Below are 288,358 nucleotides of genomic sequence, written 5' to 3' on the forward strand. Positions count from 1 at the left end.
ATGCTGGGGCTGAGCTAAATTGGCTGAGAGTGAGACTTAAGCCCCTCAGTGGGAGGAAGCCCCACCCTCGGGAGCTGTCGGCCAATCTGATTTCCGGTAGCTCCAGCAGTCCCGGCAGCACCAAAGCCCACTATTTGGTCCTGCCGGGATTGCAGGAAGGAGGACAAAGAAGATCATGGCTGCCCCAGAAAGCTAAGTCTTGGGGTTTTAGTGCAGAAAGGGTTCCCGAGCCCAGGGAGAGGACAGAGAGGGGTGGGGGGCCGGGGTTTGGATGACAGGTGACACGAAAGGAAGGGGTTTGTGACATCTTCAGAGGCTGCCCGCAATGTGTTCAGGGCACCCCTTCCCCCACCCTAATGAGGTACCCCTTTCCCACTCTTCCTTGTGTTGGCCATAAAAAACGGCCTGTTCACTCCTGCCCACGTGCTCACGTCATCTTATGGCGTAGGCAGCATATTATCCAAATCAATATGTTTGCTAACAAGTCTAATTGACCTGTAGTTATTTATTTACACATGGTGGGCAAGCTGCTGATTTCGCATATTGGGGGTCAGCTCGACGGTGAGTGGGGAGGTGGTGGGCTAATCAATTAACCTATCATACATGTCTTGCCATCACACCCCTCCCCATTCCGAAAAAATGCCAAGTGGGGGCATGTAAAATTGGTGTGGAGCTTAGTTGGGCTGGAGAGAACAAGGATTTGAAAGGAGGGTTGAGGGTTCAGCCCCTAGGGGTGGAACAAGCTGAGGCGCTTAAAGGAGGAGAAGATGACAGAGGAGTCGGGGGACAAACCAAGGTTAGATTTAGTGTTAAGAGCCTCTCGCACCACTGCACAGGCTTTGGCAGGAGAAGCAGTAGAAGATGTGGGCAGGTGTAGAGGCTTCAGTAAGTATTAAGTCATCATCACCAAATTTCTATCAAGGCTACAATGATGGTGCAGCCATCATCAGTAAGATTAAGGATGGCAAAGGCCTTAATCAGAAGTGAACAGGCTCCTTGGCAGGAGAGGACAGTGGACACTGGCAGAATCCTTGGACTCAGAGGCAGGTGTGATAACTGGGTTTGGAGGGAGGATAGTAAGATTAACCACCCCCCCCCCTCTCCCCCAGTAAGTACACTAATGTATGAAGGCTGATGATAGAGTAGGATGGGGCAATTTGGCTTGTCTCATAAGGAGGCAGTGATGAGAGCCTAGTTGCGCCTTTCAGAGAATGCCAAGAGGCACAGAGGAAAGCTGTGGGTTTAACTAAGAGTGTGTAAAGAATGTGGCCATGATAGGAAAGTCAAGAAGGAGTGAATGTTGCAGTAGGTATCGGGCAAAGTATCAGAAAGGAGAGAAATGAAAGGAAGCCCCCGGACTGGGTAACAGGAAAAAAAGGAGACTAGAGAAAAAGACCCACAGGGCAGACAGAAAAGGAAGATAGCAATACTGAACATGGATTTATAGCAGCAGCCAACATATCCATGTGAATGGACGTAGAGTAACTCAAGTATTCCAGGCACAATAAAGACCCTATCTTTTAATGGGGAATGGTTAGGAGAGCAGTTGATTTGTAGACGGGAAAACACCAGCATGGAGCACCAAAGGAAGGGTAATGAGTCCATGAGCTGTTTGAGGGGCAAAGCATCAGTGACCGTACTATTAGAAATCTTTCCATGGAGAGGCAAGGAAATATGGAGAATCTGCCATGAAGCAGTTTAGGTTGATTGAGGGTTCCAGCAGAGGTTAAGTAGTGGCATCAATGATAAGTAGTGCACACCAGCGGGTGGAGTGTACCAATGGGTGGATGAATGGATTCAGTGAAACTGGGAAGCAGACAGAATGAGGCAGAGCAAAGATCATTCGGCAGCAGTGAAGCTGTTTCCTGAGCAGTCCGGGATCCAGCAGAAGTAGTTCTGAAATAGCTCAACATAGAGTGAAAGATTATTGGCAGAGGAACAGAAAAATGATGCAACAGTAGGTCAGATACTAGAATCGAGTATACTACAAATTCAGTCTCTGTAGAAAATGAAAGTGAAGCTGGAGATAGCTATAAGATCTGGAACAAAGGAAAACTAGACTTTGGCTCAGGAGAAGTGGATTTCTGGACCAGGACCCACATAACAGCCAAATATAGCTGAGTAACCAGCAGTCCACTGAAGTACAGGTACAGTACATGCGAGTGTCTAGTGCTGTTACACAGATCTTCAGATCAGTAGCCAGGATATTGTCAAGCCTTTGCTGTGCCCAGTGCGCTTAGCTGCTGTTTCATGTCATGTGGAGTGAACTGCATTGATTAGATACTGGCATCAATCATGGTGGGGAGCTCAGGAGGAGCCCAAGTAAGATCATCTTATCGGCTCTTTAGGTTGAAGTTATGAGTTTTGTCTCTTGCACTCATGCTGGGCACCACCATGATTGTGGATGCAGATGTTTGTGGCGTCTCCTGCTCCTGTTAGTTCCCTGGTTGTCTACCATCATGTGTGACTGGATTTGGTGGGGGAGCTTTGCTTAGTCTATAGTTCGTTGCTTTTGAAATTTAGCATGCAGCTACTCCTGTGTAGTTGTTTCAATAAGTTACTAACCCCTTCTAAATTGTGCATAGTGTTGTTCCTCGTATATCATTCTATATTCTGCATTCAACTGAAGTTGGTTTCCAAGCTTAATGGTAATCAAGGAGTGAGGGATGTGCTGGGCTAACAGGTTACAGATTGAGATTTAATTCTGCTACAGCCCCTGTAATTGCTCAGTTTTAGGCTGCTAGCTCTGTTGTTATAGTCTATCCCTATTTAAAATGGTTTGTGCCTCTGCTTAAATAGTGAACAGGGAAATGGCCTACAAGCATATACTCCACTGGTGTTGCTAATAGGTTTGTATCTATCACCCACAGTCATAATATCATCAGCTCCTTAGTTAATGAATTGGGATACATTTTAAAACCCTAATGTTCCTTTTTAGTTCACCAGTTTTGAATGATTAAAAAAACTTCCTAACTTCCTTTGGGATTTGACCATGATGGGAAAAAAGTCATGGCAGATGACAGCTATGAGACTGCCAAATGGTCTTGTTTGATATTACAGTGTGATAAAGACAGGAATTCAAATAGATCCTTGACAGCAGGTGAATAATCTGATTACAGCTGAGAACTGAATGTACCTGAAGATGTACATCTATATTAGAATTTAGTCATTGAGCATGTACATTGGAACTCATTTGGGATAAATATGGTATCAGTTTGATTACAGGATTTCATTAATTAAAAGAATACAAAAATGAATATCAATGACATTATTCTTACTTACAGGTGTGAAATGTCTGAAGTTAATCCTGTTACAAACAAGACCACTGTCTCCAACAGTGATTATATCTGGCGCTACGAGTATTACGATGATGAGCCAGTTTCCTTTGAAGGACTGAAAGCACACAAGTGTAAGTTATTCTCATGGATGGATTTTATCACCCAATATGATTCAAATATTTTAACAAGTGGCATGTTGCAAATAAATCATAATAGTTTAGCATTCAGGCAAAGGATGTGACATAAATTGAAGCGCGGTCCATAGGGAAACATTTCCTTCATAACAGTAAATCCATTGTGTTTAGGGGTAATTTACCTCTTATTTTGAGGTCCTGTCATATCCAGATACCTTATATGGGCACTATCAGCCTTGAATTGATGCTCCTACTACAGGGAGTGTGTACTGGGGATTCAGGTACAGGGATCAGCATCTGTCCAGTAAAAGCAAAACTCTGTGAGGGAAGCATTAAACCATAATGTTTTCCCCTTGGGACTGCTCCCAAGCCTTTGTCAAGCTGCTGTGCAATTTTAAGTGGATTTAACCAAAGGTCAAACCTCCCATTCTTCAGATCATCAAAGACTGGACGTATGACTGAGATTCACTTCGGGACCTGGTGGAAGTTCTGATGTGCAGACCTCTGTGGAAATTGCCCATGAAGTTTCAACTTCCAATGGGCAATTCTCCTGCTCTGGGACCCTCCGCAAATGCCTCCAACTCTGAGATACAGTTGGAGACTTGGGCGAGATCCTGGTACTTAGCTGGATAGTTACCTAGGAAATGTTAAATAGTTTAAAACCCAGTCAAACATCTGAGTAACTAGAAAACCGACTGTGCAGTGTCACCTCAGCTTGCCCTGCCAACTACCCTCCAAACCCTGATTAGCCTCCCAATTGCCCAACTACCCCTGAGCCAACCTGATTGCCCCTGACCCTGATCATCCAACTAACCCCAACCCGAACTGACTAACCTCTCCGATCACCTGACTAACCCCCCAACCTGACCCAACTAGTCCCTTGACCATCCGACTGCCCCAGACCACCCCTTGACCACTGACTACCCCCATGACCTGACTACTCACCGTCCACACAACTACACCCCCAACCTGACCCAATTAACCCCCAAACCTGACCCAACTAACCCCCTGACCCATCCTGACCCGACCAGACTCGACCCAACCAGGCTCAACACGACTACCCACTTACATACTAGCCCCACTACCCTCTTCTCCTCTACCCACTTACCCACCCCACATATTTACCCACCCTACACACTTACCCCTCACCCTATCTACTCACCTCACCCCACTTACCCAGCCAGCTCACCCGTATCCACTTACCCAGCCTACCCATCTCACTCGCTTACCTACGTCACTCACCTATTCACTAACATTCAAAACGGGCCTTTAAACTTACCGTACGGCAGCTAGTGCCCTAAAAAGGGGGTGTGTCTTCTGCGCCGATCCTCTTTGCAGGTCCTTGTATGGATTCCTGCCCTGATCGAGTTCTCCAGGATGCTGCATTGGAATGTAATCAGCTAAGCAAGTAAGTTTCTGATTGGCAAGCAGGTCTGAACCTGATCAGAAAATTTGGGCCAATATTACATAGAGTATTGTAATTATGGTCAAATATGTGTCATGGGAAATTGGAAAGAAAGACAGAAGCTATAGGCAAAAATATATATTCTACTAAAGATGAGATGCAGTTAGACGACCAAGAAAGAATCAAAGCACCAGAGTGTGAGCACTGCATGGAGAACAACTGAATTATTTTGTATTTGCAATTACTGAAAACAGTTGGAAGATGGCTAATCAGTGCTGCTATATGTTATCTAATGCTTCTGAACTGAACAATCTCTCAAAATGCTACTTAATTCAAGCAAAGCCAAGCCAGACATTTCCTTTTAAAATGTAATCAACAACACGTATGTTCATTCTTTGCCTTCTGCAGATAACCTCAGTATTAACAGCAAGGTCCACAGTTTTATCTCTAACATAAGCTGGCCAGCTAAGAAAGTGATAGTAAAAAATAAGAAGATAAGAAAATAAAGATAAAGAATATGAAGCTGGCTGCCTGACAGGAAACAGAGTAGTGGTGAAAGGTTGGTTATCAGATTGGAGGAAGGTGTATTACGGGGTTCCCCAGGGATCGCTCCATCATTCTATGATTCTTTGATTTATTTAGCTTAATGTTTTGCTGTAATAGATTCATCATGTTAGCCTAGCTAAAGGGACACTGGGAGTCACTCAGCAGCATTTTTATAGACCAACCGGAGTTTCTTACCCAGAGAGTATCAGAACTTCCTTCTACCTTGCTTTAGTAATTTAATCACTTCATAATTTCATAGGTTCTCACTCTGGCACAAAGGCTTGCTCACTGGGTACACATAACAAGTCTTTGAGAACACATTTCATCCTTTGGAACACAATGCATTTCCCCTATTATCTTCTGCCTAAAAGTGAATAGATGGAAAATTGTGAGGTGTCTATACCCAAATTCCGGCATGCCCTCCCGATTAGGTAAACCTCATGTATAATCACAGCCATCATTCTGGCTTGGCCAGCTGCTGATTGTTTTTACATGAGATTTCAACTGTGCTGATCTTGTGAGCTTTTGCTGAATTGCACTGAGCAGTCTGTTGGTTTGCCACAGAATTTCCCAGCAAGAAGCCAGAGAAACTTGAACTCCTGGAAACCCAGCTTTTGTTATTGATGCAAATTCAGGGAAAAGTATTTATTTCCAACAGTGTGGCAAATGTAAAAGTAGATTGCACATTATAAAGCACACTGGAGTTGCACAATGTGGCAAGGCTCTCTCTGATTCATGTACAGTGAGCTTTTCAATCTCAGCAGTCCAGAGGCAAGAGCTGCGTGGATTGGTTGGGGGGGCAGTGCGGGGTTTGGTGGGGGGGGGGGGGGGGGGGGGGGGGGGGGGGGGGGGGCGAGGGTGGGGGGGGGGGTAGCTGCGGTGGTGGTGGAGGGTGGTGGAAGTTAGAAGGAGAAGTCCCTCCTACACTCTCCAGTCCAACATGTCACGGAGCAGAAGGGGCAGAGGTCCAGGCAGACATGTTCTGCCCATCCTCTCAACCAAGTTTGCTGCACAGTGCACAGATATCGAAAGGTAAAAAGAGAGAAATTTTATTAAAGAAAGGATATTATTCTGGATAGTTAAGATAATATAGTTCAACGTGTGTCTCTGGTTGATGCAATGCGCCAAGTGTGTTAGCATTAGTGGGACATGTGTAGTGGCCAGTCTGCTTGTCACCTCTTGTTTTCAGCTCTCAATGCTAGCTAAGCAATGAGCTGAGTGCGTAAGCCTCTCCCGCCAATACTTCAGCAAGCATTATGTTGTGCCTCCCTGTGGTACCTGTATGTAGACTGGACATCTTATGGGCCAAAGTTAAACTACATGGGACTGGGAGGAGGCCCAGTCACCAGATGTGTGGCATACAGGCTCACTGGTATGTGGTTATGCACTGGTGCCCTCGAACCAGACCCACAGGTAGGGTAAGTAGCCCCATTGCCTTGTGGGTGCCCTAAGAGAGAAGGCAGCTAAGGGAGTAAACTCTTTTTTAGAAATTAAATTCACAGGATGTGGGTAGGCCAGCATTTATCGCCCATCCCTAATTGCCCTTGAGACGGTGGTGGTGAGCTGCCTTCTTGAACTGCTGCAGCTCCTGTGGCATAGGTACACCCACAATGCTGTTAGGGAGGGAGTTCCAGGATTTTGACCCAGCGGCAGTGAAGGAACAGTGATATATTTCCAAGTCAGGATGATGAGTGGCCTGGAGGGGAACTTCCCCCAGGTGGTGGTGTTCCCATCTATCTGCTGCCTTTTTCCATCTAAATGGTAGTGGTCATGGGTTTGGAAGGTGTTGCCTAAGGAGGCTTGGTGAATTCCTGCAGTGCATTTTGTAGATGCTACACACTGCTGCTACTGTGCATCAGTGGTGGAGGGAGTGAATGTTTGTGAAAGGGGTGGCAATCAAGCGGGCTGCTTTGTCCTGGATGGTTTCGAGCTTCTTGGGTGTTCTGGGAGCTGCACTCATTCAGGCAAGTGGAGCATATTCCACCTCACTCCTGACTTGCGCCACAGTATTTATATGGCTAGTCCAGTTCAGTTTCTGGTCAATAGTAACCTCCAGGATGTTGACATTGGGGGATTCAGCGATGGTGATGCCATTGAACATTAAGTGGTAATGGTTAGACTCACTCTTGTTTGAGATGGTCATTGCCTGACACTTGTGTGGTGTGAATGTTACTTGCCACTTGTCAGCCCAAACCTGGATATTTTCCAGATCTTGCTGCATTTGGACATGGACTGTTTCAATTTCTGAGGAGTCGCGAATGATGCTGAACATTGTGCCATCATCAGCAAACATCCCCACTTCTGACCTTATGATGGAAGGAAGGTCATTGATGAAGCAGCTGCAGATGGTTGGGCCAAAGACACCTCTCTGAAGAACTCCTGCAGTGATGTCCTGGAACTGAGATGTTTGACCTCCAACCACAACCATGTTCCTTTGTGTTGAGTATGACTCCAACAAGCAGGGAGTTTTCCCCCTGATCTCCATTGACTCCAGTTTTACTAGGAGTCCCTGATGCCACAAATGCAGCCTTGATGCCAAGTGCGGTCACTCTCACCTTACCTCTGGAGTTCAGATCTTTTGTCCATGTATGAACCAAGGCTCTAATGAGCTCAGGAGCTGAGTGGCCCTGGCAAAACCCAAACTGAGCGTCATTGAGCAGCTTATTGTTAAGCAAGTGCTGCTTGATAGCGCTGTTGATGACCCTTCCGTCACTTTACTGATGACCAAGAGTAGACTGAATGGGCAGTAATTGGCTGGTTTTGATTTGTCCTGCTTTGTGTACAGGACATAGCTGGGCAACTTTCCACAATGCCTTGTACCTGTACTGGAACAGCTTGGCTAGGGCTGCGGCAAGTTCTGGAGTGCAACTCCTCAGTACTATTGCTGGAATATTGTCAGGGCTCATATTGTCAGGGCTTTGCAGTATCCAGTGACTTCAGGTGTTTCTTGCTATCAAAGAGTGAATCAAATTGGATGAAGAATGGCGTTTATGATGCTGGGGGCCTCTGGAGGAGACTGAGATGGATCATCCACTCGGCACTTCTGGCTGAAGATTGTTGCAAATGCTTCAGCCTTATCTTTTGCACTGATATGCTGGGCTCCTCCGTCACTGAGGATGGGGATATTTGTGGAGCCTCCTTCTCCAATGAGTTGTTTAATTGTCCACCACCATTCACAACTGAATGTGGCAGGACTGCAGAGCTCAGATCTGATCCATTGGTTGTGGAATCGCTTAGCCCTGTCTATCACTTGCTGCTTATGCTGTTTGGCACGCAAGTAGTCCTGAGTTGTAGCTTCACCAGGTTGACACCTCATTTTTAGGTATACCTGGGGCTGCTCCTAGCATGGCCTCCTGCACTCTTCATTGAACCAGGGTTGATCCTCTGTCTTGGTGATAATGGTGGAGTGGGGGCTATTGCAGGCCATGAGGTTACAGATTGTGATAATTCTGCTGCCGCATGGCCCACAGTGCCTCATGGATGCCCAGTCTTGAGTTGCTTGATCTGTTCAAAATCTATCCCATTTAGCATGGTAATAGTGCTACACAACACAATGGAGGATATCCTCAATGTGAAGACAGGACTTCATCTCCACAATGACTGTGCAGTGGTCACTCCAACCGATGCTATCATGGACAGATGTATCTGCACCAGGCAGGTTGGTGAGGATGAAGTCCAGTATGTTTTTCCCTCTTGTTGATTCCCTCACTACCTGCTGCAGAATCAGTCTAACGGCTATGCTCTTAAGGACTCAGCCAGCTCAGTCGAGCCATTTTTGGTGATGGACATTGAAGTTGCCCACCCAGCGTACATTCTACGTCCTTGCCACCCTCAGTTCTTTCTCCACGTGAAGGAGCACTGACACATCAGCTGAGGGGTAATCAGCAGGAGGTTTCCTTGCCCATGTTTGACCTGATGCCATGAGACTTCACGGTGTCTGGAGTCAATGTTGAGGACTCCAGAGCAACTCCCTCCGGATTGTATACCACCTCTGGTGGGAAGTTGGTGTGGTGTCTGGGACATTATCATATGAATATGATTATGTCAGGCTGTTGCTTGACTATTCTGTGAGACAGCTCTCCCAATTTTGGCACAAGTCCCCAGATATTAGTACGAAGGACTTTGCAGGGTCAACAGGGCTGAGTTTGCCATTGTTGTTTGTGGTGCCCAAGTTGATGCAGAGTGGGCCATCCAGTTTCATTCCTTATTGACTTTTTAGGAACTGGTACAACTGAGTGGCTTGCTAGGCCATTTCAGGGAGCAGTTAAGAGTTAACCACATTGCCATGGGTGTCTGGGACTCACATGTAGGCCAGACCAGGTGAGCACAACAGATTTCCTTTCCTAAAGGACATTAGTGAACCATATGGGTTTTTACAAAAATCGACAATGGTTTCATGGTCATCATTAGACCTTTAATTCCAGATTGTTTTTATTGGATTTAAATTCCATTGTCTGCCATGGTGGGATTCAAACCTGAGTCCCCAAACCATTACCCTGGGTCTCTGGATGACTAGTTCATTGACAATACCACTGTGCCACCACTGCCCCTGACTGAAGATTTGGGGCAGAGTCATCCCAGGTTTGCACTAAGTGTGGTAGTGGGTGGGGAAAACAACATTTTACCCACTGGCTGCAATGGCGGCTTCTCACGCCGTATCATCCCAAACCCGCTGCATTCCCGGGAAACCTGCCGTTTCCATGGCAGGTGGGCACTCATTCACCCGCAATGCCATCACATTGCAATTTCATCACACCGGGCGCCAGAATTTAAAGTGCAGCCACGTGCACACATCTCAGTACTTCCAGCCCACGACTGCTGCATGGAAGACATGGCCCCGAAAAGCAAAAAAGACTGCAGCCCCCAGGTTCAATGATGCATCCCTGGACACAGTGGAGGCCCACCGTGATGTTCTCTACCCCTGCTCCGGCTGCACAATGGGCAGCAACATCATCAACCCGACTTGGGAGGAGGTGGCAGTGGTGGTCAGCGCCAACGCCCTGCAAAAAGTGGACACCCAGTGCCGCAACAGGATGAAAGTCACTCTTCTCATCACCCCCAATCACACACTCCCAAATCCATCACATATCCACAGGGCCCTCACTCACTGCCAGTTCAAGGGACATCGCCATTCACCCTCTCACACACCTTCATTGTCCTCATCCCTTCTGTGGGACTACTCACCACCCATACTTATCATCTGATCTGGCACGCATCCTGCAGGCATTCTCTTCATCTCCACTCATGCAGGACAAGCTGGCACACAACAAGAGGGAGAGGTCACAGATCTGTGGAGGAATGCCTAAAATCAAGGTCCTCACAGACTTTGAAAACAGAGCCATCCAGCTGGCCGGTGGGGATCTGGACCATTCCTGTGCTGACGGTGAGGTCGGCGCTGCTGTACCAAGTGAGGATCCAGCAGTGCAACATCCATCAGACAACCATGTTGTGAGTGATGTGTCCTGTTTCACAGGCCACTGCCAAGCACTAACTATCTCTCCTTGCTTTCACAGGCGCATCTACCAAATAGCTGACGAAGTTGATGACCCAGGGCCTCCAATCAAGTTGAGAGAAACTCAAGAGGTATCTGAAGGCACCCTCCCTGATGTCCTGGCACAGTGCTCGCCCACACCCTCCACCAGCGCAGAGACACACACCTCATGGGGACCAAGCTTTAGGAGTAGCCTTGGGATCACAATCTGGTGAGCACATCACACTTTTTGAGCAACAGTAGGCAGTGGCAGGGACTTCCCAGGTGTCCGGCACTCAGAGGACAGCTGGAGGCTAGAAATTTGCTGAGTCCAAGTCAGATAGCGAGCCTCTGGACTCAGTCATACTGCAGGTGCTGGAGCTGCGAAGGCAAGCTCAGGAATATCAGGAAGGGATGTCCGCTGCACTCCTCAGATTGCAAAGCATGAGGTGATAACATCAGCACACCAATGCACCAAGGTCAACACTGATAGGATCGTGGCCACCATGGAGACCATGGGTTCAACTCCATTGCTAAAGCCATAGTTGGCCTCCAACAGTGTGTACGCGAGAAGGGTGCGGGGCAGCCCAATCTCACTCTAGCTACTCCTTCCCCTCAAGGGATCAGATGGGGCCCTCAGGCACCCTTGGGAGGAGGATCAGCCGGTGTAGCACCCACCCCGGGGCCATCCATCCAGGTGATCCCGGGAGTGTCCGGCCCATCCACTTCCCCTCTTCCTGTGCTCTCAGCAGCTCCAGCTCCACAGGCCGAGGAGGGTCCCACTACCACACAGTAGGACCCTGAAAGCAGGCCGGGGCCCTCCAGGTCTCAGCCCTCCAGAGGACGCCCACCAAGGTCATCGCAGACAGGGCGTAGCAGTCAGCAGGCTGTCTCCATCTCCGCTGTGGATGTCCGGGGAGCACCAAGATGTAGCTGCAAGATTAGGGAAGTTAAGAAGATATAATTGCTCAGCCTGGGCACAGGTGTTAATCACTTGTACATAATGCTCACTATTGTCAGTAAACTCCCAGCGATGTCTCCCTGCCTATGGCTCCTTGTCCTGATGAGCAGTGTTCTTGTCATTCAGATGTGAAACCCTTCTGCACAATATAAAGGCGGGTGTTTCAGTCCAGGACCTCTTCCCTGTGATTTGTGCAGCTTTCAGACCAAAGTGATGGTCTGGCCTCACGCTCACTGTTCACATTACTGATGCCTGCACCTCGATGGTGCTTGTCATTGCTGACAGGATGTCGTGGGCAGGCATCACAGAGTTCCGTCATTCTGTCTGTGTGCTCCCAGCACCTTTAAGGTGGGGCTGGCCCCCCCGATCTCGTCAGCATCTGTGACCAGTGACGCTCTGCTCCTGAAGGGGTCAGATACTGAAGGCTGACAAAGGATCAGGTGCTTCTAAAGTTTCATGGCTGCATCTCCATGATATGACCCTGATCACAGAGCGCAAGCAAGCTGTGCTCGGACAGACAGGAGTCAGACATTCACAGAGGCAACATGAAGATGTATGGAGTGTCCTCACTGCATGTCGTCATCATCCTCCTGAAATCAGCGACTATTAGGGCCTCCACTGCGTCTCCATGACAGGAGCCTTATCACAGAGGGTATATGCGCTGCCATCAGCCAGACTGGAGTTAAACGCTCAAAGATGCAATGTGAGATCCATGATGTCTCCTCAATGCATGTTGTCATCATCCTCCACAAATCTAGCAGCTATGAGGGCCTCCTGAGCAAGCCTGCTTTGCCTGGCCAGTGCGATGGCCTCATCGTCATCATCATCACCTACGAGGATCTCCTCACCCTCATCCCCGTCAATATGCTCCCCATCAGAGGAGACACGCAGCTCCTCCATCTCCCCTTCAGCCAGCTCCTCTCTCTGTTGCAGCGCCAGATTGTAAAGGGTGCAGCAGGCGACAACGATGCGTGACACCCTCTGTGGACTATATTGCAGGGCCCAACCAGACTGGCCCAGGCACCACAACCTCATTTTCAGCATCCCCTTGGTCTGCTCCACCAAGTTGCAAATTGCAGTATGAGCCTCATTATACCACCATTCTGCTGTTGTCTGAGGATGCCACACAGGTGTCATCAGCCACGTCCTCTGAGGGTAGCCCTTGTCCCCGAGGAGCCATCTCTGCAGTTTCTGTGGACCCTGGAAGACGTCAGGGATCTGTGATCCATTGGGAATGTAGGAGTCGTGCACACTCCCTGGGAACTGAGTGTAGACCTGCAGAATGCGTTTGTGGTGTCGCACACCAGGTGCACATTCAGACAATGGAAGCCCTTGCGGTTGACATAGTTGACCACGTGTTGCGACAGAGATCTGAGCACCATGTGAGCAGAATGTACCCTGCACCTGTGGGAAGCCCCAGTTCTGGGCAAACCCAATCACTCTTGCATCTTGGCTGTCTTGGTCCTGGGCGGAATGCACAAAGTTGTGTGCCCTTAGGAAGATGGCATCTGTGACCTCATGGATGCATTCGTGGGTGGAGGCTTGTGATACCCCACAGAGGTCACCTGTGGAACCCTGAAAGGAGCCACTGGTGTAAAAATTGCTGCTGTCACTTTCACGGCCACTAGCAGCGGATGCCCTCCATGTCCTCATGGCGCCAAATCCTGCAGTGCTGGCAGATGTGACAGACTAGTTCCCTAGACATACACAGTCTTGGTTGACACTGGTTGTCAGTCATCTGCAGGAATGAAAGGTGGCATCTGTAGGCCCTGAGTCTAGCTAGGCGCTGAACAGCAATGGCTCACTGTAGTCCTTCAGCACCATGTGCAGGAACCCCCTTCTCCCTGAGAGTGTTGCTCCTCCCCCTTTGCAGCCAGGTGCCTCCATCGCTCTCTTCTCCGATGTTTCCACTCTCTTTAAGCCCTGAGGCATATAGCTAGCTTACCAGGCTTCATGCTCCTGATGTACTCCTCCTGCATGATGAAGGAGACTCGTGGATTAACATGGCTATTCTAAGAAGCTCTCTTGGTTAAGTCTGAAGGCTCCTTAACGCATCCCGGAGAGTGCTGGCCACCATTTGGATGGCCAGAGTTTAGTGCGCTGCATGGCTGCCCGAAACCTCACCCTCCTCCGCCCCACTCCACCTGACCACTTGGCGGCAGCTTTGCCCATTGGACTGCATACCGTGCTCTCAGCTCAGGTGCAGGCATTTTTCTAACCTGCACTGCAAGACTGTTCTATTAGCTTGAACCATGGCGGAGACTGGTCCAAACCGGGATGCAAGGGGCTGTGAACACTTCCACCAGTGACTGCTCCACAGCCAGCTTTAGCAAGGAGATTGTACAACTTGCCCAGTTGTCCAACTGGTCTGCAGTCCACTAAAATGCTCATTAGTTTGCAGTCTGTGCCCAAGGGGTGAAAAGCTCTGGAGCACTTGGTGGAACTTTCATGCCTCTGTGTTGCTTGAGTGGTCAGATAACCTAGAGGCCTGACTCCACGCATGTCAATGTGACTACGTCTGAACTGTCTCAGCTGCAGAGGGGTGGTCACTTTATAGATGGTTTTCCTAGTCCATGGCTGTCTTCCTTCCCACTCACCCCGCATGTGCTTGTGCACTACCTTCAACTGCAGGACATCCCTTGCCCCCACATCCAAGTTGCCTCAACTGCAGGGCAGCCCTTGCCCCACCGCCACCCCCTCCCCCCATGGACCACAACCTTGAAGTCCAACAGTCAACCCGTGCAAACGCTGCGCAACGTTACTGTGCACACACCTCCGAGTTCCCCTCAAAGTGCAGCCCGCCAAGTGCATGCCTTTTATATGCTGTTGTGAAACATCGGGGCACACAATCCAGCAGGGGGGCATGATTCCGTTAGGCTGGCCTTATAATGATGTGCAGATATATTACAATGAGGTTTCCGACATCGAATGCAGGAATCGTGACCCACCATTGACAAGCTGAGCGGAAGATCGCAAACGAGTTTCATGATGTTGTGAAATCGACTTCTAGCCTTCTCGCCATATTGTCCACTCACGTCACCGAGCACATCCGACACCAGTGAGCATGGAAAATTCTGGAATGGTATCGCTGAGGTGGTAATCTGTTATCTACCAGGCGGCTTTCCGGCAGCTCCTGCAGCAGAGCTGGTACCAAACAGTATTGGTTTCATCTTTTCCTTTGGACAACACCAGCAATGCTGAAAGGGGGTCTTGATGCTTGGGCAACTCAGTTTCTCCATTCCTGTTTAGTCTGTGCCTTGGACAGGACACTGCAGCTTTGTGATTTACATTGACAAAACACGAGAAGAAACGGCTACAGGTTAGAAACTGTCACTCGGTTGGCATAGAGTGTGAGCACCACGGATTACTTCTGATAAGTTAGATGCTGTCCTGCCACAGTCTGTTTGCTTCACCGGGTACTCGGAGCTTATAGAGTCATCCCTTGACAAGCAAGACAAATTCAACAAAGAAGGCACCAGTCCTTCGCATCGCAAGCTGGAATGTAATGACCATGCGTGCCGACCTTACTGATGCTCACCAGGCAGCTGTGATTGATAAAGAACTTACAAGGCTCAATGTGGACAATGCTGCGCTGTGAGAAACTAGCCTCACTCAAAGTGGATCCCTTAAAGAGACACTACACGTTCTTCTGCCAACAGAAAAGTCAAGAAGCAACACGTGAGAATAGAATGGGTTTTGCAGTAAAATACACTCTACTCGTGGCGATTGAACACCCCACAGAAAGCTCAGAGAGACTTCTTACTCTGCTTGTCAACAAGTGTGAGCTCAGTTAACCTCATGTGCACCTATGCCCCGAAACTCATCTCCACCCCAGATATCAAGGATCAATTCTATGAGGTACTAGATGCTGCTATCAGCAGAATTGCCAGCACTGAGGGACTGTACTTTCTAGGGGACTTCAACGCAAGGGTGAGTACCGATTACACAGCTTGGCCAACCTGCATAGGGCACCAGGGAATCGACAATATGAAAGAAAATGGAGAGAGTTACCATGGACTCTGTGTGACAACAGCTACTTCCAAACTAAGGTGTCTTGGAGACACCCGAGATCACACCACTGACACCAGCTAGATCTCATCATCACCACATGTACCCCTTCAACAGTGTCCTCATCACTTGTAGCTATCACAGAGCTAACTGTGACACTGACCACTCCCTGTGTATAGCAAGGTCAGGCTTCAGCCAAAGAAACCATATCACTCCAAGAAGAAAGGTTATCTCGAATCAACACCTGCCATAACACTGACCCAAAAATGATCCAGGAGTTCAACATCTTCAATTAGGCTCCTTCAGACGCCAACATCCAAGGACAGAGTGAGGTGTCAAAGTGGGATCGTCTGCATAAAACCATTTAGAACTCTGCACTCACTGTGTATGGAAAAAGAAAACCAATGCTGACAGGTTTGAGGCTTATTGGACTGAAAAGGAGTCAGTTACTGCAACCAAGAGGAGAGCCCTCATGAACTACAAGCAAATCCCCACAAACAAAATTTAGATGCTCTCAGAGCTGTGAGAATCAAGTCTCAGCAGACAGCTTGGCACTGTGCCAAGTAATACTGGTTGAAACTCTGCAACAGCATACTATCTGCTGCTGAACCTGGGAATGCAAGGGCTGTATGAATGAATTAAGAAAGCAACAGGCCCAGCGGTAACCCAATCAGACCCTTGAAGACAGACAGGGACGATCATCACTGAGCCCAGCAAGCAGATGGAAAGGTGGGTGAAGCACTATCTCAAACTCCTCACAATGGAGAACATTGTCAGTGAAGAATCTCTCAGAAGCATTCCAGACTTACCTGTCATGGAGGAGCTGGACAGCGAGCCCTCCACAGTAGAGCTCAACAAGGACATTGACCATCTTGGCAGTGGTAAAGCCCAGAAAACAATGGCATTCCACCTAAAATCATCAAAAATGGAAAACCAGCCCTGCTGCAGTACCTCCATAAACTTTTCTGTCTCTGCTGGAAGGAAAGAATTGTGCTGCAAGACATGTGTGATGTAAAAATAGTCACCTTGTACAAAAACAAAGCGGATTGCAGTAACCTCAACAATTATCGAGGCCTTTCCTTGTTAAGTCTTGGGGAAGGGGGAATGTCTTTGCTCGTGTTGCTCTGACCACCTAGGCATCACACATCTACCAAGTCTCAGTGCTGACTCAGTGCTGGCAGATCAACAGCTGACATGATTTTCTCACTTCGGTAGTTACAGGAGAAGTGCTGTGAACAGCATAGACCAATCTACATTGCTTTCACAGACCTCACCAAGGCCTTCTACCTTGTCAGCAGAGACAGTGTCTTTAAACTGCTGCGGCAAATCAGCTGCCCACCAGGACTCCAGGGCATCATTTCTCCTTTCCACAAAAATATGCATTGTTTTGTCAGTCACAATGGAGCATCATCAGAGGCTTTCAAGATCGTCAGTGTGGTAAAGCAGGGCTGCGTCCTGGCTCCAACTCTCTTTGGCATATTTTTCTTCAGGCTGCTATTCTATGCATTCAGTGACTCAAATGAAGGTGCCTACCTGCATGCCAGAGCTGACGGCAAGTTGTTCAACTTGGCAAGACTGCACCTAAACCTAAGTGCACAGTGTCCTAGTCTGTAGGTTGCTGTTGCTGATGATGCTGCGTTGTCATCCCATACTGAAGTCCACTTGCAGCAGCTTGTGGCTCAACTCTCCCGGACCTGCAAGGAGTTTGGACTGACAATCAGAGTCAGGAAGACCAAGGTTGTGGGCCAGGATGTAGAGACTCCACCTTCCATCAACATTGACAACCTCACTCTGGAAGTCATTGGCAGCTTCACATGCCTTGGATCAACAATCACCAGTAACCTGTCCCTTGATGCCGAAATCAGAACAAGGATTGCCAAAACTGCAGCTGGCATGTCAAAGTTGAGAAGGACCAACAGCAAATTAACCAAAAATACAAAGCTTGGTATGTACCAGGCTTGTGTTCTCAGCACCTTTATAATTGCGAAGCATGGTCAACTCATGCAAGCTAAGAAAAGCTTCCACCTCCCCTGTCTCCGACGAATACTGAGTACCTCCTGGCAGGACAGCACCGAATATGGAAGTATACCAGTAAGCAGGGATCCCCAATACATGGCCAATGCTTTTCCTCTATAACTGATGCGGATGGGACTGTCACTCACGAATCAGCCTCACCAGGCGATGTTCAGTACAGAAATGGCATAGATCTCACCGTCTCCTGAGATGGACAAATGCCATCATAGTCCAAGTTGGAACAGCACAAGGAAAAGATAGCCAGACTCCAAATGTCTAGCCCATTAAGGTAGATATTTAGCTCACGTGCACTTGCCAAGGACAAGGGCAGCAGACACATGGGAATACCACCGTCTAAAAGTTCTGCTCCGAGCTACTCACCATCCTGACTTGGAAATGTATCACTGTTCCTTCATTGTCGCTGGGTCAATATCCTAGAACTTTGTCCCTAACAGCACTGTGTGTGGACCTACACCACATGGACCGCAGTGATTCAAGAAGGCAGCTCACTGCCATCTTCTCAAGGGCAATTAGGAATGGGCAATAAATGCTGGTCCAGCCAGTGAAGGCCACATCCCATAAATGAATAAACAATACAAGATTCTGAAAAGATTTGACAAGGTAGACAGTGAGAGGTTGTTTCCCCCAGCTCAGGATAAGAGGCCAATCATTTAGGACTGAGATGAGAAATTTCTTCACTCAAAGGGTTGTGTATCTTGGAATTATCTACCTCAGAGGGATGTGAATGCTCAGTCACTGAATATTTCTAAGGCTGCAACAGACAAATAATTGCACCCTCAGAGAATCAAGGGATAAGGGAAAGTGGAATTGAGACAGAAGATTAGTCATGATCTTACTGAATGGTGGAGCAGGCTCGATGGGCCAAGTGGTCTACTTGTACTCCTGATCTTATGTTCTTATGAAAATCAGGTACCAAGCATCTTCTGAGTGGGTAGCACTGGCAGCTCCAGAGCCCTGCACACCCGACTTGTGTGAGCCATGCTCCTCTGGCGTTATATCTTGTGTGAGCCACGCTCCTCTGGCATTATATCTTGTGTGAGCCACGCTCCTCTGGCATTATATCTTGTGTGAGCCACGCTCCTCTGGCATTATATCTTGTGTGAGCCATGCTCCTCTGGCGTTATATCATATATGGATGCATTTGGACAGGGGACCCTCTAGTCTCCAGAAGAAATGTTCTTAAAGCTGTACTGCCCTTCATTTTTGAAAATGATTTCCATTTCAGAGCAACTTAACTTTTTGATGGGATTTGGTGTGAACATTCAGAACCTGCTTTCAGATGCAGCTAGGGGATGTACATTCCAAATAAAGATGAGAAATGGAAGATTGGTCTTAAACTTTCAACCAGCAGGCATGCTAGATGTCAATTTTTAAACTGATGGTCACTAAAGGACATAGATTTCAAAGCTAATTTTTTTTGCTCTGTCCAGGCTTTTATTTTGTTTTTTTCTGCTGATGCTTGTTCTTACATGAATATCTCTGGATGTTTTCAGTTGTAATTATATACTTTTTGTCTCTAGTTCTTTTAACAGGCAGCAATTGGTTCCCCAACGGGGAGCCTCTTAAGCTGACATGTTTCTTAGGAGGGGATTCTCAGCCTCTGCAGAGAGATGTGAAATGGTTGCAATTTTGTTCCTCCCAGGGAAGTTGCACCAGGCCCCTAAAAATGTATGTAAATGCCTGAGTAATTATTATGCTAATTTTTTCTCCTGAGAGCATACTAATTACAGCACGAAATGCTTTGATGTGCTCCTGCATGAAGTAAAGTATGCCAGGTGGTCAGAAGACATTATGGTCTGCGTGGGTGCCATCGTCAAGATACCACTAACTATTTCAGCAGACTTTGGCATATTACCTGGGGACTGTCTTCTAAGGGTCAGAACAGAGGAAGATACAGAACTGTGCCATGTACTGCAGACACCTTTGGTAACCATGCAGCTATTGCCTGACACTTGGCTGCACCTCCCTGCAGCATTTTGCAATATAGAACCTAAGAGGCTGATATCATGGATGGACACAGCCCTCTTTGCAAGCATTTCAATCTTGATTTTCAGCGCTGATCAAACAAGGGTTGATGCCTGGTTCGTCCCTTGCCTATAGATACTGCCTACAGAAGGATTATTTTTCTCTTTGTATTGGCTCTCTGTTGCATAATGTCCTGTCCTTTCAACCTGAGAAAAGGCTTTTACTGGCTTAAGTTTCCTTTTGAGATTCTCCCAAGGCATTTAGATTTCTGTCTCCTATTTTAAAATTATCCTTTAGTCCCCATCCCTTTAAATTTGACTTGCATGCACTTTTCCTTCTCCACTATGAGTCTGTACCTCATGCTGTACTTTGTTATCTGCAAAATTTTGCAAATATGCTTACAAAAGAATTGGGTGCCATTTTTACGTCACTACTAGTCAGGATTTTCAGCAACACTTAGCCACTTGAATCTAAAATTGAAGACAAGAAAATTACAAAACCTACTTTGAAGGCATGTTATTCATCTATCTAAGGGCAACAACACCTTAATAGTGAAGCACTCTACTTGTGTCTTTGCTTTTAAGAATTTAAGGGCAGGGAATTTTTTAGGAATTTGCACAGGAGCAATCCCTGGAATTCCAGTGTGCTGGGGTTGACAAGCACTCAAGTGATGCAGATGCCACCCAAGGTTTGGAAGTGGGGTTGCCACATCGAAACTGTCTGTTTTATACTGACCTGCATCTGTGTGTTAAGAAAAGGTTAAGTTGAGTTTTATTTTCACTTTAAAAGGTGCCAGCTATTCTAATGAGTGTTTACAACTGCAAGAGAAGTTAAGCAAAGACAAGAGCAGAAAAACTGGGCTGTTGCACTGGAGTCCAGAGAGACAAGTTCCTCCCACAGACACACAATGGAAGAAACTAGAAACAGCAGTTTTTGAGTTCAGTTTTGAAGACAGCTGGCCAGGCAGAAGCAGCCTACAAGGCTCAGATAGCCAGTTCCAAATCTAAGTTAGTTGGAAGTTGCTGCCAGTGAGAGACTGGAACAACAGGGACAATAGCCTGTCCCAAACTAAAGAAGAACATGTCCAAGAATCCAGGGGAGTGAAACAGGAGAAAGTCCCAAGCAGACCTTCTAGTCAAAGGAAGGGCAGGAACCTGGAAAAGGTCCTGTTAAGTGAAGTTAAGAGCGAGGAGCAGAGAAAGGGTCCAAGCTTAAAGTGATAAAGGCTTGTGACAAGTCAGAAGGTCCAAAGAGATGGCCGAAAGTCTGTAACTCTTTGCTATTGGTATGTGAAGCAGTGGTGTACTATTGATGGCTGAGACAGTGAGAGAGAGCGCGTGGAAGAAAGTATAAATGCATTTGGCGACCCAGGGGAGAGAAACATCGTAAGTGGAGTTTGAAACCCTGGAGGTGAACCCTTGCGGAAGGTATCTGAGAAAAAGCATCGGTTTGGGAGAAGAATCCAAGGCGAGTGCTTGGAAAGCAGTGATTGGAAACTCTCATGTGAAAAACGGAGTTCAATGAGACTGATTGGCTCACGGTGTAATAAGCATCTGGGGGGAGTTGAGGAGAGATCCATAGCATTTGTCTGGGGTGGCATCTGCCACTTGGTTTCAGAGTGTGGTGTGTCTGACCACAAGTTGCCAGTTGGTTCACATGGACTATGTACTTACTGTGAACAGTAGAGTATAAGATATCTTTTGTAACTTGTGCTAAACTTATCTGTATATAAATGTAAAGGCATGGATGTAGGTGAAGGAGTATTGTAATATAGTTCATCTTTTCTTGTTTAATAAATGTTTTATGCTTTTGTTAAAAGTTCATTAGCTGACTCCAGTGACTCTGTTCAGTAGCCACTCTCCACATATCTAAACAAATAAAAGTTAGGGTCTATCAAGCTGGGTTCCACCCTGTGATCAGGCTTGTCCAGTGGTAACATCAGCTGGGGATCATAACAATGCCCTCTGAAATGGCTAAGCGAGGCACTCAGTTAAATGCTGGCCCTGCCAGAGATGCCCACATCCCATGAACGAATACAAAGAACAGAATAGAAGAACAAATCATTATCACATTGCTGTCTGTGGGAGTTAGATGAGCAGAAACGGGCTGCCACATTTCCGACATTACAACAGTCACTACACTTCAAAGGTACTTCATTGGCACTTGGGATGCCCGGCGGTCATGAAAGGTTCTATATTAATGCAAGTCTTTCTTTTGATTACGCAGCAGCTTTTTCTTTGCAAAGCGAGATGTGTCTAATTGTCATTTACACTTCTTTTTGCTTGTGTGTCTGCACCCACGATGATGCTGGCAGGTGCTTTAAAAACCTCCTGTTCCAGAATAATATTACCACCTCACAGAAAGCAGCTTAAACACAGCACTCCCGCCATCCGCCCCCCCCCCCCCCCCCCCCTCCCCACAATTAATTAGGCTCTTCTCTGCAAATTTGAGCAGGTTAGTTATTGTGGGTGGTTGGCGATCTGGGCCCACTGTTAACCCACTAATGGGAGAAGAATTCAGCCCCACATGCCTGGATTGACTGTTAGGCGGGGAGATGCCTTATATTCCCTTAACAATGTTTCTCAAATAATTTTTATCTGCTGGATGCTCCATAATTTTTTGTTGAATAAAGTCCTTGGCGTGTATCTTTGTGATCAGGATGGCAGATTTGGAGGGTGAAAACACCAGTGCAGTGAGGGGATGACTTAGGATTACTTAGGAGATAAGGCACAGAAACAAGCCTTTCGGCCCGACCTGTCCATGCCAGTGTTTATGCTCCATTCAAGCCTCCTCCCATCTTTTCCCATCTAAATCTATATTGTAACCCCCTATTCACTTCTCCATCATCTGCTTATCTATCTTCTTAAATGCATCTATCTACTGTTCGCTTCAATGACTCCCCGTAGTAGCGAGCTCCACATTCCCATCACTCTTTGGTTAAAGGAGTTTCTTCTGAATTCCCTATTGGATTTCTTGGTGACTACCTTATATTGATGGCCTCTCGCTATGCTCTTCATAAGAGGAAACATTGTCTCCATATCCACTCTGTCAAAACCTTTCATCATTTTAAAGGCTTGTATTAGATCACCCCTCAGCTTCCTTTTCTTAAGAGAAGGAGGAGAAAGGGGGAACTGCTGTCTGATCCAAGTAGTGCCCTGCCTGTACAATTTCTCATAGGGAAAACCATGTTTGCTAAGTAACTGAATCAATGTTCACTGTATGGTCACATCAACTGAAGTGGTTTCATTTCCTTTATTACTCAGTGAGTGGATGTTTCTTCCTGATGCTTGTGCTCAGTTTTAGGTGTGTGACACTGAACTTGCCTCACCTAAGTGATTTGCTGCTGTGGCAGTGTTTCACTGAAAGCTTTCTAGAATTCTGGTGGCAGTAGATCCATGAAGAATAGGCATTGCAGGGGCTCATGTGTCCATCAGTCACACCTGAGACGATGGAGGTTGGATGGTGTGGCCAGGCTGAAGCACTTTCTACCTGGTGATTCTGGAGAAGGAGCTGGGCAGCAGGACTTTAAACGGTATAATTTCTTCCTGAATCTTTGCAGGGGTATTTCTCAGCTCCTGGACTGTAAAACTGGCTTTCCTCGTTCATTAATGACATTTCTGACCTTCTCAATACTTCATTAAAACACTGCAAGATTGTTCTTTTGAAGTCAAATGTATCCACTGTGTTAACGTTGTATTCAAGCAACTAAAAATATGATCCTGTTTTTCAGACTCCATTGTGATCGGATTTTGGGTGGGCCTGGCAGTCTTCGTCATTTTTATGTTTTTCGTGTTGACACTGCTGACAAAGACAGGAGCACCACATCAAGAGTAAGTCGAGCTCTTACAACCCTTTATATTTGAAAGGTAACAGGAAGAACATTAGAGGCAGAGTATAATACCATCTCACATATACCTTCACATGAACAGGAGCTAGAGAATACCCCAAGCACAACAAATAAGGTAAAATCGGGCAAATCCGAGAGAACACTTGTATAGGATGCAGATTAAGGAAGGTGTCCCCTGAAATAGCCACAATTGTGTGTATTGAGAATACTTATGAGATAAAAAGAATGATGAAAGGTTTTGATATAGTACATAAAGAGAAATTGTTCCCAGACCGGAGGACACAGATTTAAGAGACTTGGCAAAAGTACTAGAGGAGAGATGAAGAGAATTGTTTTATGTAGTAAATTGCTATGATCTGGAATACACTGCCTGAAAGTCTGGTGGAAACAGATTCAATAATAAAAGAGGTAAGTAGCAGTAAAAGGAAATTAATGCAAAATTAAACAAAATCCTGGCAAATGGGGAAGTTAGAAAAGGATGACAAAACAGATAGCATGTGCTACAAAAGGAGGAGTACGAAAAGAAGATTGCACAAATACCAAAATCAATACAAAAAAATTAGTTATATTTGGAAAAAGAGGGTGGGCAGGAGCAATGTGGGCCTCTTGAAAACTGAGAATGGGAATATTGTCAATGGAAGTAAAGAAACAGTGAACATGGTGAATAATTGCATTACATCAGTATTCACATTAGAGCAGGGGTCATTATGCTGGAACTTCCAAGGAGAGTAATATCATGGACAGGGAATCACCAAAATTAACATAAGCTAAATAACAGTAAGGAAGAAAATAATGGCACGAACTAGTGGCCAATCTCCAGAATCAGATGGTTTCCATCTGAGGATTTTAAAGACAGTACGTGGGAACAACGCAGATGCCCAAACTATAATTCTCTAAAGTTCTCACAATTCAGAAATGGCTCCTTTAGGTTGAAAAATTGTACACATTACTCTATTTAAGAAAGGTGAGAGAAAACCAAGAAATGATAGACTAGCTCACATAACCCCTGTTGTCAGGTAATTACTAGAATCTTGGAATAAGGGTAGATGGACCTTGAAAATTTTAAGCTGATTAGGAAGAGGCAGCATGGATTTGTAAAGATGTCTCAATGCCCAATGGACCTGATTGAAAGTTTTTGAAGAGGTGACTGAAGCATTGGGCAGGGGAATGTCCCTAGCTGTTCCAGTACAGTTATAATGCTGGGATCTACCCAGCAATGTGGAAAATTGCCCAGGTATGTCCTGTACACAAAAGGCAGGACAAATCTAAACCCAGCCAATTACCGTCCCATCAGTTTACCCTCTATCATCAGCAAAGTGATGGAAGGGGTCATCCACAGTGCCTTCAAGTGGCTCTTACTCATCAATAACCTGCTCACTGATGCTCAGTTTGGGTCCATTCAATTCCTGACCCCATTACAGCCTTGGTCCAAGCTGAACTCAAGAGGTGAGGTGAGACTGACTGCCCTTGACATCAAGGCTGCATTTGACCAAGTGTGGCATCAAAAAGCCCGAGCAAAACTGGAGTCAATGAGAATCAGGGGAAAACTCTCCACTGGTCAGAGTCATACCTAGCACAAAGGAAGATGGTTGTGGTTGTTGGAGGTCAATCATCTCAGTCATTGCTGCAGGTGTTCTTCAGAGTAATGAACTCACCTACACATCTTCAGCTGCTTCATCAATGACCTTCCTTTCATCATAAGGTCAGGAGTGGAAATGTTCACTGATGATTGCACAATGTTCAGCACAATTCATGACTCATCAGATGCTGAAGCAGTCCATGTCCATATGCAGCAAGACCTGAACGATTTTCAGGCTTGGGCTGATAAATGGCAAGTAACATTTGTGCCACACAAGTGCCAGGCGATGACCATCTCCAACAAGAGATAATCTAACCATCTCCCCTTGACATAATGGCATGTTTATCGCTGAATTCCCCCTATTGCCAACATCCTGGGATTACAATTGGCCAGAAACTGAACTGGGCCAGCCAGATAAATACTGTGGCCATAAGAGCAGGTCAGAGGCTGGGAAGTCTGCGGCGAGTAACTCACCTCCTGAATCCTCAAAGCCTGTCCACCATCTACAAGGCACAAGTCAGGAGGGTGATGAAATACTCTCCCTTGTTTGGATGAGAGCAACTCTAACAATACTCAAGAAGCTGGACACCATTGACGACAAAGAAGCCCGCTTGATTGGTACCCCATCCACCACATTAAACATTCACTGCATCCTCCACCGATGCACGTTGGCAGCAGTGTGTACCATCTAAAAGATGCACAGCAGCAACTCACCAAGACATCCTCAACAGCACGTTCTAAACCGGCGACCTTTACCATCTAGAAGGACAAGGGTAGAAGATGCATGGAAATACCACCACCTGTAATTTCCCCGCCAAGCCACACACACTATCTTGAGCTGGAAATATATCATAACTTCAATGTTGGGTTATCAAATCTTGGAATTCCCTCCTCAGCAGCACTGTGGGTGTACCTACACCACATGGACTGCAGTGGCTCAAGAAGGCAGCTCACCACCACTTTCAAGGGCAATTAAGGATGGGCAATAAATGCTGGCCTAGCTAGCGAGGCCTACATCCTATGAATTAACTTTAAAAAATGTATATTAACTTCCAGAAGGATTTTAAATAATTCCTTCATAAGAGATAGCTAAAGTTGAACCTCATGGAATTGAAGGCAACTTATTGATCAGGTTAGGAAATTGGCTGACTAGAAAGAGGTAGAAAGCAGTGATAATAGACAGGCACTCTAATTGGCAGGATGAGACTAGTGCATGTCCACAAGGATCTGTGTTGGAGCCTCAAATATTTACCATGTGGCGTATTTGGATATTCCAAGATAAAGTTCTTCACAAGAGGTTAGTGTGTAAAATTAAAGCATATGTGATTGTAGGTAATATATGGGCATGGATTGAAAATTAGTTATCAGACAGGGAACAGAGAGTAGGAATAAATGGGCCTTTTTCAGAGTGACTGGCGGTGACTAGTGGGGTACTGCAGGGCTCAATGCTTGGGCTCCAACTATTCACAATATATATCAATGATTTGGATGAAGCAACCAAATAGAATATTTCCAAGTTTGCTGACGACATAAAACTAAGTGGGAATGTGAGTGTGCAGAGGATGTTAAGAGGCTTCAAGGCAATTTAGACAAGTTGAGTGAGTGGGCAAATACATGGCAGATGCAGTATAATGTGGACAAGTGTGAAGTTATCAACTCTGATAGGAAAAACAGAATGGCAGAGTATTATTTAATTGATGATAGTTTGGGAAATGGTGATGTACAAAGGAACCTGGGTGTCATTGTACACCAGTCACTGAAAGCAATTATGCAGGTGCAGTAAGCAGTTAGGAAGGCAAATGGTATGTTGGCCTTCATTGCGAGAGCACTTGAGAACAGGGCAAGGATGTTTTACTGCAGCTGTACAGGGCCTTGATGAGACCACACCTGGAGTATTGTGTGCAGTTTTGGTCTCCTTACCTAAGAGAGGATATACTTGCCACAGAGGGAGTGCAGTGAAGGTTCACCAGACTGATTCCTGGGATGGCAGGTGTGTTGTATTAGGAGAGTTTGAGTTGACTAGGCCTGTATTCACTGGCGTTTAGAAGAATGAGAGGGGATTTCATTGAAACATATAACATAATGACAGGGCTAGACAGGCTGGTTGCAGGGATGATGTTTTCTCTGGCATGTTCTCTAGAACATGGGGTTACAGACTCAGGATACAGGGTAGGCCATTTATGACTGAGATGAGGAGAAACTTCTTCACTCAGAAGGTGGTGAACCTGTGGAATTCTCTACTACAGGGAAGAGCAGGGAACGGGACTATTTAGCTTGCTCTTTCACATGAGCAATGGGCCAAATGGCAGGTTGGTTTTTACGATAATTGATGCTTTTGACCAAATGAGGATGCTTATCCAAAACATTAAGTAACGCTGATTGTAGTGCTCAATTGCTATACACAGATAATTGGCTTTAAGTAGCTCAAGCTGATAAAGTTATGCACCATTAATGACAGCTTGTACAAAAAAAAACTATGTACTCATTGTACTCAGCATCTAACAATTACTCTTGCCATTTGAACCATGAAAGGAAACCTGACTGTGCTAAGTGGTTTTTCTATTCATGTTTATTGAGAGTAAACAAATTTATTTTTGTAAAAAAATTGTATTTTGTTTTCGTTTATATTTGCAATGTCTTCCTTTGGTTTAACAGCTGTGGGAACTGAACATAAGAACATAAGAAATAGGAGCAGGAGTCAGTCATTCGGCCCCTCAAGCCTGCCCTGCCATTCAAAAAGATCATGGCTGATCTCCCCAGGTCTCAGCTCCTCTTTCATGCCAGGTCCTCATATCCCTCAACTTCCCAATATTTCAAAAATCTATCTACCCCCTCTTTAAATACTTTCAGTGATCTAGTCTCTAGTCTCAGGGGTAGAGAATTCACTACCATCTGAGAGAAGAAGTTCCTTTGCACCTCAGTTTTAAATGAGTGTCCCCTTATTCTGTAACTATGTCCCCTAATTCAAGATTCCCCCCACTAGTGGAAGCATCTTCTCAACATCTACCTTGTCAAGCCCTCTCAAAATCTTGTACGTTTCAATAAGGTCATCCCTAATTCTTCTAAACCCTAATGAAGAAAGGCCTAACATGTTTAGCCGTTCTTGATAAGTCAACCCTTTCATCCCAGGAATCAGCCTAGTGAATCTCTTTTGAACTGCCTCCAATGCCAGTATTTCCTTTCTTAAATACAGGGACCAAAACTGTACACAGTACTCCAGGTGCGGCCTTACTAACACCATGTACAGTTGTAACAAGACTTCTCTATTTTTAAACTCCAACCCCCTAGCAATACAGGCCAAAATTCTATTTGCCTTCTTAATTACTTGCTGCACCTGCATGCTAACTTTGTGTTTCATGCACAAGAACTCCAGGTCCCTGTGGGCTGCACTTCTTTGGAGTCTATATTTAAATAATAGTCTGCCTTTTGATTCTTCCAACCAAAGTGCATGACCTCACACTTTCCTACATTAAACTCCATCTGCCAAGTTTTTGCCCACTCACTCAGCTGATATTTTCAGACTGTGGGTTAGATTGCACATATCATATAGCTCACCATTCAATGGATAATTATACAACAGATGGACAATTTACTCTACCAGGTTATTTCCCAATGGGAGAGAATAAACATTAATCCCTTGGTGTTAAACTTAAATAAAAGGGTCCCAAATCTCTGGCCATAATTTCAGTGCAATGTCTGGAAGCTCGCCCTGGAGCCAGATACACCAGAGTAGGACCTTGTTGACAGATTTCCAGATAAGTTCATTGGAAGCAATGCTACCACCCACGTTTTGTATAAAAAAGGACAATTGACATGAAGAGGACTGGGACCAGGAGTGAGACCTGGACCATTATGTGTGGACCTCTATGATTGGTCGTTTCGATGCACCTCGTCAGACCAATCATATCGACCGAACCACCGGAATTGTGGGGCCCACTTGGAGATTCCTCCAGGTGAGAGGGAGGCCCGGATCCCTGATGATTTGAAACCTTTTCATTTTGGAAGTATCAGCTTTTGTAAAGTATCTGTACAAGTGTTAATATGGCAATCACCTTTTTAAAACTGATTGCTAGTTAAAACAGGTGATGGGCATTAATTAGCCCATCTAAATAGAATTAAAAAAGGTACAGCTGGAACACTGTGTGGAAGCTAGTAGCGCTGAGGAGTTGTCTTGAAAATAAGTCAGCTTTAACCAAGAGACCTGCCTGGATTAATTCTTCCACCACAACCTCTTATTGTGAGTAACATGGTAGCAGAGGATGAACTTTAAGTTTTGCTGATTGATTGCTGTGTATGAAGCTTTCTGTCTCAGTCCTCTGAAGGAAAAGAACTTAAGTTACGGAATGGTGGAAGGATGGTGCAAAATCACAAGCTTTGACTATCCACCGATTTTTTTTTTCTGACTCTGAACCTTATCAGCAATGGAAGGCTGAAGTTGAAATGTGGACCCGGGTTACTACTATATCCCAGAAGAAGCAAAGCATGGCTTTGGCGTTACCATTACCAGCCAAAAGGAAGATAAGGAGTAAAGTATTTTCAGAGTGGAAAGTGAATGATTTGGATCATGAAGAGGGATTAAACCGTCTGATACAATTTTTGGATAAGTCGTACAAAAAGGATGAGTTATTGGAAACAGATGAAGCTTGGACGATCTTTGATAGGTGTTTTGGAAATCAGAAGATCAGTCCAAGGGAGAATGTATCTTGGATTTTGATAAATGGTACAGGAGACTACAGAGATTTGAACTTGAAATTCCAAAATCGGTATTGACATTTAAATTAGTGGACTGTGCTTGCATTTCCCATGTTGATAGTCTTTTGGTACTAACAGGGGTTCAGTTCCAGGGAAAAGTATCACTCTTAGATCAAACGGGCTGCAAAGTTTCTGGGGAAACAGTCGCTCCCTGCCACTTTTTTAGCAAATGAAAACAAATATGCTGTAAAACAAAGGTTAGAGGATTCAGTGGTGACCGAATTTCGCAGTTGACCAGATATTAGACGAAGATTCCAATACAAAAATGGGGTTAATGACAAGAGGTCTGAAAATGGTCGTAACCCTAGCGATTTTGAGTCAGGACAAAAAGCGTATCTGGGACCATAAACGTTTAAACCCAAAAAATGTACAGGGAATGATTAATCAGTGTTTTTGGTGTGATTCCCAGTACCATTATGCAATGAATGGCCCACAGCGAAGGAATCGTGTTTTTGAAGTGATCCACAAGATGGATTCATCTGAAACTGAAAATGATGGTGGTGACTGCTGTGATGGAATTGTGTTGACACTGAGTTTGAATTCAGTGATGAGTATCTTGATAGTAGATTCCTTCAACTGTGCAGTTCTGGACAGTGGTTGCATTTCTACGGTGTGCGGCATGGGCTGGCTTGACCTCTATCTGGAGCCTCTCAATGAGTATGAAAGGTCAAGGAGTATGAAAGCTCTACCTGCTTCAGGTTTGGAGATGACAATATGTTAACATCCTCCAAACTGGTGATCTTCCCTTGTAAGATAGTAGGGATCAATCTGTTTATCAGTACTGATGTGGTTTCAAGTAAGATATCACTATTGTTGAGTCGATCCACAATGAAGAATGATCAGATGACGCGAGATATGAAGAATGATAGAGCAGTCGTGTCTGGAAAAAATGTGGATCTACATTTTACTGGGTCAGGCCATTACTGCTTGCCACTTAGGAAGCCAGATTTCTCATCAAAGTTCATGAAGTGTTGTTAACTGCTGAGAATGAGAATTTGGTGGACAAAAAGAAGATCATTTGGAAATTACGTAGACAGTTTGCACATCCGGTGCCACAGAAACTGAAGACTCTGCTTCGAGATGCGGGAGTGGTCGATAAAGGATATGATGATCTTATTGAACAAGTCACTGCTCAGTGTGAAATTTGCCTTAAATATTGCAAGCCACCACTGTGACCTGTTGTGAGCTTGTCACTAGCCAGGGAGTTTAACGATGCAGTGGCAATGGACTTGAAAGTTTGGGACAAGGATAGGGGTTTTTTTTTAACTACACTTCACAGATATAGCAACCAGATTTAATCTATCTGCTGGGATACATAGTAAAGACGAAAGGACCATTGTTGATAAGGTCATGGAGAAATGGATAGGAACAGGATTAGGAACAAAAGTTCCTCATAGATAATGGTGGGGAATTCGCCAGTGAGGAATTTCGAGGTGTGTGAAAATTTAAACATCATAGTTATGCACACTGCAGCTGAGAGCCTGTTTAGTAATGGTCTTTGTGAAAGAAACCATGCAGTAATAGATGACATGTTACATAAAGTATTAGCTGATCAACCAGGTTGTAAACGGAAAACAGTGCTAGCATAGGAGGTGCAGATAAAGCACTCTCTGCAAATGGTTGGGCACAGTCCGTATCAGTTGGTATACAGAAGAAATCCGAAGTTACATTTGGCATCAGATGCTCCCCCTGCTCTAGAAGGGACTAGCATTAGCTCCACTTTTTCTGCTCACCTGAATGCTTTGCATGTGAGCAGAAAAGCTTTCGTTAAAGCTGAGATTTCAGAGAAAATTCAGCGGGCTCTATGACACCGCATAGACCATCAGGAATATAGTTTAGATGAGGAGACATGTATATTTTAAAAGGGGAGGCCAGAAAGAGTGGAAAGGACCTGGCAAGGTTATAGGGAGTGATGAGAAAGTAGTAATTGTGCAACATGGTAATCAAACTGTTAGGGTACATTCTTCATGGATAATTGGTGCTGACTATACCTTTACAGGTTCTGAACAGGACATACAACGCGAGAAGGCACCATGCACTTCACATACACATACACTGGGTAGTTAAGAGGAGCAGATGACGGCAGATACAGGGTTGACTGACTATGAACAAAGTAATACTGAGGTCCAGGATAACAACACTATTCATCCAAAAGGGCAACTACCCAAAGCAGGAACAAAGGTAACATACATGCCAGAAGGGACCAGTGTGTGGAGGGATGCCACCATCATAGGGAGAGCAGATAAGGCCACTGGTAAATACAAACATTGGCTAAATGTGCAGTATGAAGGACAGCAGACAAGACCTATCGATTGGCAAACCGAGGTAAAGAAGTGGAAACCCAGAAAGCGCAGTATGAGTTCTGACAGTGGACCAGAAATTGGCTGTGACTCAAGAAATAAATCATGGACTTACGAACAGAGTTCTGTTCGCATGGGAGGTTGATCATATAGTAGCAGTCCAGAAAGGGAGAGGGATGTGAGTAGAGGCCGTAACTTAACAAAGTGGACTAGAGAACAAGCTAGCAATCTTAACAGAAGTAGAAGTCCTTATGACAGAGATTCTAGTAGCTGCTAATAAATTGTAAAGGAAACCAAACAGAAAGAGTTAGAAAGTTGGAAGGAATTTGGGGTATATTCTGAAATACCTAACAGAGGACAGCCAGCTTTATCTCACAGATGGATCTGTACAGAAAAGGTGCTCCCAGATGGCACATATAAGGCCAAAGCGAGATTAGTAGCCCGAGGCTTTGAAGAGAGATTAGGAGATCAGGATATCAGAGTCGGCTCGCCTACTGCGGGGAAAGTGAGTTTGAAGATTTTTTTGTAGCTATTTTGGCATCCTATTCCTGGGAGTGCTAATCGATTGATATAAAGGCTGCATTTTTACAGGGGGAGAAGTTTCAAAGGGGGAAGTTTTCTTTTAAATTACCCAAAGAAGCCAGTGTGTTTATGGGTTAAATGATGCATCAAGAGGTCGGTATTTTTCCGTGAGGTCTGTCGTGTTGAAAACAGGTTGCATTCAGTTAAAGGCAGAGCCCGCGATGTTCTTCTGGTACCATAAGGAGAAACTAGCTGGGATCTTTATCATGCATGATGATGATTTCCTGTGGGGAGGATCTGTAGAATTTGAACAAGGGTAATCAAGAAGATAAAGAAGGAATTCCAGGTCGGAAGTCAGGCTTCTGGGGCCTTTAAATACATAGGTTTAGACATTAAGCAGAGCAAGTTAGGAGTGACATTGAATCAACAATCTTATCTAGAAAATGTTAATTATATCCTAGTAGCTCATGGTAGCTCCTCACAAAAAGAGGATTCTGGAACAGTTGAGAAGTTTGATTGGGCAATTGAACTGGAAGTGCACTCAGACTAGGCCTGATGCTAGTTATGATGTGTTGGAGCTGAGTGCCATGGTGAAACATGCTACAGTTGAGCAAGTCCTGAGAGCAAATAAAACACTTAAAATTAAATTGAGAGATGTGCGCTCAAGTTTCCAGCCTTGGGTGATCCAGAAGATATGAGGTTGGTCATTTTTAGTGATGCTTCACATGCCAATCTTCGAGATGGGTACTCTAGCACAGCAGGATTCATCATATTCTTGGTGGGAAAGAATGATAAATGTTGCCCACTGGCTTGGGAGGCCAAGAAAATAAAAAGGGTACTAAGAGCACCTTAGCTGTTGAAACATTAGCCTTGGTAGAAGCATTAGATATGAGGGTTTACTTATCCAACATACTGACAGAAATATATAAGGGGCAATGTGGGAAAAGTTTCCCCATAGAATGTTATGTTGATAACCGGTCTCTTTGGGACAATGTTCATTCCACGAAAAGTGTCACTGAAAAAAAGGCTACGAATAGACCTAGCCAGTGTAAAAGAGAGGTTAGAGAAAAGAGATCTCTAAGATAAAATGGGTTGACACAAGTCACCAACTATCAAACTGTTTTACCAAAAGAAGTGTCTGCTCTTAAAAAAAAAAACTATTAAATGTGTTGGAAGAGGGGTGTCTTATAATGATGCAATGAAAAATTATTTTTGTTTTATAGTTGTGTGTGTATATATGTGATAAAAGAAACTTTGGAATTATAGGCGTGGAAATACTTGACATTATTTCTTTGTTTGTTTAAAAAAGTGTTCAAGATTTTTAGTTTTAATTTAAAAAGAAAAGATATCTGTTAATATGGCAATCACCTTGTTGAAACCAATTGCTAGTTAAACAGGTGATGGGTATTAATTATCCCTTCTAAATAGAATAAAAAGGTACAGCTGGAACATTATGTGGAAGCTAGTAGCACTAAGGAGTTGTCTTGAAAATAAACCAGCTTTAGTCAAAAGACTAACCTGGATTAATTATTTGACTGCAACCTCTTATTGTGAGTAATACAAGCACTTATTTTTTTCCACGATGTGGGGGTGAGAGGGGACCCAATGTCCTTCTGGCCCAGTACTCTTTCTTTGGGCTTTTTGGCCTCTTCAAAGACGAGACTCAGAAGCACCCTAGCCATAAAAGGCATGTTAATAGTAGCTTTGCTAACACAATGAACTATTGATAGGGCTGTCTGCTGACATGTACTGTGAGGTGATGATGCTACCAAAAGGTTTTTTAGGCATAAATATTTCATTTCCAGCAGTTTTTTTCTGATGCACACTGTGCAATATAATTTGCTTCTGTGTGGGAGAGATTGCTGTACAACCTTGGAATAAACAACCTTGTCTGGCGCACTGACCTCTACCTCGCGGAGGCTGAGCGTCAACTCGCAGACACTTCCTCCTACCTCTCCCTGGACCATGACCCCACCACTGAACATCAAGCCATTGTTTCCAGGACTGTCACTGACCTCATCTCCTCTGGGGATCTTCCTCCCATAGCTTCCAACCTGATAGTCGCCCAACCTTAGACGGCCCGCTTCTATCTCCTACCCAAAATCCACAAACAGAACTGCCCTGGTAGACCGATCGTCTCAGCTTGCTCCTGCCCCACAGAACTCATTTCTCGTTATCTTGACTCCCTTCTCACTCCCCTTGTCCAGTCCCTTCCCACCTACATCCGTGATTCCTCTGACACCTTACGTCACATCAACAATTTCCAGTTCCCTGGCCCCAACCGCTTCCTCTTCACCATGGACGTCCAATCCCTCTACACCTCCATCCCCCACCAGGATAGTCTGAGGGCCCTTAGCTTCTTCCTCGAACAGAGGCCCGAACAATCCCCATCCACCACTACTCTCCTCCGTCTGGCTGAACTTGTTCTCACGCTGAACAATTTCTCCTTCAACTCCTCTCACTTCCTCCAAATAAAAGGTGTGGCTATGGGTACCCGCATGGGCCCCAGCTTTGCCTGTCTCTTTATGGGGTATGTGGAACATTCCTTGTTCCAGTCCTACTCCGGCCCCCTTCCACAACTCTTTCTCCGGTACATCGATGATTACTTCGGTGCTGCTTCATGCTCTCTTCGGGACTTAGAAAAATTTATTAATTTTGCTTCCAATCTCCAACCCTCCATCATTTTCACGTGGTCCATCTCTGACACTTCCCTTCCCTTCCTTGACCTCTCTGTCTCAATCTCTGGTGATAGACTGTCCACCAATATCCATTACAAACCCACCGACTCCCACAGCTACCTTGAATACAGCTCCTCACACCCCGCTTCCTGTAAGGACTCCATCCCATTCTCTCAGTTCCTTCGCCTCCGTCGCATCTGTTCCGATGATGCTACCTTCAAAAACAGTTCCTCTGACATGTCCTCCTTCTTCCTTAACCGAGGTTTTCCACCCACGGTCGTTGACAGGGCCCTCAACCGTGTCCGGCCCATCTCCCGCGCATCCGCCCTCACGCCTTCTCCTCCCTCCCAGAAACATGATAGGGTCCCCCTTGTCCTCACTTATCACCCCACCAGCCTCCGCATTCAAAGGATCATCCTCCGCTATTTCCGCCAACTCCAGCATGATGCCACCACCAAACACATCTTCCCTTCACCCCCCCATCGGCATTCCGTAGGGATCGCTCCCTCCGGGACACCCTGGTCCACTCCTCCATCACCCCCTACTCCTCAACCCCCTCCTATGGCACCTCCCCATGCCCACGCAAAAGATGCAACACCTGCCCCTTCACTTCCTCTCTCCTCACCGTCCAAGGGCTCAAACACTCCTTTCAAGTGAAGCAGCATTTCACTTGCATTTCCCCCAACTTAGTCTACTGCATTCGTTGCTCCCAATGTGGTCTCCTCTACATTGGAGAGACCAAACGTAAACTGGGCGACCGCTTTGCAGAACACCTGCGGTCTGTCTGCAAGAATGACCCAAGCCTCCCTGTCGCTTGCCATTTTAACACTCCACCCTGCTCTCTTGCCCACATGTCTGTCCTTGGCTTGCTGCATTGTTCCAGTGAAGCCCAATGCAAACTGGAGGAACAACACCTCATCTTCCGACTAGGCACTTTACAGCCTTCCGGACTGAATATTGAGTTCAACAACTTTAGGTCTTGAGCTCCCTCCTCCATCCCCACCCCCTTTCTGTTTCCCCCTTCCTTTTTTTTTCAATAAATTATATAGATTTTTCTTTTCCCACCTATTTCCATTATTTTTAAATATTTTAAAATCTTTTATGCTCCCTCCACCCCCACTAGAGCTATACCTTGAGTGCCCTATCATCCATTCTTAATTAGCACATTCGTTTAGATAATATCACCAACTTTAACACCTATGTGTTTTGTTCTATTGTTGTTGACATCTTTTGATGATCTGCTTCTATCACTGCTTGTTTGTCCCTACAACCACACCCCCCCTCCACTTCTCTCTCTCTCTCTCTCTCCACCCCCCCCCCCCCCCCCCCCCCCCCCCCCCACACACACACACACACACACACACACACACCTTAAACCAGCTTATATTTCAACTCTTTCTTGGACTCGAACTCAAGTTCTGTCGAAGGGTCATGAGGACTCGAAACGTCAACTCTTTTCTTCTCCGCCGATGCTGCCAGACCTGCTGAGTTTTTCCAGGTAATTCTGTTTTTGTCTTGGAATAAACATGTTGGTCTCAATTTTAAAATTCTCTTCCTTGGTTTCAAATCCCTTCATGACCTCATCCTTCCCTACCTCTGTTAGCCCCTCCAGCCCTACAAGATCTCTGCACTCCTGCAATTTGGGCCTTTTTCATATCCTTCACTGACATCATTCCATCACCTTCTGCTATTGAGGCCCTAAGTTCTGGAATTTCCTCCATAAACCTCTCTGTGCTACTGCCTCTCTGTCTCCCTTTAAGATGTTACATCCTCAACCAAGCTTTTTGCCATCTGTCCTAAAAGTTCCTTGAATGGCTTGGTGTCAAATCTTTTCTGGTGAAACACCTTAAATTTACTATGTTAAAGACCCTTTATAAATGTAATTGGTTGTCCCTATGCATAAATAGGCATATTTCCATCACAAAGCTTTAATTATTGCAACATTAAGAATCTGCCATGAATAACCACTTTCTTCTCCAAGGCTGTGAAAGATTGTTCAATCAATTCAGTGATGTTTTACCTAGGTAATGATTATCAGCACAGCTTCTTTTATCTTTAATTATAGCTGACCAAATTGACTTATCAGCATACATGATAGCTTACATAATTGTTGTAAAACAATGTAGTAGGGGGTTCTTTGAGCACTCTTAAAATTCAATGGCATTACCATCACTGAATCCCCCACCATCAACATCCTGGGGGTTACCATTGACCAGAAATTGAACTGAGCTAGCCATATAAATATTGTGGCTACAAGAGCAGATTAGAAGCTGGGAATCCTGCGATGAGTAACTCACCTCCTGACTCCCCAAAGCCTGTTCACCATCTACAAGGCACAAGTCAGGAGTGTGATGGAATACTCTCCGCATGCCTGGATGAGAGCAGCTCCAAAAATACTCGAAGCTTGACAACATCCAGGACAAAGCAGCCTACTTGATTGGCACCCCTTCCACAAACATTCACTTCCTCCGCCACCAACAAACAGTAACAGCAGTGTGTACTATCTACAAGATGCGCTACAGAAGCTCACCAAGGCTCTTTAGGCTGCACCTTCCAAACCCATGACCACTACCATCTAGAAGGACAAGGGCAACAGACACATGGAACACCAGCTGGAAGCTCCCCTCCAAGCTACTCACCATCCTACTTGGAAATATATCGCTGTTCCTTCACTGTTGCTGGGTCAAAATACTGGAACTTCCTCCCAAACAGCACTGTGGGTATATGTACCTACACCACATGGACTGCAACGATTCAAGAAGGCAACTCACCACCACCTTCTCACGGGCAATTAGGAATGGGCAATAAATGCTAGCCTAGCCAGTGATGCCCAAATCCCATATAAATTGAATAAATAAATTTTAAAAACCCATCACCTTTCTAAACTCTTCCACTGTTGCTAAATGATCAGACTGCTTATCTGACATCCAATACTTGATGCACAAATTTCCTCCAGTTAAATTTTGGGAAAACTGTAGTCATTGCTTTCTACACCATTCAAAATTCCATCCCTCTCCCTGGCAACAGTCTGAGATTAAACACGTCTGCTCACAACTGTCATGTCACATATGACCCAAGATGACTTTCTGATCTCATATTTGCACCATCACTGAGACCACCTATTTTCATCTTTGCAACATTGTGTGACTTGGCCCCTGTCTCAGCTCATCTGCTTCTGAAATCCTCACTCATGCCTTCATTCCCTCCAGCTTGTCAGACCCAATAATGCCACTAGGAGCAGTGGGCATTGATGGCTTTGCAGGATACCTCATAGGAGGAGCAGCCATGGAGTCTCCAGAACGTAGGAATGGTGGGCGGTCCCATCAGGGCCAGTCAGCCAGGCTGCTTAAGGGCCTCAATTCCACCATACTCCTGTCTGGTCTCCCACATTCTACTCTCCATAACCTTAAGGTCAACCAAAACTCTGCCACCCTTGTTTTAACTTGCACAGTCGCATTTATCTATTCCAATTTTGCTCAGACCCACATTGGCTCCTGTTCAAGCAAAGTCTTGATTTTAAAATTCTCATCCTGACTTTAAATCCCTCCATGGCCTTGCCCCTTCCTATCTCTTATCTCTTCCAGGATCATAACCCTCCAAGATAGTTGTGCTCCTCTAATTCTGAGCTTTTGTGCATTCCGATTATAATCGCTCCACTGTACCTTCAATTACCCAGATCTTAAGCTCTGAACTTACACCTACACCCTTCGAAGGGTCATGAGGACTCGAAACGTCAACTCTTTTCTTCTCCGCCGATGCTGCCAGACCTGCTGAGTTTTTCCAGGTAATTCTGTTTTTGTTTTTGTTTTATACCTACACCCCTCTGTCTCAATTTCCTTTTAAAACATTCCTTGAAACCTAGCTCTATGAACAAGCTTCTGTGTCTTGGTGTTATAGTTTGTTTTACAATGATCCTATGAAGCACCTTCAGAAGTATTATTTCATTAAGGGCCACATTTAAGTTGTTGTTTGTAGTATGTGAACATTCATCTGAGAAATGTTTGTTCTAAAATTGCAATCTCTTTCAGCAGGAACGTGGACCTTCCTAGAAAACAACACAGAACAAATAGCTTTGCTATTAATTATATCATGTGCAAATCAGACAAAGCCTTTTCCCACCCTGCAAATGAAGAGTCCAGGTCTCTCTTTCATTGCTATGTTAATGAGGTTGTACAAGTGGAAAGGAAACAATTGGTAAGCAGTGTGTCTGCACCAGGGAACAGTAACCTTTCCACTCAAGAAAGAGGAGGGAGAAGTGACAACTCAGATGATCCTATGACCGGCCTGAATAAGTTCAACATCCCAAACTTTGTGAGCTCAGATCAAAGTTCCTCCCTGACTGAAGATGATCTACTGATGTGCGAACAGCCAATTATTCATGAAAGTAAGCCAGATAGACTGCAGAATATACACTAAATTTCTGACCAGCACTTGAGAGAACACTGGAACGTGGGACAAATTCCTTTACAATTAAACTTGGCAAAAATCAATAGTAACCCATGTAAATTATTGAAATATAACTATTTTGTCACTTTTTGAATATTAGCTCCACATAGGCCAGGAAGGTGTGGGGCTGAGAACCCATCGCCTTCCCCAATCTTCCTGATTATGTCAGCTGTAGGAAAAAGATTGAAGTCAGCCATTCTGCCCCAAGGCCAATTGAGGCCCTTAAGTAGCCTTCCCCGATGGGATCGTCCACCTTAGCTGTCTTCAGGGGCCTCCATGGCTGCTCCTTGTTTTGGGCCTTTTGCAGTGGCATCAGCGGCCACCGCTCCTAGCAGCACAGCTGGGGCTGTTGAGCTGCTGGTCATCTGATTGGCCAGCAACTCTTGGAGGTGGGATCCTCATCCGTAAGGCTCCGGGAACCCCAATGGCAGGCAGGCCTCCAGCTCTCTGGCCAGTTGACAGAGCTACCACCATGACCATTAAACTTAGCCTTTCATATTCAATCTAATGGTACAATCCATGTTCATTACCTTAATTATACTCATTGTCACTGCCTCAGAAATCTCCCTATAATCGTTTGGTAATACAGAACTTGAATAATGCTGAAAAAAAGAGACAATTTTCACTGAAGCTTTTCATCTTGCACTCATCAGGACAATTTGCAATAAAATGCCAATGTTAAGGAAAACAAGATATTTATACCGCATGAGAAGAGAGTGCTGTATGGCAATGCCTCTACCAATCAGAGTCCACTTGCCAATCAATGCTCTCTTCTCATACAGTATAAATGTTGTTTCTCCTGACATTGGGACAATTCACAAGAAAATACCAATGAGTGCAAGATGAAAAGCTTCGACAAAAATGTCTCTTTTTTTTCAGCAAATCTGCAAGGAGATAAATACCATCTATCCCTGTTTCCAGCCCATTTTTGCCTGTCTAAAACATCCTCCTTGTACATAGAGTCATACAATCACAGTGCCCTACAGCTCAGAAGGATGCCATTTGATCCTGTGCTGGCTCTTGAAAGAGCAATTGTACTTATTCTGACATCCCTGTTTTTGTCCTTAACCCTGTAAGTTCTTCACCCTCAAGTACATTGCCAACAACTTTTTAAATTTGTTTATGAAATCAGTTTCAACCATCTTTTCAGGTACAGTGGTCCAGATAACTCTTAAAAAAAAATTCTCCTCATCTCCCCTCTAAACCTTTTTCAAATGATATGAATCCATAGCCTTTAGTTATTTACCTATTTGCCTGAGGGAATACTTATTCTATTAAAACCTCTCATCATCACAAAAATCTCTATTTGTTCACCTCTTATAAGAACATAAGAAATAGGAGCAGGAGTAGGCCATTCGGCCCCTCAAGCCTGCCCTGCCATTCATTAAGATCATGGCTGATCTGCCCCAGGCCTCAAGTCTTCTTTCGTTCCAGCTCCTTATAGCCCTCAACTCCCCAACACTTCAAAAATATATCTACCTCCTCTAAATACTTTCAGTGATCTAGCCTCCACAACTCTCAGGGGTAGAGAATTCCAGACGTTCACTACCCTCTGAAATAAGAAATTCCTTCGCACTTCAGCTTTAAATGAATGTCTCTTTTTTCTGTAACTATGCCCCTAGTTTGAGATTCCCTCACAAGTGGAAATATCTTCTCAACATCTAACATGTCAAGCTCCCTCAGAATCTTGTATGTCTCAATAAGATCACCCCTCGTTCTTCTAATCTCTAATGAATAAAGGCCTAACCTGTTTAGACGTTCTTAATAAGTCAACCCCTTCATCCCAGGAATCGGCCAAGTGAATCTCCTTTGAACTGCCTCCAATGCCAGTATATCCTTTCTTAAATACAGGGACCAAAACTGTACACACTACTCCAGGTGCGGCCTCATCAGTTGTAATAAGACTTCCCTATTTTTAAACTCCAACCCCCTAGCAATAAAGGCCAAAATTCCATTTGCCTTCTTAATTAAAAGCTGCACCTGCATGCTAACTTTTTGTCTTTCATGCACAAGAACACCCAGGTCCCTCTGTATTGTGCTTTTTTGGAGTCTCTCTATTTAAATAATAGTCTGTCTTTTGATTCTTCCAACCAAAAGTGCTTGACCTCATACTTTCCTCCATCAAACTCCATCTGCCAAGCTTTTGCCCATTCACTCAACCTATCTATATTGCCTTGCAGATTCCTTATGTCCTCATCACAACTTGCCCTCCCACCTATTTTTGTGTCATCAGCAGATTTGGATACATTACACTGCCCCCTCCTCCAAGTCATTTATATATTCAGTAAATAATTGAGGCCCTAGGACTGATCCTTGTGGCATTCCACTAGTTACTTCTTTCCAACTTGAAAAATACCCATTAATCCCAACTCTCTTGTGTGTGTGTGTGTGTTAACCAATCCTCACCAATCCTCAATCCATGCTAATACATTACCCCCAATACCGTGAGCTCTTATCCTGTGCAATAACTTAAATAACTTGTGGCACCTTATCGAATGCCTTCTGGAAATCCAAATACACTACATATACCAGTTCCCCTTTATCAACTCTGCTTGTTATATCCTCAAAGAGCTCTAGCAAATTTGTCAAACGTGATTTCCTTTTCACAAAACCATGTTGACTCTGTTTGACTGCATTAAGCTTTTCTAAATGTCCTGCTATTTCTTCCTTAATAATGGACTCTAGCATTTTCCCAGCGACAGATGTTAGACTGACTGGTCTATAGTTTCTTGTTTTTTGTCTCACTCCCTTTTTGAACAGGGGCGACACATGAATGGTTTTCTGATCCGATGGGACCCTCCTGGAATATTTCGACCAATGCCTTCACTATCTCTGCAGCCATTTCCTTTAAAACCCTTGGATGCAGGCCATCAGGCCCTGGCGACTTGTCTGCCTTTAGTCCCATTAGATTGTCAAATACTTTGTCCCTCGTGATAGAGACAGTTATAAGCTCTCTCCTCCCATTAGCTCCTTGCTTATCTGATATCTTCAGGATGTTTATAGTGTCCTCCACCGTGAAGACTGATGAAATATATTGGTTTAAATTATCTGCCATTTCCCTGTTCCCCATTATCAATTCTCCAGTCGCATCCTCCAAGGGTCCCACACTCATGTTAGCCACTCTCTCTTATATACCCGTAAAAGCTCTTGCTGTTTGTTTTTATATTTCTTGCCAATTTACTTTCATAATGAATTTTCTCCCTCTTCATTAGCTTTTTAGTTATCCGGTGAAGGTTCCTAAAAAAATTCCCAATCCCCTGGCCGACCACTAGTTTTCACTGCTCTGTATGCCTCTTAACCTTTATCTGTTAGAGAACAGTTGTAACTTTCCTCATAAGTCCCTTATTCCTGCTAATATCCAGGTAAATCTCCATTGCACCCTTTCTAAGGCATTTACATCTTTTCTAAGTGCTGTGCTGAAAATTGCCAGCAATACTCCAGCTGACTCTAATCTGATATTTTTAAAATTCTACAATGACCTCTTTGTTTTTATATTCCATTCTTCTGTTTGTAAAGCCAGGTAACTCATAAGCTTTTCAACTTGTCCTGCCACATTTAAGGATTTGTGTATATGAACACCAAAGTCTGTCTGCTCTACACTTCAAAATTGTGCCATTTATCATATACTGTGTTTCACATTAGTCCTCTCAAAGTTCACTTTATGCATATCCACATTTAAGTCCATCTACTGTGCTTCTGTCCATTTCACCACCCTGTCACTATCACTCTGAAGCTTATAACTCTGTAATTTTCTCAAACTTCATATCATCAGCAAACTTTATGCATTAGATCTTTACCCCTGAGTCCAGGCCATTCATGAAAATTGCAAAGAGTTGACAAGTGCAAACCACCTTCATGTCTGAAAATCATCCATCTTTCTATCACTGAGCCAATTTTGAATGAAACTGCCACTTCAGCCCTTAATCAAAGTTATTGATTATACTTTATTTTTTTTTGTTGGGAAAGAGCATGTGAATACTTGGAGGAAGTAACCATTCAAAATAGTTACTATTCTCTGCTTATCCTTGGATTCAAGTCCATTTTAATGCAATTCCAATGCATTTGTCCCAAGGATCTTTGTCTGTTACCCTAAGTCTCAGCTGCTCAGCATTTTTTCAGGCTTCTCCTCATCCCATCCATTGTCTTTTTTGATTTTTGGCCAACACCTGGGAAGTAAGTAAGTGCATTTATATAGAACCTTATCACATCTTGGAAAGAAATCTCTAAACAGTTCACTTAACAATGACTTTCTGATCAGCATTACCTTATTTAAAGAGCCCCTTCACATGAAGTTAACTGCAACTCTATAATACGTTGAAGTTCTTTAAAGCAATGGAGCAATGTGATCTGGCCAGCAGCACCAAACTGCTGCTGTTTTTTTAAACCTTTAAGTTAGTTTACTTGGTTGCTTTGAAGTTTCATGTGGTTTAGTTTAGTAATTATTTCATGCTATCATTAATTGATACTTTTAATCTAACATACATGTTCTTATTTTTTTCTACCGAGGGAGGGAATTTATATTCAAACAGTAATTATATATTTTTTATAAGGGTGGTTGAGTTTTTCAAATTAAAATTTCTGCTCTCTATACTTTTTGAGGCTGTTAATATTTCCTTGCCATAATGGTTGTTAATGCTCAATTCTAATTGATGCAACTTTTTAAGTGTTGTTTTTTCAATAAAAATGGCCCCTTACATTTTCAATGCAGAAATAAGTTTTTAGGAATGTTTGCTTAGTAATGTGCCACTGAATTAGTTAGACCTAATGCAGAACCTCTACTTTCATCCCAGGGTTTAGTTGCAGTTGCTGCAGAGTTCTAGGAAGCCAGTTTACAATCAAGTGTTTAAAACAATCATTATGAGGCAGCATTACTATTTTGCATAAAGCTCATTAAACAGGTTGTGAAACTATCTATGCACGGCCATTTGCTTTAAGCTACCTCAAATCACAGTCAAGTTATGAAATTATGTTGTGCAAAGATAAAAAATGTAAGATTCTGGGAGTGCTTGATTGGATAGATACTGAGATGCTGTTTCCCTTGGTTCTAGAATCTAGAATAAGGGAGTCAGTCATTTAGGCTTTAGTTGAATAGAAATTTCTTGAGAGTCGTAAATATTTGGAATTCTCTACTTGGAGGGCTTGGAATGTTCAACCATTGAGTATCTTCAAGGTTGAGATAGGCTTTTGGACTTAAGGGAAATTGAGGGATATAAGTTGGAAAATGGAATTAAGGTCAGGGATGAGCCATGACCTTACTTAATGGAAAGAAACTAAAGGGGCTGTTTGGCTTAATGTTGCAATTTTTTATGTTCATAAATGTGATTTGAAGTGACTTTAAGATTCCATTTGCAGTTGACAGTTATTCTTCTTTTGGATTTTGGACAATGATTCGAGGCAAATTAAGCATCTTGTAGCAAGACCATCAACATTCGAAAGATTGGGCGGAATTTTACAGCCCCTCCTGCTGGTCGGATCTTCTGGTCCCGCTGAAGTCAATGGAATTTTGAATGGCTTGGCGCATTTTCCAGTCTTGCCACTGCTGTGGCAGGGACGTAAAATTCCGCCCATTATAGCTGAACAGCCAAGGTTTCTGCTGATGGTTACAACCAAATAACTTGCTGCTGGAGAGTGCCTATGTACAAGTATTGGATGAGGTTAGGGTCGGGTTGTGCTATCTTCATCCCAGTGACTGAACAGACAGCAGCAGTCACTGCCCATGCACATCCATAAATAATGGCCATGTGTTAGGGCCTAGGGATGGTGTAGATAGCAAACACTTAGAATAAGTTATGAGCCTTTCAGAAGGCAGGGAAAGGCAATGGATGAAATCATTTAGAATTTGACATTAACAATGGCATATTTCTCTAAATTGAAAGCACTTGCTTACTTCACAACTAAAACATTTTTCTGAAAAATTTATATGGAAATATTTTTAAAATTCAGATTTATCCATATTCAGAATAATCTGATTTATCACATCTCCAGAAGCAATCTGATCAGTCATATCTGGCAAACTAAATGGATTTTGGTATCTTTTGTCTAGTAAATCATGAAAAAGAAAATTGCAAGTAAAAGGAAATGGGATTAAAACCCTCACCATTTCTGCAAAGCATGAAGTTTAAGTCATCACCATAGGAAAAATCCTCCAATGAATATACCTTATTTTAAATAATTATAAACAAGTTTAATGCAGGGATTAACCCAATCAAAAATAATTTCGAAAAAATCTCATGAGGCCCTCCTATATAATCATGGACACCATTCTTGTTAAAGTATGATTTTATTTTTCTTTTGTCTTACGTCTGGCACCAACAGCGCCTTTGACTTTCAACTGCACACCTGTATTTCACTCTTTGAATAAATGATGGAGGCAATTCATTCTGTGGAGACACAGCACAGCAGTGTCTAATGATGCAAAATAATCCAGTTAGAGGGCCAGTGGTTGTTAATGCACACTATCTGTCTTTGAAGTAGCGCTGCTTTCAGCTGACTTTGGTAAACCCTGGGGCCATTGCTATCAGATAAATGAAGAATATTGATAGCTGTGCAGAAAATACAAGAGAGCAATGCAATTGAGGTAATTTAGATGATGTCAGAAACAATTACTTCTTGTCATAAGAACCCAAGAATTGGATTACTCTCTATTCCTCTTAATTCTGCCTGCTACTTTGTGATCATACACAACTAAAACTGCAATTGTGTGTCAGTTCAAAAGTTCAGAGGCTTAATACTTGGAGCTGGCTCAGATCTTGGTGTTATATAAAAGGCAATTAAACTTAAATTATTCTTTCATTTCACTGCACAGTACAGCAAAATAACATAACCCACTTGGAAATGGTTAACAGGATGTAAATCAAAAGGTACAATGAATGTTTTAAAAAGGAGAGCAATAGTGAATTATTTTTATGTTCCATCCAAACCTCAAGATTACCTTAAAAAAATCATTTAGATCACTATAGGCATGTTATTTTATAAATTGCAATTATGTTAATTGTAAGAAAATCCCTTCAGTTTCACACTGATACTATTCCATTTTAACTTTTGCCATTAGTGCATATTTGCTCATCTGAGATTCAGAAACGAATGACAGTATTTTTTTGCAACAGAAATGGAGGTTGTTCACTCTACTAGGATTTTGTGCGGCTCATTATCTTGTTTGTTCTGCTTTAGCAAAAATTGTTGGGTAATATACATTTCTTCTCACTGATTATCTGAACACTTAATTTGTGAAAGTGCCTGATTCCTATTTTGACAACTGCTTTACAATGCAGCTTAATATCCTGTAATGACATTATATATATATCTACGTGTCTTTTTGATGAACACATGAACCACCTTTTTTATGGTATGAATAAGATTGATAAAGGGTATACTTTATACAACACAAATTGATGTTTTTTGTGCACAGTTTTACATCAGCTCGAGATAATAATAAACTTAACGAACATGTAAGGTAATTACACGTGGTAGCTGTCATGACAAAAAATATCCTGTGCCTTGGCATTGTTTAAAATAGCTCCAGCATTCCATTTGAGAATTGTCCCCTTTTGTGAACCACTTGGTAGACAAACAATAAATGCAAAATCCAAGGACACTCACTGTCCGGATGATCTTTAAAATCTGAAAGGCAGAATGGTTAGCTCATGGAAGATGTTTTAAGAATTTTACATGCGTACAACATACGCTTCAGAATACACCTGCTCTTCTGCCATAATGTTGACGAAAGAGCAATAGCAACCCCATAAAAATGTCATGAACTACATTCATGCCCTTTCTCCAGCATTTTCACAACTTTTCCACATAAGATTGTTGATAGTGATTCTTCCTATGGGAATATACCTCTTTAGTTGTATGTTATGTTTAACCAGTGGTGTCCAAACTGTGGTCCCTGATCCACTCCTCAGGGCTCATGCAACTTTTTCTGCTTCATCTTGTGTTGGCTGGTTGGCTTTGGAAAGGGCTATTGGCTTTGAAGAGGGCTATTTTAGTGTTTTTGTTTCAACAGTTTATAAATCTTACATTTGAGCACTGAGATCAGTTCGTAACAGTGACATAAAGGTACATGCATAATCATGGGAATAAGGACTTAACTTTTAGAAATGGCCCCTGATGCACCACAGTACATACATATCTGACCCAAGGCAATAAAAGCTATAACTTCCTCCACCACATCTCAACAAACTTGGAAGTTCAGCACACCATTTATTATGGTAATTGTACTGAACTTTTTCACTTAAACAGAATAAACCTGGAAATTAGTGAGGCTAATTGCTGTGTTAGACCCCCAATTTTCCAATGTTCCATTTCAATGCTTCTGTATTTTTAATAAACAAGATCATGCATCTAAAAAGTTAATACAGTACTTTTGCATAAAATCTTTACTGCAGTTTGTTTCATTTAGTATGTGAAAATGTAATGAATGATATAGAAAAATAAATTCTTAGCACATTGAGACTCCATTGTGCAGTTTCATTAATCTGCTGAACACTCTTGAAACATAGAGATAAAAACTTCTGTTGTCTGTGACATCTTTTGATGATCTGCTTCTATCACTGCTTGCTTGTCCCTACAACTACACCCTCCCACCACTTCTCTCCCCCCACCCAACCACCCCCCTCCCCCCCCCCCCACACACACACACACACACACACACACACACACCTTAAACCAGCTTATATTTCACCCCTTTCCTATTTCTACTTAGTTCTGTTGAAGGGTCATGAGGACTCGAAACGTCAACTCTTTTCTTCACCGCCGATGCTGCCAGACCTGCTGAGTTTTTCCAGGTAATTCTGTTTTTACTCTTGAAGCATGTTGAGTTTTAAAAACGCAAAATGGTTCAAGAAAGATTTACAGTTGCTACCGCTGTCCCAAATGTGTTGACTCCACTAGTCTGGTTGTTTCACAGATCACAGTGGTTCGCTAGAGTGAAGGATGTTATGTGTATGAAATGGAACTATTAAACAAGGCATATGAACAAGAACGAGTAGGCCATTTGGCCTCTCAAGCCTGCTCCACCTTTCAATAAGATCATGGTTGATCTGATAGTAACCTCAAATCTGCATCTCACCTACCCCTGATAACCTATTACCCCCTTGCTTACCAAGAATCTATCCTCCTCTGCCTTAAAAATATTCAAAGGCTCTGCTTCCACCGTCTTTTCAAGGAAGAGAGTTTCAAAGACGATCCTCTGAGAAAAAATTTCACCTCGTTTCTGTTTTAAATGGGCGACCCCTTATTTTTAAACAGCCTAGCATCTCCAAACTTTCCTCATAAGACAACCCACCCATTCTAGGTACTAGTCCGGTAAGCCTTCTCTGAACTGTTTCCAACACATTTACATCTTTCCTTAAGGTGACCAATACTGTACACAGTACTCCAGATGTACTCTTATAACTGAAGCATAACCTCCCTACTTTTGTAATCAATTCCCCTTACAATAAATGATAACATTCTATTAGCTTTCCTAATTATCTGCTGAACATGCATACTAACCTTTTGTAATTCATGAACTAGGACAGCTAGATCCCTCTGCCTTTAGAGCTCTGAAATCTCTCACTAGTTAGATAACATGGAAAAAAATAGAAGCAGAAGTAGGTCATTTGGCCCTTCGAGCCTACTCTGCCATTAAATATGATCATGGCTGATGCTCTATCTCAATGCCATACTCCCGCTCTCTCCCCATACCCCTTGATGCCTTTAGAGTCTAGAAATCTATCTATTTCCTTCTTGACTTGTCCTCCACAGTGTGTGACCCCTTGTTCTAGACCCCCCTTGCCAGAGGAAATATCATCCATGCATCCAATCTGGCCAGCCCTGTCAGAATTTTATATGTTTCAATGAAATCCCCTCATACTTCAAAACTCCAGTGAATGTAGGCATAGTCAGCCCAACCCTCATATGAGAAACCTGCCATTCCAGGAATCAGTCTGGTGAACCTTCGCTGCACTCCCTGTGGCAAGTATATCCTTTCTTAAGTAAGGAGACCAAAACTGCACACACTACTCCAGGTGTGGTCTCACCAAGGCTCTGTATAGCTGCAGTAAAACATCCTTGCTCCTGTACTCAAGTCCTTTTGCAACGAAGGCCAACATGCCATTTGCCTTCTTAACTGCTTGCTGCACCTACATGTTTGCTTTCAATGATTGGTGAACAAGGACAGCCAGGTCCCTTTATACATCAACATTTCCCAATCTATGACCATTTAAACAATACTTTGCCATTCTGTTTTTCCCTGCCAAAGTGGATAACGTTACACTTATCCACAGTATGCTGCATCTACCATGTATTTGCCCACTCAACTTGTCTAAATTGCCTTGAAGCCTCTTAACATCCTCTGCACCACTCACATTCCCACCTAGTTTTGTGTCATCAGCAAACTTGGAAATATTACATTTGGTTGCTTCATCCAAATCACTGATATATATTGTGAATAGTTGGAGCCCAAGCACTGATCCCTGCAGTACCCTACTAGTCACCGCCTGCCACTCCGAAAAAAACCCATTTATTCCTACTGTTTCCTGTCTGCAAACCAATTCTCAATCCATGCCAATATATTACCTCCAATCCTTTATAGTATAATTTTATACATTAACCTCTTCTTATGTGGGGCTTTATTAAAAGCTTTCTGAAGATCCAAATATGCCACATCCGCTGGTTCTCCCTTATCTATTCTGCCAGTTAAGTCCTCAAAAACTCCAGTAGGTTTGTCAAACATGATTTCCCCTTTCATAAATCCATTTTTTGACTTTGTCCAGTCCCATTGATACCTTCTAAGTGTCCTGTTATCACACCCCTCATAATAGACTCTAGCATTTATGATAAAGTCTAAATGTTAGGCTAACCGGTCTGTAATACTCTGGTTTCTCCCTCCTTTTTTAAATAGTGGGGTTACATTTGCCACCCTCCAATCTACTGGGACTGTTCCAGAATTTAGAATGAGACAGATCTTCCCATGAAGATAGAACTAAAGTAGCTGTTTAATTGCTCTGCCATTTCCTTGTTCTCTACTATAAATTCTCCTGTTTCGGACAGATTTGTCTTCACTAATCTTTTCTTTCTTACATACTTATAGGAGATTATACAGTCCTCTTATGTTCAATGCAAGTTTACTTTCATACTCTATTTTTTCCCCTCTTAATCAATCTCTTGGCCCTCTGCTGAATTCTAAACTGCTCCCAATCCTCAGGCTTGCTACTCTTTTTAGCAACTTTATATATCTCCTTTTTATAATACTATCCTTAGTTTATTTTGTGATCCATGGTTGGGCCACTTTTCCTGTTGTGTTTTTGTGCCAGAAAGGAATATATAACTATTGCAATGCATACATTCGATCCTTAAATATTAGCTATTGCCTATCCACCATCATGCCTTTTAATGAAGTTCCCCAATCTACCTTAGCCAACTCACACCTCATACCTTAGTAGTTTCCTTTGTTTAGATTTAGGACCCTAGTTTCAGATTGGATCATTTCACTTTCCACCCCAAGGAAGAATTCTATCCTGTTATGGTCGTTGTTTCCTAAAGGACCCCACACAACAGGATTATTAATTAACTCCTCATTGCACAAAACCAAAACCAGGATAGCCTGTTCCCTAGTCGATTCTTTGACATACTGATCTAAAAAACCATCTCGTACAAGCTCCAGGAATTCATCCACCACAGTATTATTGCTAATTTGGTTTGCCCAGTCTATATTAAAGTCACCCATGTTACATGCATCTCTAATTGCCTGGTTAATGCTGTCCCCTACCATACAACTACTTGGAAGCCTATAGACAACGTTGGAAAACAACTAATGTTTTCTGCCCCTTGTTGCTTCTTAGCTCCACCCAGACTGATTCTACATCTAAATTTTCTGAACTAATATCCTCTCTCACTAATGCACTGATTTCATCCTTAACAATGCCACACCACCTCCTTTTCCTTTCTGCCTGTCCTTCCAAAATATCAAGCACCCATAGATATTCAGTTCCCAGCTTTGGTCACCCTGTAGCCATGTCTCTGTAATCACAATCCTGTCATACCTGTTTACATCCATTTGCACTGTTAATTGGTCTATCTTATTGTGAATGCTCTGTGCATTCAGATACAGTGCCTTTAGACTTGTCTTTTTACACGTTATTTTTTGTATTATTATGGCCTTATTTGCTGCTAGCTCCAATTTCCTCTGCCTTCCACTTTTGTTTTTTACTTTTCTGTCTTTCATTCCTATCTTTGTTTCCCCCTCTCATGCTTCCCCACTCAGGTTCCCATCCCCCTCCCCCACAATACTAGTGAATTACCCTGCATGGCCCCAGTCCTGCTGGGGTGCAATCCATCCAGCTTGTACAGGTCACATCTTCCCCATAATCAGTCCCAGTGCCTCAGGAATCTAAATGCCTCCCTCCTACACCATTTCTCCAGCCATGCATTCATCTGATCTCATTCCTGATCTCACCAGCACATGGCTCGAGGAATAATCTTGAGATTACTACCTTTGCAGTCCTGCTTTTTGTTTATTTCCTAGCTCCCTTTATTCTGCTTTCAGGACCTCATCCCTCTTTTTACCTATGTGGTTGTTAGCAATATGGACCATGACCTCTGGCTGTTCGCCTTCCCCCTTCAGAATGTCCTGCAGCCGCTCACTGACATCCTTGACCCTGGCAGCAGGAAAGCAACATACCACCCTAGTGTCACGTCCGCAGCCACAGAAACGTCCATCTGTTCCCCTTACAATACAATCCTCTATCACTATTGCTGTCCCATATTTTTCTCCCCCCTGCCCCACCCCCTTGTAGCCTCACCACTTGTGGTGCCATGGACTTGGCTATTGCTGCATTCCCCTGAGAAAACATCTCCCCCGGCAGTAACCAAAATGGAAAATCTGTTAGAGAGGGAGATGGACCCAAGGGACTCCTGCACTACCTGCCTGGTGCCTTTACTCTGTCTGGCAGTCACCCATTCCCTTTCTGCCTGTGCACTCTTTACCTGCAATGTGACCACATCACTGTACGTGCTATCCATGAAGATCTCAGCCCTGCGGATGTACCACAGTGACTCCAGCCACAGCTCCAGATCCAAAATGTGGATTTCAAGTAGCTGCAGCTGGAGACACTTCCTGCTTATGTGGTCACTATGGACACTAGAAGTGTCCCTGACTTCCCACATTGCACAGGATGAGCATTCCACATGACTGAGCTGCCCTGCCATGACTTGCCCTTAAATTACTTCCTTTACTTTTACTTCCTCTAGTTTAGAGGATATTAAGGACAGTAGAAATACTCACCAAGTGCTACTTACCAAGGCTGCTGCTCTTCTTTCTGAGAAACAGTAGAAAATGAAAGGATCACCAAACTCCTTCACTCACCATCTCCAAAGCATGCATTCAAATGCAGCCTAAAGCAGCACTCCAGTGCAGACAAAAGAAGCACTGTAGATGGCTTGCTTTTATGCTGTTTAAATCTAGCTTCTGAAAACCTGTTTAAGCCAGTTAACTAACTAACTAGCTGCAAGCAGAGCCTGAATGAGCCCTGTTTTAAAGCTGGGCTAAAACTCATCTTCCAAACCAAAGAGCAACTTTTAGTTAATTGCTTAATTAAAGAAAGACTGGACTATAGGTAGAAATTAACCCTTAAATTAAATTAACCCTTAAACTCCCTCATTTGCCAAACTCAAATGCAGTCCAAAGCAGCACTCTAGTGCAGACAGTAAGCTTCTCTTTTATTCTTTCCTGCCAAAATGGACAATTTCACATTTTCCCACATTAAACTCCATTTGCCAGATCTTTGCCCACTCACTTAAGCCATCTATATCTATTTGTAGCCTCCTTGTGTCTTCTTCACAACTTACTTTCCTACCTACCTTTGTGTCATCAGCACATTTGGCAACCATCCCTTCATCCAAGTCATTGATATAAATTGTAAACAGTTGAGGCCCCAGCACTGATCCCTGTGGCACACCACTCATTACATCTTGCCAACCTGAAAAAGGCCTATTTATGCCAACCAATTGGTTAGCCAGCCAATCTTCTATCCATGCCAATATGTTATCCCCAGTACCACAAGCTTTTTATTTTCTGCAATATCCCTTGATGTGGCGCTTAATCAAATGCCTTCTGGAAATCTAAGTACAGTATATCCACTGGTTCCCCTTTATGCACAGTGCATGTTGTGTCCGCAAACTCCAATAAATTGGTTAAACATGACTTCCCTGTCACAAAAACATATTGACTCTGCTTGATGACCTTGAACTTATCCAAGTGTCCTGCTACAGCTTCTTTAATAGTTTCTAACATTTTCCCTATGACAGATGTTAAGCTAACCGGCCTGTAGTTACCCGCTTTCTGTCTCCTTCCCTTTTTGATTAATGGATTACATTTGCTATCTTCCAATCTAATGGGATCTTCCCCAAATCAAGGGGTTTTGGAAAATTAAAACCAATGCATCAACTATCTCACTAGCCACTTCTTTTAAGACCCTAGGATGAAGTCCATCAGGACCCGGGCAGTTGTCAGCCCACAGCTCCAATAGTTTACTCAGTACCACTTCTCTGGTGATTGTAGTTTTCCTGAGTTCCTCCCTACCTTCCATTTCCTGTTTTACAGCTGCCTCTGGAGTGTTACTTGTATCCCCTATAGTGAAGACTGATGCAAAATACCTGAAACAAAAACAAAAAATGCTAGAAAAACTCAGCAGGTCCGACAGCATCTGTGGAAAGGAAGACAGAGTTAACGTTTCGAGTCTGTATGACTCTTCATCAGAACTAAAGAGGAATAAGAAATGTGGTGTCAGACCTGCTGAGTTTTTTCCAGCAATTTTTGTTTTTGTTTCAGATTTCTAGCATTTGCAGTATTTTGCTTTTATCTTAGATGAAAAATATCTGTTCAATTCATCAGCCGTTTCCTTATTTTCCATTATCAATTCTCCAGACTCACCTTCTATAGGATCAATGCTCACTTTGATAGCTTGTTTCTTTTTAAAATATTTATAGAAACTCTTACCATCTGTTTTTATATTTCTGGCTAGCTTTCTCTCATACTCTAATTTTTCCTTCCTTATTAATCTTTTAGTCACCCTTTGCTGTACCTTATATGCTATCCAATCTTCTGGCCTTCCATCTATCTTTCCACAATTATACGCTTTTTCTTTAAGTTTGATATTATCTTTAACCTTTCTAGTTAACTACAGTTGGTGTGTCTGTCCCTTGGACTTTTTCTTACTCATTGGAATGTAACTATTCTGTGTATTCTGAAATATCCCCTTAAATTTTTGCCACTGCGTCTCTATTGACCTATCCCTTAACCTAATTTGCCAATTCACTTTAGCCAGCTCTGCTTTTATGCCCTCATAATTGTCCTTATTTAAATTTAAAATCATTGTCTTGGGCCCATTCCTCTATCCTTCAAACTGAATGTAAAATTCAATCATATTATGAGCGTTGCTACCTAGGGCCACCTTTAGTATGAGGTCAGTAATTAATCCCGTCTCATTGCACAATACCAGATCTAGTATAGTCTGCTCTCTGGTTGGCTTCAGAACATGCTGTTAAAAGAAACTATCCCGGAAACATTTTATGAATGCATCTAGGCTACCTTTCCCCATCTGACTTTTCCAGTCTACATGTAGATTAAAATCTCTCATGATTATTACTGTGCCTTTCTGACAATCTCCCATTATTTCTCCTTTTGTGCTCCACCCTACCACGTGGTTGCTATCAGGGAGTCTGTACACCACTCCCACAAGTGACTTCTTGCCTTTGCCATTTCTCATCTCCACCCAAAAGTTTTCACATCCTGGTTTCCTGAACTTAGATCATCCTGTCTATTGTGCTAATACCATCATTAACTAACATAGCCACCCGTCCACATTTTCCTTGCTTCCGTCCTTCATTAATGTCCTATACCTTTTAATAGTCAGGTCTCAATACATGTCCTGCTGCAGCGATGTTTCTGTAATGGCTATCAAATCGTACCTATTTATTTCTATGTGCGCTCTCAGTTCATCTGTTTTCTTTCAAATGCTTTGTGCATTCAGATACAGAGTCTTTAGTTTGATCCTTTTATTCTTTTTATAACCTCTAGTCTGTTCTGCTGATTTGCTGTTAGATTTGTAATCTCTATCCCTTCCTGTCATGGTCTGTTTTTCATTTCCCGTAGCTGCGAGCACCTTGTGGATTTGTTTTCCCAAAACAAGTTTAACGCTTACCACACTTCCACTAGCTGACTAATGTTAAACAGGGCCAGCCCACAGCAATGACACCCCACCGGTGGCCTTACATAGGTGAAAGTGGGACTTTCAGTCTGATTGGCCAGTAGCTCGAGCAGTCACAGCAGTGTCAGAACTCAGTAGCAGATGCAGTTAGGACTGCAAGGGGGCCCCGGGATGAAGACAACTTGGATCCCAGAGAGAAGTAAGTCAAAAGGGTTATTAGAAGGGAAGGGGCGGGTTTTGGAGCCAGGCAGGAAGTGACAAAGATGGGGGTAACAACTTGGGGCAGAATAGATTTCCCCCAAAGTGCACTGCTTTGAAGGAGGCAGTACTTCCCCCATTTTAACCAGTTTGGTTCAGAATACGGTCTATCCAGTCCCACCCACTTGCTCATGTCAATTATGGTGTGGGCAGCATAATTTTCAGTTCAATAGGCTTGTTAACAAGCTCAGTTGCCCATTAATTATATTTTCAAAAATGGCGGATGGGCTGTCAATATGGTGCTTGCCCGCCTACCTTTTTATGGAGACTGGGTCGGGGTGGGCGGGAAGCTGGCCGGTTGGCCACCCAAAGACACGCCCAGCAAGGGGCAGTAAACTCTGGCCCATAAACAATAGAATCAGAGGCCTTGTCCAGCATCATCAAGAACAGTGAAACACCCAATAATTGCATTCCAACACTAACAGGACTATGGATGACAAGACAGGCACAAAAATATTGCCAAGATAATTCAAATGATAAAAAAAAACCCTAGAATCTCCGTGTGAAAGGAAGTCATGTTTGACTCATTTACTGGCGTTTTTTGAGGAAGTAACAAGCAACGTAGATAAATGGGAAACTTTGGATGTGCTGAACTTGGATTTCCAGAAGGAATTTGACAAGGTACCACATCAAAGAGCTCACCATTGCAAAAGATTAGGCTGAAGCATTTGCAACAATCTTCAGCCAGAAGTGCTGAGTGGATGATCCAACTCAGCCTCTTCCAGAGGTCCCCAGCATCTCAGATGCCAGTATTCAGCCAATTCGATTCACTCCACGTGTCATCAAGAAATGGCTGAAGGCACTGGGTGCTGCAAAGTCTATGGGCCCTGACAATATTCTGGCAATAACACTGAAGACTTGGGCTCCAGAACGTGCAGCACCCTTAGCCAAGCTGTTCCAGTACAGCTACAACACTGGCATCTATCAGGCAATGTGGAAAATTGCCCAGGTATGTCCTGTATGCAAAAAGCAGGACAAATCCAACCCAGCCAATTACCACCCCATCAGTCTACTCTCGATCATCAGGAAAGTGATGGAAGGGGTTATCAACAGTAGAACAAAGCAGCACTTGCAGAGCAATAACCTGCTCACTGATGCTCAGTTTGGGTTCCGCCAGGGTCACTCAGCTCTGACCTCATTATCGTCTTGGTTCAAAAATGGACAAAAGACCTGAACTCCAGAGGTGGGGTGCCCTTGACATCAGGACAGAATTTGACCGATTGTGGCATCAAGGAGCCCAGGCGAAGCTGGAGTCAATGGGAATCGGGGGAAAACCCTCTGCTGGTTGGAGCCATACCTAGCACAAAGGAAGATGGTTGTGGTTGTTGGAGGTCAATCATCTCCGTTCCAGGACATCACTGCAGGAGTTCCTCAGGGTAGTGTCCTTGGCCCAACCATCTTCAGTTGCTTCGTCAATGACCTCCCTTTCATCATACGGTCAAAAATGGGGATATTCGCTGATTATTGCACAATGTTCAGCACCATTCGCAACTCCTCAGATACTAGGTAAAATTTTTAGCTTGGTGGGCGGGCGCCTGCCTGACCTGACCGAGCATAAGATGGCGCGCAATGATGTTGGCTGAGCGTCCTGATGTCATTGTGCGCTTGCGTGATATTTCGGTTGGATGGGAATGTACTGGAATTGGCAGCGTATCCACTGACAATTAAAAGGCCTATTAAGGCCATTAAAGAGTTAATTAAAATAAATTTTTCGCTGTCCATCGAACCTTACGGTTGGCGGCAGGTAATAAGGCCAAGCAGCCTTTGCACGTTTTTGGAAACTTCATCCACTGGTGGGATTAGGTTTCCAAAAGCAAATAAAAATAAAATAAAAACTTTATTTTTTCATTAATGGACATTGTCCAGGTCTTGCTGCATTTGGGCGTGGATTACTTCAGTACCTGAGGGGTCATGACAGGTGCTGAACATTGTGCAATCATCAGTGAACATCCCCACTTCTGACCTTAAGATGGAAGGATGGTCATCGATGAAGCAGCTGAAGATGGTTAGGCCAAGAACATTACGCTGAGGAACTCCTGCAATGATGTCCTGGAGCTGAGATGACTGACCTCCAACAACCACAACCACCTTCCTTTATGCTAGGTGTGGCTCCAACCAGCAGAGAGTTTTCCACCTGATTCTCGTTGACTCCAGTTTTGCTAGTGCTCCTTGATGCCACACTCAGTCAAATGCTGTCTTGAGGTCAAGGGCAGTCACTCTCACCTCACCTTGGGAGCTCACCTGTTTTGTCCATGTTTGAACCAAGGCAGTAATGAGGTCAGGAGCTGAGTGGCCCTGGTGGAAACCAAACTGGGTGTCAGTGAGCAGGTTATTGCTAAGCAAGTGCCACTTGATAGCAATGTTGATGACCCCCTCCAGCACTTTACTGATGATCGAGAGTAGACTGATGTGATGAGGCGGTATTTGGCTGGATTGGATTTGTTCTGCTTTTTATATACAAGACATAGCTGGGCAATTTTCCACATAGCCGGGTAGATGCCAGTATTGTAGCTGTACTAGAACAGCTTGGCTAGGGGCGTGGCAAGTTCTGGAGCACGTCTTCAGTACAGTTGCCAGAATATTGTCAGGGCCCATAGTCTTTGCAGTATCCAGTGTTTTGAGCCATTTCTTGATTTCACATGGAGTGAATCGAATTGGCTGAAGACTGGCATCTGTGATGCTGAGGACCTCCTGAGGAGGCCCAGATGGATCATCCATCTGAAGACTGAAGCAAAGGCTTCAGTGATGCTTCAGTGTGCTGGGCTCCTCCATCATTGAGGATGGGGATATTTGTGGAGCCTCCTCCTCCCGTGAGTTGTTTAATTGTCCTCCACCATTCACGACTAGATGTGGCAGGACTGCAGAGCATAGATTTGATCTGTTGGTTGTGAGATCGCTTAGCTGTATGTCACTTGCTGCTTATGTTGTTTGGTGAGCAAGTAGTCATGTATTGGAGCTTCACCAGGTTGACAGCTCATTTTTAGCTATGCCTAGTGCTGCTCCTGCAATGCCCTCCTGCACTTTTCATTAAACCAGGGTTGATCCCCTGGCTGGATGGTAATAGTAGAGTGGGGGAATATGCTGGGCCACGAGGCTATAGGTTGTGTTCGAGTACAATTCTTCTGCTGCTGATGGCCCACAGTGCCTCATGGATGCCCAGTCTTGAGTTGCTAGATCTGTTTGAAATCTATCTCATTTAGCACGGTGGTAGTGCTACACAACACAATGGAGGGTATCATCAATGTGAAGGCAGGACTTTGTCTCCACAGCGACTATGCGGTGGTCACTCCTACTGCTACTGTCTTGGACAGATCCATCAGTGGCAGGCAGGTTGGTGAGGATGAGGTCAAGTATGTTTTTACCTCTTGTTGGTTCCCTCACCACCTGCCACAGACCCGGTATAGCAGGTATGTCCTTTAGGACTCAGCCAACTCAATCAGTGGTGGTGCTGCCGAGCCACTCTTGGTGATGGACATGGAAGTCCCCCAACCAGAGTACCTTCTGCGCCCTTGCCACCCTCAGTGCTTCCTCTAAGTTGTGTTAACATGGAGGAGCACTGATTCACCAGCTGAGGGAGGGCAGTACATAATAATCAGCAGGAGGTTTCCTTGCCTATGTTTGACCTGGTGCCATGAGACTTAATGGGATCTGGAGTCAATGTTTAAGACATGCAGGGTAACTCCCTCCTGACTGTATACCACTGTGCTGCCACCTCTGCTCGGTCTGTCCTGCCAGTGGGACATCACATACCCAGGGATGGAGATGGTGGTGTCTGGGAAATTATCTATAAGATATGATTCTGTGAGGATGACTATGTAAGGTTGTTGATTGACTAGTCTGTGAGACAGCTCTCCCAGTTTTGGCACTAACCCCCAGATGTTAGTAAGGGTCGACAGGGCTGAGATTGCCGTTGTCCATTCCAGTGCCAAGGTTGATGGTGGGCGGTCTGTCCGGTTTCATTCCTTTTTTGTGACTTTGTACAACTGAGTTGCTTGTTAAGCTATTTCAGAAGGAATGTAAGAGTCAACCACATTGCTCTGGGTCTGGAGGTCACATGTAGGCCAGGCAAGGATGACAGATTTCCTTCCCTAAAGGACATTAGTGAACCAGATGGGCTTTTACAACAATCGACAATGGTTTCATGGTCATCATCAGTCTTTTAATTCCAAATTTTTATTGAATTCAAATTCCATTTGCCCTGGCAGGATTCGAACCTGGATCCCCAGAGCATTACTCTAGCCTAGTGACGATATCACTACAACATCGCCTCCCCAGGAAATGGTGGAGCAGGCTCGAGGGGCTGAATAGCCTACTCCTGCTCCTAATTCCTATGTAGAAACCATTCACTTCTCACTGGACTGACACTGAACAACTTCAGTGCTCACTTTAAAGTGCACTTTCAAGTTCAAGTTGGGCCAAATATCATATCATTAACAGGATCCTCTACAACATTAATTTGCAGACCTAAATGGCTGTTGTAGGAACAATTGGCATTAAGTTCAATGGGGTGCCTCATGGCAACAGCAAACTTTTATAAGTTTCATGAGGCTAATGGCAGAGATGTGCACATCATCCAACAATTTAAGGAACTCATGACATATTTCTTTTGTCGTGCAATTTGCTAGATTTTTAAAAACTAATTAATAATGGAAAGTGTTGCTAATGTGTCATTTATTTTAACGCATTCTCTACATGGTTATAATTACAAACTTTTGTTGCACATCATGCACCGGATTTTACTATGAACATTTCATTTAAACATTTTTCCTTTTTTCAGGGAAAACACAATATTAAAATAGTTATGAATCTTTGTAAAATTTATTTCCTTGAATATCTATATACACTGAATGCACAGGCCTAGGTTTACCTATGATTTGTGACATGCCGCCGAAACTGATGCATAAGTACAAATACTGCTTTAACTGAAAGGCAATAAAAAGGCAGAATTGACACTTCAAGACTGAACAACAGTATTTTGTTGACCAAGTAATATGATTTCCTACAATTCTGCCAACGCCAAAATGTATATTTAAAAAAAATCTCCAAACTGTTGTGCATTCCCAAAAGAAAATTTGAACTCTAGGGCAATCATTTTTTAAGATAACATACCAAACACTCCATGGTTAAAGAACATACCAATGCATAGCTAAGATGCTCATATCAAAACAATTATATGTACAACAGTGAGCAGAGATTAATGGATCACAGAATTAAAAGAAAGCAATGCCTTATAACTGTTCTTGTAAATCATGTTTGGCTCATTTTTACTTTTCCCTTCAGTTTGGACATATGCCATTTTTGAATAACTATTTTGAAGGTGTCCTTCCCTCTTGGAGTTCGGTCATAAATTATAAGTGCAAAAATAATTTAGAAAAAAATAGCTAAACCATTAATGCTTCAAATTCATCACGGTTGTATACCAGGAACACATAATGGCCCTGAAATTAGACTGGAATAACAGCATATGATTGACTAACACATTTGTCTGAAAATCCTCTCTGATATTTTTGCAGATAAAATAACCCATTTAAAACAAATAGGCTAATATAGCAGAACATACAAATGTGTGGTGTTTGTACATTTGAATTCTATGGTATAACTATTGCTTTTAGGTAACTATTGTGACGTGAAATAAATTGCAGGGCCACAGGAAAATGGTTGGAGGACCAGGAAAAGGCATGGAGGGGTGGGGAGGATACCTGGAAAAGGTGGGGGGGGCTGGGAAAAAGTTGGGAAACTAGGATAAGGTGAGTTGCTCTTGCAAAGAGTTGGCACAGACGCAATGGCTTGAACCATTCTATAATTCCACTCCACGTGTTTATTTTGCAACGAGGGGTAAATACAATATTGGATAATGTGTTTTTTTGAGATTTATGATGTATTAATACACCAGGATATGCTGAGGGTTCTGAATCAATTAAAAAAAAAATAAAATGTGCTCCAATAATAGTCTTATAATAGGTTTAGTCATCAGCAGTTTTTAAACCAAGGAGGTTAAACAAAAAAAAATCAGGAGCAAGCTGTGGTAAACGCATTTCTTCCAAACAATTTAACACCTTTGCACAAACAACAAAGCTTTCATGAACAAGCAGCATCATGGAACAACTTCAAAGTATGAATACAAATTCCAGTAAGAGATTCCATAACGTAATAAGTTAATTATTTTATAGTATTACAATTGCCTAGTAACTGTTGAGATATTTTGTCTTGTGGAACTAGGAGCTGGAATAACAACCCCTTGTCTCTGCAGTTCACGGAGAACATCCAGTATTGAGTCCAGTTCTGTTCTGAAATTTTCCAGCTCATGATTTTTAAACTGTGCTAGCTTCTTCCACTTCTCAACCTCTTGAATTTGTTCTGCATCAGCACTGTGTCGAGCTTGTTGCATTAACTATTAGCAAATCAAACAAAAAGGTAATTGAAATCTGATAACTATTTAACAATCACTTTTTCAATGAAAAAGATGACTTAAACCAATGCTACAAAGCAGAAAATGGCATTGATCAAAAGACAAAGTAGAAGCTACAAAAATATCAACTGTATACTCAGGTTTCTATTACTGGCTTAGTGGGCAAAGGATTGTTCAATTTTGACACCTGTGCATTTTACTTAAAATGAAACAGTATATTGCATCGCACAGCAAACATAATATGCATAACGCTGCACACAAGTGTGGGCTTAGAAACTAAATATGCACCACTGCACTTAACCTGCACTCCCATGATCAGCAAGAGCCTCCTGGGGCTTGCCTTATATCTTTCATGAGATGGAGAGGCATTTTTGATACAGGATTCCTGAATTGGCTATGCTGCCTTTTGAAGGAGCTACAGAGGTCGGAGCAAAAGAGAGGGGATTGGTACATGTGGATGAGTCCAGCAAAAAAAGACAAGCTGTGTGTGTCTGATGACCTATTCTTGTCCTAAGTACATGACAGAAGCTTGACTTGCAAATGTTAGCATTTTCATTTTACATTCTTTTAGTTCATGGGGTGTGTGTCACTGGGAAGATCTGCATTGACTGACCATCCCTAATTACCCATTAGAATGTGGTGGTGAGCTGCCTTCCTGAACTCCTGCAGTTCATGTGGTTTAGGTACACCCACAATGCTGTTAGGAAGGAGTTCCAGGATTTTAAAAAATGTGGGCATTGCTGGCTAGGTCAGCATTTATTGCCCATCCCTAATTGGCCTTGTTCAGAGGGCATTTAAGAGTCAACCACATTGCTGTGGGTCTGGAGTCACATGTCAGCTAGGCCAGGTGAGGACGGCAGATTTCCTTCCCTATAGGACATTAGCGAGCCAGATGGGTTTTTATGACAATTGACAATGGTTTCATGGTCATCGTCAGACTTTTAATTGCAGATCTTTACTGAATTAAAATTTCAAACCCAGGTCCCCAGAGCATTCCCCTGGGTCTCTGGAATACCAGTCCAGTGACAATACCATTATGCCACCACCTCTTCGTGATCCAACAACAGTGAAGGAACAGTGATATATTTTCAAGTCAGGACGGTATGTGACTTGGGGGGTGAACTTGCAAGTGAGGATGTTCCTTTGTGCCTGCTGCGCTTGTTCTTCTAGGTGGTGACGGTCACGGGCTTGAAATGTTCTGTCGAAGGAATGAAGAATGATACTCCTGCCAGCAAGACCAACCACCACCACAGCCAGCTTGCTGAACAGTTCAAAGCCTCGCCAACACAACCATCGACATATTCAGCTAATGGGATTCACCACAGACACAAGACAGCTGGTCAAAAATGATTTTCCTAAATCAATAATAACCTAAAACAGATCATATTACATGGGTTCACCTCCACTGATCTATATTGCAGCCTGTGTAGCACCAATCTTGGTAGAATGGATGACTAAATATTGGTATGTTTACCATGCTCATTCAAATATTATTCACCGAACATAAACACATTTAAATAGACAGGAACTGAATTAATTTTAAAGTTAGCACCTCCACTAACTTTGTTGAGGTGGAGTGCTGACTGTCTAGAAGAAAGATTGTGTCTTTCACGCCCTCGGGCTATCCCAAAGCATTTCACAGCCAATGAATTAATTTTCAAGTCTGCTAAGGGGTTGTGTTTGATATCAAGGAAATGGTTTGGTTGGCTCTCTCAGGTCTATGACAAGCCCGCAATCACAATGAGGACATAAGACAGCTGCAAACTGATTGGTCAGCTGATGAAGTGCCAACTAATCTTGCTGGTGAGTTGCTAGAGAGGACAGAAGTGGACTGAGTGGGTGGGGAGCAGCAGTGAGGGAGGCAATTTATCTACTCAATTATCTGCCAATTTCTATCTTCTTCAGGGTAACTTCCTCCATCATGCTGGATAATTAAGATTCCATTGAAAAAAATTTAAAAACGGGTATGCAAAATGCTTTACCACGTCAAACAAAAACAAGCACTAGTTGAAAGATGTAATTTTTATTTAGAAAGGTTACAGAGAAAGGTTTACCATAATGCTCGGATGAAGGACTTCAGTTATGGAGGAGAGATTGGAAAAGTTAAGACTGCTCTCAGAACAGAGAAGTTTAAGATGTGACCTAAAGGGTTTTCAAGATAGTGAGAGATTCTGGTAAAATAGATGGAGAAAAACTATGGATCAGTAACCATATTTAAAAACAATGACAAAAGGTCTACAGGGTAGACAAGAAGAAATGTTTTCACTCAAGAGAATGGTTGGAACCTGGAACTCTATCTGAAAAGATGGTGGAAGTTGATTCCATCAATAATTTTTAAAGAGAATTATCGGGTACTTGAAGATGACGAACTTAGAGGGTTAGGGACAAAGACCGGGGATGTGAAACTAAATATGACTGCTCTTTCAAACAGCCAGCATAGGCACATTGAACTGAATGGTCTCCTCTATGCTGTAAGTTTCTAGGATTCTCTTTTAATATCACTATAAATTATCCAAAAAAGTTCAAGTTAAGTATTTATCTCTTAAATCATTTTATTTTTGATGTTTTCTTCTCTTATTTGTGTTCAGAGCCCTCCTTTCCAAATTTTCTGCCTGGTTATCATTTAAATCACTTTGGTTATTATATTTCCAAAACAGGGTAAAATTACTCCCATCATGATGTACTCTTCCCTCATACAATGCAGGATTTATTTACACAGGCACAAAATTCTCCAAGTAAAATTTGAAATTTAGGTTTCAGATAAATGAGCAAAATTTCTTTGCATTAGACACACATGATCTAATCAGCAGATTAAACAGATAGTTGTTACTTAAAACAATCTTTTTTGTCATATGGGTGAATGATACTTTTGTTGTCCAAAAAATTTAAATTACACAGTTTCTCATTTCATTTCTGTAATTACTTTCCTGCCTTCTTAGATGCTGAGAGGATTTTTCCCTCATGGGGAAAACTTAGAACGAGGGGGCACAGTTTCAAAATAAGCGGTCTCCAGAGATGAGGAGGAATTTCTTCTCTCAGAGGGTTGTAAAACGTTGGAATTGTTTTACCCAGAGAGCAGCAGAGGCTGGGTCATTGAATACATTCAAGGCTGAGTTGGACAGATTTTTGATTCGCTATGGAGTCTACAAGGGGAAGGCAGGAAAGAGGAGTAAGGCCACAATTAGATCAGCCATGATCTTATAGAATGGTGGAGCAGGGTCAAAAATCAAAAGGCCCACTCCTTCTCCTATTTCTATCTTCTTACTCATACCACTTGGGAGTTGGCTATATAGTACCTGCTGGAATTCTTGCTCTCTTTGAGCATACTTGATCTCCATCTTCTGAATTTTCCTTTCCAGGGCCAAGAAGTGCCTCATCTCTGGACTGTGATTCTCTTTGGCTTCTCTAAGTTCTTCTAGAAGCTTGGTCATCTGGGAGTTGAAATTTAATTAAATATAAATCACAACTCATTGTTACAAAGATGTGTATGCTTTATTATAAAAAGCATGAACATGATTCTGCCAACAGGGAAGGAAAGATGCATCTTAATATAATGCCTTACCAGAGACAAAGTGTTTCATATAAGATGAACTAATCACTACTGAGGCAAATGTGACAGTTGTTTTTAGGCACAACTGTATTAATAGACTCATCATCATCTTTAGATTTACTGATGAGTAATGAGTCAGATTTAGTTAATTGCATAACTTTGTGTGAACATTTTTTAAATTGCTAGCATAATATGATTAAGTTCAATGGAGTACTTTACAATGTAAAGGGGAAAACACAAAACAGTTACTAAGATTCTACATGTATGTATGCCTGACTTCAATGCCATGAGACAGGGATTGTCCACAGTATACTGCGGAAACCTGTTAATGGATAACAAGGTAGAAAATCAGTGGGAGGTGATCAAAAAAGAATTTGTAATACAAAACCAGTTTATACCCCTAAGGAGCAAAAACTCTACTCACAAAAAATACAGTCATTAGATGAGCAAAAGCGTAAGAGATGACATAATACTAAAAGAAAAAGCAAACAAAAATGCAAAATAATCCAGATTCTGCAAATGGGAGAGATGCAAAGGACAGCAAATGTGTCAAAACAGATAGGGAGTATGAAAAAAAACTTGCAAGGGAAATCAAAATCAAACCAATTTTTAAACAATTTTATTAATGCCTTTCCTCGAGTTTGTGTTGCACTTTATTGTAACTGTGTAGGCAGTTCAGTTTGGAGTGGTTAATGAAACTGGAATGGAGAAATTAAGAAATTCTACATCAAGGTGAAAATGGAATTCTACCCTGCCAAAGTATTTTTGAGGTCCAGATAATCTTGAGTTGCAATTCCTCCTACCATGCAGCAGCACACTCTTGTCATAACTCCAGCAAGAAAGCTTGAAAATAGGTTTGATCCTGGACAGGATGGCCTGCATTCAGTGGTCCTCTTCACTGTCACAAGGCTAGTGGCAAAGGAGTGGGGTCAGGGACTCCCCATGCTCCAAATATCTGTGACTTTGGTTTCACAAAACACATGTACGGAGTGTAGTGGTTATCTTACTGGACTAGTATTCCAGAAGGCTTGAGCAATAATAAAAGAGAATATGGGTTGGATTTCTGCTACCGAGGTGGGTAGCTCAAGGTATCCCTACTTGGCAGACACACCTCAGTTTAAAGTGCCCTGACGTACAAGATTTTCGCTTGGGGGCAAGGGGAGTGTTGATGCTGCGGGATAGAGTCAAGCCCAGAGGCAGATCCCAGGCTGCCATTGGGGTGGGGGGAGTGCTGAGGCGGGCTGGTTAGAATGCCCGCCTTGGTTCTCTTGGATTTCCTCCAGTTGTAACAAAGGCAGTTAGGCCCTCTAGCCCTCACCTACTCGTGATGCCCCCTCCATGGCCTCCAATGCCAACTCCCACAGTATCCAGCATGGGCAGACCTCAGGAGCCATGCAGAGATGAAATAAAATTAATTTCTGAAAATGTGAGAGCGCTCTCACTCTACACAACTGATAGTCCAAAAACTCCCATTCATGAAGCCCACCCAAACCTTTCAAATCTCAAGTGGTTAATCTCATTAATAAACAAACTTTTATTCATACCTCACATCAAAAACAGCTAATCCTTTAATACTTTTAAAGCTGTTAATAAAACTGTGAAGACCAGCTTGAAGGCCAGAAGATTTAAAAAAAACTTCAGATCATGACAGTTAAACAGACCTGATTAGTCTTTCAAGAATGTTTATGTCTACTTCATGAATTGATGACTTCCACGCTGAAGGTTGAGGAGCTTGCAACAGCCAAAATGCAGTCTGTTATAACTCAGCACAAAGCTCAAATGACCCTGCCGAGTTTAGGTTTCCCTCACATGTGAATCACGCCATGTCCCTTTAGCTTGCCAGCAAAAATTGATTTGTCAGAAACAGGGATGGGCATTCTGTTTCCGGGTTCCACCCGCCATTTTTGAAGGTCCACAGAGTCTTCTTGACTCCATGAAAATCTGGTCCTGAGAGTTTCGATCCCACATTGGCAATTTGAGAATTTGAATACAGTACAAAACAAACTGGAAACAAAACGGTTGCATCACTAAAAGTGACCACGAAAATGTCAACTGATGTGAAAATACATTGGTTCACGAATGGCCCTCCGATAGAAGTAAACTTATCATCCTGATCATATTTAGTCTATAAATGATTCAAGTCCCACACAAACATGGTTGATTCTGAAATGGCCTAGAAAGCCACTTAGTTATATCAAACTGCTGTCAAAATCCTCAAAATTCTTGGGCAGAATCTTCCAGTCGGCGTGCGGGGGCGGACCTGACACACTGACGCGTAAAATGATGTACGATGATGTTGTGTACGCGTCCCAACATCATCGCGATATTTTGTTCGGCAGGCGCGTACCGGAGTCGGCTGTGCGCCCGCCGAAAAGTTAAGGGCCTATTAAGGCCATTAAGAAATTAATTAAAGTATTTAGGAACGCTGCCCGTCCAACCTTAAGGTTGGCAGGCAGGTGAAAAGCCCAAGTGGCCTTCACGTTTTTATAAAACTTATAAAAGCTTTTATAAAACAAATAAATACATTTTCCCACCTTTACAAACATGTCCTAACATGGGGGGCCATGTTTGAATAAGTCTTTAAATTGATTATTTAATGCTTTTCAAATCCATTCAATCTCCGAGGCAGCTCCGCGCCTCAGGGAGATTGCTGTGCTTTCGCTCGAAAGAGCGCAGGCCTGACTGTCCCTCCTCCCCCCATCCGCACATGTAGCACCGAGCGCTACCGGCCATGCATTAAGCTGGACGGGCCATAATTGTCCTGCCCATGTAAAATGGCGGCATGCAGTCGATTGCGGGCGGCGATCGGCTCCGCGCCCGTCCCTGCCCAGCTGGCCCGGCCGCCATACGAAAAATCCAGGCCCTAATGTTTCTTATAGGAACACTTTCACCATATGGGCTGCATCTGCTCAAGAAGGCTGTCTACCACAACCCTCTCAGAGCAACCAGGGATGGGCAACAGCCTTGCCAATGACGTCCACATCCTGTGGATGAAATATAAAAGTAGGCTGAGACATACTTGAAGGCTGGTGCACTGAGAAGAGGTGGGATGCAAAATCTAGGGCCCACCTCGGAATACAGGCCAGATGGTGGCTTGGACTCCTGAGGATCACAGGGTTATGGAATTTTTTTCCATGTTTTATGTGGCTGCCAGATGCAAAATTTAACTGTTTCAAGAAGGCCAGTGGGATGCTAGTTCACCCAGCCAGAGGTTTCCACTAAAAGCCTCATCAATATTAATGGACTAGCCTCATTTCCATCTTGCCAGCCAGCTGCTAGCCCCAAAAATTTCCAGGCACTTAACTAAGTCATAAGTAGGAGAGGGAGGGGGGGCAGTGTTTCAGAGTCCTAGGGCTGAAAAGTGGTGCAGCCCAGGGCAGCAGAGGTCTAGATTTTCCTTGTGGGATTTAGAGGAATACTCTTGCTCCACTCAATGATGGCACACTGCCAAAACCCATCTCCATCACCGTCTTCAAACCCACAACCATCTCTGTGCATAAGATTACCTGACTGACACAATTTCTTTAAATCAATCATCAGGAAAACAAAGCTATTGTTTTCAGAGCCAACCTTTGCCACTGACTACAGCTCCTTCTCAAGTTGGTGACTCAAGCTGAAATAGACTCCATGCAACATTGTTCTATTTAACCAGAGAAGAACTTCAAACCCTACACCCCTCTTCATTAAAAAGACTGCTTGCTTTCACCTTTAGAAAACTGCCCATCTCCAGGGTCACCATCAAATCTCTTATCCACATTATCTCTGGTATCAATTTCTCCATTGCCTTTTTTTGCTGACAATACCGAGCATAAACTTTAAAATTACCAAAACTTCTACTGTCCACATTGGGGCCTGCACTAAGCTCCACATTCCCATAATGCTCGTTTTCATGAAATCTAATGGTTTCCTGTCCTTGATAACAATCATGTGTATTTATATAACCATCTTTAACATAATAAAACATATCAAGGAACTTCATAGGAGTGTTATAAAGCAAAATGTGATAATGACTTTGGAACTCACTCCTAAAATATGCCTCTATACTTCCCTTCCTACACCTTTAGAAACCCGCTCAATCTTAATCTCTTCAACTAAGCATTTGGCCGCCTCTTCGAAACTCCTTCAAAGGCTGGGCATTGTCTATCCTTCTCTGTAAATGCTGCAGGTTGTTTGACATTAAAGGCACCATATAAATAGAAGCTGATGTTTTGTTGTGACTAATTGCATAATTTGTTATTCTGCATAACTGAAATTCACTGTAACAAATGTAATGTATATAAACACTAAACAGACAGAAACAGACGTGGACGATCCTGCTGAGTTACCTCACTGCTGTTAGTGATCCCTTCCTTTTCTATGCAAGTTTTTATTACCGCAGATCTTCTATTCCTGGAGGATCATACCGCAGAGGTACGCCAGATGATGTGCTAGAGGTACCCCAAAATACCACACATAAGGACTACATGGGAATTTTCAACTTCTGATGGGCGATTACCCTGCGCCTGGAATCCTCCGATGCTCCAACTTAAATCGGAGACTTCAGATGATCCCACTCTCTTGATATAATAGTTACCCAGGAAAAGTTAGAAGGTTTGAAACTACTTCTAACTCCTGGGTAACTATGGTAATGACCACCCCCCCACACCCTGACCTCAATGAGGACACCCTCCACGAATACTCCCTTGACTACCCGACCCTGACTACCTGATACCCCCCAACCTGGTTCCCTAATTACAGCACCCCCCCCACCCCCCCACCCCTCCGACCAGCCACAGCCCCCTCTCCCTGCATCACAGTGTAATCTCACTAGAATACAAGGCAGGGAATGGTCCTCCTGCCTCAATGTATCAATTACTTGACCTGTGCCTACTACAGGTGCTAGCCCAGTTATTATAAATACTGGAAAAGGCCCAGGGAATGCTGGAACAGGTCAACGGGGATGAGAACTTGACACAACGGATCTCTATCCCCAGTGTCTGGGGATTGCCCATGCCTTAGAAACAGTGTGGAGGAATATCTAACCTTCAATCTCCAGAGTTCCCCATCAAACAACTAATAAACTAAGAATGATTGGAGCCTTTGTTTACTTAATAATTAGACTTTTATGATCTTCAAGGGGCAGAAATCCACTCAGTGAAATATGTTACACTTTACAGAATAGTGCATCATCCAATTTAGCATAAGTAATAGAAATTTACTAGTTTAAATTGAATATTGTTGTCAAGGCTGTGAAATATTCTCAATCCATGTCTACTAAAATGCATCTAAATGATAACCCTACAGGACCTGTGTTTTGTTTTTTTAAATAACAGTCCAAGTCTGGATCATCTGCTTTACTGCAATGAATTGCCTTCCATCCATTAGTGCATCCTTCAGCATGCACTAAATTTTTCAATTTATAAATTTGAGAACAATTAGCAAATCAAATTCTAGGCTTGTGCATCAACAGCAAATGTAGAATTTAGTATTCAGTGGTGTTCAAGCGTATAGTTGGGCAATAAATACTTGCTTAGCTCCTTAATCAAAATTCTCAAGGTTCAGAGTTTGGAACGTTAAATTTCTTTGAATTTGTTTTGATAATTCATTTTGTTAGATTCTACTTTAGATATTGCAGAATTTTTACGAACAATCTTTACTTAAATTTTAACGAAACAAATACTTGTATCTTTAACCCTTGTTTACAATGACCAAACCTATATAACTCTTTCCCTTCTCCAGTTACATGGTTTATTTGATATCTTTTAATGTCATGAGAAGTTATGTGTAGAACTTGTATAAATTTGACCATCGTCTCCAAAACACCTTTGTCCATTTTCACCATGTGGACATCTTGAACCATTTAAAAAAAATCATTCATGGGTTGTGAGCCGTGCTGGCTAGGCCAGCATTTATTGCCCATCACTAATTGCCCTTCAGAAGGTGAGCTGCCTCCTTGAACCGCTGCACCCTGTGATGTAGGTACACCCAAATATGTCAGCTTCTTCTGTTCTTTGCCAAGTTTGCCAGTTGCTGCTCAAATGATTATTTTTACAACAAGCACGTTTCAACCATTGCAATTCTCACATTTATGACAAGTCAGGCTGATCTGTCTCTCTGGTTTTTTGGTTTTCTTCGCAACCTGCCTGAAAATCTAAAATATAACTTTTTTAGCATTCTGATATATTTGAGATTTAAAATATACGATAGATAAATATTACCGACATATTCACGTCATCTGTTATGAAAACAGGTAAGTCTAGAGGAAGATACAAAATTAAACAATGTGTTAAAATGACTCCCTATAACATATCTATTTTTAGCACATTGATTCGAAAAGTCTTTAAGTATTTTGTGTTGAAGATGAGGTTCCAGTTAGGTAGTCAATGTGCCTAATTATCCTGAATTTTATTTTTCCATTAGGTTAGATCAACTGTTGGCTACTTTTTCCACGTGAAGGAGTTTAAGATCCTCTTATTTTCCACTTGGACTTTGCTGCAATTACATTTTTCCACTTTTCAATTTGCACTAACTGAGAAGACAGACTAGGTTCATCTGTAAAAAATGTTAATATTTGATTCATAAGTACCTGAGTTTGCAGGGTTTCTTCACGGAGTTTTGCAAAAGAAAGAGCCTCCCGGTCTTTTTGGAGGTCATTAATTTGGTCTCGAAGATGTTTCATCATAACCTATAATTAAAGAGTGAAGGAAAATAGATAATGCACAAGTATTTTTAATACTCTTTGGAAACCTTCATTTCTATGATGTCTTTAATACACTAAAGCATCATAAGGTACTTCACAATTGACAGTCAGACCCGAGGAGGAGAAGCAGCAGGAGGGAAATTGGGGGTTGGGCTGAAACCTTTCTGGAAGAAGTTTAAGCAGTCTTTTAAAATAGAAGACTTTAGGGCAGGAGTTCCAGTGAGATGGGGTGAGACAATTGAAGATTGTGCCAGGAATGGTGGAGTAGAAGTAGTTTAAAGGACATAATAGACCAGAAGAGTGAATGTACAAATATGGAGGTACCCCGGGAGAACTTGCAGATGTAGGGTGGAGCAAGGCTTTGGAATGACTTGTAGATGAGAACATGGAATTTAAGGTGAATGTGTTTGAAGGTGGATCAACAATTGATGTCACTGAGGGCTGAGGAGATTGGTAAGCAGGACTTGGCAGAGGATAGATTGCAGTCAGTCGAGTTTTCATCGAGTTGGACAGCAGTGAAGGTGATCTAGAGCCAGTAATATTTTAAAGAGATGTGATTAGGCTATCTTGTTGATTACTGGATATAGAGGATAAAGCTTCATTTAATAAGCAAAACAGCTGATGGACACAGATTTTACAACAATCCTAAAATTTAATTTATTGGGCTTTTTAAATGTAAAATGGACTTAACAAGATTTATCGGGCTTTTTCAATGATTTAATGAATATGATGTTTTAGCATGATTTATCAGACTTTTAAAATATTTCAATACATCACTTTTCAAAAAGATTTATCTGACTTGTAAAAAAAAATGTTGATTCTGAAACTCAGTCAAGCATTCAAAAAGTATTCAGCCCTGTGGGACGTTCTTTACACAGCTTGAAGTGGTCTGCTAGCTTTGCTTGATTGATATTTTTATAAACTTGTAATAAGTTTATCACTCTTTAAAGCTCTTTTCAATGCCTGAATTACCTGGAAAAACTCAGCAGGTCTGGCAGCATTGGTGGAGAAGAAAAGAGTTGACGTTTTGAGTCCTCATGACCCTTCAACAGAACTGATGCTGCCCGACCTGCTGAGTTTTTCCAGGTAATTCTGTTTTTGTTTTGGATTTCCAGCATCCGCAGTTTTTTGTTTTTATCTTTTCAATGCCTGTTTATTTGGACAAGATGAAGAGGTATTAAGAGGATTAAAGTTTTCTTCAACGAAACTCTCACTGCCTGTATTTGATTGACAGTTTTATGTAAATGCAAGAGGGACAACTTCTTTTCAAAAGTGATTTTTCAATGGTTGATTACTTTTTCATTTCATGAGCATTTCAAAAACTTACCTGTTAATATATGTGGCTCACAGGTAAGTGGCCATGGAGGATGCATGGGGTTGGTGAAGGAGCTTATTAAACTGGGCCGATGTCCCAATAAATGGAGGTGGGCCTTGTAACCTTGTTAGCCTTGCCATAAGCTGCCTCGGCTGCTGGCAATCCCAACTCTAGCCCACAGCCTGCTCCTGGAGGCCAAAATACTGGATGAATGGGCTGCCTTTTAGAAGTCAGGAATGTAATGTCGGGAAATGGCCTGACGCATAATTCGCAAACTGAAGATGAAAATCCAGCCCCATGATTCCAAAGAAGGAACTTATCATAGACCTACAATCAAATCTGGAACCATCCCACTCTCTATAATTTAGCACCATATCAAGATGTAAATGATGCAAGGCCAGCATTTGTTGCCCATCTCTAATTGCCCTTGAGTGGAGTAGCTTGTTAGGCTATTTCAGAGGGCAGTTAAGAGTCAACCACATTGGTGTTGGCCTGGAGTCACATGTAGGCCAGATCAGGTAAAGGTGGCAGATTTCCTACCTTAAAAAAAATTAGTGAACCAGATGGGTTACTGTGACAAGCAAAGATAGTTTCATGGTTGAAGAGCTTTTAATTCTACAATTATTTATTATTCTTATAATATTATTATTTATTATAAATTCGATAATTTAAATTACGCCAGCTGCCACGGTGGCATTTGAGCCCGTATCCCAACAGCATTGGCTGGGCCTCTGGATTACTAGTCTAGTGACACTACCACTATGCCACCGTCTCCCTCTAAAAACGCTGGTATTTATACACCACAAGAGCTTCCTCCCATCTAATTTCATCTCAAACCATCAATACCATCCTTTTATTTCTTCCTCAATCATTCATTAACTTTCTTCCACGAATATCTGCCAGATGACACTGTTACGCGTCAAGAGGTAATACTGTAATATGGAATCATGATTCTTGCTTTGCTTTTTGATGGACTCCAGTTCAAATTAGTAAAGAATTACATTACCAATGCACAAAGTAAAGATCAACAATTGAGGTCTGGGGTTTTCCACCATGAGGCAAAACGTGTCTGCATCTAACTAAACGATCTGCATTTCCCAATGATCATGAACTTTATGCAATCCTAAATTGAGTCATCCTCCTGAGTAAGGAGAAACTATACGCAGGTGTTTTATAGAACTATATAAATATTCTAAAAGAGAAGAAAGCTTAACAAGTACAAAATAGGCCTTTGAGCACCATATATGGAGAAGATCCTAATGTCACATGCAAAGCAAAACTTCTGGTAATGCACAGTAGGTCCATCAGTGTACAATAAAGAGAAAAGGTATTTTAAATGCTTAGCTAGATCTGTATGACCTATTTTCTGTTTTTAATTCAGATCTTGAGCACTTGCAGATTTTTTTAAATACATGTTTTGAAATTTGGCCAAATCTTTATAATGAAATGTCCTGCCTTTATCAAGTGTGTTGAATTAGTACTCGATATTGTGACTGCCTATTGATTTTTTCTCATGAAGATTTAATCATTCTTCACGAACATGTTTTACTTTTGAGATTCTTCAATTATATGGTGCAAAGCCTTCACCCCAACTTGAATTTTGTCCTTAATCCCAATCCACCTAAGAAACCATTCTATCCAACAAAAATCAATACATATGAACAACACTGAGTTGCGTCTTAACATTTTGTTCCAAAGTCCATATATCAGACAATGGAAAGAAACATCCTTCCAAACATTTAGACTAGGAAACCCAAAAATCAAGCGATCTCCTTGCCAGGATGTCAGCACAACTAAATAAGAACAGAAAATGCTGGAAAAACTCAGGAAGTCTAACAGCATTTGTGGAGAAAGAAACAGAGTTAATGTTTTGGGTCCGTATGACTCTTATTCAGAGGTATGAAGAAGAGTCAAATGGACTCAAAACATTAACTCTGTTTCTCTCTCCACAGATTCTGTCAGACCTGCTGAGTTTTTCCAGTATTTTCTGTTTTTATTTCAGATTTCCAGCATTCATGGTATTTTGCTTTTACCTCAGCATGACTAAACAATCACATATAAATGTAAAGGTGATTACATTTACATTGCTTTGCCAACCACCACCACCACTCCATCTCCCACCCACCTGCGATTCATCTTTAGCCAATGCGCCACAGAAATCTTAGATCAAAACACTTAGGCCAGAATTTTCCCGTTGGTGATTTGGGGGCGGGGCCTGCTCGCCGATGGGAAAATGATGCGAGATGACATCGGGAGGAACCCCCAATGTCATCCCGGTCCCTTTAAAATTTCAGGAAGGCGGGTGGACAGCGAAATCAGCTGTCTGCTCGCCGACCTGTCAATGGCCAATTGAGGCCATTGACAGGGTAATTAAAGTGATTAAAGGCTCTGCCTGTCCAACCTTAAGGCTGGCGGGCAGGCCAGGAGCCCCAGCGGGCTTCTGATAATACATGAAACCTCATCCACTGGCGGGATGAGGTTTCATGTTCCTTTTTAAAAACTTTAATAAATGTTTTGTGATATTTATTAACATGTTCCATCTCGTGTGACATTGTCACATGAGGGGGACATGTTGATAATATTTTTATTTTTCTATTTTTTTTAACTTTTATGCACTGTCACTAATCTCCCTGAGACAGCACTTAGTCTCAAGGAGTAGTACGCTCTTTCGTGCACATACACGAAAAAGTGCACTTTGACAGTTGGAGGTTCCCTCCCCCCCTGCACAGGAAGCGCATAGCGCTTTTTGTTGGGCAGGCCGCTGGGCGGGCCAATTACTCAAAATGCCGGTGGGCCCTGTTTCGGTGGCGAGGGTCGGCTGTCCGCCCGCCGCTGAGCCGGTGGGGCCTGCAAGCCCACCAAGGGCAAAATTCTGCCCTTAATTACATCTCATCAAGGGAAAATCTTTTCAAATGATTCCCCTCTATAATGACCTATTCCTTTGAGCCTTCTTCCATTGTCTCCCCTATCCAGCACCGACAGTGTGCTAGAGCAAGCATGTCCAAAAGAAACAAGTTTCTGAATGTACTGTTAATGCAAAGCCACACACTTCCAATACAAAAGATCTTTTTGTCTAATTCCTTTGATAACACACCCAGGTCTCTTGGGAGGACTAGTCTCAACTCCTCACCATGTCCTCAAGAGGACTGTCAAGCCTTGGATAACAAGGAATTTGGGAGGGTCTGTGTACTTTGCATCCCCACCTCCCATGATGAGGAAGTTCAGATCCTAGGAACATAGAAACATAGGACTTTGGAGCAGTAGTAGGCCATTGAGCTCTTCGAGCCTGCTCCACCATACAATAAGATCATAGCTGATCTGGTCGTGGTCTCAACTCCACTTTCCTGCCTGCACCCCATAACCCTTGACTTCCTTGTCTATCAAAAATTTGTCCAACTCTGTCTTGAATAGTTCAATTACCCAGCCTCCACTGGTTTCTGGAGAAAAGAATTCCACATATTAGTGACCCTCTGAAAGAAAAAAATTCTCCTCACATCAGTCTTAAAATCAAAACCTCTTATTCTTAAACTGTGTCCCCTAGTTCCAGTCTCCTACACAAGTAGAAACATCTTCCCGGTATTTACCATATCATGTCTCCTCAGGATCTTACATTTCAATAAGGTCACCTTTCATTCTTCTAAACTCCAAACTGTTCAAGCTTTCTTCCTAAGATAAGCCTCATATCCCAGGCTCTAGAATAGGTTAGCGCTGCACAAATAGTTAACTGCTCCTGCCACCACCTGCAGTCCAACAGATGGACTCTAGTGGTTCAAGGACACAACTCACCACCATCTTCCCAAGGGCAATGCTCATATCCCTTGAAAGAATAGAAAAAAACCTTCTCAACCCAGCTCAGCTCAGCTGAAAATCCTGACTAATCCACCCTACTGATGTAGTTTCTGTGCCTTTGATCTCCCAGCCCCTTACCCACATATCTCCATTTTCTACCTACCTTGTTGGGTCAAATAATTAGACCCAATAAAATTCCATTATAAAAATTTGCATAATACAAAGCCCACCTTGTCCACCCCATTATAGTACTCTGAAAAAAAATTCCACAATAAACACACAAAAATATTACTCAATTTTTAAATTCCACATTGTTTATGAAATTCAGAATCCACTCCTGAACACTAATACAGAAAAATGCTTTTAAGGAGCGCTATATTGGAAGTAAATTGCCTGTACCTCTTGAGTAGAGATTTTATTTGTCAATTCAGCCACTTTGGAGGAGGAGTGTTCCAGTGCATGCTGTGTCAATATCTGTTCTACTTCTTTCTGATGAGCTGCTTTTAAAGCTGCAACATGCTCAGCAACACCTTCTTGTGCCCTGCAGTACAGAGAAAAACATTCAAATGCCTTATTTTATATGAACTATTAGCAAACAGTGACCTTAATCAAATACACATTAAATTCATTAAAAAAAATCCAGCAATGTATTTAAAACTAATTTCCTTATTATTTTTCACTGGATGTCAGTTTGGCCTTCATTAGTGCAGGCCCTCACTCCAGGGCTTGAGGAGATACCCTGGATTTATCCTATAGTGAAGGTCCCACTTTAGGGTAGGATGTTAAATGTTAAATGCCATTCCAGTGGTTCAGGTGGACTTTAAAGAACCGACAGAACCATTTAAAAATAGTACATGTATTCATCCAACATCGTGACTATTACCTTTCAGTGATCCCTCAACCAACTTCACCAAATACAAAGTAACTACTGCTAGAATCTTGCTGTGCAAAATGGTTGTCATGTTTGTCTACCCAACAGTCACTACACTTCAAAGTAACTCAAATGGGCAATAAATATTGGCCTAGCCAACAATGTCCACATTGCACAAATAAGAAAGAAAAAGCCATTTGAGGTATTTTTTAAAGGTGCGATAAGGTACTATGATCTAGAAATCAGGTGCACCTGAATAGTGAGTCCCGAGGTGCCCCGACATTGGGAACTGGGCCTACTTTACATTGAGGCAGTGAACTGCCAAGAGTAACAGATGGCTCACTCTGAAGCAAAGTTGGGCTGCTACTTGCTTGTCAGTGGCTCTCAGGTAAGTGAGTAAAATCAAGTCAGCAGGTAGCCTTCAGGTGGGAGAAGGGCCAGTGGCATCATCTTGGCTCTTCCTAAACTGCATGCCTTAGTACCACACCACATACTGCATTAACTCACTAAGTATAATTTCCTCAAATTGCAGTTTCAAGGAAACAAATTTAAAAATAGTTGAATCCTGTCTTTACCTCCTTGCTTCATTTTCAAATTGGGCTAATTTTGCTCTTTGCTGGTCTATTTCCAAAGAATATCTTTCTATGTTGCTCTTCAGCATGTCATTTTCTTTCAGAACCTCTGAGATGTGAATACCAGAAAAGTCATTTGGCTGGTAAACCTTTTCATCTAATGTTGCTGGAAAAGATTCTGTAGATTCACTGTCTTTTTTGGATTTCTTGGTTGATTTCAGCTGTGCATATTTGTCGGCCAGTGTTTTGTGATTAAGGAGCATCCTCCTCTCTCTCTGTAGGTGCTCCAACGTCTTTGAAAGCTCTTGTATTTCTCGGTTTTTGGCAGCCAGTTCTAAATTGAGTTTCTCAATCTTGGCTTGCTGATATGTGTGTTGCATATGCTGGTCAGCCACTCTCAGGGAACTTTCTTCCCTTTCCATCAACTTTAATTCTGCCTGGTAGAGTTGATTTTTCAGCTTCTCAATGTCACTCCGGAGTCGGTTTTCCTTGGATTTGTGGGCTTCTTTTAACTTGAGAATTTCCTCTTCCAGTATCTTCATTTCTGGATCAATGTCATCTAATTTTTCTTTCCCATGAATTAGCTTGTCCACTAAAAGCTGTTCAAGCTCCAAGACTCTCTGTTCATACTGAATCTGGAAAATATACAAAATTATATTTTATTAAACTTTTTGTGGTAATAGGAGTAATGGACGAGTGGGATCTAATGTGTGATGTGAAATGGGCAGCAGGATTTGGATAGCCGAAGAGTTAGGTACATGAAAGGTTTTATGAAAGAATTTATTTTATGTTCAAGACCCCACTTCGTGGTAAATGTTGTGTAGAGTCTGTTGAAACAAGAAATCTCTGCAGAATATCACAAGGCGGCTCAAGTCATCAAGGCCACTTTGCAAAGATGTCATCATATAAGTTGCTCTGCATAGATCTACCTTCTAATAACTACATTTATCTGTTAGACTTCATTATGTGTACTTTACTGCACATGAAAGGACATTGACTGTTATGAGACCCCTCTCTGCAGTGCTGGGCAGATGTAGGTTTGTATCCAGGGGATAATCATCCTGTGGCTGATCTCAACAACTGTGTAACGTGAGGTCTCTTGCAACCATCATATTGTCCTCTGCATTGTCTGTATCATTTCCTCTAATAACATCCATATACAAAGACTCTGCATCTAGAACTTCAATTTCTGGTGCAAAATCAAGAAAAGCTTGTCTCATTCACGTTATCAACAGAAACCTTGGAGGGTGTAAGATGGAAAAAATTGGGGTAACTAAATCTGGAGGTGACAGGGAGATGAGAGTTTCAGCGACAAAGGCTTTGGTAGGTCTGGAGGCAAGCAAAGCTACAAATAAGTAGTCTTTACGTTCAACAGGGTGTTGGGTCAGAAAAACAGCTTAGGTTGAACAAGACTGGTAAGAAACAGTCTAGTTAAGCCTAAGGCTTAAAGAAAGTGGGTCACAAAAAAAAATTAAATGTACCACGTACTGAAATGAACAAACCATACACAACAAAAACAAATGAGAAGGCACACTAGTGGGCACCAAAATTTATTTTAGAATTAAAAGTTGTTTAATTGTATCTTCAAAAGATATTGACTAAAGGCAGCAATGAACATTTCCAACATTTTATACTGGAACAGGATATCACAACCATATTAAAACAGAATATGCACAGTTCTTGCTTCCCATCTTTTAGTTCAAAAGATTAGAGAACATTCACTGCGGCATATTGGCTATAGTTGACTTTCTAAATACATGTTAGATGGTACCTTCAGCAGCATCTGTTGAGAGAGAAACTGAGCTAATGGCTACAGTTGGATAACTTTTCATCAGATCCTGAAACATCATCGACCTGGAACAGTAATTGTGTTATGCTCTCCACAGATGCTGCTTGACCTGCTGAGTATTTTCAGTATTTTCTGATTTCATTTCCAGAATCCACAGTGTTTTTAAAAATTAGGTTGTATTTTGTTGGGGCCGGTTAGCTCAGTTGGCTAGATTGAACCACACGTTCAGAGTAATACCAGCACCATGGGTTCAATTCCCGTTATGGCTGAGGTAGACTTGGGACTTGCCTTCTCGCCCTGCCCCTGAAAGTGAAAGGCAATAGCAAACCACTACTGACAAAAATGGTTCAGGATGAAGCATTAGCATGCAATGAGCCAAGGATCTACCTTCGGGCAGAGCACACATAAATGAATGAAGTGTCTTATTACATTGCTTCAATGAATATATAAAAGCAAAATGTCTGTCTGTCCGTTCGTTGGCAAACTCCTCAGAGGACCTTGGGCCAATCTCATCCAAACTTGGCAGGATGATATCTTGAACCAAGAGGCATATTGTAAGGGACTTGACATCTAATCAGCCCCAATGGAAGTTTTGGCCTTCTAGCAGGGGATCCTGCGACCCTGCCTACCATAACTCAGACATGTGTTAACCAAACTTAACATACATTTCAAGAAAGAATGCTACAAATTTACATAATAAATCCCTGACTTTCTATCGTATTTCATTTGTTTTCTTTCTCATTTTATTTGTTGCATGTAAGTTATGTTCAGAGACACTACACATTATCACTTGGTAAAGGAAAGTGAGAGGTGGAATGTATAATCAGGGAAGTTGAAGAGGCTAAAGCAAAAATACAAAAGATTGACAGAAAGCAACAGGCAGCAATTAGAGAAAGGGAAGATGAGGAGGCTAGAGCTCGAAGCTGACAGACAGCAACAGAATGCAAGAACCACCAGGGCTGCAAGTAAGAGACCAACTCCTTAAGGAAGCTTTCATCAGTGACCCTCCTCATAATTATGAATCAGACCCAGAATATGATATTGGCAGTAGATCTGAGATATGTGAATATTGTGGTGCAATAAAGTGGAAAAAGTAACCACCTTCAACATGTTGAGCAAATGGTTGAGTTAGATTGCCACCCTTAAGTGAGCCATCTTATGGCAACAAAATCAAAACACTTCTTGAAAAAACATCAGGAAATATAACAGCTGAGTAGGATCACCAAGAAATCTCTTTGTTTGACTCAAGGGGCAAGAACTTCTATCCTGGTCTATCATGAAATAGTTAATGTTGCAACAAACACTGGAAATGCAGAATCGGTGTGGAATGTTGTGGAAGCGCCGGGGTGAAGCCCAACTGTCAGGAGCTGCCGGCCAATAAAGGCCAGCAGCTCTTCTGTACTCAGCAGCATCACTGAGCAGGCAGTGGCTGCTGCTGGTACTAGTGCCACTTGAGGCCTCAGATCAAGGAAGGCTACAGCACTGTTGAGTAATGGCAGGCAGGGTGTTGAGGGGCGCGTGTACTGAGGGAGAGAGAGTAAGGGGTGTCAGCAGCAAGGCCAGGCAGGTGACTTTTTAGCAGGCCCCTTGACCTTCCTGATGCTGGGTCCTTTGATCAGGCATTGAGTGCCTTTGAATGAGGGATCCCACCCCCCAGGAACCTTCCACCAGTTAATACCAGTTGCAGCGGGATGGGGCCCTAAAGTGGGTATAAATTTCCCTTCATGTGTCTCAATTGGTGGCAAGACAGGAAGGCCGTCCATAGGGTTTCCCGTCATGAATTTAAACAGGGTGGAGGCAAGAGGTGGCAATTTCCCCGCACGCCACCCTCCCACCTATTAAATGCCCCCAAGCCAAAGTGGCCACAGGGCAGGGCACAAGGTTCCACCCAGTGACACCGAAAATGTAGAGTGATACTACAGATGTTATCTTTGACACTGATGATGAAATATTGAGAAAATAGGTGAAGATGTGGATTTTGATTCTGAGGATTTTGAGTGTGACACTGAGGATGTAGAGAATGATTAGTAGATATATAGTGAAAATTGTGTATCTAATTAAACTAGAGCCAAGCCTAGTAAAGCAAATCAAATGAACGTAAATTCATTGTGAAAATAAGTATTTTTCTTCAAATAATGTTTTTGAGTATAATGATTGTGTTTGTTTCCTATATGTGTGGTTAAAATTGTTAATTAAAATGAATGTGTGAAAGAAGGCAATTGAGTGAATTATAGAATGAAACGTGTTGCCTATAAGAAATGTTTCAAATAAATTACTTAATGGAAATACTTTTGTGGTCTGATTTTCAGCTTTAACATCTATCTCATTCAGACCATATTGCCTGCAGTGCAACTACCTCAGCTTATGACTTCATAAAAACATTCTATTTTATTTTTAACCTGCATCCTTTTATTTCCTGGGCGCAGGATGGATATCCTAGCTGTTGACTTATATAATCCACTGTGCAGCTCCTTTGAGAAAGACCTGGCTTTTACATAGTGCCTTTCATGTCCTTAGCACATCCTTAAGCAATTTTCAAGTAGTGGGTTATATTTGATATGCTGTCACATTTGTTTTGCAAACAAACATGGCTGCCGATTGTGTCAAGATCTGATCAACAGGAAAGCAATAACTTGCCAAAATAAGATAATGTCTTTGTAGTGCTGTTTGAGGAAGAAATGATGGCCAGGTCACTATGAGAACTCCCTGTACTATGTTGGATAGTGCTGTGGAATCTTTTGTGTCCATCTGAACAGGCAATACCATTAATGTCTCATGTAAAAGATTGGTATTGATTAAGTAACATACATTTAATTACAAAAGGAGTGAGTGTAATAGCATTTGGTTACATGCAATATACTTTTCTCCAATGTAAATAGAGATCCACTGCATCAGTGCTAACTAATACACCATACAAAAGTGCTTTGGTTTATAGAAGAGAGGGACACAAAGGAGGAAATCCTTCAAAATCATTTTCTTCAGTAACATTGCTTTTTCATCTTTTCTGTTTAAACTTTTATTCACCAACTTCCAAAGAGACCCGAAAGTATCTGCAGTCAAATGAGTATCTTTATCACAACAGTACTTCCTTAAATAACAGAATTTCTAGTTATTTTTCTACCAAAGACTTCACACTCTGGAAAAATCTACATAAAGCTAGGCATGGGTAAAAAAAAGGCCAAGGAATATAAATGCAAATTTTGTCATGAGTCTTGCCTTGTGACCTGTTTATATCATGGCCAGAATCTTCGAGTTGGCAAGCGGGGCCTGTCGATCTGTCAAGGGCCTATTAAGGCCATTTAAAAACTAATTAATTAAAATAATTAACTCAGCTGCCCGTCCAACCTTAAGGTTAGCGGGAGGGCAAGCGAAGAGCCTACGCGGCCTTTGCATTTATCATGAAACCTCATCCACGAGCGGGATGAGGGTTCATGAATGTTTTTAAAGTTTAAACATTTTTAAAAATAAAATTCATTGACATGTCCCAGCTCGTGTGACACTGTCACATGAGGGGGCATCTTAAAATTTTTAATTTATTTTAAAAAATCACACTAATCTCCGAGACAGAACTATTTTCTTCCAAATTGAAAGGCCAGGTTTACATCTGATGGGCTCAATATTATTCAAGGAATAAACACTCTATATCCTTCAAATCTGCCTGCTATAATTTCAGCATCTAACAGCGAAGAAAATGGCGTCCCAGATAGCAGTTTTATTCCAATTCAAGCTTTGTACCAACATTATAACTGCTTCTTCCTTGAGTCCAACTTTGTGCAGTGGCATGCTATGTTGAAAACATGTTTTATACCAAAGAAAGATTTGAATCTACCGACTGGAAACCCCCAAATTATATCTTTTGAAAACGAGACCAAAGCCGCATTCCAATGAGTTGAACTTGCAGCAAAAAATGGCTACACAATTTCCATCACTACGTTACACATTCCAACAATACTGAGATGGAGTCCACCTGTCTGCAAAAACCCACCAAAAACAATGACCTCAGGGGAATGTGAATGAACCGCATTCCCTATCCCATTTGCACAGCATCCAGACACTCATCTGGGTACTTAAATGGGTTGAGACAAATCATTAGACATAACCACTTGGACAATGGGACCTTGGCTAAAAGAGGGATTCCCAGTGATGAACTAATCATTTTTTGGGATAAAGCATGCTTTCATGGCAGCATGCCAATGTACAAATTTGGGTGGAGGATTTCAATGTCCATCAACAAGAGTGGCTCAGTAGCAGCGCTACAGGCTGAGCTGGCCGCATCCTAAGGACAGAGCAGCAGGTAGTGAGAGAATCAACAAGAGGGAAAAACATTCTTGATCTTATCCTCATCAACCTGTCTGCTGCACATGCAATTGTCCATGTCAGTATCAGTAGGAGTGACCACCGCACAGTCCTTTTGGAGACGAAGTCCCATTTTCACATTAAGGATAGCCTCCATCGTGTTGTATGGCACTCCCACCCTGCTAAATGGGATAGATTTCGAACAGATCTAGCAACTGAAGGCTGGGTGATCATGAGGTGTTGTGGGCCATCAGCAGCAGCAGAATTGTACTCGAGCACAATCTGTACCTTCATGGGCTTGGATATCCTCCACTCTACCAGTATCACTAAGCCAGGGGATCAACCCTTGTTCAATGAAAATTGCAGGAGGGCATGCCAGGAGCAGTACCAGGCATATTTAAAAATGAGGTGTCAGCTGGTAAAGCTACAACACAGGACATTTTTTTTCCTCTACTCATTCATGGGATGTGGGCATCGCTGGCTAAGCCAGCATTTATTGCCTATCACTAATTGCCCTTGAGAAGCTGGTGATGGGCTGCCTACTTGTACTGCTGCAGTCCATGTGCTGTAAGTATACTCTGTGCTGTTAGGGAGAGAGTTCCTGGATTTTGACGCAGCGCCAGGGAAGGAACGGCGATATATTTACAAGTAGTGAGGGGCTTGGGGGAGAACTTCCAAGTGGCGGTATTCCCATGTATCTGCTGCTCTTGTCCTTCTAGATGGGAGTGGTCGGGAATTTGCAAGGTGCTGTCGATGGAAATGTGGTGAATTCCTGCAGTGCATATTGTAGGTGGTACACACTGCTGCCAATGTGTTTTGGTGGTAGAGGAAGTGAATGTCTGTGGATGGAGTGCCAATCCTGCAGGTTACTTTGTCCTGGATGATCTCAAGCTTCTTGAGGGTTGTTGGAGCTGCGCTCATCCAGGCAAGTGGAGAATATTCCATCACACTCCTGACTTGTGCCTTGATGGGCAAGGTTTGGGGAGTCAGGAGGTGAGTCACTCGCCGCAGGATTTCCAGCCTCTGTCCTGCTCTTGTAACCACAGTATTTATATGGCTTGTTCAGTTCAATTTCTGGCCAATGGTAACCACCAGGATGTTGATGGTGGGGGGATTCAGTGATGGTAACGTCATTGAATGTCAAGAGGCGACGGTTAGATTCTCTCTTGTTGGAGATGGTCATTGCCGAGCACTTGTGTGAGGTGAATGTTACTTGCCACTTGCCCAAGCCTGGATATTGTCCGCAACTTGCTTCATTTGCACATGGACTGCTTCAGTATCTGAGGAGTCAAGAATGGTGCTGAACATTGTGCAATCATCAGTGAACATCCCCACTTCTGACCTTATGGGAGAAGGAAGGTTATTGATGAAGCAGCCAAAGAAGGTTGGGTCGAGGACATTACCCTGAGAAGCCTCTGCAGTGATGTCCTGGAGCTGAGATGACTGACCTCCAACAACCACAACCATCTTCCGTTGTGCTAGGTATGACTCCAACCAGCAGAGAGTTTTGCCCCTGATTCCCATTGACTCCAGTTTTGCTAGGGCTCCTTGATGCCACACTCGGTCAAATGCAGCTTTGATGTCAAGGGCAGTCACTAGGGAGTTCAGCTGTTTTGTCCATGTTTGAATCAAGGTTGTAATGAAGTCAGGAGCTGAGTGGCCCTGGCAGTACCTGAATTGGGTGTCAGTGAATGCGACGCTCACTGGTTATTGCTAAGCACACATTGTTTGATAGCACTAATGATGACCTCTTCCATTATTTTACCAATGATCGAGAGTAGACTGATGAGGCAGCAATTGGTCGGGTTGGACTTGTCCTACTTTTTGTGTACAGGACACATCTGGGTAATTTTCCACATAGCCGGGTAGATGCCAGTGTTGTAGCTGTACTGGAACAGCTTGGCTTGGGGCGTGACAGTTTCTGGAGCACAAGTCTTCAGTACTATTGCTGGAATATTGTCAGAGCCCGTAACCTTTGCACTATCCAGTGCCTTCAGCTGTTACTTGGTATGATGTGAAGTGAATCAAATTAGCTGCAGACTGGCATCTGTGATGCTGGGGACCTCTGGAGGAGACTGGTGTGGATCATCCACTCAGAACTTCTGGCTGAAGATTGTAGAAATTGCCTTATCTTTTCCACTGATGTGCTGGGGTCCCGCATCATTGAAGATGGGGATATTTGTGGAGCCTCCTCCTAGAGGCTCCTGTTTAATTGTCCACCACCATTCACCGCTGCAGGACTGCAGAGCTTCGATCTGATCCTTTGGTTGTGGGATTGCTTAGCTCTATCACTTGCTACTTATGATGTTTGGTACACAAGTAAGTCTCTGTTATAGCTACACAGTTTGACACTCCATTTTTAGGTAAGCCTGGTGTTGCTTCTGGCATGCCCTCTTGCACTCTTCAATGAACCAGGGTTGATCCCCTGGATTGATGGTAATCGTAGAGTGCGGGATATGCCAGGCGATGAGGTTACAGATTGTGTTCGAGTACAATTCTGTTGCTGCTGATGGCCCACAGCGTCTCACGGGTATCCAGTCTTTAGTTGCTAGATTTGTTTGAAATCTATCCCATTTAGCACGGTGGAAATGCCACACAACATGACGTAGAGTATCCTCAATGTGAAGGCAGGACTTTGTCTCCACAATGACTGTGCGGTGGTCACTCCTACCAATACTGTCATGGACAGACGCATCTGCGGCAGGCAGGTTGGTGAGGATTAGGTGAAGTGGGTTCTATGGCCACATGCCACAGACCCAGTCTAGCAGCTACGTCCTTTAGGACTCGGCCAGCTCAGTCATTAGGCATGCTTCAAAGCCACTCTTGGTGATGAACCATTGAAGACACCCATCCAGAGTACATTCTGCGCCCATGCCACCCTCAGTGCTTCCTCCAAGTGATGTTCAACATTGAGGAGTACTTATTCATCAGCTGTGGGAGGGTGATGCATTGTAATGAGCAGGGGGTTTCTTTGCCCATGTTTGCCATGAGACTTCATGGGGTCTGGAGTCAATGTTAAGGATTCCCAGAGCAATTCCCTCCCGACTGTATTAAACTGTGCCACCACCTCTGCTGGATCTGTCCTTCCGGTGTCTGGGACAGTATCTGTAAGATATGATTCCCTGAGGTTGACTATGTCAGGCTATTGTTTGACTAGTCTGTGAGAGAGCTCTCCCAATTTTGGCACTAGCCCCCACAGGTTAGTAAGGAGGACTTTGCAGGGTCGACAGGTCGTTGTCGTTTCCAGTGTCCAGGTTGATGCTGGGTGGTCCGTCTGGTTTCATTCCTTTTTTGAGACTTTGTAGCGGATTAATACCACTGAGTGGCTTACTAGGCCATTTCAGAGGGCATTTAAGAGTCAATCACATTGCTGTGGGTGTGGAGTCACATGTAGGCCTGACTAGGTAAGTATGACAGAGATAAAAACAAAAAACTGCGGATGCTGGAAATCCAAAACAAAAACAGAGTTACCTGGAAAAACTCAGCAGGTCTGGCAACATCGGCGGAGAAGAAAAGAATTGACGTTTCGAGTCCTCATGACCCTTCAACAGAACTGAGTGAATATTAGGAGAGTGGTGAAATATAAGCTGGTTTAAGGTGGGGGTTAGGGGAGAGAAGTTGGGGAGGGGGCGGTGGTATGGTTGTAGGGACAAGCAAGCAGTGATAGGAGCAGATAATCAAAAGATGTCACAGACAAAGGAACAAAGTGGTGACAGATTTCCTTCCCTAAAGGACATTAGTGAACCAGATGGGTTTTTATGACAATCAACAATGGTTTCATCATTAGGCTTTTATTTCCAGATTTTTTTTAATATTGAATTCAAATTCCATCGGGTTCTCACAGCATAGCCCTAGGTCTCTGAAATACTCGTCCAGCAACAATACAATTACGTCATCGCCTAATCTTTTAATTCACCTCACAGCTTTTCTAAAATGTTTGCAATCAAACCTAGTGAACCTTCACTTTTAGCATAAAGTATAGCTTTGAATAATTATCAAATAATTGCCCTGCCATTTCGCCACATTTAACCAATTCTAGCATCTCATCCACTCCTCCGTTGCCACACCCATCCTATTCCTTTCATTCCCCATGCCATTCCCCTCCCATCAATCCCACTCCATAACTCAGAAACAATCTTTTCAGCCAGTATCTATGCTGTAGGGTTTCCCCTACCTTCCACTGTTTTTTCTCTCTATCAAACACCCCACCCACCATTGCTGTCGTCAACAGCCATTGGCAGCTGTACATGCATCACAGACTCCAGTCCTCTGCCTGCCTCCATGTGCGCCATTCACTGTCCACCAAATAAACTCACCCCTTAACAATCAAAATAGTGCAGACAGATAAAAGCTGAGTATTATTATGATAAATGACAATAAAATGTAATTCCTATAGAATGGTAGAAGTGCCTTAATAATTTACTTACGTTATATCTTGCAACACCTGAGTCATCCTGCAGATGGCACAGGCTGTTGAGGGATGTCGTTACCATAGTGATGCCATCTTTGTGACATCAACCGTATGTCATAATATTTAACATAAGTTGGTGGGAAAGCAAGATGTTCCAGGGAGAGTGAAATGTTTAAAAATATATGTTGCTTGTTGACTGGGCAGAGGCGAGAAAGGGTGGAAGACACATTCTATGAAGAAGGTGCTACAAATGTCTATTAGGGCTAAGTTAGCATATGTATTCATAGTGCGCAACCTATCATTAATCAAAGTGCTACGGGGGAAATAATTAAGTACGCATGTTCAAAGAAATGAAGAACAAACTAAGTGAAGTTAACTGAGAAACATTACCGAAGGGTACCAGAGTCGAGGGAAAATTGAGTGCTTTTAAAACTATAATTATGAAAATTCAAATTAAAGATTTAGTTAAGAAAAATAAACATACACCAAAAATCAGAGCAAAAGAAAGGAAAATAAGGAAATAAAATAGAAACAAAGGAGTGTGCAAGAAAAATAGATGAACATTTAAGGGAGGATAAAATCTTTCAAAAACTTTCTTCCAGCAATGTACATTAAAAAAAGTTATAATTGAAGTTGAATGCTGAAAGATATAAAAATTATACTAAAACCAAAGATATAATATTGCAGTTAAATTAAAAGAACATTTCCTGGCAGCATACAACAAAGATAGCACCAACCTAACGTGCTGTTTTTGACGATTGCAATACATGTAAATATCCTAGCATGTTGTGAGGACAGGATGACAGGCTTACAAACAAATTTTCTAGACCAGATGCCATCTCCTAAAGCTCTGAAGGAAACGGGAAAGGAATATTTTGGGATACAAACCATCAGTGGGCATTGGTGAGATTCTGCAAAGCTTGAGGCAAGGTAATCTGATGCATATTTAAAAATGTACAGTAAATCCTATCAAGGGAGCTGCAGTACCATTAAAAGACAAATAAGTGAAAAAATTGAAATAATGGTGGAACATATAAGTGTGGAGGATAGAAGTGTTTCTTTGTAATAATACCTTCAACCAGAGCAGCCAACGTTATTTTAGGAAAGGAAGACCCTGTCTGACAACTTCCTTGACTCTTTTTCAGGACACCACTGTTCTCCCTACATTGATTAGTTGAGCTTTCAGGCAGTTTTAACAAAACATGAAAAGTTTCTATCAAACTGAAAGCTCCAGGAACCTAGGCTAGAAATTAAGACCAGATTAGATGTTAAAAAGAAGCTGAGAGCACCATGAAGAATAACGCCAGAATTATAGTAGAGTGGAGGTATGGTGGCAGGGGCAGGGCTGCTGGAAGAAAAAGAGTTGAGTGAGGTCTCAGTGGTCAGTGTTTGGACCTCTTCTAAGCTACATTAACAACCTAAATAAAGATTTTAAATGCAAACTTGTCAAATTTACTGATCTCCAGATTTTCGACATAGCAGCAAAGATGATCAAGTAAAACATTTGACAATGATTTAGATACGCCATGCAATTCAGTAAATAATAACATTTAAAATAAAATGCAAATAATTACACTTTGACCACAAAAATGTGCTTTGTAAGTATGCAATAAATTAGATAAGATTTTTCACTGGATATGGGCTTCGCTGGCTGGGCCAACATTTACTGCCCCTCCCTAGTTGCCCTTGAGAAAGCGGTGGTGAGCTGCCTTCTTGAGCCGCTGCAGTCCATGTGGTTAAGGTACACCCACAGTGCTGTTAGGAAGGGAGTTCCAGGATTTTGACAGTGAGTGAAGGAACAACGATATATTTCCAAGTCAGGACGGTGAGTGACTTGGAGGGGAACTTCCAGGTGGCTGGTCTTCCTGCTGCCCTTGTCCTTCTAGGTGGTAGTGGTCGTGGGTTTGGAAGGTGCTGTCTAAGGAGCCTTGGTGAATTCCTGAAGTGCATCTTGTAAATGGTACACACTGCTGCTACTGTGCGTCAGTGCTGGAGGGAGTGAATGTTTGTGGATGTGGTGCCAATCAAGCGGGCTGCTTTGTCCTGGATGATATCAAGCTTCTTGAGAATTGTGGGAGCTGCACTCATGCATGCAAGTGGGGAGTATTCCATCACACTCCTGATTTGTGCCTTGTAGATGGTGGGCAGGCTTTGGGGAGTCAGAAGGTGGATTACGCGTCATAGGATTCTTAGCCTCTGATCTGCTCTTGTAGCCACAGTATTTATATGGCTAGTCCAGTTCAGTTTCTGGTCAATGGTAATCCCCAGGATGTTGATGGTGGGGATTCAGTGATGATAATGGTTAGATTCTCTCTTGTTGGAGATGGTCATTGCCTGGCACTTGTGTGGCACGAGTGTTATTGCCACTTGTCAGCCCTAGCCTGGATATTGTCCAGGTCTTGCTGCATTTGAACATGGACTGCTTCAGTATTTGAGGGGTTGCGAATGGTGCTGAACATTGTGCAATCATGAGCAAACATCCCCACTTCTGACCTTATAATGGAAGGAAGGTCACTAACGAAGCAGTTGAACATGGTTGGGCCTAAGACACTACTTGGAGAAACTCCTGCAGTGATGTCCTGGAGCTGAGATGACTGACCTCCAACAACCACAACCATCTTCCTTTGTGCTAGGTATGACTCCAACCAGTGGAGAGTTTTCCCTGTTTCCCTCTGAGTTTTAGAAAGAGGCTTAGCTTAACTCATCACTTTCAGTACCTGGACAATGTGGAGTAGAAATTGAAAATGTATATAAAACTATAGGGAGCTCGAAGTTGTGGTGGGCTTTGCAGTGCATTGGTCAGTAATACACTTGTGAGCGTCCTGTTTGATTTAAGTCGCAGGGTAGGACAAACACTCAACAAAGAGCAAAAGGATTCCAATTATTCAAGGGTTGAACTGTGAGAAAAGTTTAGAAAAGCTGAAGCTCTACAGTTTAGAAAGAATCTTAAGTGGGGCATTGTTGGGATGCACAAAATATTAATGGTGTAAATACAGGTAGGGTAAAGCTGGTACATTAATTCAAATTAAACTGGAAAAATAGCATGAGAAGATATTAATTTAAATATGAGAAAAAGAGTTTTAAAACAGTCTCAGGAAAAATGACGTTATTCAGAATCTTAAAATCTTTATTAAGATCTTAGGGACAAACTGCCAAGTGTAGTAGCAAAAACAAAACCAATAGAGACATTCAAAATGTGGTTAAATACTATCATGGCAATGTTAGGGTGCGGAAGTGATGACTCAATGCCCCTTTCTTATCTTTCAACTGTCTTAGGTTTTTGTGCAAATAGTTACATGAAATTAAAAGTTTAAAGAATCTATAAATCAAGAAGTGAAAAGGGCACTCAGTGGACTGCATAACTCTGCCACACCGTGTTAGCTCAAAATTATTACAATTGTGCAGCTCTTCCTCGAGGCTTTTCCCTGACTGGTTCATGTGCTATAACTACAAAGCTTAAAAATGAAATCTTTTTATTAAGAACTTCCAACTCCTGAGGAGGCTTCAGATCAACATCCAATAACCTGCTCTGAAAACTCTGCTCACATTTTAACAGCTGTGACAAATTCCAGCACAGCAGCGGTGACAATCCACAACATTCAAAACCAATTAACAACATTCTAAATAAAGCAAACTACATGTTCTAAAAGAAAAAGTCAATTTGCCCTATCTCCCAATGTTAATAGATCCTTTAAAAAATTCCAAGATCAGGATCCAGTTCCACATCTTCGCCAAAAACTAATCAGTTCTTCCTGGGCAATACCCTATCTGTGTATCAAATTGCATTGAAATCGGTCCATTAGTCAGGGACTAGTAATCAAGAAACCCAGTGTAATGCTCTGGGGACCCAGGTTCAAATCTCATCATGGCAAATGATGAAATTTGAATTCGTTAAAAATCTAGAATCAAAAGTCTAATGATGACTATGAAACCATTGTCGATTGGCATAAAAACCCATCTGGTTCACTATTGTTCTTTAGGAAATGTTATACTCGCAGCTGATGTTAATGCTGAGCAAGCCAGATCTCAGATTGAAATCCACCTCGGCTGATTGTAGTTTTTTTTTGTTTTGTGGATACGAGGAGGGATAGCTACTGGACTCAAAAGCACAAAACTTCAGTAATAACTTTTAAAATTTGAAGATTTAAAAAATATTTAATTAAAGAAAAGATAAAACTTAAACACACAAGATAAAAGATACACAGTTAGAAAAGATCTTACAAAATAACCCCAAACATGTTTTCCCAAGGTACACAATGATACTACCATTTTGGCAACAGTCCTTATAGATTCTTAACTGTAAAATATGGGAAAAATTACCCAAATCAAGAAATTGCCTTTTACTGCAACCATAAGTACAATCTACAACTTCCCAGCACCAAAACACGCTGACGTGATTTTCAAAACAAACTGTCTCACAGGACGAATACTCTCCTGAGCCAGCATATTCCAGTCAGCGAGCGGGGGCGGGGCCCACTCGCCGACACATAAAATGATGTGGGGTGACATCGGGCATGTGTCACATGGGGGAACATGGAAGGAAATTTTTTTTCTAATCCTTATTCAACGTTTTAAATTGGAGCCGATCTCCCTGAGGCAGCACTTTGTCTCAGGGAGATCTGTGCGCTCTTTTGAGTGCTTGCGCAAAAGAATGCACTCCCGGCTGAGGGAATCCCCCATGTCCTCACAGGGAGTGCATAGTGCTTCCTGGTGCACGTCATGCTGGGCGGGCCTTAACTGGCCTGCCCACGTAAAATGGCGGTGCAGCGCTAGTTGGAAGCCCGTCTGCTCGCGCCCGCTCCTGCACTTCCTCCCTGACGGGGGTGGGGGGGCGGAATTGTTGCACGAGTTGCTTTCTTCAATTAAAAATCTTTCACAGCCAAAAACAAGAGATGGCCTTCAGTGAGACATTCCCCACAGCAACTCACTCCAGTTGAAAATCTGTTCTTATACCTTTTCTCCTTTTCATCTTCATTTTCCATTGACTTCACAAATAACTTTAAACCTACCAAATAGGGGTGAAAACATTATCTCCCTCACCTGCAGTGGTAGAGGTAATGAAGACATCTGAGAATACTAACTGATAAAAATGATAATCATGTTACAATATTGTTTGTAAATTAGATGTTTTCCCAAAATACCCTCCAAATTAAAGTTTAGCAGTAAATGCCAATAAGATATACCTTTATTTTTTGAAATTGTTGTTCCATTACTCTTAAACTCTTCTTTGCCTCTTCATCTTTTCCTTCTAGGTCTGCTTCTAGTTTCTTTATTCTTTTTTCTAGCAAAGTTCTCAAATGCAGTTTGCTTGACGTTTCAGAATCTGCTTCAGGTACAGATGCAGCTGCATATATAAGAGCAGGCAAGGAATTTGGATATCGCCTTCGAATTATTTCTTCCATTTCCTTTACCTATCAGAATTAGAATGAGAAATTAGCTCGTTCCGTATTTATACATGTGGGCATCATGCAATAATCTAAGAATGGTATTTCTGTTGTTTTGTTATTTTCCTTATCTCAGAATTAATTGTTTATTATAATTGTGACAATAGTTTTAACAACAAATGGTAATAGCTCTTGAGTGGGACTTGGGTGGACACCGAGCAGATAACATTGCTTGTCAGAGACTCCTGACCCCAGCAAAACAGGCAGATGCAGCAGATTCATACACCCTTGTGACTCATCAATCTTAAAGAAATAGCTCAGTCCTCTTCTCATAGTCTGGTAATCATTTATTTTTGGAAGAGTTACATCTTTTTTCAACAGAGACAGCATGTACCTGACCTTTTCCCTTAACTGATAAATTACCAGGTGAAGTAGTTGCAGCTGCACCCGAGTATGGCTAAAAATTTGCAAAGTATAATGAGAAATCCACATGTGCACATATTGAGCACCAGGTCACAAAAAGGGTAGATTTTTGTCTTTACTGTCTAGTTGGAGAGTTATATAGGGAAAAGAAAAGTTTTGCAAAGAAAAATACATGCAGGTTATTGAACCCACCCAATATAATTTCCTTTAATTTAACTTGCAGGAAAATAAGGCAGTTTCTGATATAGCACATGATTTTATCTGTCAGATTTTCCTCTCTAAGTCTCCTTCCAGGTGATATTGAGTGTTCAAGCAGCAAAGACGAAAATCTATGCCATAGTTTCTTTGAATGGAATAAAAATATTGGACAAGAAAAGGAACTCAAATATACCGTATATGGGTGTGCGCATTAGATATTGATATGGGTTATATATACACATATATATTCCAACAGACTAGTCTGTACATGCAGAGTAGGAAGAAAACCAAGCTCCCATGAGCAGCTATGATTGAGATAAAATGAAATGACAGATCGTTGACCGTAGCTAAAAACTCTGGGTGAATCACAAAGATTGTCTCGTCTGAATGACAAATAATAAAAGCTGATTTATACCAATAATTTAAGATACAAATTAGAACCAGTAATAGCCTAACAGATAATATCTCCAAATAACTCACAAACCAGGGAAGTCCAAACAATCCAAATATAAATAGATTATAAAAAAATGGAAACCTCTAAAACATTAACCTAAATAAAACTAATTTTAAAGCCAATGCCTGGGTTACTCCAGAGCTTTTGGGACATGACATGAGACAGGACATACAATGTTTAATATTATAAATAGGAAATTTAAAATTTAGACTTAAAAAAAATACAAACCTGCCGCTCAAGGTCCTGAATTCGTTTGGCTTCAAGAGCTCGCCCTTTTGCACGTTTCTCAGGGGGTGAATGCTTCTCTCTGGAAAAAGCTGTAAGCTTTTCTACCTGCCAAAGTAGAACAAATAGGGTTAAACATTACAAATTCACAAATTTGTATGTTGAAAACAAAGATTTGAGTGATGCAGGAATTTAAAATGCATTTTATTTAAATTTGATAATAATACACATATATATGAAAAGAAATAATAAAGGCAGATATATTTTCCATAGCATTGTTGAGTCAGATGCTACGTGGTTGCAAAGGTGTACAGCTGAGAAAATAAGGTAGGCATAAGGGTGGCCATTGAAAGGATTTGGAAAGAAGATAAAGGAAGAAATTTGTTCACTGATAATTGAATAAAGGTGCTTTGTAAATTGGAGTAAGAAATTTGAACCAATTAGAATGCTAATGGTGAGTCAGAGGCTACACGGTTCCAAGGAAGTTTGTATTAGATCCCTTCTGACACAATTATGTTTTTTTTCCGGTGAGATCCTGGAAAAGAATACCCATGTAATATTTTCCTTGCAGCTAAATAATATAGCAAACAACAGCCCTACAACTGCCCTGGGATATCTGCCTTCTTCTCATTCCAGCCCTTTCGAATATCCCTGATTTAAATCAATCCAACATTTGTGGCTGTGCCTTCAAGCGCCTAGGCCCTAAGCTCTGAAGTTCCTTCCCCAAACCTCTCCACCTCTTTCTTTAAGACATTCCTTAAAACCCACCTCTTTACCAAGCTCTTGGTCACCTGACCCAATATCTTCTCATGCGGCTAGTCTCATCTTTGGTTTTATGTTGCCTCTGCAACCTGCCTATGGATGTTTTATTACGTTAAATGTAAGTTGTTATATAAGTAAACTATATAAAGACAAGTTGTGATATCAATTATAGAAGTACAAGTTGCTGCAAATAAATGTATAGATAAAACATGGGGAAGTAGTTCATTACTATCCTACCCACTTACTGGAACTACTATTTTCAAGTTTTCAGTGAAAACAGAAGACATTTCTTTCCCATTTAATTTAATCATAGAATGATACAACAAGGAGGAGGTTATTCAGTCCGTTAAACAGGTCATGCAACAAGCTTATCAGCAAGATTAGAGTCCATTGAATAAATGTTGATAGATCATAAGGACCAGAGGAGGTGCACCAAAGGATACTGAGGGAAGTAAAGGTGAGAATTGCAAAGGCACTGGGCATAATCTTCCAATCCTCCTTAGATAAAGGGATGGATGGTGCCAGATCACTGGAGAATTGCAAATGTTACGTCCTTGTTCAAAATAGGGTGCAGGGATAAGCCCAATAACTACAGGTCAGTCAGTTTAACACTGGCAGTGGGAAAGCTTTTAGAAATGATAATCTGGGACAAGATTAACAGTCATTTGGACAAATGTGGAGTTGTTTAGGTAAGTTAGCAGAGATTTGTTAAGGACGTAGTATTTAACTAATTTGCTTGAGTACTTTGACGCGGTAACAGAAAGGGTCGATGAGAGTAATGCGGTTGATGCAGTTGGTGTACATGGACTCCCAAAAGGCATTGATAAAGTGCCATTTAACAGGCTTCTGAGCAAAGTTAGAGCTCACAGAATAAAAGGGGCAGTAGCAACATGAATACGGAATTGGTTAAGAAACAGGAAACAGTAGTAGTGAACAGTTGTTTCTCATACAGGAAATATATTGCCGTTCCTTCACTGTCACTGGGTCAAAATCCTGGAATCCCTTCCTAACAGCACTGTGGGTGTACCTACACCATATGGACTGCAGCGATTCAAGAAGGCAGCTCACCAGCACCTTCTCAAGGGCAACTAGGGATGGGAAATAAATGCTGGCCCATGAATGAATAAAAAATAAAGGAAGATGGTACATAGTGGGGTTCCCCACGGATCGGTGTTAGGACCCCTGCTTTCCTTGATATATATTAATGATCGGGGCTTGGGTGTACAGAGCAATTTCAAAATTTGCAGATGACACAAAACTTGGAAGTACTGTGAGCTGTGAGGGGGATAATGAAAAAAGAATCATGTGGGTATGGGCAGAAAAATGGCTGATGCAATTTAATGCAGAGAAATGATAGGAAGAATGAGGAGAGGCAATATAAAATAAAGGGTACAATTCTAAAGAGGGTGCAGGAGTGGAGAGACCTGGGAGTTGTGTGTACACATCACTGAGTTGGCAGGATAGATTGAGAAAGTGGTCAAGAAAGCATTGGGATCCTGGCTTTGTAAGGTTGGGCAAAAAGTGCAAAAGCAAGGAAGTAATGATAAATCTGTATAAAACACTGGCCAGCCTCAATTGGCATACTGTGTTCAGTTTTTGGCACCACACTTTTAGGAAGGATGTGAAGGCATTAGAAAGGGTGCAGAAGAGATTCACAAGAATGGTTCCAGGGATAAGGCACTTCAGTTACATGGATAGATTGGAGAAGTTTGGGCTGTTGTCCTTGGAGAAGAGAATATTAGGAGGAGATTTGTTAGAAGTTGAAAATCAAGAGGCATCTAGAAAGAGTAGATAGGGAGAAAGTGTAGGATTGAGAATCAAAGGGAACTGATTCAAGGTGACAGGCAAAATAAGCAATGGCAACACGAGGAAAATTTTTCACATAGTGAGTAGTTAAGATGTGGAATGTACTACCTGAAAGTGTGGTGGAGGCAGATTTAATTATGGCTTTCGAAAGAGAATTGGATCATTATCCTCACCACTCCCAACATGGCAACTAGGGATGAGCAATAAATGTTGGTCTTGCCACCAATGCCCACATCCCAATGAGGAATGAAGAGCTCAGCTAACATGGTTGATTCTAAAAATCTGCAGGTAGTCAAATGCTCAAGATTTTCGTACAGATCTAAGCCTTAGCTGGAAAATATTGTTAAAGAATTGATTACATTTCCCATAATTTCTCAAAATGCACTTAGAAACACAATCTATACTTTCTGGTTATCTCCAGATCATCCCACAAGCAAGGTCAAAATAGTGAACCACAGCTTCTGCTAGTCCTGCTTAGCTCACAGTATCATAGATTCCCTGGACAGTCATATTATAGAGTCATCGAGTTATACAGCACAGAAACAGTCCCTTCAGCCCATTGTGTCGGTGCTGGCCATCAAGCACATATTTATTTTAACCCCATTTTCCAGTTCTTGGCCTGAAGCCCTGCATGCAATGGCGTTTCAAGTGCTCAACTAAATACTTCAATGTTGCAAAGGTTCCTGCCTCTACCAGCTCCTCAGGCAGTGTGCTCCAGATTCCAACCACCCTCTGGGTGAAAAAACTTTTCTTCAAATCCCCTCTAAACCTCCTGTCCCTTACCTTAAATCATTGCCCTCTGGTTATTGACACCTCTGTTAAGGGGAAAAGTTTCTTCCTATCCACCCCCCTCATAATTTTGTATGCCTGTATCAGGTTCCCCCCCACCACCCCCCCACCTCAGCCTTCTCTGCTCTAAGGAAAACAACTCTAGCCTATCCAGTCTCTCTTCTTGCATGCAGGGCTTCAGGCCAAGAACTGGAAAATGGGGTTAAAATAGATATGTGCTTGATGGCCAGCACCGACACAACGGGCTGAAGGGACTGTTTCTGTGCTGTATAACTCGATGACTCTATAATATGGCTGTCCAGGGAATCTATGGTACTGTGAGCTGAAACACTTCTGCCCAGGCAACATCCTGATGAATCTCCTCTGCAGTGCAATCATATCCCTCCTACAGTGTGGCACGCAGAACTGCACACAGTACTCCAGCTGTGGCCTAACTAGCATTTTATACAGCTCCAACATAACCTCCCTGCTCTTACATTCTATGCCTCGGCTAATAAAAGCAAGTATCCCATATGCCTTCTTAACCACCTTATCTACCTGTGCTGCTGCCTTCAGGGATCTATGGACATGTACACCAAGGTCCCGCTGATCCTCTGTACTTCCTAGGGTCTTACCATTCATTGCGTATTCCCTTGCTGTGATAGTCCTCCCAAAATGCATCACCTCACACTTCTCAGGATTAAATCCCATTTGCCACTGCTCTGACCATCTTACCAGCCCATCTATATCGTCCTGTAATCTAAGGCTTTCCTCCTCACTATTTACGACAGTATCAGTTTTCGTGTCATCTGCAAACTTACTGATCATACCTCCTATATTCACGTCTAAATCATTAATGTACGCTACAAACAACGAGGGTCCCAGTACCGATCCTCGCGGTGCACCACTTGTCACAGGCTTCCAATCGCAAAAACAACCTTCGACCATTACCCTCTGCTTCCTGCCACTAATCCAATTTTGACAGTCAGTCCTGCCCTACTGTCTGTGTAGGGTTGACTCTGTTTTACATCAACAGTCTTCTTCCAATTATCGTCCAAGCTTTAAGTATTAATAGATAAATGATTTCTCAATAGAGAACATGTGCAAAAGGCATGGATAATTGGCTCAAGTGACTGACTGGAACAATTGTTTCTATATTCCTTTGGCACTTCTTTCTCATGCCCATTATAAGAGTGCATTTGAAGAATTTCTAGCAGCGATAAGACTCTGCATTCAGTTCAAACAGTCAGCAGGAGGCACATTTGTCATAGAACTAAAACAATTTTTTTTGGTTCATAAAAAGCTAGCATATATCATGGTTTCCAAAATAATGGTGAGGGGAAGAGACTATAATTCATTGATTTGATGTTCACTTGCATATTTGTGCCCATGTAACTTAGAAGTTACTAGCAATACCAACTTAGATTTTACACATCTCAGTGGTTCACCGTTAACCATTCAACACTGAAGTCAAACTGTTAGGAGAAAAAGCTCAAGAAATTCTAAGCTTGTTTATCAGTATTTATCTGAAATATATGAAGTTGCACTTTGTTCTGCTAAGTATGTTCTGTACCTGCTCCTTCAGCTTCTCAATTTCTACATTTGCTGCTTTAAGCCGTGATGTATCCTTATCCAACATCTCCTGATTTTCAGCATACCACTGTAATCTCTTGTTGAGACGGTGGATTTCTTGCTTGTGCTGTTCTTCCATTATCTTCATCTCAAACTCTTTATCACCTAGATTAAATACTTTTTTTAAACCAGGAATATGACTTGTGATTAAAAAATGCACGACAATTTCAGATAGGGAAAGGCATTCTACCCATCTTAATTCTTCCAGCCACATATTTAAGTTTCCCTATTGCAGTAACTAAATGTTTCTTCAATCAATTCAGGATTTTCATCTTCATTATTCTATCTGGTTCATTTCACATTTTGATTTCTGCCCCTACACCATTTTCCCTATCTTCAAGATCCTCTGTACAACCCACTTCACTAAGTTTTAAGTCACCTCTCCCAAAACTCCCATCTTTAGCTCAGCATTCATTTTTTAAATTATATCTCTGTGAAGTGCCTTGAGATTTTTTTTGTGAAGGGCAATGTATAAAGTAAAATAGGTATTGTTAAATGGGTGGATGCAAGTTTCAGACAGACTAATGGAATTGTTCAGTTTACACTTAAGTCAGCTCATGAACATAGCTCCTAGTTGGAGATTTGAAGGCCGCAGAGAGCATACTAGTGGCGAGAGATAATCACCTACAAGTAAACTTTAAAAGATTTAAGGGAAGCAGTAGAAGGAAGAGAGAATTTCAAAATGTACTGACGGAAAATAAAGCCAGAGTTTCTTTAAAATGGGCAGCCAGTCTGTAACGTCTTCTATCCAAAACACTACTATGCTATGGTAGTCTCAAAATGTGTTTATATTATGTGAAACTGTGTTCTAAAACTACTAATTTCACAAAATATGCTCAAATCAATTAACTTGCAAGTCTACTGATGGTTTTCTGTCTTCTAATAATATATGTATCCATTATTTAGCTTTGAAAATACATTAAACCCAACAAGAACAACCCAAGAGATTCTACTTGATCTAAATTGCCTTGAAGAGATTAATCTGTATAACTTACCTGAAGTATAACTAAGTTGTGCTTTAGCCATGTTACACTCTTTCTTCGTCTTTTCCAGATCCACCACTAATGCTTGGTTCTCTTGTTTTAGTTTTTTAATCTCTTCTGTTTGTTTGCTCGCTTCTTTCTGAAAGTGAAGGGTTGAATAAACTGAATAGAAGACAGGTAGAACCTTAAACTCCTGCTCAGAAAGCCTGCTTGAAAATCAGTTGCTAGCCAAGGCTGATTAGGACACAATTCGTGGAAGCATGCTGCTTCATGCTGGATAATATGAAAAAGTAACAGAACTGACAGTCCTGTAAAACAAAATAACTTTCCAATGACACATTACTGACAGCTAAGAAGATCTCTGTAGTACAGACTATCCTGCATACCTTTTTAGAGAAGGTGCACAATGCTGTGAGGTAGCAACCTGATTCTAACCAAGGGAATGTAACACAAACTCAGAAAGTACAACAGTTTATCAATGTTTCAAAGTCAACTTTCAGAAATTCTAAAATGGGAAACTGATGTAAATTCTTATTCATTATATAACAAAATGAGGAGCTGAGTGGAGCTAAAAGCCAGTGAGAGAAAGCGAGAATTCACAGAAACTGAGTGAGGCTCTCTCTATTAAATAGTCTGTAGGTTTAGAGCCATGTTTAGAAAAAAAAATCAAGGTTTCACATCACAGGGAAGTCGGAAGTTGATAGGCTAATGAGTACTGCTGCTTAGGGACTGAGTCTAAACAACTGGCAGATTAAAAACAATAAAAAAATTAAGTATTAATAGTAAATAGCAAATGTACAGCTGGTGAGTATTCTCTTTTATTTTTAAGTAAGGTTTATTACTACTAGTAAGATGTGTTAAGTATTAGTAAGATTTATCAGTAAGTTTTATTAGTTGTTGTAAGGTTTATTAATATTGATAAAGTTTACTGGCAGCAGCAAGGTTAACTAATAAATAGAGAAATGACCTTGAGAATGTACACCCTGTGCTATGTGGGAACTCCAGAATGCTTCCTGTGGGCTGGACAACCATTTGTGCAGTAAGTGTTGTCAGGAGCAGCAGCTGGAGCTCCAGATTTCAGAACTTGAGCAGTAGTTGCTGTTACTGCAGTACATTTGGAAGGTTGAGTGCTTCATAGATAGCACATTTATAGATGTGGTCACCCAAACAGCTTAAGGGTATACAAAGAGAGAGGGAATGGGTGACCACCAGACAGTCAAAAACAAACAGGCAGTTAGTGCAGGAATCCCCTGAGTGCATCCCAATTTCCAACCATTGTTAAGTGTGATGGTTCATCTGGGAAGTGCAGTGAGAACCAAGTACATGTCACCATGGGTGGCTCAGCTGTACAATGGCATACAAAGAAGACTGGAAGAGCAATTGTGATAGTTGATTCAATAGTTAGGGGAATAGTTAGGGTTTTTCTGCAACCACACATGAATCTAGGATGGTGTACTGCCTCCCTAGTGCCAGGGTCAAGGATGTCACTGAGTGGCTGCAAAGCATTCTGAGGGGAGAGATTGAACAGCCAGCAGTCGTGGTCCTGCAGTCAGAATTTAGGGTGTTAGGTAGGAAATAAGCAAGAAAGGACTGATGGGGGAAATGCTGTTAATATGGTGTACATAGACTTCCAAAAAGGCATTTGATACAGAGCAGCACGACAGACTTGTGAGCAAAGTTATAGCTCACAGAATAAAAGGGATAGTTGAACCTATATATGAAATTGGCTGAGTGACTGGAAACAGTGTAGTGGTTAATGAATGCTTTGCAGGCTGCAGGAAGGTTTGAGCTGGAGTTCCCCAGGGTGAGCACTGGAACTCTTGCTTTTCCTGGTATATGTCAATAACCTGGACCTTGGTGTACAGAGCACAATTTCAAAATCTGCGGATGATATGAAATTTGGAAGCATTGTGAACTGGTGTATAACATGCAAAGAACAGAGACAAGTTGGAGGAATGGGTAGACACGTGGCAGATAAAGTTCAATGCAGAGAAATGTGATGCGATTCATTTTGTAGTTAGAATATGCAGAGATATGCAGGAATCATCCCAGAATTGCAGTAAGTGCGTTAGCGGACGTGAAAAACTACATTTTACCCACCAGCCACAATGGTAAAGCGCTTGCTGCAAATCTGGGATGATTCCAACCATGGCCTCAAAAGCCAAGAAGCGTGCAGTTCCCCCGATTCAATGATGCATACCTGGAATGCCTTTTGGATGCAGTGGAATTCTGCCACGATGTCCTCTACCCCAGCTCTGGCCGCAGGAGGCCCATCAGTCTCACCACTCCCGCTTAGGAAGCGGTGATAACGATGGTCAGCGCCGACGTTGCACACAGGTCAGCCATATTATGTAGCAAAAGGATGAATAACTCATCCATACTGCCAGGGTGAGTCAACCATCTCATCACTCTCAACTCACCCACCCACAAGCCCATCACACATTCACTGGCACCTCACTCACTACCAGCTCAAGGGACATCACCATTCACTCTCTCACATGCCCTCACATCTTCATCTGGCCTCATCTCTGGAGATCGCCTCCTCATCCCGTCCATGGCTCCACTCAGCACACACGCATGCCTGGCTTCCTTCTCATTTGGCCTCATATGTGCCTTGCTCATACTCTCTCCACCTGTCTTTACGCAGGACAAGGTCGTGCACTATCAACGGGAGAGGTCCCAGACCGGGGGATGGGATGCCAGGTATCAAGGTCCTCACGCGTTGGAGCTGGCTGGGCCATTCCTGAGATGATGATGAGGGCGGCGGCAAGCATCCATGTCAGGATCCTGCACCAGGTCATTCCCCAGTCACAGTTGTGTGTGTAATTCAGCTGCCAAGCATTAATAATCTCCACTTTCTCTCCTAGGCACATCTGTCACGTCACCCTTAGGCAACCTTGACCCTGACCCCAGCGTTGAGAGCACCTTGGATGAGGACCCTGAGGACAGCATCGTTGAAGACCTGTCACAGCACTCACCCACACCCTCCACCAGTGCAGTAACACACAACTCGGTGGGACCTAGATCACAATCTAATGAGCACAGCACACAATCTGTTCCACAGCAGGCAGAGGCAGGGACATCTGAGGTTGCCGGCACTGGAAGGGCTGCTGGAGGAAAGAAGTCTGCTGAGTCTGAGTCAGGTGATGAGCTCTTAACTCAGTCCTCAATCAGTTGTGGGAATGGCAAAGACAAAGACAATCATGGGAACATCAGGAAGGGATGTCTGGTGCACTCCTCAGATTGCTAGGGACGATGGAGGACTCTGTCTGCCTTAAGTCCGAGGTGTTTGTGCTGTTATGCTGACGCGCCGAGGTCAACACTGGCAGGATGGCAGCCGCTAAAGATACCTTGGTGCTGGACATCAGTCCTGCACTGCTAAGCAGGCTGAACTCCATCGCTGATGCCACAGTTGGCCTCCAACAGTGTCAACACAAGAGGGATGTGGGGCAACTCGATCTCACTCCAGCTTCCCCATCCCCCCATCACAAGAGTTGGCCAATAGCCGGCGCACGGAAAAGAAGCCTGCCCTGCAGTGGGAGGAAATTCTGCCCAACCACCCCAGAACTGAATAGTGAGAGCTGCTGGGACTGCAAGCAGGTCCACAGAGAAGGCAGCCATGGCATCTGCACCCAGGTAAGTCAGGGGTCTTGGATGGGGCGGGTTTAGGCATCGTATGGAGGGTGGCAGGGGATGGAAGGGCCCATTTTGGAAGCTGGGTAGGGTGAGAACAAAAGGGGGTGGGGGGGTAACAGGGGTCCCAATGCGCAAAGGGCACTCCCCCAAATGCTATGCCCCCCACTTCCATCCCACCTTTAAAAAATGTTTTTAAAAAATGGCCTGCCCACTCCCGCCCACGTCAACCGTAATATGGCATGGGCAGCATTTTATGCAGGTTAATTGGCTTGTTGTCCAGCTCAATTGACCTTTAATTACTTATTTAAATATGGCTGCCAATATCAGTGCCCTCCCACCTACCATGTTATGGAAGGCAGTTCAGGAGTGGGAGGAAAGGGGTGGGCTTGCCACTGCTCGTATTTTATGTGACCCCCCCTTCCAAAAACACACCTAGCAGGTGGGGGATGTAAAATCCAGCCCTTTATATCATTAATGATCATATTCCCAGCCTTCAGAGGTTCCTGGCAGAGTTACACAAGCCGAAATGAAGTACATCTTCCTGGCAAACAGTGAATGTGGAGCCCACGTGTGGGATACAGTCCAGAGTTGTGACTTAGACTCCCAAATATTGGCTCCCACAGGCACTTTTCAACTTATTTCTGAGGAGGATCCTGCCCCCTTAGTCCTATTCCAACCACCCTCAGGGAAGAAACCAGCATCTGTAACCAATTTTCTGGTCTTTCTACTATGGTTTATGTCCTAAAGTGTTCCTACTGGCTCAGGTGCACTCCGTTAGAATAACAAAGGAATCTTACCTTGACCCTGCGAACTTTGGTGGCGCATCTCTACATTTATGCTGGTATGCGCCAACCCTGTGGCTATCAGGGGCTGATATAACAATGGCCTTTTCAAAGGTTCCGTCCATCAATTTTCACACCACTCCTCCTGGTGGGGGTCAAGGTGGCAGTAAGCTGACCAGAGCCGACCAGGCTTCCCTTTCCCCAGCCACAGATTCCAGCTCCTCCTGGGGGATTCCCAGGCGTTTGGGCTGGCTTTTGTGAAGTCGGGCGGGCTTTTGTGAAATCGGACGAATCTACAGTTAGGCAGGCGAGTCTATTGTCGGGCAGACAAGTTTATAGCCAGGCAGGCATGTCTATAGCTGGGCGGGCAAGTCTATAGTCAGGAAGGAGATCTACAGTCAGTCAAGCAAGTCTATGGACTGGTGGTTCAGCTTAAAGAGGGGCAGGTGAATCTGAAGTCGGAGGGGCGAGAGAAGTAACCCCTCCAACATGTCCTGGGTCATCCTCGAGGTCTCCGCCCAGTGGGCCTTGCTTGGTACAGTTTGAGCGGGAGCCTACCAGAAACCATCCTTTTCAGATGCCTGAACCACCTCAACTGGCCCCTCTCAATCCGGAGGAGCAGTGACTCTACTCCGAGGCTCTCCTGGATTGCCGGAGTCCTCACGCTGTCCCAGAGAGTACACCCAGTAACCTGTGGAGAAATCTCATTTCCGCCGCTTGAAATCTTATCCTTTCAGTTATTAACCACAGTTCATGACCATAGGCGAGGATGGGGACATACAGCTTTGTCCTAAAACTCAGCTCTTGTTTCACCACCATGGACCTGTAAAGCGCCAGCGGAACTTCACCGCACCGATCTGCTGGTCAATCTCATGCTCCCCCCTGCCATCACTCGCAAACATGATCCTGAGACACTTGAACTCCACCACTAAGGGAAGCCGTTTCCCCCTTCAACTGGAAAGAGCAACCCACTCTTCTCAGGGAGAGAGGCATGACCTCAGATCTGGAGGTGCTGATCCACATCTCAACCACTCGGCAGTGAAACGTTTGCGTGCGTGCTGAAGATTACAGTTGGATTAGGCAAGAAGCACAACATCATCTGCAAACAGCAGAAATGACATCCTTAATCCCCAAACTAGATACTCTCCATACCTCGGCTGCGCCTTGATATCCTGTCCATGAAAATTATGAAGGAGTGGAAACAGGACGCGCACTTGGCAAAGTCCAACGTCCACCTTGAACGAATTCGATTTAATGCCGAGAGTGCAGACACAACTCTTGCTGCGCGAATAGAGGGACCTATAGCATGCAGAAGCAGCACCTCATATTCCCACAGCATCTCCCACAAAATATCCCGAGGAATGCAGTCATATGCCTTTTCCAGGTCGATAAAACAGCAGTAGACAAGATTAGCAAACCCCCACGAAGCCTCAAATTTCCGTGAGAGGGCAAAGCACTGGTCCACTGTTCCACGGCCAGGGCAGAATCCGCACTGTTCCTCCTGAATCTGAGGTTCGACTAACGGACAACGTCTCCTCTCCAGGTATCCTCACCTTTCCCCTTGTGAACGTTGAAGTCCCCCAGGAAAGCTACAGAGTCGGTAGATGGTACCCTATCGAGCACCATCTAAGAAAGCCAACTACTGTGAGCTGATGTTTAGCGCATAAACGCAAACAAGAGTCGAAGTTTTCCTCTCTGACACCTTAGGCCTCATTGAGATGACCCTCTCATCCACTGGGGGCAAACCGGGGGCTTGAGAGTATCCCCACACCCTCCTGGGGCCTCTCATGGAGGGGACCACCCTAGATTGAGAAGTTTGATTCCAGAGCCAACAACATGGCCAGAATTTTCACCTCGTCGGGCAGGCACGGTTGGGAAGTCAATCGCCACCTGAGATCAGGACCGGATCATGATTTCATGCTGGGTGGACCAATTAAGGCCCACCCAGTGTGAAATGCGTGCTGCTGCGCTCTGCGCTGCCTTTGTGTGGGGGTTGGGGGAGGGGTGCTGGTGAGGTGGGCAAGCAGGGAATTTCGCGCATGCGTGCAAGTGCGTACAGGAAAAGCTACCTGAGGCACAGAGCTGCCTCAGGGAGATGAAGATATAAAAAAATAAAAATAAAGCATTTTAAGATGTCAAAAAACATGTCCTCTCATGTGACTCCGAGCAGGGACATGATAGAAATTTGTATGAAAATGTTTTATTTTTTTTTAATGACGGATCTAAACCTCATCCTGCCCGTGGATGAGGTTTCGCAAAAAATGCAAAGGCCTTTTGGCCTTTTTGCCTGCCCACCAACCACAAGGTTGGACGGGCAACGAAATAAAATCAATTAGATTGTTAATGGCCTTAATAGACCTTTTAATTGTTGGCGGGCAAGCTGCCGACTCCCACACGCGCCCGAAATATCGCGTAAGTGCGCGATGACGTCGGGATGCTTGCTCGCGCATCATTTTACGCTCATTCAGGTCAGGCACGCACGCACCCGACGAGGTAAAAATTCTGGGCCATGTGTGGAGGTGAGACCAACTATATCTAGTCAGTACCTCTTCACCTCCTCCACCAGGTCTGACTCCCTTCCCAGTGAGGTCCCAAGAGCCAGTTTCTTTTCAAATGTTGTGACGTAGAAATTACAAAGTTAATAACATATCGCATCATGCTTTTTGTACATTACAAACAAAACTTTACTTATCTGTGGAAATGTGCATCATCTTTTGAGACAAGTACTTACCTGTGTTAATCTCAACTGTGAAAGCAGGTCAGTTATTGTCTGATTTTTAATTTGCTCAGACAACTGCGCATCACTGACTGATGCTTGCTTCATGTTATTCTTGTTCGACTGCTCCCTAATGAGGAAAATGGCAAAAAATTACACTTTTGTTTTCAAACGCAGTCTTAGAAATTAAAGAGAGACTTGCTCCTTAGGATATGTTTTAAATACAGTTAAAGCTAGGCACTCTTGGCTAAAACTGCCAATTTGTTCACACATATGCAGTGACTGTTTTAAATTTAACAATATATTTCAGGTATCGTAGAAATGGATAGAATCAGCCAATAATGCTTTGTCTTCCTTCAAGGTGTCAGCCTTGCCTCAGTTGCAACACTCTCACCTCTCAGTCAGAATATCATAGGTTCAAACCCCACTCATATAAATCAGGCTGACACTACAGTGTAGTGCCGAGGAAGTGCTATATTTTGGATAGGAGGTTAAATCAAATTTGTTCTCTCAGGTGAATGCAAAAGATCCCAAGGCACTATTTGAAGAACAACAGGGAAGTTGACCAACATTTACCCTTCAACCAACATAACTAAAACAGATTATCTGCTGACTTATTTTGTAGCTAGTTTGTGGGACTGTGTCATGCATAAATTGGCTGCCATGTTTCGCTACCTTATGAAAGTGACTGTGCTTCAAAAGTACTCAATTGGCTACGAAGTGCTTTGGTACATCCTGAGGTCATGAAAGGCACTATATAAATGAAAAGAAAGAAAGGCTTTTACTTATATAGTACCTTTCACGATCACAGGGCATTCTAATCAAGTACTTTCAAAGCGTAGTCACTATTGTAATGCAGGAAGTGTAGCAGCTAATTTGCAGACACCAAGTTCCCACAAATAGCAATGTGATAATGACCAGAAAATGTTTTTGTGACATTGATTGAGCGACAGGAAACAAAGGGTAATGGTCAATAGATGTTTTTGCTGTATGTTGCATACATTAAATGATTTAGATATAAATGTGGGAGGCATGATTGGGAAATCTGCAGGTAGCACAAAAATTGGCTGTGTAGTTGATAGTGAAGAGGATAGCTGTTGTCTCCAGAATTATATCAATGGTTTGGTTGAGAGGGCAGAAAAGTGGCAAATGGAATTCAATCCAGAAAAGTGTGAGGTAATGCATTTGGGGAAGGCAAACTATGCAAGGGAATACTCAATAAACGGTAGGACATTGAGAGAGGTTGAGGAAGCGAGAGACCTTGGAGTGCATGTCCACAGGTCCCTGAAGGTGGCACAACATGTGGACAATGTGGTAAAGAAAGCATATGGGATGCTTTCCTTTATTGGACAAGATATTGAATACTAATGCAGGATTGTAATGATGGAACTGTAGTGCCATGCGATCTCTTGTGTCCACCTGAAAGGGCAGCTGAGGCCTTAATTTAATGTCTCATCTGAAAGATAGCACCATTGATACAAGTTTCAGCTTTGATTTTTGTGCTCAAGTCATGGAGGGGAATTGAACCCACAACCTTCTGATTCAGAGGTGACAGTGCTACCAAATGAGCCATGGCTGAAATCTGCAAAGCAAAAGCAAGTTCTTTCTTTCACACTGTAAGCCTGGTGATTTTATAGTTGACTAGCAAATCCCTCAATGGCAAGTTGTGAAAATGAATTCAATAAATGTGATAAATTGTGGACTAGAACAAGAGGATGCCCCAGAAAGCTATCTGTCTATCATAATGCCATTCATGGAAGGGAACCTGCCATCTCTAATTGGTTGAGCCTAGAAGACCCCACTCCACGCTATGTACTTGACTCTTGGTGCCCTTGGGGCAACAGGGACTTGGTAATAAATACCACCCTGCCAGTGTTGTTATATTCTAAGAACCAAAAATAACTCAGGGACTGAAATTTGTCCCGGACAATAGTGCAAAACAGGATACATCAGCCTGGTTGTCCGTTATACCTAATGCCTGATATTCAGTTCCATTGCAGAAGCGAATATCATGTGCTGCATATAACAGGCTGCGAATCAGACATCACCTGTGCCAACACCCGAGGTGAATATCTACTCTTCAATGTTTTAAAAAACGTGAGCAAACAGAAGTGACACAATACTGTTGAGTTCAATAGACTCTATTAATACAGAACATCTCAAAAATCTCAAAGAATTTAAACCAAATTTAGGAAAAATTATCAAAAAATTGGTGGCTCAGTCACCTGATAATTTAAGGAAAGCCAATATATCAGCCAATCACAGTTTCTGTAAAACCAACCAACAATGAACCTATGCATTGAGTTGTTGCATGAACCTCAAAATGCTGTAGCAGTGGATTAACCATAAAAGGGTAGGATAGTATAGTGATTAAGTTACTGAATTAATAATCCAGAGAATGAAAGTTCAACTTCCATCATGAAAATTTTAATTCAGTTTTAAAAAAATCTGGGAAAGAAAAGCAGTCATCAGTAAGAGGTCATGGAGCTGTCAGTAACAGTTTATTTGTTACAAAATCCAAATTGGTTTCCTGGTTTCTTTTAAGGATTAAGCCTGTTTTTCTTGCTGGCATGGATAATACATGACCCCAGTCCCAATTTAATATGGTTGAACCAAATGCCTTCTGAAGTAGCCAAGCATGTCGGTCAGTTTTATCGAACCAGGGAAAATAGGGACAAAGAACGCCTTAACAAGTCACATCACAAGATTCAATTAATGAATGACAATGATATATACATATAAGACATAGCAGCATATCAGATTCATATTTTATTATCTTTTATCCTTGTTAATATGGCAGATATGCCTTTGTATCATTTTCCCTTTCTAAAACTTGTAAAATGCCAAACAGAAAATATGGCAGTCTATATTTTAAAAGTCTTTTGTTCTTTAAGAAAAATGCACATATATTCTAACTGCAATTTTAACCGGAACAAAAAGCCATTATGGGAAGTGAAAGTGCACAGAATGATCAGCTATCAAATGCATCATAATAGAAACACGTAGCAATATAAGTATAATGCACATCTCAAAGAAGTGAGGTGAGGGCAGCTTGCAACAGCTTTCAGGAGCAATTATGTGCCTTTCAAAGGGTTCCACTGCAAGGATGCAAGTGTTTTTTTGGGCAGTATAATATTTAAAAAGTATCTGGTTTTATTGCTTTTATTGCTTTATTTAAAGTCATTTAGGAATTGAAAGCATTAATGCAAACATGAACTTTTAGAAACAGCATACTTAAAAGCCTTACTTTAGTCGGTGCATTTCAGCCATTAAGTGTTGTGTTTCTGTGAACATTTTCTCTTCATTTCTTTTATTAAGGGCCTGAAGTTCTTTCACTTGCCTGTAAAGTCTTTCATTTTCCTGAAATAATACATGTTCTTAAGTGTACTAATAGAAGACCTTCCTGTTACATCAAATAAAATGCAGCTTATAATCCCAAAAATACTTTTGAACATAAGTGTGCTGGACCTAAAAATAAAACACTGCTTTCCAGTTAACCGCGGGATCTTATGGTTCTGCCGCATGTCAATGTGCTTCTGGCTGGGGCGCCGCCTCGCCGGTTGCAGGTCCCGTCCATGACGGGGCTGGAAAATCCCGGCCAACATTTCGAATATTAGCTAAAAACATGGCTTATATTTATATAGCATTTTGCATAACACTGGACATCTCAAAATGCTTTACAGCCAACGATGCACTTTTTGAAGTGTAATCACTTATGTAATGTAAGAAATGCAGCAGCCAATATGCGCACAGCAAAATCCCACAAACAGCAATGTGATAATGATCAGATAATCTTTTTTTATGTTGATCAAGGGTTATTTATTGACCAGGACTCTGGGGATAACTACCCTGCTCTTCTTCCAAATAGTACCATGGAATCTTTTACATCTACCTGAGAAGGTAAATGGGGCCTCGGTTTAACATCTCAACTGAAAGATGCCAACTCCAACCTTAATTTTTGTGCTCAAGTTCTGGACTGGGACTTGAACCCGCACTTTGTGATTCAGAGGTGAGGTTCCAAGTGAGCCATGGCTATTAAGAGAAAACGAGTACATACTTAAGTCAAAAATAAAAATAATGCTTTTGTCAGGGGCAAGAAAGGAACAAAAGGGTGATAGGGATGTGTGATAGGGGCAACGGCAGGAATGTGAAAAGAGATGTTGATGCAAGGCAAAACAGGATAATAATGAGACAAATATAGAAACACAAGATGGGTCCAAAGGCAATTTTCATGGTTACAGCAGAACAGTTGTCCATCACAATCATTTTTCACAATTCCTTTACATGCTATATTAATGGAACCATGATTTTTCCAACCTACACATTATAATTTCTTTCTTACAAAATCAAATAGATCATATACAGAATAATGAGATATCTGCAAAAAACCAAAAATCTTAATGGCCTTTCGCCATTCAATGCTTTCCAATATATAAAACTAATTCATGCTACCCTTGTTTGCCACTCTAAGTATTAGATTTCTCTCAATACATCTCTGTTTTGTTTCAAGTAACCTGGGGTTCTAGCCAGTAAAGACTAGGCATCAGGGCCTGGTGGCTGAGTTTAGAGATCACAAGGAAGCAGAAGCTTGGTTGCAATGACAGTTAGCTTTGGAACATTGGGATTTGTTCTTGGTACTTATATTTGCTATAATACTTCGAGAGTCTTTTGTGCATCCTGAATCAATCATATCTCTGGGACATGGAGCACTGTGGACATAATCTTTTGTTTATATATAAATACAACATTAATGAACTATTCCAAAACTACAAATGATAATAGCATCCAATAGCTAAATAAATACAATTTTATATATACTCCATAGAAATCTCGAAGATGATTACATAAATATAAATTATTTAAATATCCAATGGATGAATGGTTTCAATATTATGAATGCAATCTATCTGGAATATTATAAGAAGCATAGACAGGGCCCAGTACCAGACCCAGACATAACACAGAACAGGTGAGTTCAAGAGAAAGAACAGTCTTCTAAGGCAGGATGTGAACATAAAATTTGACATGGAAAGCTTGTGAGAAACAACAGGATTGACGACAGTAAATCCAATCACGTTAAGCTTCTCAAGCACATACTAACAGCCTTAAGGTGGAGGGAAGTATGCAGCATATTAGTTTCCTGAGGTCAGTAATATTCATGAGGTGTGGAAAGTTGCATTGCAGTGTGCAAATAAAATTGCATTGATTTATTTCCTTGGAGTAGGAGAAATTTTATATTTACGGGAACATAATGGGGTGGGTGAGTAACCCTGCAGATTTAAAAAAAAAACTTGGCAGTAACTGGGACATATCTTTTGATGAAATATAATTGGGGAGAAAACAAACTGTGGGATTAAGGTCGTGTGCAGTATGATTTTTAAATAATGAAAACTGAAAATAAGCAATTAGACAAATTAAGAACAGGAGACTAATTCTGAAGGCAAAATATAAACAGAACACTCCATGCACGAGGCAGATACAAGAAATGACATTATAAAAAAAAATGACCATTTAATTTTTCCACTTAATAACCAAATAAAAACACAAGTACAACATTCAGATAGCAGAGAGACCAACATCTTTGTTCCAATACCTGATGGTAGCCTTGAATAAGAGTCTCTTGTTCCTGAACCTCCTTTTCAATTAACTTCAGCTTTTCTTCAGTCACAGGATCCAATGTTCCTCCAAATATTAATTTCTTCCTGGTCTCCAGGCTGCACAGCTTTCAAAAAAAAAATTGTACCATAAAAAAAAATGAAAAAAAGAAAAGCTCTCCAGGCAGATAAACTTGGATGCAGGAATTGGTCTAAATATGCGAATTGTGGTTTAGAGCTAGGTTAGGAGCAATTGTATAGGAGCTGGACTGGTTTGAGAACAATGTTTAGTTAGATCAAATTCAGCTGAGGAAGCTGGAATCTCAGAAACAGTATTCCCAATTTTTACAAAGGAAGACGGCTGTGGTTGCTGGAAGCCAATCACCTCAACCCTAGGACATCGCTGCAGAGGTTCCTCAGTTCTAAGCCTAACCACCTTCAGCTGCTTCAATGACTTTTCCTCCATCATAATATCAGAAGTGAGGACGTTCGCTGATAATTGCACAGTGTTCAGTACCATTCACAACTTCTTGGACATGGAAGCAGTCTGTGCTTACATGCAGCAAGACTGGACAACATTTGGGCTTGGGCTGATAAGCGCCAAGTAACATTCATACTAATCAATTCAGAAAATGGCCATTTTCAACAAGAGAGAATCAAACCATCTCCTCTTGACGTTCAAAGACATTACCAACACAGAATCCCCCATCATCAATATCCTGGGCGAGGTGCTTGCCATTAAGCAGGAACTTACCTGGGCCAGCCACATACATACTGTGGCCACAAGAGCAGGTCTGAAATGGGCGCAGGATGCAACAGGTGGTGGGGTTTTCCATCCCGCCACCCAGAGAGTTATCAGGGAATGCAACCAGAACAGTGGCCACTGCAGGGACTATAGGCAGTCACACAAGTTGAAACCCCTGAGCAATAATGCAGTTAAGTCCCAAGGTGTGACATGGCTGGGATGGGAGGCAAGGCCCTGAGTGGATTGGGATGTGGGAAAGAGAGAGTCTTGATGGAGAACTCAGCAAAGAAGGGATTGAGGAAGTGGGGGACAGTGAATGGGAAAGGGAGCCTGAAAGGAAGGGAGGTGGCCACTAACGGACCTCAACTGGGGCGATTGCAGGCTGGCCTCCTTAGGCCTTGCTTGCCCCCTGTAAAATTGAGAACAGGTTGGCAGGAAGGCTAACTGGATAATTTCAGTTCTGTTGAAGGGTCATGAGGACTCGAAACGTCGACTCTTTTCTTCTCCGCCGATGCTGTCAGACCTGTTGAATTTTTCCAGGCAATTCTGTTTTTGTTTTGGATTTCCAGCATCCGCAGTTTTTTTGTTTTTATCTTTTTGTTTTTATCTATATAGTTTTATGCCCTTCCCCTACGGGCCTGCAAATCCACTGCGGCCCATTAAATCTTGTCCTGGAAATCCAGCAGCAAGTAAACTCACCTCCTGACTTCCCAAAGCCTGTCCACTATCTACACAGCACAAGTCAAGAACTCTCCAGCTGGAAGTGTGCCACACATGGGCTGCAGCAGTTCAAGAAGTAACTCACCACTACCTTCTCAAGAGTAATTATAGATGGGCAACAAATGCTGGTGTAAGCAAATGAAAAAACAATCTTGATCATAATCCAGTTATTCCTGCTGGAAATTCATGTCTGCATCTTAGATCAGGACAAAGTTGGACTTAGCTGTGAAATGTTCATGATCCAATGACTTACAAGAATCCAGATCAAAAATCAGTAGCCAGTTGGGGAAAGTAGCAAAATGAAAAAATGAGTTGTGCCTCTCTGAGTCACTACCTTCTGAGCAAGAAATCAAAAGGAAAAATCACACACTTGCAAAAGTTTAAGTATGGCATAATGGTTTTGTTTCAGTTGCATTTGGACCACTCCAATACAATATGACACACTGATTTTGCTAGGATGACTGCAGGGCTTGTGTATCCAACCTACCCATTTGAAACTGAAGTGATCACAGAAGTAACATATAACAAAGCGATTCTTAAATAAAAAAATCTTCAGTAGGCTTATATTGCATTATATGAATGTGCTACAAACTATTAAACACAGAGCTTTCAGCTTGAAACTCAAAATTAGTTTGCTTAATTCACGGAATACACATGGTACTGTTATTTCAATATATGATGGGATAGTGAGAGAAAAAGATAGAATAATGTTCTGTTATCAAATTGCAATGGCGATTTAGGTTTTTACTTCTGCTTCATAAAGGTCATAGAGGTGGTGTAGTGATAATGGCCAGAATTTTTCCCTCGTTGGGTGGGCTTGGTGGGAGTGGGCGGTCGGCTCCACACCACGACTTCACACGGGCGGGCCAATTAAGGCTCGCCCAGAATGGATCACGAGCGGCAGTGCTGAGCGCTACCTGTGCGGGTGGGGGGGAGGGAGAGTGGGCCTGGCAAGCAGTTCACGCATGCGTGCAAAAGATTGCTTCAATCTCCTTGAGGCACGGAGCAGAGTCCCCGGAAGATTGAAGCACTTATTAGAAAAATTAATAACGACAATAAAAGTTTAATGAAACATCTCCCCTCATGTGACTGTGTCACATGAGAAGGGACATGTTTTTAAATTCAAAATAAAATTTTTATTTAATTTGTGTTAGCTTTAGGAAACCTCATCCCGCTCGTGGATGAGGTTTCCTAAAAAAATGTAAAGGCCACTTGGCTTTTTCACCTGCCCGCCGACAGTTAGGTTGGATGGGCAGCGTAAATTTCAAGTTACTTCGCTCGTTAATGGCCTCAATAGACATTTCAATTATCGGCAGGCACACAGCCAACTCCAGCGCACACCCACAGAATGAAATATCACACGAGTGCATGATGACGTTGGGACGCACACCCAATGTCATCACGCATCATATTACGCTTATGCGCATCAGGCGCGTGCCCACACACCAAAAGTAAAATTCTGGCCTATGTCACTGTACTAGTAATCCAGAGGCCCAGCTAATACTCTGGGGAAATGGGTTTAAATCTCACCATGGCAGCTGGTGGAATTTAAATTCCATTAATAAATCTAGCTAGTCTCATCAATGGTGACCATGATAATTATCATCAATTGTTGTGAAAACCTGGAAGGAGGTGTGAGACTGCACAATTCACTGAAATCTCTCAATAAAGAAAAGCTTTTTGTCTTAAAAAAAAAACACCCTTTCGGGAGGGAAATCTGCTGTCCTTACCAAGTCTGGCCTACACGCGACTCCAGATCCACAGCAATGGGTCTGCCCTCAGTTCAAGGGCAATTAGGAACGTACAACAAAAATGCTGGCCTCGGCTGTGACACCCACATCTCATGAAAGAATCGAGAACATAAAATCATCTCTCTCATTAACTTAGTCTTGTTAAATGTATCACTATCAACCAAAATACAATTAGAAATATGTTTAAATTATAAGTGTCATATCGGTGAAGTGCCATTTCACATAGGGCTCATAAAAAATATGCATGAGTTATATTAGTTTAGCAACTGATGATGATTTGCATGAATTGCAAATTATAGCTATTTATTGCATAGAAATACTGCAGATGCTGAAATTCTGAAATAAAAACAGAAAACACTCGAAATACTCAGCAGGTCTGCCAGCACTTTGGAGAGAGAAACATAATTAATGTTTCAGGTCACTGTACGTTTGATAGAACAGTTCTGAGGGCAGGTCATCAACCTGAAACACTGGCCTGAATTTTCCCGTCGGCGAGCAGCAGCCCCCAACGTCACCCCGGTCCCCTTAAATTTTTAGGAAGACGGACGGACAGTGAAATCAGCTGTCCACCCGCCGACCTGTCAATGGCCAATTGAGACCATTGACAGAATAATTAAGATAATTAAAGGCTCTGCCTGTCCAATCTTAAGGCTGGCGGGCAGGCCAGGAGCCCCAGCGGGCTTCTGATAATACATGAAACCTCATCCACTGGTGGGATGAGGTTTCATGTCAGTTTTTAAAAACATTAATACATTTTATGTGATATTTATTAACATGTCCTATCTCGTGTGACATTGTCACATAGGGGGACATGTTAATAATTTTTTTATTTTTCTATTTTTAAAGTTTTTTGGACTGTCAGTAATCTCCCTGAGACAGCATAAAACCCCAGCTACGCCTGTCTCTTTATGGGGTATGTGGAACATTCCTTGTTCCAGTCCTACTCTGGCCCCCCTCCACAACTCTTTCTCCGGTACATCGATGATTACTTCGGTGCTGCTTCATGCTCTCATCGGGACTTGGAAAAATGTATTAATTTTGCTTCCAATCTCCACCCCTCCATCACTTTCACTTGGTCCATCTCCGACACTTCCCTTCCCTTCCTTGAGCTCTCTGTCTCAATCTCTGGTGATAGACTGTCCAACAATATCCATTACAAGCCTACCGACTCCCATAGCTACCTCGACTACAACTCTTCACACCCCACTTCCTGTAAGGACTCCATCCCATTCTCTCAGTTCCTTCGCCTCCGTCGCATCTGTTCCGATGATGCTACCTTCAAAAACAGTTCCTCTGACATGTCCTCCTTCTTCCTTAACCGAGGTTTTCCACCCACGGTCGTTGACAGGACCCTCAACCGTGTCCGGCCCATCTCCCGCGCATCCGCCCTCACGCCTTCTCCTCCCTCTCAGAAACATGATAGGGTCCCCCTTGTCCTCACTTATCACCCCACCAGCCTCCGCATTCAAAGGATCATCCTCTGCCATTTTCGCAACTCCAGCATGATGCCACCACCAAACACATCTGCCCTTCATCCCCCCGTCGGCATTCCGTAGGGATCGTTCCCTCCGGGACACCCTGGTCCACTCCTCCATCACCCCCTACTCCTCAACCCCCTCCTATGGCACCTCCCCATGCCCACGCAAAAGATGTAACACCTGCCCCTTCACTTCCTCTTTTCTCACTGTCCAAGGGCCCAAACACTCCTTTCAAGTGAAGGAGCATTTCACTTGCATTTCCCCCAACTTAGTCTACTGTATTCGTTGCTCCCAATGCGGTCTCCTCTACATTGGAGAAACCAAATGTAAACTGGGCGACCGCTTTGCAGAACACCTGTGGTCTGGGCACAAGAATGACCCAAATCTCCCTGTCGCTTGCCATTTTAACACTCCACTCTGCTCTCTTGCCCACATGTCTGTCCTTGCTGCATTGTTCCTGTGAAGCCCAACGCAAACTGGAGGAACAGCACCTCATCTTCTGACTAGGCACTTTACAGCCTTCCGGACTGAATATTGAATTCAACAACTTTAGGTCTTGAGCTCCCTCCTCCATCCCCACTCCCTTTCTGTTTCATCCCCCTTCCTTTTGTTTTTTTTCTCCAATAATTTATATAGATTTTTCTTTTCCCGCCTATTTCTATTATTCTTAAATCTTTTATGCTCCCCACCCCCACTAGAGCTATACCTTGAGTGCCCTACCATCCATTCTTAATTAGCACATTCGTTTAGAAAATATCACCAACCTCAACACCTCTGTGTTCTTTTGTCTGTGACATCTTTTGATGATCTGCTCCTATCCTAACACCTCCCACCTCCACTTCTCCCCCCCCACCACCCCACCTTAAACCAGGTTATGTTTCCCTCTCCTTGTAAAGAAAGATCAGTTCTGTTGAAGGGTCATGAGGACTCGAAACGTCAACTCTTTTCTTCTCCTCCGATGCTGCCAGACCTGCTGAGATTTTCCAGGTAATTCTGTTTTTGTTTCCTTGAGACAGCACTTTGTCTCAGGGAGCAGTGCGCTCTTTGACAGCTGGGGATTTCCTCCCCCCCCGCATGGGAAGTGCATAGCGCTTCCTATCGGGCAGGCCGCTGGGCGGGCCTTAATTGGCCCGCCCACTCAAAATGGCAGCGGGCCCCATTTCGGTGGCGGGGGTCGGCTGTCCACCCACCGCCGAGCTGGTGGGGCCCGCACGCCCACCAAGGGCAAAATTCTGCCCACTAACTTTATTTCTCTCTCCACAGATGCTACCAAACCTGCTGAGTATCTCCAGCAGTTTCTGTTTTTATATCCATCATGTACTTGACCACGGGAGGTCTCATTTTAAAATCTTTGTTTTTATTCCAAGGCTTGATTCTTTAAGCGACGCAAGGCAACAGCTAAAGCAAAAGTCTTGTACTTCAAAACTGGAAATATTTTGGAACATGGATTTTCTTCCTTGAAGTACTGCTTTAGATTTGATCTGTTTAGTTTTTATTCATTCATGGGATGTGGGTTTCGCTGGCTGGGTCAGCATTTATTGCCCCTCCCTAGTTGCACTTGAGGAGGTGGTGGTTAGCTGCCTTCTTGAACCACTGCAGTCCATGTGGTGTAGGTACACCCACAGTGCCGTTAGGAAGGGAGTTCCAGGATCTTGACCTGGCGACAGTGAAGAAACGGTGATATATTTCCAAGTCAGGATGGTGAACGACTTGGAGAGGAACTTCCAAGTGGTGGTGTTCCGATGTATCTGCTGCCCTTGTCCTTCTAGATGGTGGTGGTCATGGGTTTGGAAGGTGCTGTCTAAGGGCTCTTGGTAAATTCCTGCAATGCATCTTGTAGATGGTACATACTGCTGCTACTATGTGGAGGGAGTGAATGTTTATGGATGTGGTGTCAATCAAGCAGGCTGCTTTGTCCTGGACAGTGTCAAACTTCTTGTGGGAGCTGCACTCATCCAGACAAGTGGTTTACCCATGTCAGAATTGTCCCATTTACACTATTTTTGCAGCTCAGTGAACCTCCTCCACAACTGAAAAATTCAGATTTATTTTCCATGATCACAGCTGAATGATGGTGCTGGAATCCTTTTGCGTACACAATGGTCTGACACATTAATACAATTATGCTTTCCTCATACATCAGATGAAGTTTCAGTAAGATGCATCTGCTGACAAAACTCGCCAGTGCTAAAAATGCATTAAACAAGAGTCAGTTTGGCCCGAAGAAAATAAAGGTCCAATGGCACCATTTCAAAAGGAACAAGTGCTTCTGCAAGTGTCCTGGGCGACATTCCTTCCATAACCAATACCATCAAAAACAAAAGTTAGTTATCATGTTGCAGTTTGAGAGATTATGGTCTGCATAAAATGCTATCTTCATTTTCCTACAATAAAACAGTTGCTTCAGGACAAATTGATAAAATTGTTAAAGTATGTGGGGGCCTTGGTTTTATAAACAAAGGTATTGAATACACGTTCTGATAGAGCTTCATAAATTACTAGTTTGGATTGAGCTGGAGTATAATGTTTAATTCTGGGCACCACAATTTAGGAAAGGTGTAAGTGCCTTTAGACAAGATCCAGAGGAGATTTATGAGAAAGATATGAAAGACTTCAGTTACATGGAAAGACTGGAAGAGCCAGGATTGTTTTCATAGAGCCAAAAAGGTTAAGGATAAATTTAATGCAGATGTTCAAATTTCTAAGCAGCTTTGATGGAGCAAATAAAGAGAAACTGTTTCCAATGGCAAGAGAATTGGACCCAAATTTAAGATAATTGGTAAAAGAACCAGAGGGAAGCCGAGGAGGTTTTGTTTAAAAACGCATCGAGTTATGATGATCTGGAATGCACTGCTTGAAAGGATGGTGGAAGCAACTTCCAAAAGAGAATGGGATATATGCATGAAAAGTGAAGCACTGCAGGGCTATAGGAAAAGCAACAGGGGATTAACTGGACAGTTCTTGCAAAGAATCGGAACTGGCAATATAACCCGAATGATCTCATTCAGTGCTATTATGATGCTATTTGACATGGAGGTAAGTCCATTGACACCTTGCAGTGTTTTCCCCTAAAAACAGGCATTTTATTTGTTATAACATTTCAAGTCACTTTGGTTGTAATATAAAGCTCATTGCATTTTATGCATTTCTTCCATCTATGAGGTTTGTAGTAAAAAAAAATCAACATGTCATGAAGCTATTAATGTATATAATACTATTGGAAATTTGTTTTTAAAAATAGAGGTTTAGTCTGTGGATGTGTCTTAATTGAATTAAAGCCAGCTAGGCTGGGTGCTTTGATGTATACTAGTTTTGAGATGTAAGAGAGGTAGAGTGCATTTGCATTTTATTGAATAGAGCATTCAAGAAGGGGAGTGAAATCTTGCACCTAGCTAGCAGAGTCTAAACAGTGTTTATATTACTAATAAAACTGGTACTATAAAAGTGGTTTTATTGTTAGGAGAGGTGGAGTTCAAAGGGGCTGGTGATACAATGGGCAGAATATTCTGCCTGTCGGGTGGGCGGGCCTGACCCAATCTCCAGGGGGCGGGGAGACGATCCCTGCCGGAGAAATGGGCTCCGCCGACATTTTATGTGGGTGGGTCAATTAAGGCCCGCGCAGCATGAGGTCCGGCAGGATGCGTTATGCGCTCCCTGTGCGGGCGGGGGAGATTCCCTAAAAGCGAGAGTGTGCTCTTTCGCGCATGTGCACGAAAAAGTGCACATCTTCCTGAGGCCAAGTGCTGCCTCAGGGAAATCGCTTCCACTTTTAAAAATATTAAAAATAGAAAAAAAAAATTCCCTAACATGTCACATGAGATGGGACATGTTCATAATTAACAAAATAACTTTATTAAAAATTTAAAAACCCTGCACGATAACCTCATCCTGCCCGTGGATGAGGTTTCATGTTTTATCTGTTTGCCGCCGGGGCTCCTGGCCTGCCCGCCAACCTTAAGGTTGGATGGGCAGGTACACTAAATACTTTAATTGATCTGTCAATAGTCTCAATTGGCCATTGGCAGGTTGGCGGGCCCACAGCTGATTTTGTTGCGGACCTGCCTTCCTGAAAACTTAAATTGACTGGGATGACGTTGGGGGTTCCGCCCGACATCATCCCGCGTCATTTTATGCATCAGTGAGCGGGCCCTGTCCCCTGCTCAACAACGGCAAAGTTCGACCCAGTGAGAAATTACATTCAATGAGATCTGCTAGGTATAACAGATCGCAGTTTTGTGTGTGCAGAGCAGAGGCAATGTAACATCTAGCTTATAAGTCTACCACTGTGTCTGCTAAGGAACCAAAGTGAAAGGAATCTCATTTTGAATTTGTAAGGTGAAGATTCTTTGCCTGGTGTCTGCTTAAAGTCTATGGGTTGCTGTTACATTAATGGAGATTATTTGTAGTAGTAATTTGTAGCCATGTGTATATATTTAAATTGTGTAAATTAATAAATGTCACATGTAGTTTGAAACAAAAACCTCTCGAGAACTGGCGGTCTGATTCCTGAATTTAGAGCTGCATCTCAAACATACCATTAAAAAATATAGGTTATGGCAGTTGTTTTAAGTTTCCCTTTGGGATTTTTAAATAACTCAGCTTTACCAACTGCTGTGTCATAACAAACAAAAATAATTAAATGATCACCACAAATGATACAATTGTAACTATGGCTACCTATGATGTATTTACACTGAGTAAGAGATATAAAAATGTTTACCCTTTTCATTTTATTATGAAGAAAAGAAATTGCCATTGATTTCGAATACAAATTAACCATAAGTTTAACTTTAATTATATTTAAAATATATGAAGGAAAATATTTTATATTTTAAACCAATGTAATGATAAAATAGGGCTCAGAAATAAAGGCTCCTGACATCTCTGCAATTTCGCATTAGAATTCAATTACAGAATCCATCAAATCTGAAATGGTGTGCAATGTGTGCATAAGTTCTCAGAAGAGCATTTGGCAAGCTGGGCTAAATGTTGTAAAAATAAAATTAGATGCTCTTATGTATTCCTAAGCAACTAAGCTTTGCTACAATTATCTATTGAGATATCTTTTAAATATCAAATTCTAAATTAAAAAACAGTTATGCCACTGTATTTGCAGTTGGTGAAATGGTTTCTTTCTGCAGAGTTGAACAATTTGCATATTCATATATAGAAGGAATTAGATTATTCATGAGACGCATATTTCATACAGCACCAACTTCAATGAACTGCAAAAATGGATATGATTAATACCAAAATAGGAACAAAACTGTGACATTTGTTATTGGCCATGATCTAGCCTGAGACAAGTTTTGGACATCATGTTATTCACAGTAGAGGACAATTTAATTATTAGGTTAATTTCCTTTAATTGGTATAATTAAAAATTTAAAATGTTAGAAATCTGTAACAAAATTAGCTGACCTGCACTTTTCAGGAGTGGTGGTTCCACACTGGGCATTTATTTGCTGTTTTAATTTGAGATCTGATCCACAGGCTCTACGCTTTCAACTTCACCCACCTCTCCTATTTCTCTGGGTGTGCCTCACACTGCCTTAAATATGCACGCATTCTTTCAAATATTTTTAATGCTCCTTTTCATTGCCTGATGATAAATCATCTCAGTCATTTAACAATGTCTTACTTTTCTTTTAAGCTGATCATTCCAGTGTTTCAGGCTATTGTTTTTTCCATTTGTCTTCCATTAGTGCTGATTTTATCATAAAGCTTGTTTATTTTTCATTTTCCAGTTCTGAATGGCCAACCCGAAGCCATCATCCTGTCTGTCCTCTCCACAAATGCTGACTGACCTGTTGTATGCTTCCAACATTTTGTTTGTATTAATATCTGTGCCACAATACGAGAATGTGCTTGAACTATACTAACAGGAGGATGGCTAAAATAATACACCATCCAAACAGTTTAAAGCTCTCCAGTGCATCTCATGATGGAAGTTCATCAAATACTCTGGTTAAATGATAATTGCGATGATTTGCAGATGCAGAACTGGGAGTAACAAGCAATTTAAAAAATAGATTTCTTAAAAGTAGAGTTCTCTTTTGTTACAATCTCAACAATCCATTCCTGCATTTTCCTTCCCTAAAAGGGTGCAAATGTACAGAGGAAATTTAAGATCATGATCAGTTTGTTATTACTTACAGATCAAGACTGAACTGCACAAGCAATAAGTCAAATAACCAGTTAATCAGTTTTTGCAGGTGTTGGTTGAGGAGGAACACTTCCCCAAACACTGGCAGCACTATTGCTCATTACTGAAAATTGCCATGCATTGTTCCACTGTGGAACATGCAATTCTGGGACTTTGGTTCAACATCTCACCTGAAGGACAGTACTTTAATAATACAGCACTCCCTCAGAGTTGGAGTAACAACCTAATTTATGCATTTAGGTCAAAGTGCTGGAGCCACAGTTATTTACAATATATCTGAATGACTTGGATGGGAGAAGTGAATGTACTATCGCCAAGTTTGCGATGACACAAAAATAAGTGGGAAGGCAAGTGGTGGGGATGACACAAAGAGTCTACAGAGGGATATAGACGGGTTAAGTGAGTGGGCAAAACTTAGCACATGGAATATAATGTGGGAAAATGTGAGGTTATGCACGTTGGCAGGAAGAATAGAGGAGCTGAATATTATTTAAGTGGAAAAAAACTGCAGAAAACTGCAGCACAGAGGGATTTGGGAGTCCTCATATATGAATCACAAAAAGCTAGCATACAAGTTCAGCAGGTAATAGGGAAGTCAAATGGAATATTGGCCTTTATTTCAAAAGAAATGGAGCATAAAAATCGAGCAGTCTTGCTAAAACTATACAAGGCACTAGTTAGACTACACCTAGAATACTGTGAGCAGTTTTGGTTCCCTTATCTAAGGAAAAATATAGAGGCATTGGAGATAGTTCACAGAAGGTTCACTCAGTTGATCCCGGGGATGGAGGGATTTTCTTTGAGGAGAGGTTGAGTAGGTTGGGTCTGTACTCATTGGAGTTTAGAAGAATGAGAGGCAACCTTATTGAAACATATAAGATTTTTAGGGTGCTTGATAGGGTAGGTGCTGAGGATGTTTCCTCTTGTGGGAGAGTCTAGGACCAGGGGGTATAATCTCAGAGTAAGGGGTCGCCCTTTTAAGACAGAGATGAGGGATTTCTTCTCTCAGAGGGTGGTGAATCTGTTGAATTTTTTTTACTGCAGAGGGCTGGAGAGGCTGGTTCCTTAAGTATATTCAAGGCTGAGATAGATTTTTAACCAGTAAGGGAATCAATGGTTAAGGGGAAAAGGCAAGACAGTGGAATTGAGGGTTATCAGATCAGCCATGATCTCATTGAATGGCGGAACAGACTTGAGGGGCCGAATGGCCTACTTCTGCTCTTGCATCTTATGGTATTGGGACTTGAACTCAGTGCTCTTAGTGAGAAACAGAAGTGCCATCAACTGAGCTGAGCTCACAGACAGAAAAAGGATGAAGTGGAGAGAAGAAAATTAGAAGAAAGAGAAGAAACATAGTTGAGCAAGAAAACAGAAAGTGAGCTCTCCGTCTAAGACAGAAAATACAGATTGCTAGTAAGTAAGTGTACTTGGATGCTTAAAGCACGAATAAGATCAATTAAAAGGAATATTTAGCAACAGAAAATATAAACTGCAGAAGCATGAATTCACCCTGGAAGGTGAAAAAAGATTCCAAATGCAAGTGTATAGGATGTTCACAAAGAATAGAAAAAACAGACGGAGTAGAAAACTTGAAAATTAAGGAAAGCAAATTGTTATTTTTGGAGAAAAAATAAATTAAATAATTGAATTTCATTAACAGATTTGTAGAGATTGAATTAACAATAGGGCCTGCCAGAGATTCACCAGAGCAGGCATGAATGTTAATATATGATGAGCTGCAGACATTTTCAAATCAACCCAACATAAACTAAGAATTAGTTAATGGAAGTGATGCAATAGAATCAATTAATGTGGTACAACTTTGTTGTTTTATTTATAAATGCATTACGGCTGATTTTCAGTACGTATGCTCGCATTTGGGAGCCTCATCCACCACAAACACACATCGGAAAAAGTAAGACACTTCTATGATTCTCCATCTGTTAAAAATGAGAACATTAACATACGATAACAATTGTAATACATTGTATCACTAAGTCCAATTCAAAAGTACTTAATTGACTGAGGACGTGAAGATGATTTGCAAGTTTCTCCTTTAATTTTTTACAATTCATTCATGGGTTGTGGGCTTCGCTGGCTAAGCCAGCAATTATTGCCCTCCAGAAGGTGGTGGTGACCTGCCTTTTTGAACTGCTGCAGACCCACAGTATTGTTAAGGAGGGTGTTCAAGGATTTTGCCCAGCAACAGTGAAGGAACGGTACTATATTTCCAAGTCAGGATGCAGGGATCTTCCAGGTGGTGACGTTCCCATGCATCTGCTGCCCTTGTCCTTCTAGATGGTGATGGTTCTGGGTTTGGAAGGTACTATCCAAGGAACCTTGGTGAGTTCCTGCAGTGCATCTTGTAGATGGTATACACTGCTGCTACTGTGCATCGGTGATGGAGGTAGTGAATGTTTGTGGATGGGGTGCCAATCAAGCAGGCTGCTTTGTCCTGGATGGTGTCCAGTTTCTTGAGTGCTGTTGGAGCTGCACTCATCAAGGCAAGTGGAGAATATTTCATCACACTCCTGACTTGTGCCTTGCAGATGGTGGTCAGGCTTTGACGAGCTAGGAGGGGAGTTACTCACTGCATGATTCCTAGCCTCTGACCTGCTCTTGTAGTCACGGTATTTATATGGCTAGTCCAGTTCAGTTTCTGCTCAATGGTAACCACCAGATTGTTGATAGTGGGGTACTCAGTGATGGTAATGCCATTGAACATCAAGGGGTGACGGTTAGATTCTCTGTTGTTGAAGATGGTCATTACCTGGCACTTGTGTGACACGCATGTTACTTGCCACTTGTTAGTGCAAGCCTGGATATTGCTCAGGCTTGCTGCATTTGGACATGCACTGCTTCAGTATCTGAGGAGTCACGAATGGTGCTGAGCATTGTGTAGTCATCAGCAAACATCCCCACTTCTAACCTTACGATGGAAGCAAGGTCATTGATGAAGCAGCTGAAGGTGGTTGGGCCAAGGACAGTTTCCTGAGGAGCTCCTGCAGTGATGTCCTGGAGCTGAGATGACTGACTTCCAACAATCACAACCATATACCTTTGTGCTAGGTATGACTCCAACCAGCGGAGAGTTTTCCCCCTGATTCCCATTGATGCCAGTTTTGCAAGTGCTCCTTGATGCCACACTTGGTCAAATGCTGCCTTGATGTCAAGGTCAATCACTCTCACCTCACTTCTGGAGTTCCGCTCTTTTGTCCATGCTTGAACCAAGGCTGTAATGAGGTCAGGAACTGAGTGGCCCTGGTGGAACCCAAACTGAGCATTATTGAGCAGGTTATTGTTAAACAAGTGCTGCTTGATAGCGCTGTTGATGACCCCTTCCATCGAGAGTAGACTGATGGGGTGATAACTGGCTGGGTTGGATTTGTCCTGCTTTTTCTGTACAGGACATACCTGGGCAATCTTCCACTTAGCCAGGTAGATGCCAATGTTGTAGCTCTACTGGAACAGCTTGGCTAGGGCATAGCAAGTTCTGCAGCACAATCTTCAGTACTATTGCCGGAATATTGTCAGGGCCTTTCTTGATGTCATGTGGAGTGAATCGAATTGGCTGAAAACTGGCATCCGTGATGCTGGGGACCTCCAGAGAAGGCCGAGATGGATCATCCACTTGGCACTTCTAGCTGAAGACTGTTGCAAATGCCTCAGCCTCATCTTTGGCACTGATATGTGGGATCCTCCATGATTGAGGATGGAGGTATTTGTGGAGTAAATAGTTTAGTTGTCCACCAATGCAGGACTCCAGAGCTTAGATCTGTGGGGGGGGGTGGGGGTGGTACTTGGCAATCAGCAGGAGGTTTCCTTACCCTTGTTTGACCTGATGCCATGAGACTTCATGGGGTCTGAAGTAAATGTTGAGGACTCCCAGGGCAACTCCCTCCCAACTGTATACCACTCTGCTGCCACTTCAGCTGGGTCTGTCCTGCCGGTGGGACAGGGCACACCCAGGGATGGTAATGATGGTGTCTGGGACATTATCTGTAAGGTATGATTCCGTGAGAATGACTAAGTCAGGCTGTTACATGACTAGTCTGTGAGACAGCTCTCCTAATTTTGACGCTACCTCCAAATGTTACTAAGGAGGACTTTGCATTGTCATTTCCGGTGCCTTGGACGATGCCATGTGGTCTGTCCGGTTTCCTTCCTTTCATACTTTCTAGGCATTTAAAAGTCAACCACATTGCTGCGGAGTCACATGTAGACCAGACCAGGTAAGGACAGCAGATCACCTTCCCTAAAGGACATCAGTGAACCAGATGGGTTTTTATGACATTCGATAATGTTTTCATGGTCATCATTAGACTTTTAATTTCAGATTTAAAGAAAAAATTGAATTCAATTTTCACAATCTGCCACTGTGGGATTTGAACCCAGGACCCCAGAGCATTACTCTGGGTCTCTGGATTACTAGTCCAGCGAAAATACCATTACGCCACCACCTCCCCATAAATGAATAATCCAAAGAACACGAATTAAAACCCACCTAAGGCAGTTTGAGAATTTATAATCAAATAAAAAAAATTCTTGAAATAATAAGCTGCTATTATAAAAAGTGGCTACAAAGCTGTGGGAGTATCCTAAAAACCCAACAGGTTTACTAATGTCCTTTAGTAAAGGAAACCTGGTGTCCTTACATGGTCTGGCCTAATGCGACTTCAGTCCCACATCAACAAGGTTAATTCTTAATTGCCCACTGAAGTGACTCACAGCACTTTAGGAAGGCAGCCCTGCCACCACTTTCTCAGAACAATTAGGGATGGACAATAAATGCTGGCCTGGCTAGCGATGCTCACATTCCATGAACAGATATAATGAAAAAAAAAATGCAGGCCAAGTCCACATTCGACAAGTGAAAATTAAAAAAAAAAATAGCACAAGAATAGCATCCATCACAACCAGGGTCCACGATACAATTAGCTTAAGGATATTGGATAACCTGCATCAGCACGTATGGCTACAAAGAGGCAAAATTCAAAGGAATGGGGAAGTATTTTTTTTTAAAAATTACCTGTGTGAAAGGTACCGAATTTGCAAAATAAATATATATCTACGAAAAGTACAAACTGAATGAGTATTTCAAAAAATAGATAAAAAATAAAATTGAAAGTAAACAATTTGGCAATGTATAAGAATTTCCTAAAACAGATTATAGCATCCATCAGAAGTGGAAAGAGAATGTTGACAAGCAATTAGCTAAAAATGGTAAAAATAATAAAAGACTTGCCCAATTATAAACATTAGTTGTTGAGAAAATTAAAAATTTACAAGGCACAATTGAAGTGCCAGTTGAAGGTAAAATATTCAATTATTATTTTGAGAAGTATTCATTAGCAAAGATGCTAACTTATTATCTCAGCCATATCGTCAAGAATTTTGAAATTAGCCTGGAGAACTTGGTGGATTTTGGGTGAGTTAAGACCAACAATATCTCGAGCCATATGGTCTATACCCCAGGGTACTGAATAAGAAAGACTACAGAGTAAATTTGTGTGTATTCTTACTGAGCACTAGTAAAATTCAGCACTAATGGAAGAAGCAAATGTTATAACTAAAATTCATAAAAGGAACCACTTGATGGAGGTAGCTGGAAGTGCATTAAAATGAATTGGCAAAATAATTCAATCTATTCAAAGAGATAGACTGCAGGAGACCTGTAAAGGCCATAGCTAACATTGATTTGGAGGAAATAATTATGTCTAACAATCCTCCCCAACTCTTTTGAGAATGACACAGATAAAAGTAGATAACATGTAGACATCCAGAAAGTTCTGGATTATATTCCAAATGAAAGACAGCTATTTAAACTAAAATTAAAATAAGTTTTTTTTTCCACAGAACTAAAAGTTACAGGAATTCAAAGTTGTACTTTGATTTTAAAAAAGTTGTTTTAAGAAACCGAGACCATTTGGAAGAGCTGTAATATCAGGGTAGAAATTGTGAAACACAGCAGGGGTGCCCCTGGCATGGCTGCACAATCTCATATCCCTCATTTGGGAAAATGAGTACATGCCTGGAGATCTTAGGAATGCTATCAACGTGACTACATTCAAGAAGGGAGCCTACTCCACAATGACATGCAAGCTGTGATCCTTACCGATGGAACCACCACAGACCCTATCTCAGTGAAAACCGGGGTCAAACAAGGCAGTACCAATGCAATAACACTTCTCCATTTTCCTCTCTGCAATATTGCACCTCGTCTTCAACAAATTACCCAAAGGCATGGAGGTAGTTTACAGAACAGATGGGGAAACTGTTCAACCTATGCCAACTTCAACTCAAAACCAAAATCACTTCAACTTCAATCACTGAGCTCCAGGACGCAGATGATATATTTGTGTGCTCACTCAGAAACTGAGCTCCAGGTCATTGTCTCTGAGGCATATGAGAAAATGAGGTTTCAGTAAACATCCAGAAAACTACGGTCCTCTTCCAACCAGCTCCAACAGCACAATATCTCCTTTCATTGAAAATCAATGGCGAGATCAATCCTGGAAAATGTGGACCATTTTTCATATCGTGACAGCCTCCTCTTGATGAAGGCAGGTACAGATAACGAAATTCTTCATCACTTCCAATGCACCAGCTCATCCTTCAGCTGAGGAAAATAAAATTTGAGAACCAGGATCTCAAACTTGAGACAAGGGTCATGGTTTACCATGCAGTGGTAATCCCTGGGCTCCTGGATGCTTTGAAGGTTTGGGCAACCTACAGCTGGTGCCTCAAAGTACTGGAGAAGTTCCACCAGCGGTGCCCTCGCAAGATCCTCCAAATTGGTGGCAAGAAAGGCGGTCCAACAGCAGTGTCCTCTCCCAAGTCAACATGCACAGCATTGAGGTGCTAATCACTCAAACCAGCTCTGTGGGACATGACATGTCATTTGTATGCCTGACACCAGACTCCAGAAGCAACTACCCTACTTGGAACTCGGTTGTGGTAGGACACTCCCAAGAGGACAACAGAAATACTTTAATGATGTCCTCAAAGTATCCCCAAAAACGACGAACATCCTGGCCTATTCTGGGTTCATGATTGACCAAAATAGGAAAGGTTCATTTGGGGAGGCTCCAAACACATCAACCATGTGGGTTGGGAACATGTAGAGGCAAAGTAAAGGTGTCAGAGAGTGCACAAACCTCCCAAAGACTTATTGACCCAAACTTCCAAGCACCATCTGCCCCGCATGGGGCTGAGTCTGAAGATCTCACATTGGACTGATCAGCCATCTCAGAACCCATCCTTGTTCTTGAGGAACTGCTTGAGGAGAAGAATATCAGAAGAGGGAAATGTACAAAGTGGAGCCATTAAGACAACAGCAATTAGAGCCGCATTGTTTTCATATAATAAATTGTCTGGTTATTGAAACCAATCGTAAGCTGGTTAAATTTACTGATTACTTGAAGTAGGCAAAGCAGTAGGGACAGGATTTGTCAAAAAATTTAAAAGAAGATTTAGATCAGTCATGGAATTGACACATGACAAATTAAGTAGGTCCACAACAAGAACTTAGGAGCAGTAGTAAGCCATTCAGCCCTTTGAGCCACTCCGCTATTCAATAAGATCATGGCTGATCTGGTTGTTGTCTCTACTCCACTTTCCTATCTGCCCCAATTCATGACAAATTATTGTACTGAATAATGTGCATCAAAACTATACAAGGAATAGAATTCAATTGAGAGAGATAAACTTAGAAAAAACTTGGTTGTGTTGATTTCTGGTAAATGTAGCAAAAAAGACATACGTGCATTAGACAGCAATAAAACTGATTTCAAGTGTAATTAGATTTAGAGATGAGCTATAACAACAAATCAGAGGAGCACAAGTTACATAGCTGAGAAAGGAAACAGCTAAGAGAGCCTCACCAAGATACATACGCTATTAAATGGTATATGTAGCATAACCCAGAATAGTACAAAGGAAAAGAGTAAGCCCAAAATACTTGGTATTTACAGGAAAATTGGTGAAAAGTACATTTAAAACAGAATCTCAGACTCAGCAAAAAGTGAAATAATCTGCCAAACAGGGAAGTGCAGTGAAAAACATGCAACTGAATGTTATAAAAGGATAGTTAGGCTACCAGAGTGATAAGCTTTGATGGGCCAATAATCTTTTCTCATGATTCTTATGTTCTTGAATGGCATTACTTTAATTTTAACGGCCTAGGTTTTACAGTTATTTATTATAACCATGTGCACATTTGCACAGTCAAGGCACTTTGCCAATATTACTCAGCACAATGTATTGCTGTGAAGTCTTTTGATGTTTTCTATGTGAGCAAAGACCAAAGTTGCCTGTTGCATTATGCTCATGTTAATTGTGACTGTCTTCTTACTTGAATGCATTTCATGTAAAGTAATTCAGAATCTAGACATACAGGATAACAGTATAATTATCCCTTAACTCTAAATACATCCATTTCTCCCACTTCACAAATACCATTGTTAAATTGGCTCTGAATGACACTGTCAATGTACAATGCCATAACTTTATACAATCTGACAAAGTACATTTCACACAGCTTCCTATCCTCATATTGTAGCTTCTGAGTACCCTAAAAAGGGCATTTACCTTTGTTTGAAGTGTATAAATCTCGTCATTTAGTTGAGGAACTTTCTTCAGCTCTTCGTCTTTGCCAGCAAGTTCCTTTCCTTTCAATGCCAATTTTTCTTTTAACTTCTCAACCAGGCTGTGCTCCATGTTCCATTTCTCATGCGCTTCTTCCAATTTTTGTAGCAGGGAAAGCTCTCTAGCTATATTATTGGGTTCTGGTGAACTCTGTCCATATCCTTTTGACATTTCTTCATCAGCTCTTATAACTAACTATCAAAATAAGAATCATGTTTATGGAAATATACATTAAAATCTCTTGTGGAGTCAGAAGAGATCATTTTCTTAGGTAAAATACAATATAATATAAGTTCCTGTTTGGACCCCAGTTACGTACTGAATTGGTTGATCTGTTAGAGTGTTGACGACACTGCTATAACTGGCTTCACTTGATTAGTCCTCATCATCATTTTTCATTCTCCTCTTTTACATTCAACATTTTTCCTAGCTTTGTCGGTGAAAATTTGGGTGTGCTTCCCTTATCCCAAAATCCAAGTCCCCAGAAACATTCAATTCTACTTCCACAAACACCGTTACCTCCAAGGCTTTTACTAAGCTTCTTTCTCTCTTTCAATTATTCATTTATAAATGATACAAAACTAGCTTCTGTTAAAGTTGGTAAAACCAAGTCATCTTTTTCAGTTCCTGCTAACACCTAAATGTCTCTGACCCTGAATCCAGTGGTGCTACATCTTCATATCCTGTTCAAATCTGAACTAAGCTTCCTCGTTCACAACTGGTTGATCATAAGCGATTATGTTATCACCAGAACACTAACTAAACATATTCCTATCTCCCCCGCCACTCTTAAAACACCTACAATGTTTCAGCACCTTTACGCATTCATCTTTCCAGTTAATTAATCCAAATTCTATGATTCCATGTCTGCTCAAACATAACTATCATCCCTGTCCTTGCCAAGTTTCTTATAACTTAGCAAATAGGTATCGAGATCAAGTTCAACTCAATAATATCTGATGAACACAGACTGGAAACATTAACTCATGCCTTGCTCTAGTCTCTGTTCAATGGTAGGACTTAGGCTGACCCAACTCCTGCATGTTCCCTTTGCTCACTATTCCACCACTAGAACTGATTACTTGTTCAATTTGGTATCAACTTCACATCACTAACTTCCTCCTTGATTGCAAAAACCTCCTTTTTTTCTCTTTGACCATGCGTTCAGTTTCCCTGCCTCTAAATTTCTTGCTTTTTTCTATATGGCTTTCACCTTTTCACAGTGGCAAGACATTTTTTTAAACCATGAATCCTGTTTGGAGCCACCTGTTGTCAATGAATAGGTAGATATAATACTGACTACATACAATTGCTTTAAATTTTACCTGATCCTGCATGTGGCCATGAAGTAAATCTGCATTGTCTGGCTTACTGTTGGCCTGGTGCTGAAGGTATGGAGTAAGTGATTGCACGGAAGCAAATAACTGACTTCCAAGGTCATTTTCAGTAGATTTGTGCTTTGTCGGTCTGTTTGTTTGGGTTGCCAGTAATTGCCCTGTTTGAGCAAGGGTGAAAAGGTAAAGTTTAAAAGATACACCGTGATCAAGTTATCCATTTTAGCATAGAGCTGTCCTTTATTCTACCATTAACACTTATTCTGGACCTACACTTTGTTTCTTTACAACAACCATGATGATTCCCTTTGCCTTCTGTTCCATGACATCTTTGACATTTAATCTTTCCCATTCTCTGACCTATCCCTAACTTTCCATTTTGTTTTACCTGACCTCCCCCCCACCGCCTTTTTCAACAGCATAAAACCCACCACATTTCTACCTCTCTTCAGTTCTGAAGAAGAGTGGTATTAGACTTGAAAAGTTAATTGTTTCTCTCTCCACAGATGCTGCCAGACCTGATCAGTTTTCCCAGCAATTTCTGTTTGTATTTTAGCATAATAGAGCATGGGTCAAGTTTTAAGTTAGTATTGCCAAAGGAGAAAAAACAATTGCAGCAGGCAAAGGAGTCTTTTTTAAAATTCATTAATGGGATGTGGATGTCGCTGTCTAGGCCAGCATTTATTGTCCATCTCTAAATGCCCTTGAGAAGATAGTGGTGTGCTACCACCAACCTACCCACCCAGACCTCGGACCAACTCCCCTCCCCCGACCTCGCACCACTTCTCCCCACCACCCCCCTCCACCTCAGACCAACTCCCCTCCCCCGACCTTGCACCAACTGCCCCCCCCCACCACCCTCCCCGACTCGACCTCAGACCCTACCCTCCTCACCCCGCCAATCTCGGACCACACCCCGACCTCCGAACACCCTCACCTCTCTCAGACTTGGACCTGAAGCCCCACCCCCAAGCCTCAGACGCCACCCCCCAAACTCAGACTCTGACCCCCCCAGCCTTTGGACTCCCTTGACCTCCCCCCATCTAATTGGGAGTCAGGTTAATTCGGAATTTTGGGATTTGTTATAGTAGGAAGTAACTGTAATCTTATGTCTGAGTTTGAATTCTTTACTTTTGTTAATAAATGTTTTAATTTAATTTTTAAGGTCACTAAAGTTGTTAGTGGGCTCACTACCTCTGAATGCAGTGCACAAATCTTTTCTTAATAAACACAAACTGCAAAACCACTGTGATAGTGTGGTCAGGTTTCCCTGGTAGATTTGGTCTGCCTGGCACATATCACCTGCCACATCATAACAAAGTTGGGAGCTTTTTGCAGAATTTTAAAAATTCCTTGATTGGCTTGGGGAAAAATTTCACCCGTGTCAGGTGGGCTCGGCAGGAGTGGTTGAGAAGCTGACTGCCGCCTGCGTTCAGGGCTGGAAGGCGATTTTACACTGGTGGGCCAATTAAGGCCCACCCAGTGTGAAACGCGAGCGGCAGCACTCAGCACTGCTTGTACGGGCGGAGGGAGTGTGGGTGGGGCAAGTGTGACCCTTGCACATGTGTGCGAGCATGCGCTTCATAATCTCCGAGGAACAGAGCTGCCTCAGGGAGATGAAGGGCTATGAAAAAATTAAGAAAATAAAAATGAAATAAAACATGTCCCCTCAGGTCCCTGCTCATATGACAGGGTCACATGTTATTAATTAAGTTTTAAAATGTTTATTTTATTTTTATTTGCTTTAGGAAACCTCATCCTGTCTGTGAATGAGGTTTCCTAGAAAGTGCAAAGACCGCTTGGCCACTTCGCCTGCTCGGTAACTGTAAGGTTGGACGGGGCAGCAAAAAATTCGATTAATTGATCATTTAATAGTCTTAAAATTGTCGGCGAATGTGCTGCCAACTCCGGCGTACGCCCGCCAAATGAAGTATCACGCAACTGAGCAGACATCGGGACGCTTGCCTGACGTTAACGCATGTCATTTTACGCTCAAGTGGGTCAGGTGCCCACATGCCAAGCTAAAAATTTTGCCCTTGGAGTTGGTGAAGCTTACAGCTACGAGTATGAGAAGAATGTTGAACTCTGAGCTGGTGTTGAGGGAGCTTAAAGCAGTGAGGCTACAAATATGGCTTTATCCATAGCTAGAAGTAGATAATCTAACTCTGATTAGTTACTTTTTGTAAACCAAGGTTAAATTAACAGAATTGGTGGATAAGTTGTGGTTAGGATTAACTGTAGGGACGAGGAAAGCAGGCATAATTGAAGTAATAGCGCAACATTTGAAATCGGAATGGATACCTGAAGCTAGCGAGTCAATTGATTTGGCTAAAATTCAGTTGCAAATGAAAAAACTTGAGTTGGAGGCAAAAGAAAAGGAACAGGAAAAAGAGAGAGCATTTCAGAGGGAAGTATAAGTGAGAAAACTTGATGTTCAGAGGGAGAAATCAGCACTGGAGGAAAGGGAAAAGGAAAGGGAGAGAGAATATCAGTTTAAAAAGCTGGAGGTTAAAAAAAGAGATCTCAGATGCGGAGGAAGGTTCTGACGTGGAAGCAGCCACTTTCAATTTAAAACCCAGTGGGGAGATATTTAAATTTATGTCGGCTCTTCCGAAGTTTGTGGAAAGATGTAAAGGTGCTCTTTATTTCGTTTGAGAAGATAGCTAAGCAAATAAAATGGCCACAAGGAAGCTGGACATTGCTTTTACAGTCTAGGTTGGTAGGTAGTGTCAAGAAGATATACTCATTTTCATAATGTTATTTGGAATTTATCGTGAAGTAGAGTAATAGTGGAGTCTGTGGTCTAAGTATGTGTGTGTTTCTGTGTGTGGGGGACTTAATTGAATTAGAGACAGCTGGATGAAAAGCTTTGATGTAAAAAGAGAAGCTAGGCTTGAAAAGCTAAATAAGTAAACATAGCTGAAATTGTAGAATGTTAGGTGCAAAAGAAAAATTTGCATTTTTGGATAAACTTGAGCAGTGAAGTTCCAAAGAGGTAGTAAGGTGTTACACCTAGCCAACAGAGGCTAACTCAAACAGTGTGTTTATTTTTCCCAAAGCTTATTGATAAAATTTGGTGTTATGAAAGATTTTTATTATTAGACAGGCAAAGTCCAAAGCCATATTGAAACAACAGGATATACATTTAAAAAGCAAGAAACATGCATAAAGGAGATGAGGTTATGAGTAAGGAAAGAAGGAATTCTAAGATCTAAAAGGGTGAAAAGCCTCCAGCCTCTATGTACCATACTACTGTCTGCAAGAACCGAAGTTTAGTAAACTCACTTTGAACAGCCCTGTCCATGGTATTGTGTGTTGCTTTGCCTGGGTCAGTTGAAATCTATTTTCTTTTTACTGTTGTCTTAACTAAGGTGTAACTATGAGCTAAATTAATTAGGGGAGCTAGGAGTTATCATAGTATTAATCTGTAGACCTATGTATGTGCTTAAAATGATCTTTTATTAATAAATGTTTAACTTAGTTTTGTAAAAAGTCTCCAAGACTCGGTGGGCTTATTACTACAGAATTCAAGGCATGCTTCTCAAAATAAATGTACAAATTACAAAACAGTTGCAGCAGTTGTTTCAAGTTTCCCTTTGGGATTTGAGCAGCTTAGCTCAAGCTAATCTGCTGTGCCGTAACAGTAGAGCTCATGAGGTATATGCATCACTGTCAGAACAGTTGTCAATGGATTATGAGGCAGTAAAAAAGACTATTTTGAGTGCATAGTTCCTGAGGCTTCCAGGCAGAAATTTAGGAGTATAAGAAACAGCCTGGTCAGACTTATATTGAGTTTGAGAGGATAAAGCAAAGTAATTTTGACCAGTGGGTACGGCATTAAAGATAGAGACAACATATGCAACTCTTAGTGAAGTAATTCTTTTGAGAGAATTTAAAGGTTCAATTCTTTTGGTAGTGAGAACTCATGGGGAAGAACAGAGGGTTAAAATGGCAAGGATAGCTGATGATAATGAGTTAGCTCATAGATCTAAACCTTTTTTTCAGGATAGGAAGTGGGAGGTGAAAGGAAGGTAGTTAGTCAAAGAAGAGAAGGAGCAGTTGGAAATTCTCAGGAAGATTTTTTTCAGACCAAAAAGGAAGGTGCTGAGGGTACAGTGGCACTCAAAAATTGAGATGTTTTCATTGTAATAAGGCGGGACACAGAAAGTCAGTGTGTTGGAGGCTACAGGGAAAACCCATTGCTGTAACTGGAATGTAGAAAAGTTCTGGAAATAAGAGTACTGTTGGTTCTAAGATCTAGGCACAGGAAAAGCTATTAGTTTGTGTACAGGGTGAAGCATGAAGGAATCAGTAATAGGTAAAAAAGTGGGAAGGTGTTCACAATTTACCCAAGGGATTGAAGGGTAGGTTACAGAAATGTTTTAAGATTTTGTATGTGAAGGGAAAGTCTTTCCATGTGTATAGGGTGGAGCAGGCAAAGATATTAAAATTTTAAAAGACACAGGGGCTAGTCAATCCTTAATGTTATGGGGTAGTGATATTTGTTGTCCAAAGGGAGTATTGCAGGAAAGTGGCAATAATTGGGATTCATGGAGGTGCTAAACCTATTCTATTGTGGAAGGTAAATTTAAAAATTAAGTTGAAAATAGGTGACTTGACAGTTGGAGTGGTGGAAAATTGCCCATTGCAGAGGTTTAATTTATTTTAGGTAATGATATAGCTAGGTCACAAATGTCTACTTAGTCGAGCAGCCTGTGGCAGTACATTCAACAGAAGTATTGTAACTCTTTCGAGTACAAACCCGTTTCCATCTGTTTCAGATGAAGTTATATTGTTTCATAGTTTGCCATTGTGAGATTTGAACTCTTGATACTCTTTCGAGTACAAACCTGTTTCCATCTGTTTCAGATGAAGTTACATGTTTCATAGTTTGCCATTGTGAGATTTGAACTCTTGATCTTGGGGTTACAAACCCAGTACCATAACCACTTGGCTATTTAGGCCAAGCAACATGTTTCCATCTGTTTCAGATGAAGTTACACTGTTTTATAGTTTACCATTGTGAGATTTGAACTTTTGATCTTGGGGTTACAAACCCATTACCATAACCACTTGGCTATTTAGGCCAAGCAACAGAAGTATTGTAGAAAGACCATCCTGTATTGTTTCCAGATTGTGTAGTAACGAGAACACAATCTCACAGGTTGAAACAGGAAGAGGAGGAGTTTAAAAGGCAGGGAAAAGCTGCTGATATTCAATTAGCTGGATCTGTTTTTGAAAGATTGAACAGGTAATGTGAGTTAGCTAAACAACATTTAAAGATATCACAGCAGGTGATGAAGGCGAAGGCAGATATGAGAGCTAGAGCTCATAATTGTGTTACTGGGGAAAAAGTGTTAGTTCTGTTACCAGTTTGGGTGAACCATTAAAGGCAAGGTTTAGTGGGCCTTACAGGATTGAGAAGAAACTGAGTGAAGTAAATTATTTAATCAACACTCCAGATAGAAGAAAGAAGCAAAGGATGTGTCATATATATATGTTTAAAAAGGTACTTTGACAGGGAAGATAGCCAAAAGGAGGTATTAGTGGTAGAAGGTGAAGTGAAAGAGGTAGAAATGAGAGATTCTGAAACTGACTTGCCTCTAATCAAATTGGATAATGAGGAGGTAGTTAAAAATTTACACGTAATATTGAGTTACCTTCCAGACAAGGGTCAAAGTGATTTGGAGAGGATATTGCAGTCACACAAAGATATTTGTGGGAATAAGCTGGGGAGCACAAATTTAGCTACACATGATGTAGATGTGGATAATTCAGTTTCAATGAGGCAACATCCTTATAGATTGAACCCAGCAAAATTATCACAAGTACAGAAAGAAATTGAATTCATGTTTCAGAATGATATCATTGAATCCAGTTGCAGTAACTGGAGTTCACTTATTGTGATGGTACCAAAGTCGGATGGAACACAAAGACTGTGTGTGAAATATCAAAAAGTTAACGCAGTGCCAAAAGCAAATTCATATCCTATTCCATGTTTGGAAGATTGCATTGAGAAAGTGGGGCAATCAAAGTTTATCACAAAGATTGACTTGCTGAAAGGTATTAACAAGTACCGTTATGGGTGAGAGTAAAAATGATATCGGCTTTTGTGATGCTAGATGGGCTATATCAGTTTAAAGTCATACCATTTGGTATGAAGAATGCACCAGCAACATTTCAAAGGCTAACAAGCAAAGTAATTGCAGGACAGAGCAATTGTGCTGTTTATAGTGATGACTTGGTAGTTTCAGTGAAACGTGGGAGGAGCATTTACAACATCTAAAAGAACTGTTTGATTGATGCAAGAAGCTAATTTGATGGTGAATTTGTTAAGAGTGAATTTGCAAAAGCGTAAGTTACGTATCTAGGTCATACCATCGGACATGGTAAGGTCACTCCAAGAGATGTGAAAGTAAAGGCCGTCGTGAATTTTCCTGTACCTACAACAAAATGTAAGTTTTGAGATTTCTGGGCATGAGTGGATTTTACTGGAAATTTGAACCAAATTTTAGCAGTGTGGTTGCTCCATTGACAGAACTATTAAAAAAGAACAAGTTTCAATGCACACAGAAGTGTCAGAATGCATTTGACAGTTTGAAAACGGTACTGACTATGGCACCAGTTTTGGCAATACCTAATTACGTCAAGCAGTTTAAGTTGGCAGCTGACATAAGTGATGTGGGTACTGGTGCTGTATTGTTACAAGATGGAGAAACAGGAATTGAGAAGTCGATAGGATATTTTTCACGAAAGCAGAGTGTACATTAGAAAAGATATTCAACCATCGAAGAGGAGACTCTGGGTCTGGTGTTAGTATTATAGCACTGAGGTTTATATTGCAAGCAATTTGTCAGAAACAATTGCTTATACAGACCACAATCCTTTAAAATTTCTCGATGAATTTCAAGGCCCAAGTGCAAAACTGTTCAGATGGAGTTTATTACTGCAAGAGTTTAATTTACAAATTAAACATGTGGCTGGACGAGAAAATCTAATTGTCGACGCATTATCAAAAGTTTAGGGCAGAATTTTCTTGTCGGTGATTTGGGGGAGGGGCCCACTCGCCGATGGGAAAATGATGCAGGATGACATCGGGAGGAACCCCCGACGACATCCCGGTCCATTTAAATATCGAGGAAGGCGGGTAGACAGCAAAATTGGCTGTCAATGGGCAATTAAGGCCATTGATAGGATAATTAAGTTAATTAAAGACCCTGCCCATCCAACCTGCTGGCAGGCAGGCCAGGAGACCCAGTGGGCTTCTGATAATACATGAAACCTCATTCATTGGCGGGATGAGGTTTCATGTCTGTTTTTAAAAACTGTAATAAAGTTTATGTGCTTCTTATTAACATGTCCCATCTCATGTGACATTGTCACATGAGGGGGACATGTTAATAGTTTTTATATTTTTCAAGTGTTTATACTGTCAGTAATCTCCCTGAGACAATACTTAGTCTCAGGGAGATGTACGCTCTTACGAGCACATGCGCGAAAGAGCGCACTTTGACAGATGGGGAATCCACCCCCCCACCCCCCGCACAGGAAGCGCATAGCACTTCCAGTCGGGCAGGCTGCTGGGCGGGCCTTAATGTACTGACTTAACTGATCAAAATGGGTAGGTGTACAACAGGCATTTGAAATGCTAATGTATGAGATAGGGTGCAAATTAAATTTGTATTTTAAGGCAAGTGGAGAGGTGCTTGGTTTTCAAACAGAAGGTAGGATGTTTATAATTAATAAAATAAATAAGGCAGGTTAATACGTTGATTTTTCCCAAAAGTACTGACCATAAGGACAACATGAAAGATTTTATTATCGGAAAAGTAAATTTCCAAAGACATGGAGAACAATGGGATTTTACACATTAAAGAGAGAGAGAAACATAAGTAAATAAGGATGGAAGGCCACATAAGTGTGGCTGTGTAATATCTTGAATGGTATACCATGAAAAGAAGCCTTGGGCAAAAGCCTCTAGCCATTTTCGCAGATGTCTGCTGTGTCCAGTAACTAAAGTTGTGTTAAAAGCCTTTGGAATTCCATTGTCGTGTGGGTGCTGTGGTAACCTTGCTGAATTGCTTATTTAAATTTAAAATTTATTTTGGACTGTTGCCTTAAAGCAGGAGTATAGTTTGGAATCAGGTTAATTAGGAATTTTGGGATTTGTTATAGTATTAAGTAACTGTAATGTTATATCTGTGTTTGAATTCTTTTCTTTTGTTAATAAATGTTTTAATTTTTAAAATCACTAAATGTGTTAGAGGGTTCATTACTTCTGAATTCAGTGCACAAATCCTCTCCTAATAAATACAAATTGCAAAACCGTTGTGATGGTGTGGCCAAGTTTCCCTGATGGATTTAGTCTGCCTGGCGCATATCACCTACCACATCATAACAGGCAATAAATGTCAAGCTTGGTAGTCCAATAAATAATCTTAAAAAACAATTAGATCACAGAAAAAAATCTTACCTTTCAATTTACCTTTTGTATGCTCAGATAGAAACCTGGCTTTAACACACTTAATTGATGCAGTTTGTTTTGATGGACTCAAATGATTTTGTCTTTCATCAGAACCAAGACATTCTTTCTTCAATGGGCTGATTTTACCATATCCTGAACTCTTGACAGATGCATAGCTTCCACCAAAGGGCTTCTTGTTTTTAAGTTTAGGGCTTTTGGTCTTGGCTGAAATCTGTATATTGATAACAAAATGTAGCATGATATTATCTTAAGAGTGGAGAAAATGCATAAATGCCCACAAGTGGAAATGAAGCATCATTAGAATATATTCATCTAGTCAACTGAAATACAATTTTACATCTACAAACTAATCTATTATCCAGCAAATCTGGCAAGAATTAACACCAAATCAATCTTTAGACCGAACTATCCCAAATACAAAACAATGTTTTTTAAAAAGTTGCCTGCACCTGAGCAAGCAAAGGAGATCTTACTGCTTTCTGAATAATAAAAAGGGCTGAATTTTAATGTGCAGGAATGTGTGGGTTTGGGAACATGTGTAGGGGGCTAAAACTGGGGAAATGGTGGCAATGGGAAGCCAGGTACAATGCACCGACTTCCACATTTAACTGCAGTGTGTAAGGCTGCATGTGAGCAACTACCCCCGGGAGAGGGGTGTTGTCAATTTCAATATGTTAATCGCTCAATTACAGAGATATTAACATGCACTTGAAATTAGCTGTGGGTCCATGAGTTTGCTAAGCTCTCTGGAACTCACCAGTCAAAGCAATGCAAAAACACAGTGACAATTGAGGGGCCTGAAAATATAACAGGGAAATATGTCACCAAGTACTGAAACTTCACAGCTGAGTTCTTGTGTTAGTAGTTGTACTAGAGATCACTTTACATACTTTGGACATTACTTTGACAGCTTTGGAGGTTTGTACACCTGATTTCAAACTTTGGAGCTTTGATCTATCAAGTTGACATGGGTGTCACTTGTGTTGTGTTAATTCGGACCTCAGACGAGTAGCAGGAGCAACACCAGGAATAGCGATAGTCTGCCCTGCACAGACCTGCAGTTCCATAGGAGACAGGGAATCAGCCATGCTTTAAGTGGCATCCATTGTTTCTGAGCAGCTAGCTGGTAAGTCTACTTTGAAGTGCGCAAAAATCAGGCCATCAATTTAGTCATAAATAGAGTCACAAAGGTCTACAGCACAGAAAAAGGCCCATCGAGTCTGTGCCGGTCAAACAAGTACCTAACTATTCTAAGATAAAAGCAAAAAACTGCGGATGTTGGAAATCCAAAACAAAAATAAAAATACCTGGAAAAACTCAGCAGGTCTGGCAGCATCTGCGGAGAGGAACACAGTTAACGTTTCGAGTCCTTATGACTCTTCAACAGAACTAAGTAAAAATAGACAAAAGGACAAAGAGGTGTTGAAGGTGGTGATATTATCTTAGGAATGTGCTAATAAAGGGTAGAAATCAGGACATGCAAGGTATAGATAGCCCTAGTGGGGGTCTGGTGGGGTGAAGGAATCGAAAAAGGCTAAAAGATAGAGATAAAACAATGGATGGAAATACATTTAAAAATAATGGAAGTAGGTGGGAAAAGAAAAATCTATATAAATTATTGAAAAAAAAGGGGGGGATTGGAAAGGGGGTGAGGGTGGAGGAGACAGTTCATGATCTAAAATTGTTGAACTCAATATTCAGTCCGGAAGGCTGTAAAGTGCCTAGTCGGAAGATGAGGTGCTGTTCCTCCAGTTTGCGTTGAGCTTCACCGCAACAATGCAGCAGGACGGACCTGTGGGCATGAGGGCAGGGTGGAGTGGTAAGCAACAGGGAAGTCTGGGTCATGCTTGCGGATAGACCGAAGGTGTTCTGCAAAGCAGTCACCCAGTCTGCATTTGGTCTCTCCAATGTAGAGGAAACTGCATGGGGAGCAACGACTGCAGTAGACTGAATTGAGGGAAGTGCAAGTGAAATGCTGCTTCACTTGAAAGGAGTGTTTGGGCTCTTGGACGGTGAGGAGAGGGGAAGTAAAGGGGCAGGTGTTGCACCTTCTGCGGTTGCATGGGAAGGTGCTGTGGGAGGGGGTTGAGGTGTAGGGAGTGATGGAGGAGTGGACCAGGGTGTCCCGGAGGGAATGATCCCTGCGGAATGTCGCCCGGGGGGGGAGAGATGTGTTTGGTGGTGGCCATCATGCTGGAGTTGGTGGAAATGGCGGAGGATGATTCTTTGAATGCGGAGGCTGGTGGGGTGATAAGTGAGGACAAGGGGGACCCTATCATGTTTCTGGGAGGGAGAGGAAGGTGTGAGGGCGGATGCGCAGGAGATGGGCCAAACACAGTTGAGGGCCCTGTCAACCACCATGGGTGGAAAACCTTGGTTAAGGAAGAAAGACATGTCAGAGGAACTGTTTTTGAAAGTGGCATCATCAGAACAGATGCTATGGAGGCGAAGGAACTGAGAGAATGGGATGGAGTCCTTACAGGAAGCAGGGTGTGAGGAGCTGTAGTCGAGGTAGCTGTGGGAGTTGGTAGGCTTGTAATGGATATTGGTGGACAGTCTATCACCAGAAATTGAGACAGAGAGATCAAGGAAGAGAAGGGAAGTGTCAGAGATGGACCATGTGAAAATGATGGAGGGGTGGAAATTGGAAGCAAAATTAATAAATTTTTCCAGGTCCAGACAAGAGCATGAAGCAGCATCAAAGTAATCATGGATGTACTGGAGAAAGAGTTGTGGGAGGGAGCCGGAGTAGGACTGGAACAAGGAATGTTCCACATACCCTATAAAGAGACAGGCATAGCTGGGGCCCATGCGGGTACCCATAACCACACCTTTTATTTGGAGCAAGTGAGAGGAGTTGAAGGAGAAATTGTTCAGTGAGAACAAGTTCAGCCAGACGGAGGAGAGTAAAGATGGATATGGATTGTTCGGGCCCCTGTTCGAGGAAGAAGCGGAGAGCCATCAGACCACCACGGTGGGGGATGGAGGTGTAGAGGGATTGGACGTTCATGGTGAAGAGGCGGTTGGGGCCAAGGAACTGGAAATTGTTGATATGATGTCGGGTGTCAGAGGAATCATGGATGTAGATGGGAAGGAACTGGACAAGGGGAGAGAGAATGGAGTTAAGAAAGCAAGAAATGAGTTCCGTGGGGCAGGAACAGGCTGACACGATCAGATTGCCGGGAAAGTCCTGTTTGTGGATTTTGGGTAGGAGGTAGAAGCGGGCTGTCCGAGGTTGGGAGACTATCAGGTTGCTAACTATTATAATCCTAACTATTCTAATCCTATTTTCTAGCACTAGGCCCATAGCCTTGTATGCCATGGCATCGCAAGTGCACATCCAAATACTCCTTAAATGTTATGAGAGTTTCTGCCTCTACCACCCTTTCAGGCAGTGAGTTCCAGATTCCCACCACCCTCTGGGTGAAAAAAATCTTCCTCACATTCCTTCTCAACCTCCTGCCCCTTACCTTCAATCTACGCCCCCTGGTTATTGATCTCTCCACCAAGGGGAAAAGTTCCTTCCTGTGTCTGCCCTATCTATTAGTAGGCCCCTCATAATTTTATACACATCAATCATGTCCCCACCACCCCCCCCACCCCCTCTCTCTCAATCTCCTCTGCTGCAGGGAAAATAACCCCAGTCTATCCAATCTCTCCTCATAACTAAAACTCTCCAGCCCAGGCAACATCCTGGCAAATCTCCTCTGCGCTCTCACTAGTGCAATCACATCCTTCTCATAATGCGAATTATTGCGGATTATTCCTAAATATTGCGCACACCTACATAAACATCTTTTTGTAGTTGCATACCAGCTGCATATGGATGGAGTGGAAGCCTTTGAGGTTGATAATATTCCTGAGTGATCTGGGGGTGCCTTAATTGCATATGTATGCAGTCAGTGATATCCTTGGTCTATGAAAAAGCCAGATGGAGCTCCAAAGCACCATTGGCTGGCATCACTGGAATCAAAGTTTACATAATTCCCTGCCCTGGCAAAAAGCCCTCCCTTCACATGTATGCATCTGTGGCCTGGAGATATTAATGTGTATAATGTTATTGGAAATTATTTTAAAATTGGGCTTGTAGTAGGATCTGCGCCTGCATGGCTTAATTGGATTAATGCATGCCCTGTGTGCCCAGCACACCTGGTAGTATATCACATTTATTTTTGTTGCTGCTCTGAATTGTCCACTTTACTGATGATCCCCAAAGTACAGTATCTACATTTAAACGGACAGGACTTGCAGCATCTCTCAGATTCTGAAGTGGACTCTCTACTGCTGTCCTGGTCTGCATCAGCTCTTGCTCACTTGTGATGAACGAGTCATAGGTGGAACCCAACTATCTGCCATACTGGTGCCGCCAAGCACGAGTATTTGAGCTGGTGTATGGTCTGACTAAATCTTTTGACAGTGCACCCTCAGAGCAAGTACTTTCCTTTGAGGTGTCCATGATTTCCTAGACCTTCAAGACGCTTGAAGGTCCTGTGACATCAGTCAGAACTGTTAAACCAATAATGATCATTATGCACATGATCATATTTAACTCGCTGTTGATATCAAGTCAAAATGACTTGTGGTTGGCTGATATTCAAGTCTGTCACTGGTAGCTGGCAGGCTCCCATCATCGACAGCTAAGCATGTGAGACTCCACTGACGTCCAGCACCAATTCCTCTGCAGCTGTCAGCAGAGAGATGGCTGGAGTGTCACCTTTGGTTCTTTGCTTATCTCTCTCAAATTCTGTGGTCTCTCCTAACGGAGGGGAGGAAGAGACATATGAGTGAGAGAAATAGCATGTACTGAACAGATGAATAGGGAGCATTTATTGAGGGTGACTATGAGTGAGGGGCATGAATGACATTGCATAAAGATAAGGGTGAGTGTCAATGGTGGATGAACAGATGGGGTGTTAGGAAGTACAGCGAGAGGACTGGACATACCTGTACATTAAGTTGTTGTGAGGGATGAAGTGTTGGAACTTGAGAAGGCAAAGTGAGCAGATTGGGATGATAGGAACATTAGGATTTGGGTGAATGCGCCACTGTACTCTTCTTTCCTGCCCTGCTGAGATTATCAAAACACTTTCAGCATTGAAACCACCAGTGTGACACCACCAGTGTGACACCACACTTCCGCCACTAACCTGACGGGAAAACTCCTACTACACTCTTCTTTATTTACCAGCAGGCTTCTTTTTCTGTCAGTAGGAATGTTATTTCCTGCAGGCTCTTCCAGACCCCAGCATTATATCCAGGAAGGCATTACTAAGATGGGGCACAGCCTTCGAATATCTAGACACCATGCTGCAAATTCATTTTTCTACCAGCTTCATCAAATTGCATATCTGGAGTGGCCTTTTAAATATTGGAATTCAAATCAGTTTCTTTAACTGCACTCATACTAGATGGTTGGAAAAACTGGATATCATATTGTAATACAAGGGTAGATTAAAAAGTCACTGACAGACATGTTGCACTTACTGCCGGGTTTCCTCAAGTCATTGGACCCCTCCACTCTGCTCCCAGCATCGCAATCCCACCCTTCCAACCTTTCCATATGTGTCAGGAGCTTACAAATGGGATCTTGTTTTTACTCTTGTACTTAATGTTGACATCAAATCAATAACACTGACTTTACTACTCTAGTGCTTTTCTTCATAGTGATCATTCTTATGGTGCCTGAGTAAAACTTGAAGCTTGCTGTCAATTAGCTCTGAACTTTGAGGAGTTTGCTGCTGTGGGCCCAGGCCCATTGGAACCAATTAATTTTTCTTGGGCATTTTACAGCTAGCAGGGAGTTAAGCAATGCACAACAATTTGCATGCACATGATGATTTTATTTTAGAAAAATATCCAAAGACACTTAAAACTTATATTCCACCTATCTGTGGCTTGATTCAAACTCAGCTGCAGCAGTAAATGGAAAATATTTTACCCCACTGCATGACCCATCTCCTCAGTCAAGTGAGCAATTCATGAACAATTTATTGATTTATAAAATGTTGTCAATGTAAGATCTGTACACTCAATAGCAATTCCTGCTGAGGGTTTGCTGAATAGTTAAGAGGAGCAGGCTAAGCAGCTCTTTGGACCTGCTCCACCATAATTAGATAATGTTGAGCTTTATCTCAACTCCATTTCCACACTTGGGTCCATAACCCCGTTGAAACCCTTACCTAGCAAAAATTTCTCTCAATCTTGAAAGCTCTAAATGTCCTAGCATCTGCTAACTTTCATGGGAAAGAGTTCCAAATGTATATCTATCCTTTGTTAGAATACTCCTTTTAAAGAATTCGAGTTCATTGCTCACTAAACCTAACATTTCAAACAAGACACATATCACTCTTGAGGCAGTATTTTATTCAGTGCCACTGCCTGCATCAAACAGATTGCTACGAAGCATTTGTCCTTCTCACCCTATGATGGGACAAAGCATGTCTACATTCAAAATAATCGCAGACAGGCACTGTCTCAGAGATTTTGCAAACTTTTAACATTCAAAAATACTTAATGCATAATTATGAACACAGAAACTTTTTCTGTAGTCTTATGGTTAACTTCCCATTATTGCAATTTTTACAGGTTCATTAGGTGATTGGAAGATGGATAAGGGATGACAAATTACAACTCAAGGTAATACTAGCTGGTAAATATTGTAGTGCATTGTGTGGTACCTTTCTCTGATACTGGCATGAAGATAAATTGTTAAAGTACTAAATTCTATCTAAATCCATTATTATCTGCCTCAGGAGAACTTGTCCTGTCTTATTCTGTCACTGGATGAACATAAACACTTATCCAAAGGGACATGTAATACTAATAAAAAGAAAATAAATTAATACAAATTACTTCAAAGCACAGTATTTACTGAGAGTACCTAGAAACATCCAGTTACTAAAATGGATCCTAATTAAATACCTGTACAGCACATAAATTAATCACATGTACCTGATCATCTCGGTGAGGAACAGTTTGTGAAGCAGAAGCTGTAAGATGATGTTTGGTTGCAGAGTCATATTTAACTTCATTAATTAATGCTTCCACATGATCAACACAATTGCTACCCATGCGGTTCTTGTTTTCCTTGAATGATCTTTCAGGTAATTCTTGGTATGTGTTTTGTCTTCTAGATAAATGATTGGAGTCAAGCTTTGACTCAGAAGGAACAGCACTGTTGGAGTCCTTAGCCATCAGTTTTCTGAATATTTCTGCTGCTTCACTGCCCTGCTGTGCATTTGCACTGCAGAAGTGGGGTGAACAAGAAAATATCAATATTTAATTTGTGCAATTTGGAAACAAATGCCGAATGAAAGTTAAGTAACACAACTTGCCACTAATCCCTTACATTAAAAACCAATAAAAGCATTACTGGCTACATAGTCTCTTTTCATAGAAATATTTTAATTCCATCAAGTCTATTTATGATTTAAAAAATTGAAAATCGGAAATAAAGGGTGGAATTTCCCCAAATTTTCACTATATGCAGTAGCGGGCAGGTAAAACAATGTTTTACCCACCAGCTGCAATAGCGGGTTTTCACGCCGTATCATTCCGAATTTGCCTCATAATTTATGCACTCCCAGGAAACATGCTGATTCCATGGCAGGTAGACTCTCATTCACCCACCTGCCATCACCCCACTACTGCATCATGCCGTTTGCCATGTTTAAAGTCCAGCCGCAAGCACACATCTCAGTGCTTCCAGAGCACCACTGCCACTTGGAAGACATGGCCCTGAATCTGAAGGAGACTGCAGCCACTAGGTTTAGCGATGCATCTCTCAAGCAGCTTTTGGATGCCTTGGAGGCCCTCTGGGATATCCTTAACACCACCACCCCCCCTCACACCGGCCGCAGAATAGGCAGCAACAGCGCTAACCCGGCTTGGGAAGCGGTGGTAGGGGTGGTCAGTGCCAACGCCTTGCAAAAGAGGACAGCCACCCAGTGCGGCAAGAGGATGAATGACCTCCTCCATTCCGCCGGGGTAAGTCACTCATCTTATCACTCAACTCACACACTCACAAACCCAACACACATCCACAGGGCCCGCACTCACTAACGGTTCAAGGGACATCACCATTCACTCTCTCACACTCACCGTTATTGTCCTCATCCCATCCAAGGGACCACTCAACTCCCACACAGGCCAGGCATACTTGTCATCTGGCCTGGCAGGTGTCCTGTTTACACTTTCTCCATCTCTATCCATGCAGGACAAGCTGGCAGACAAGAGAGAGAGGTCACAGACCGGTGGCAGAATGCCTGAAATCAAGGTCCTCATGGACTTTGAAAACAGAGCCATCCAGCTGGCAGGCGAGGATCTGGACCAGTCCTGTGCTGACAGTGAGGTCAGTGCTGTTCTACCAAGTGAGGATCCAGCAGTACATTCATCAGACAACCATGCCGTGAGTAATGTGTCCTCTTTCACAGGCCACTGCCGTGCACTAATTATCTCTCCGTGCTTTCACAGGCACATCTGCCAAACAGCCAACAGAGTGCATGACCCAAGATCTCCAATCAAGCCCTGAAGAAACTTCTGAAGAGAAATCTGGAGGCACCTTCCCCGAAGTCCAGTCACAGCGCTCATTCACACCCTGCACCAGCGCAGAGACACACACCTCGGTGGGACCTAGCTTTAGATTAGCTCCAGGATCACAATTTGGTGAGCACATCGTGCTGTTCGATCCACTACAGGTGGCGATAGGAACTTCCCAGGTGTCTGGCACTCAGAGGACTGTTGGGAGGTCAGAACGTTGCTGAGTCCAAGCCTGATGATGAGCCTCTGGACTCGATCATATCACAGTTCCTGGAGCTGCAAAGGCAAGCTCGGGAACATCAGGAAGGAATGTCTGCTGCACTCCTCAGATTGCAAGGCACAATGGAGGAGTCCGGCCACCTTCAGGCTGAGGTGATAGCGCTGGCTATCAAGGTAGGATGGCGGCCGCCAGGGAGGTCTTGTTGCAGGACTTTGTCATAGTTGGCCTCCAACACTGTGTACGCGAGATGGATGCTAAGCAGTTTGATCTCACTCCAGCTACCCCTGCTCCTCAAGGAATTAGCCAGTGGCCCTTGGCACCTACAGAGAGGAGGATCTGCAGGTGCACACTCTGGGCCTATGCATCCAGGTGACTCCGAGTGTGTCCGGCCCATCCGACTTCCCTCTTCCTGTGACCTCAACAGCTCTAGCTCCACAGGCTGAAGAGGGTGCCACTGCCACACAGGACCCTGAAAGCAGGCCAAGGCACTCCAAGTCTCGGCACTCCAGAGGATGCCTACCAAAGTCATCATAGAGAGGGCATCACAGTCAGCAGGATGCCTCCACCTCTGCTCTGGATGTCCAGGAAGCACCAAGACTTAGCGGCAGGGTTAGGATAGTTAAGGAGAATTAATTGCACAGCCTGGGCACGGGTGTTAATCAGTTGTACATACTGTTCACTAACGTCAATAAACTATTCACTATTGTCAAGAATGTCTCCCTGCCTATGGCTCCTCGTTCTAATGAGCCATGTTCTTGTCACTCAAATGTGAATACTTTCTGCACAAGACAGAGGCAGATGTCTCAGTCCAGGGCCTCTTCCCTGTGCTCTGTGCAGCCTTCAGACTCACACTCCCTGGAGGCATTTCTGATGCCTGCGCCTCAGTGGTGCTCATCATTGCTGCCAAATGTAGTGGACCGGTGCCGCAGAGTTCTTTCGTTCTCTCAGCACCTTTACGGAGGTGGCCCCCATCTCTTCAGCATCTGTGACCACTGATGCTGTGCATCAGCTCCGGAGGGCTCAGGTGTCAAAGGTGGACAAAGCATCATATGCTTCTAAAGTTTCATGGTTGCGTCTCTATGATATGACCCTGATCATGGAGTGCAAGCGAGCTACCCTTGGCCAAATAGAAGTCAGGCATTCTGAGGCTGAGAGAAGATTTACAGAATGTCCTCACTGCATGTCGTCATCATCCTCCTGCAATCGAGCAACTATTAGGGCCTCCACTGCGTCTCCGTGACACGAGCCCGGGCACAGAGGTTATTTGCGCTGCCATAAGCCAGACTGGAGTCAATCATTCACAAATGCAATGTGAGGAACTATGGGGTCACCTCACTGCATGTCGTCATCATTCTCTACAAATCTAGCGGCTATGAGGGCCTCCTGAGCACGCCTGCCTCATCTAGCCAGTGTGAAGGCCTCATCTTTGTCATTGTCACCTCTGAGGATCTCCTCAGCCTCATCCCTGTTAGCGTCCTCCTCATCGGAAGAGACATGCAGCTCGTCCATCTCCCCCTCAGCCAGCTCCTCTTCCCATTAGAGCTCCAGGTTGTAAATGGCGCAGCGGACAATGACGCGTGACACCCTCTGTGGACTGTATTGCAGGGCTCCACCAGACCAGTCCAGGCACTGGAACAAAATCTTCAGCATCCCGATGGTCTGCTCCACCAAGTTGCGAGCTGCAGCATGAGCCTCATTATACCACCACTCTGCTGCAGTCTGAGGCTGTCGTATGGATATCCTCAGCCACGGCCTCTGCAGGTAGCCCTTGTCCCCAAGGAGCCATCCCTGCAGCTTCTGTCGACCTGGAAGACTGCAGGGATCTGTGACTGACTGAGGATGTAGGCGTTGTACACACTCCAAGGAAACCGTACGCAGACCTGCAGAATGCGTTTCTGATTGTCGCACACCAGCTGCACATTCAACGAATTGAAGCCCTCGCAGTTGATGTAGTCCGCCGTCTGTTGCGATGGAGATCTTAGTGCCACATGAATGCAGTCAATCGCACCCTGCACCTGTGGGAAACACAAGACCTGGGTGAATCCAATCACTCTTGCATGTCCAGGTCCTGGTCCCAGGCAAAATGCACAAAGTTGTGTCCCCTTGTGAAGATGGTATCTGTGACCTCATGGATGCATTTGTGGGTGGAGGCTTGAGCGATCCCAGAGGTCACCTGTGGAGCCCTGAAAGGAGCCACCTACTGGCATAGAAATTCAGTGCTGTGGTCATTTCACAGCCACTGGCAGTGGATACCCCCCCATGTTCCTGTGGCACCAAATGCTGAAGTAAATGGCAGGTGTGAACAACCCAATTCCCTAGACATGTGCTGTCTTCAACGACACTGATTTTTGGCCATCTGCAGGAATAAAGGCGGCATCTATAGACCCTGGGTGTCACAAGGCACTGAGCAGCAACGGCTCGCTGTGGCTTTTTGGCGGCTTGTGCAGGAGCTCCAGCCGCCCCTTCTTCCTTAGGTTGCTGCTCCAGCCTCTGCACAGCCAGGAAACTCAGTTGCACTCTACTCCATCTTCTTCGCGCTCTGTAGACCATCAGGCTCCATGATTCTGATGTACTCCTCCTGCAGGATGAAAGAGAGAGACACGCAGTTAACACGGGTGTACAAAGAACCTGTCCTGGTTAAGTGTGAAGGTCCCTTCACATTTCACGGAGAGTGCTGGCCACCACTTGGAAGGCCAGAGTTTAGTGCGCTGCATGGTTGCCCTGTTAGCTTGAACCATGGGGGGGAGACTGGTCCAACCTGGATGCTGATATTGCAAGAGGCTGTGAGCACCTCTAATAGTGACTGCTACATGGCCAGCTTTAACGAGGAGATTGTACAATGTGTGCAGTCCAATTGCTCTGCAGTCCACTAAAGTGCTCATGAATTTGCAGTCTGTGCTGGGTGGTGGTGGTGGTGGGGAGCTCTGCAGAACTTGGTGGCACTTTGATGGCCTCTGTGTTGCTTGAGTGGACAGATAAGTGAGGAGCCCGACCTCAATCATATCAATGTGGCTGCGCCTGAGCTGTCTCAGTTGCAAAGGAATGGTCACTTTCTACAGGTTTCCCGAATGGTGGCCACTTCCCTTGCCCAACCAGCCTCCCCATCCCGAATGTTTGTGCGCTATATTCAACAGCAGGGCTACCCTTCCCCACCACCACCCTCCCCCCACCATCAGTCACCTCAATGGCAAGGCTGCACTTTCCCCCTACTCCCCGATGCCCTCAAAAGTTGCCTCAGAAGCAAGGCTTCACTTGCCCCGATCATCACCGCCAACCCCCCCCCGCCCCCCCCCACCCAAACCGGCCAACAGTCGGACAGGGTGACACCTAATCCCGACGCCCCCCACCCCCCAGAAGCCTGCAAGGCAACAGTCAACCTTGGCAAGCTCTGCAGAACGTAGCTGTGCACTCACCTCCAGTTTCCCCAAAGTGCAGGCCGCCAAATACACGTTGCCTCTGTGCTGTTGTGAAATACATTGGCATGCTTTCCCGCCGCCATGGGCGGACAATCCAGCGGGGGTGCAAGAGCCTGGCGAGCCTGATAACGATATGCTGATGTATTACAATGAGGTTCCTAACAACCGATGGCAGGAAGCACGGCCCGCCGTTGGTGGGCTGAGCAGACAATCGTGACCTGCCTTGCCGTCGTCGTGAAACTGATTGCGCCGTATTGTTTGCTCAGGCCACCTATCACGCCCAATGCCGGCGGGCACAGAAAATTCTACCCAAAGTAGAAAAAGCTGAAAATATGTATTAGGTCTAGCATTTGAAAAAGACACTGTACTACTGTAGCACATGCTGTACTACAAAGAGGTAGATAAATCTGTCCCAACAATTATAAGTAAGAAAATGAGCACTGTATATTTTTAAAAAAAGTGCAGAATGTATGGAAAAAATTGCCAGGAGATAGTGCCAGTAAATTCAAAAGGAAATAGCAGATATTTGACAGAGAAAGAAATTGAGGGGTATGATAAATAGCTGTCCTGGATGGACTTTTGGAATTAATTAAATTGAACATAATGGTTTCTTCTAGTAATATCCTTTCCAAGGTTGTTAAATCAAATTGGATCATTCAAGTCAACGGTGAAGCTAGCTTGTTATCAACAAGCATCCAGATCTTTCAGAACCTCTGATTCAGAGCCTCTGCAGAAGGGTCATGCTGACTACCATTAAAACATTTTACATTCTGATGTAACATTTCCACAGAGCTAGACATATATTAAAGATATCACCTTTTTTGCATTTAACATTGTCCAACTGACCTTTAAAAAAAACTTACATTACCTTACTAAGTCATATCCTCTTGGAACAAGAGCTTCCCCTTTAATAGGTTTCATTAGTTCTTCCACAGTAAGCAAATCTGAGAAATAAAGTGCAGATTGACAATCTTTGATCATTCAGGAATAGGAGAAACCACCATGTTTAATTGTAGATGTAGCACTTGCTGAGACATTCTAGTAGTGTGTCCTAATTGCTTCTCCTCTTTCAATTTCTAATCCATTTCAGATATTAATATATTTTTAAGAAAAAATACTTGCATTTATTTAGCATATTTAACCTGCTTAGAAAATCACAAAACAACTCCGAGCCAATTAATTACTTCTGAAGTACAGTCACAGCATATGTATTAGTCAACAAGACAATTAAATTACAAGGCTTGCAGCAGCAAATGAGGTGACAAACCAATTAATCAGTTTAAGTAAGTTATATTGGTATTTGTGAATGTTAGGAACGAGTTTTAGCTTTAAAGTTTAAGTTTGATTTGCATTTCTGTATCTGTGTGTTAAGAAATGTCAAATTGAGTTTTAGTTTCACTTTAAGAAGCTGCTTGCATTTCTTATGGGAGTTTATGACTTAACAAGTTAAGCAAACACAAGGGTGGAAGGATTGGACTGATGCCTAGCTACAGGGGGCCAGAGAGGCAGGTTGGTCCCACAGATACACTGAAAAGCTAAATAAACAACAGTTTGTTTTGGAAGCTGTTGGAATTCAGCTGGTTTGGAAGACAGGTGCCAAACGGAAGCCACCTAGAATGGGCAAATAGCCAGCTCCAAGCTAAAGTTGGTTGAACGTAGCTGTCAGGAGAGACTGGAGCAAAGGGAACAGATAGCCAGTCCAAAGCTAAAGAAAACCCCCCAAAATCCAGGGGAGTGGAAGAAGGGAAAGTTCAAAGAAGACCCTCCAGTAAAAGGAAGGATAGGAGCCTGGAAAGGGTCCTGTTAAATGAAGTTAAGAGTGAGGGGAGAGAGAAAGGCTCCAAGCTTGATATTTAAAGAGACAAAAGCTGCAGAAAGCAGATTTAAAGTGACAACAGCTTGCAAGAGGTAAGAAGGTCCAAAGAGACAATTGAAGGTCTGTAACTCTTTGCTATGGGCATGTGAAGCAGTGGTACTGTTGACAGCTGAGCTGGTGAGAGAGAGAGTGCGTGGAAGACAGCTTGAATGCATGTCGTGACCCAGGGAAGAGGAACATCAGAAGGAGTGTTCAAAACCCTAGAGGTGAACCCTTGGGGAAGGCATCTGAGATAAAGTATGGCTTGGGAGAAGATTCCAAGGTGAGTTCTTGGAGAGTGGAGGTTGGAAACCCTTGTATAAAGGACGGAGTTCAGCAAGACTGGTTGAGTCATGGTGGAACAAGCATCTGGGGGAGTTGAAGAGAGATCCACAGCACCTGGATGAGGTGGCATTTGTCACTTAGTTTCAGAGTGTGGTGTGTCTGACCACAGGGTGCCATAGATTTGCATGGACTATGTACTTACTGTGAATATTAAAGCATAAGATAGCTTTTGTAACTTGTATTATTCTTACAAATCTGTGTATATCTGTAAAAGCATAGTTGTGGGTGAAGGATTATTGTAATACAGTTCACTTTTTCTTGTTGAGTAAATGTTTTATTCTTTTGTTAAAAGTTCATAAGCTGACTCCTGTGCCTCCATTCAGCAGCTACTCTGTATATATCTAAACAAACAAATTAAAAGTTACGATCTATCAAGCTGGGTTCCTCTGGATCAGGCTTGTCCAGGGGTAACCTCAATGGGGATCGTAACAATCTGTACGTTTCCTTTGAAACGTCTCTCTCCTCACACTTCCTTTCAGAGTGGGGTTCTTGTTTGCTTTTTTCACCTTCCCCTTGGGCGGTGGCCTCACATTTTAAAGTAGTTTACAGTCTCATTTTTTTAAAGTACCGAATTTCAAGTCAGTTGTAAGTTTTTTGAACAATCATTTTTTAAAAATAGAGGCATTTTCGTGACAGTAGGGACTACTGGGATTGCTTGTGGTTAGGCAGAATGTATTTTTGTTGTATTGGCTATTTACAGTGAACTTTACCTTTTATTTGAAGTATTGTTTGCCTGTTAATTCATGTTTAACTTGTTGAATTGCATTCATTTTAATGTACGAATTGCAAAAAGTAAAATTTTGGTGTTAATTTTTTCATTTGGGGGTGATTCAGTAAATTTGATAATTTTGCTTTTCGGTTCCCCATGGAGATCATAATGGAGGTAATACAGTGAAGCGGTGGCATAGTTAGTACTAAGGGGGGGGGGGATGGCATAAGGGAGGGCGGTGGCATCGTAGTATTATCACTGGGCTAGTATTCCAGAGACCCAGGGTAATGCTCTGGGGATCCGGGTTTGAATACCGCCACGGCGGATGGTGGAACTTGACTTCAATAAAAATCTGGAATTAAAAGTCTAATGATGACCATGAAACCATTGTCGGTTGTTGTAAAAACCCACCTGGCTCACTGATGTCCTTCAGAGAAGGAAATTGGTTGTCCTTCCTTGGTCTGGTCTACATATGACTCCAGACCTACAGCAATGTGGTTGACTCTTAAATGCCCTCTGAACAATAAGCACTAAATACTGGTCCAGCCAGCGATGCCCACATCCCATGAATGAATGAGAAAAAAGATTCATTGGATTGGCCCGTGATGTGAGGGGTGTCCTATGATGAGAAGCTGAGTAAACTGAGTCTATATTCTATGGCATTTAAAAGAATGAAAAATTCAAGATTATGAAGGGGCTTGACAGGGTAGATACTGAGAGCTGGGGAATTTAGAACAAGGGGGCACAGTTTCAGGATAAGGAGCTGATAAATTATGACTGAGATGAGGAGAAATTTCTTCACTAAAAGCGATGAATCTTTTGAAGGTATGCCATAGAACTGTGTATGCACCATCACAGAATATATTCAAGGTTGAGATAGGCCTCTCAGGAAATCAAGGGAATGGGAGCGGGCGGGAGAGTGGAGTTGAAGCCCAAGACCATCCATGATCATACTGAGTGGCAGGTAGGCTCAATGAGGCATATGGTCTTCTCCTACTCCTATTTCTTATGTTCTTAACCATTGGGGTCCAGATATCATTCTAGTAAACCTATGCTATACTCCTTTTGTGGCCAATATACCGTTCTTAAGGTGTGATGCAAAGAACTGCGCACAGTTCTCCAGGTGTGGTCTAACTAGGGCTTTGTAAAGCTGAAACGTGACTTTTACCTCCTTGCACTTCATCCTCCAGATAGAAAGTCCAACATCCCATTTGTCTTTTTGATTAGCTTCTATACCTGTTCATGACATTTTAATGGTCTATGTACCTGAACCTCCAAGTCTCTTTGGACATCCACTGTTTCTATCCTTTCCCAATCAGAAAGTACCCTGCCCTTACCTTTTTAGGTCCAGAGTGAATGATTTCACATTTTCTTATTTTGAAATCCATTTGCCACAGTTTTGTCCATTCATATAATCTATCAATATTGCTTTGTAACTGTATGCATACACTGATCACAATACCACCTCTATTTGGGTTATCTACAAATTTCGATATGTGGCTTTCTAAGTTATTTATCTAAGTCGCTAACAAACGCTGAATAGTTGAGGCCTCAAAATAGATCTTTGGGGACACTACTAATCACATTAAGGGTAGGCGGTGGCATAGTGGTATTGTCACTGGACTAGCGTTCCAGAGACCCAGGGTAATGCTCTGGGAACCCGGGTTCAAATCCCACCATGGCAAATTTGAATTCAATAAAAATCTGGAATTAAAAGTCCGATGATGACCACTAAGCTATTATCAGTTGTCATAAAGACCCATCTGATTCTCTAGTATGCCTGCATGTGACTCCAGACACACAGCAACGTGGTTGACTCTTAAATCCCTTTGAACAAGGGAAATTAGGGATGGGCAACAAATGCTGGCTGAGCCAATGATGTCCACATCCCGTGAACAAATATAAAAAAAAACTTTCCGCCAATTACAGTATCTACCCTTTATCCCTTTGGAAGCTGTTGTCAAAGAAGCCTTGGTGAGTACAGCCACCGTGCGCTGCTGATGGAGGGAGTGAACATTTAAAGTGGTGGATTTGGAAATACTCCATCATAAGGTCAGAAGTTGGGATGTTCGCTGATGACTGCACAATGTTCAGCACCATTTGCGACTCTTCAGATACTGAAGCAGTCCATGTCCAAATGCAGCAAGGCCTGGACAATATCCAGGCTTGGACTGAGATTCGTGCCACATAAGTGTCAGGCAATGACCATATTCAACAAGAGAGAATCCAACCATCGCCCCTTGATATTCAATGACATTAGCATCACTGAATCCCCTACTATTTACATCCTGGGGGTTATCATTGACCGGAAACTGAACTGGACCAGCCATATAAATACTGTGGCTACAAGAGCAGATCAGAGGCTAGGAATCCTGCGATGGGTAACTCACCTCCTGACTCCCAAAGCCTGTCCACCATCGACAAGGCACAAGTCAGGAGTGTGATGGAACGCTCCCCCCATTTGCCTGGATGAATGCAATTCCCACAATACTGAAGAAGCTTGACAACGTCCAGGACAAAGCAGTTTGTTTGATTGGCACCACATCCACAAACTCCCTCCACCACCGACACAAAGTAGCAGCAGTGCGTATCATGTACAAGATACACTGCAGGAATTCATCAAGGCTCCTTCAACAGCACCCTCCAAACCCACGACCACTAGCATCTAGAAGGACAAGGGCAGCAGATAGATGGGAATACCACCAACTGGAAGTTCCTCTCCAAATCACTCACCATCCTGACTTGGAAATATATTGCCATTCCTTTACTGTCGCTGGGTCAAAACCCTGGAACTCCCTTCCCAAAAGCATTGTAGGTGTACCTGCACCACATGAACTGCAGCTGTTCAAGAAGGAAGCTCACCACCATCTTCTGAAGGGCAATTAGGGATGGGCAATAAATGCTGGCCCAGCCAGTGAAGTCCACACCCCGTGAATGAATAAAAAAAACTCAGTCTACTAAGATACCCTAGTCACGCATATAACATTTGGTTTAAACTGATTTGATTGGGGCTTTTTTAACTTTTAAATAGCTTGTGGATTTTACTGCGGCTATGAATAATAACATGGCTACAGTTGTTCATGTTCAGGCTGCTTTAAGGATTAGTGTGTCAGGGTACAATTTAGTTGACTATGCAGTTTGTCTTCTACTTAAAGTGCAGGATGTGTGATTTGTGACTTCATTTTGTCACCACATTATGAAACCAGGTGGCCAAGACAGTCTAGAGATAGGAAGTGAAACAATGGGCAAGGATGGTAAACAAGTAGGCATCTGGTGTTTTGTGGGAACTCTCTTATTTTGGCGGACTGTGTTCACAATTACATTGTCAGGCAATGGTGAGTCAGCAAAGACAATGTATGTGGCTAGAAACTTCTCAGGAACTTGAGCTTTCTTTCACAATTTGTAGAGAGAGTTATGATCAAAGTGATCAATGGAGTTTACATCTCTATCCGGAACAAAAGCAGGATAACTGTATACATTTCTCTGTATGTCTATCACTTAGAGACATTGCATGTGTCAAAAATTTACTCAGACACAATAAATGGTTTAAATTGCAAATCATATGGTTGTTAGATTCAAATGCTCTTATAGTTTAAAAAACTTAGGCTCTGGTTAAATGCTGGGAAAAATTCTTACTACACTCACAGGAGCTAATCATTGAAAGAATCCAAAAGCCTTTTATCTATGTGATTATATTTACCACTTATGAATCAACTCAATTAGTGACTGATTCCACAGAGCAACATGAAAAACTTATATCCAACTCAATTTTGTGTTTACCAGATCCTACAGTAGAAACATCCCTCGCTGAATCCTTAACAGAATTCTGAAGATCTTGAACAAAGTTGGTGCTTTTTCCATTCAATGTACTTTGTCCTGCATCTGTGCCTTCCAAAGACTGATCAATGTTACAATATGCTTGATGCAAGGCCTCAATTTCACTATTAGTTTGCCCATAAGAAATACCTGAAGGAAACAAAAAAATTATTGCAAAACCTTTCCAATTCTTTATATTGACGTTAAAAGCTAATGACATTTGGTTACTGTGTTTAATCAGTCTATGCAAATGAACTATTATAGAGAGGCTTTTCCACTAAGTATCTTTCCAGCTATGACCTCCTGTATTCCTATTTGTCTCATTAATCAACCATTGACAGGTTATATAATAAAAGCAGATGTGTCATTTTCTAAAACATGCAACCTTCAAAACACCATCTTTGTAATTGCTTTTATCATTTAGCAAACTCAACATATGTAAGAATTTCGCCTCTGTCTCTGAAAAAATACTTGGCTTCTGTTCAATACTTCCTTACACAGGCTGCAATAAAGAAAGCATATTCACGAAGGGGCGGCGATGGCGTGGAAATAGGCCAGAAATCCAGCGACCCAGCATAATGCTCTGGGGACCTGGGTACGAATCCCACCACAGCAGACGGTGGAGTTTGAAATCAATAAAAATCGGGAATTCCATTGTCGATTGCTGTAAAAACCCATCTGGTTCACTAATGCCCTTAGGGGTAGGAAATTTGCAGCCAAATGTCACTCCAGACCCTCAGCAATGTGGTTGACTCTGAAATGTTGTATCAAACCGCTGCAAAGCCTCAAAAAAGGAATTAAACAGGACGGACCACCCACCATCAACCTAGGCACCAGAAATGACAATAGCATATTCAGCCTTACTGACCCTGCAAAGACCTCCTTACTAACACCTGGGGGCTAGTGCCAAAATTGGGAGAGCTGTCTCACAGACTAGTCTTACGGATAATGTCCTAGACACCATCAACTCCATCCCAGGGTATGTCCTGCCCCACCTGCAGCACAGACACAGCAGAGGTGGTGGCACAGTGGCATACAGTTGGGAGGGAGTTGCCCTGGGAGTCCTCAACATCGACTCCGGATGCCATGAATCTCATGGGATCAGGTAAAACATGGGCAAGGAAACCTCCTGCTGATTACCATGTACTGCCTCCCCTCAGCTGATGAATCAGTGCTCCTTCATGTTGAACAACATTTGGCCACTTGGAGGAAGCACGGAGGGTGGCAAGGGCACAGAATGTACTGTTTGGGGGGTGGGGGGGGTCTTGAATCTCTATCACCAAGAGTGGCTCAATAGCACCACTACTAACTGAACTGGACGCGTCCTAAAGGGCATAGCTGCTAGACTGGGTCTACGACAGGTGGTGAGGGGACCAACAAAAGGAAAAAACATACATGACCTCATCCTCACCAACCTGCCTGCCCCAGCTGCATCTGTCCATGATAGGATCGGTAGGAGTGACCACCGCACAGTCATGGAGATGAAGTCCAGCCTTCACATGAGGATAGCCTCCATCATGCTGTGTGGCACTACCACCGTGCTAAATGGGATAGATTTCGAACAGATCTAACAACTCAAGGCTGGACATTCATGAGGCCATAAGCAGCAGCAGAATTGCACATGAATACAATCTGTAACCTTTCAGCCTGGCATATCCCCCATTCTACCATAACCACCAAGCCAGGGGATCAACTCTGGTCCAACGAAGAGTCCAGGAGAGCATGCCAGGAGCAGCAGCAGGCACACCTAAAAATGAGGTGTCAACCTGGTGAAGATGGAACACAGGACTACTTGCATACCAAACAGCATAAGCAGCAAGTGATAGGCAGAGCTAAGTGATCCCATAACCAACGGATCAGATCTAAGCTCTGCACACATCCAGTCATGAATGATGATGGACAATTAAACAACCCACTGGAGGAGTAGGCTCCACAAATATCCCCATCTTCAATGATTGGAGAGCCCAGCACATCAGTGCAAGAGATAAGGCGTTTGCTAAATGTAGCATTTGCTACAATCTTCAGCCAGAAGTGCCGAGTGGATGATCCATCTCGGCCTTCTCTGGAGGTCCCCAGCATTAAAGATGCCAGTTTTCAGCAAGTTCGACTCACTCCACGTGATATCTAGAAATGGCTGGAGACTCTGGATTGTGCAACAGCTACGGGCTCCGACAATATTCCAGCAATAGTACTGAAGAGTTGTGCTGCAGAACTTGCCGTGCCCTTAGCCAAGCTGTTCCTGTACAGCCACTACACTGGCATCTGCCCGGCTATGTGGAAAAATTGCCCAGGTAAGTACTGTACACAAAGAGCAGGGCAAATCCAACCTGGCAATTACTGCCACATTAGCCTACTCTCGATCATCAATAAAGTAATGGAAAGGGTCATCAACAATGCAATCAAGCGGCACTTGCTTAGAAAAAACCTGCTCACTGGCCCTGGCAGGACCCAAGCTGGGGGTCACTCAGCTCCTGACCTCATTACAGCCTTGGTTCAAACATGGACAAAAGAGATGAACACCCAAAGTGAGCTGAGGTGAGCTGAGGTGAGAGTGACTGCACTTGACATCAAGGCTGCATTTGACTAAGTGTGGCTTCAAGGAGCCCTAGCAAAATTGAAATCAATGGGAGTCAGGGGGAAAACTCTCCACTGGTTGGAGTCATACCGAGCACAAAGGAAGATGGTTGTGGTTGTTGTCATCTCAGTTCCAGGACATCATTGCATCACTGCAGGAGTTCTTCAGGGTCGTGTCTTTGACCCAACCATCTTCGGCTGCTTCATCAATGACCTACCTTCCATCATAAGGTCAGAGGTGAGGATGTTCGCTGATGATTGCACAATGTTCAGCACCAGTCACGACTCCTCAGATACTGAAGCAGTCACGTCCAAATGCAGCAAACCTGGACAATATCCAGGCTTGGGCTGACAAGTGACAAGTAACATTTGTGCCACACAAATGCCAGGCAATGACCATCTCCAACAAGAGAGAATCGAACCATCGCCCCCTGACGTTTAATGGCATACCATCACCAAATCCCCCACTATCAACATCTTGGGGGTTACCATTGAACAGAAACTAAACTGGACAAGCCATATAAATACTACAAGAGCTAGGAATCCTGAGGGCGAGTAACTCATCTCCTGACTCCCCAAAGTCTTTCCACCATCTACAAGGCAGGTCAGGAGTGTGATGGAATACTCCCCACTTGCCTGGATGAATGCAGTTCCCACAACACTCAAGAAGCTTGAAACCGTACACAACAAAGCAGCCTGCCTGATTGGCACCACATCCACAAACATTCATTCCCTCCAACACTGACACACAGTAGCTGCAGTGTGTACCATGTATAGATGCACTGCAGGAATTCACCAAGGGTCCTTAGACAGCACTTTCCAAACACACGACCACTACCATCTAGAAGGACAAGGGCATCAGATAGATGGGAACACCACCACCTGGAAGTTCCCCTCCAAGTCACTCACCATCCTGACTTGGAAATATATTGCCGTTCCTTCACTGTCGCTGGGTCAAAACCCTGGAACTCCCTTCCTAACAGCACTATGGGTGTACCTACACCATATGGACTGCAGTGGTTCAAGAAGATAGCCCATCACTACCTTCTGAAGGGCAACTAGGGATGGGCAATGAATGCTGGCCCAGCCAGTGACGCCCACATCCCGTAAATGAATAAAAAAAATTACATTCAATGCTGAGTTTGCAATGACAAAATGCAGTTTCATCCGTGGTGCAATATTTTTTGCTTGTCTGTCATAGAATAGTACACTCTTTATGGTACCTCTGGAGTTAAAACCAGAATGATTTAAAGAAAAACAAACATTCATTGAATCTGTTTAACATACATCTTAAAGTGTAGGTGGAAATAAGGAGGCATTTATTTGTAAATACTTTAACTAGCATCTTGTTTACTTATTATTAGTTCCTTTTTGTGTTTTATAGGTAGATTTTAATAGTAAGTTTTGATTTTTTATTCTATGTAAAGATAATTCAGCAAAAATAATCCATGTGGGTTTTTCTGCAATATTTTGGTAACGAAACTTGCCTGAATTTCCCAATGCTTTAGTGCAAGGGAGTGGAAGATGAAAAGCTTTAACAAAATGTCTTTTGTCAGTAATACTCAAGTTCTGTACTATCAAACACAACCATTTACTAGTTATATTAGTGTAGACAGATCCATTGCAACATAAAAATATGTAAATGTTTCTAAAATTGGGGGGAGGCAGTGGCATAGTGGTATTATCACTGGACTAGTATTCCAGAGACCTAAGGTAATGCTCTGGGGACCTGGGTTCAAATCCAATCACGGCAGATAGTGAAATTTGAATTCAATAAAAATCTGGAATTCAAAGTCTGATAACTACCAAGAAATCATTGCCGATTGTCATAAAAACCCATCTGGTTCACTAATGCTCTTTAGGGAAGGGAATCTGCTGTCCTTACCCTGGTCTGGCCTACATGTGACTCCAGACACACAGCAATGAACAAGGGCAATTGGGGATGGGCAATAAATGCTAGCCAGTGATGCCCACATCCTAGGAATGAATAAAAAATGTTTCTCAAATGTGTATTAGTGCCCTTGCAGCTGAAAAATCCCCATAATTTTAAGAGCCTCCTTGAAGGCCTGCAAAAGGTGGAAACACGCAATGGTGATTAATTCAATCTTGTCTAGTTTTGTGGATGGGGTCAACTTCTCGTGTGATGTTTTCTGAACTAGTACAAAAGATTGTAGAAATTCGATTTGTGCTCAACATAATTGGTAATTAGAAATCCTCAATCTTTTGCACTGGTTTGGCTGAGTTTGGATACATTGCAGTGAAGAAAACAGCACAAATGAGCAGAAACTGCTGCCCTTTGTCTACGTTGAGTTAGTTGCCTATAATGAGGACAGCACTGGGAGCAAAGGAGTCGATTGCAATTTCAGTGGGTTAGGCCAGCTTGCAACACAGTACAGCCACAATGGACTAAATGCCTTATTCAATCTTGCTATTTTTAAGATAGTGTATATATATTAGCTGCAGTCCTTTCTCATATATATAATCTGATAATCCTTGCCAGAAGTATATACAATTAGACATCAATAGATATCTGTTGTGTTTGACTGGCCCTTGATTCAAGGGTGTCTACTCTGCCACAGGTCTTGTGTGACTGAGCAGGCCGATTCTTGACCCACAGCTCTTTGGGCACATAGTACAGGATGTCCCATGAGGTAGCTGGATCTGGAGTGCAGGGCTTGCTTCCTTTTCTTTCCTTCTCTGTTATCACTCTGCCTCATCATTATGTGTAAAGTTAAGCAAAAATGTTCTTGCTTTTATGGAACAGTAATATGTTGATAGAATAACTTTCTTTACTGCGCAGGCAGAGACCAGATCAGTATCATTTATTACTTACTAGTGGTATACATTTGAGATGCTTGGCTTTGCTGTCCATGTTTCTCATTTGTTGTTTGTTTCTTCACAGATATGTCATCGCCAGATTGTAATAACTTTTGTGTATCTGGTCCTGAGTCTAGTGAATCTAGCAGTACGACTACAAATTATAAAAACAGATATTTATAGACCAGACTATCAACATCCTTGGGATTACCATTGACCAGAAACTGAACTGGACTAGCCATTTAAATACTGTGGCTACAAGAGCAGGTCAGAGGCTCAGAATCCTGCGGCAAGTAACTCATCTCCTGACTCCCAAAGCCTGCCCACCAGCTAAAAGACACAAGTCAGGAGTGCGATGGAATATACTATTTGCTCAGATGAGTGCAGCTCTCACAAAATTCAAGAAGCTTGACACCATCTAGGTCAAAACAACCCACTTAATTAGCACCCCATCCACAAACATTTACTCCCTCAACCACCGACACACAGTGGCAGCAATGTGTACCATCTACAAGATGCTTTGCAGGTTCCTTAGATAACATTTTCCAAACTCACGACTGCTACAATATAGAAGGACAAGGGCAGCAGACACATGGGAACACCACGACCTGGAAGTTCCCCTCCAAGTCACTCACCATCTTGACTTAATTTTTTAAAAATTCATTTACAGGATGTGGGCTTCGCTGACTAGGCCAGCATTTGTTGCCTATCCCTAACAGCCCTTGAGAAGGTGGTAGTGAGCTGCCTTCTTGAATTGCTGCTGTCCCTGTGGTGTAGGTACACCCACAGTGCTGTTAGGGAGGGAGTTCCAGGATTTTGACCCAGAAACCATGAAGGAAAGGTGATATATTTCCAAGTCAGGGTGATGAGTGGACTTGGAAGTATATCAGCTTTCTTTCACTCTCGCTGGGGCAAAATCCTTTGACTCACCCCCCAACATCACTGTGGGTGTACATACACCACATGGCCTAGAGCGGTTGAGAAGGAAACGCACCACCACCTTCTCAAAGGCATTTAGGAATGGACAATAGATGCTGGCCCAGCTGGCGACAAACACATCCTACATCCCATGAATGAATAACAAAAAACTAAAGCGAAACCAGTTATTAAAAAAAAACTAAGCATTTTAAAATAATTTTAATTCTACAGTACTTTCGTACATTCATTGAAACATTTTCAATCAAAATCTTAGCTTGTCAATAACATTAATATATAAAATTTGGTTTCAAACAGCAACTCAGGGTTCAGTAAACCTAATTAGACCAGACTTCAGATGTACTCTTGTAGTAGTCTTTATTGCTCAGGCTTGGTAAGTATTCTATTTTATAACCTGCTAAAGAGAGAAGTTTCCTTATAGCCTAAGGGCAGAATTTACATCCTGTCGGGTGGGCGGGCCCGACCCAATCTCCGGCGGGCGAGGCTGATCCCTGCTGGAGAAGCGGGCCCCGCCACCATTTTACTTGGGTGGGCCAATTAAGGCCCACCCAGCATGACGTCCAGTGGGAAGCACTATCCGCTTCCTGTGCGGGCGGGGGGATTCCCCAAAAGCAAGAGTGCGCTCTTTCGTGCATGCACACGAAAGAGCACACTTCTCCCTGAGGCTAAGTGCATATGTCCCCTTCATGTGACAATGTCACTGATTTGGGACATGTTCATAATACACATACTAACTTTATTAAAATGTTTAAAACCCTGCATGAAACCTCATCCCACCGGTGGATGAGGTTTCATATTTTTTCTATTTGCCGCCGAGGCTCCTGGTCTGTCCGGCAACCTTAAGGTTGGAGGGCAGGTCCTTTAATTGTTTTAATGATCCTGTCAATGGCCTCAATTGGCCATTGACAGGTCGGCAGGGGCACAGCTGATTTGGCTGTGCCCCCACCTTCCTGAAAATTTAAATGGGGTGGAAAATTTAAATGGCCCTGCCCCCTGCTCGCCGACAGCAAAATTCTGCTTTAAGAATCTCAAGTTGCAGTGGGGCTCTAAAAGAGCTTAACCTCAGTCATGCCCTGTCTGGTTGATTAGTAGGTGTTCATATCAAATAAGAATGCATTGGGTAGAGACTGAGGAGGAGGAATTAACAATATTAAACGATAATTAGAAGGCACTGGCGGAGTTCAATTGAAACAGAGAGATAACAACTTATAAAGCAAAATTTACATACTGAGCCAGATAATAGTGATATCAAGCATATGTCCAAAAACTTGATCAAAGAAACAGGTTTTAAGGAGTGTCATATCGGAAGATTAGGGCGGGGGGGGGGGCATTGGCATAGTGGTATTGCCATTAGACTGGTATTCCAGAAACCCAGGGTAATGCTCTGGAGACCTGGGTTTGAATCACCATGGCAGATGGTGAATTTAAAAGTCTGATGATGACCCCCGAAACCATTGACAATTGTTGTAAAAACCCATCTGGTTCACTAATGACCTTTAGGGAAGGAAATCTGCGGTCCTTACCTGGTCTGGCTCATAGATTCCAGGCCCACAGCGATGACCTTAAATACCCTTTGAGCAAGGGCAATTAGGGATGGGTAATAAATGCTGGCCTAGCTAGCGACACCCACATCCCAGAAATGAATTTTAAAAAAAGAGAGCATACAGCAGAGGGGTCTACGGAGGGAATTCATAGCTTAGGGCAGCTGAAGGCACAACCATGGAACAATTAAGATTGACGATGCTCAAGAGGCCAGAATTAGAGCAGTACTGATATCTTGGAAGGTTATAGGACTGGAGGAGATTAGAGATAGGGAAGGATTTAAAAACAAGGATGAGAATTTTAAAATCAGAAACCAATGATTTACGTTGACTCCCAGTCTAGCTATGAGCTCACTGTAGTACTCCGACTTTGCTACAGACTATTAAAGTTAAGAAATTTGATCACCTATTCTAACTGTCGCAGGTGAACATAAGAATTGCTTGAATTGCTTTTCAACTGTATCGAATTGCCTAGTCAGAATTGGCAGCATGTATTGTGTTCAGACAAAGCAAAAGTTCTGGTCAAGCTAGATGATACTAAGTTATTCCAGCTGGGAGGAATCCATTTTTCCTTTGAGGAAGAAGTTGCAATCTTAAACAGATCTCAAACCTGGGCCTGAACTTTCCCATCGGCGATTTGGGGACGGGGCCCGCTCGCCGATGGGAAAATGACGCGGGATGAACCTCCGGTGTCATCCCGGTCCATTTAAATATTGAGGAAGGCGGGTGGACAGCGAAATCAGCTGTTCGCCCGCCGACCTGTCAATCACCAATTAAAACCATTGACAGGATAATTAAAGGTAGTTAAAGGCCCTGCCCTTAAGTTTGGTGGGCAGGCCAGGAGCCCCAGCGGGCTTCTGATAATACATGAAACCTCATCCACTGGTGGGATGAGGTTTCATGTCCGCTTTAAAAACGTCTAATAAATTTTATGTGATATTTATTAACATGGCCCATCCCGTGTGACATTGTCATATGAGGGGGACATGTTAATAATTTTTTTTATTTTTCTATTTTATAAGTTTGTAAAACTTCCACTGATCTCCCTGAGACAGCACTTAGTCTCAGGGAGCAGTGCACTCTTTTGCGCGAAAGATCAAACTTTGATCGATGGGGAAACCCTCCCCCCCATTGCACAGGAAGCGCTATGGGTAGCCCGCTGGGCGGGCCTTAATTGGCCCGCCCACTTAAAATGGCAGCGGGGCCTGCTTCGGCAGCAGAGTTCGGCTGCCCGCCTGCCGCTGAGCCGGTGGGGCCTGCCCGCCAACCTAGGGCAAAATTCTGCCCCTAGAATATCAAGATTATTTCCATCTGATTAATCTCAGGATGATGGTGCAATGGTGCTCCCAGCTCTAGAGCTGTTGCTTATCAGTTACTACTCAATGATCAACCTCTGCATAGGCTTTATTTTATCAACTAGCATGCTGCCTGCTGAACTGTTCACTCTCTCTTTGGAGCTGGTGGATGCTAAGAATTTCATCAGCCCCCCCTTTTTTTAATATTTCAAATTTCATACTTGACTGATATGATCTGTAATATCCATCAGTAATTCCCCTAAATTAGTTGGACCGTTTCGATTTCTTTTCCTTCCCTCTCCCCTTTTACTGATCCTAATACACTTGTCTGTCTCTTATTTTTCAATTCTCAAGGACGTTAAGAACAAAACATTGACTTTCCTCTCCAAAGATGTTGATTGACATGCAAGGTGTATCAGCCTTTCTGTTCTCATTTCAAATTTCTGGTACTTTAATTCTTATCCCTCATCAGTTCAATCTCCCTCCCTTGTTTCTCTTCTCCTCTGCTAGAAGCAAATGAACCTCTGAATTATTTTTCGCCGATGTGTGGAATCATTCTCCTGTTATAGGTATTCTCCACGCTCAAAAAGGGGATATTATCTCAATAAAAATGTTGTCAAACTATAAGTTATCCAGGTAAGTATGAGATTAATATTAACCCTTGGAAGGAAACAATATCCACTGTCATTAACATAAAAATATTCCAATGAACGTCGAAGATGGAATTCGATAGACAAATAGATGCCATTCCATAGTAGAAAAGATTAGATGGGATAACTGAAAATTTGGTCAAAAAGATGGATTTTTTAGAAGTTCTCTGAAGTGTGGGAGAAAAAGGGATAGGTGGAAGGGTTTCTAGTAAACATTTCATAGAGTAGGGCTGAAATGATTGGGGCGTGGGGCATGTACAAAAAGCCAGAGTTGCTAGTGCGGAATGTAACATAAGACTGCAAAGAAAAGGTTGGGCAAATTGATGAAGGAATTTAAAGACAAGGTCAAAAAGTTTAAAATTCAGGGATGCACTGCAGTCCTGCAAAGACAGGAGTGATAGGTAAGCAGGCAGGATACAGGCAACTGTGCTTTGGAAAAGATGGGGTTTGTAGAGGATAGGGGGCCACCAAAATGTTGGATTAATTGAGTTCAGAAGTGACAAAATAAGAAGAAAGGTGTTGACAATGGAGAACTGAAGTAGTGGGTGGAGATGATCAATGTTGCACATCTGGAAATAGGCTGTCTTCTCATGTATAGGGTGCAGGGTTGAATGGCACATCATAGTTTTGGAGTCTGGTTCAGCTTGGATGAGCCGCTGGAAGAGAGGGAATTAATGGCAAAGCAATGAGGGAAATTGGGCATGGAAATCTTTCTCACGTTCTGTTGGAGGAAATTACAACATCATAATAAAATGACAATCTTAGAATCTGAGCTACAACAGTAAAAAGCAAATCAAAGATTAAACCCTCCCCACATAAAGAGTCCTGACAAAATGGAAGACACTGCCTAGAAAGCTATAGATGCAAAGTCAACTTAGTTATTTAATGTGAGATAAATTCTTACTTGGGAAACAATAGTGTTAAGGCATCAGAAGAAAAGCCACTGACGCGCAGTTTGGGTTCCACCAGGGCCACTCAGCTCTTGATGTTATTACAGCCTTGGTCCAAACATAACCAGAATAGCTGACCTCAAGAGGTGAGGTGATGTCCACATCCCGTAAAAGAATAAATAAAAAAGGATTGGGACTTAAAATGACAAAAATGTAAAATCAAGCTCAATAGACTAAATGTTCCTGTTTCCCAGCTAGGATGCTGCTTTGATACTTGAAGGATATTCAAGTAACAAAGAAAGCAACGTTACCTACCTGTGATTGTTCCATTCTGAATGATAGCAACCATCACACACCACAATTCGTCCCACATATATCCATCTGGAGTCGTCATTATTTCACGATAAGAGTTTTGAAAGCAGTTGTCCTCAGGAGTCACAGACCATAAAAATTGAAAATTGAAGGACCTTAGCCCTTTGTTGGATTTGCAAAGGGTGGGAACCAGGAGGCAAGTCAAAAGTAACATGCAATTTGCCAGAGGAAATTAAAATTGGGCAAGTTCTTATGACCTGTGAAAATTGCTATGACTCAAAGAATCAGAAATTTTGCTCAAGTTAGGCAAACTCATTTTGCAGATTTTTAAAACATAGGGCTAATGTCTAAAAATGGACCCTTACGTCAGTAAATATTAAAAAACACTAACATAAGAATTAAAGCAGTTCTCTTAGGCCTAAATGATTCTTCAAACATATCATGAATAGATAGAGATACCACTTACCTTTTGCTAGCATGCCAGGCTGTGCTTCCTAAAATAAAAGCATAGCAGATAAACTTGATTATTCCAAACTACATCTAGTTTTTGAAAATATTTATTTTGGAAACTTTAATTCTAGGCCTAGCTTTCAAGAGACTCTTTAATTCACGTTTCCCTAGAAAGAGTAAGATATGGAAGATGTCTACTTCACTTCTTGAGTCATGCATGATGTGGAGAATAATGATGTGTGGGTAGGGGAGTACAAGAGAAGGACCAATAGTGGTGCAGAATAAGTAATTTGAAGATTCAACGTCAACGACTTATATTTATATAGCACCTTTAGTGTAAAGAAAGATCCCAAGGCACTTCATAGGAGCATTATAGATCAAAATTAGTCACAGAGCCACATAAGGTGACACTAGGACAGATGGCCAAAAGCTTGGTCAAAGAGGGAAGTTTTAAAGAGCTTTTTAAAAGAAGAAAGAGGGGTAGGATTTGGAGAGATTAAAAGAGGGAGTTCCAGAGTTTAGGACCTAGGCAGCTGAAGGCATGTTCACCAATGGTGAGCAATTGAAATCAGGGATTCTTAAGAGAACTACATAAGATATATGGCACAAGAACAGACCTTTCAGTCCAACCTGTCCATGCCGATGTTTGTCCTCCATTCAAGCCTTCACCTATCTATTTTCATTGAAATCTACCAGCATGACCAGCTATTCCCTTCTCCCTCAAATGGTTGCCCAGTTTGCCTTTAAATACATCAATCCTAGCCATTTCAGCCACTCACTGTGGTAGAGTGCTCCACATTCTCATCACTCATTGGGTAAATAATCATCTTCGGAATTCCCTGTTGGATTTCTTGGTGACTATCTTAAATCGAAGGCCTCTAGTTATGCTCATGTAAATATGTGTTTATGCAAACATATGAAAAGATAGAGGCAAATAACCAATTAGCCCAGTGAAGCTCTTCATTCAAATATCTTAATTCTCCATCATAGAATCCTGATATAACTTCATTCCTTTACCAAGTCTGGCAGGTTATTCCATACATTTTTCATGCCAAGTTCTGATACCCATCTGAAAATTTCTCATCAATAATTTTCATTTATGTGCCTTACTGTTGCTTACTCTGAAGTAATAATTCCACTTGGATCATTTTTGCAAATGGTATCAGTCTGGATCTACTCTATACCCTTTGCAACAAAATTTAGTGTTATGGCCACATCTAGAGCAGTAGTCAGTGGCCTGACTTGAGCCCTTTATAGCTACAGCATTCTTTACCTTGTCTCTAATTGTTGGCTCTTTCTGTGAGACCATTGGTCACCTGAGTTACATTATTACATCACCTGCCTTCCATAAACTATAACTGGATGCCTGACGCCTTTGCTTAAATTTACTGGCTCCCTGATCCTCAGCCATTAACTGTTTAATATCTTGGTACATTTTTCCCTTCAAAAAAACTCTCTACAGGTTCACCCCTCCCCCCCCCCAAATTTCCTCTATGCTCCTGTCCTGTCTTGTTCTTCAAATGTCTGGCTTTCCCAAATTTGCAGTTTCTTATTTGGTTGTCTGAGCTTGTCTGTAGTTCCAAATTGCCAACCCTAAAAGTTTTCTTCCACTACTTCTGGTAATAAAACATTGCAAGTGTGTATTTCCAATTAAGTGAACTTAAATTCTTGCACCACTTTACTTTCACATCCATTTGCATTTAAACTCATTTGGTAAACTGCTGGTTCTTCCCTCATCCTGCTACCATCTCTCCCTCCCCCATCCTCAGTACTACCAAATACCCAGCCTACTGTGACTCCACAACCTGTGAGTGACAAATCCATATTCTCAGATATTGCTGAAACCTGCTTTTAAGATCATTTATCTGTGCTGTGTGCAGTTGTTAAATATATTTGAGGGTGGGGGAAGAAATTGAGTTACACCATTGCTGAAAATTAAAATTTTCCTCCCAGGATCAAACTTTCTAGAGATCCTTCACCGTATTGTTTTATTTTCAGATAAAATGAAATGTTGAAATGACCAATGAATATCACTTATGCTTAAATATCAAAGAATTGTATAGTTTCCCTATTTTATCCGAGAATGAATTACGTAGGCACATTATATATCGTTTCCCCACTTTGTCTGAAGCTAACATTATGTAAGCACATGAAAACAATTAACTGGAACACAGTATTAAGGATCTGGGATTAATAAAACAAGCATGTTGTGTAACGTTACAATATTCTAATAGCTGTTGTCTTTACATGTTTAAAAACATTGCAATTACAAGGTATTAAACCTCATTCATAGCCCATCCAGCAGCACAGTATAACTAAAGTCTGAACAGGCTGTGTGGGTAATGCAAGTATAAACAGTAACCTTGAAATAAAATAAGCCAACCACCAATCAACATTATTTGGAGGATTAAAAGCAAAATACTGTGGATGCTGGAAATCTGAAATACAAAACCAGAAAATGCTGGAAAAACTCTGAAGAGGAGGAGTCATATGGACATTAACTCTTGTTTCTCTCTCCTCAGATGTTGTAGGCCTGCTGAGTTTTTTCAGCATTTTCTGTTTTTATTTGAAGGATTATTTGGCTGGTTTTATTGATCACACAAATGCAATTCAATTGATTATACAACACCTTAACAATGACAGCAAACAATTAGAAGCGATAAAATACTCAAATCAATAAATCTCACCTCTCAACACAAAACAGAGTTCTCCTTTAGTATTGTATGTCATGAGCCTGCTTTTGTTTTAACATTGTTATTTTTTCCCCCCATAAAAACCATGAAACACCCCAAATATTCCAATAAGTATTACTATTTTGTGAAATAATTCCATTTTTCAATGTATTGAATTTGCAATGTACATCTCACGGTCTGATTTGAACATCACCATTCTGCCAGGATTTTCCCCAGCTACTTGCCATATAGCTGCACACTTCTACCATGAGAGAAAACTTCATCAATTCTGGAAGCTAAAATATCATTAAATATATAATGAGGGAAGTTCTATGCTCTTGACTTTAAAAATGATGCTTGTACCAGCATGAATATATTTGAAAGAGAAGATGACTTTACAGTAAGTACCATTACAAGGAACTACTAAGCCACAGACAAGAATTTCTGACCCCCATGAATTTCGCTCGGTAATATATTTATTATATAGCACTACTCTGTAAGGAACTGGCTGATGATTTTGCTTAATTTATCCACTGAGGAGGAGGAACATGCACAACACGAATGCAAGAAGGGTATGTAGCTTAGTGATCAGAGAAGAAATAAATACAAAACATACTTTTTTCCCTACAGTGCATTTTTTGAACAAATTCCCAGAAAAGTAGTTAATGGCGTGTTGATTATTGTATTTTTTTTAAAAAGCTACTGGTTAACATCTGGTAAAATAGTGGATTAAAGATTCTAAGAACAAGCAGAGACAGACAACATTCTCAATGTTTCCAATGCTACTGAGTCATTGGTTGAATCATATGTACAAGAAACTAGTCATGGGTAAAATATTGTGGATTGCAAGGTTGGATTAAATCCTGAAAGTTTACTTGATTACCTTCAGGAGTTATAAAGAAACTTCAGTGAGTTAGGTTAGAAACAGAAACAGTTCGGCTTCTTGGGCCTGTTCCATCATTCAATTAGATTTTGGAACTTTTACTAGCTTGTTGCCTCCCTTAGGAAATCTAGTGAATTGGATCAAGGCTCACACAGAATTGTACACAGAACATGGAGGAAGATGGACTAAATAGGACTCCTAGGGTCTTTTTTTTATTCCATCTCTTATATGTTCGTAGGGGGCAGTATAGGATATGTGTATTAGAGTGGCATCAGCCTAAGATCCCTCTTGAACATACTGTTTCACAGAAGCTGTACTGGGCTAAACACTGACATTTGAAAAACTGCATCTTTATTTTCCAAGCAAACTTTTCTTCAAAAAAAGTAACAACCAAAATAAATCAAGTTATATTAGAATTCTTCATTGCAAGAATCAAGTTTACAAAATCATTATGGTACCTGCTCTTTTATCTCCGTTTCAGTTTCAATGCTTTTTGGAATACATTCAGTCTTGGCTATATTGTCATTATCTGATCCAAATTCTTCACCTCCAAATTTGGTATCAGAATAATCATCAAAGTCATCACTGTAGTGTCTTGAAGCTGAAATCCAAAGTTTAAAACAATATCTTTCAAATAGCGTTCAAATGAAAGTATATAATTGCACATACATTGGAAAACAAATTTCTAACTCAAAATGCTTTACAATTAAAGGATTTGTACTATTGTCTGGAATAGTAACAAACTTACACTACTTTTCCATGAATTAAAAAAAAGTATTGAAGAGGCATATGAGGATGCATTATGGGATTACCCACGTTTGGTCAAGTTGCAGATATGTTTTAAAAGTGTCTGCAGTTAAAAAAAAATAGAATGAATGAGACATTTTAGCTAGGCCAGGAAGCTTCTGATTAGCCCATGGGCCAGTCCATGATAAAGCTAAAGGAATGTGACCTTACGGTCAGGATAAAATAAGTTGATGAATGGTCTATGAGTTATACAGTAATAAACTGTATTGCTTAACCTCAGGGTCAAGGTATGCAGGATGCTAGACACTGCAGTGAAATGCCAGGATAGATAAGCAAAGTACATGTTTTGGAACGTCGTTTGTGCTAACAGTCAGGTCATTCGTGATCGTTTCACAAATTCCTTCGGAACTGCGGAGGTGATGAACAGGTCATTCCGTATTTTTTTAATTTTACTCATTTACAGGATGTGGGCGTCGCTGGCTGGGCCAGAATTTATTGCCAATCCCTCGTTGCCCTGGAGAGGGTGGTGGTGAGTTGCCTTCTCGAACCGCTGCAGTCCATGTGGTATAGGCACACCCACAGTACCGTTAGGAAGGGAGTTCCAGGATTTTGATCTAGCGACAGTGAAGGAATGGCGATATATTTCCAAGTCAGAATGGCGAATGGCTTGGAGGGGAACTTCCAGATGGTTGTGTTCCCATCTATCTGCTGTCCTTTTACCTCTAGATGGTAGTGGTCATGGGTTGTAAACTCAATTGTAATTAAGGATGTAACAATTAGAAATACAAGAACATTGTGGGTTAATGATGAATTACCCAAAAGAGGCCATAAATATCTGAAAGAAACTGCGTAACTTCAAGTCACCTTTTGGAGCATCCTGAAAGCACATTTCCCATGTGTGCACATTTGTACTAAATAAAGAACTACTGCTGAATCTACCTACATTCAACTCTGTGCGCAGTATCTTTTAGATACTTTACAACAGTATCCTTGAAACAGAGTATGCTGAATATCCCAACCTGAAATCTGGCCAACATTTACATTTTAAATATCAACCAGCTACAAGCTTCTAGTTTTGGAGAAACTCCAATTCCTTTTTTTCATTGCAGAAATAATTAATGCGAACAACTTAGAAACAAGCTGCAACATTTCCTGAAAAATTAACTTGCAATCGAGACTACATTCTCAGCAGTTTGTACTTCTAAATGACTGCATGAGTCACATTGAAGAATACAGTTAATGTTGAAAATGACAGGGATTTCTAGTCTGTGTAAAAAAAAATTATTTCATTGAATCTTGCAGGCACAAAAGCAGGCCACTGACTCTCGCCACCTTTCTGAAAGAATTATCCATTTGTTCCATTCCCCTGCTCTTGGTTTACACCTTTAAATTTTTTCCTCTAAAAGAATAGTTATCCACTTCCCTTTTAAATTCATGATTACCAATGATGCTTTATGTCCTAATAACTTTCTCCATTAAAAGAAAATCTTCTAACCTCTCCCGTTGCTCTTTGGGCGATGATGATCTTAAATTTATGCTTTCCTACTTGCCTAAATTAAACCCTTAAAATTTTCAGATCTTGGCTTAACTTTCTCTTTTGGAGTGAAAAGGGCCCAGTAATGCTACAATTAAATATCTATTTCCTCTTAGAAATAAAAAGAACAAAAATAAACCACACTAATTTAACAAGCTACCAATAATTTTTTTGTAGTAATTACAAAGGAATTTCAATCATATGTGGTGCAAATTCCTGTTTTAACAATATTACCTGTAACACTTTTGGGTCTGGACTCATCATCCTCTTCCTTTGCTTCCTCCCCCACTAGCACTTGTAGCCTTCCTTCATTTCTAGAAATAAAAATCGAAAGGTAAGGTGCTGCACTCCTGCATAGGTCACTTGAAATGAAAATAAACATCTACCACATCATCAAAATCTCAACCAGTGCCTCATAGAGGAATGAGAACCAGTATATCATTTTCTGTGAACTTTTCTATACATTTCTTACACTAATTCTTAATTCTGAGGAGAAATTGCTGTGTTCCATTAACAAGTATTTATTTTTTTTTAAACTAAAGCTTAGAGAGAGAGCCCTGGTATTAGCACAAGGATTAGTCCGTTGCATCTTAACATGTACAGGATAGAATTAGATAACCATAACAAGGTACAACACAAAAAACAGATCTAAAACATTCCCAACTGCTTATTTAAATTAATATGCTTATTAAAATGAATATGCTCAGATAGACTTTTTGCAAGAAATTTATTTCAGTGCAACTGAATCCTTAAAACTGAAGTTAGTATTAAGTGAAGTTAAAAAGTCATTTTACAATTCTGAACATGGAGCCTCGCCTCCCCCCAGCAGTCCATTTCAGAAATTTGGACTCTGCCCACCATTATCGAGACATAATAGTTGGGGCATTGTGACCGCCTGAAACGTGCTGTCAACAGGTGATGTGATCTCTGAATTTCTCTCAAATTATGCTAATAAAATTCTAAAATTGGACTAACTAGATTATCTCATAATATTAGTCTTACAGGAAAAACAATGCCTGGACTGATAACACTATGCAACAAGAGAAAGCACTTTTAAACAGTAAAATCTGCAAAATCTGACAGAAAACATGCTTGTAGATATGATATAAGTGTATGGGAGAAATTTAGACACTAGTTTTCTCCTCCTTTTAAAAAAAGGAAGGACACTTCTGACTGAGATAACACTTCAAATACCGAATCTTAGAAGACTTTTTGCAATTCTCCTTAGAGAACTATCTTACTGATTCAAAGTAGTCAGAGGTGTAGAATCTGTTGACTCAAGTTCTTTGTTTAGCCTGGAATAGTCAATAGTAGAGGATGCGCCCTTCTCGAGGTTAGCAAAGAACTTCTCTTTCTCCTCTTCTTCCTCAAGCGTATCCAGTCCAACTCCTGGAGTACTTTGCCAAGGTCCTGATGCCATGACAGAGTCTAAAAATGAATAAAATCATCCGTTAGCTATGAACAGTACTTTATAATGTGGATTATACCGAACATTTATTCCACTTGCAAATCATAGACAGGAGGATGCAATCCTGATTAGTTCTGCAAAGGGCAAACTCTTCATTTAATTGCCACTTTATCACTACTGGGCTGAAATTGCTTCATAGCAACACAAAAATGACAGCATATTATTCAGTCAAATCCACGTTGGAGCGGAATATATTTTTTGGTCACATAATATATTGTACAAATTGAACTATTCCCCCTTTCAATACATGCTATATCAGAACAATTCATATATTACAACACTGTTTAGTTTACTTTATATTTTAAAATTGTTTTACTTGAAGCATAGCAAATTCAATGTTCTCTATGTGTGAATAGTTACAGTTTCCATTTGAAGCTGCCAAATCTAAGCATTTAAAATAGTAATTCAGAAGTTAATTATAACTATTCCCGGAAAGGCAAGGTTTGATCGGGATAGTCAGCATGGCTTTGTCAGAGGGAGGTCATGCCTAACAAATTTGATTGAATTTTTTGAGGAGGTGACCAGGTATGTAGTTGAGGGTAGTGCAGTTGATGTAGTTTATAGGGATTTCATCAAAGCCTTTGACAAGGTCCCACATGGGAGACTTATAAAGAAGGCAAATGCACATGGGGTACAGGGTAATTTGACAAGGTGGATTCAAAATTGGCTTATTGTAGGAGACAGCGGGTGATGACAGAAGGCTGCTTTAGTGCGTACCACAGGGATCTGTGCTGGGTCCCCTATTATTTGTCATTTATATAAACGACATAGATGACTATGTGGGGGGCAGGATTAGTAAGTTTGTGGATGACACAAAGATTGGCCGGGTGATTAACAGTGAGGTTGAGTGTCTTGGACTACAGGAAGATATAGACAGGGTGGTCAAATGGGCAGATAAGTGGCAGATGAATTTAACCCTGAAAAGTGTGAGGTGATATACTTTGGAAGGAGTAATTTGACAAGGAAGTATTCAATGAACAGCATGACACTAAGATGATCTGAGGAACAAAGGCACCTTGGCGTGTGTGTCCATAGATCTCTGAAGGCAGATGGGCATGTTAGTGGGGTGGTGAAAAAGGCACTTCGGACACTTGCCTTCATCAATTGAGGCATAGATTACAAAAGTATGAGGTGATGTTGGAGTTGTATAGAACCTTGGTGAGGCCACAGCATGGAGTACTGTGTGCAGTTCTGGTTGCCACATTATAGGAAGGATGTGATTGCACTGGAGGGCATGCAGAGGAGATTCACCAGGATGTTGCCTGGGATGAAACATTTAAGTTATGAAGAGAGGTTGGATAAACTTGGGTTGTTTTCGTTGGAGCACAGAAGACTGAGGGTTGACCTGACTGAGGTGTACAAGATTATGAGGGGCATGGACAGGGTGGATAGGGAGCAGCTGTTCCCCTTAGTTGAAGGGTCAGTCATGAGGGTCACAAGTTCAAGGTGAGGGGCAGGAGGTTTAGGGGCAGATGTGAGGAAAAACTTTTTTACCCAGAGGGTGGCGATGGTCTGGAATGCACTGCCTGGGAGGGTGGTGGAGGCGGTTTGCCTCACATCCTTTAAAAAGTACCTGAATGAGCACTTGGCACATCATAACATTCAAGGCTATGGGCCAAATGCTGGTAAATGGGATTAGGTAGGTAGGTCAGGTGTTTCCCACGTGTTGGTGCAGACTTGATGGGCCGAAGGGCCTCTTCTGCACTGTGAGATTCTGTGAATTAAATTGAAAGTAACCTTTTCTCAGCATTTAAGGTAACGAGGACTCAAGGGAAAAACATGGAAGTGTATCAGGTTTCTATTTATTTAAATGATGCAAATGAGTAAAAACATTTCATCAAAAGGTGAAAGGATTAAGCGATATTCCAGGACTGCAGAATGAATTAATACTTTGTCCCCTATTTTTCTCCCATTTCAATTCTTTATGCAAAATTCATAAATTATTTCATACCATTTGTTTCCAAACTGTCTCGGCTGATGGATACAGACGTCCTCTCACTTTCCTGAACCTGAGTCTTCTCCTCTTGTTTCTCTTCTTCAACCTCTGCAATGGACTGGGAGAACCTCTGAGATTTGAGAAAGCTCCTATTGGTTCCCAGCATGTCTGGCATTTTACCCCCAAAAAAATGTAAAGACATTAGGTTCAGTGTTAATTGGGCATCTTTGTTCAGTATATGAACATTACTGTATTACTTAGGTAATGCCTGCAGAATTTCTGGAGACTAGAAGCTATGGAGGACCAAAATGGGTTGGGTGTCCACGCACACAAATCACTGAAATTCAGTGCACAGGTACCAAAAGTATTCAAAAAGGCTAACAGAACAAATATGTTGTTAGTCTTTACCTCAAGGGTCTTGGAATACAAAAGTGAGGAAGTAATACTTCTGTTGTCCAGAGCCCTCTGAAGACCTCATCTATAATACTGCATTAAGTTTTCAATAGCTAAGGAAAGAAATATTAGCCTTGATGGGGGTGACAACACAGATTCATTAGAATGATACTAGGAAAAACAGGAATGATTTGTGAGGACTGATTGCATAAACCTGGTTTCTTTCCCTTGAGTTTAGGTTGAGGACTGAACTAACTGAGGTTTGTTCCACTTTTAGTCCAAATCCCTTGATACCTAAATACAAAGGGGTATAGATAGGTTAAGTGAGTGGGCCAAGAATTGACAGATGGAGTATAATGTGGAAAAATGTGAACTCATCCACTTTGGCAGGAAGAATAGAAAAGCACTTTATTATTTAAGTGCAGAAACACTGCAAAACTCTGCAGTACAGAGGCATCTGATACATGAATTAGAAAATGTTAGTATTCAGGTGCAGCAAGTGATAAGGAGGGCAAATGGAATGTTGTAATTTATTGAAAGAGAAATGGAATAAAAAAGTAGGGACGTTTTGCTACAATTGTATAGGACGTTGGTGAGACCACATCTGGAGTACTGTGTACAGTTGTGGTCTTCCTACTTACTAAAGGATATAACTGCGTTAGAAGGAGTACAGAGAAGGTTCACTCAACTGATACCTGGGATGGGGTCGGGGGGGAATTAACTAACAGGGAAAGGTTGGACAGACTGGGCCTGTATCCACTGGAGTTTAGAAGATTGAGGGGTAATCTTATTGAAACATACAAGATCCTTAGGGGACTTGACAGGGTGGATACTGAAATAATGCTTCCCCTTATGGGAGATACTAGAACTAAGGGACAAAGTTCAAAAATAAGTGGTCTCCCATTTCAGACAGAGATGAGGAAAAATTTTTCCTCTCAGAGGGTCACTGGTCTGTGGAATTCCCCTCTCTAGAGAGGAGTGGAGGCAGGGTCATCGAATATTTTTAAGGCTGAGTTGGATAGCTTCTGACAAGGGAGTCAGAGATACAGTGGATAGACAGAAAACTGGAATTCAGGCTGCAATCAGATTAGTCACGATCTTGAAATTGAAAAAAAAACTAAAATAGATGCTGGAAATCCAATATAAAAAGAGAGGCCCAGATTTTTGGTACCCAGATGGTTAGCTGAAGTTGGGAAATTTTCTGGCTCACCGCATCAGTTGTGGTGGAAGGGAACCCGAATGGCGCAATCTTCACTCCGGGGTGCTTGCAGGATAGAGTTGGATCCTTGGTCCCAGAAGTGGAGCAGCAGTGTGATGGCCTGAGTGTACTTACTTGGCTTTCTACGCATCAGAAGATATTAATGCTATTTAAATGAACTTTATTGTCCCTTAGTAATTCATTGGCTGCGAAGAGCTTTGGGACAATGTGAAGTTGTGAATGGTGCCACATAAATGCAAGATCTATCTTTCTGCTATTGTGATAAGCTTTAAATTTCTATGTATCATTAAAGGCTTTTATGTTTCTGAACAAGTATGGTTTAGTCACTGTGGTGAGAACTTGGAGCTTATTACTTTATAGTATACTCTCATATTATGAAAAACAAATACACTCCTGGGAACCTGGACTTTGAGACAGTGCATTTCCAACACTCTCTTCGCCAATTTCTTTCTTCGTTGTTTCAATGCCAGCATCAATTACCGCTGCCTGTCTTTTCAGTTTGGAAAACCTCCTCTGTGGAGTTTCTTGGATGAAGATGATAAAAAATGAGCCAGCAAGTGCAAGTAATACAAGAGAAAAGCAAAGAAAAGTAAATTAAAGATAAGCAACAGGAAAACAGAAGTTTAAATGCATTAGGAAATTATACTTTTCAGAATATTATAGAATTCTTATAGAACTAGCAGGCAGTGTGAGGCACCACCTGACAGAAGATTGTTTTTCTTCTCTCTCTGCAAAAGTCCCCAGCTGAGGCAAATTAAAGATAGTAGTGAAGGAGAATGGTCTTGGGATGCCTTCTGTGTCCTCTTATCTATACGCGTGTCTGGCAGGAGTTAACAAATGGCACCCAGCCTAAGGTAAGCTTAAAGATGGCATCAGCCAAAGTAATGGGCAGGTGGAAAGTGAACCTTGGGTAACTGTCGATATGGCCAATAACCAAAAGACTCGAACAAGTGATTGACATATGGTAAACCAACAGCCCCTAGAGATAAGGTAAATCAATCGCTGCTCGGAGAGGCAGGGCACAGTCCCCGTCAGGCAGATGGAGCAAGAGCAGAAGATCTTGCTAGCACCTCGGTTAGTTCGAGAACAAAAACAAAAGAGGAGAACAGAACAGTCAAGAGACTACCACTCCCAGCTGCTGGCTTCATCCATCCATTCGTGCTCCAAGACCAATAAGCTGTCCTCATCTGTCGGGGGTTATATGTTTTTCCTGTCTATTTAGCTTATGCATTATATTTAAACTGTTGTTTCTTAATAAATGACTTAACACTGCTATTAAACCACCTATGACTTTGACTCCATTTTGGATAATCTGTGAATCCTGAGCCTAAAACTTACAGCATGTGCCATGAAATAGAAATTTTAAAATAAAATGTGAATCACATACAGATTGATGAATTTTAAATGCCAAAGTAAAGCACTTATGAGTGCAATGCTACGCTACCCTCCTGTGGCCAGCATCCATGCAACAGAAGCCATTTTGTGGCTGTACAAAAACAAAACAGCTACTTACGTCCTTCATCAGAGTCGTCATCATTAATCCACCATAGTTTAGCGTCTCTTTTGCTTTCCTTCCTTGTATGCTGACCCAGTGAACTCAAGGCACTAGATTTTGGCGAATTTCCCAAATCAACAGATTCATCTGAAACAGACTAGAATATGTGCACAAAGTTATCAGAACAAAAAACAGTGGGGAATCAGAGAAGCTGGCAGTTGGATGAAAAATTGTTATTTTTTACACTCAGAAAGGTGGAGTAATGCTATACATTATACAGGCAGTTATAAACTTACTGAGATGATACTTTTCACTCTAACACCACAACTTGTACAGGCAATAACTTTTCAACATATCCAGTTTCAACAGAAACACAAACATTGACCAAGATTTGATAAAAATGCAATAACAACTTGAAAAGTAAAACCACTGAGGGCATATCAATACTTCCAATCTTGGAAGGAAGCTTCTGGAATTTCCTCCAACAACAACTTCTGAAAGGAATTCAAAATTTGAGGGAAAGATTCTTGAAACCTGTTCAAAATCGAATCAAAAATCTGATTAAATTATTTGCAGCAAGGCAAAAAATGCTGCAGGATAAATTCTAGCCCCGTCTACCTCAGTGGTGGTGAAAACCGAGATAAAACAAGAGAACCTATATGCAGATGACACCAAAATAGGAAACACAGCTTAATTTAAGGAAACTATAAAATGATATTGATAAGGTGGGGATAAAAACAAAAAACTGCAGATGCTGGAAACCCAAAACAAAAACAGAATTGCCTGGAAAAACTCGGCAGGTCTGGCAGCATCGGCGGAGAAGAAAAGAGTTGACGTTTCGAGTCCTCATGACCCTTCCACAGTTCTGTGGAAGGATCACGAGGACTCGAAACGTCAACTCTTTTCTTCTCCGCCGATGCTGCCAGACCTGCCGAGTTTTTCCAGGTAATTCTGTTTTTGTTTTTGATAAGGTGGGGAATGTGCTGGCTCGTGGCAAATGTGCAGCGTCAGCAAGTATTAGCTGGTGCACTTTGATTAATAAAAAAATACTAGCATTGATATTCTGACCATTTGACCATCCCGTCTATATCTTCCTGTAGTTCAAGACACTCAACCTCACTGTTAACCACCCAGCCAATCTTTGTGTCATCTGCAAACTTACTAATCCTACCCCCCACATAGTCATCTATGTCGTTTATATAAATGACAAATAATAGGGGACCCAGCACAGATCGCTGTGGTACACCAATGGACACTGGTTTCCAGTCACTAAAGCATCCTTCTGTCATCACCCGCTGTCTCCTACAATAAGCCAAATTTGATTCCACCTTATCAAATTACCCTGTACCCCATGTGCATTTGCCTTCTTTATAAGTCTCCCATGTGGGACCTTGTCAAAGGCTTTGCTGAAATCCATATAAACTACATCAACTGCACTACCCTCAACTAAACACCTGGTCACCTCCTCAAAAAATTCCATGCCAAATGAGATTTTATTTGCTTTCACTTCAAAAGTGTACGAACAGTGATTTTACACTTAGTTAAGGGCCAATATACCAGCAAACTTAACACTTCTTTGGCCTTAAAAGGCACGATTTCTCCTGAGGGCTTCAGGACCCTGACATCAGGCTCAAATGGGGTGAGAAGCCCACAGTATGTGGGGAACAGTCTCTCATCTATGGTTTTCCCTAATTGGGCCAATTAATGGCCAGAGGCAGGCTTGCTGTCTAATTAGGACATGAGTGGGCTCGCCAAGTTGGAGGGCCAATAGGAGGACTTTTAGCACGGAAGCCGCAGGATGTCTTTACAGACAGTATGGAAGAGGGCATCCTCCCTCCAACTTTGTTAAATATTAAATTTTAAAAAGCGCTCTGCAGTTGGGCCGGAGCCAAGGAAACGGCACACAAGCCAATGCACAAATATTTGTGCCATTTGCCATTGTGCCCACCCTTATTAGGGCCTAAAAAATTCTCCCCAAAGTATCATCAAGCATTTCCAAGCCAGGCAAAGCATCAGTCTGTAAAGGGTAAAGTCCATGCACTCTGCTGCTGACTACAAAATCCAGGCCAATGTTCAGGCAAAGGTTGCTTGAACAAATCTGCCCACAGAGCTTTAGCAAGCTCCAGAGCATCATTTTCCTTTGTGGAACCATAGAAAAGTTACAGCACAGAAAGAGGCCATTCAGGTTAGAGCACTTCAGGCACAAATCCAGGTACTGATATATTAATATGCCGACATTAGTTTCAATCCGACGCCATCCGCAGGGAATCTGTAGCAGCCAGCAAAAGTGACAGTTAACCAGGGCAGCTGAACAACCGAGCTGCTAACCAGGCCGAAGTATCGTCACAAACATCAAAACAGAAAATATAAAGCATGGATTGTAATTCACTCTTTAATCATGATACAGAAAACGAAATAAAGATTGAGATATACACTGGGTCTAAGCAACAGTCTGTAAAGAGTAAAGCTCACTGCACTTGCTGTTGGACGCTGAAACATAATGATTTTAAAAATGTTATTTTAAAATTCATGAAATTATTATTATGGAACGGAGGGAATAAGCCTCCACACTTAAAAAAATTTGCTTTTCATAGCCAGAGAGGTTATTCAGCAGTAATTATCACTTAGTACGCCATTAAAAATTATTTTACACTTCATCCAACAAGGCTTAACATTCTCAATTTTTTTTACAGGAGGAACACAGCATAAAAGTTGAAGTTCATACCAATTCACTGATATTGTATTGATTACAGATGCAAAGTCTACAACAGCCCAGCTGTGGAGGGACAGGTATCACTGACAGTAACTTCAAGATCTCATTAAAGTTTAACAAATTTGCTGACGCCACAAGTTGCCATCAGTTTTACACAATAATGACACTGAGTGCTGACAGTTTTGCCGTCATTGAAACTGCAAATTTCAGGCAGGTATGTTTTATGTGACATTTCCATTTATGTCACTTGTTATTCTTATGCCAGTGAACAATGTTACTAATTTCAGCGTAGTTTGGGGCTGCAAATTCAAATTCACAAGTAACTGGGCTGAAACTGCCTACAAACTCACTATAGTTTTGACTTTTTCGTGTAGGACACAGAGAAGGTTTTCAATCAGTTCATCCATGGCTCCAAACCAGGTCTCAGAGGTAAGTTAGGCAATGTTCTGATATACTACCAGGAGTCCAAGCGGTTCGGTTGGTAGCAGTCCTGCCTCTGAGCTGGAAGGCCCCGAGTTCAAGTCACACTCCAGGACTTGTGGACGGTGCATTCACGCAGCTCAAAGTAGGGTGTTAATCAGCCTACAAAATCCTTCCAGAATTCCACACCAGTCTCCACAGGAGAAAGAGTGTGAAGATATTCAAAACAAAGAAATATACTACCAAACTGCTTAGTAACTGTTAAAACAAAAGCTCCCAACAACAGTTTCCATGCAATTTACTGTTACTATTAAAATTTTGGACCATAAAACCAAACCAGAGATCACCTCAAGTAAATTAATGTTAAACTCAAATATATTTGATGGAAATAGAATTTCACCAAAGGAAAAAAGAATACCTCCTTCAAGAATTGCTCAAACTGTTCCTCTATTTCCTCCTTGGTGAGTTTATGACTCATGATTTCAATGTGGCACACACTGATTCTTCAGAATAGAGCTCTAGAATAAAAGCAAAGGATATTATATCAATCCAAGGTTCAGTACATTTCAGGAAAGGCTTAAGATGAAGGGTGGTTGATCTCAATTTCTGCCCTGACCCGAACATCTTAGCCCAGTCTACAAGAGGTTCAGTTTAAATGTGTTGAGTTACAGATTTCAGTGAATCTGTCACACTAGCAGAGCTGCCCATCACCAGATCCGACTGGATCACATCAGATACTAGCATGTTTTGTTCTCCTGTCAAAATTACCCATATACCAGACTGTCATCATCCTGGACAGCAAAAGTCTCCTCTCCCAACTACCTCCATGTGCCCATCTTCCCCACCCCCAAAACTGTCACCTTCAAGTACGAGGAGCTTGGGAGCCTCTTTATCATCAAAACTCACAACAGTCATTCAGCTGCCCCCATGCTGTCCAACAAAATAATTACCCCGTACCCCCTGCCCCAGCACCAACACTGAAACTTCCTCATCATATTTTATTTGAATTTATCTGGTCAACGAAAACATTCTCCCATTCATACTAAACCAACTTACCTATCTGAATGCCATGCCAACTGACTCTGTAAATGTTACGCTCTCCTCAGGAACTGTCAGCCGCCTCCAAAATCCCACCCTTGATCCCTTTTTCCTTATGAACAGCCCTCCTATCTCCAACCTCTTTACCTTCCAAAGTTCTTCAGTGTTTTTATCTCTCAGATACACAGCTGTCATTCATGTAACTCCTTGTTTGAATCTCTCCCTTCCACAACACTGAACAATCTTAATCATATTCTCTGTGACTGTGATGTTTTCTCGCTTCTCATACTCCACAACCTCTCTGTACTGCGACATGTAGGCAAATGGTGTGCTCGATCAGCGCCTCTCCTCCATTGTCCAGCTCAGTAAGACTGGTATCACTTGGTTCCACTGTTACCTATTTGATCATAGCCAAAGTATGTCTTCTGTAATGAAACTCCAAGGCCACCCCAATCTGGATTTATCCTTGGTCCACTTTTTTGTTACATATTACATTAACTTCAAATATGCGAGCTGAATGCTGATGATACTCAGCTCTACCTTTCCATCACTTTTGAGACCTCTCTACTTCCTGTGTTGTCAAATTGCTTGTCCAACATTCAATCTTGGATTAACTGCAATTTCTTTCAGTCAAATAGGGAGAAGCCATGGTCTTTGGTCCCACCACAACTCCAAACTATTACATTATATAGAATTACACAGAATACATACTAATGCCACTGAGTTCAATCCCTTCCCAGAAATTATCTCACCCTGAATTTTGGCTTCCTATTTGACCTCAAGACAAGTTTTCAAATCTCTATCCCTTATCTTGTCCAATATATCACTAGAAACCTTAGATTCAGCAATATTTACATTCTGCAATGCCACTGCTCCCAAACCTCATAAACCAGATCATCCAAAACTCTGTTGCCTGTACCCTACCCTCAATCATTTCTGTTCCTAGCTGACCTACATTGGCTCCTGGTCCTCAGATTTTAAATTTTAAAGTTTTAAAATGTTCATTCTCCTGTTTAAATCCTGCCACGGTCTCATCCCTATCTCTGTAATCAGCTGCAGCCCTCCAATCCCAACAATCGCCCTATCCAAAGACTCCTTTCCTCTGGTTTGATAAGTCTCACACTCTGGAATTCATTTCCAAAGCACCTTCATATCTCCAACTCCTCTCCTCCTTCAACTTTGACCATACTTTTGGTAACCCCTCCTCCTCAGGTGAGCTAAGTGTGACTGCCCTTGACATCAAGGCAGCATTTGACAGAGTGTGGCATCATCAAGAAGCACTAGCAAAACTGGAGGCAATGGGAATCGGGGGAAAACTCTTTGCTGGTTGGAGCCATACCTAGCACAAAGGAAAATGGTTGTGGTTGTTGGAGGTCAATCATCTCAATTCCAGGACATCACTGCAGGAGTTCCTCAGGGTAGTGCCATCAGCCTAACCATCTTCAGCTCCTTCCATCAAAAGATCAGGAGTGGGGATGTTCGTTGATGATTGCACAATGTTCAGCACCATTTGCGACAGATACTGAAGCAGTCCATGCCCAAATGCAGCAAGACCTTGACAATATCCAGGCTTGGGCTGACAAGTGGTAAGTAGCATTCACGCCACACAAGTGCCAAGCAATGACCATCTCCAACAAGAGAAAATCTAACCAATCGCTCCTTTACATTCAATGACATTACCATTGCCGAATCCCCCACTATCAACATCCTGGAGATTACCATTAACCAGAAACTGAACTGGACTAGCCATACAAATGCTGTGGCTACAAGAGCAGGTCAGAGGCTAGGAATCCTGCAGCAAGTAACTCACCTCCTGACTCCCTAAAGCCTGTCCACCATCTACAAGGCACAATTCAGGAGTGTGATGGAATACTGTCCACTTGCCTGGATGAGTGCAGTTTCAACAACAATCAAGAAGCTGGACACCACCCAGGTCAAAGCAGCCCACTTGATTGGCACCCCATCCACAAACATTTACTTCTTCCACCACTGACAAACAGTAGCAGCAGTGTGTACCATCTACAAGATGCACTGCAGAAACTCCATCACCTGGAAGTTCCCAACCAAGCCATTCACCATCCTGACTGGGAAATACATCATTGTTCCTTCACTGTCGCTGGTTCAACATCCTGGAACTTCCTCCATAACAGCACTGTGGGTGTACATACTCCACAGGGACTGCAGCAGTTCAAGAAGGCAGCGCGCCACCACCTTCTCAAGGGGAATTTAGGATGGGCAATAAATGCTGGCCTAGCCAGCGACACCCACATCCCATAAATGAATTTTAAAATATCATACCACTTTTTTCAATTCACGTGCACTTTTTGATAATGCCTCTGTAAAATACGTTGGGAAGATTTTCTACATAAGCTTGTTCTAGATAATTTGCTGGGAGCCATGGGATCCTTGTTTCCTCTGATCCTCAGCAAGAAAGGATCAATGGGAAAGGATCAAAGGGAAAGCGCACACCAATTCCAGCTGCCCTTTTGAGACATCATATAAGCAATTGAAACTGCCTCATCCATCTAACAGGATGACCCTCTCTCAGCCCTATCAATAGTGGAAATTAGTGGATATTAAAATTCACAAATCTTAATTGTGCACAGAGAAAAGAAAATTCAGGAAACCTGTAATATAAATCAGAGCCAATGTGTTTTGAACATCTAAACAGGTCAGAAAAAAATCTTCTAGATATTTTCTAATTAATCTGAACTGTTATCTGGTTTTACACATTCCCCCACCTGGACTGCTGCATGGTACATTTTTATTTTATTTGTTCTTAGGGCGTCACTGGCTAGGCCAGCATTTATTCCCCATTCCATTGTCCTTGAGGGCATTTAAGAGTCAACCACATTGGTGTGGGTCTGGAGTCACATGTAGTCACTAAAGGACATTAGTGAACCAGATGGGTTTTTATGACAATAAAAACAATTTATGGTCATCATTAGACTTTTAATTCCAGATTTTTTACTGAATTCAAATTCAAAATCTGCTGTGAGGGATTCGAACCCGGGTCCCCAGAGCATTGCCCTAGGTCTCTGGATTACCAATCTAGTGACAATACCACTACATCACCACCTCCCTGGGACAAGCTGGATAGACCGGTGAACATTTTCCTGCCCATCATTTTCATGTATTTGTACACTTATTTCCCAAGAATGAAATACAAATAAAACATTTTTAAATCAGCAGCTTTTATTCACCAATAAAAGGTGATAAAATTGTTGCTTGTTGAGAGGCTGGATAATGCTGTAAGACCTTGTACAAGGCATTAATATGTAGAAATTTCTGGTGAATAAGCTGGAAGGTGGATAATAGGAGTTTGAATATTTGAGAGTGCACTGTATCCCCTGGTATCCAATCAATTGTTACTTGGTGATTCTCTCCAACACCCACCACCACCTACAAGTTCCCCTTCAAGCCACTCACCATCCTGACTTGGAAATATATCACCATTCCTTCACTGTCGCTGGGTTAAAATCCTGGAATTCCTTCCCTAACAGCACTTTGGCGTATCTACACCACATGGACTGCAGTGGCTGAAGAAGCCAGCACACCACCACCTTCTCAAGGGCAATTGGGGATGGGCAATAAATGCTGGCTTAGCCAGCAACCCCATATCCCATGAATGAATTAAAAAAAATCCAAGATAACCGACAACCAGTCTAGGATGAGCTGTAACTCATACTACCTAAACAATGAAGACCAAAACCATTATTCTTCAGGCTCTGTGATAAATGTTATACCTTGCTACACGTCCATTCTTCCCTCTGGCTTCTATCAGTGTTCAGGCTTAACAAGATGGTTCACAACCTTGGTACCTTCAATGACCAAATTTCTGAGTCCATATCCTTTCCATCGCCTCCACCTCACTCACATCACTTGCAACTGTGTTTGTTATAATTAATCTGCTGCTGAAACTCTCAGCCTTGCTTTTGTCACCCTCAGGTTTAATTATTCCAATGCTCTCTGAGCTGGAATCCCATCCTCCACCCTCCTGAAATTTCAGTTAATCCAAAACTATCTCAACCCTTACCAATTCACAATTATCTACCACTTGCACCCCTTTTTCTGCTCCATACCTGCAATCCTTGCAGACCTATACTGAATCCCTGTCCCCAAATACATCAAATTTAAAATTCCTCTTTGACTTCCCTTACTCTCCTACAGCTAACCTCCTCTAGCCATACAAATTTTCCCTGCCCATGAACTCCCTGTTAATCTGAATGGCCTCTTGTGCAATCCCACCTTTCTTTGCCACATTTAAAACCAATCCCTGACCAGATTTTTGATCACCCACCCCTTAGCTCTCTTTTTTTTGGTTTATTGTTTGTTTTACTGGCATATGTCTATGAACATGGACGCAAAGGAACAGGAGCTGGCCATTCGTCATTCAAATGTGGCAGATCTGTACCTCAACACCATTTACCCACTTTTGTTCCATATACAGGATATTTGTTTAAATTTAAAAATGCTATTAAAACATTTAAAATAATGACAGCTGATAGCATGTACCAACAATTTGATAAATTATATCATTCCTTAAAAAGGAGCTCATTTCTGGTAACAATACAGTTGCATTACCAAGTTTTGTTAACCTGTAGACCATCTCTTGCAAAATCACAAAGGTAGCAGCCTTCTCAAAGGTAGAAATCTCTCCCAAGCGTGTTAGCGCTAATCAAATTGAAGCAGCTTCTGTGGCTCGGGCACGTCCACAGGATGGAAGACAATCGCATATCCAAGAACTTTCTGTATAGTGCGGTAGCCAGACCCAGGCAGGTGCTTGAAGCGCTGCTTCAAAGATGCTTGCAAGCAAGATATGAAGGCCCTAAGTGCATTTGTCTCACCTGAGAGTCAACAGCTGGTGAAATGGTGACACTTGCTGTGTGCTAACCACAGCTGCAGCTTGGAAACAGGCACCAGTGCTGAAAACAACCCAGAATGTCAACTGACTTGCGGCAAAATCTGCCTCTCAAGGACTCGCCTTCACAGCCATCAGCAAAGGTTCACAAAATGAAGACACTCCACCTATTGTTTGGATTGTTTGCTGCATGTTCTTTATCGCTCATAGATGGAAGGATGCCAACAGACCATCTCCTGCATAATGCACTATAGTTGGGTGCAACAGTTGCCATTTCATTGATCAAAATTAAACTGTACTGTAAAACAGTGTATTAAATTCTCCCCTCACACTTCTTGGGTTTTCACTCAAGCTCAACCATACAACACAGTAATTGTGGTGTTCCATTTGATTCTAGGCTGAGCTTCCAATCCCGTCTGCTTCATCATAGACCACAAAACTGTACCTCCCAAACATCACCGTATCCACCTCACTTTACATCTGCTATCACCTAATTCACCCCATTAAGTTTCCAGACTGTTTTGCTCATTACTGTATTTTAGGTGGCTGAGTGACAGGAAACAGAAATTAGTGAACTGTTGTTTCAGACTGGAGGAAGGTATACAGTGGGATTCCCCCAGGGGTCAGGATTAAGACCACTGCTTTTCTTGATCTACGTTCAAACACGTAGGTTTGGGCGCGCACGGTGCAGTTTCAAAATTTGCAGATGACACAAAACTTGGAAGTATTGTGAACTGTGATGATAGTGATAAACTTCAGAAGAACATGGACAGGCTGTGCAATGAGCAGGCACGTGCCAGGTGAAATTTAATGCAGAGAAGTGTGAAGTAATTCATTTTGGGTAGAAAAATGAGGAGAGGCAGTATAAACTAAAGGACATAATTCTAAAGGGGATGCAGGAACAAAGAGGTATATGCACAGTAATCGCTTGAAGTGGCAGAACAGGTTGAGAGAGCAGTTAATAAGGCATAGAGGATCCTGGATGTTATAAATAGAGGCAGAGTATAAGAGAAAGGAAATTATGATGAACCTGTATAAAAAATCCTGTTTGGCTTCAACCTGAGATTTGCGCTCATATCTGTGCACCACACTTTAGGAAGGACACGGAGGCATAGGAGGGAGTGCGGTAAAGATTTACAAGGGTCCAGCAATGAAAAGCTTCAGTTTGCCTCAGGGAAGAGAAAATTAAAAGGAAATTTGACAGAGGTGTTCAAAGTCAGGAGTGGTCTGGATTGTGGAGATAGGGAGAAACTGTTCCCCTTAATGGATGGGTCAAGAATGATGGGACACTGATTTAAGATGATTGGCAGAAGGTGACAGGAGGAAAAACATTTTTACGCAGTCAGTGGTTAGAATCTGGAATGCTCTGCCTGAGAGTGTGGTGGCAGATTCAGTCAAGGCTTTCAAGAGATCTGGATAAATATGCAAAGAGGAAAAATTTGCAGGGCTACAGGGAAAAGGCAGGGGAGTGGAACTTGGTGAGCTGCTCTGGCAGAGCCAGCACGATCACAATGGGCCAAACGCTTACATGCAGAGAAGGAGGCCATTCTATAATTCTATGATAAAACACCTTCCTCACTGGCCCCCTGAGCTCCATGTCCTCCAGGACCACTTGGACTCCTCACACAATCTTTGCCAATTCTCAGCAGCTCTCTGTTCTGGACATTGATTTCAGAATTCTCAACTCCACCCATTCCTACATCCCTGCCTACATTCTCCACTCTTTCAAATCAGGATTATTAATCCTTCCTGCTTCCCTCCCCCTTTCCTTGAACTATTAGCCAGGCATATTAATTAACACCAAACTCCAGAACTCGCCCTCCCTGTCTTGTTTCATGCACATTGAAATGCCTCTTAAACCTACCACTTATGCAGGACCATCAAGCACCTCGCAAAAAATACCCATCTGCTGGGCTCTGATCCCCAACTGAGACATTTTTTTGTTAAATGCATCAACTACTCATTCATGTGCCCAGAGTTTTAAGGCGTCCTGCAAGGCCTTTTCCCCGCACCTTTAGCCTTGTTGTCCCAAGCAGGTTTCAGATTGACAATGCGCTGAGGCTTTTCAGCCTTGCCTCCTCTGATTGGCTGACTCGCTGCTCCCGCGCGCTCCGCCCGCCGCTGACGTCACGAACAAAGTCGGTTATCGAGCCAAGCTTTGACGTTTTTGATTGACAAGAGAATCCAGCCACTCAGCATCCCGAGCTTTGCACCAATCGCCGTGAGGCGAGTGTGGGATTTTTCAGGTCGAGCAAATCTCGCCTTTGTCGGAACCAGGTTTTGAAGGTCTTCAGTTTTCAGTCTTGCTGGAGAGTAAAAGTGGGTTTTCTGCTTACCTTAATGTGCGGCCATCCGGTCTGAAAGCCGAGGACTACAGGCCGCAAGCAGCCGTTGGGAGTCGGTTCGCGTTGCAAGGCAACAGGACGCCGTGAGCAGCAAACTGTTAGCTCGGGCGACGGAAAGCGTCAGGGGGTCAAAATTCTGCTGGCGGAAGCTGCTCAGTGATTCAATTCGAAACGGCAGCGCTTGAACCAGAGAGTTGGGAAACGTCACAATGGTATTTGTTGAGAATTGTGGTGTCAACTACAGGCCCAACAGGGAAGATGGCACAACAGGAGGCCATTCATCCCATCATTTCTGTGGCAGCCCCCAAAAGCCCCATTTCGAACAGTACAGGTGCTATCCTAAACTTGAAACATACCTTGGCTGGGCCGTACTTTTAGTTTGTTTTGCAGTTCTGGTCAGCATGTTGTTATAAAAGCTAAAGAGTCACTGGAGAGGGTACAAAGAAATTACAAGAATGAGACGAGAAGCATGAATTTCCTATCAGGAAAGGATACACAGGCTGGGTCTCTTTTTTCCCTTCAAAGGAGAAGGCTGACGAGTGACCTAGCATTTTTTAAAAATTAATTCAAGGGATATGGGCTAGGCCAACATTCATTGCTCTTCCGGAATTGCCCTTGAGAAGGTGGCGGGGAGTTGCCTTATTGAACCGCTGCAGTCCATGTGGTGTAGGTACACCCACAGTGCCTTTAGGAAGGGATTTTAACCCAGCGACAGTGAAGGGACAGTGATATATTTCCAAGTCAGGATGATGAGTGGTTTAGAGGAAGACTTCCAGGTGATGGTGTTCCCATCTACCTGCTGCTCTTGTCCTTTTAGATGGTAATGGGTGTGGGTTTGGAAGATGCTGCCTAAGGGACCTTGATGAGTTTCTGCAGTGCATCTTGTAGATGGTACACACTGCTGCTACTGTGTCATTGATGGAAAGAGTGAATGTTTGTGGAAGGGGTGCCAATGAAGTGAGCTGCTTTCTCCTGGATGGTGTCAAGCTTCTTGAGTGTTGTTGGAGTTGTACTCATCCAGGGAAGGGGTGGCAATGGCATAGTGGTATTGTGGCTGGACTAGTAATCCAGAGACCCATGATAATACTCTGGGGACCGGGGTTCAAATCCAATTTGAATTTAATAAAAATCTGGCATTGTAAGTCTAATAATGACCATGGAACCATCGTCGATTGTTGTAAAAACCCATCTGGTTCACTAATGTCATTTAGGGAAGGAAATCTGTCGTCCTTACCTGGTCTGGCCTATAGGTGACTCCAGACCCACAGCAATGTAGTTGACTCATAAATGCCTTCTGAAATGGCCTAGCAAGCCACTCAATTGTAATAAACTGCTGCAAAGTCTTAAAAAAGTAATGAAACTGGACGGACCACCCGGCATTTGAGGAAATGAGGTTTGAGGAAACGACAATGGCTATCTCAACCCTGTCACCCCTGCAAAACCCTCCTTACCAACATCTGGGGGCTAGTGCCGAAATTGGGAGAGCTGTCTCAGACTAGTCTAGCAACAGCCTGACATAGTCATCCTCATGGAATCATACCTGACAGATCATGTCTTAGACACCACCATCACCATCTCTGGGTATGTCCTGTCCCACGGCAAATCAAGCCCAGCAGAGGCGGCACAGTGTTTTACTGTCAGGGGGAGTCCTCAACTTCAACTCCGGACCCCACAAAGTCTCATGGCATCAGGTAAAATGTGGGCAAGGAAATCTCCTGCTGATTACCACTTACCACCCTCAGTACTCCTTCATGTTGAACACCACTTGGAGGGAGCACTGAGGGTGGCAAGGGTGCGGAATGTACTCTGGGTGGGGGACTTCAATGTCTATCATCAAGAGTGGCTTGGTAGCACCACTACTGACCGAGCTGGCTGAGTCCTAAATGACATAGCTGCTAGACTGGATCTGTGGCAGGTGTTGAGGGAACCAATAAGAGGGGAAAACATACTTGATCCCATCCTCACCAACCTGACTGCCGCAGATGCATCTGTCCTTGACAGTATCGGTGTGAGTGACTACCGCACAGACGTTGTGGAGATGATGTCCCGCCTTAACATAGAAGATACCCTACATCATGTTGTGTGGCACTATCACTGTGCTAAATGGGATAGGTCTCAAACAGATCTAGCAACTCAAGACTGGGATTCATGAGGCACTGTGGACCATCAGCAGCAGCAGAATTGGACTCAAACATTATCTGACCTCATGGCCCGGCATATCCCTCAAGCCAGGGGATCAACCTTGGTTCGATGAAGAGTGCATGAGGGCATGCCAGGAGCAACACCAGGCAGACCTAAAAATGAGGTGTCATCCCGGTGAAGCTATAACACAGGACTACTTGCATGCCAAACAGCATAAGCAGCAAGCGATAGACAGAGCTAAGCGATCCCACAACCAATAGATCAGATCTAAGCCTGCCACATCCAGTCATGAATGGTAGTGGACAATTAAACAACTCACTAGAGGAGGAGGTTCCACAAATATCCCCATCCTCAACGATGGAGGAGCCCAGCACATCAGTGCATAAGACAAAGCTGAACCATTTGCTACAATATTCAGCCAGAAGTGTCGAATGGATGATCTATCTTGGCCTCCTCCAGAGGTCCCCAGCATCACAGATGCCATTCTTCAGCCAATTCGATTCACTCCACGTGATATCAAGAAACAGATGAAAGCACTGGATACTGCAAAGGCCCTGACAATATTCCGGCAATAGTACTGAAGACTTGACAAGTGGCAAGTAATATTCACACCACACAAGTGCCACGCAACGACCACCTCCAACAAGAGAGAATCCAACCATCACCCCTTGATATTCAACAGCATTACCATCACTGAATCCCCCACTGTTAACATCCTGGGGGTTACAATTGACCAGAAACTGAACTGGACTAGCTATATAAATACTATGGCTACAAGAGCAGGTCAGAGGCTAGGAATTGTGCGACGAGTAACTCACCTCCTGACTCCCCAAAGCCTGTCCACCGTCTACAAGGCACAAGTCAGGAGTGTGATAGAATACTGTCCACTTGCCTGGATGAGTGCAGCTTCAACAACAATCAAGAAGCTGGACACCACCTAGAGCAAAGCAGCCCACTTGATTGGCACCCCATCCACAAACATTCACTTCTTCCACTGCTGACAAACAGTAGCAACAGTGTGTACCATCTACAAGATGCACTGCAGGAATTCACCAAGACTCCTTTGACAGCACCTTCCAAACACATGACCACTACCATCTAGAAGGACAAGGACATCAGATAGATGGGAACACCACCACCTGGAAGTTCCCCTCCAAGTCATTCACCATCCTGACTTAGAAATATATCGCCATTCCTTCACTGTCACTGGGTCAAAATCCTGGAACTCCCTCCCTAACAGCACTGTGGGTGTACCTACACCACATGGACTGCAATGGTTCAAGAAGGCAGCTCACCACTACCTTCTCAACTGGAGATGGGCAACAAATGCTGGCCTAGCCATCGAAGCCCACATTTCATGAATAAATAGAAGAAAAAAATCACACCCCTGACTTATGCCTTGTAGATGGTGAACAGGCTTTGGGGAGTCAGGAGGTGAGTTACTTGCTGCTAGATTCCTGGCCTCTTACCTGCTCTTGTAGCCACATTATTTATATAGCCAGTCCGGTTCAGTTTGTTGATAGTGGGCGATTCAGCGAAGGTTATGTCATTGAATATCAAGGGGCAATGGTTAGATTCTCTTTTGTTTGAGATGATCATTACCTGGCACTTGTGTGGCGTGAATGTTACTAGCCACTTGTCAGCTGAGGCCTGGACATTGTCCAGGTCTTGCTGCACGTGAGCATGGACTGCTTCAGTATCTGAGTAGCTGTGAATGGTGCTGAATGTTGTGCAATCATCAGTGAACATGCCCACTTTTGACCTTGTGATGGAAGGCAGGTCATTGATGAAGCAGCTGAAGGTGGTTGAGCCTCGGACATTACCCTGAGGAACTCCTGCTGTCATGTCCTGGAACAGAAATGATTGATCTCCAATAACCACAACCATCTTCCTTTGTGCTAAGTATGTCTCCAACCAATGGAGAGTTTTCCCCTGATTCCCATTGACTCCAGTTTTGTTAGGGCTCCTTGATGCCACAGTTCTGACATGGCAAATGATGTTTGCCAAGTGGATTAAATCCACGAGGGAAACTTGGTCGCACTATCGCAACAGTTTTGCAATTTGCATTTGTTATGACATGTGTGTGCTGAATTCAGAAATAGTAAGTCCACCAAGACTTTTAGCGATTTAAAAAAATTAAATTAAAATATTTATTAATAAAATAAAAGATGTCAAGCATATACATAAGACTACAATTACTACCACAAAAATTCCTAATTAACCTGACCCCAAGTTACACTCCATTCGAGGCAACGGTCAAAAATAGATTTTAGATTTTAGACAGATCCAGCAAATTAACACAATACCCTGGACAGTGGAATTCCAAATGGCTTTTCTCCAGCTTCAGTTTCAATAGACAGTAGACTGATGCACAAATACTAGAGGCTTCATTAAGGCTATTTCACACACTTCTGTTAGATCTCACATGGCCTTCTCCTTTTACATTGCCCCTCATTCTCCTTTATATATGTTACTCTCTTTTTAATGTTAATTCTATTGTCCCATATGCCTTTGAAACTGTATCTTCCTCATAATATAAAACTTTCAAGTTGCTACTATTTATTGTCAGTAACCTTTGGGAAAAATAAACACATTCCTTAGCCTTGCTTTTCTGGCTAGTTGTAAACTGACTGAGACCCCTTTGAAATCCAAATCTCCCTTCATTTATCTAAAAATGTAAATCCCTTCACACCTTATATGCTAAGCCAGCTTCCATGTTTACTCATTAGCATGTCAAGCACCGAGCTTATTTTGATGAGTTAAAGCTTGCAGCCTGCTTGACTCCAAATGTAATTAAATCACACACTGACACACCCTCTGACACACACTGACACATACCTCCGTAAACCTACTTCACAATAAACCAGAAAAATATTATGAAAATTATTATACTTTCATGAGAGCCACATTCTATCAAATGCTGCCTTGATGTCAAGGGCAGTCACTCTCATCTCATCTCTGGAGTTTAGCTCATTTGTCCATGTTTGAACCAAGGCTGTAATGAGGTCAGGAGCTGAGCAACCCTGCCAGAACCAAACTGAGCACCAGTCAGCAGCTTATTGCTAAGAAAGTGCTGCTTGATAGCACTGTTGATGACCCCTTCCATCACTTTATTGATGATAGAGAGCAGACTGATGGGGCGGTAATTGGCCGGGTTGGAATTGTCCTTTTTGTGTATGGGACATACCTGGGCAATTTTCCACATTGCCAGGTAGATGCTAGTGTTGTAGCTGTACTGGAACAGATTGGCTAGGGCACAGCAAGTTCTGGAGCACAAGCCTCCAGTACTATTGCCGGAATATTGTTTGGGCCCATAGTCTTTGCACTATCCAGTGCCCTCAGCCTTTTCTTGATATCATGTGGAGTGAATCGAATTGGCTGAAGACTGGCATCTGTGATGCTGGAGACATCCAGAGGAGGCCGGATTGGATCATCGACTCAGCACTTCTGGCTGAAGATTGTTACAAATGTTTCAGCCTTATCTTTTGCACCAATGTGCTGGGCTCCCCCATCATTGAGGATGGGGATAATTGTGGAGCCTCCTCCTCCAGTGAGTTGTTTAATTGTCCACCACCATTCACAACTGGATGTGGCAGCAGTGCAGAGCTTAGATCTGATCTGTTTGTTATAAAATCCTTTAGCTCTGTCAATCACTTGCTGTTTATGCTGTTTGGCACGCAAGTAGTTCTGTGTTGTAGCTTCACCAGGTTGACACCTCATTTTTAGGTATGCTGGTGTTGGTCCTGGCCTGCCCTCCTGCACTCTTTATTGGACCAGGATCAATGTCTTCGTGGTAATGGTAGAGTGGGGGATATGCTGGGCCATGAGGTTAAAGTTTGTGGCTGAGTACAGTTCTGCTGCTGCTGATGGCTCACAGCGCCTCACAGTTGCCCAGTCTTGAGTTGCTAGATCTGTTCGAAATGTGTCCCGTTTAGCACTTTGTCTCCACAACACAATGTGCGGTGGCCACTCCCACCAATACTGTAATGGACAGATGCATCTGCTGCAGGCATGTTGGTGAGGATGAGGTCTAGTATGCTTTTCCCTCTTGTTGGTTCCCTCACCACCTGCTGCAGACCCAGCGTAGCAGTTATGTCCTTTAGGATTTAGCTGGCTTGGTTTGTAGTGGTGCTACCGAGCTACTCTTGGTGATGGACTTTGAAGTCCCCCACCCAGAGTACATTCTATGCCCTTGCCACCCTCAGTGCTTCCTCCAAGTGGTGTTCAACATGGAGGAGTATTGATTCATCAGCCAAGGGGGGTGCGGTTCGTGATAATCAGCAGGAGGCTTCCTTACCTGGCAGTGATTCTCCCTCAATTGGCTAATTATTAGCCTGAGGACTGGCTTACCATCCCATTAAGAGTGGCAGGTGGGCTCTTGAAGCTCGAGGACCAATAGAAGGCCATGCAGTGGAAAGGAGATGTAGGTCTGAATTTTGTGTCTGAAAATTAGGTAGGCCACCCTCCCAGCACACAAATGTAAAATATAGTGTGATGATGTTGGGTCAGCAATAAGACATTATCACAGTCTCTGACATTACGGCAGGCAAGTGGGTGCGGATATCAGAAGCCCGCCTGCCATTTTTAAATACCCAATTAACAAGCTATTGAGCTTATGAAAAGCCAATTGTATGCAATAATTCATTTCCTGCTCCATTTTCTGGGCACCAGACTGGAAACGTTTGGGCGTGCTTTATAGCAGGTCTGGGAGAGGAGGTACAAGAGCAGAATTAAAGGCCCTCCCTACAGGAGCATGGCTGCATATAACAGCAGAGTCTTCCAGTAAAGGTGGCAGCGTTTGTGTGTTTTTCGCCTTCATTTATTCAATGTTTTGAGCCTAGCATAAGAAGTAAGAGCTTGAGAGGCACATTTCTATTTGTAGCTGTGATGGATTTTCTGTTCATGTCATAACCTCTCTGCCACATGAAATCCCAGCCTAGACTCCCAATTGGGCGCAGAGCCCCTCACCCCTCTTTCGCACCGCTACTTGGCCGCTAATTGGCTGTCTGTTGCCTGATTTGCCAAGCTGAGATGGTGGGAGCAAGTGGACCACTCACTTTCCATCCTGCATCCTTCACCAGCTGAAAACCATAAAATCCAGCCTGAGGTCTGCAGTTCAGGTAGGAGGGCACTATTTCCTTGTGTGGATGGTGTCTAGACAGGGGTTTTGGGGGTTTGCTGCTTGAGTCTGTGGTTTCTTAAACTCTTTATTTATAGCAAGTATTTACACATTTGGACCTCTACACAAGGTTAGAGTTTCTCTTCCTTCTAGATCTCCCTTACTTCTCAGTCATGTGATCTGACATCATTATTGCATCATCATCATGCATGCTTCTGATGTTCACCCTTTACTCTGCAGGCGCCTTGATGTGTCCTCGCTGCACATTTTAAAATTCACGGCTAATGCCAGGCAGACAGGGAGGACCTCAAAGCTTGCCTGTTCACTGGCCTTCCAGTCTAAACATGCAAATTAGGAGCAGGAGTAGGCCATTCGACCCCTCGAGCATGCTCAGCTATTCAATAAGATCATGGCTGATCTGATTGTGGCCTCAGGAGCACATTCTGCCTACCCCCAATAATCTTTGACTTCTTTGTTCGTCAAGAATCTACCTCTGCCTTAAGAATATTCATTGACCCTGCCTCTACCACACTCTGAGGATGAGTTCCAAAGATCCTTTGAGAAAAAAAAATCTTCTCATCTCAGTCTTAAATAGGAGACTCTTTATTTCCAAACTGTGTCTCCTAGTTTTAATCTCATCCACAAGGGAAACACCCTTTCAAGTTCCCTCAGGATCTATGTTTCAATAAAATCACCTCTCAATTTTCTAAACTCCAAAGGGTACAGTCCCAGCCTGCCAAACTTTCCTCATAAGATAACCCCCTCCCCATCCCAGGTATCAGTCAAGTAAACCTTCTCTGAACTGTTTCTAATGTGTTTATATCCTTTCTTAAATAAGGAAACCAAAACCATACACAGTACTCTAGATGTAGTCTCATCAACTGTAGCAAAACTTTCCTACTTTTATATTCTATTCCCCTGGCAATAAACAACAACATTCCATTTGCCTTCCTAATCACTTGCTGCACCTGCATACTAACTTTTCCTGATTCATGTACCAGGTCACCCAGATCCCTCTGTACCTCAGAGTTACACAATTTCCCTCAATTTAAATAACATGCTGCTTTTCTATTCTTCCTGACAAAGTGAAGAAGTTTACATTTTCCCACATTATACTCCATCTGCCAAATATTTGCCCACTCAATCCGTGTCCTTTTGCAGACTCCTTGGGCGGAATTTTCCAAGCCCGCTGGCGGCGTGCGTGTTAAGTGGCATGCGTGGAAAATATGGTGGGACCCACTTCACAACAGTGTGAATGCAGGTTGTGATCTTCCGCTCAGCCCGCCAACGGCGGGCCGCTTTTCCTGCCATTGGTCGGTGGGTAACTAATTGTAATACATAAGCATTTAATTAAAAGGCCATCCCACCAGGCTCTTGGAATCCCTCCATATCGCCCGTCCAGGTCGGCGGGACAGCACTCCGATGTGTTTCACAACAGCATGCAGGATACGTGCACTTGGCGGCTTTCACTTTGTGGGAACTGAGGTGAGTGAGCAGCAGTGTTCTCCACAGCTCGCCTGTTATTTACAGGCCTCGGGGGTGCCTGGAGATGGGGGAAACTGATGCCTGGACCCGCAGGTGACTGCTGAGGGGTGGGGGGTGACTGGGGGCAAGTGCTGGCCAGCCTCAGAGGAGACTGCTGAGGGGGTTGGGGTCAAGTGCTGCCCTGGCGCTGCACCCTACGCACAAGTGGGGGGCAGGGTAAGCGAGGGAAGTGGTCACGCATTCGGAACATCTCTATAAACTGACCAATCCTCTGAAACTTAGACAAATTAGGTGCAGGCACAGTGATATGATTGGGGTTAGGCTCCTATAGCCTGCCCGCCTGTTCACGCAATGTGGAGGCACCAAAGGGCCACCAAGCGCTCCATACCTTACCCACACTGCCGCCCCCCACTGGCCCCCCACCCCCTGGCACAGACTTAGAGTCCGCCACTACTTTATTGGACCACAGAGCATTTGGACTGCACATGTACAATCTCCTCACCAACGCTAGCCATGTAATAGTCACTGCTGGAGGCGCTCACAGCCCCTCACAATCTCAGCATCCTGGTTCGGACCAGTGTCCCCCATGTCGCAGGTTGACAGGGCAGCCATGCAGCGCACTCATCTCTGGCCATCCGAGGGGTGACCAGCACTCTCCTGGAAGCATTAAGGGGCAATCACACAGGGCCAGGAATGGTGCTAAGCCATGATAACCATGTCTCTCTCTTTCACGTCAGGATCATGGATCCTGGTGACCTAGCTGTATGCCTGATGGCCTACAGAGACCGTAGAAGACGGGAAATAGAGTGACTGAGGCACCTGGCTGTGCAAAGGTAGGAGCAGCAACCTCATGAAGAAGGGGCAGCAGGGCTCCTTCACACACTGCCCAGGAGCTATGGCTGGTCGCTGCCTAGCGACAACCAAGGTCTATAGGTGCCGCCTGCCATTCCTGCAGCTGACTGAGAACCAGTGTTGCTAATGACTGCGCATGTCTAGGGACCTGGTGGTGCACATCTGCTGCTTACTGCAGCATTTGACACCAAGGGGACATGGAAGACATCCACTGCCAGTGGCTGTGAAAGTGACCGTGGTGCTCAATTTCTATGCCAGTGGCTCCTTTCAGGGCTCCACAGGTGACCTCTGTGGGATTTCACAATCTGCCACCCACAAATGCATCCATGAGGTCATAGATACCATCTTCTCCATGGCACACAACTTTGTGCATTACGCCTGGGACCAGGACAGCCAGGATGCAAGGGCCACTGGATTCGCCCTGATCTCGGGATTCCCACAAGGATAGGGTGCGATTGACTGCACTCATGTGGCGCTCAGGTCTCCATCACTACACTCAGTGGATTTGCATCAACTGCAAGGGCTTCCACTCACTGAACATGCAGCTGGTATGTGACCATCAGAAACGCATCCTGCAGGTATGCGCACAGTTTCCAGGGAGTGTGCACAACACCTACATCCTGGGTCACTTGCAGGTCCCTGCAATCATCCAGGGTCCACAGAGGCTGCAGTGTTGGCTTCTTGGGGACAAGGGCTATCAGCAGAGGCCATGGCTGATGACATCCATGTGGTGGGCTCAGACTCTAGCAGAGCGACGGTATAATGAGGCTCATGCAGCAGCTCGCAACTTGGTGGAGCAGACCATCAGATTGCTGAAGATGCAGTTCCGGTGCCTGGACCGGTTTGGTGGAGCCTTGCAATACAGTCCACAGAGGGTATCACGCGTTGGCATTGTCTGCTGCGCCCTTTACAACCTGGCGCTGCAATGGGGAGAGGACCTGGTTGAGGAGGAGGTGGAGGAGCTGCATGTCTCCTCTGATAAGAAGGATGCTGACAGGGATGAGGGTGATGGGGTCATCGGTAGTGATGATGACAGGGATGAGGCTCTCGCAATGGCTAGACAAGGGAGGCGCACTCGGGAGGCCCTCATAGCTGCTAGATTTGTGGAGGATGATACCGACATGCAGTGAGGTGTCCCCATAGAACATTACATCACAGTTGTGAACGTTTGACTCCAGTCTGGCTTATCGCAGCGCCAATACCCTCTGTGAGAATGCTCCTGTCATGGAGATGCAATGGAGGCCCTAATAGCCACTCAATCACAGGAGGATGATGACAACATGGAGTGAGGACACTCCATAGATCTTCACATAGCCGCTGAGAATACCTGACTCCTGTCTGGCCGAGGGCAGCTTGCTTGAGCTCCATGATCAGGGCCATCTCAGAGATCCAGCCATGAAACTTTAGACGCATCTGATGCTGTGTCCGCCTTCAACACCTCAACCCTTCAGGAGCTGGTGCACAGCATCACTGGTCGCAGATGCTGGTGTGATGGGGGCCAACCCCACCTTAAAGGTGCTGAGAGCACACAGAGAGTAGGAGAAATCTCTGTGGTGCCTGCCCACTGCATTCTGGCAGCAATGACCAGCATTGCCAAGGTGCAAGCATCAGTAATGTTTCTAGGGAGTGTGAGGCCGGACCATCACTTTGGTCTGAAGACCACAGAGCACAGGAAAGAGGCCTTGGCTGAGCCACCTGCCTTTTACCTTGTGCAGAAAGGTTTCACATCTGAATGAAAAGAACACTGCTTATCAGAACAAGGAGCCTTAGGCAGGGAGATACTCTTGGGAGTTTATTGACAATAGTGAATAGTATGTGCAAGTGATTAACACCTGTGCTCAGGCTGCGCAACTAACTCACCTTAACTCTCCTAACCCTGCTGCTACCTCTTGGTGCTTCCTGGACAGCCACAGCGGAATTGGAGGCAGCCTGCTGACTGTGACACCCTGTCTGTGATGACTTTGGCGGGCGTCCTCCGGAGGGCTAAGACTTGGAGTGCCCCAGCCTGCTTTCGGTGTCCTGCTGTGTTCCAGCAGGATTGTGTCCTGTTTCACAGGCCACTGCCATGCACTAATTATCTCCCATTGCTTTCACAGGCACACCTGGGAAGCAGCAGATGGAGTCCACAACTCAGAGCCTCCAAGCAAGTTCCGAATAAATCTCTGAAGAAGAATCTGAAGGCACCCTCCTTGAAGCCTGTGAAGCTGGATCTGCAGAGGCCACAGGAAGAGGGAAGTCATATGGGCCGGTCACTCCCAGGATGGCCCCGGAGTGTGCACCTGCTGATCCTCCTCTCTATGGGTGCCCGAGGGCTCCTGGCTGATTCTGTGAGCAGAAGGGGTAGCTGGAAAGAGATCGAGCTGCCCAAATATAACATCAACGATGGAATTAAGCCCGTGCAGCAGTGCAGGAGCGACATCCTGGACCAAGGTCTCCATGGCGGTCGACATCCTGCCAGTGTTGACCTCGGTGCATTGCAATGCCGGCACTTTCACCTCAGCCTGAAGATGGACGGAACCCTCCATCCTGTCTTGCAATCTGAGGAGTGCAGTGGACATCCCTTCCTGTTGTTCCCTAGCTTGCCTTTGCAGCTCCAGCAACTATGACATGACTGAGTCCAGAGGCTCATCATCTGACCCGGACTCAGCAATGTTCTGGCCTCCAGCAGTCCTCCAAGTACCGGGGACCTGGGAAGTCCCTGCCTCTGACTACTGTGGATCAGAAAATGTGATGTGCTCACTAGACTGTGATCCTGAGGCTACTCTAAAGCTAGGTCCCACTAAGGTGTGTGTCTTTCCGCTGGTGGAGGGATGGGTGAGCACTGTGACGGGACTTCAGGGAGGGTGCCTTTAGATTCCTCTTCAGAAGTTTCTTTGGGGCTTGCTTGGAGGCTCTGGATTGTGGACTCCATCTGCTGCTTCCCAGATGTGCCTGCGAAAGCAATGGGAGATAATTAGTGCATGGCAGTGGCCTGGATGACTCTGTTTTCGAATTCTGTCAGAACTTTGAATTCTGGCATCCCTCCAATGTCTGTGACCTTTCCCTCCTGTTGTGAGCCAGTTTGTCCTGCATGGATAGAGATGGGGAGTGTATCAGGATGCCTGCCGGGCCAGATAACAAGTATGCCTTGGGTGCTGAGCAATCCCATGGATGGGATGAGGTCAATGACTGTGTGTGTGAAAGAATGAATGGTGATGTCCCTTGCACTGGCAGTGAGTGAGGACCCTGTGGATGGGTGATGGGTTTATGACCGTGTGAGTTGGGAGTGATGAAAAGAGTGACTTACCTTGGCAGAACTGAGGAGATCATTCATCCTTTTGCGTCACTGAGTGGCTGTCCTCCTCTGCAGGGCGTTCGCCCTGACCACCACTACCACCACCTCCCAAGCTGGGTTGGTGACATTGCTACCCATCCTATGGCCAGAGCGAGGGTAGAGCATATCCCAGCGGGCCTCCATGGCATCCAGCAATTGGTGCGAGGGACCCAACGTTGAAGTGGGAGGGCTGCAGTCTTTTTGCCTTTGTTGGCCATGCCTCCCAGGCAGCGGTGGTGAGCTGGTGGCGATGAGCGCTTTGCTGGCGGCTGCCTTTTAAAAGTGACAGCTAGCATGATGCAACAGCAGGGTGATTGCCAGCTGGCGAATGAGAGCCCGCCCGCCCGCCATGAAAACGTCATGTTTCGCAGGAGTGAATATATAATGAGATGGACCCTTGAAGATATGGCATGAAAACCCGCCATTTTCATCGGCAGGTAGGACTCCATTTTACCTGCCCGCTACTGCACTTAGTACAATTCTGGGAAAATTCAGCCCCTTATGTCCTCTTCACAACTTACTTTCCTACCTATCTTTGTGTTATCATCAAATTTAGCAACCATACATTCGGTCCCTTCTTTCAAGTCATTGATATAAATTGTAACATCTTACCCCCTACACCATGAACTCAGATTTTGCATCGTAACCTTTGATATGGCACTTTGTCGAATGCCTTCTGAAAACCTAAGTATCTCACATCCACAGATTCCTCTTTGCCCATGTTGCTTGTTACTTCCTCAAAGAATCCCAATAAATGAGTCAAACATGGCTTCCCTTTTGCATAACCATGTTGACTCCGCTTGATTGCATTCAGATTTCCTAAGTGGCCCGCTATAACCTCCCTAACAATAGATTCCAACAATTTCACTACGACAGATGATAGACTAACTGTTCTACCACCAGAAGGCCACCTGCAGGCAGATGGCCTAGTCCCTGTTGCCTCGGGCAGCCTGCAAGTTGACTGGGAAATTCCAGTTGGCCCCTGGCAAGGGGCTTTAATTACCATTAGGTATGTTAAATTAGTTGCTGATACTGCTTCCACAAAAATAGCCCATGGGCAGGATAGTACTGGCAATCTGGCACACCAGCCACCAGTGCAAATTTTTGCACCTGCCTGCCTCCCTATTTACCCCATATGCCCATAGATATTAAAACAATAAAATACTTAAGACAATAGACTCCTTTTCGTCCATGAGGGTCAAATTTGTCCCTTTTTCAATAAGCTTCTTCTTATGACCGTCTGGTCCATCAAGCAAAAAAATCAGGTATTTTCTTTTACAGCCCTTCAGAAAAGATGCTACACACAAACAACACAATTTCCTTTGTGTCCACCGAGTTCATTGCTTTTCTGACAGATCCAAAGACTACAGTGCTGCCCAGAAGAGGGTTTTTAAAAATAATTTTAGTGTTGCAAAGGCATTAATAATGATAAGTATGTTGGGCTGAATCTTCAGGCCTCACCAAGGGTGGGAATGGAGGTGGACAGGACTCGAAAATACTGGTGCCAACTAGTGTGGGGGAACAGCCAATTGATGTACTTAGAGAACTTAACAAGAGCTTGTGAACAGAGGGTATTGAGAGTTTTACAGAGGCTGCATGGGATACACATGCTGTCTGGGGCAGACCAGGTGAAAGTAGGAGGTTACAGAGTGGGAAACCAGCCATGGCCATCCCAGTGAATTACCCTGGACCTATAAAAGTTTTCATGCCATAGTGGGAGACTTGGCCATTGGGATTCATAGGCCCTTGAAACTGCCTATGTGGTGGGGAGAATGGGCAGTAAGCACTTGGTCATTCCAGGGTGTTGACACCCTCCTAGCATCCGGGCGCATAAGAGCAGGGGGCAATCCTGCCAAGAACTGGGCAACCAGCTGACCACAAGGAAGGTAGCAACTGGCAATGAGGGGCAAAACTCTCAGATTTTCAATCCAATGATGATAGTCACACTTGAAGGCACATGTCTGAAATTCCTTTATTAACAGCAAGACAAAAATGTTGGGGATCACTTGAATCAGGACTCTTTCAGCTGGGATGCGATTCACTCTGTGGTAACAGAGCCAACACATCCATTGAAGGCTGGAACATCAAAACTCTTACCACCGATGAAAGATGCACATGTGCCCAAATCCTTTGCCCTCTCCTTGATTGTACTCTTGATCTCCTTTAACATCACATTCCACATTTTTGTCTTGCTGTTAATAAAAGGAATTTCAGACATGTGCCTTCAAGTGTGACTATTTATAAAATGTTAATAAAGTGGAACAGTACATCTAAGACAGTATGAAGTGATCCTAGTGACACAGTGCACCGCGTGGTACGATGGCCTCCTTGGCTGGCCACTCCAATCTGTGTTAACCTTAAGGCTTTGGAGGAGGTTGGGGACAGCCTGCTCGCTGGTCTATGCCTGTGGATGAAATGCACGTGTGGTCATCCTTGTTGTGGAGGTGCCTATGGGGACATCTCCAGAGGCTGTTGCTGCATTATTGTAGGGGCATCATCACTTGACCCTGCTACACAGATGCACCCTCCGTCAGTGTTGCCAAGGAAGCTGAGGATAATGAAGATGCCCCATGAGGATTGATGCTCTCTTCCTCCTCCATGACATTTTTAGCTCTTGTCTGGCACTGTGGATGGCTGGGGGCGGAGAGGGGAGCATCAGCCCAAATACAATGGCATCTACTCCAAACATTTCTCTGCCACCAGTGCTACTGACTGCTCCAGATTACATAGTGTAGCATGCATCCTGTAGATTTCAGTGCACTGCTCCTACGTCCACTCCGAGTGATGCCACATATGGATCCCTAAGTCAATGGAGTAGCTCATGTGCTCAAGGACCTGAGCAATGGTGGTGCACATGAGCTGGATCGACTCCTTATCCCCTTCCCATGACCACGCAATGCTTCAGGAAACTCTGATATGTGGGAGCACATCTGTTGCTGCAGTTCAAGGTAGAACCTCCTTTCCTGTGAACCCCGAGGTCCTGCATCTGTGTCAACCTGAGCAGGACTATGTTTGCCCCCCATCTTCCAAGGGGGACAGCCCGCAATTGCCTCTGCCTCTCTCGGCTCCTGCACATTTGTGCCATGCTCCTCACCCAGCGCCAAGTACCTAAACGCATTCCAGGACCCACCAAAGTGAGATTATCTGTGATGGTGAATGGTGCACCTGTCAGGTGTGAGGGTGCTTCCTCGGTTTCCTGAGGTTTCACTGGGGGTGTTGGGTCGGATGCCTGTATTTGTGGGAGATACAAGTAGAGCTCTTGAAACCAGCCTTGAGAAGAAGCCATTGAGGTGCGAAGAATACCGAAAGTAACTCAGTGCTCAGTTTTTTTTATTCGTTCTTGGGACGTGGGTGTAGCTAGCTAGGCCAGCACTTATTGCCCTCGTTCAGAGAGCATTTAAGAATTAACCGCATTGATGTTGGTCTGGAGTCACATGTAGGCCAGACCAGGGAAGAATAGCAGATTTCCTTCCCCGAAGGACATTAGTGAACCAGATGGGTTTCTACAACAATCGGCAATGGTTTTGTGGTCATCATCAGACTTTTGATTTTCAGAGCATTACCCTGGGTCTCTGGATTACTAAGTCCAGTGACAATACCACTATGCCATTGCCTAAGTGGTGTTCACTGCACCTCTCATATTGAGCACTTCACCCCCTGCACTCAGGGCCTCCCATCTTGCCAGGCCCAACTTCCTCCTTGTCTGCAATCCTTTGCCCCATTGGCAATATCCTTTCATGGAAGCCCGTTGCCCATCAGTGCCCATTCCTAGGCCCTATGTTCACATTCTTCCTGCAAGGACAGAAGAGAGTGAGATAAGGCACCGCTGTCCTCCATGAACAACGGCATTTCCCCTATCTACTAGAAGCTGCATTGGTTACATGTCCTCAGCAGCACCAGGGCTCAGAGCAATTCTGAGAGGTCATCGGTGCCCTGGACACACATCCCTCTCATGCTCAGGAGCAGCTTGCACCCTGAGGGTCCTCAGGTGCTGCATCTGCTGGAGGCTGCAAGCCCTGACACCTGTCCTGAGGGTTGGTGGTTGCATTCACCTTGCTAGAGCATATGAAGTCACTGAACCTGTTACAGCATTGTTTCCATGCTATTCTAATTACGTTTCTGCTGGCTGATGGTGGCAGCTGTCTCAGCCCAGGCCTGTCCAGTTTTGTTTGGTGGGCTGCTGCTACCCTCCGGGAAGGTGACCTCCCTCCTCTCCCTTACTACCTTAAGCATTTTAACCCCCAAGTTACTGTCCAAGAACTGTGGTGAGAGGAGGTGGAGGCAATGGGCTGCCTTGAATTGGGTGCCAGGTCTTCAGCTTTTCAATGCCATCTTTGCACAGTTCAGTCTGCTTCAATCCTCACAGCAAGTCTTCTGCCTGCTTCAGTCAGATTTAGATGGCAGCCACAGTAATGGCTACTGTGGGGATACAACTCAGGCCCAGATTTGCACTGCCCCACGTCCACGCCAGCCCTCTTGACCTCAAATTGGCCACCAAACCCGACTCCAATCCAATTAAGGGGTTTCCTCTACGAAAATTGTGACTTTGATTTACTTCCCTTCTGAGGCGCTTTGGGGACCTGGAGGCATCTGTGACTTCTGTTTCTTGCCTTCCATCTGAAAATTCAACCCCTTTATTATGTATTTGTGTCATTATCCTGAAATTAGTCAGGTATATTCAACAATGGGGTTGGGGGGCACATCTGATAACTGACTTACTACAATATTAAGAAAATATTTAAGCCAACCGCAACTAAACAGGCAATGAGCCAACCAGTGAACATGCAGCATCGTAAACAGAATTTCTGGAAAAGAGAAAGAAAAGCCAATCATCTCCTGCTGGAAAACACTCAGCAAGTCAGGCAGCATCTGTGAAGAAAGAAGCAGAGTTAACAATACTCACTGGAATGGGGTTTCAGTGCAGAGAGAGAGGTGTTATGGTCAGGAAAATGGAAGACTGGTTTTCCCTAAATGTTCATGGAGTTTGAACTCCATGGCACTCATTTTTTTTATATAAGTGATTTCCCAACCAGAAACCACGACCTTGGCTGCCTGACAAGTGGGGAATGCTCCAGAAAATCCCACAGTCAATTATCAGGACAAGAACTTAAGAAATAGGAGCAGGAGTAGGCCATTTGGCCCCTCAAGCCTGCCCTGTCATTCAATAATATCTTGGCTGACCTGCCCCAGGCCTCAGCTCCTCTTTCGTGCCAGCTCCTCATAGCCCTCAACTCCCCGATATTTCAAAAATCTATCTACCTCCTCTTTAAATACTTTCAGTGATCCAGTATAGTTTTGTGGTTGTGGCTGTTAGAGGTAGAGATCAATGTGTGGGAGGTTGAGGGAGGGGTTGTTTAGCGCATGATTACATGGAGTTGGACATCAGGAGGGGTTGGAGGAGGGAGTTGAGGACAAATTTGAGGGGGTAGAAGATGAGGTATCAGATAGGGAATTGTTGATCATGGGATGGGGGTTGATTCATGATGGAGCTGTTTATAGGTAAGCTTATTGGACCGAGAGAAAACATTCCTGCTCTTCCTGACCCACAAGCAGTGCTATAAAAGCACTTACCTCATGGATTCAACCCTTCTCACCTCCGTTTACTTGTGGGTTTTCATGGCCTGGGAAACCCAGCTGATGAATGTTAAAAACAGACTACTGTAAAACTAGAAGCACATGATCTTAAAATATTTCAATCACCGACTGAATTAGTTGTCTGCCTCCCTTGAGCCGCCCTTGTTAAAAATGGAAGTGGACGGGTTCGAGTTGGCTTGGGTTCCTGTTTCAGATTTTTAACTTTTTATCCTCCCTCTTTATTCAAACCCACCTGTTTTTGGGAGTTAAAATTAACCCAACTTTTCAGAAGACATAACTATTTGCTGCTACAGATACAGTGTGTGTCATATAAAATAAGACTCCTTTAATTATAAAGTAACACATTCAGGGTTGGATTTCTCTCTGCTATCTCACCCAAATTCAACAGAAGCTGCCCTGATAAATTGTATCATGCCCACAGTAAGTATTGTGTTCAGTTTTGCCCATAATTGAATGATGGAGGGGGTAGAAAGAAACACCTTTAATTCCTGGCATTGAAGCATTAGGGAAAGATTAGAGAAACTGGACTCCTTAGCCTGAATAACTACAGAATTGTTACGGTGCAGAAGGAGGCCATTCAGCACATCATATCTGCACCATCTCTCTGGGCATTTTAACTTCGTGCCAATCTCCTGCTTTTTCCCCCCAACCTTGCACATTGTTTCTATTTAAATAATCATCCAATGTCCACTTGAATGCCTCAATTGAACCTGCCTCCACCACACTTCCAGGCAGTGCATTCCAAGCCCTAACTACTCGCTGTGTGAAAAGGTTTTTCTCACCTCGTATCTGCTTCTTTTGCAAAACACTTTAAAACTGCGCCCTCTGGTTCTCGATCCGTTTACGAGCAGGAACAGTTTCTCCCTATCTACTCTATCCAGACCCCTCATGATTTTGAAAACTTCAATCAAGTCTCCTCTTAACCTTCTCCTCTCTAAGGAAAACTGTCCCAACTTCTCCAATCTTTCCTCATAACTGAAGTGTCTCATCCCTGGAACCATTCTCGTAAACTTCTTCTGCACTCTGTCTTCACATCCTTCCTATAGTGTGGCACCCAGAACTGTACACAAAGATGACTGAGAGGGAATGTAATAGAATAATGTAAAATAATAAATAACATAGATAAGATTAATTCAGAAAACCACTTAAAATACGTCAGAATAGAGCAAAGCTAAAGCTGGAAATTGAAAAAAATTACAGACAACTGTCAAGAAAAAAAAGTGTGATGGACACTTGGAATGGGTAGGTTGTGGACATGAAAATGTTCAGCTTACTCAATACTCAATGGTGCCAGATTGCAATGGTCCAAAATATTCTGGATGGATAATTGGCCGATTCCCACTAATGTCTATTTGTAATTTTTGTTAAATAGTTACCACATAACTTACTGATGACGCTTCTGATTGAACCACAGGAAGTGTGAAAGAATGGCTGAGGGTAATAGTCCTCTAATTTTTTTTACCTCTGAATGTTCTCCTGATGGAACTACTAAGCTGTTCCGAGGAAAACAGGGATATGGACAAGAGTAATCTGACATTTATTTTAAAAAAAAACCTGAATTACAGGCTGCAAAACGATTGATATGAATTTTACACTTAGTAATATCCAACATGCTTTGTAACTCAGTTGCTAATCTAGATATATGTGGCTTTGTTCAAGTTGGCATATTCATGCCACTAGAGGGAGCACCATGCAAGACCAAAAATTGCCACAATGAAAGTCTTCTGAAACATTAATTAGTGACAGGCAAAATAAATTATTATCAGTCATAAGTTTAAGCCCCTGTTCAAACTACAACTTAATTGGCTGGGAGATGGGAGATAACAATGTTATTAATGTTATTATATAAACAATGTTTATGGCTGCCCCAGAAAGTAGTGTAGGCTGGGTCTTTAAATTTATTCAAGGCTGAGTTAGATAGATTTTTGATTATCAAGGGAGTCAGGGTTATGAGGGGCAGACAGGAAGGTGGAGTTGAGACCACAACCAGATTAGCCATGATCACGTTGAATAGCGGAGCAGGCTCGAAGGGCCAAAGGGCAGTTTTCCTGCTCCTAATCCGATGTTCCTATTTCAGCCTAGTGAGATCAATGGGAGGAAAGGTCCTCTCTTACTGGTGGCTAGTGTCCTAAATGAATTGTGTTTCTGCAGTTTCGATCTAGCTTCTATAAGGCACTTAAGCCTCAGCTTAGAAAAGCAGGTGGAAAATCCCACTCAGAGGGCAGAATCGTCCCAGGTTTGCACTAAGTGCGGTAGCGAGTGGGTAAATTGACATTTTACCCACCAGCTGCAATGGTGGCTTCTCACACCGTATCGTCCCAAACCCGTCGCTTTAATTATGCATTCCCAGGAAACATGCCATTTCCGTGGCTCTCATTCGCCCGCCACAACATCACCTCGCCACTTCAGCACGCCAGGCACCATATTTAAAGTGCAGCCACGCACACTCCTCTTAGTGCTTCTAGCCCACAACTGCTGCATGGAGCACATGGCCCTGAAATACAAAAAGGCTGCAGTCCCTAGATGCATCCCTCGAGCATCTTTTGGATGCACAGGAGGCCCGCTGTGATGTTCTCCACCCCCGCTCTGGCCGCAGGATGGGCAGCAACATCACCAATCCGTTTGGGAGGTGGTTGCAGCGGTGGTCAGCACCAACGCCCTGCAAAAGAGGACAACCTCCCAGTGCTGCAAGAGGATGAATGTTCTCCTCCATTTCACCAGGGTAAGTTACTCTTCTCAACACCCTCAACTCACACACTCACAAACCCATCGCACATCCACAGTGTCCTCACTCATTGCCGGTTCAAGGGACATCGCCATTCACTCTCTCACACATACCTTCATTGTCCTCATCCCATCCATTGGATCACTCACCACCCACATAGCAGGTGGCGGCAGGGACTTCCCAGGTTTCCTGGCACTTGGAGAACTGCTGGAGGCGAGAAATTTGCTGAGTCCGAGTCAGATGACGAGCCTCTGGACTCGGGCATGTCACAGCTGCTGGAACTGCAAAAACAAGCTTGGGAACACCAGGAAGGGATGTCCGCTGCACTCCTCAGATTGCAAGGCACGATGGAGGCTGAGGTGATAGCGTCGGCATGCCAGTGCACTGAGGTTAACACTGGCAGGATAGTGGCTGCCATGGAGACCTTGGTCCAGGATGTTGTTCCTGCACTGCTGCGTGGGCTGAACTCCATCGCCGACGCCATAGTGGGCCTCCAACAGTGTATATGCGAGAGCGGTGTGGGGCAGCCCAATCTCACTCCAGCTATTCCTTGCTCCTCAAGAAGTCAGCCAAGGGCCCTTGGACACCCATAGGGAGGAAGATCAGCAGGTGCACCCCCACAATCCCCACCACCCCCTTACCCAAGGCCATCCATCCAGGTGACTCTGGGAGTGTCCGGCCCATTTGAACCCCATCTTCCTGTGACCTCATCATCTCCAGCTCCACAGGCCAAGGAGGGTGCCACTGCCACGCAGCAGGACCCCGAAAGCAGGCTGGGGTCCTTCAGGTCTTAGCTCTTCAGAGGATACCTGCCAAGGTCATCACAGACAGGGTGTAGCAGTCAGCAGGCTGCCTCCACCTCCGCTGTGGATGTCCGGGGAGCACCAAGACGTAGCGGCAGGGTTAGGGAAGTTAAGAAGACGTAATTGCTCAGCCTGGGTACAGGTGTTAATCAATTGTACATAATGTTCACTATTGTAAATAAACTCCCAAGAATGTCTCCCTGTCTATGGCTTCTTGTTCTGATGAGCAGTGTTCGTGTCGCTCAGATGTGAAACCTTTCTGCACAAAATAAAGGCAGGTGTCTCAGTCCGGGGCCTCTTCCCTGTGCTCTGTGCAGCTTTCAGACCAAAGTGTTGGTCCGGCCTCACATTCTCTGGACACATTACTGGTGTCTGCACCTTGACGGTGCTTGTCATTGCTGCCAGAATGTTGTGGGCAGGTGTCATCATTCTCTCTGTGTGCTCTCAGCACCTTTAAGGTGGAGCTGGACCCCACCCCTTCAGCATCTGTGACCAGTGATGCTGTGCTCCTGAAGGGGTCAGGTGCTGAAGGCTGACAAAGGATCAGGTGCTTTAAAATTTCACAGCTCTCTCTCCGTGATATGACCCTGATCGCAGAGCACAAGCGAGCTGCCTCCAGCCAGACAGGAGTCAGACATTCTAAAAAAGCTATGTGAAGATGTATGGAGTGTCCTCACTGCATGTTGTCATCATCCTCTTGCAATCAAGTGACTATTAAGGCCTCCACTGCGCCCATGGCAGGAGCATTATCACAGGGGATATGCGAGCTGCCATCGGCCAAACTGGAGTCAAACGTTCAAAGATGCAATGTGAGGGTCCATGGTGTCTCCCCACTGCATGTTGTCATCATCCACCACAAATCTAGCAGTTACGAGGGCCTCCCGAGTGCACCTGCCTCTTCTGGCCAGTCATTGCCATCATTGTTCCCTTAGAGGACCTCCTCACCCTCATCACCAATGACGTCCTCCTCATTGGAGGAGACCTCCAGTTCCTGCATCTCCTCCTCAGCCAACTCCTCTCCCCGTTGCAGCACCAGGTTGTAAAAGGCACAGCAGGCGATGATGATGTGTGACACCCTCTGCGGATTGTATTGCAGGGCTCCATCAGACTGGTCAAGGCACTGGAACCTCATCTTCAGCATCCCAATGGTCTGCTCCACCAAGATGCAAGTTGCAGTATGAGCCTCGTTATACATTCGCTCTGCTGAGTCTGAGGCCGCTTCACGGGCGTCATCAGCCACATACTCTGCGGGTAGCCCTTTTCCCCGAGGAGCCAACCCCGCAACTTCTGTGGACCCTGGAAGACGTCAGTGATCTGTGACCGACTGAGAATGTAAGAGTCGTGCACACTCCCTGGAAACTGTGTGCACACCTGCAGGACGCATTTGTGGTGGCCGCACACCAGCTGCACATTCAGCGAATAGAAGCCCATGCGGTTGATGTAGTCCACCGTGTGTAGCGATGGAGATCTGAGCGCCACGTGAGTGCAGTCAATCGCACCCTGCACCTGTGGGAAATCCGAGACCTGGAAAATCCAACTGCTCTTGCTTCCTGGCCCTCCCGGTCCCATGTAAAACGCAGAAAGTTGTGTGCCCTTGCAACAATGGCATCCGTGACCTCATGGATGCATTTGTGGGTGGAGGCTTGTGAGATTCCACTGAGGTCACCTGTGGAGCCCTGAAAGGAGCCACTGGCGTAAAAATTGTTCATCATGATCACTTTCACTGCCACTGGCAGTGGATGTCCTCCATGTCCCCGTGACACCAAATCCTGCAGTAGCCGGCAGATGTGACTGACCAGTCTTCGGCAACACTGGTCCTCTATCCTCTGCAGGAATGAAAAGTGGTGTTATAGACCCTGGGCCTAGCTAGGCATTGACCAACGATGGCTCGCTGTCGCTCTTTAGCACCATGTGCGGGAGCCCCAACCGCCCCTTCTTCCTGAGGATGCTGCTCCTCCCCCTTTGCAGCTAGGCACCTCCATCATTCTCTTCTCTGTCATCTCCACTCTGTATGCCACGTGGCATACAGCTAGTTCACCAGGCTCCATGATCCTGATGTACTCCTGCAGGGTGAAAGAGAGAGACGCATTGGTTAGCTTGGGTATACAAAGAACCTCTCTTGGTTAAGTCTGACGGCCACTTAATGAATTCTGGAGAGTGCTGGCTACTACTTGGATGGCCAGAGATTAGTGTGCTGCATGGCTGCCCGAAACCCCACCCACCTCCGCCCCACTCCACCTGAGCGATTGGTGCCAACTTTGCCCATTGGACTGCATACTGTTCTCTCAGCTTAGGCGAAGGCATTTTCCCCAACCTCACTGCAAGCCTGTACTGTTAGTGTGAACCATGAGGTAGACTGGTCCAAACTGGGTTGATGACATTGCAAGGGGTTGTGAGCATGTCCACCAGTGACTGCTTCACGGCCAGCTTTAGCAAGGAGATCGCACAATGTACGCATTCATCCAACTGTTCTGCAGTCCACTAAAATGCTCATTAGTTTGCAGTCTGTGCCCAAGGGGTGGAAAGATCTGGAGCATTTGTTGGCATTTGCATGCCTCTGCATTGCTTGAGTGGGCAGATAAGCTAGAGGCCCAACCCCACACGTGTCAATGTGGCTGCGTCTGCATCAGTTGCAGAGGAATTGTCACTTTATACAAGGTTTCCCTAATACATGGCCATTTCTAAACCCCCCATCCTGCATGTGCTTGTGCACTACTTCAACCACAGAGCAGCCCTTGCCCCCAACCCCAAGGCACCTCAACAGCAGGGCAGCCTTTGCCCCCAACACCAAGTTGCCTCAACCACAGAGCAGTCCTTGCCACCCACTCCAAGTCACCTCAACTCCAGGGCAGCCTTTGCCCCCACACCTCCAAAACACCTCAACCTTGAAGTCCAACAGAGGACCCAGGCAAGCTCCATGCAACATTACTGCGTACTCGCCTCCAAATTCCCCTCAAAGTGCAGCCGCCAAGTGCACTCCTTGTATATGCTGTTCTGAAACACGTTGGCAATCGCACCAACGTGGACAGATGATCCACCAGGTGGGGCAATGATTCCGGTGGGCTGGCCTTATAATGATATGCAGATGTGTAATACAGGTTCCTGACATCTGATGGCAGGAAACGCAGCACGCCATCCACAGGCTGAGCAGACAATTGCAAACTTGTTTCACTATGTTGTGGCACCATATTTTGGCTTTCTTGCCATATTGCTGCCAAACATGCCCAACGTCAGCAGGCATGGGCGATTCTGCCCAGAGGATAATATGAGAAATTAAAGTATCACATTGCTACGCCTCTGAAGTCTGAACAAATGTAAATCGCTATGACAGAGTGCTTAGTACAATCATTAGGTGCAAAAAGTGCATCATGTTTCATTGTCTGGTTAAATCTAGATACCTTTCAAATTTTTGTGGTCAGAATTCACCCAATAATCAAAAAATCAATAGCATTTTTGGTGACCTATGTTAAATTATATGAGCTGTTTAAAACTTGCCCACCTGAATATATAGACCATTTTTGAGTTGCCTTGGTAACATTATATAACAATGGGTTTTTTTTTACATTTTGGGTGTGTTTTTTTTCTCTGTTTATCATGTTTGAATAAAGTTAAAGAGAAATTATTTTTCTAAGTTGTCATTATAAACCAATGGCAGTATAAAAGTGAAAGTATTGCAGATACTGGAAATCTGAAATTAAGACAGAAAATGCTGTAAAAACTCAGAAGATCAGTCAGCATCTGTGGAAAGAGAAACAGAGTTAACAATTCAGGCGGATGACTCTTCATCAGAACTCATGATGTTTCCTGACTTGGTTAGTATTTCCAGCATTTTCTGTTTTAATTATAGCGTGTCCCTATGTTCCTAAGCATAGTTTTTAATTTTACACACAGCATAACATTAGCCTAAATGTCACACTTACAGTTGATTTTTACAGACTTTAGTTTGCAACCATTGGATGACATTCCTGGGTAATCCAGGACAACCTGGGAGGAATGGCCACCTTAGGTCTGGGAAGTGAGGAGGGCTGGGTAGAGGATCTATTAGTAGGGCAGTGGGGGAGGGGGGGGTGGCCTTGAATGAGCTGGCAGTGGCCAGAGCTTTCCTGGGGAAACAGCCTGAGCAAACTGCACAGGGTCAGCCCCAACCTTCTGTATCTGATTGTCAGAGGTCCTAGGACAGGTGTAGGGCCCTGATTTGGATTGTAAAGCAGCCTTATGCCTGTTTCAGGTGAACTGCTTACCCATTTACAGTCCTGCCCAAGTATGTCATCAGGTAGGCCTTGAGTGTTAAGGCAGCAGGCGATGCTCCCTTCCCCTCCCCCAACACGATTTGCAACTCCAGGCCAGCCGTTTTTTGCATGCAAAGCATGAGTTGAAGTCCTCCCTTCGATGTTTTAACCAGCTTATAAAATTGATTAGGATTTTAAAAAAACCTGAACTCTCAAAGTGCCCAATTAAAATAGAAAATGCTGGAGATACTGAAGAGGCCAGTCCACCATCTGCAAGGAAAAGGGAAGCTATTGTTGTAATGATAGGAATCTGCTCCTAGGATACAGCTGCTTCAGATGATCAGAGATGGACATATATTTTTCACGTGCATGGATTTACATTAAGTAACTGAGCAAACCTTTAAGAGATTTTTCGGTCTGACAAGACCATGAAGGACGCGGTGGGAGTGAATTTCCAAAGGACTTCTACCATTCCATCACTGCAGCTTAAGAGGAAACCTGATGGAAACCCTGGATTCCCAAGCTAATGGAATTTTTTACCAATCTTTCACCAAAGATGCAGGAGCTGAGCAGGAGCAGCCCTGAGGAAGTTCCCGCCCCGTCCCCTGTTTTATTAACATAATAGTATACTGGGGAGGGGAGTTCATGGGGGGAGTTGATTAACTTAGATGGCTAAAATGTGATGCAGAATGATGTCAACAACGCAGGTTCAGTCACTGTACTGGCTGTGGTATTTCATGGAGGCACTGCCTTCTTGCCTTGCCTCAAGCTGGCCGAGCGGCACCCCTCAAGCTACAAATTTCCAAAATTGTCTCTCTCTAATGGAAAAGGATACCTTAGGGACTCTGGCTGTGATGATGATGATTCTGCTCATAAAAATAAAATGTCATACCTTATGGGTCATGCTTGCGGATAGACCAAATGTGTTCCGCAAAGCTATCACCCAGTCTGCATTTGGTCTCTCCAATGTTGAGGAGACCACATTGAGAGCAGCGAATGCAGTAGACTAAATTGAGGGAAGTGCAAGTGAAGCGCTCCTTCACTTGAAAGGAGTGTTTGGGCTCTTGGATGGTGAGGAGGGGGGAAGTAAAGGGGCAGGTGTTGCACCTTCTGCGGTTGCATGGGAAGGTGCCGTGGTAGGGGGTTGAGCAAACATGACCCAGACCTCCATGTCGCTTGCTGTTTCAACACACCACCCTGGTCTCATGCCCACATGTCTGTCCTTGGCCTGCTGCAATGTTCCAGTGAAGCTCCACACAAGCTGGAGGAACAGCACCTCATCTTCCGATTAGGCACTTCACAATCTTCTGGACTTAATATTGAGTTCAACAATTTCAGATCATGAACTCTCTCCTCCATCCCCACCTCCTTTCCGATCCCCCTTTTTCCAATAGTTTATAATTTTTTTACAAATATATTTTTCTTTTCCCATCTATTTTTAAATTTATTTCGATCTGTTGTTTCATCTCTACCTTTTAGCCCATTTCGATCCCTTCCCCCCACCCCACCCCCACTAGGGCCATCTGCCACTACCTTGTCTTGCTTGCTACCTTAATGTCCTCATTAGAACATCCTTTAGATAATATAACCACCGTCAACACCGCTTTGTCCTTTTGTCTATGACATCTTTGGCAGTCTCTTCTTGGCCTCCACCTATCACTGGCCCCCTATCAAGCTTTAACTGTCCCGCCGCACCCCCCCCCCCCCCCCGCTAGCTTATACTTCATCTCATTTCTATATTTTTTAGTTCCGATGAAGGGTCATACGGACTCGAAACGTCAACTGCTTTTAGTGATGTTGGTTGAGGAATAACCATTGGCCTCACACAGGGGAGAATCTCCTGGCTCTTCTGTAAATTATGCCATGGGATCTTTTACCTCAACCTGAAAGGACAGGTTTGAAGGGATATCTGCAATGTTGTCAATCCTGGTCGAATGGTATGGTTAAGCTTATGTTTGAAAAATGGTAACTTGAATAAGATGCCAGCCATTTGTTGGTGGGTTAAGAACCTTCGGAAATAGTGTCTTCAGGAGAGGATGGGAATAAATGTACTCCTTTCCAAAATGTAGTGGGATGCTGTTAATGCCATGTTTATCAATTTGTGGGCAGTACCATAATTCTACTTTGAACTCATGTCCATAAGGAACTGGATTGAGACATTATCAATTTAATCCTCATAGAATACTCACTCCTAGCATAAGAAGGCAACTAACGTTTTGCTTGTAAATTTGTCTATAAGTAAACATGTGGGAGTTCATGAACAAACTTTTACATTCATTTCTTGCTATTTTCCTAAACCAGTTTGAAAAAATAATGACCAAATTTATAGGCTAACATATATTATTTACTTTTCTCTATCTTGTTCTTGTCTGCTTTCATCATAGTTTTGCTGTTTCTTCACTTTTCCCCCTTTGTTTTGGTTCTTTGTATTATAATGTTTGCTTACCACTTAAGAAAGATTATAACCTCCTTATGAAATTAATGATTATGACTCTTGTGTCCTCCCCCTTCCCAACACTTCTTTCTACCCCAGAGATGTCCTGCTGAATTCAACTCCATTTTGAACATTTACATGTAAGAGACAGGGGACGGATAATCACTGTGGCAGGCTAAGGGATCTAAAAGGTGGCTTGAAGTGAGCTGCCTGATTTTAACCATTTTTTCAAAGCTAATGCTGCCTGAGTATGGCTGTACTCTGAGGGCACTTTTGCAGAACCCTCCTTTTTGACCAGTGATTTTCAAGTGCAATTCATTAAAAAAAATTATCTGTCATTGAGATGAGATTAAGCTTCTCATGATGTGAGGTAAGGATTATGCCATAGAAAGGCCAACTGCAAGGCTGGTTTTTAAGGTAAAACCTTTCTTTGGTATGTTTTAGGAGCAGAAAAAATGACAGGTTTTACGAACTGCTGTGGGACGTGTCAACATCCCAGGTATTTATTTTAAACAATTGTTGATTTTATTTAGTTCCCAATGTAAGATTTAGAGAGAAAAAACATGAATTTTTAAAAAGCATTATCAAAATACTAATGTGGCTTGTAATGGATAACAAAATGGTAACGTGATCTCTTATGTGCATATTTGCTGTGGGAGGATATATGATGTCATAAAGTTATTTTCAATCATCAGCTCCAGGTCATTTACACTAATCTCCTATTTCAGATTAAGTTGCTGTGCAAAATGAAGGTGATACCTATCAGTGAGGAATATATTTTTATATAGGATGTATAAGGAAATTAAAATAGAATGAACATTCATAATTACATTTTGAAATCTATTTCCTCCACTTGTATTACAATAATTCAAAATGTCCCAACTTTGTCAAATAATTGAGACAATTTATTTATTCTGCATTATTTTTTCTTTTCCTTTTGGGTATTCACACATATTATAGCTAGCACCGTGCTCTTTTACCTTGCAGTGGTGTGCAAGACAGCATTAACATTCTGCAATACTTAAGTGACCTGTTTTCATTGTCTGGGGTGGATTGATCCAGACTTGCTATTCAAATCTCACATACTTTTTTACAGTGACCCATTTGCTTTTCTTAATGTGTTTCGATGTGAGCTCCCACTTTTAAAAATCTATAACCCTGCCTCTAGGTCATGTTGAATGGCCAGCCTGGTACCAGCAGGTTAGGCAGCAGGCTTACCCCAACCCTTCAATATAAGACCCGGGCCAAATCACCAAAATCCAGGCCTGAGTCGCACCCAAACTCAGCAGGAATGACTGGGAGCAGGAAGCTGCTGCTGGCATTCAGCGGGAATGGTCCTCAGCATTCCGGCAAGTACATCACCATGGGTGCTGGACACCAGGGGCAGGACAGTCCCAAATTTCCTGTCACCAGGAAAGATTGACAGAAATAAGGAAGAAAAGTATTTACGTAGCACTTTTTACTACCCCAGGATTTCCCAAAATACTTTTGAAGCGTAACCATTGTTGTAATTAAGGGAAATACAGCAGACTATTTGCACACAATAATCAGGTCCCTCAAACAGTGAATGAAATGAAAAAATGAAAGTCACCGTGGTCCATTCCCTCATTAAAGAGAGAAAACTGGTGGTGAGTTTAACCTAAGGGTCACCACACCTCAGGCAAGATTGAGAAGGCATGGCCTTCATGGATGACCTCAGCCAGTACAGGAATTGAACCCACGCTATTGGAGTCACTTGCATCACAACCCACCAGTCCAGCCAATTGAGCTAACCAACCTAAACAGTAATGAAATAAATGGCCAATTATTAGTGATGCTGGTTGGGCAATAAATATTGTTCAGGACATCAGGAAAACTTCTTTGCTCTTGTTCAAATTATGCTGTAAGATATTTTTCCATCCACCAGAGAGGCAGACTGGTCCTCTGATAGTGAAGTAATCCCCCATGTATTGTGCTGGAGTGTCAGCCAGGATAATGTGTTCAAGTCGCTTAACTTTTCCCTCAGAGACGATGATGCAGCTAGGTTATCCACCTGTTTCAACAAATGATTATTTTAAGCCACAGTATTGAACTACAATATTAGCATTAAAAGCCAAATAATAAACTTCCTTGATCTTCTTCTCATTATCTCAGCATACAGTGAGTTTATCCAGTGAGTAGCTGAGTCATACAATCCAGAAGATCCTCTACTTGATCCCTCGATTGTCCTGAAATGGCTGATCTCAGTTGTGATGTCATTAAGGGACACTATAATAGCTATTTAGACCCTGAGTCAGGGAGATGACTCAGCAGTGCTTTTAGTCCTGATTTCTATTGCACATGTGGAGATGTAGGACTCGGCTGATACTGTCAATGCTTCCACATGGATACAATTTTGGATGTAATTTAGTTGAAGAATGGAGGAGAACTGGAGCCCAAGGAGCTTTCCCCAAGCAAGGAGTCCATGAAGTCATCTACCAGCAAGAAGCCATTGGAACCATCATAAGCAGTCCATAGAGCTGTAACCATGCACACAGTTACTCAATAAAGAGCGAATAAAGTCATTGTCCAACAAAGACCACAAAGAAACATCTCTTACCTAGAAGCTGGTAGAGCCTCCTTTAGTGAGGGGTCCATTGAGTCATATCTCAAAGAGGGGATCCATGGAGTCATCTCTAAGTAAGGAATCCAACTTATTAGGAAAGGAGGGGAAGGGAAAATTTTGAAAAGGAACTAAAGAACAAAAAAGAAGATAAATTCCACAACAGTATCTTTAAAGTATCTTCAATATAATAGGATGTACAAAGGTCATGTAACTAAAAACTTAACAGAAGGTAATCCAAGAAATTCTGAATAATTCAAAGCGCTTTATTGGAATCTGTACCTGACAAATGAAATAGGCTTGGCAACATATTGGGTAACTGAGTGATTATAGACTATTCATTTGACTAAAGGCATATAATTGGTTGTAACAGAGCCATTAGCCTCAGAGGAAATGTGTTCTAATTTAAATCATTGCAACACTTAACATGCATTTATATGCTTGTTATTCATTACAGAGAACATAATCACTAAAATCTGGAAATAAAACAGTGGGCTAAAAGTAGTATTGAATTTTTATTGTTTAATTTTGGAGAAAAAGTATTAACCTCATTTTTTGTGATAAGATGATGTGGGAATCCTTGACCTTTGCATTACTCAATTCAATCATAGAACATATTAACTTGATCGAATTTTTGATGAGGTAACTGAGGGCAAATTCGTCACAGGTTTGCACCAAATGCGGTAGTGGGCAGGAGAAAGAATGTTTTACCCGCTGGCCGCAATGGCGGCTTTTCACATCGTATCATCCCAATCCCACCTCATTAATCATAGATTCTCGGGAAACACGCCATTTCGATGGCGGACGGGCTCTTATTTGCCTGCCATGCCGTCACCCTGCTGCTTCAATACGCCAGGCACCATATTTAAAGTGCAGCCGTCCGCACACCCCTCAGTGCTTCCAGCCCAGGACTGGTGCCCTGAAAAGCAAGAAGACTGCAGCCCCTGATTCAGTGACCAGGCCGGCCGTGATGTGCTGTACCCCCGCTCTGACCGCAGGAGGTCCAGCAATCTCACCACTTCGGCTTGGTAGGCAATGCACAGAAGAAGTTGACCATCCAATGCAGAAAGAGGATGAATGATCTCATCCGTGCCACCAGAGTAAGGCAACCATCTCATCACTCTAAGCTCACACACTCACAAGCCCGTCACACATTCACTGGCATCTCAGTCACTGCCAGCTCAAGGGGCATCACCCCTCAATCTTTCACACATACCCTCACATTTCCATCTGGTCTCATCTCCTCTGGAGACTGCCTCCTCAGCCCTCACCATCTTGAGGCCATTTTCACAGACCAACTTGTGCCCCCACACACATCCTGGCATACCCTTCTCCCCCAGTACAGCCTTTGCCCTGCAGCCTCTTCCCTTGCCTAAGGCCACTTCTCCCCCTTCCTAAAGCGATTCCTAGCCCTACAGCCGTTGAAATGCCACTCTCGCCTTATGGCTGATCTGGTAAGTAGAGACCTGCCCGTGAACCCACCTAAAAGTGATGTGCTGCGGTCTGCAAAGCCTGGCACTGATGACCATGAGTGCTGCCTGAAGCAAAGTATTCAAACAAACCCTGTAGTCCTGAGCGAGTGCAGCTCACCAGGTGCAAGCCACTTATGCACGGTTGCGAAACATATTACCGTGATTGCATGCCAACATGCTTGGATGACCCAACGTGGGGGGACTGATTCCAGCGGGCTGGGCTTATAATGATATGATGTTATACAATGAAGTTCCTGATGTCTGACGTCGGGAAACATGGCCCGCCATTGATGGGCAGAGCGAACGATTGCAAACTGATTTCATGATTTCGTGAAACCGATTTTTGGCCTTCTCGCCATATTGCCCACTCACCACCAAACAAGCCTGCAGCCAAAGGGCACGGAAAATTCTGCCTAGTGTGTTGATGAAGGTAATATGGTTCATGTGGTGTACATGGACTTCCAAAAGGTGTTGAATAAAGCGCAACATAACAGATTTATCAGCAAAGTTAAAGCCCATGGAATAAGAGGAGCATTGAGAGCATGGGTATGAATTTGACTAAGTGACAGGAAACAAAGAGAAGTGGTAATCAGTTGTTTTATGGCTGGAGGAAGGTATAGAATGGGATTCCCCAGGGATTGACCTAAGGAGCATAGCTTTTCTCGATTCAGTTTGGTCGGAACCCTCTCACCTGATTCAATTCTTATTTATCCAATTCCAGCCAGAGAATCACTTGCAATGGTTTCTCTTCCTGCTTCTACACCACTACCTCTGGTGTCCCTCAAGGATCTATCCTTGTCCCCCTCCTATCTCTCATCTGCATTCTGCCCCTTGGTGATATCATCCAAAAGCACAGCGTTAGTTTTCACATATACGCCGATGACACCCAGCTCTACCCCTCCACCATCTCTCTCGACTCCTCCACTGTTGCTAAATTATCAGACTGCTTATCCGGCATTCAATATTGGATGGATGAAAATTTACTCCAATTAAATATTGGGATAACTGAAACCATTGGGTATGGACCCTACTCCAAATGTCATTTCTTAGCTACCGACTCCATCCCTCTTTCTGGTAACAGCCTGGGATTAAACCAATCTGTTTACAACTTTGAAGCTACATTTGACCCCAATCTGAGTTTCCGAACTCATTTGTGTCACCATCAAAGCTGACGTTTTCCACCACTCTAACATCAGCCAATTTTACTCCATTTAAGCTCAGCTGCTGCTGAAACTCTCATTCTTGCCTTCATTACCTATAGACTTGGCTATTCCAACACACTCCTGACTGGTCTCCCACACACTCACCTCTGAAAGCTCAATGTCATCCAAACCTCTGCTGCCTGTGTCTTAACTTGAAGCAAGTCCCATTCCCCTATCATCTCTGTGCTTGTTGATATACATTGGCTCCCTTTCAATCAATGTCTTGATTTTAAAAATCTTTAGCATTGTTTTCAAATCCCATCTTGCTGTTAAAATCCTGATAACCAGTTGGTTGAGGAAAAATCCAAAAGCAGTCTTTACTTGGGAAAACTTTGTTCACGGAGTAAAATATTACAGGTATATATTTCTTGACTCTACTCAACTCTTGTGACAGGAAGTGTCTCTTTATGTGTTCTCAAATAACCATCCAATCAAAAACAGAAAATTCTGGAAAAACTCAGCTGGCCTGACAGCATATGTGGTGAAAGAAACAGAGTTGATGTTATGAGTCTGTATGACTCTTCTTAAGAGCTATAGAGAAGTAGAAATGTGATGGCAGGTTTGATAACAAAGTCAGGGTTGGACCCAAGAGAACGGAGTGCAGCAAGTCAGAAGGTCAGGTTAAATTGGGTGAGAGGAGCAGAGAAATTGGGATTGCTGATGTCACACCAACAGTTCTCAATCAAAAGATCAAGAGCGGGTAAGAGGCCAGAGGGAGGGGTCCAGTTGGAGGGAGAATACTGGAAGTGGGAAGGATCCATGGAATGGGGGGAGGAGGACCCCTGCCCAAAGAAGTGAGCATGGAGACGAAGGCTGCCGAAGAAGAGTTCAGCATCATGCCAAGCCTGAAATTCATTGAGGTGAGGGTGTAAGGGTATGAAACTGTGTCCTTTGCTGAGTACTGAATGCTCAGTATCAGAGAGGGGAAGGTCAGAGGGTATGGCAAATACACGGCAAGGGTTGGGATTAGAAGACGGGATAGGGTCAGAAGGACGGGAAGGGGTGGAGAGTCCTGGATAGGCTTTTCACATTTCTACTTCTCTGTAGCTCTGAAAAAGAGTCATACGGTCTTGAAACGTCAACTCTGTTTCTCTCTTCACAGATGCTGTCAGACCTGCTAAGTTTTTCCAGCATTTTCTGTTTTTGTTTCAGATTTTCAGCATCTGCAGTATTTTGCTTTTAACCATCCAATCAATGTCCTCTACCTGTATGTACTTAACTTCAACTGGTATAATTAACTATTGCCCTTCCCTATCTCTGTGATCTCCTCCAGCCACACAACCTTCCATGATATCTGCACTTCTCTAATTCTGACCTCTTGTACATTCCTGATTTTAATCATTCCACCATTAGTGTCCACACCTTCAGTTGCCTCAAGCTCTTGAATGCCCTCCCTCCACTTCTTCACCTCACTACCCTCCTTTAAGACACTTCTTAAAATCTACCTCTTTCACCAAGCTTTTGGTCGTTTTGTCTCTAATGTAACTCAGTGTCATACTTTGTTTTGTAATGCTCCTTGGGATGTTTCATTACATTAAAAATGCTCTATGAATATAAGTTGTTGTTGTTGCATTAATGACCTTGATTTGAGTGCACAGGACAAAATTTCAAAATTTGTGGATGACAGAAAACCTGGAAGTATAGTGAACAGTGAGGAGGATAATGATAAGCTTCAAGAGGATACAGACAGGTTGGTGGAATGGGCAGACACATGGCAGATTAAATGTAATGTATAGAAGTGATTCAATTTAGTAGGTAAAATGAGGAGAGGTAATATAAAATAAAGGATACAATTCTAAAAGCAAAGGGACCAAGCGTCATATTTGCACAAATTTTGAAGATGATAGGGCAAGTTGAGAAAGTGGTTAATAAAACTTACAGGATCTTGGGCTTTATAATAGACTCAAAGGGTACAAAAGCAAGGAAGGTATGATGAACCTTTATAAAACACTGGTTCTACCTCAACTAGAATATTGTGTCCAATTCTGGGTACCAGACTTTGGGAAGGAAGTGAAGGCTTAGAGGGTGGAGAAAAGGTTTACAAGAATGGTACCAGGAATGAGGGGCTTCAGTTATGTAGGTAGATTGGAGAAGCTGGGGTTGTTCTATTAGAGAAGAGAAGCTGAGAGGTGATTTGATAGAAGTGTTCAAAATCATGAGGGGTTGATCAGAGTAGATGGAAAGAGACTGTTGCTATTGATGGCAGGGTTGAGAATCAGAGGACACCACTATAAGGTGAATGGCAACTGAATCAAAGGCAATTTGAAGAAATGCTTTTTGATGCAGTGAGTTTCAGGGCTACGGAAAAAGGCAGAGTGTAGGTCTATCTGAGTTGGTCTTGCAAAGAGATGGGATGGACATGACCAATCAAAAGGCCTCCTTCTGTGCTGTAACCATTCCGAGATTCTATGATATATTGCTTCACCATTGGCTAACAGTTTTAAGTTATATGTTAATTGAGTGATAAGTATATTCAGATGGTGGGAATTAATTGGGGTTTCACCTCTGCTCCTATATGTAGCAGACTGAAACTGATTTGGTTTGGCGGTGTTGTAATATCTGTCTCTGTATATAAATGCTTGTAAGTGTGTTGGGAAAATCATATATTCACAAACTGGATTTTCTTTTTAAAATATGAAAAGACATTGCATTATCTGGGCATTTGGATGCTGACCTGGAGATTTTTTAAAAGGGTCATAAGTTCACCTTGGTCAACAAGCATGCCTTTTCCTAGATAAACTGCACACTCCTCCCATCCCACTTGTAATAAGTGTGGAAAGATTCGGCTCCAGGTCTATTTTTCACTGCCTAGGATCTTGAAGGTAACATCAGTCTCAGTAGTAGGCATCTTTTTATTATTAAAAATGTTCCTATAATATTATAAATGTGATTACAAATGAATTGGATAACTTTTGTATCAAATGAAAAATTGTCTTGAATGCTTGCCATGGCGTAAGTAATCCAAAATAAAGTCTATCTGTCATTTTTGGTAATTCAGTATTGTTAACATTTTTAGCAGAATAAAAGATTAGTTCTGAAATAATATTATAAGAACATTCAGAGTAGTAGCTGTTGCCAACGGAACTTTAAAACAAAGTTCACTTGAGTTTTTTTTAAAGTTTTACTCCCAATTTTCTCTTCCCTGCTAAAGACTCAGGTTTATGCAACTGTACAGATCTATGAGCACAGATCTCCAACCAATAATGCTTACAAGAGGTTAATCCTCATGTTTAGACCTAAGAGGTATTATTAGACTGCTTGAAAGTGGGGAACCTGCACCTATCATCGCCCAAACGTTACACACATACTTCCCAACAGCAGACATTTGATGGAGATCAAGTGGAAACATTTGTACAGTTCTCTCCAGCACTTGGGGAAGAATTTCCCCCCCGTTGGGGGGAACTGCAGGAGTGGGCATGAGCAGGTGGGCCTCCGAGGGGGTGTGCTGCCATTTTAAGTGGGCGGGCCAATCAAGGTCGACCCAGCGTGATGTCCGTCAGGAAGCGCTGTGCGCTCCCTGTGCGGGTGGGGGGATTCCCTCAGCCTGGAGTGCGCTCTTTTGTGCATGTGCGCGAAAGAGCGCACTGATCTACCTGAGACTAAGTGCAAACTCAGGGAGATCGGCTCAGAATTAAAATTTTGAAGGTAAATGTTGAAAAAATTTCCCTGACATGTCCACTCATGTGACACTGTCACATGAGTTGGGACATGTCCATCACTTTAACTCAAACATTTATTAAATTTTTTAAAACTCCCATGAATCCTCATCCTGCCCATGGATGAGGTTTCATGCTTTTTCTGAAGCCCTCTGAAGCTCCCAGCCTGCCCACCAACCCTAAGGTTAGACAGGCAGGTCCATTAATTATGATAATGACTTTCTAAATGGCCTCAATAGGCCATTGACGGGTCGGTGGGTGTGCAGCTAATTCGGCTGCGTGCCCGCCGACCTGAAAATGGAGATGACGTGGGGTGATGTCGGGAGTTCTGCCCGATGTTATCCCACATCATTTTACGAGTCGGTGAGCGGGCCCCGCCCTTCTGCTCGCAGACCTAAAGATCTTGCCCTTAGTGACTTAGCCGCTGCTGTTACATTGGTGGTTGCTGCATTGTAACCAAAACTTTTATAATGCGCACTTTTAATTATTTTTCTTGTTAAATTTGGTTGAAAGCAAATTGAAGGTTGCCGGCAAAAAACTGTAAACTGTACTTTGTTAGGAGATCAATCTTAATATAATATATCTTACACCATTCTTTGTGTCAAATTCCCCTATGTTATATTAATCCATAGACAGACTGTATTGGCATAGTGCAGTGTTAGTCATAGAGTCATTGAGTTATACACACAGAAACAGGCCTTTCGGCCCATTGTGTCCATGCCGGCCATCAAGAACCTATCTATTCTAATCCCATTTTCCAGCGCTTGGCCCGTAGCCCTGTATGCTATGGTGTTTCAAGTGTTCACCTAAATACTTCTTAAATGTTGTGAGAATGTTCTCGGTGTCATTCCTTCCATGAAGCAAAATTGGATTTTCCTCACAGTACAGGAGGGAAAACTTGGTTGGAATGTCACAGTGGGACACTCATTAATTACTCTAGCTGTTGACTACAAATCATCCTTAGAGTTATTGGAGGTAGGTAACTGTTAATGTTGAATTTGTGTTGCAATGAAATGCATGCTTTAAATTGGTAATTAAGCACAGCTATCCCCAATTGGGGAAGGATTAGGGAGTCACTGTGAGAGTATATAAAGCAGTTCACTCTGAGTGTTTGGGAGGAACTGGGAGAATTTGTGATTTTGCTTTGTTTTGCTCTCTTGGAAATAAACTGGTTTTCAGGTATAGGCGAGCATCAGACTCATCCTTCTTCAACATACAATTATTGGAATTAACAGTGGCTTCTTAGTAATAGTTTTTGGTCAAAATGTGGGGATTTGAAGAAGGGATAGAGAAAACATAGAATCTCTTTGGTTGTTTTTTCTGAATTGAAGAAAACATTTACATTTTTGTTTAAAATTACCAAGGATTATTTTTTACAAAACACATTGTGGAATGGATGCTTTCTGGGGAAGTAGTTGAAAAAAAAGTCACCGTTATACCCCTAGTTTGAAATAGTGATTACTGAGTGTTTCAAGGTGTCATCTCCTCCAGGTCATTTTTAATTTTTCTATTTATTGTAATGGAACAACTGCAATTAATTTGATCATTTTGGAAGAAAGTAAGCAAGAAACAGAATCACACTCCTATTTCCCTTTTACTAATCATATAACAGTGCAAGTCTGTGGAGCTAAATTCTTAATAACTTCTCACTCAGTGTTAACTCAATTCTTTAACTGTGGATGCTGGATCAATTGAAATGGTCAATATAAAAGACATCAAGGGGTATAGAATTAAGGTGGCTAAATAGAGTTGAATCGCAGATCAGCTATGATTTAACATAATGGTAGAATAGACTCGGCTAAATGACCTACTTCTATTAAGTCTTCCTGTGTATGTGCATCTCAAAAGTAGTTCATTAGTTATAAAGTGAGAGGACATGATGAGGTGCTATATAAATGCTGGTTCTTTCATTGTGTAAGAAAAGAAAGAAGAATATTTCCCTAAGAAGTTCATGAAGGTATGTTTAATGTTACATGGAGATTTTTTCTTGCAAGTGCTGTGCCTGGCTAATTTATTCCTTTCGTGACCTGGTGAAGTAAGTGACCTCACACCAGAACCTGTCTGCACTCCTTTTGTCTTGTCCTGCAGATCAAACCAATACATTATGAATGAGTATCATGAATATCAGCAACCTGATGAATGACATGGGTCTGCAGTTATTATTTCACCATGAAACATGAGTCAGTTTTGTTTTTGAATTTGTGACGGAACTACGTCAAAAAGTGTCGTATTGCCTACTGAGACATGGTCAACATAAGCATACATAAAGCTCATCTGCCTACTTCTGTTACAGGAGATGTCGACGTATCAATGAAAAGACACTGATGCATGTTTAGCCAATTAGTGTTTAAGTGTTCATACTGATCAGTTCAACCTACAAAACAAATTCTTCAAACAATGGGCAGATCTGTCTTAGTTTAAAGGGCCTCAAATTGTGCACTTTTGTTTTACTCCAGTGGATGTAGGTATGGGATGGAGTCCAGCCTGCTGACCCTGGTAGCAGGTCCGAGGCAGGGGTGTGTTGAGGTGGGTTGGGCAGAAGGCCAATCTCAGTTATCTGGATCTTCATCCCAGTCATAATGAAAACAGTTAGGCCCTCTAGAACTCACCCTTTACAACCCCTCACCCACCTGCAGCCACTCTCCATGGATACTTATATCCTCTGTCAACTCAATGCCAACTCATTCCCTAGCCACTGTCCATGGCTCATCATACTATCCATGTCAACTCAATGGCAACTTATGCCCTTCCATCCCTATTCACTCAGTACATGGTTATGCACCATGTACATAACCAATGATCTATATAATAACAATGGTAAGTGTGGAACAGTGATAAGTGAGAAAAAAAGCACCCATTCAGAAATGTTCATGAAAATAAACTGAAGTTCTGAAGAAGTCATATTGAACTTGAAATGTAAACCCTACTTCTTGCTCCACAGATGCTGCCAGACCTGCTGAGTTTTTCCAGCACTTTCTGTTTTTATTTCAGATCTCCAGCATCTGCAGTATTTTGCTTTTATTTTAGTGTCACATCTCTTAATATTGTCCAAATAAACATTGAGACATTGACCAAGAAGTTCATAAAAAGAACAGCTTATTATAACCACTTAAAGATGTCAATCAAGCAAAGTCAACAATTAATTTCACTTGTTAAAACAGAATCACTGCTGTGCTCATGCTTTTAGTCATCTGGGCTTTCTAACACTCATGCATAATGAGGACAGGTGGAAAGTCAAATGTCTTGCTGTCCTGAATTGGATGGGGCTCCTGGGGACAGCCACTTAATTGGCCACCTCCTCCAAAATCACCTTCTGCCAGAATTTCTGTGTTACCCATCTGCATTTCATCCCAACAGTGGGATTGGGACACAGAAACAAAAATTCTGCCCAACATTTAAAGTCAATGACCTTTTTTCATCACAACTGGAAGAAGTTAAAGGCCAGAATTTTACCTTCCCCCATCGGTGGATTCTGAGGTGGGGGCAGTGAGCATGAAATTGCATGGATGGGATTCCCTCCGGATTCCTGCCTGCCCTGACTTGGTAGCAATTTTACAGTGGGGCAAGCAGGGAAGCCTGCCCTTTCCCCAATTATGACCCTTAAATGGCCACTTAGGGGCCTTTTCCCACTCAGCCTCAATTTTTAGGCTGGTGGGCAAATGACAGCTCAGAGGGAGGAAAAATGAAATTGAAGTAAGTTAGATCTCCGGCAGGAAGTAGGGGGCGTGACCATCAGAAGTTCCCTTCTGACTGGGGATGCAGTCCCCTTATGGCCCGGTGACCTCTAGACCTCCCTCCCTCACCGCTGGCCTGTCCCCTGAGACCCTACCCACCACCACCCACCCTCCATCACAATTCCCCAGGCCTTCTCTACCCTCCCCACCCTGGGACCCCTGCCACTTACCTGTCCTCAGGTTCCTGGGACTTAGTGCCAGGCAGCTCCCTGCAGTGCCTCTTCCAGCCACTGCAGCACTGTGCCTGGAGGTACTGGAGAGCTGCCAGCCAAAATGATTGGATGGCAGCTTTCCAAGGCAGGACTCCCTCTCGAGTGAGGGGCGGAAGTCCCGCCTTACACCAATCAACGCTTGTTAAAGTGATTATATGGCATTGGGGCTGCTGAAATAAGTAGAGATGTTTTCCCCATCAACTCTTTGGATGGTGGAGGCTGAGCCCCGCCATCTTGAAAATTCAGGTCCAAGAGTTAACTGTTTATAGTAAGAACGTAGGAACAGGATTCGGCCATTTAGCCCCTCAAGCCTCTTCCGCCATTCAATTAGATTATAGCTGATCTGCAATCTAACTCCATGTACCCACCTTTTCCCTATATCCTGTAATACTTTTGACTAACAAAAATCTATCAATCACAATTTTAAAATTTACAATTGATCTAGCATCAAATGCAGCTTGTGGAAGAGAGCTCCAAATTTTCACCATTCTCTGCATGAAAAAGTGTTTCCTAACATCACTCCTGAAAGATCTGGCTCTTTTCTTTTACTGTGCTCCCAGTCCTAGACTCCCTAACTAGCAGTAAGATTCTCCCATTCAACTCATTCTGTTCCCTTTAATCTTTTGAATAAGCAAGTACAGATATATTCAGTATAAACCTATTCCAAAGCAGATATTTATCTAGCTCCTTCTTAATAGGGTTAATGGACCAAACTTCAATATGCGGCTTGTTAATTTTAAATCTGTATCCTGTAGTTTGCTAAATGGCTGCATCTGAAGTCAGACTCATGTTTAAACATATCACAAACTCATTCAAAATAAAGCTTTGGTTCTGAACAACTTACTTCCCGTATTTTTTTTTGGTCAGTATCCAACATTTGTTTGAAATTCTTCTGTTTCTACAGAGGATTAAGCTAGATACTTTCTCAGCTGTGCTCAGGCAGTGCAATTGTTTTTCTGCTGGTTACCTTTAATTTTCCCCTGCTGCCTGAAGCTTAAACGTGAGCAAATTCAGGGGGGCCTTAGCCACAAATGGACTACAAGTCACTGAAGCAGTAGGCAAGTAACGACTTGTTCCTCAGGCAATTGAAGAACATACGCTGTACTGGTGCAGTATTAAGAATAATTCTAAACAAAAACAGAATTACCTGGAAAAACTCAGCAGGTCTGGCAGCATCGGTGGAGAAGAAAAGAGTTGATGTTTCGAGTCCTCATGACCCTTCGACAGAACTCCCTTGACTTAGGTAAAATGAACGACCTAATACCTGTATAAAAGCAAAATACTGTGGATGCTGGAAATCTGAAACAAAAACAAAAATTGCTGGAAAAACTCAGCAGGTCTGACGGCATCTGCAGAATAATTCTGATGATTCTGAAAGAAAAATAAATATTGTGAAAAATTCGCTGGTGTATAAAATAATACTTAACAAGTTGTCATATTCTGATTTCAGTGAAATTATGGAACATTAACCATAATCCTTATCTGTCATCCACAAATGTTATGTAAGTGTAGGTCTTTTTTTTTGGAGCTGTGATTATATTTGGATCAAATCATAAACAAGTGCTTTCACACTTGTGCCTCTGAAACATGTAAATCTAACCCACAATGATGGAATGAATGTGTTTTCTCTGTTGGGACAAAGGGGTAGGAATTAGACTTTTTGTACTTGATTTAAGATGTCAGACTCATGAACAATTTTTCACCCCTGCCAGCCTAAGCGTGCATTAGATCCTTTACTTAGGTAAAATGAATGACCTAATACCTGTATAAAAGCAAAATACTGTGGATGCTGGAAATCTGAAACAAGAACAAAAACTGCTGGCAAAACTCAGCAGGTCTGACGGCATCTGCAGAGTTAACATATAACATTTAACACAGTTAACACTTCAAGTCCATATGACTCTTCATCAGAACTAAGGAAAAATAGAAATGAGATGAAATATAAGCTGATTGAGGGGGGTGGGACAGGTAGAGCTGGTTAGAAGGCCAGTGATAGGTGGAGGCAAAGAAGAGATTGCCAAAGATGTCATGGACAAAGGTGTTGATGGTGGTGATATTTTTCCTTAGTTCTGATGAAGAGTCATACGGACTTGAAACGTTAACTGTATTTCTCTCCACAGATGCTGTCAGACCTGCTGAATTTTTCCAGCTATTTTTGATCTACTACCTGTTGCAGGCCTCATTGCAGAAATTATTTTGCAATGAACTTGCTCAAATTTAGCAAATAAGGCCTACGGCCCAATTTCTGGTGAGCCTCAGGCCTCTTGGTCGAGGCACAGCCTCCATGACTGCCATTGATTATGTGACCATAAAAGTGCACCATAATTAATTTAAACCCCACAGAATCTTGCATGAAATCAAGTTGGACACCCTCAGCCTACTTTTCTATAGGTACAGGTTCCACAGCACAAACTCCCTGCCCCTGAATGATCAGAAAATTTTCAATAGAAAAATGGTGAAGAATGTGCTTTTCATGTAACTATTGCCCATTTACCTGTTCCAAAATGGGCAGTTTGCAACCTCCCTTTTGCTGTCTTCTAGGAACTATGATGTACCATCTAACAGAAGTATGTCATTCACCTTTCTTCTCCCTTCTAGGGAGACCACATAGCCTCTATCTATCGTCTCCCTGTCTCATAGTTCAGGTCAACAGCAGAATCATGGCTAATGTACATTGCAGTACAGAAGGAAGCCAATTAGCCCATTGTTATTGAACTTGTCTTAGTTCTTCCAATAGGAGCTATTTACACGAATGCCATTGCTTTGCTCTTGGAAGGGATGGGGTCTGTGATGGTCTCATTCTGTGGTGCTTCAGAGGTCAGTGTTTAACATGCAATTGCATTGTACCACTCTTCTGATTTTTGATTAAGAAACACTGTTGGGGAAAGAGTCGAAGGATTTAACCCTCTGACTATCCACTATTCTCACACCAGTTTTCCACTAACACTGAATTCCCTCTCTGTGGCTTAGTTATTTGAGAAGTTAACAAATGTTACAATCTTCAGCTTGAAAGCAGCTTCGTTCTTCATTCTTTTTGCACGAATACCCATTTCTGTCCATCGGTTGCCACATGCGGCCTGCTATGTGTAGCCGTATCTTAAAACTCCTGCGCAACTTCATGGCAACATGATCCATATTGCCTGTCTGATCCTGTACACTGAGTTATAAGGTGGCTATAACTCTAAACATATATTTCTGAACTGAAAAATTGAGGCTGACTCCTAATGCGAGTATAACCTTAAACAGGCAGAAAAAGGGGGAGTCAACTTATACATTGAGTATAGGCCTAAACATGCATTATGGCACTGATAAAATGGAGTTGATTTATATGCCAGTTGACTTATACGTTGCAATCTATGGCATTTAAAAGGCTGTTTTTGATAGAGCGCTTGCTGATTAAATTGAGATCTGCCTGAAAATTAGAATCAGGGCAGGCTCCCAGTGCTAGGGGTTGACTTATTTTTCCCATGATTTCCATCTTATGACAACCTGTATACCAGTGTAAAGGGAACAGTAGTGAGAAGAATACAAGTCCTTTAGTTTCAGTAATGACATTTGATGAAGAGGATGGACAGGTATTCCTAAACTCTGCAACATGATTCAAATTATTATTATTTGGTGGAGGTGTTGAGTATACCTAACTCCATGTTCACAACATTATAATGGCTCATAGCACAACGAAACAAGGTCGTTTAATTTCCCAATTTTGTTTCAAGGAGTAATAACTAATCTGGACTTAACCTGCCTGTCATACATTTACTTCTGTCATGTCAAGACTTGCTGAGCAGGTTAGCCAGTGTAGCAGTGTGTCATCTCAAAGGGATGGGAAGTTTCAAATGTAGACAGTTTCTCTGATTGCCATTCTGGCTTGAATATAGTACAATTTAGAGTTGCTTTATGAATAGTGACTTGAAAGGTGAATGTTATGATTCTTGCATTTCAGAGCAGCTTTAAAGCTTATGAAAAATGACATGCAGCAAAAGTAGGTCCTAACGCACATGCATTTTGCATTGAGAGGTTAATGTAGCAATGCTAAGTTGCCATTTTCACTAAAAACTCAACCAATATGCTTTAAGGAAGGAAACTTGCCTGCATGTGACATCACACACACACAAATATGCTTGATAACTGCCTTGAGATGTGCTCACAAGCTGCTCAGTTGTATGAAAACTACTAAAAGAGGGACAGCTGCTTTTTAAAAAATTCATTCACGGGATGTGAGCTTCACTGGCTGGGCCAGCATTTATTGCCCATCCCTAGTTGCCCTTGAGAAGGTGGTGATGAGCTGCCTTCTTGAACTGCTGCAGTCCATGTGGTGTAGGTACACCCACAGTGCTGTTAGGGAGGGATTTTGACCCAGCCACAGTAAATGAACGGCGATACATTTCCAAGTCAGGTGAGTTGTTGGAGGGAACCTCCAGGTGGTGTTGTTCCCATCTATCTGCTGCCCTTGTCTTTCTAGGTGGTAGTGGTCGTGGGTTTGGAATGTGCTGTCTAAGGACCCTTGGTGAACAAGGGAAAAGCAATAGTTAATTGGCCTTGCCAGTGCCACCTACAACCTAAGAAGGAATTTTTACAAAAAAGCACCGCTTTACAAAATCTTGAAGTGAGTAATTAAGGCACAGCTGCATTACTTTAGAAGCCCCACTTTTTTCTAGGAGCGAATGGTGGGCTTGGGGCTTGTGGAGGCAGATGTGTGGGGGGTGGGGTGGTGGCGGGCAGCTGAAGAATTGCTTGTGGAGGCTGAGCAGCTCTAATTCCACCACTAGTTCTCTACAGCTTTGTCTAGTGGACATTCAGATAAGTTTTTGTCTTCACTGAATTGACAATAAGCTAGTGGAACAAAATCCCTGCTCATTATAGAACCTATGCAACTTTCAATCCATTGAAATTCAAGTTATCGTTTATATGCTGGAAGTTTATCTCATCTTCCCTTTGGTGGAGGTGGTGGCGTAGTGGTATTATAACTGGACAATAATCCAGAGACCAGGGTAATGCTCTGGAGTTCGAATCCCGCCATGGCAGATGTTGGTATTTCAATTCAAGAAAAATCTGGAATTAAAAAGTCTAATGATGACCAAGAAACCATTGTCAATTGCTGTAAAAACCAATGTGGTTCACGAATGTCCTTTGGGGGAGGAAATCTTCTATCCTACATGTGACTCCAGACCCACAGCAATGTGATTGACTCTTAAATGCCCTCTGAAATGGCCTAACAAGCCACTCTGTTGTATCGAATTGCTACAAAGTCTCAAAAAAGGAATGAAATTGGACAGACCACCCGGCATCGACCTCGACACCAGAAGTGACAATGACAAACTCAGCCTTGTCGACCTTGCAAAGACTTCCTTGCTAACATCTGGGGGCTAGCGCCAAAATTGGGAGAGCTGTCTCACGTACTAGTCCAGCAACAGCCTGACATAGCCATCTGCACAGAATCATACCTTACAGATAACGTACCAGACAACACCATCACGATCCCTGGGTATGTTCTATCTCACCGGCAGGACAGACTCAGCAGAGGTGGCAGCACAGTGGTATACAGTCGGGAGGGAATTGCCTTGGGAGTCCTCAATATGGACTCCGAGCCCCATGAAATCTCATGGCATCAGGTTAAACATGGTCAAGGAAACCTCCTGCTGATTACCACGTACTGCACTCCCTCAGCTGATGAATCAGTGCTCCTTGATGAACACCACTTGGAGGAAACACTGAGGGCGGCAAGGGCAAAGAATATACTCTGGGTGGGAGACTTCAATGTCCATCACCAAAAGTGGCTTGGTAGCAGCACTACTGACCGAGCTGGCTGAGTCCTAAAGGATATAGCTGCTAGACTGGGTCTGCTACAGGTGGTGAGGGAACCAACAAGAGGGAAAAGCATACTTGACCTCATGCTCACCAACCTACCTGATACAGATGCATCTGTCCATGACTGTATTGGTAGGAGAGACCCACCGCACAGTCGTCATGGAGATAGAGTCCCACCTTCACATTCAAGATACCCTCAATCGTATTGTGTGGCACTACCACCGTGCTAAATGGGATAGATTTCGAACAGATCTAACAAATCAATACTGGGCATCCATGAGGTGATGTGGGCCATCAGCAGCAGCAGAATTGTACTCAAACACAACCTGTAACCTCATGGCCCGGCATATCCCCTACTCTACCATTACCGCCAAGACAGGGGATCAACTCTGGTGCAATGAAGAGTGCAGGAGGGAAAGCCAGGAGCAGCACCAGGCATATCTAATAATGAGGTGTCAATCTGGTGAAGCTAAAACACAGGACCACTTGTGTGCAAAATAGCATAAGCAGCAAGTGCGAAGCAGAGCTAAGCAATCCCACAACCAATGGATCAGATCTAAGCTCTGCAGTCCTGCCACATCCAGTCGTGAATGGTAGTGGGCAATTAAGCAACTCATTGGAGGAGGAGGCTCCACAAATATCTCCATCCTCAATGACGGAGGAGCCCAGCAAATCAATGCAAAAGATAAGGCTGAAGCATTTGCAACAATCTTCAGCCAGAAGTGCGGAGCGAATGATCCATCTCGGCCTCCTCGGGAGGTAACCCAACATCACAGACGTCAGTCTTCAGCCAATTCAATTCACTCCACGTGATATTAAGAAACTGCTGAAGGCACTGGATAATGCAAAACTATGGGCCCTGACAATATTCTAGCAATAGTACTGAAGACCTGTGGTCCAGAACTTGCCATGCCCCTAGCCAACCTGTTCCAGTATGGCTACAACACTGGCATCTACCCAGCAATGTGGAAAATTGCCCAGGTATGTCCTGTACACAAAAAGCAAGACAAATCTAACCCAGTCAATTAATGCCCCATTCATGACTCCTCAGACACTGAAGCAGTCAATGTCCAAAATGCAGCAAGACCTGAACACCATCCAGGCTTGGGCTGCCAAGTGACAAGTAACATTCGTGCCACACAGTGTCAGGCAATGACCATCTCCAACAGGAGTGAATCTAACCATCGCCCCTTGACATTCAATGGCATTGCCATCATTAAAACCCCCAATATCAACATTCTGGGGAGTTACCATTGACCAGAAACTGAACTGGACTAGTCATATAAATACTGTGGCTACAAGACCAGGTCAGAGGCCAGGAATCCTGCGATGAGTAACTCACCTCCTGACTCCCCAAAGCCTGTCCAGCATCTATAAGGCACAAGTCAGGAGTGTGATGTAATATTCTCCACTTGCCTGGATGAGTGCAACTCCCACAACACTGAAGAAGCTGGACATTGTCCAGGACAAAGCAGCCCACTTGATAGGCATCACATCCACAACATTCACTCCCTCCACCACCGATGCACAATGGCAGCAGAGTATACCATCTACAAGATGCACTGCAGGGACTCACCAAGTCTCCTTAGACAGCACCTTTCAAACCCACGACCACTACCATCTAGAAGGACAAGGGCAGCAAATAGATGGGAACAACACCTGGAAGTTCTCCTCCAAGTCACTCACCATCCTGACTTGGGAATATATCACCGTTCCTTCACTGTCGCTGGGTCGAAATCCTGAAACTCTCTTCCTGACAGCACTGTGGGTGTACCTATACCACAGGGACTGCAGCAGTTCAGGAAGGCAGCTCACCACCATCTTCTCAAGGGCAACTATGGATGGGCAATAAATGCTGGCCCAAACAGCGAAGCCACACCCCGTGAATGATTAAAAAGGGAAGCTGGAACAGTCCCTTCCTTCTGTCATCAGGGGTCATGTACTGCGGGGGCTCCAACCAGTGAGCTTTTAGCGCGTGCAATCTGAGAGGCAGAACGTCCTGATGAAAATCCTGGTCGAGCGTGAAAGCACCTGTAAATTTCTCTGTAATAAAGCTGTTTCTTGATGAATCCTGTCCACGCCAGCGAGTCATCACAATTGACGACGAGGATAAAATCAGCTCCAATCCTGTGCCTTGACCTGTTACTGTGAGTACATCGAATTTAAAAAAAAACAAAAGCTACTCACCAGTCATGCCACTCTTCAGCAGAATTGATCCAGATGATGCCACTGTGGAAGACTAGAGCCAGTATGTAGAGCACCTTGGATTTTACTTCAATACAGACGAGATTTCCGTGGAAGAGAAGCAGAAAGTGATCCTCTTGACTGTATGTGACAGTAAAATATACAACCACATTCGTAACCTGATGGCCCCGAGCGCGCCCAATTCTAAGTCCTATAACGAATTAGTGGACCTCGTGAAAACGCACTTCCAGCCAAAGCCATCCATAATAATGCAGCTTTTTAAGTTTAATTCAAGAGTTAGGGCCCTGGGGGAGTCCATCGCAACCTATGTCATGAACCTCTATATGTTAATAGAACACTGCGACTTCGGGGCCACATTAAACAATATGCTGTGGGACCGATTGGTTTTCGGAGTTGAGGACAATGTCATACAGCACCGTTTACTCGCTGAGATCGACATCAACTTTAAATGTGCCCTAGAAATCTCCCTCACCATGGTAAGTGTTGCGAGAGACTTGCAGGCTTTGCAACACATTGATATTGCCACCGTACTTCATGTTGGGTGGGAACCTGCTGCCAAGCATGTTGCGAAAGTCAGACCCGCAGAATCAAAGTGCGATTCAGTGTACGTTGGGCCTAACATTAAAAAGCCTAGCAGAAACATTTCAGCAGTGACTTCAAGACAAAGTTGTTATAGGTGTAGAGGTGACCATGGAGCGGATACCTGTAAGTTCAAAGTGGCAGAATGCCATTACCGTCATAAGAAAGGTTACGTGATTAGGCAATGCCAGGCAAAGTTAAAGCAGTCTGCAAAACAGCAAACAAACACAATAGAAGTAATGGGTACAACTACGGCTGAAGCTGCTGCTCCTGACGTTTACTCCTTATAAAATGTGACTGCTGTGAAGACCAAACCTTTTACTGTGACAATACAAGTTAATGAGAAGCCACTGAAACTGGAGGTGGTCACTGGTGTCTCGAACACGGTTGTGGAAGACCACACTTTTAGGTACCTTAATGAAGGAAGACAGCCAATAAAGCTGGAGCAGACAACCGCAAAATTAAGAACATACACGGGAGAATCCATTCAAGTAAAGGGCATTGCCACAGTCCCAGTCTCTTACAAACAACAGACAGCCCAGCTGCCTATAATAATTGCACTAACATATTTGAAGAGCGCAAGAGCTGTTTTACTTTCATGAAGGCATTTTCTTGGGGTGACTTCCAAACCAAATGCTGGTTTTTCTTTAGCAGTGAGTGTAGAGAGGCTAGAACCATTGATAAATTTGGTAGAAATCGGCTATAATAATTTACCATTTCTAAAAATGATTTAAGTTCAGGGACGTTCTTAGGCGCAGGTGCCTCTCTGATTGCTTTAACCTTCTCTTCAACAGGGTGTAACCCTTGGGCATTTACCCATTGGCCCAAAAAATTACTTCATTTGCCTGAAAACTGCATTTTTCCTTCTTTAGGGACATTCCTGATTTTAAAAATTGTTGCAGGACTTCATCTAGATTAGCCAAGTTTTCCTTCTCTGTGAATCCAGTTACCAGTACATTGTCCTGGTAGACCACAACTTGAGGTAGTGCTTGTAGAAAACTCTCCATCGTCCTCTGAAAAATGGCACAGGCCAAGGAAACACTGGAGAACAGTCATATATATTGATATAACCCTTTGTGGGTGTTTATGGTCATAAATTCTCGGGAAGCATCATCCAGTTCCAGTTGCTGATATATGTGACTCATGTCAAGCTTTGTATACATTGCCCCTTCTGCTAGTTTGGCATAGAGGTCTTCTATCTTGAGAATAAGGTACTTGTCCAGTTTGGCTGCTTTGTGGACCATTAGTTTATAGTCTCTACAGATACGGATGATCTGATCTGGTTTAAGGGTGCTGCCCCTTCTGAGAACTGAACTGCTTTTATGACACTCAGATTTTCTATCAGGTTCAACTCAGTGTCAAACTTCTCTCTCAGGGTGTATGGCACCAGTCTTGCTTTCAAGAAGTGAGGAGTTGCTTCTGGGTCCACATAAATCTTGGCCTGGGCCTTGGAATTTTTCTAGTTTATCCTTAAATCTGGTGTCACTTTTTCTTAGCAGCTCTGGTGGTCCCCCTGTTTGTAACTGGAAGATGATGTTATGGTGCCTTTTGAGGATCGATCACAGGAAACTCACATACAGGTTAACCATTTTGTTCAAGATCATTTCATTCGAATGAATGCATGGAGAGTCTGCCTTAGACTGGCTAAAACAGAGCTCTCCCAATTACAGAAAAACTGTCTTTTTTATACACAACTAGTCACATACACTTTGCATTATTCAAATTCTAATCTTGTCAGTACATAATCACATGATAAGCAGATGTCTTCAGTCCCAGATGCATATCTTTACTTACCCAAGCAGGGTCCCTTCATTTCATTCTAGCTTGGCTCCATCCCTGGCAATGTTTGTCTTTACCCTTATTTGTTTATTCTCATCTCTCCTTCTGTCTCCTAACTAGTTAATCCCTTATGATTTCCAAGGTCTTCCTGGATAGTTCTGTTGATATTGACCCATTTGGTGTACAAGGTGCACCTGGAGAATTCTGTTGACCTTTGGTTTTACTAAAAACATAGAAATCCATGTTTAACTCTGACAGTCTCCCCTTTCGGCCTTTGGCCTACCCAAGGTAGCCAATTCAGTGGCATTGTCTTTTCCCTTTACACTCCGCCACCCATCGATACCGGCCAGGTATCCCGCTTAGGGTTTTAAAGGTACTGGGTCAGACTATCTGTACTAGTCGGTCCTTCAATTTAGGCCCCTGATTTAATGCTTTATTGCCCCAACTTTTAAGTCCCCATTGCCATTCCCTATGTGACCTCCTGGTGTGATAGATCAGGCATGTTAAATATAAAATTAATAACAGCTGGGCAATAACCAGAGCATGGGAGATAATCCAAATCCACTGATATATCTGTACATTCGATCCCCAATTCCACAGTTCCTCCCACCAGGTGGTAGAGTCTATTTGTCTAATGTTGTCAGTTAAGGCACAAGCCTGTTGCTGGAGTGTTTACTATGTCTTATACACTCGCTGGGCCTTATCCCGAATTAGGATGAGGTGTTCGGGCAATTGTGGGATAGCATAGGAGATCTGGCTCAAATAATACATCAGATTGTCTTTTACACTTTCCACAGCTTGAACATTAACTGTTCCTCTCTTATATATTTCAACCAATTCTACTTTCCCCACTCTTGCCGGCACCTGTGAGTGTATGCACACTGATGGTTATATATGGGGCATGACTTGTTGTTCCCGTACCTGAACTCTTACTACCACGTGGTAATACAATGTTTCCCATTACCTATGTATGCAACATGGGTTGACTCTTTTGCAGCACATATATTGTACAATTAGCTGCATTAAATCCGCACCTTGCCTCTTCTGTTTCGTATATCCGATGAGTGTGTGCTGTTGAGGTGGCTTCTATACTGCATCTATCTAATGAAGTACTAACCATACTATCCTCTATCTCTACTGCATATGGTGGTATATTGTGATATCTTACATAATGATTACCCCTATATTCTCTACTCTTTATAACACCCTGCTGGTTATTGACTTGGGCATAATAGGTATCAACAAGCAACGTCTAACAACATGTTATTATCCATTATACATCTGGCATCAGTTCCATACACACGTGAACTGGCACCCGGTCAAATCGTGATTGTGTCATGAAAGGTTAAAAAGATGTAAATTTGTTGCCCTTAAAGGGACCATACCCTCATGAATTTGTCTTAAATTCTCCCGTGTTTGTTCAAGCACCCATGATCCATAGGTACTATGGACATTGTTCCTTTTTGCATCATCCGAGATGTTCTTACCCATTCAAATTAATTTGTTAATATTGCCTGCATGATCCCCCCAAGCACAGTGGTCAACTTCAGTGATTGAAGTTTGCAACATGGCTTGACCTTTGCTTATGGAAGGATGAGCACATAGTGATCCAGGGGACAGGGATACATATTGACATTGTCTCCATGTTAACTAATCAAATGTCCTTGTTCTTCCTTTCAGCATCGGTGGATCAGGGCCGGTTGGAGGAGCCCCCTCTCACACCTGAGGGCCTGATGCCTCTGACCCACTAGCGTCACACCATCTCTACCAGGCAGGCACCAGTGCAGAAACTAACACAGTGGGAAATAGATCATCGGCTAGTGTTCCGGGGCACAGCAGTGAAGGCACTTCACAGTCACTGGAGGAGCTGACGGAGACAGAGAGTGCCTATGGAGGACTGCAGAGGACCAGGCACATGCTCAGTCGGTGGCTGGTGATGTGCCCCTGGAGTCGTCCTTGAGGCAGCAAATGCTGTAAGTCCAGCAGGGTGTGTGGGAGGATCTGGCGGAAATACATGAGTCTATGCTTGGCTTGGTGTCTGTGGTGGAGGAATCCAAAGTGGACCATTGCCAATGCAATGAACCTCAATGCCGAGCGCCATGCTTCTTCCATGGAGAAAGCGGCGACTGTTGTGGAAAGGCTCCTAGAGACCCATCAGAGCTTCCTGGATATGTGCTCGGACCAGCAAGCCCGCACATCGGCATTGACCTCAGCTGGTCAGTGCCAATGTGGGAGATGGTCTGGGCACCAAGTTTCCTAGCTCGGCACCCATCCATCTACAGTGAGCAGGGAGGTCCGAAATGACCTCACATCGGTGCAGCAACTGCCTGGCATCTCTGAGGTCTCCTCTCAGGGCTCTCCAGATGAGGGCAGCAGATCCTCTGCCCCTTCGTCAGTGACTGTTGCATCCAATGAGACTGCGACAACTGGGGAGATGCCAGCTGTGGAACTGGCCACTCCCCTCCAGGCAAGGCCAGCACAGGCTCCACGGGCCAGACGAAGGCCGCCAAGGTCATCGAGGCCAACAGGACAGCAAAGTGAACAGGCTGTCTCAGATGCCAGTGCCAGCAAGGGGACAGCACCAAGACGTAGCACCCGAAAGCGTAAATTTAAGCCACCTTAGGCACACCACACGTTTCTCACTGGTGCTTTTGTGTTGCCCCACAATGAGGTCATGATTAGTTGATGTGATGTTTAACACTTTTGACATTTTGTTTCCTTAAGTTCATTTTGTTATATCATTAAATCTAGACGTATGACCATGGCTGAGGGTGCCTCTTTTTCTCTGCATGTGGATAGTTATGAGTGAGTTGCGTCACATTGAGCTTTTTTGACAAGACCCTTAGTTAATGTTCCTATCCAAGCCACAGGCTTATGTTGGAGGTCCAACTGTCGTTTTCTAGCTGAAGGTTCATTAGATTAAAGCCTTCCGGGTGTCCCTGCCTCCCTGCCGTATGCACGGGTCAGCATCTATCCCCTCAGCATTTCCCTGTGCGAGCTCATCCTCGGACTCACTGCTGGAGTCATCGTGTGCAGCTGCAGCCACTACATATATATCTTCTTTGTCGACAGCATCCCCCCTTTCCAGCGCAAGATAGTGGAGAGCGCAGCCTGCAACCACTATCACCGAGACACGATCTGGGGGGTATTGGAGTGCGCCCCCTGAACGGTCCAGGCATTGGAAGCACATCTTGAGAAGACCGATGGCTTTCTCCACCACAGCCCTAGTGGAGCCGTGTCTCCTATTGTACCGCTGCTCAGCTTCTGTTCTTGGATGGCGGAGAGGCGTCATGAGCCACCTTCTGACGAGATAGCCCCTTGTCACCCAGCAGCCATCCATCCAGCTGGGTTGGAGCACTGATTGCCAATCCCACGAGTATTGGTGTGGCAGTTAACATTCTGTAAATTAAACAAATAGCCGTCCCGGTCATCACTGGTCAGTCAAGATTAGTTTTGTAAAATGAGATCAGTTAGTAAACTGCTTCAATTCCAGTGCCCCTTCACTTTCATATCCAACAGGTGCAAGTATCACTAATCATTATTATCTAGTAAAGTCCTGTTCACTTGGGTGAAAAACCTGGTTTCTCAGGCGTTACCTTCAGCATCACCTTATCCCTCAATCCTGACATGTCCTGGGGGAGCTGCCCCCCCTCACTCCTTTCCTGGTCTGCTATCTCCTGCTGCTGTCTCAGATTGGACCTCAATTCCTTAAGCTGCATGTATAACTCTACAATGCACCTTCTTATCCTATCTTACAATGGCTCAGTCACTTCCAGTGGCAGTCTCTCTGGGAGCCACTTAACTCTGCTTGCGATCATGGTGTTAATCCTGTGGCCTAACTTGTTGCATCTTGCAGGTGCATTAATATAGTCAGTACTACATCTATTTAGCCTTTTCCCAGCTTTCCCTTTACCTGTATGCATCTTGTGGTAAATTGCGGTTAAGTATTATTCCTCCTTGCCCTTCAATTGCCTCAATTACTGATTCCTAATACTTTTACCTTCAAGTTTTTTTTACTCCCTTTGACCATGATCATCCTAAGATTCTCTTCAGGCTAGTTTCTCTGTTGTCTTGATCATTTAAAATGTTTCCTTACTCTTTAAGCCATATTAACCATTCCACGTGAATGGGGATTTCTGTCTCTAGGTTCCATGCCCTAGGCGTGTGGGATCAGTGGGGCCGGGCGGGGCTGATCGGGAAGCCGACTGTTGCCCGTGATCGGCAGCACACTGCGATTTTATGCAGGTGGGCCAATTAAGGCCCGCCCACCATGATACACGGTTTGTGAATGAGTGAGAAGGGGCAGGTGGGGGCAGGGGCATGATGTCCACCAGGTCCAATGGCGACCTGGCGGCCAATTCAAAAGTGGACTCGGCAGCCCCTGGAAGGCTGTCATAGAAGGACGCTGAAGTCTGGTCAATAAAAACTGTTGAGGGTGGACACAGTGGGCGGGAGGGCAGGTTGACAGGGCAGTCAGCCCTGCATTTCTCGGATGAGTGCCTTGCAGCCCTCCTGGAGGAGGTGGCAGCAAGGAGAGAAATCCTTGTCTCCAGGGATGGGAGGAGAAAGCCCTGCCACCTCACCAAAAAGGCCTGGGTGGAGGTGGCATTCAGGGCCAGAAGCCACGACATGGTGAGGCGCACATGGGTGCAGCGCCGGAAGCGCTTCAACAATCTCCTGCGATCGGGAAGGGTGAGTACCATATTGGCATGCATCACTTTGCTGAACAGTTAAGAGCTGGCCATCCTGCCCGTGTATCTCAGAGGTGGGAGTACCTCAGGAAATCAGCATCATGGGAGCTGCCAGGGTACCTTGCACAGACTTGCAGAATCTGCACCTTGTGGTCACAAACTATCTGCACATTCATGGAGTGGGAGCCCTTCCTATTGACAAAGGCACCGGGTTCACCCTCTGGTGCCTTGATGACCACATATGTGCAGTCTACTGCTCCCTGGACACGGGGGAAGCCAGCAATCACTGCGAAGCCTCTGGCTCGCTCAGCCTGGCCAGCCTCATCTGTGTGGTAATGAATGAAAGTCAATGCATGCCTGAATAGAGCTTCTGTCACCAGTTCGATGCAACTATGGACAGTTGATTGGGAGATTCCACACAGATCCCCCACTAAGCCCTGGAAAGAGCCGGAGGCATAGAAGTTGAGGACTACCATGACCTTCAGCGCCAGTGGCATGGGGTGTCCACCCACACAGTCGGAGCTGATCTCAGAGCCTATCATCTGACAAGTAGAGATAACGGTCTCCCTGGAGAGACGGAGCCTCCTTTGGCATTGCACCTTAGACATATTGAGGTAGCTGCTTTGCCGACCGTATACCCTGGCAGCAGGATAGTGGCATCTTCGGTGGCCCCTACTGCCTTGGAATTCCTGCTGGCCCTGCGCCCCTTGTGCTTGCACCACTCCTCCCACAGGTCGCTCCCCTGGAAGCTGCATAGGGACAGGTGGCCTCCTCCCCTTCTGCCCCTCTCTTCCTCCTCAGAGGAGGTGCCTCCAGTGGAGACTACAATCCCCATCACCAGGGTAAGGGAAGGCAGTCTGACACCTGGAAGGGCCCACACGGTATGAATCTTCTGGGAGCCTGGAAAGCAACACTGAGTCCTGAACTAAAGCCTCTAAATTCTCTGAATGCAGCTCTGAAGCAACCAGCAGCAAGTGATCTCCTAAACTCCTCACTACTCACATTGACAAGGCCAATTACCCCTCTTATCCCACCCTTGATTGAGGTTTTGATAATTATGGCCTGCCGGCCTGCCCGTTTTGCCCGTGTGGTGGCCTAAAAATCACATGGGCTATGTAAAGTTGGAGACAATTGTTGCCTCAAGGGCCTCAACTGGCCACTTAATTAATGGTGGATGCACCTCCGTCTCCATTGCGTGTCCGCCTAGTGAAATATCGTTGACGACGGCATACTTTATTTAACGTTTGAGCGGGTCGGGTGCGTGCCTGCCTGCCGAGCTAAAAATTCTGCCCTCGACCTTTGCTCAACTCCCCCTGTCTCAGTTGATGGCCAGATTGTCAAATTCAATTCTCTTAAAACACTTTGTATATTGTGTCCTCTTTCCTTAACTCTATCTCCTACCCTTAACCATTCCCTCATACCATTTTACACACCTAAGCTACCACCTTATCTCGTTCAGGTTGTCCAGAGAGACTTTACAATCCAATAAAGTAGTCTCATAACTTTTTTAAAACAGAAATCAAACACTTCTATTTGACTCCAGGCATTAACAAGTTTTGCTTCCTTATCTTCTCCTCAAACAACACTTCATTTTCTCAAAAGTGACCCACTAGATTGTGTCTGACCTTTTTTTCTTCATTTTAGAATGATCCCAGATTCATTAACTCTGCCAAAAATTGGATTTCTGACAAGGCCTTGAGTGTAACTTTATATTTTGGGAACAAATTTACACATACGCAAAGCTTGCAGCATTTGAATTAGTGTCAATTGCCGTCAAACCCTTTAAAATAAAAATTCCCTTTTGAGAACTTTATCAGGAACCAAACCTTAACTTTTTAAACTTTGTAGGAACTGTAATTTACACTTTCAAAATTAAAACAACCTCTTTCTCAGGTATATAAATTTTTATCCAGATTAAAAGTCCCACATATTTATTAACACATATTCTTAACCTTAGATAGCATCCTAATTATTCATAAGTAACCTGGTAAAATACACAATCTCAAGATTGTCCGGGATTCAAGTTAGTGTTGTAGGAATGCAGATTTCCTTTCCTATGTAATTCATCTCTTCAAAACAAAACCCCTTTTTTCCATAGAAACTACCTAGACCGTGTGTCTATGCCTTTTGGTTTTCCTAGAATCCTTTTGAATTTCAGGTAGTTTTTAACAAAGGCTGGTTCATCTCAAACAAAGGAAAACTCCATTTTATCTTTACAATAGATTGGAATTGAGATTTTGCCGGAAATCTCAACTCAAACCTTATACTCCAAACATTGGAATCTAATATGAGGTTTTTGACTACTGAAGTGCTGAACTCCACACACAAATGACAATTTTAGGGAAGAAAACACATTGAACCTCACATACAAATGCTTCCTTGCACACAAACACTTTATTGCACACAAACACACACAAAAATAGAGTTATGTATATCCATTCTTATAACATTGAACTTAATGACTTAAAACTTTAATACTCCGAACAAAACTTCAAGTAGCAGTGGAGGGAATAAAAGGATCTTGGAAGCTTCACCTACGGGGACAATCAAACTGACTGAACTCACATTTCCCCTGCTCCTGCCTATCACTGTTCATTAACACCCCTAGGGGTACCCCTCTCTCTCTTTCTCTCTCTGCCCAGCAAACAGCTCTTATGACTCAGATCAATTAATTTTTAAGTAATTTACCAAAAGATTAGCCTTTTGGGTCCTACCTGTCCTTCCGCATTTTCTTAATAATTTTTGACTGTCATTCTGCTATAAACCTTATGATGGAGACCTCTGCCCCTCAAGGTCTATCGTGCACTCTTTCTCCTCCTGCTTCCCTGATTACATTTTATTTATTTAGTCATACTCCATGCAGATGCTGCCGGCGCTGATTTGGCCCTTCACTAGCGAGCTCCCTTCTCTCAGCACTTCCTGTACTGTGTTCTCTTTTAGATTCTTTGATAGTTGACCGGAGCGTCCTTGGGTAGGCTTACCGCACTAACTATGGGTGGTAAATAAACTATACAGCACCACTCCGATGGTTCGAGATGAGTATCCTGCTCACAGTGCCAGATATTGAGGTGCCTTTTGATGATCGACCCCAGGAGACTCAGATAAAGGTTAATGATCATTTTATTCAAGTTAATGCAGGGAGAGTCTGCCTTAGACTGGCTAAAACAGAACTCACCCCGCGTTTGCTTGAATAAAACAATAGTTAACCTGTATCTGAGTCTCCTGTGGTCGATCCTCAAAATTCAACACAACATCTTTGGACAAGTTTAATTTAATCTCTTTCAACCAATTTCCAGTTAGAAGGCTTGGTCCTCTGCCCTCTAACACCATCGCTGGTTGATGTGCTGTTTGGTGTCTATAATGAACTGTTACTCTGGTGATTCCTTTTACCTGGATTCCTTTGCCTGTGTACATTTTCAACTTGGCAGATGTTTGTTCCAAATTTAATTGTTGAGCACCTTTAATTACACATCTGAAAGTGTGTTCTCCTATGACAGTGGTAGAAGCATTTGTGTCTACTTCCATTTTTAAGGGTTTACCATTCACTTGCACAGTGACAATAATTGACTCTGTCTTCCCAACTTTCATGATGAATAAGGAACAAATGTCAGAATTGGTTGTTTCTGGCTCTTCTACATGATATACTTCATTGGGCTTTGTTTGTTGCTAGGAAGCCTGTTTTAATATCGCCTTGCAATGTTTCAATATATGTCTGCTTTTGTGACAAAAATAACACTCTACCTTATTAAATGGCCAATTGTTAGGAGTATGATTGTTTCCATGTAGATAAAAATTAGTTCTCAATTTTGCTGCTAAACTGTTTCCTCTAAATGTTTGGTTAGCAGCATCTGTTTCCCATTTCGTGGCGGAGTCCTGGCTTTCCATGCTACTTTCGGCTGACTGTTCCCACCCAACTAGGAGAATGGCACCATTTTGCTCACTTTGAATCACTTGTGAATCCTTTATAGTGCTTTCCATTGCAAATGTTATTTCTAATGCTCTCTTAAAATTAAGATCCACTTCAGCCAGCAATCTTCACTGAATAGCATTCTCCTGCATGCCACATACCAAACGACCCCTGAGCATGTCATTCAGTGTTTCACTGAAATCTCAATATTCAGTTAGTTGTTTTAATTTTTCCACATAGGTAGCAATGGTCTATCCCGGGGCTTTATTCTGTCAATTGAACCTGAACTTCTACATTGTGACTGAGAGCTTGGGTTGAAAATGTCCCTTAACAAAATCTACTAATTCACTGAAAGCCTTCGCATCAGGGGCATTGGGGGGGAGGGTGGGGGGGAGGGGGCGTCAAGTTTCAAATTGAAGTGTAGGTCTTGCTCTCATAAATACTAAGGAGAATCTCTTTCCTCTTTTCTTCCCCTGTGATTGTGTTGGCTTGAAAGTAGAACACAAGATATTCTATATATTGAGACCAGACTTCTATTTCTGACTCAAAGGGATTGATTCTGCCAAATTGTGATATCTCGATGAGTATATCTTCCTTCCTTTTTAATTATCATAGATACTCACAATTGCTGGCTGAGGGACAGCACCAGATCTGATTTATCCTTGTTGCCAGTTTGTTATAGAATTGATTTTCCAAACAACTTTTCTTGATGGAAACATTGAACTTTATTTAAAAGACAGCAGGAGCATCTACTTGCATGCATTAAATCCTATAACTAAAGAAGAACTCTATCCTAGAGGTTCCCCGTGCTGCTAATTCATTGATTTACAGAGATCATGTGATCTTACAACACTGGATTATTCTTAAAGCTACAGTCCTATGTTTATCAAAACTATAATTACTACACATTTACTTCAATTTTGCTGGGGCTCCTGGATGTCACACCTAGTCAAATGCTGTCTTGATACCAAGGGCAGTCATTCTCCTCTCCCTTCTGAATTCAACTTTTTTATCCATGTTTGGACCAAGGCTGTAATGATGTCAGGGGCTGAGTGGCCCTGGAGGAACCCAAAGTGAGCATCAGTGAGAGGTTAATTCTATGTAGGTGCTGCTTGATAGCATTATTGACAACATCTTCCATCACTTTGTTAATGATTGAGAGTAGACTGATGGGGCAATAATTGGTCAGATTGGATTTGTCCAGCTTTTTATGAACAGGACATACCTGTGCAAATTTCCACAGCATTCTCAAATATGAATGATGAAATGTTCATCGTTCAGCCATTGCCATCAAAATAAATTAATTGGCTCTTCATCTTGCTGCTGTTCATGGGACTTTGAAAATGGACTGCTGTGGCTGTGAACATAACCAGTGTGGTTGCACTTCAAAAGTCATTCGCTGGTTGTAAAACACTTTGGGTTGTGAAAGGCACTTTAAAATTGTAGTATTTGTTTCTTTCTGTTGGAATTATAGTTTAATTTCAAAATTGTTTTATTTTATTTAGCAAATATGGCTAATGTCAACCACATTAACAACAATTTATTAATGCTAAATATTATTATATGCCACACTGTCTCAAAAGGACAAAAGGACAAATTCCAGAATAGTGACATCACTACCCATCTCCTGAAACCATTCAAAAAGGTATTTCTTGACTTGAATGGGTCATTCTGAGACCAAACAGCGATTGTCCCAACACCCCAGGATATATGACTGTAAAGAATAGCCCAGGTTGTGGCTAAACATCCTAATTCCAGCACCATATTTGTAAAGGGGAGCTGTGAGAAAGCACATGATAAGGCAGCCATGTTGGTCTCCCTATTTAAATCTTAAAGTACTGTCTGAAAAACTCAAAACACAACAACTGCAGAAACAGCAGCAGCAGAAAGGACAATAACACCAATGCTTTAAGAGCTGGTGACATCATAATGTCACCAAGTCCATCAAAACAGCAAACTGACCTCCTGGTAACAAGATCAAAAGTAACTAACTCCATGACCTTCAGAAAATCCATCTTTTCGAAAGAATCCTGCAACAACTCTGAGATTCATCTTTGGCTGTTGAATTCACTGACTGCATTTCAGGAGTGAAAACTTCTTCAGCGGGCCTGCACTGTGTGTTTTCCAAGACAAGCCAATCACATGAATTATGAACTATTATTTTGTTTATAATTTGTAAAGGTGCACTATTCTCTTGAATTGTATTTTGCTTGATAATGGACAGTAAGGATGGGGAACAGAAGATAGTTATCTCTCGCGCCTGTCCATAACAAGTGCTGCTTATATTTAATGCAGAGTGTCCTGTGGATCACCTGACTGCATAAACATGAAACATGTAACTTGGGTGTAAAGCCCCAAACTGACTCCAAAGCAAAGCAGTGTAAGGCCAGTTCCTCTAGTCCATTATTAATAGTCGCTTGGTAGTAGAGACCTTGAGTAATACTGTTGAAGCTGTTCATACTGCACTTATCGGGATAGATATAAAAATGCCAAATTTCAATTAATTCTGCATCAGAAAAAGGGTGCTGATTTGTTGGGAACTTGGCTCTAGTTGGTTGAGATGTTGCCATGGGGAATGCAACACGGAGGGTTTGTCCTCCATGTTTTTGTTTTTCAAAAAAGGGGTAATGTCTGGACATATTCCTTTCACCTGTGGAGGACTGAACCCTGTGTATGAGTATTTGTAGCTTCTATAAAACATAAGTGAACTATAATATGAGCCCAACTGATAATTTTAAATTGCTTGTAGTGTAATTCTTAGCACACTCAGGATTGTTCAGCAAATTCTGTCCAAACGTGGAATCACATTGAACGTTAGACATTGTTTCTTTTTCTATTCATTCATGGGATGTGGGCTTTGCTGGCTGAGCCAGCATTTATTGCCCATCCCTAGTTGCACTTAAGAAGATGGTGGTGAGCTGTCTCCTCGAACTGCTGCAGTCCCTGTGGTGTAGGTACACCCGCAGTGCTGTTAGGAAGGAAGTCCCAGGATTTGACCCAACAACAGTGAAGGAACGGTGATATATTTCCAAGTCAGGATGGTAGTGACTTGGAGGAGAACTTCCAGGTGGTGGTGTTCCCATCTATCGGCTGTCCTTGTCCTTCTAGATGTAGTGGTTGTGGGTTTGGAAGGTGCTGTCTAAGGAGCCTTGGTGAATTCCTGCCAGGCATCTTGTGGATGGTACACACTGCTGCTACTGTGCATTGGTGGTGGAGGGAGTGAATGTTTGTGGATGTGGTGCCAATCAGATGGGCTGCTTTGCCTGGCTGGTGTCAAGCTTCTTCAGTGTTATGGGAGCTGCGCTTATCCAGGCAAGTGGAGAGTATTCCATCACACTCCTGACTTGTGCCTTGTAGATGGTGGACTGGCTTTGGGGAGTCAGGAGGTGAGTTACTCATTGCAGGATTCCTAGCCTCTGACGTGCTTTTGTAGCCACAGTATTTATATGGCTAGTCCAGTTCAGTTTCTGGTCAATGGTAACCCCCAGGGTGCTGATCGTGGGGAATTCAGTGATGTTAATGCCATTGAACATCAGAGGGTGATGATTGGATTCTCTCTTGTTGGAGATGCTCATTGCCTGACACTTTTATGGCACGAATGTTACTTGTCACTTGTCAGCTCAAGCCTGGATGTTGTCCAGGTCTTGCTGCATTTCGACATGGACTGCTTCAGTATCTGAGGAGTTGCAAATGGTGCTGAACATTGTGCGAATATTCCCACTTCTGACCTTATGATAGAAGGAAGGTCATTGATAAAGCAGCTGAAGATACTTAGGCCGAGAACACTACCCTGAGGAACTCCTGCAGTGATGTTCTGAGTTTCACAAGCACAGCTTGGTTAAGTATGGTCAGTACAAAGCTGAAGGGATGTGATGTTTGATATGATCTGCCAGTCATTGGAACCTAAATGGCCTACGTGGTACCCCTCCAGGGTAAAGTATCTAAAAAAAATGAAGCAACATGTGAAGCTAGCCATTTCAAGCTGCTACTGTGCAGTTGAAGTACGAATGGTGTTTTCCACTAATAGGACGCTGCTGCCAAGCCAAAAAGACATCCTGCCAACCACACAAATGAGTAATGTGGTATATAAATTTCAGTGCTGGTGTGATGCCAGGCACATAGGCCATATGTCCCAATGACTGGTGAATTGTATCAAACAGCATGCCCCTTCGGCTTTTTGCAATAGGCAGAATACTGACCATACTCAACCAATCCATGCTTGCAAAACCAGAACATGTCAAACATTAGATGTGATTCTGCAACTGGGCAGCAGTTGCTGAACAATCCCAAATGTACTAAGAATTACACTAACAACCAATTTAAGATTATCAGTTGGGCTTGCAGTGTAGCTCACTTATGCTTGCTGCCTTTGAATAAACAAAAGCATTGAGGACTATAGCTCCCTGGTGCATTTGCCATGGTAATGCCTTGATCAATCAGAGCTGACTTGCCAACCAATCAGCACCCCTTTTCTCAGGCAGTATAAATTGTTCCCTTTGAAATTTGGCATTCATGCATCTGTCCTGATAAGTGCAAGGTGAAAAGCATTGATAGCATGTCTCTTTTTTTCAGCGACACACTAGTTCATTATTCCCAAGTCCTCAGGTTGATTTTAAATCTTGAACAAATCCAGAGGGCATCTTTCTCATTGATTCATATTCTATAGATGTTCCATTTACCTCTTCATTTTCAGGCATTGTTTGATGTTTGCTGATATTTTTGTTCACAACAGTAACATGAAGCTTCTGCAGCCTACATTCATTGAGTTCAATCTCTTTTAACCAGTTTACCAGGCTCAAGTATCTGTAGAGGAAATGCTATCCAATATCACAGTTTTCTATTAATTATTTACATTACTTTCAGAGCTTCGTCAAGTCTTAGTTTGCTGTTAAAATATTAATACAAATGGCCATTTTTGTGTTATAAGAACAATATCTATTACAAATCAAGGACATCAATTTTCCTCCATCTTGGAGGCACTTCCATGCATTTGTTCCCTAACTGATGTCTTGTAAATTCAAAAATAAAACCGTCCTTTTTCACCACCTTGTACACTAATGCAGTCTTTGCTATTGCTGTGATGATCTCTAAGTGAATAAGTGAATGTTTTTATAGCTTGATCAATATATTGATGCATAGAAAATTAAAATTCTAATATTTTAACATACTTCCTGGTTGCAAAACTTGACTTTCCATTGACATGTTTTCATCACAATTTTTGTATAATATTATTCCTATTATGAGTTCCTATATTCACATTTATTATGAATTTCTGCCTTTGTAATCTCATCAGTCTGATATCTGGGCTCTGGGTTCACACATTGCATTTAAAATGCTTTCTCAATTATTTTTCATCTAATGGTGTTCTTTTGAAACTGACATTTATAATATCTAAAAGAAAGTATTCTTTTATTATAAAACATTACAAACAATAAAAAAATACATATTACTAAACAATGTGATTGCCATTATCAGGTTAAATCATCTTGTCTGCCTGTCTTTTAGTGTCTTAATGACAATCTTTAGTCAAAGGCTTCTGTCTCTCCCAAAGGCCTAGTCTTGATATTTTTTGCCTGGAGCAGTTTTATTGCTGGAAACTCCAAAAAAAATCCTTTCTTCATTCTTCAGTGTTTGAGAAACTTCCCCGTACTCGATTCTCCCCCACCCCATCCTTCCCCCTCTCTCCTTTCCTTGGTGACACACACTTATACTTATCTCTAGTCGATACATTTACCTGATTTGGCATACTGGCCTGTAAAGATATGCTGATTCCCATTAGACCTGGGAAAGTGGGAATTCTTAGCTTGGAGAATTTCTGCCACCCTCTGTATTTGTAGCCATTTTTAGGGAAGGCAGAGAATTTGACTCCCCAAACAAATAGCTGAAATCCATCAGAACAGTCAAGCCATTTTAGCCTCTTTACATATTATTTCATACACATAGGTTTGCATGAATATTGTCATGTTTTTAAAATAATATAAAGACACTGATCACTCGTAAAGGCTTGGGATGTTGTGGGTTCATTTATTAAGGCTAGGCACATGAGAACATTTATACAAAGGTAGAAAACCTGAAGCCATCAGCAGCAGAGCTGTGTGCGCTCTATTCTGCTCACAGGTGAAAATGAAACTGAAGCTGGATCATATGACACACTTTCCTTCTAGTGATGGCATGTTGCTATCCCCTAAAGGCATATTACAACATCCCTTTTCTATTAAAAGGTACTTTCCCCCTTCCCTTCCAAAGAAATCTATCTATTTAAAATACATGTTCATATTTAGTTATGATTACGTAAGTGTATAGAACTGGTGAATTTGAGAGTTGAGGTAATCTACTGGTTATGGCCAGATCTTTTAATGGTAACTCTGCCTGGAGGTTTCTTTAATTGCTCACAGATTGTTGTTCTTGGTTGCAATTGGGATCTTGTCCTAGATGCAATAGGAATATACGATGTTTGAAGAGCTGAAATGGATCTATTTGTCCTCAGTTATATCTCACCATGGTTTTTTTGTGTGTAATGACTTAATAGGACCTTGATTTCAAACAAATTTTTGTCATGTTGGCTGGTTTGCTATGTACCTTCTGTGGGATCCTGGATGTGAGCTTGTTGTCCCAACTCTAAACTTAGCAATTCTGTACCCACATTTTTATCATGCATGTTGGTAATCTTCTCTTACAATTTTAAAAGTTGTTCTCTAGTTTCTGAGAGAGTATAACGGGTAAAAATTGGTACATACTGGTCTGCCAAATATGAGTTCAGCCAGTGATGGAATAATTACATTTTAAGGTATCACTCTCAGATGTAACATTGCAATGTGTAGATCTTGCTTGGTCTGTCTACATATGAGAATTAGGGATTTCACTGTGCGAATCATTTGTTTAGCTAGGCCATTAGATCTAGGGTAATGAGGGGAAGAAGTAGTGTGATTGATATTCCACTTCTCATAAATTTCCCGAAATGGCTTACTGATAAATTGCGGACTGTTTTCCGTAACAATCTCTCTAGGCACGCCAAATAAACTTAAAATAGCACTTACAGTGTACTCCACAGTTCTACTTGATGTATTGTGCAATTGTCAAATAATGGGGTACTTGGTAAAGTAGGCAACAAAGACAATGAAGTCAGTATCATGAACATGAAAGAGGTCGGATGCGATTTTGGGCCAAGAATGGATAGGAACTTCATGTGGAATTCATGTGGTTCTTTGTGTCGACTTGGCGTATGCTCTTGACATGCTTCACACTTCTTGATGTCAACTTTAACGCTATTGTTAATTCCTGGATAATAAACTTTCTCTCTTATGAGCCTTCTTGTCCAATCAATGCCCATGTGTGAACAATGAAGCTATTGGAGAAAATTATGTAACAAGGATTCGGGTATGATGACCTTCCTACCTTTAGAAATTACTCCTTGGGTGATGCCTAGCTCATTCCGGTAAGGTCAAAATGGTCTCACATGTTCATGGACATGCTGAATAGAATCAGGCCATTCCTTGAGGGTGGTTCTCTACAGTTTCTGTCATGTCTTTTGCTATTTCTTCTTGTAGCTACTGGCACCTGCATTGCACAATATGTATCAGATCAATCGATGGACTTGCATTCTCCTGCAAGCATAATGTTGCAGCTCCTTTGAAACTGCCAATTTTGTCAAAACATCCTGGATATTTTGATGTTAGACCATGAACTGATGTGATAGATATGATTTCTGAGGTTAATCTGCCTTGTGATATCTGACTGATTCCATGGATTGCTACTAGTGCAAGGTCACAGCATGCCGGTAGCCCTACAATCACTGGGTCTTTAGGCTCCATGATGTAGAACATCTGTGATACCCAGAAGGATTGATTGTACTTGTACTCCAGGATTATGAATCCTGCACATGGAACAAGTGAACCATCGTACACTGAAAATTGCACAGCAGTAGATTTCGCCATGACCTTCCATACTTGTACATACATGTCTTTTAGAATTCACAGAGGTGGTGTGTTGGCATCTGCCCTGAGTCAATCTTGGCCAATAATGAACAGTTGCTAACTTTCTTAGGGCAACTAATTCGGATCTTGGCAAACACTTTAGATGGTGTGACAGTATCTATGTATCGCATGAGATAGATAGTGTGAAACCTGTGTTCACTGTTCACCATTCTACGTCTCGTCATGTGCATCATCATCACTTTCTGGTTTGTGAATCACCTCATGTAAGTGTTTCTTATAGGATACCAGGTGGTTGCTTGCTGTTTGAAGGTACTCATTGTGTACAGTCTGTTTGGATCAGAGCACAGCTCTTTGTAGCTGCTTCAACCTTTGCTCCAGTGCACTGTTGCTGCCAAAGGCCCTTTATGCCAAATACCTAGCAGAACTGATTAAAAGGTGGACATTTCCTTGGTGAATGCAAAAAAAACATAACTTCCACATGCCTTGCTAGCTTTGGGTATTCTAGTGAGTGTATCAATAGATGGGATTATACTAGAACCTATAAGTTTTGTCAACCTGCGAGGATTGCTTTGTTCTTATGTCCATCTTTGAGTAGCTCTTCGATGCTATATATTTTGGGCTTGTCTAGCAGGTTAATGCTTCCATAGGAGTGTTACTCACAATAAGTGCTTGTTGTGGAAGAATGAGTCCAAGATAGTCTTTTACCTCAAGCTGGTTTATTCTCAAGACAGCTCTGCAGTGTAGCAAATTTTCCCAGTCCTTTCCACACAGGGATGTTACAGCTGTACCTATTTATAGGTGAAGCAATGCCCATCACCTGTTTTAACAATACAATTCTCTTAACAATGTAATTGCTATTACTGCCAGTCAACAATGTGATGAAAGTATAATAGTTTTCATAATATTTTTCTGGTTATTGTAAAGTAGGTTTATAGGTGTAAGTATAGGTGGTTCTGTCTGTGATTTAATTACATTTGGAGTAGAGTAGACTGTAAGCTTAAAATCATCAAAAGAAGCTAGGTGTAGAAATGTGCTTGAGATGCTAATGAGTAAACATGGATGCTGGCTTAGCATATAAGGTGTGAAGGCATTGTTGAGGGGCAGGAGGTTTAGGGAGGATATGAGGAAAACCTTTTTTACCCAAAGGGTGGTGACAGTCTGGAATGCACTGCCTGGGAGGGTGGTGGAGGCGGGGTTACCTCACATTCTTTAAAAAGTACCTGAATGAGCACTTGGCACATCATAACATTCAAGGCTATGTGCCAAGTGCTGGTAAATGGGATTAGGTAGGTAGGTCAGGTGTTTCTCATGTGTCGGTGCAGACTCGATGGGCCAAAGGGCCTCTTCTGCACTGTGATTCTGTGATTGTTGGATTTCAAAGGGATGTTAGTCAGTTTACAACTAGCTAGATAAGCAAGGCTAAGGAGTGTGTTTATTTTTCCCAAAAGTTACTGACAATATTGGCAACATGGAAGGTTTTATATTATGAGGAAGATATAGTTTCAAAGACATATGGAACAATAGAATTTACATATTAAAGAGAGAGAAACATATATAAAGTATGAATGAAAGGCTATTGAGGAAACGGCCATATAAGATCTAACATGGGTGTGTGAAACAGCCTTCAAGAAGCCTTCAACCATTTGTGCATAAGCCTGCTATGTAAAGTCACTGAAGGTGAGGAAGCCATTTGGAATTCCACTGTAAATAATAATATTGTATTATATTAACTTGCTGGTTTTGTTTTAAATCTAAAAACAATTTTGGATTGTTGCTTTAAAGGGGGTGTGTAACTGGGGGGTGAATTTTTCATTTGGCGGGCAGGCTGTTCAGGACCGGGTGCAAAGCTGATCGCCACCCGTAATCAGTTGCACACTGCCATTTTAGGTGGGTGGGCTAATTAAAGGCCCACCCAGTGTAACACATGGGCTGATGGTGTTCAGCACGACTTGGGCGGACAGCGGGAGGAGGGAGAGTCAAGGCCTGCGCTTTTTCACACATGTGCGCGAAAGAGTGCAGCAATCTCCCTGAGGCACAGAACTGCCTCAGGGAGATCAAGTTAATAATAAAACTTTTTCAAAAATAAAGTGAAAAGTTATTTAAACATGTCCCCTCATTTAACAGTGTCACATGATATTGCAATTTTAGCAATATTTATTTAATGATTTTATAAAACCTTCAGGAAACTTCATCCCGCCTGTGGATGAGGTTTCCTGAAAAACGCGAAGGCCGCTTGGGCTCTTCGCCTGCCCACCAACCTTAAGGTCGGACGGGCAGTGTTGTTAATGAGCTTAAGTAATTTTTTAATGGCCTTAATAGGCCGCTGACCTTCCGGCAGGTGCGCAGCCGACTCCGGAGTGCGCTCGCCGAATGAAAGATCAAAATGACGCGCGATGACATTGCGACGCATGCCTGACATCATCTTGTGTCATTTTACACGTTGGCATGTTGAGCCTGCCCCTGCACGCTGACAGCAATATTCTGGCCAGGGAGTCAAGTCAGTTAGGAATTTTAGGATTTGTTATAGTAATAAGCAGTTGTAGTCTTATGTATGTGCTTGAAATCTTTTATTCTGGTAATAAAGATTTTAATTCTCTAAAGGTCTTGGTGGACTCATTACTTCTGCACATCTTCTTGTAATAAATACAAATTGCAGAACCATTGTGATCGCGAGACCAAGTTTCCCTTGTGGATTTGGTCTGCCTGGCCCACATCATCTGCCACATCATAACAAAATAAAGATTGTTATTGGGCCTTGACAATGTAATTACTGATATATTTACAGGGAGTGGATCCGATCACCAACTCAACAATAGCTCTGCGTTTGAAAAATCACAGTTCACACCCTTTTCCCTACATCTGCTGATGAAGTGGGCTGTTGTTGAAATGACATGAATTCTAGTCGATGAATATGAAAGTTTAACTTGGTTCTGAACTGGTCTTCCAATGTAGTCCATAACTTTTGGGGATCCTTTAGTTCTTCTGCTGTTAATCCTAACATGTTCAGCCTGTGTAGACCTTTATTCCCAATTGCTAAGTGAATTTTTACGGCTTTCTTATCTAGTTCAGATAGACCTGAATCAAGAAACCATAACTATCTACTTTTTAAAAACATCTTGAATCTGGCTGGTATGTCAGCTGCATCCCAATTCAAACTGGGGAATTTTGTGCACATTTTGACAATATCCCTCTGACCTTCCTCCTTGTTTTATTCAATTTATTGCTTTGAAACTCGCAAAGCCACTCATTATAATCATAATCTTCTCTGGCCCAACTTTTATTACACTTTTTTTGGTTTCCTTTTGTTTTGACTCTCCCTTGCTCACTACCTTTGCAAAATCCTGTTCACTCGCCTTTCCTGACTGAGCTAACCTACAGCTAGTCCTCTTGATGTGCTATCCCACTCACTGAGCTGATAGGCTATGTGCAGCAATCTCATCACAAGGGATCCGTCTGCTTACCAGCTCTTTATTTGAGCATTGTCGGCATATTGCCAAAAATATATTTTTTTTGTTTTGTGCTTGCTTGCAATGAAAATCAATGTCTTCTTTTGGAAACTTGATACAATATAATGGCTGTTTTTGATAAGCTCTAGCTTTCTTATTCAATAGGAAACACCTGCTATAACTGAATTTTCTTGATTGTTTCAATGCTCCCTGGTTGACAAAAGAGAGAGATTAATATAGAGTAAAAAGGTTATGACAGATGTCAGATAGACTGAGAACCAGGCTGAATATGAATGATTTAGAAGACAGGTGGAAAAGCAAATTAAGAGAAGCAAAGAGATAGTGCGAAGAGAGCTTAGTAGCTAACATAAAAGAGAACCTAAAAGCCTTCTATAGACATGTGGGGCAGAATTTTCCCCCCGTCAGTGGGGGGGGGGGGGGAGTTCAGGAGCGGGTGAGTGGAGGCGTGCCTCCAATCGACGACCCCAATCGGGGGTATGCCGCCATTTTATGTGGGCGGGCCAATTAAGGCCTGCCCAGCGTGACGTTCACCAGGAAGCGCTATGCGCTCCTTGTGCGGGTGGAGGTGTGGTGGGGGTTCCCTGAGCCGAGAGTGCGCTCTTTCGTGCAAGTGCGCATTCATATCCCTGAGACTAAGTGCTGCCTCAGGGAGATCAGCTCCACATTAAAAAATGATAAAAATAAAAATAAAAAAATTCCCTGACATGTACCCTCATGTGACACTGTCACATGAGTTGGAACGTGTCCATCACTTTTAGTTACACTTTTATTAAATTTTTAAAAACATTCATGAAACCTTATCCCATTCGTGGATGAGGTTTAATGCTTTCTTTGAAGCCTGCCAGGGCTCCTGGCCTCCTCTTAAGGCAGGTCCATTAATTACGTTAAGTACGCCTCAATAGGCCATTGGCAGGTCGGCAGGTGCACAGCTGATTTGGCTGAATATTGGGGTGAAGTCAGGTGTTCCGCCTGATGTTATCACACGTCATCTTACACGTCAGCGAGCTGGCCCCTTCCCCCGCTCGCCGATCAGGAAATCCTGCCCATAGATACTAAAATGGTGGTAAAAGGAAGAGTGGGGCCTATTAGGGACCAAGAAAGGGGGTTTATGCATAGAGGCAGGGAGCATGGCTGAGGTATTCAATGGATACTTTGAATTTGTCTTTATCAAGGAGCAAGATGCTACACAGGTCATGGTGAGAGAGGAGGTAACTTAGGCACTTGAAGGTTTTAAAATTGGTACTGGATAGACTGCCTATTCTTAGAGTTGATAAGGCACCTGATGAGATGTGTCCAAGGATACTCAGGGGAGTGAGAGTGGAAATTGCTGAGGTACTGATCATAATTTTCTAGTCCTCTTTAGAATTAGTTGGGGTGCCAGGGGACTAGAGAATTGTTCAAAAAAGTGTGTAAAATTAAACCCAGCAACCACAGGTCAGCCAGTTTAACCTTGGTGGCGGGGGTGCTTCTAGTAATGATAATTTGGGATAAAATTAATAGGCACTTGGACAAATATGGTTTAGTTAAGGAAAACCAGCACTAATTTTTTAAGGGAAAATCATATTTAACTAACTTGCTTGAGTTTTTTGATGAGATAACAGAATGGGTTGATGATGGTAATGCTGTTGCTGTGGTGTACATGGATTTTATAAAGGCATTTGATAAAGTGTCGCACAACAGACTTATGGGAAAAGTTAGAGCTCATGGAATAATAGGGACATTAGAACATGGATACAAAATTGTCTGAGCAACAGGACACAGGGAATCATGGTTTATGAATGTTTTTTCAGCCTGGAGGAAGATTTATAGTGGAGTTCCCCAAGGGTTGGTATTTTTGCTTTCCCTGATATATATTAATGACTTGGACCTCGCTGTACAAAATTTACAGGTGAAACAAAACTTGGAAGCATTGTGAACTGTGAGGAAGATAATGTGGAACTTCGAAAGGACATAGGGAGGTTGATGGAATGGGTGGATATGTGGCAGACGAAATTAAATACAGAGACGTGTGAAGTGATTCATTTTGGCAGGAAGAATGCAGAGAGGCACTATAAAATAGAGGGTACAATTCTAAAGGGGATGCAGGAGCAGTGGGACCTGGGTGTATATGTTCATTAGTCATTGAAGATGGCAGGAGAAGTTTACAGAGTGGTTAATAAAGCATGCAGCATCCTAAGTTTTTATTAATAGGGACATAGAGTATAAAAACAAGGAAGTTATGTTAAATTTGTATTGAACACTGGTTAGGCCTCAAATGGAGTATTGCATCCAGTTGTTTAGGAAAGTTGTGAAGGCATTAGAGAGAATGCATAAAAGATTTACAAGAATGGTCCCAGGGATGAGGAACTTCAGATACAAAGATAGATTTGAGAAGTTGGGACTGTTTTCCTTGGAGAAGAGAAGGTTAAGAGGAGGTTTGATTGAGTTCAGTATTCAAAATCATCAGGGGTCTGGACAGAGTATATAGGGAGAAACTGTTTCCATTGGCGGAAGGATCAAGAACAAGAGGGCACAGATTTAAGATAATTGACAAAAGAAGCATTAGTGAGATGAGGAAAAACATTTTCATGCGGTGAGTGGTTAGCATCTTGAAAGCGCTGCCTCAGAGTGTAGTTGAGGCAGGCTCAATTGAGGCATTGAAGAGGGAATTGGATTGTTATCTGAAAAAGAAGAAGGTGCAGGGTTATGGGAGAAGGCGGGGGAGTTGTACTAAGTAAATTGGTCCTATGAGAGTTGGCGTTGATGAGCTGGGCTGAATGGCTTCTTTCAGTGCTGTAACAATTCTGTGATTCTGTGTATTAGGTTTCACATAATATAATACTTAATTTATGTCCATGAGTAAGTCCTCCACATCACTATTCTATGTGAAATCCCCTTGGTAATTAGCTGTCTCAAAGTTTATCTATTCTTTGATTGTTTATCAAAAAACTATACGAAGAGAGAGGTGCAGATATCATTGAGATAAGATTTATTTCCTGGATCGTTAGTGTATGGTTTACTGTGCTTTTACATTGAAGGAAAGACTCTGATATAATCCAGGGATTATTATATGGTGTCGTTTTTATAGGTCTTCTGGTATCTGCTAGCATGCAATTGACTAAAATACAAGTAGTTTCTGACTTTGGTGGAATTGTCATTTTCTGGTCATGTTTTCTTGTCAGAAGCAGAATTTGAAATTTCATGCCTTTATTTGAAAGGTGTCCCAGAAGCTAGACAAATATTTGCTGAGTTAAAGGTCCAAAAAAGGAAGATTTAAAAAACACAAAAGCAAAATACTGCAGGTACTGGAATAAAAACAGAAAATGATGGAAATACATAACAGGTCAGGCAGCATCTATAGACAAGAGAAACAGGTCAATGACCTTTCATCAGACTATGAGAAGTTAGGAATGTAATAGATTTTAAGCAACTGAAAGGGTGGAGGGTGGAAAAAGAAAAAAACAGGAAGGCCTGTGAGAGGGTGGAAGATAGGAGAGATTAAATGTCAAAAGGGTTGGTGATGCAAGGCCAAAGGGAGTTTGTAATGGGACCTGTAAAGAAACAAAAGATAGGTCTAGAGGAGGTATGAATTACAGGATGATGATGTTGAAAGCAAAAACAAGAGAAAAACAAAAACCAAACCAAAACCCACTAAAAAAAAATTGAAACAAAATATGGGGGCAGAGGTCTGAGATTGTTGAACTCAACGTTCAGTCCAGAAGGCCGTAAAATGCAAAACTGAAAGAACAGATGCTGTTTCCCGAGCTTGAGCTGAATTTCAGTGTAACATTGCGAGAGGCCAAGGACACAGAGGTCAGCATGAGAGCAAGGTGGAGAATTGAAATGATAGGCAACCAGAAGCTCATTGTGGAGTCAACTGAAGTATTCCATAAAATGATCACGCAATCTGATCTTGGTCTCCTCAGTGTAGAGCAGATCAATAAGCTCACTGATTCCCAGGGCTACCTTGATTACAACTCCTAGTACTCTACATCCTGTAAGGATTTGAATCCATTCTCCCAGTTTCTCCATCTCTGTTGCATCTGTCCTGATGATACAGCCTTCCATAGAAGCATTCCTGACATATTTTCCTTTTTCCTCAACCAAGGATTTTCCCATCCCCTGCCCACCCCCACCCACCATGGTTGATTTGGCCCACAACTGCTCATCTGCTCTTGACCTTCCTCTCGCTCCCAGTATCATGACAGAGTTCCCTTTGTCCTCAACTTCCACCCCACCAGGTTCCATACTGAACTGATCATCTTCTTCCATTTCCGCCATCTCCAGCGCAATGCCACCACCAAATACATCTTCCCTTTCCCATCCTTTTCAGCTTTCCTAAGGAACCTTTCCTTCCTCCATACCCTTGCTGCTCCTCAATCAAATCCCCATGCCCTTTCCATCATGCAAGCAGGAGATGCAACACCTTCCTTTTCACCTCCTCTCTCCTCATGGTCCAAGGCCCCAAACACTTCTTCTACATGAAATAGCAATATACATGTACTTCTTTCAGTACTGTATCTGCTGCTCACAATGTGGTCTGCAAAGACAGTTGACCAAAGCTAATTATATGACTGATTTGCTTATTTATGTTTGACTGACAGGTCTCTCTTCCAGTGCTGATCAAGCTAAAACCAAATGGATCCAGATGGGCTTCTGCTTATCGAGTAATTGTTCACTGTTACCAAGGAATAGTTTCCATAGCAACAGCTGCCCATTGATTTTGAGCACTGCAATTGATCTGTGAGAGCAGGACTAAAAAATCCAATATTTTATTGATCTGTGTTATTCAAAGCTCAATGGTTCTTTCTGGCCATGAGTCATAACAAAGAATGCTGTCACAACAACAAAGTGAGGACATGGTACAGGCTGAACTGAATCCTTAGGTGACAAAAAACTCTCCAAAAATATACTGACGGGATCAGAAATGGAATATAAGTTGCGACAGGAAGGCTCAGCGTTTTCTTTCTATATTTATTATGAAAAATAATTAAGATATACAGTAGAGACATATGAGCAATAGAACATCAGTTAATACTTAACTACAGTACGTATATATCAACTACATTACACATAATGTCTTAAGTATACTTAACCAGTATTTACCTGTAACACCACAGGGGATCAACGATTTTAAATTACAAAAATCTGAATCATGTCATAGGAATCGGAAATGTGCAGATTTACACCAAATATTTCATTACTCAAATTGTTTATTTAGTTAAATAAAAGACTGTGTCTAACACAGAACTCTGAGCAAACAGGAAAGGAAATACATTAAGAAATTCCACTTGAGGATGTAAAATACTTTTAACACTCTTTACAGATTATAAATTGTTCTTTTAGTTCAAATATATACATTTGACTGACTAAAAAAATTATGTTGATTATACATGTAAAAGGCCCAAAATATGCCCAAGTTGCTTTGGCACTCTTGTTCAGTGACTAAATCAATATAGACTAAAATAAATATTTGTGAAGAAATAAAAAGTGCTTAAGTATTGTAATGGTCATGTTACAGTGGAATAGTAATCTAATAGATCAACATAATCAACTTGTCATTATTGTGCTTCACTTTGTGTGTTTGTTGTGAGCCTTTCATATGCTAAACTTTTAGTAATTTTTGCTAATCTTTGCCACCTATTGCAAACTCTCGTTCTAGTAGTGGATCCACTGACATTTGTGAATATATTTTGTAAACTATCTAAATATTCACCATTCAAACTGTACTCTCAGACAGTTTTTTCATCTTGATTACTATTAGCAGTGGATTGTATCTGTGGATTATTCCTTATGCAGTAAACTAAAATTTGCCCTGCCCAAGTCTTTCTATAAATACCTCAAAATATTTTTTCTTCAGAGGGCTAAGTACTGATAAAAGTTTCTGGAGGTAACTAACTGAACACAATGGGGAGGATTTTGCCCTTGTTGGCCCGGCTCGGCTCGGGCGATCGGGGATGGACCGCGATTTCACGCTGGCAGGCCAAATAAGGCCAGCCCACTGTGAAACACGTGCTGTTGGAAACCTCATCCCGCCTGTGGATGAAGTTTCCTAAAAAATGCAAAGGCCACTTGGCCTTTTGGCCTGCCCGCGAGGTTGGACGGACAGTGAAAAATTTCTTTCCATTAGCTTTTTAATGGCCTTAATAGGCCTTTGAACTCCTGGCAGGCATGCTGCTGACTCCAGCACATGCCCGCTAACCGAAATATCGCATGAGTGTGTGATGACATCCGGACGCTTGCCTGATATCATTGTGTGTTTTTTACACTCGGTTGGATCAGGTGCGAGCTAAAAATTCTCCCTGAGAATTTACTATTATTGATTATATTGGACACACACTTAATGCATAAGGACTCTGTCCTTAGTTGTTACTGAAAATAACAACTATGAATCAATGTAACAATTAAAACAGCAGAGGAATGTCATATAAATATGCTATCTACTAGTATCACTAATGTTCATTAAGATAGGTAAATTTAACACTTGCCCAATTAATCTAGGGAGAATTTTCCCATTGTGTATGTCAATTATTTAGATATTGGTCTAGAATGGGTGTTATTGAAATTTGTAAATTACATAAAACGAGAGATATAATTAATTCCTTAAAAGACCAAAGGAAGCTATGATTGGATATTGATAAGACGGGGAAATGGGCTAAAAAGTGGCAGATGAATTTAATATCAGTAAGTGTAAGGTGGCATATTTTGGTAAAAAGATGGCAGCAGTAATTATACTTGAAATGGAAGTAGACTGGATGCTGTTGAATTGCAGAGGGATTTGAGGGGCCAGGTTCAAAGAACATTAAAGGCAGCACCTCAAGTTTATTAAAAAAAACTAATAGAATTCTAGGAGAGAAAAACAGAGTTAAAGTTTTAAGTCCGTATGACTCTTCAGAACTCTGAAGAAGAGCCATATGGACTTGAAACGTTAACTCTGTTTTTCTCTCCACAGATGCTGTTGGACCTGCTGAGTTTTTCCAGCATTTCTGTTTTTGTTTCAGATTTCCAGCATCTGCAGTATTTTGCTTTTATAATAGAATTCTAGGTCTTATCTCAAGAGATACAAAATCCAAGAGGTAATGATAATCCTATAGAAAACATTAATAAGACCTCAGCAACAGTAGTCTGTGCAGTTTTGGACTCCATGCTAGAGGAAGGATATTGTGGTTTTAGGGAGGATACAACACAGACTCACAGGATGCTCCAGTTATGAAGAAATATAAATATGAAGATAACTTGAAAAACTGTTCTTTTCATGAAAACATTAAGGGGCAATTTGATAGCAGTGTTTAGAATTATAAAAGGATGAGGCAGAATGGATAGAAGCAGATTGTCTTTCAGTGGTTGGGGAGTCTAGAATGAGGGGCCACAGATGCATAATTGGATGTAAGAGGTTTAAAACAGTGAGCATGAGAAAATTATTTTCATAGCTTACCTAAGGCTATGGAATTCAATTCCAGGGTTAGTGGCTGTGGCAAAAATAATGCAAACTATGTTAACAAGGGCAGGGAGTGCATGGAAACACCATCATCTCTGAATTCCTTCATGCACCATCCTAACTTGACCATACATCACTATTCCTTCTGTCATGCCCAGTAAAGGCATGTCATATTCATAACTTTATACATGGACTCTGCTTGTATGGAAGCTTCTGGAACTGTTGTTTATTTATTTAAAATGGACACAGAAGAAATGTTAAGATGGCAGATAAGGGGTCAGGTGACCATTGCTTATTCAACAAAAACTATCAAGCTTCCAGAGAGTTATAATTGAATCGCCCGAGGTAGGAGATCCCCTCCTGGAATGGAATATCCAGACAGCACCCCTCTGTGGAATTGTGTGACATTGTGTTAATTCAGGGTGTGTAAAAATAAACAACCTTCTTTATTTTAAACTCACAAAAAGCTTGCTGCTGAATCCTTTAATTGGAATACACACTCCAAGCATAAGAAGAAACACACCTCCTTCCATATAAAACAAGTTGATTACGGGCAGTAGGAGAGCACATACATTCTGCTTGTGACGCTTCTTTCTTGCTGGGTCAAAATTCGACAACTCCCCATGAAACAGCAATGCAGAAACACACTCGCCGCATAACAAGTAGCTGTTCAAGACGGTCCACCACCACTGTGTCAAGGGCAGGCAAGGATGGCTAATAAATTCCTTACTAGAGATGCTGATAGCCCAAGAATAAATAAGAAAAACATCCAAAATAGATTGGATAAGCGTGCAAAGGTAAAGAGGATAAAGGGATATGGGAACAGGGCTATTAAATATTATTAGGACCATTTGGTAACATGGAGTGAAACTGCCAATAAGGAGAAGTTGGGCAAATGGCTGATTTGCATGTTGTAGATATTCTGCAATATGGATACCAAAAGCTATTTATTTATTTATTATAAAAGCGGTTCATTAGTCAGGCCATCTATTAAAAGTGAACAAAAGATCACAAAAGTTATGTTTCTTCTCTATAAAACTGGAAAAGATTTGCCCTATTTGATATTTTTGAGAATAGTAAACATAGGTAGAAAGAACACATTTATGATTTCATTACAAATAGCCAGCAATCAGAATTTTCTGTCAAATACCTATCCATCGATCCTCATGTGTCACATTATTTACACAAAATCTAGCCTTAGTATTTCGCCTTTTTTGTCAGACTTTGACTGAAATGCTGGTGACAACACTGGTAGATTTAAATCTGTTGGTTTCTGAGGTGCCCTAAGCTGAATGCAGTCCCTTCTGAATATGTTGCTGGTGAGAGAGGCTTGTGTTTTCTCGTTCGATTGACGCAAGCTCTTCACTATCAAAGTCTGCTGGCGAGAAGGTGGTAAAAGGGCATGTCTCCCACCATTGACCAAAAAAGGTGACGACCCATTTATTCCATGGTGAGGTGTTCTAACCCAGCTGATTTTCTTACTGAGGTTATCTTTGAAAACACTTGGCTTTAGTTTTGGCAATGGGGAAAGCTGAGGTGTGTCAATTAACACAAAATTGCGCCCATCTTTCTCCTGATACCTCCAATTTGCTGCTGCTGCTGATCGGTCTTCCATTGCTTGAAGAAGATCTTTAAATTTAGTTTCATGATGGGCTGCTGGACTTTTGTAGTGTCCTTTGCTCTCTAGCAAAGATCTGGGTGTTTTTTTACCAAGACTGCCTGTTGTTGATTTGAGATTCCCTTCAATCTGCTGTTGACTTATTGGTTGCAAACGACCATCCTGTTTTTGTTCTTGATGGCCTTGTTTTTTAGCACCGTGGGTGAATTCTGACTTGCCTTGAAATTCTGAACTTGCTTGGTCAGATATCCCTCTAGATGAAGACTTGGGAGGCCCAAGATGCACCAGTTCCCTATTGGCAAATTTAGAAACTGCAAATGATACAGGATTATTTTTATATCATGTTAATGGTTAATTAAATCAAATTATAGAATTTAATTTTCAGCTCAATAATATGGTTTGTTGTGCATACAGAATTTAACATTGCAAATCTGAAACTCAGTCATCGATTATCCTTGTTCCAGGCTCTGGCTTATTGATAACTACAGGTTAAAAAAAGCAAAGGTAATATTTTCTCACCAAAGCAAAATTACTAATCATAACTAGCATTAATTTAACCAAGTAAATCCTTTTGATCCTTAATAGTAGCCTTTAAAATTCCAAAAAAATAAATAACTAAAACATGCTTGATTACAATTAGGGCCATCAATGATTTAAAAAAGTAATCATGATTAATCTCTTGTATGAAGATCTTAATCTCATTTGATCTCAAGTATAATTGATATTTTTAATTGATGCAATTATATCCATCTCAATCAAATTTGTTTTATTACTGCCATTAATACTCACCTTACGAACTGAACTGTAAATTGTGAAAAGTACTTCTATGATCCTGGGACTGGGAAAAGTCGGGGCAGATCCTGACAACTGTCCCGCAGCAATTTAATGCTGGGAGCAGCATTATTTGCTTTAAGGTGGGTCTTCCGCCCCTATCGCAGGAAGAAGTCCTGTCTTGAAGAGCTGCCGACCAATCTGATGGTCAACAGCTCTGTAGTCCCAGCAGTGCAAATGGAAGCACTGGTCACGGCTGGGACTACAGCAGGCCCACCATGGCAAGTAGCCTATGCAGGTCTGGGACAGGGGGTCTTGGTGAGGAGTTGGGCGTGGTGAGGGTGGTAGGGGGGCAGATTAGGATGCTGGAGGGGGAAGGGTTAAAGGGTTAATTATCTTTGGGGGATGTGTTCCTTCCTCAGGAGGTCCACAAAGGAAGCCCCTCCCCACCTTGCACGACATCAACCTGCACAGACCTAGCTTTCGGGCTTCCCGTATGGTGTGAGTCTCCTTCTGCAGCAGTTAAAATAACAGCACTGGCGGGATGAGGCCCTTGTAAAACATCAGACAGGTTACAGGCAGAAGTGTAGGCAGCCGGATGGCCACCTGCTGGATTTTATGTGCACCTTGGCTTCAAACCCACTTGCAACCCATTATGTCATATATAAGGATATATATATATATATATATACACATACATATATACACATTATATGTATATAAAAAACACATCTGTTTACTCTATTACTTTGTGTTCTATGTATCACATTACACATATATCACTATACTTTTACTTCATATTATAAAATTAATTGTGGAAATGTAACTATCCAGTTCGTTAGACCAGTCTCACTAAGCAAAACCCATTATACTAATTTTAAAAACACTGACAGATCATTCATGCCTGTGGAAAAAGCCACTCCGAAGCTATGCTCCCACTGATTGCGTCTTCCTAACTTGTATCATCAGTAATTAACTTAAATAATCAAGTCAGTTAAAACTTGTGCAATATTCAATGACATTGGCTTTGGCTAAGTAGAATACATCAAACTTAAATGTTACTAAAACTTCCATCTCCTTTGACAACGAAACAATGCTTGTTATGAACAAAATTCCATTTATACCTTCTGGGAAGCAGTGGTCCTGATTTTCTAGAGAAATCGCAATCTCTTCTTCTTTAACAACCTCTTTCATTGCAGGGGCGTAAGTGTGTTGCTGGTCCCTTGTCTCTGAGTTCCTTCCATTTTCCTGGTGTGTCTGTTCAGCAGCTTGCTTATTGCCTTGTGATGCTGATGAGAGGTTTTGGTCTGGAGTTCTTGCTTCTGCCTGTTTGCTTTGCTTTATTATTGCATTATCTCTCTATGAATTAAAAACAATCATGTAGCATTTGTATGAAACACTTTGTAGGTTCTTACCAGAAAGATCATTTAAACAACTAAAAGTTTGAAGCATTCTTAGTTCTATTAAGATTATGATTATTTTGTTTGGTACTACCTGGGTGCCTTCACCTGTTTCACTAGCAATTGCAACCACTGCATTTTAACATTGACATGGTCTTGCCTGCAACTTGCTGCTGTCCAGAAACCATTCAGTAACAGCACAGATTTTCAGAGTTTATGAACACCTTGAGTTGGATTTTACGCTCCTCTGTAGGTGGCTTTGAAGGTAGGGGATGGGGTAGGGCTCGTAAAATCAGTGACCTACCTGCTCATCCCTGACCTGCCTGAAATTTTATGGGGGTGGGGAAGGTTGCAGGTAGTCTGTTCTTCCTGGAGTCTGTTGAAGCCCTTAATTGGCCAATTCATGAACACTTAAGGACCTCATCTAGCCATCACTGATATTTTACCCACAGTTGGAGGAGGCCTATGCCATGTTGGTTGCCTGGCTGCTTTAGTTGTTAGCTGCACAGGCTGCTGTTGGACAAGGTGGGGAGCGACCTATTTTGGAGAACCTCTGGGCCCATTGGAGGCACTCCCCACACCAGGTCATCATCCCCTTTATCCCTCACCCCAGCTTCTTGAACCCGGTCCCCTACTATCCTCACACCCACTAGCTAAGGACTCATCTGGGCTCCTCAGCATGGTGGGACTGCTCCTGGCTGGCACTGCTGGGACCACAGAGCTGTAGGCCATCTGATTGGCTAGCGGCTCTCTAAGGCAGGAGTTCCTCCTGGGATGGGGTGGAAGTCTCATCTTACAGCAATTAATGCTGCTCCCAGCAGGCTCCCCCTGCCCTCCCACCATTTTAGTCGGCGGGGTTTGGGGGGGTGCCAGCACATGGTGCCCCGTGAAATTCAGCCTTCACATTAAGAAATGTCTTCGCTCCTTAAATAGGCATAAGGACTGATCAGAAATCCAATTGAATGGGCTGCCATTCGCCATGTGGACAGTCTGCTAATAAAACGTAAACAAGGTCAGACCATCAAAATGATGCAAGCCTTAGACTGATGGCATTAGGTAATTGCTCCACCTAACATCCCCTTGAACATTGACTCTGACATTTCAGCCAGCTCTTTTCCAGTCTAAAAAGTCAAAGGTTTCTCCAGTCTTTCCTCATAGCACTGATCCTGTTAATTGAGATCAGCTTTGTGGCTCTTTGCTATGTTTGACTATCTTGTTGCTTGGCAGCCAGAATTGGCTGCCATATTTAAAATCCAAACAGAACAAAATACAGTTTGTTTATTACCTTCCATCAACACCTGACATGTTTTAATGCTGTGACGATGTAGTTTAACATCCTATTAACTTTGATGATTGTTCTTAGTTGGATGTATTTAGTGTTTAGTCTACTAATCTTCCTCAGTCCCTTTCAGCTTTATCCTTAGTTATAAATACCATACACAGGAACACAGGAACTGAAATAAACCATTCAACCATTAAGCCTGGTTTGACATTCAATTAAATCATGGCTAATTTGTAATTCCATTCATAGAATTTGAGTCATCGATTCTTCTTTCCCAGGTGCAGCTCCTTTCAATTGTCTGCATCTGTCATTGATCTGCCCATTATAAATATTTTTTCCAACTCATTTTTTTGTTCTTGTTCTAGCCTCCAATTTCACTGGTCCATCTAGTCTGTGACCATCTGCAAATTTGACCATTTTGCACCGCGTTTCTGAATTTCATATCGTTAGAGCACTAATGGTCCCAGTACTGAGCTCTAAGCTACCCTAGTCAATACTTCATCCCACTCTATCAAAACTCCTTTCGACCATTTAATAATTCATTTCCAGATTTAACCTGAATCACTATTGAATTGTCGGGGTACCCTAGATTATAAAGCTTCTAAAGTCCACCTGGGTTGTCACCAGCACAAAGCTGAGGAGGTTGCTCAGACAATAGGATCTTGCCCTTCTGAATCCACGCTGACTACTCTTAACTAGGTTATTGCTATACAGATAATTCCCAAGTTTACTAACTGTTGGTTTTGTTACTTTATATGAAATGGAAGCAAGACTGCTAGGTCTAAGTTGCATATTTCTGCTTTGTCATTCTATTTAAATGTGGGTAGAGCATTAACCTGGTACCAATCATCAGATGTCTCCTCAGTGTTCACTAACTACATCATAACATTGTCAGTGTCTCACAAATCTCCCTAGTCTCTCCTGGTACTCTGGGATAAATGTTATTTATCTCTGGAGATTTATTTGTTTTGAGCCTGTTTAATCTATCTAGAACCTTCCTCTCATTTATAGTGAAGCCATTAAAGATACCTTGGGAGAGGGGAGAAATAAGGAGAATTCCGAGAGGATTCTCCTACTCACCTGTCTTAACTTCAATGGAAGACCTGTGGAAACCCCAGAAAAAATGTATAACCTGAAGGATGTAAAGTTTCGGCCTAAGGAGTCATGGGTGAGAAGTAGAAAAATAATAAAATACTTCCAAATTCTTAGGCCTGTTAGGGTTTATCATTGTTTTATTGTTTGTATACCTTCATTGATAAAATTACCTTTTAGACATTTACTGGATATGGTTTTACTGGATATCATGGTCAACAAATGGTAGAGCCAACTTTCACAGCAGATGACATATCATTTGTTGTATGTTCATTAGATCTCACAAAGTGGTTCTGAGTCTTATATGGTTGAACATTAAGCGTTTATTGATAACACATAACTATGTACATATACACAGGGCATAGCCCAAGCTATGAGCTAATTCCATGCTTGCTTCTACACAGGTCTTTGTCCAGTCCACAACTGATTCTAGTCCCAGGTCATGTGTCTTTTTGCATCACACTGTGGGTGGCACTGTTTCCCAATCCCACATTAACCCTTGCTATGCAAGATACCCTTATACTATATAATTGACCTTACAGGTCAACATTAGAAATTCTTGTCTCAAGTTATGAATGTAAGAATCCAAAATGAAATTAGTTCAAGCAACATCATCCTAGTTCTCAGTGGGCACTCACCCACAGCACCAAAGCATCCATAATTCAAAATTACTTGGTTGGTTTATTTTCTAAGAACACAATGAGAGCTGACTTGGGAATTGGAAAATCAATGCTGTATTAGTAATGGTGCGTTTCATAGGTCAAGGCTAAGGAAGCTTCAGAGCTTTTCTTTGTGAGTACAATTTTAATCCCTATTGCCTGGTTCTGCAGGGTAAATGGACAGTTAAAACTGCTGTAGCTACTTACCTATCCTGGAGCCACTAAGGGTTGATGGTTCTCGATTTTAACCTGCTGAACTGGGAGAGGGTCCCTGCCCAAAGTTGGCCAACTACTTTTTTAGATAGGCACATTTGGTCCCAATGATGTCATCGGAATGTGGCTGCAGTTTTATTTTGGCAACCTATTTGGGAGGATGCAGTAAGTTCCCAAAAGACCTATCCAGTTAATAAAGGATTGGGGCTAGAAGAGACCCAAAAAGCTCCTGTTTTTTTGAGACTGTCCTTGGTGGGCCAGTAGAAACACCCACTCCCATTCCTGATTATAAGGACCTCGGGGACGACCTCAACAACCGATCCTGCCCCTACCTGGTCTAGGCAGACAGCTTCCGGGACATGTAATTTTCTGTCACTTCCCACTGACATCCAGGCCTGAGTAGGTGGTGAGATTTGAAGGAGGTCCTGGTGATAACACACCATAGGACTTTTTTCTAAATCTTATTGCTACTCATCCGCCCCAAAACTAGCCCAGTGTTAAAACCGGGTTACACCTGCTTGGTGCTGACCCCGAGGTTGGGATTTTCCGTGCCCACTGGTGTTGGGCATGTTTGGTGCAGTGAGCGGACAGAGAAGGCCAAACATCATGAAACCAGTTTGTGATCGCCTGCACAGCCTGTCGATGATGGGCCACGTTCCTCACCATTGGATGCCAAGAACCTCATTGTAATACCTCTGCATATCATCATAAGGCCGGACTCATCCCACCCACCCGCCCCCACATTGTCTGTCCACATTGGCGGGAAAACATGCTGTGCAAATTATGTCTTGACAACTGTGATGTGTAAAAGTCGGAATTTAATGCCCGGGCCTTGCTCACATCGCAGACATCTGAGGAGCAGAAGATGCTGGAGCATCTTCTCAGCAACAGGATCCTGGAGGAGTGTTCATGGCGTGCTGGGTGGATTCTCATGGACATGGCTCTGCTGTGAAGCAGCTCACCGAGATTGCAAAGTCACCGTTGATGCTCACAATGGATGTTGGTCGAGAAGGTGGGAGATGAAGGTCTAGGGTCGACTGGGAGAGGAACAGGAGTCAAGTGGGTGAGGTTGGGGGGGGTGGGTTGAAGCTGTCCGTGGGGTGAGGTTGGGAGGGGAGAATGAAGGTGTCAGGGGCTGAGGTTGGGGAGTAGGGAGTACGGGGTTGGGGGGGATGGTGGTGTAACAGAGGAGAAGATGGCAAATGGGGAGATTGGTGTAAGAAGGGATGGTGGTAGGTGTAAAGGAAGAAGTTCGGAGGGGGGAATGAGTGCGGAGATGAGGAGTGCAGGGGGAGGCAGGAGTGCAGATAAGGGGGGGGAGTATGAGGGGAGGATGGAGTGTGGAGAGGGGAGAGATTAAGGGTGGAGGAAGAAGTAGGGAAGGGGGTAGGAGGGGAGAAGGGGTTCCAATGGGGGAAAGGGTCTGGAAGGGCGGAGGGGGTTCCGGGGAGGAAGGGTTCAAGAGGGGGAGATGTCCAGGTGAATGTGCAAGGGAGGAGTCTGATGGTCCATGACTGCCTACTGGGGATCGAACTGAGGGTGGGTGTGGCACGGAGGAAGGTTGAGAAGGACCGAGGGCAGAGTGAGGCGGTAAGGTGGGAGGGTGAGGATTCGATACTAGTATTTAAAGGGACGATGAAGGTGGTTGGTGGGTACTCAGAGGTAGACACAGACCCTGAGGTGGGAAGGGGAGGTGGGGTAGGTGAATGAAAATGGGGGTGGGATTTTTGGCAAGGAAGGGAACATGCACATTCCATTCGCCAGGACATCCCCAAAGGTAAAAGGTTGTGACTGGTGGGTCATGGAGGGGAGGTGGAAGATGACGCTGGAGGGTCAACTGTTATGGGGGAAAGGGAATGGGTGACTGGGGGAGGGTAAAGGATGGGGGTGTGAAAGTAAAACCGAATTAGTACCATGCTGTCCAAATCGAAAGTGAAATGACAGTCATGGTAGGCGAGATCAAGTGCTGCATGAGAGTGTGATCATTGGGTGTGCGGAGATGCACATCAGCTCAGATGGACAACTGAAAGTGAACCCCAGCAGGCAGCATTCAAAATGCTCAGGACATTGAGGTATGATACGTGTGGGATCCACGGGCGTTACAGAGTGCTTGTTCGAGGCCCCAAAAGGCCCTGCCACACACACACACACTTCTCCCTCCAGCAACATTCATTGGCCAGCTGCTCCCTCTGCAGTGACAGAGGATGAGGTTGAAGGGGTCACAGGCAGAGGGGACTCTGAGGGAGAGGGCAGCCTCTGAGTGGATGGCCCAGTGGTGTCCAGCTGCTGCTCTTTTGGGTGCATGGGGGCCCCGGCCTGACTCCTTGAGGGATATTAACACCTGGAGGTCATCAAGGTGCCCCGTTTCCCTCTCACATTGCCATTGCAGGAACTCACCCATGGCTCCTGCAATGGAGTGCAGGTGCACATGTCTCTGCGTTGTGCTGGACCAGGGTCTCCATGGCGTCCACCATCCTCCCCATGGAGACCGCCATACACATATAAGTGGGCACCACTTCATCAGAGGGCAGGCGGACTCACTCCTTTGCGTGCCACTCTGCTGCGGGCTTCCAACAGCTCTGCGTGATGTTCCCATGCCTTCCGCTCACTCTCCAGGATGAGTTGGAAGGCCAAATCTAGAGGTTCATCATTTGACTCAGACCTCACAGATGCCTGATCCCCAACAGTCCTCCGAATGCCAGGGAGCTTACATGAATCTGCTTCTTGCTGCTGCAGACATGTGTGGTGACCACCAGATTGTGAACCTGAGCCTTCTCTACACCTAGGCCCCATCAAGGTGTGTGTCTCTGCGCTGGTGCAGGGTGTGGGTAAGCTCTGTGACGAATCTTCTTGGCTGTTTATTTCCAGCTCTTCAATGGAGGAGGTGTCCTCTTGGCTGAAGGTGAGGACATGGCTGCAGCTGAGGGACCGGCTGGCTGAGGTGTTGGTCACTTAGCAAAACTCCCTGTGAGCTGAAGTTGAGATGGTTAGAGTTTGGCAGCAGTGCCAAAAGCAGGAGAGAGAGCAGTCACATTTGCATTGAGAGAGGGATGATTTGGTACAGGATCTTCACGTGAGTGTTCGCCGCTGACCTCACAACCACCGCAGGCAAGGGTCCACGTCCTGACCAGTCAGCGAGATGGCACACTTCT

The 288,358-nt window shown here is 42.9% G+C and overlaps 2 protein-coding genes across 6 annotated transcripts; one reads left to right on the forward strand and one right to left on the reverse strand.

Annotated features, from left to right (window-relative positions):
• The first annotated feature begins 3,291 nt into the window (after positions 1-3,291).
• Positions 3,292-39,895, forward strand: LOC121277714 (melanocortin-2 receptor accessory protein 2-like). The gene is made up of 3 exons (XM_041187349.1): positions 3,292-3,409; positions 23,532-23,631; positions 39,511-39,895. Exons 1-3 carry the CDS (start codon positions 3,292-3,294, stop codon positions 39,893-39,895), a joined length of 603 nt encoding a protein of 200 aa, XP_041043283.1.
• Positions 39,896-61,049: 21,154 nt separating this feature from the next.
• On the reverse strand, positions 61,050-198,540 carry cep162 (centrosomal protein 162). 5 transcript variants are annotated; one of them, XM_041188618.1, is made up of 28 exons: positions 198,350-198,540; positions 191,005-191,104; positions 187,472-187,610; positions 186,360-186,482; positions 184,362-184,514; positions 182,184-182,370; positions 181,177-181,256; positions 179,120-179,262; positions 175,123-175,150; positions 169,049-169,186; positions 163,606-163,791; positions 157,785-157,860; positions 151,694-151,985; positions 144,743-144,953; positions 136,249-136,418; positions 134,867-135,118; positions 115,417-115,545; positions 113,071-113,183; positions 109,839-109,953; positions 102,702-102,828; positions 101,648-101,811; positions 96,742-96,846; positions 95,238-95,465; positions 79,562-80,193; positions 78,515-78,656; positions 72,898-72,996; positions 66,079-66,213; positions 61,050-62,764 (listed from the first exon to the last, which is right to left on the reverse strand). In XM_041188618.1, the coding sequence occupies exons 2-28, from the start codon at positions 191,062-191,064 to the stop codon at positions 62,546-62,548; spliced, it is 4,446 nt and encodes a 1,481-aa protein (XP_041044552.1). In that variant the 5' UTR covers positions 191,065-191,104; positions 198,350-198,540; the 3' UTR covers positions 61,050-62,545. The 5 variants fall into 5 exon arrangements, with proteins under 5 accessions (XP_041044552.1, XP_041044550.1, XP_041044551.1 ...); XM_041188616.1 differs by having other exon boundaries at positions 144,731-144,953; XM_041188617.1 differs by lacking the exon at positions 198,350-198,540 and adding an exon at positions 196,209-196,276 and having other exon boundaries at positions 144,731-144,953.
• Positions 198,541-288,358: the final 89,818 nt, after the last annotated feature.

Source organism: Carcharodon carcharias, chromosome 5, assembly GCF_017639515.1.
Source record: "Carcharodon carcharias isolate sCarCar2 chromosome 5, sCarCar2.pri, whole genome shotgun sequence".
NCBI classification, from domain to species: domain Eukaryota; kingdom Metazoa; phylum Chordata; class Chondrichthyes; order Lamniformes; family Lamnidae; genus Carcharodon; species Carcharodon carcharias.

Coding starts and splice junctions, on each gene's coding strand:
- cep162 (XM_041188616.1), bottom strand. CDS start 191,064: ATGAGTCATAAACTCACCAAGGAGGAAATAGAGGAACAGTTTGAGCAA. Junction 113,184..115,416: donor TTATTCAAGGCTACCATCAG/GTATTGGAACAA, acceptor GTATTATTTCAG/GAAAATGAAAGACTTTACAG. Junction 109,954..113,070: donor GCTGAAATGCACCGACTAAA/GTAAGGCTTTTA, acceptor TTTCCTCATTAG/GGAGCAGTCGAACAAGAATA.
- LOC121277714 (XM_041187349.1), top strand. CDS start 3,292: ATGTCTGAAGTTAATCCTGTTACAAACAAGACCACTGTCTCCAACAGT. Junction 3,410..23,531: donor AGGACTGAAAGCACACAAGT/GTAAGTTATTCT, acceptor CCTGTTTTTCAG/ACTCCATTGTGATCGGATTT. Junction 23,632..39,510: donor ACAGGAGCACCACATCAAGA/GTAAGTCGAGCT, acceptor CTCTTTCAGCAG/GAACGTGGACCTTCCTAGAA.